Source organism: Lotus japonicus, chromosome 3 (genome assembly GCF_012489685.1).
Source record: "Lotus japonicus ecotype B-129 chromosome 3, LjGifu_v1.2".
NCBI lineage: Eukaryota > Viridiplantae > Streptophyta > Magnoliopsida > Fabales > Fabaceae > Lotus > Lotus japonicus.
Window position 1 is genome coordinate 86,525,350 of NC_080043.1, and position 271,628 is coordinate 86,796,977.

Consider the following 271,628-nt stretch of genomic DNA (forward strand, 5'->3'; position numbering starts at 1 on the left):
TCCAACTTCCCTTTCTCCACTTGTTGTCTATATTCAGCTTGATTGGCTTATTCATCTGAATTCCTAATTCTGTCAGCAAAGATACAATCCAAACCGCTTGGCAAGCAGCAAAGCAACCTGAAATATACTCTGCCTCACAAGAAGAAAGAGCCACAACTGGTTGTTTCTTAGAGGTCCAAGAGATTGAAGCTCCTTGAAACAGGAAAACATACCCAGTGGTACTCCTCCTATCAACCTTGTCTCCACACCAATCAGAGTCTGAAAAACCAACTAGTCCCTCACCATTCTGTTTACCACCACTTGCTGGAAACCTAATACCAAACTTCAATGTGCCTCTAACATATCTCAACACTCTTTTAGCAGCCATGAGGTGAGATTTCTTTGGTGTATTCATAAATCTGCTCAACATTCCCACTGCATAACAAATATCAGGCCTACTGTTGCACAGATATCGCAATGATCCAATCAACTGTTTGTATTCAGTTTCATTTGTGTTCTCTTCATCATTTATACCTTCCAATTTAGTGTTTGTCTCAGCAGGTGTCCTAGCTGGATTGCAGTGAGACATCTTGAACCTACTAAATATTTCCCTTGCATACTTCTCTTGATGCAAAATCAAACCATCTTCCTTGTACAGGAATTCCATTCCCAAGAAATAAGCCACCTTGCCCAAATCAGTCATTTCAAATTCTGATTTGAGAACAGATTTAAATTCCTCAATTTCTTGTCCAGAATTCCCTGTAATCAAGAGGTCATCTACATACAAACACACTATCAATTGGTTTCTCCCCTTCTGACCTCTTATGTACACTCCATGTTCAACTAGACATTTCTTAAAGCCATGCTTGAGGAAAAAAGAGTCAATCTTCTTATTCCAGGCCCTTGGAGCCTGTTTAAGACCATAAAGAGCCTTGCTTAGTCTATACACCATGTCCTCTTTCCCCTTTATTTCAAAGCCAGGAGGTTGTGCCACAAAGACTTCCTCCTCAAGGGGTCCATTGAGGAAGGCTGACTTGACATCAAGATGGAACAAGGACCAGCCTCTCCCACATGCTAGAGCCACCACTAACCTTATAGTCTCAAGTCTAGCAACTGGTGCAAAAACCTCAGCATAGTCAATCCCGGGTTTTTGTAAAAAACCCTTTGCTACTAGTCTAGCTTTATGTTTCACAATTTCACCTTTAGGGCTCAGTTTTACCTTGAAGACCCATTTCACACCAATGGATTTCTTACCACTTGGCAACTTCGTCAGACTCCATGTTTTATTCCTTTCAATGGCTTTCAACTCTTCTATCATAGCATTTTTCCAGACTTGCTCCTTCAATGCATCATGGTAGTGAATTGGTTCTGCATCTGCCAACATGGCAAAGTGAATTAACTCACCATCCTCATTAACGGCATTATCTGGAATCATCTCAAAGTCAGTGAGTCTAGAAGGTAATCCCATATTCCTTTGTGGTCTCATTTGTTCCTGAGTTTGAGATACAATTTCATGATTTCCTCCCGTGTCAATTTCCTCTGGATCACCACTCCCTGTTGTATCTTCATCAAAGGTATGATAATGACGTTGATCAACTCCATTCAGAGTACCATCTGAATTATGATCAAGCAAATTCTGAGCTTGTGCTTCACCAACATTCTGAGCTTGTGCTTCACCAACATTTTGTTCATCTGTATTGCTAACTGGGAAAACTAGACTGTTAGGACTCACTCCTCCTTTTTCCCAGTTCCATTCTTCACCCTCACTCACCACTACATCCCTGCTGATTGAGAGTTTGTTAGTAGAGGGATTGTAGAGCCTATAAGCTTCAGTAGGATGATAGCCAACAAGAATCATCACTTCACTTTTATCATCTAGTTTGCTCCTCCTAGCTGCTGGAATGTGCTTATAGCATAAGGACCCAAACACTCTCAGATGAGCAACACTCGGTTTGGTTCCAGACCAAGCTTCCTCAGGTACCATACCTTGTATCTTCTTTGTTGGACACCGATTCAGAACATATGCAGCAGTTTGCACAGCTTCTCCCCATAGTGTGTGTGGTAAATGCTTGTGCTTTAGCATACTTCTGGCCATTTCAACAATGCTTCTGTTCTTCCTCTCAGCAAGGCCATTATGTTGCGGTGTGTAAGGAGGTGTTACTTCATGGATGATCCCTTGTGCCTCACAGAAATCTTTGAACTCATTGGAGGTGTATTCACCACCACCATCTGTCCTCAGAATTTTCAAGGCTCTACCACTTTGTCTTTCAACTAAAGCTTTAAACCGTTTGAACACAGAAAAGGCTTCACTCTTTAACTGAATCAGAAATAACCACAACTTTCTGCTATACTCATCAATAAAGGTAATGAAATATCGGTTACCCCCAATAGAAGCATGTTCAAAAGGCCCACATATATCAGAGGAAACAACATGCAAGATATGCTTAGCTCTCATAGGAAGGTTTTTCACAAATGGTAGCCTAGTTTGTTTTCCAGCTAGACAAACTATGCAACTTTCAGTAGGTAACATTATCTTAGGTACACCTAGGACCATCTCTTTGGTTCTCAATTCACTCAAGCTCCTAAAGTTGAGATGTCCAAACCTGTGATGCCAGAGCCAAGCTTCATTAGTGGAAGATGTGGTGAGAAGACACGCAGCATTTGCAGTTTTGATGGTGGTTCTGAAAGTTCTATTATTTGACATTGTAGACATAAGAACGAATCTCCCCTTCGGATCAAACAACTTGAGTGTACGTCTCTGAATGTCTACTGAGAAACCCTTTTCAATCAGTTGTCCCACACTTATCAAATTGCATTCCATGCCAGGAACAAATAACACATTCTCTATGAATGCAGGTTTGCCTCCTTCCATTTCGAGTGCTATTTTTCCTACACCCTCAGTCATCATTTTGCTGCTGTCTGCTAACTTAACCATTGTTTTCCTTGTAGCATCAAATTCAGAGAACCATCTTCTGCGCCCAGTCATATGATTGGAGCACCCGGTATCCAAATACCAAACTTCAGAATCCTTACCACTCTCACAGGTTGTAGCCATCAACATGACATGATCTGAGTCTGAGTCATCTTGAACCAAGTTAGCTTCTTCTTCAGCCTTCTTGGGAGTTTTTCCTTTATTGGAACCACCTCTAAATTTCTTGCACTCATAGGCATAATGGCCAAACTTTTCACACCTGAAACACTGAACTTGACTTCTGTCAGTGGTCTTTTTCTTTCCACTAAACTTTCTACTATCACCTCCTCTTGTGGAAGAAGGTTCAGGCCTATCTTCAAGATCAGATTTCTCTTTGCTAGAGAAATTTTCCTTCTGGGACTTGAACTTTCCCTTCTTCCACTTCTTCTTCTTATCATCAAAGGATCCCTTCTTGGATTGGGCCATCAATGCTCGTTCAATCTCAGTTTCTGCTTCTCTATCAGTGACCCGTAATTCACGAGCCTCAAGTGTGCTCTACAGATCTTCCAACTTCAATTGGCTAAGATCCTTTGTCTCTTCAATTGCAACCACAATCATATCAAATTTTGGGGTTAATGTGCGGAGTACCTTCTCAACAATCGATTGCTCAGTCAAATCCTCACCATTACTCTTCATTTGGCTGGTGAGAGATCCCAATCTTGAAAGGTAATCATCAATTGATTCATCAGATTTCATCTGCAGCAGTTCATATTGACGTCGTAAAGACTGGAGTCGCACCTTCTTTACCTTCGAATCACCACCATAATACTTCGTTAGCAAATCCCATGCTTCTTTGGAGGTTTTTGATTCTGAGATTTTGTCAAAGACCTTTGAATTCACGCACTGATGGATGTAGAAGAGAGCCTTTTGATCATTCTTCTTTGCCGCTTTGTGTGCAGTTCGCTGAGCCTCCGTTGGATTCTCCCCTAACTGTGCATAGCCACCATCAACATAATCACCCACTTCCTGGAAGTTGAAGATGACCCGCATCTTGGAACACCATTGATCCCAATTCTTGCCATCAAAGATTGGAAGGTTTGCTGGGATATTTCCATTACTCCCCATCATGAATCAAAGAAACGTGTAGTGAAACAGTAGGAATCACAATTGCCCTGCCGCTGAATCAAGATTGATTGCTCCGTCGCCAAATCGCAGTGTCTCCGTCGCCGAATCCCGGTTGCTCAGTCACAATGCAACCCGTTGCAACTCACCTCACAGAGCCACACAAAGAAGAACAATACCCAGGTCCCCGCCGCAGACTCACGGCTGCACCGTCGCCGAGTCACGGTTGCTACGTTTGCAACCCGCTGGAACTCTCTCACAGAGCCACTACGACAACGAACAATGCCAAGAACGCTTCTTTTTTTTTTTTTTTTTACGGTTTACCCACTGGACCGTTGAGAGCTCTGATACCAATCTGTTAGAGCAAAACGAAAAGTGTGGAATTGTGGAATAATATTTTCTATTATCACTAACTCTGAATATAGGTACAGGGTCTAGTATTTATAGTGCTACTAGACAATTACACTATTTTACATATCAGTCCTCAATAGACTACATGCTTTTAACTATCAGATATATCACCTACACAAGCCTATTTAGAATTCAACATAACAAATTGATCAACACAATTATAAGAAGAAATTAATTAAAGAACGACACTCCACACAAACAAAGATAGGTTAGAATGATCACGTCTCGTTCTCTTTCACATCTAAAACAATTGAAGATATCAATCTCAAAATACACCGAATGAAAGTCAAGATTAAGAGCTAAAAACATAGCCAATATATACATGGAGGCTAAGAGCTTCCCCAATATGTCTAATCATTTTAAATATATGTAAATTTGTATTCATTATATTTTATCAAGGAATGTTTTGAGTTGATGTAACAAAATTGTTTCGGGATGGTTCTGATCGTCTCAGGCCAATCACACCCATCTCCGATCATGGCCATCACCGTCTCGTTCAGTCGATGATGTCCTTGTCGTTGCCCACAACTGATCGTCAAACCGAGAGCGTTTATGACCTGGTCACTACACCACGTCACGTACATGCCTATGGTATAACAATGGAGATGAGGAGATGAGGGCGTGAAGCTCAAGAGCGTATCCGACACTCATACTCATGACAATCTCAAATTCCACAAATCCTCTATAAAAGGTAAGGTATGTAACACAAGCTAGGTACGCTTGGTCTACCCATCTTCTTCTTACTTAACTCACTTAACCTCGACCACGTACTTTGGCATCAGTGTGTTTTCACAAGCTCGATCTGCGGAAGATGACAGAGCATTGTGGAAGTCATCTTCACACTGTCATTTCTCACCAGAGTTTCACAGATCTTCTTCAATCAACGCTATTATAGTGGTTTGACTAGATTCGTCACATCAAAACCCATGGCAGTATTCGTTCCCCCGGCATGGATAGACACACAACTTGCCACATTGTTCCAAAGTGCTTATATTCCAGAATTAGAGACAAAATACTATCACATAGTTCAAACAGTTCTTGTTAAATCAGTAAATTAAAGAAGCATAATTATAGACATAAAACTTTACCCAAATGGTTTAAGACCACCAAGATGGGTCTCTCTAATTTCCTATTGTGAATGTACAAGTGCAATTAGTTATTCTATAAGACTGTGATATAATATTCCAATAAAAGTATTCTTCTATTTGTAGATATAAGTTCTCAAAGCATATATAATATGTTGAGAGCACAAATTCTGACTCTAACTCAGAAGTCAGAACATATTCTCTGGCAAGAATATTGCTTCTAATTACATTTGAATACATGATGTGAAAACGATCGAGACTCATGCATATGGCTTTTCAGAAGGTCGAAGTGTGGTGGATGAACACAAATTAGTCAACATTATGGAATAAATGGACCATTTATTCCATCACATGTCCAAACTAAAGCTTTTGTCACATGCTGCCCGCATACAGATTCCAGTCTAGGAGACAATGGGCTCAGATAAATATTAACTATATAACAGAATCAGAAAAGCATGCTATTGAATTAACACGTACTCTGAAATAAAAAATCATCATCCCTCTCTCTCATGTGGATACTTCAAATGAGAATACAGATATGGATTACATTCGTCACCAAGTATTGCTCAAGTTGTAAGAGTTAGGGGACATAAGAGTTTAGTATGATGAAAGCTGGAAGTCTAGAATTCCAATCCCGATGAAAGACTAATTCACTTACATTACTAACAACTAACATTTGCCTATAAAAAAATGTCATTCACTTCTCCCACAATCCCAACAATTAGTCAAACTTTTCATTTGAATAATATTAAACTAGAAAACATATATATATATCTAAGCATTTATTTTTCTTGGTCAAAATATCCTTAATCCAACTAAATTATATCATAGATAATAATGGGCCAAGCCCAGGACATACAACCAGAAACAGTCCAAATCTAATTGCATCTTTGACAAGAAAAAAACTTAAATTGCATCATCGTTGCCGAAACCAAAACCCAATGAAACTCCTCCGTGTTTCATTCACCGCCACCGTCAAAACATTTCGCGCCACCTTCCGAAACGGCGTGTCTCCGCCGAACGTTAACACTTACAGCGTCATGATCCTCCGTGGCTTATGGTGAAAGGTAAAATGAGATGAAATGGGTAATTCAAAGCACATTGAGGAGCTGTAATCTCTATGATTCTATAGTACTTGATGAAATTGATCTTATTGAATGTGAACTTGATGCTCTTTTGGTTTTGCTAGCTGAAATAGCTATTGATGGTCTGTTACTTGATGGTGGAATGTGGTCATATGCTTCAGCAAGTACCAAATATCTTTGGTTTTGCTTGTTGAACTCTGTTATCACTTATCATAAACCTTTTACCTGGAACTCTACAGATTTCAAAGACCTCCTTCTATACCAGGTTATTTAAATAAATAAAACCCTCTGAACACAAGTTGCCTGAGTTTGTAATTTGATGTTGTTTTTAGCTAGTCTTCATCCTCAAGCTGATTGTGTTATTGCATACAACTCCTAGCTTGCAGGGGGTGTTAATTAGGTTATTAGTTCTCTATTATATTTTCTGTTATTCATCAGTTTCTAGTTTCCTATAGTTAGTTAAAGCCTCTCTTAGAAGCATACTTTAATTCTCTCTGCTATATAAGAGGATTTATCTGTAAACTCAATGTTAATCTGAAATATACAGATTCACTTCACATTTGTTTCTCTTTGGAGGCATTTCTGTTACCCTGATTTTCCTGATATTCAGGTTTCTGATAACCTGAATGTATTCTGAAGTTCAGAGCTACTCACCCAGAATTGATTGTGACTACAAAATCAATTATAGAAGAGTTTCCAAACATGTACTAAGCACATAATCTGCTCATGTTTCTGCGGTTTATGAATGTTGGTAATAGTATACCTGTTGAGTGAGCGAGCTTGATCTATTGCTCCTCAATTTTGGGATTGTTGCATTACTTCCTTTCCTATTCCTTCTCCATCACTTTTAATTCAGCATGTTATTGGGAACTTGCTTGTTTCTTTTGGCCTCGGACATCATCAGGATGATGTGTGATCTGTTGAAATGAGAAGGTGGACACTGCGGTCACTGCCCCATGGTTGTTAATTCATTAAAAGTGAGAAGCCTTATATTGTGTTTGGATTAATCACACACATGCAGTGGCATAGAACGTACTTTTCTGAGCCTTGCAAGTTGCAATAGACAACATAACTGTGTGTGCATTGGGCTCAATGGGCTCTCCATCACATTCTTTCTCCAGAATCACCATCACTACCGTTGAGTCCCTTATTTCAGGATTCCATACAATTTATATGATTGCATTTCCAGTTTTTCATTCATTTCAGGATTCTCTGGAACCAGCCTCTTCAATTCTCTTATAGTGAGTGTGCTTGACAATGATCTTTGTGAAGAAACCATGTTGCAGTATCCACAAATTTTATTACCAAGCTGGGAGGTTTGTTATTATGTTGCAACTTGAGTTGCTGTTTTAAATGCTACAGTTTGTCCTCATTTTTGGGTAATTCTTAGTTCAGTACTGCAAGTGAGCAAAATTACCCATTTTTCATGACAGAACAATCAAATTTATAATCAGTGAACCTTTTCAACTAACTAACTAAAGTGGAAAATATTTGTTTAACTTGAACATTGTAACAACACTGGTAATCATAAAATTGACTCTGAATATTGGAACAGGCTTCTAATTCCTAGTATATTTGCTGGATGGTTTGCACGATTTGATTTCTCTGGTACCATGTCAAATAACCAATTATCCCAAAACCTGAAACTGTTAGATAAGGGTCACATGAATGATTTTAATTTATATTTTAAGAATAGTTAAAGTTAAAGAGGTGATGAGTTCATTAGAAGCTTTAGAGTTTATTTGAATTCCATTTTCAATTTTGATTCACCTTACAGGCGCATGCACTACTTACTAATTATTTTTTTCTTGCAAGTACGGAAGTACCTATGCTATGCATGCACATGTTTTTGCTCTCAGACGGAAAGTTCCTTATTCCTTTCACCCCCTACAAGATGAATAGCTCCTCTTAATGAGGGTGGTCCCAAGCTAGCTCAACGGTAAGGTAGCCTTGTGACCTGATCAGGGTTTCCTAGTTACTGAAACAACCTTTCTGCTTCTTTTGTTTTGGTTGGGGGGTTACATGCATCTGCATCATGCACCTTCCGCATTCTACTGAAATCTTGTCCCATAATTTTCTACTTTTTTTCCTAGCCAAGAAATCATCAGAGGCAATAGCTTTGAGATTAATCTCTCGCCCCGCAATCAACACACTAAGCAGTAGGGGTTATCAAGAGGTTTCTTCCATTCATAAGAGCTGGTAATCTGATAGACATTGATTTCTTTTTTCTTTTCTGATAGTAGCATTCAATTTCTGTTTCTTTAACTAATATATATTGTATACACTAAGATTGATCAGTGGATTTGCTCTTAATATTTTTACACATTGCATTGGCTATGTACTGTAATTCCGTGCTGACAGTTTTGAACTTGGAAATTCATATATAACTGAGCTTTTAAAAAAATACACAATCAAATGGGACCACGCCTATGTACTCGTGTGTACTTAAAATCAAAAAGTGGGGCTAATGCTTGTTCTTAGCAAGAGTACAGCTTGTGGTCCTTGAAGATCAAGTAATGGCAACGTAATTAAATGAAGGATAATTAATATTGAATAATGACCCGAAAATTCATGTAGCAGTTTTATTCTCTGAAACATGGCAATTCATGCCTGGGATATGATCATACGAATCTGCAGATGTACAGAAATATAGGGTTTGTCACTTTGTTGGATGATTATTCATCATATTCTGTTTTAATCTATTGTTTGTTGGTCCAATAAGATATGATAGTTTATATTTTTGGTCTTATCCTATGGCACTTATTCAGTTTTTTTTGTTGTTTTAATCTTAGGGAGACTTGGGATAGAAAACATGATAGGATAAGAAATCATTTTACGTTCACACCCTGCCCTAGCTCTCCTCTCTCTTCTGCGAGAGCCTTCCCTACTAGAGCAGCTCCGTCAGCCGCCATGCTCCTAGCCGTAGATGTCACGCTGCTGGTCGCAGCATTCGCCGTGCAGGTATGTGCTAGTGGCCATTTGAATGCTGGGAGGAGACAACTTATTAATCAGTAAGATAACACATGCTGGTACAGCAACTCAACTTCAAATTGAAAACAAACACTAGCAATATTGATTGAAATATATCAAAGTGCTATAGAGTATTGAGAATCTACGAATAGCATTTTGCATCCCGAAATCTATGTGCATCAATTGGCCTATATCTAATATTGGTAATTCATCAAGTTAATTAGAGATATAATTAAATAAGTCTTTCAAAATGGTAGAATAACTTTCACCTCTAAATTAACCTTTTGAATACAGTTAAGTATAATCTAAAATTCTAATACGATATCAAAATATTTCTTAGGTCTGTTTATTTGGTTACTCGCAAATATCTAGTACTTCAAACTTCACACTCTTAATTTCCAATAAAGTGTGTTAAAATCTCACATTAATTTGAAATATAACCAAATAATTTCTTATAAAAGGATGAACAATCATAACGTTGGTATGTATATATTTGGATATAGGGTTTGGACTGGGCGGGACATAAAGGATACTTATGCCCGCCCGAATCAAGCGATCAGACGAACGAAATCAGCCTTGGCGGGATTCATGGAACAACATTGGATCCCGCCCTTCCCTTTAGCCAGGCCCACACGCCAGCTGGAGTTGACAAGGCGCCACGTTCAGAAAGGAAAGAACGTGACATATAAAGGGCGAGAAGGGAAGTTTGATATTCAGATCCAAGAAAAAGTAACCATAAACAAAAAAGAAGTCGGGCGATTCCTCAGAAGATTCCTTGCGTAAAAGAACGAAATCATCCTCGCCGCATGGAAGAACATTCAACAGGTGATCTACATTATTAGAGGTGGCGGGATTTATCTTTGTAAACCCTTGGGAAGATATTCGAAGCGAGTTAATACTCCCAATACTGCCCCATATGGAACGCAATAGACATTTATCCTCAACCAAATGTGCGTTTGAACGTCATTCGGGTGAAGACAAATCTCCATTAGAGGAGAGAATAGAATCAACGGAGCCGGCGGGACCGGAATCCTCGTGAGTGGAAGGCGAGGAATAAATTTCGATAACAGTAGGGGCAGAAACTTCCCCCTCCGTTGAAGGTGAGGAGAGCTCTAAGGAAGAAATGCTAAAATTTTGCATCGACATACTGGGTAATTTCATAAAAAATAAAAAGAAGATGAACAGGTCCAAAAAGAAAAAAGAAGAAGACGAACAGTGTCAAGAAAAGAGAAAGAGAACGGACTCACCGGAGGAAGAAGTGGAGGATTGAGTAAAGAGGATGTCGGCTATGGGAGAGCACCGCGCAATGACGACGGCCGGGGTGACGGAGATTCGCCGGAGTTCAAAGAGGAGAAAGTGAGAAATTGCAGAGAAGGATTGAGGGAAAAAGGTTTTCAGAAAAGTGAAAAGTGAAAAGTAAAAAGGGTATTTATAGAGGAAAAAGGAAGAGAGAGAACGAGTGGGAAAGATCGTGAAGGGTCGTGGGATTTGAAATTTGAAAAGGTATGAAACGAAAAGACATAACTCCTCGAGACGCACAACTGCATTCATGGCAAATGATGACGAAATCCCGGAAAAGAAGGATACGTGCGTCAGTTGAAAAGACGTGATTGACGGTTATGATGACGGCGATGTATCAACGAAAATAAAAATGGCGATATAGTGAGGAATAAAAATGGCGATATAAAAATGGCCTTATTGACAAAACAACGGAATGGCGAGAAAAGCATAAGCAAGAATGTGACAACAGGCGTACAACCGCAAAGAACAGCGGTATGCACATCAAAGGGCGACCAATCAAGGTGGACTATAAAGCAGCACATTAAGACATTTCGACTCAAGGAACCTGAGCCTCATGTCTTGGGGGCATGTGGACTGGGCGGGACATAAAGGATACTTATGCCCGCCCGAATCAAGCGATCAGACGAACGAAATCAGCCTTGGCAGGATTCATGGAACAACATTGGATCCCGCCCTTCCCTTTAGCCAGGCCCACACGCCAGCTGGAAGATTCCTTTAGATTTGTCTTATATGTATAGAGACTTGGGCCCCGGTTGTCAGGCCCATGTACAGTGAAAGTCCACATCAATGATCACTCCCTCTATAAAAGGAGAGGTCAACACCTTGTAAAAAGGACCTTTTGAACATTTAATGAGAATATTCCTTTTATGATATTTTTAGTACTCTGCTAGGGTTTACTTTCTGTCAGTCTCTTACGTCAGATCTCCCTAGTACAGAACAGGGTTGAAAACCACAGTTGAATTCACGTTAGATAGAAACAATATAATTTTCATTAACTTTTGCGTTTGCTCACCGTGATTTGAATATCTTATAATTTTTCACCATGTATCAAAACATATGCACAGAATACTGCTAGTACTAACGGGAATTGTAAGGAATGTATCCCTTCATAGGTGTCGGTTGTCATCATCTTCTTCTCCCCCATTCATTAGTGAAGAAAGTAACTATCATGCATAGGAGTATGGGCTTGCTTCTCCAGTTGTCCCCCACAAAAGTTCCTGTTGAATTTCTTCTCCTAGTGAATATGAAATTGTGACACAACGCAAAGAGGTAAGGCCAAAGAGGGGACCTCAAGGCCCAAAAATGGGTGATTTTAGCATGGGTTATGCTCCCCCATTCCCACACCATTAGGTGTGAGTTTATGGCAATCACTCACCAAACCAAGTACCTCACCCTACCAGCAAACCCCACCAAATGACTTATTCCATACACATAGCTCATGGGTCATTCCTTCACTGCCTTAGCTGTCTTTCAGATAAGTTTGCTTCCTAGGAAACAAATGTCACACTATAACCCAATGCCCACTTTGCTCTCTCATTTATTGTCTTTCTTTAAGGAGTAAGAAGGATAGCAACACCCTTCTGTTCCCATTTTGGATCTAAATTCAACTCAAGTACTTTTAGACGTTGAATTCACATAATACCCACTTAAGATATCCTCCATATCTATAGATATTTGCTTTACATTTTACATGTAAAAATTAAAATACATCATACCCATCTTCACATAATACCCACTTAAGATATCCTCCATATCTATAGATATTTGCTTTACATTTTACATGTAAAAATTAAAATACATCATACCCATCTGACTGCCTAGTATCCACCACCTGGGCGGGTGATGGATGTAAACACCGCTATCAAATTGCTACAAATTAGTTATGGGAATAATAAATTCACATATCGTTAATAACTAATTTTTTAGTAGCTATTTTACTTATGAGTTTAATTTTGATGCACCGACGGTGTAAAGTTTTTTTACACCGTCAACCAATCAGATTTCAAGGATGTGACATGTTAATTAAAGAAATTAAATGAAAAGAGAGATTTTCTCACATCCTTGAAATCTGATTGGTTGACGGTGTAAAAAAACTTTACACCGTCGGTGCATCAAACTTTTTCTCTTTACTTATTATTGTTTTTTAAATCACAAACCTTATTTGACATGATTGTAATTTTTTTATTTACAAGTTATAAACAGTACGTGTACGAACAAGTTGGGCGCTATACACGGATCCCCCTAATATGCACAAGTTTTTTCCTTGTGTAACTTTACACAAGGCCGGTTCAACCGGATTAGTTTTTTTAAATAATATTTTAATTAAAAAATATGATTTATTATCTTAACCTCAAATTATTAGCCCCAATTATCAGCCCTAAATTATCATCTTCGTTATTCATCTCACTGTAACCAAAAAAAGCTTTGTTTTTCATCTGCATAAAGATTCCAGATCTGCCGCCGTCCCGCCTCCGTCCCAAGCCGTCCTGCTGTCGTCTTTCATCAAGGGAGAGTGAACCATCAAGATCCACCTTCTCCTCCTTCACCCCAAATTTCTCCCTTCATTTCACGTTCACATAGAAAAAAGAAAAAATGAACCACCTTTTCTTTTGATTCACCTCTCGGAACGGAACACAGTGTCATGTTCCGCGCGAGCAACAACCCGTGAACGAGTACCGGTCGCTGTCCACGCTGTTCCCCTTTTTATGGGCCGCCGGAGACGTCGTCGGGCCGTCATGGGCCTCTCCTTCGCCGTCGAAGAGAGTGAATCAGATGGGGACGCTCTAACGGTGTTGATGCCCAGATCTAGAAGAAAGCTTCAATCCCAACCACCACTTCTTGTTACTGTATTCGGGCAAGATCTGGGTTTCCCCCTTTTTGAATCTGGGTTGTTCTTCATCCACCCACCTACAGAAAGATCAGAGGAGAGTGAATAACATATTCCAGATCTATTTTGTTAGTGATGGTAACAGATTTGGTGATGTTATGTTCCAGATCTGATGGAGGTTGTGTTTATCAGATCTTTTATGTTGGTGGTGGTGACAGATTTGGTGATGGAAGCCATGTCCATCCACGTTAATTTTTAAAAATCTGAACATGATTATAAATTTGACGAATCTTTTTGGTGATTTATGAGTTTAGGTTTGAAGGCTAGATTGAGTTTTTTTTTTCCAGAAGCTGATGTTCTTCCATGTGGTCATTTCCACAGCACATGTTTACTTGCAGAGCTCATTGATCCTCCTTGTCCTCTATGCCTTAGCCATTAGTAGGGATATTCATCCTCCTCATTTTCAAACACTCATCAAATTTGATTATTAATCATGTGAACAAAAGAAAAATTAACACAAGCGCTGAGGCATTTTCTGGGTTCCCGTATAAATTGGTGATGAGTTTGGGGTTGGACTATCTAAATTTAATAATCTGGGGTCAAATTAATAAATCACATTTACAATTAATTAAAATAGAGAAAAACCGGTTCACCCATCAAAATGGGTTAAACCGGCCTTGTGTAAAGTTGCACAAGGAAAAAACTTGTGTATATTAGGGGGATCCGCTATACACAGCTTATTCCTACTACTTTCTTGGTTTTATGAAATATGCATTGTTAACAATGAGGACTTTTTATTTTCACACCAGAATGGTTGCCGTGATTTTAAAACATTTTTGAAGATTGAGTAATGATTTACCCAATACAAAAGTTATAAAATAAAACACTGCCTAGATAACCAACCCTCACATCACATCAGTGACTGATCAGTCTGTTGTTATACAACTCCTATAAACAACAAACTGGATTTGATGAATGATTAGAGCTCAATTAGATGATTGAAGCTAAATTTGAACAAGTAGCTAGATTTAATCAATGATTAGAAAGTGAACTTAGATTATTGAAGCTAAAAGAGAACTAGTACAACCATCTTAGGAAGCTAATTAATTATGTTTCGTATGCAAGGTGACCCCTCCCCATGTGGCCGAGTCATGTGAAATAATGCCTAAGTACATATCCATTTAGCATATCATAGCATTGGAGAACTCCAACTCAGAACACAAAACCTTGAAAGAAAACTAAAGGGAACAGTTTTGCAATACCATCAAAGTTTATTGTTTTAATTAGCTTATAGTACTTCGGTACCATGGTCAATTAACTACTACTTAATTTGTTCATCTTTATCTATATATAATGCGTTTTTAATCAGTAATTAACCAGAGGTTTTTTCCCCTTAATTTTTAATCACTTCCCCAATTAATTAATAGGGTAGTTGGGTTCTCAACTCGTGTTCCGCAAACAATTTTTATTTCCAGTGGAAGAAAAAATATATTTTGTTGTATATATTAATAGCATTACGACAATTCTGCATGCTCGCCATGTGTGGTATGTAAGGATGATCCATTAGAGCAACTCCAACCCTTGGTTCCTTATCTGGTTTCTTAACACACTATTCAGCACTATTCTGCACTATTCCTGTGGGCCCGTACTGCCACATCAGACTTAAGAAACTCCTAAGGAACTGAACCAGATTTTGCTCCAACCCATGGTTTCTTAAATTACTATTTGAAGGGTCCCACCCGTGTCCCACCATACAACATAAATTAATAATATTTATTTTCACACAATTTAGATTTAAAATTTAATACTAAATCAATTAAAAAATAATTTAATTAATATTTATACAAATTTAATTTAAATTTACTTAATAAAACCGGTCAAACCGGTAAATTCAAAAAAATTTAAAAAAAAAAGCCCAAACGGGCAGAAAACCGGGTCCAGCCGGTCAAAACCGGTCTGGACCGGTCCCAAACGGTTGGATGACCGGCTAACCCGGTCATCCACTATAAATACTCCCTTATCACTCCCTCCCTCATTAACCCTAGCCGTTTCCCCTTTCTTCTTCCTCTGCTCTTCTTTTCTTCTTCCTCTGCTCTTCCTCTGCTCTTCTTTTCTTCTTCCTCTTCTCTTCTTCCTCACAGCCAACTCCTCACCTCCTTCGACCCGCCACCTCACCGCCTCCTCACCGCCACCAAACACCCACAACCTCAAACAAAACCCACCTCTCCGCCACCAAACACCCACAACCACAACCAAAACCACCTCACCGCCACTCACCCGCCACCAAACAACCTTCACCGCCACCAAACCCGCCTCACCGTCTCCTCATCGCCACCAAACACCCACCACCGCAACCAAAACTTACCCCAGCCGCCATCAAAGCTTCAATCCGGACCCAAATCGCCCCTCAAGCACTGGATCGGAGACATGCAGGCCTTCCACCCTCCGCCACCGCCACCAGATCGGAGAAAAACAACCGGATCAAGCTTTCCTTTACACCCTTCAGCTTCTGTAATTTTTTTTTTTCATTTTTCTTTGTAAAAATTTAATCTTCTGAAGCTTTGTAATTATTTTCTATTTTTATTGTTTGAATAAAATTGTAGGTAGTTCATGCAATCTGTTTCTACTATTTCTTCCCTCTGAAATCTGTTGGAAGTGAATGTGAGAGAAAGTATGTTATTTTAATTAAGAAACTGATAAAGCAGAGTTGCTTGCAGAAGCAACTCTGCCCACTTTTCCTTAGCTAAGGAACCTTAAGGAACCCTGCTCCAATGGGTAAGAAACTGGCCCTTGGTTTCTTAGCAACTCCAACCTGGTTAAGAAACCAGCGTTGGAGTTGCTCTTACTACCAAAGAATCATTTTTTTATAGTGCAAGCAGAATCATTAAATATATAAATCAAGATTATTTCACAATTAACACGTAATCATAACATGACTAAGTAGATAAAGCTAATGAACCCCACCTGATTTAGGGATAGCACCCATGCGGTGCAGGCCGGCCCCCACAGCGAGATAATTTTTTACATCATCCTCATTCTCCTTTCCCCACAGATCCTCACATGACTGCAAACGTAGCATTAAAAAGTTTATAAATTAAATATATAAAACAATATCAAATTCAATACAATATAAAATTGTGAATAATTTGATGAATAATATATTAGAAGCTTAAACTATTAAATATAAAGATCACATGAATAACTTTATATTATTTTCTTAAATGTGTTCTTACACAAAAAGAGTCTTAAAGAGTAGAAAATACACATACTCACATTCCATATGTATCCATAGTAGTGTTATGCTTATAAAAAAAAAAAAAACTATAGTAGTGTTATAACGGTAAATAGTGGTTTATAATGGAGTAGCGGTGAAACTCATGACGATATCTTATAACATCATTGCGCCGCTATGACCCACTATTAACAAGTCTGGTTAAGACTAAAAAATGCCACAGACTAAAAAAATGACAAATAAATAGGAATAAAAACACTTTCATATTTTTTTTATAAAAAAAAACACTTTTAAGATAATGAAAGAAACTGAGGAAGTATATCATAACAATCCCTACTCATGAGTTCCTCTCTTATACATTAATCCAAAAATACAAGATCAATTCTAATTAATTATGGGCAGATATATAAATTACAGAATTGAAGACAGACTTGCAAATTCAGAAAACAATGAACTTAAAACAATAGAAATTAAGCAAAAGGACATATTTGCCTTTGCTCACACTGTATTTACACTTATTCAATTATCATCATCAATTCTTCATCATCATCATAATCTTCACCGCCACCATTATCGTCATTGTCGAGAGAAACAGAGCACCATTTACATCAGCAAGTCATTCACCCACCCAAAATCAGGGGCTGATGTGACCTCATCACAATTAACACCACCACCACCACCACCAACCTTGTTCTCTTCCCCCATTGAATACTTCTTCCCACTGGAAAACCTTCCAGAACTATTGCCTGGTGAAACATCTAGCCAATTCAGCTTAGAAGCAGAAACAGGGGAAGAAGAAACAGAGTCCCCAAAATTCAGACCCTCCAAGGAGCACAGTAGCTCCTTGCAGCTCATTTGATGGTTGAAATCCACAAACCTTGAGAGGGAACGTGAAGGTGAAGGAGAAGGAGAAGAAGAGGGTGACATTGGTGGAGAAGAAGAAAAATGGGACACACCAAACAGAGTTGAAGTTGGTGAACAAGAAACAGAGGAGCAATGGCAAAAGGAACAACACTTGTTCAACAACTTGGTACTAGATTTTTGGTGAAAACCCATGTCGTTGTTGTTGAGATCAGAGGGAAGAACCCTGAGTTGGCGAGGTGAATGTGCAAAGAAGCAAACCTTCCGCTTGCAGTTCCTGCCATCTTTGCAAGCCTCTGTTCTGTACCTCGCCGGGTGCAGCCAGCACTCAAAAACGCCGTGGGAGAATTCGCAGGCGTCGCCGCGGCTGCATGCACCGGCGCGGCGGTACTCGGGGCAGACAGCACCGGAGTAGTGGAACCGGCGGGGGTCACGGCGGCGGGCCTTTTCACCAGGGTGGGCAAACGGGCACTCCGTCCAGTCGTGGCTGCGGCTGCGGGTGCACCGCCGGACCTTGAACTCGAACATGCGGAAGTGGTCGGAGGAGTACGGGTCGTCGTCGTCGGAGTCCGGCGGACCGTTGTGGGGGAGGTACTTCTGAAGGAGGGTCTCATCGGAAAACATGTCTCCGGCGGGTGAAAAATCTCCGGTACGGCGTGGGAGGAGCTTCCTCGGAGGGATGTCAATATCTCTCAGAGATTTCTTGAGAGAGAGGAGCTGCTCTGAGCAAACACCACTGCTCATTTTGGATTTTATAGTGAAAGATTCAGTGGAGAGTGATGAAAGATAGAGAGAAATTAAGGGGGTGAATGAGAGTTATATAGGGTGGTTCATGTTCTTGAGGAGAGAGAGAGTGAATGAAAGTTTAAGAGAGAGAGTGGCGTGGCTGCATAGCATTTGATATGAACATGCAAGAGAGGGTATGTGGCAGTTTGACAATTCGTTGCAGTCATCAGATTTGCCTATGTGTAACTGTGTGCTGCAAAGTTGTGTTTGTTCAAGTATATATGCTGTGCCAGGTTTTGGATCTTGCTTTTGGTTTGGGTTATGTTGTCATCACCATGCATGATGATAATTCTAGATGGGAAAAATGTTTGATAGACACCCGGCCGCCCGGCCAGGCCAGCCGAACATACAACTTGGCTCAACGTTTTTTTTATAGACAAATGTTAGTTGTTATGTCAGTAATTTAGTCATTTTCAAAGTTTAAACGCTGGACCCTCATCTCACACAATTCTTATATTTCTATAGCTCTTACCACTTAGTTCGATCACATGTAAATTATGTTAAAGAGTCATAAATACAATACCTGTGATATTGTTTATAACATGAGAGGATCTTAATCCTATCCTATATGTGTACTACTGAAAACCTTTGCTCATAATGTGATAGGTTAAGTAAGGAGAGAAAAGCAGAAATCAAATGTATATGACGTGTTTAGAAATTATAATTCTTATAGATCACATCACTTGGTGCGCATAGGGCTGGGCCTTCATGTAGGGGAGGTTCCTTAATTTTGCATAAAATTCCAAAAGTTAGTTTCATTGCTTATACTTTACTTTATCCTATTTCCTGTATATTCCTCGACTCTCAATATGTGTTTTTTGGGAAAAATCTTTAGTGGTCAAATCTTTGACTAATTGTTCGAAGTTAAAATCTTTTAATGATATTATTCTTAGGGGACTGTTTTCCTCTCTAGTTGAGTCTGAAAACATGACAACAAAGGATTAAGAAAAATTACACTCTCCTTTATAAAATAATCATGATTGTTTAACTTTAATCGCAGTAATATTTAAAGATTAAGTTCATCACATTTTCTTTACACAAAATGTGATAAAATGTGGTTTTCCATTACATGCATTGAAAGTAAATCATGGTTATCGTTTCTTTCATGACAACATTAGACTATTATGTCAGCAAAATGAAGTATTAGAGCAAGAATTTTTTTTAGTGAAATCTTATACTTTTCAACAGAAGAGATTTATTTTCAGAGTCAACTAAAAATTGGAGATACAGGGCTTACCATTTCATACTGCTGACCAAATATTAGCAGTTGTGGTAAATGGATTGTAATCAGTATGTTATATGACATAAGAGAAAATGAATTGTAAAATTTATAAACTAGTTACTTTCCTGAAAATGAAATGGAGAATATAAGAAAAGAGGGTCTGTTGAACTTGTTTCCTAAATAAAAAAAGACAGTATGTATATATGCACGTTTGAAAATACGGCGAAAAACTACAAAAAAAACAAAAATATTTTCTTTTGGCATTTGTAATTGTTCACCATAATTTTAGTCTCATTATAGTTTCTTCACGATGTATCCACCTTGAACTGTCAACCATGGTTCACCATCTAAGATAAAGCACTTGTAGTATTAATCAATTGAAGCTTATCTTAAAATAAGTCCTAGCCCATTGATTTCATTTAAGAAAAATAGAATAAGGCCCATTAAAGGAAAATAATCCTTAGGTTTGGACCAACTTTTTAGGACCATTACTTAGTGCTATAATAAAGGCTTTTCACTGTAGTTTCTTTCCCTATAAAGAATGTTTCAATCAAATTAATGGATAAGAGCAACCATGACACTTGTGCAATAGCTGCTGGGACTGGCAGCTGAATTCCATGTGAAAGGTGAAGAAGGTTAGGTTAGATAATTGCATTGCATGCAAATAGAGGGTGAGAAAGTCACAAGTTACTGTCTTTTTTAATTCTCCAATCCCAATGACGAAACAGACACACACGAACATTAGATTCTCTGTGCCAATGTAAAGGTTAGTAAATGAATTAATGTCGCTCCATTTTGGAGGGATCATGGCTTTAATGCATTTGATGCATCTATAAACCAATGCTGGTTTTGGGAGAAACTGGTGAGAAAGAAAGTGATGGGAAAGAAAAATGTAAAAAAAATTAATAGATTTGAAGCTTCTTGTGATGTTTTATGTATTGAAGGGTATTGAAAAGAAAGAAATATTTACTTTTTGGTTTTTAGTTTAATCCACATGTATTCTCTATTAAAGTACTTCCTCCGTTCCAGAAAGTTTGTTGTTTTGCACCATTTTTCAATATCCCAAAATGCTTGTTGTTTTAGAAAATCAATGCATTTTTTGCTAATATTTTCCACCTATACCCTCATTTAATACATTTTTTCTCACTTATCACCTTTCATATTAACCAACCACAACTCTTCTCTATTAATTACATTCTTCTCTATCTAAGTATAATTTAAGAGTTGCACATCATACTAGTAAAATTAAATAAGGGCAATCTTGTCAAATTATACTATCAATAATTGTTTTCTTACTCTTTATGCCACAACCTTAAACTACAAACTTTCTGGAACGGAGGGAGTAATTTTATTCGAATCAAGTAGAGTTACTATAGACAACAATCTTTTTGTTGTACTTTTTCTCCTGCGGCTAGAATTCAACAAAATATGTTTAATGAGTATATCTAGCATTTATATATAACTGGTAATTCATCAAATAAATGTAGAAATTGTGTTTCTAAATTGTGACTTAGAAGAAGAAATTTATGTCTCGATTACCTTAAGGTTGGTGCAAATTTCTCTAATTCTTATTGTTGTGATATGAAGTGTGCCAACACTTAAATGGTTTAAAGCAAGCCCCAAACCAATGACATGAGAAATTTGATTCAATTTGGACTAGTGAGGAGACTTTCATGGTGAAGTAGAGAAATGTGTTTATTAAGAGTCATTAAATCGTAAAAGTGTTATTATATCTATGTATTGAGATGATAGGTTTATTTGTTGTTTTTGTGATCAAACTTAGGAGAATATTCCTTCTACAACCATTTTTTTAACTTTTGAAATATATGGGATCATTGTATAGTATTTCAAAAGTTCATACAAAATTACTTGTCTTAAACATTCTAAGTTTTTATATACTAAACTTTACAATGGAGATGGTAATGAAGCTAGTGAATGGCCAAGCGTGCATGAGATTGGTTCTCAATTGGCATAATCCAGTGACCAGTGCAAAGCTTCATATCTAAATATTTTGTTATGAGCCTATACGAATAAACACATTTTTCACATGTGCACCGTCATCCTTTTGACTTTTTATTTTCGTAATCCATGAACTTTAACAATTTGTCCATCCAGATTCTCATAAAGCAGAATATAAGACCTGATATGAGACACTTCAACTTATGATCTTTTAGTATATCTCCTTTGATTTGGTGGCTTGTTTGTTGTTATTATGAAATTAGATAGACTCTGTAGCTATAAAAGATTAGAGTTTTATCCCTTCCTAATGTATTAAGTACAGTAAACAATGAATTTTACATATGATGTGGGTGTTTTCATATTTAATAAATATTTTTCATCATTTGGCTTGTCAGCTTAGGAGTATTAATTTGTTTGCAAGGCAGTCACAATTTTTTTTCTTCTCTTGTAATTCATGTATACAAGTTAAAACTCAATATCTAAAGTAGCCTTCATTAATATTTATTATCCAATACAGATGGCTAAAAAATTCCACACAGATTCAGCAGAACCTGCGACTAGTTATAAGGCTAATAAGTCCTTATACAAGATAGAGCAATACTCACATATAAATTAGTTTTTAAGATAGATCAGAGCTCGTCGTAACTCATATTTTAAGAGTGGCGGCAATAACTATTCATTTAGACACACGCGCTTAATAGAATTTCATAAAAAAAAGTAAATGTTTGATTGGATCATCTATACATGTGATCAATTCTGATGAACTTGTGAAAGCATTCAGCTTAGAAAAGAACAAGATGTTCATCTGAGATACACACATTGTACAATGTCATTGGAACTTCACAACTATGCAGGATATGTCATCCTTACTCTTCTTGGAAACAGCCTCTTCAATCAAGCGTTCAGCTGCAGCCTGAGCATCCTTTATTTGTCTAATAGAATCCACTGCTTCTTGGTTTGACATAACCTGCAAACATAAATGGGGAAGAAAGTGATCAGTTAAGGGAACTGCTGAACTATGTAAGAAAATTAAGTGAGCGTATGTTTGGAAATTCGTCTAGAAGTGATTCTGAAGCTAAAAGCAATTCAGGGAAGAAACTACGTTGACTATTTTTCTGTGTCATAATTGATTTTGAGGAAAGAGAAGTTGGTCTAAGCATATTGTAAGTGTGCATGTTTGGAAACACTTTTACAATTGATATTGAAGCAATGATCAATTCTAGAGATAAGCTTGTGTGCGTAGTTTCTAGGATTTAGAGTTAATTCTAATGAAAGAGAAGCTAATCCAAACCTGCTATAAGTTTTTTGGTCTCTTAGATTTGAAAGAGCTTATTTGAACTTTACAACTTTTATGCAAGTGTTTGATGGAACTTATATAAAGTGCTTAAGGCATACGTATTTGAGCTTGTTTTCAAAAGTTGTTCAAATTCGCTTATGAATAAGAACTTATACCTATTTATAACTATTTCGAGCTTACTTCAATAAGCTTCTCACTATAACCAATATGCATCAGTGCTTATGTGATAAGTGCTTAATTAAGTTGTTTATCCAAATACAGCCGTGATTAATTGTTACTTCCCCAAATCCCCTCCCCTCCCTACCACATTTTCATTGATTGGTGCCTCAGAAGTCTACTAAAATTCATGTACTGAACTGAAAGAGAAGGAAAGTCTTTAAAAAGCTAACCTTCCATATTCCATCACTAGCCAGAATGAGAAACTCTATATGCTGATCTACATCCTGTACAACCACATCAGGTTCTGAACTAAGATGCATCTTCAAGCTCTTGTCACCAAAAGCCCTTGCTACTGCCAGCTGTCCATCTACACGAGGCACATCTCCTGCAAGAAGCAGAAATTCAGAACTACTCATAAGTTCTATATTACCAAGTTTTGTTTATAATTTGTCATAAACCAGAGTTTGAACTATTGAAAGAAGACAAGTGAATGGTTTTATTATATTTCTAGTACCATGCAAGAGTCCATAAGATTTGGAGCCTAGACAATGCAATATGCTTAGGTTCTAAAATTGAGTTATTCTATTATACTCCCTCCGTCCCTAATTATAAGCTAACATTGAGACTTTTTTTGTGTCACTAAATATAAGCTAACCTTGCAAAAGTTAATATTTCTTTCCATATTCACCCTTGCATTTATTGGTAGTGGAGCACCACCATTAGTAGTACAATGATGAAAAAGTGTTATCATAAATAGGGGTAAACATAGAAAGTTGTACATTTTTTTTGAAAACCAATGCATCAATTAAGGCTTTCTTAATAAGTGTGATTTTTACAACTTTAGCTTATAATTAGGGACGGAGGGAGTAATATTGAGGCAACAAGAATCGAACTCAAGAAAAATTGATTATAAAGGCTCTGAACAATTATCACAAGAGGTTAAACATTTGAAATACACATGAATGATTGTATCATATATTTCTAACATAATTACCAATGGAAATCTATCTGAAAAGTGAACCAAAATGAATGCAAAGATTATAATACATCTCTCCTATGCAATTTTAAGTCCATATGGACAGAAAATTTCAATCATATATTTGCTCAAAATATCATCTTATAAAAGTTAGTCCAAGTTTGGAAACTCATTTGAAAATCACAGTGAAACTAAAATTATGGTGGACTGAAGCAAAAACTAAGAAAAGTTGTTTCTGTTCACTATAATTTTGGCTTCATCATAGTTTTCAGACGGGTTTCCAAACATGCACTTAATGTTGAACATTCTGCAATTAACAAAACTCAATTTTACTGAAGTCTGAAAAAACCTGGGAGATTTGAGACAAAACCACCACGTCTTTCAATATATTTTTTCTCCTTGCTTGGCTCATGATCAATAGATAGTTGCCTTGCCTTTCCATTCTCACAAACAACAGCTCGAGAGTCACCAACATTTGCTATTACAAGCTTCTGGCCATCAATCAGTATTGCAGTTACTGCTGTTGATCCTCCTCTTCCCAAGACAAGTGATTGTTCTAGTATTTTCTCATCTGTTTCAAGATAAGCTCTCTTCACTGCGATTTCTGTTTCAGTCCAGAAGTCATTCTGCTTGCACCAAACAGAAATGTATGTTATAGAATAATACAAGAACCACTTTAAGTTGGTTTAGTGCATTTTTGGATCAAGCATATCGTAATTGATTATGGTAAAGCGAGTAAAAGTGAATTGAAAGTGAAATGATTTATGTTTAGAAATAATTATCGGAAAAGTGATTTCTATAGGGTAATGTTGGAAAATCCAGTTATGACTCACACAGTTGATTATGTTCACAGCAGCTACTTTGTCCGTGTTTGGATCAACGTTGTCAAAGTTGATTTTAGTTGAATTTAATTTTCATAAGATTGATTACGGTAAAAGAGAGTTGAAGTTAGTTGAAACTTGAAAGTGTCAATGATTTATGTTTCTATACATTTGTAAAAAAGGTGATTTTTGCAGGTAATGTCGGGAAATTCAGCTATAAAAACTCAGTTGATTATTATCAACGTAGAAGCTTCTCTCCCTAGCTTATGACAGAATTTATTTTGGGATTACAATCAATTCTATAAGATGACTGATGATTCTCAAACATCTTCACTGTCATCTAGAAGTGATTTCAAGAGTAAGAACTGATTCTGAGGTCATACACTCTCTCTAGCTTCTCCACATAATTGATTTTGGAACTGAAATAAATATCTATATAACTATGATCATGAAAGTGTAGCCAAGCTGAAGTGATATGAAAGTTACCTGTTTCAAGATGTTTTGGAAAAGGTGGTTCTGCAAATAGCTTGCAACATCATGGCCTAAGTGGCCATCAAATATAGCAAACAAACCCAATTCTTTGTCCTTGTCTTTTTTAAATTCTGAAACTAAATAATCTTCCATAGGATGGGCTGATTTTCCTTTCATCAAGTGAAAGCCATGTGTAATATGTTTTGATGTTTTGCCTTTTCCTTTCCCTGTTTCTGGTACTGATGTTCCAAGCCCAACTTTCACCTAGACACATGATTAAAGTAAATCTCAGTCTCATTTGGAAGCTTGGCCCTTAAAATAAAAAATATGTATAGAGTTCTAATTTTAGTTAAAATGTAAAAAACAAAACAATTGAACTGCCATGTTGTATGTTTATGGTAAGTTTCCCAATTAGATGGTCAACTTTTGGTTCAGTATTTTATATTTTTGGAAAAATATTCTTTTTTCATAAAATATCTCTTGGAAGAAGAAAAAACAGGGTTATCTGAAATAAATTAATCCAAACAAGCATCCAAAGAAAGGACTATGAGCACATTGACCACTAATTCTGCAATAAGCAGTTTTAGATGCTATTAGCACATTCCTAATGAATCTTCATATATCCTGCACTAAGTCAATACTATTCGAGTCGAGTCGGGTAAGACCCCTATCATATGCGTAGTAACGTTTTCCTTCCCTACCAAGTATTTAACGCAATGCACTGAAAACTTTCTGATTTATCGTAAACTCTTCTTAAGTATACTTTCTAAGCAAACAGAGAAATGGAAAAGACAATAACATTTTTGTCTATTCAGTACAAATCCATGCCTAAACAAAGAAAGCTTAAACCCCAAAACATCAATTACAGTTCAGAAAACTAGCTAAAAAAACAAACAAGTTGCATTACTTACTTGCAAACAATACCATAACCTCAAGAGAACTCCAGAATATTATAGATAAGAAGTTGCATTTGCAACATACATCCATAAACAAGTAACACATATTAATGAATATATATATATATATATATATATATATGGCATGTTATTATTTGCATAAGAGCATATATTTTTCTCTACGTACCTTCATCTTTTGGAGGATTTCTTTGCCAGTCATGATTGCTATAGTGCTAGAAGAAGTTGATTCAGATTTCAAGAGTTTACAGAAGAAGAAAGAGAAGGCAGGGTGTATAAATATGTAAAAGTTTGACTTCTGAGCACGTGACCAGCTGCATTATTTTATAGACCACATTCTTTGACAAAAACGCGTTCTTGCCGACGAGCTTTCTTTAATTTGGCCCTCTTTCTGTCTAATCTTCCTCTTGCATATCATTTATTATTTTCTGTTCCTATAGCAACTTGCTATTTTCCCACTTGTTAATTCATTGTTCCCATTTGCATGACCAAGTTGAAATGGATTCCATCACAAGGAAGAAAAATCGGTGTCGTTTGTTTTACCAAGTCATGGAGTAATACAAATGAGCTTAAAGCATATTATAATCGGTTTCTCTTTTCCTCAAAATCGATTCTGAAAGTTGAAAGCTATTAAGTGCGTGTTTGCATTAGTCTTAACTTAATTGATTCTTGACAAAATTGACTATAGTAAAATTGTGTTTAGTGAACGTGAGTTGTTAAATTAATGTGATTTATATTTAAATACATTTATTAAAAAATGATTTTTGTAGATAACTTTTTAAAGTTCTGTTGTAAAATTTTAAAATTGATTATATTTAACGGAAAAAAAAACTCTCTCTAGTTTTTAGCAGAATTCCTTTTAAAACTAAAATCAATTTTCTGAAATGACTATCAAACATTTGCATATATTGTTATCAAAATTGATTTTACTCCATCATAAGTGATTCTAAAGTTCTCCAAAATGTAGAATCAAACACACTTTAAAAAGCTTCCCCTCAAAATGGATTATAACTTCTAAAGTAATTGTAGAAAGAATTTCAAAACATGCACTAATGTCTTTAGTTCTGCCAAGAACCCCAAAATCACTTTCTGAATAGAGAGTTGCCATGCTTTAAGCAGTGTGACATCAACCCTCGAAATTAATTGAGATCACATATGCATTGTGATGAATCTGAACAGATAAGGAAGTGTTTGGTAGGTACGGAAGAATTTTATATTGAATTAAAGGTGGTTGTGACTTGCATAATGTTCATGCATGATTTGATATAAATGCAACTGGGTCTGTCAAAATCAGCCACCTGGTTTGGAATTGTTCAAAAGGGTGTCTTTAATAAATTAAGAAAAAGAAATATCACTGCTTTCTAATTATTGATGTGCCTGAATACAGTGGATTTAGTAGCTTAAAACTAAAAAACATGCATTCATATATAGTATATATACTGCATATTCTATTTTATAAGATTGTTTAATTTGTTGGTATATTGACTATTGAGTGATGTTTAGCAATTAACAGCTCAGTTTGCAACGTAAATTGAGTGTATGGGAAGAGTTATTGAGTTCGATTCTTACACAATATACTTTAGGAAGGGATGAAGAGTATTAACTGTGATTAAATGCTGAATCTAACGGCATCCAAATGATGACCGGTACCAAATATTTATGAAGAACAAAAAAGTTTAGCAATTATACACGTTCGCACATTCTAGTAAATTAAGTAATGTCAAAGTTCATCATAAAAAGTAATGTCAAAGTTATTTTTTTCCCAAGACATATAGCAAAAGTCGTAAAACTAGTTCCTTAAAGTTAGAAGATCATATTGAGCGAGTATTTGTTCATACGCATTATCCTAAACTAGATATTTTTGTGCTTAACTTCATTCATACTAAGGATGTGCTACACCTTGGTATAATGTCAGACTTACAATTGAAAAGGTCCATTAAACTCAATTTTATCATGACCTATATCTATATTTAAAGGTAAAATAGCAATAATGTTTAGTACACAAATCAATTTCACCTCCACCTGATGAGATAGAGTATAAATGAGAGAGAAATGAGTGATATGATTGGGATGTGACAGAAAATATAGAGTGTGTGGAAATGAGGTGGAAGAGAAAGTGAAGTGTGTATATATAGTGTCAGGGTAATTGAATTATAATTTCTGAATTTTTTATAGAAGGAGATAAAAAAGTCCACTAAACTCAATTTTGTGCGTGAACTAAGCCACACAAAGAAAATCCTCTTTGTATTGTCCTTGGGATAGGTGCAACACTATGGTCCTTTTCTTGGACCAGCCACTAGAGACCCAGATTTGTTAACAAGGATATAAGAGGGCTATAAATGAGATGAAGCCGCACCCAATGAGATGATGTTATATGACATGATTCCATGTAATAAGATTATTCGTTAGATGAAGATATCTCTTTGGTAATATGACACCTAAGAAAAGAGCGCTACTTGCAAGATGCGGATGCCCCCAGTGAAATAATGAGATAATGTGATATGAAATGATTCTGGGTGGAAATGACTATCTTAGATGAAGTCATCCTTTTAGATAAAATGACCTTAGGAGGAGAGGGTTATCATGGAGATGTAAATTGTCCGATGACATGACATGATGTGGGAGAGAAATTAGCTATATGTTAGATAGAGTTGGCCCAAGAAAGAGATCACCTCATAAAAATATGGCTATCAGCGAGATGGAGACACCTCATAATTTTGACTGCTCTCATGTGTGATCCTTATCGTATTCTATTTTTGGATTCTTTTATCAATTGGAATGATATAATTATATTCTTACATCCTTTAAACTTGCATTATGTGAAGATTATATTTCTTTGAGTCGAGGAATCATGAAATTTATATTGTAACATATAAATTTGTGTGTTTGTGTGTGTTTCGTTAAATGATTTCGATAATTTTAATTGGTATTATGTCACACTTACACTAAGTTTAAAAGAGAAATTAATTCGTGCTTATGATGTTACTCCTTCTAGTTCACAGTGGGTTTTAAGTCCTCATTAGTGCTATGTTTGGTTGGGGAAGGGAAAGGGAAAGGAAAGAAAATACGCCTCGATTTTCGTGTTTTTTTTCCTTTCTCTTTCCCTTCTTCCAACCAAGCAATGCCTATATTTATGACTTACCTCTATCCTTTATTTCTATTACGGATTTTCAGGTAGCTGGCTATAAGGTTGTTTCAAATATAGATCGTTTAATTGATTCTTTTTGGTACACCTCTTTTGGTTTGGTGGCCATTTTAATGTCATTTCCTGGTCATTTTGGTAACTCACATAGGTATAAGGTATATAGAATAGTTTTATTTTGTAAAATATAAAACAAAGAAAACTTATATATGGGTATTGGATCACGTTGCTACTTGGATATTAAATACTAGTACTTTTGACCCGTGCAATGCACGGGGTATTTATTTTTGTTTATGGTGTGATTTTTTTTAAAATGGGTGTTATTTTTGTTATATTTATCAAAAGATTATTGATGAAATAAAAGAGAAAAAATAATTTCAGATATAAGAAAACCTAAATCTATAAGTTTTTTTTGTGTCATGAATGTATTTGATTTATTTTTTAGAAGTGAAATTATTTTATTTATTTGTGGTTTTTTCCTTATTTATCCAAATGCTACATTATTTAATTTTGCTTTTAATAGCAATTTAATATATATTTTATGTAGAGGGTTGTATTTACATATATGAGCTAATTTTAGACACTAAGGAAATTGTCATATATTTTTTTATAATTTGAATAATTAGAATGAGAATAAAACTGAGAATAGTGATTTTCCTTATAAATTTCCTGAAATTAAAAAAAATAAACAGAAATATAGTATGTCAGTTTAAAATTGTAAAAAATTATAGAGGATGAAACTTACAATTGCTGTTGCGATTCCACATTTCCTGAAAAGAAAAAACATGAGTATAATTTGATTAAATGGATTCAAGTATTGTTTATTTTTGTATATAAATATGTAAAGAATTTAGGTATATGACATTGCGAAGAACTTATTTGTAACTACATTTGAAGTAGTATGAGAGTTGTTGTCATCGTTGTCGCAAATGAGTATTATTAGTCATGCACGATTTGTAACTATAGAGAATGGTATATATAGTTGGCTATGTGAAAATACCAGTTTTGGAAAATATAAACAAACATATTTCAATGATTATCCTTGGCATGTTTTTATTGTCATGGCAAAAGAAAGTGTAATGGAAAACTATCTCCTTTGAAAATTTAAAGGGATTCTCCTATTTGACGGAATTAATGTTAATTTTGTAATGAACACTGTGTCCAACATTTGATCCAGATATCACCTTGCTTCCGACAAATATGTTCCTATTCAAATAACTCTCAGATGCGTACCATTACAAATTCTAGGTTATTGATCAATGTTTCTTAGAATCTTTACCGCAATGTTTTGTTTCAAAGCTTAAAAAACACATCGTACTGGAAGCCAAAGATGAGTTTCACCAGGGCCCCACGGTGAGCGTCAATGTTCACGTAATGAAAATGATGTAGGTATCAAGTCTGGATCTAGTGTGATCCGCATTGAACGTGGATATTCATGTTTATTTATATTGTGCACTTTTCCAAAATCAATGTTATTTTTATCACCTTTATTAAAAGAAAGTTTATGAATTAATAGAATGAAATTAATTTTAGATAAAAGAAAATATAAATTTGAATATTTTTTAAAATAATTTAACCACATGTAAAATTTTAGTACCTTATCATTTTTACCAAATCGAAAGATGGGAGACTATTCATCCATGCATAATTTTTTACCCGATATATTTTTTTTTTGTGATTACAACAGGTATCAAGGACAACTTTCTCGCACCTCGACTAATCCTACACACGGTGCGTGACTGGTAAGGCTAAATATTAATATTTTTTAATTCTTGTTTGGCATATCTTTGCTAACACATTATCATACTCATATTTATATTGTGTTGTAGCTACATTCGTAAGGGAGGTCTTACTGCCTTGAACTTTAGTCCCAAGCGAGCTTCTAGCCATGTTGAATGGGTCTGGCTGTTGTCATGGCGAAAGATTAGAAGAGAGGGGGTGATGACAACCTTAGGAAGACATAAAAGAGGAAGGGATGTAATAGAAATATGAGAAAGGGGTGTCATAGTAACTTTATAAAGTTATTAACAACCACTCATTTTTTTATTTTTTTCAAGTTCTTTTCATAATTTCTCATATTTTTTATGGGATCCAAATTGCTTCTTAGAAATTCTACACCTTGTTCCATATGAGTTGTTGACTCACCTTAGCCTTTACCAATCCGATATGACATTTGGATGTCAACTTAGAAAAAACTAATTTCAAAGTTGATCATACATTGTCAGCATGTAGCAGACTAAATGGAACATAAATATGAAGAAAAAAAAACATAACTAAATAAAGGATTAATCATTCTCTTTTCAAAAGTTTGATAAGTTCAGCATTAGAGCTTCCATAACCATCTCCAATCAAGTAGCTTCCAAACCACTCTACAACTATCATCAAAAGCAAGATCATCACTTTCTTTTTCAAACCTTGCCACTAAAGAACCCTCTATGAAATATGTTGCATCAAGGGGTGGACATTGACTATGATATCTGGTTTGTAGTCCATCAGCCCTGCCACCTCCTCTATGAAAAATGAGCTAGTGCAATGCCAATTTGAAAACACACCTTAATTTCATATTTTCATAAACATTGAATATGTGATTTAGAAATTCTTAACTCACATATTATACCGCTAAAGAAACTATTGCAATTTTTCAGAGTAAAAGGGAAGGATTGTCATTGCAATTCTCAATAAATGAATAATGATACAAAAAAGGCTATCTCAAAAGTCAAAGTTTATCAGGTAAAATTTTCATATTAGATTATGATCTACAAATCAAGGTTAATTATAAAGTGGAAAAGCATTAGAAGAGGAACATACCATTGGCTCGTTATTTAGTAGGCAATAATCGCAGCTAAATAAGTGAATCATCTAGGAGAACTTGTATCAAAAATGGAATCAACTCATTGACGTGTCAACCTAAGAACGAAATGTGGCTACGGAAGGTGCTATATTATAGAGCTGAAATGCACCTCTTGGAAACCCAAAAGCTTACTCAGTGACTCCTAATAAAATGCAATAACATTAGACTTTGTAACTGACTCTTAAAGACACTTTAACCAAGATTAAAAGCACGAAATAAAACTGACAATAATGAATTATTTTTAACAGGTATTGGAAACCCAAAAGCTTACTCAATGACTCCTAATAAATTGCAATAACATTAGACTTTGTAACTAACTCTTAAAGACACTTTGACCAAAATTAAAAGCAGGAAACAAAACTGATAATAAGCAATTATTTTTAACCGTTATTGGCAAATATCAAAATAAGTTATATTATTAATCATAACCTATCAACTAATCAAATGAGGAAAACATAAAAAAAAAACACACTAATGGGAGAGTATAGGCCAAGATGACATAGCTGGCATAAAACTCACCCAAAAGACTTGGGAAAGCAAACAAACCAAAAAATCTCTTCACTACAACCCAAGAGCGGAAAAGATAAACACAATATAAAGCTGAAATGTAACTCATGGAAAAACTCAAAAGCTTACTCAATAACTCTTAATAAGGATCACTACCAACAAACTTTATAGCTGGCTCTTAAAGACACTTTAAGCAAAATTTAAAGTCGGTTGTTGAGTTCTCAACAAAAGACACCTTATACATTAACCATTTTAAAATCTTGGACCACTTATCACTTTTCTTAAAAAAAAAAAACACCAGAGGCAGGATCACTTGAAGGAAAACTTCAAGTTTGATATGAACCAAAATGTGTCCAGGTTAGTTAACATTGAATACGAATAGAATAACACATGAATAAGATAAACATGTTCTAATATAAGCACAACGTTGGGGTTGGTTTATTTTTAAGTGAGATTGAATCTAGAGATTTGAAATTCGTTCAGACTATATGCTAAAAAAGTATGTATTTCAACAAATAATAGGGAAATTGCAGAATGCATATATAGGGGGAGCTCAAAAGAATTGGAATAACCAAAAAAGAAGGGGAAAATTAGTAAAGAAAGCTTGAATCACTTTCAGACCGCCATTGTCTTCATATACTTAATTGAGAGCTTCAAAAAATTAGAAAAATAAAAAAAAGGTAATCGACATAACCTATAATATATTCACTTGAACACGTTGACGAACATCATTTTAGAAGTGTAGTCCCTGCAAAATAGAATAAAAAATGAAAGGTGTTACTTTTTAGCAGATAATGAATTAAGGATTATTTACGAAGACCTCAGTAAAGATCCAGATTTTAGTTAAAAAAAAGCTCTAAAGTCTGAAGGCATTCCCATGATTCACAAAAGAAATCAACAGTTTCAATCAATTTAATCCAAATAAAGGTGACTACATGAACATGAACTTGACCAAACTGAAATGCAAGAAATTTATCATTTAATTCACCAACAAAAAATTTATAAGAGACCAAAGAGTCTCCAGGAATGCCCTTGTTTTCCTAGAGACCAAAGCTTCCAGCAAAGTTATCACATATAAAGTGGCAACAATTCCATAAGGGATAGAAAAAGTTAAACTTTGAGTCAAAATTTGACCAATAAAAAAAACATTTAGATATATATCAGGATAAAATAAATAGACCAAAGCAATGATATTACTTCTTTATCAAAATCCTAAGCGCCAAGTATGTTTTTCTTTCACTTTTGTGAACTATAATCAGTGTATCACCAATCCAAAAAATAGAACCAAAAGATCTTTCTAAAAATTTCAGAGTGACACCAACCTCAAAATCTGAAGAAAGCCCATGCACCATACTCCAACAACTCTTAAAATAAATGATGAACTTTTTTATTTCAAGAAAAGTGAGAAAGGGGAGAATAGAAATCTCCCAAATAGAAGACAGAAGGCACAAAATCATACTATACATATAGGAATATCATATCCTTCTTTGTTTTGTAAGGTAGATCATGCGTGAACTGCATTTTTAATAGTAAATTGGTTATTAATGAATCTTTACCTCACTGGAAATGGGTCATTGCAGATCAACTGGGAGCTGAATCAAATTCATCATATTTACTTCCTATCGGAATCGCCCAGTACAAAAATTAAGCACATTGCAAACATCACTCTCAACTTACACCTCTGCATCCATATGAAATTAAGAGAAATTTGCCTTACCAATTTTTAAGACACCAACGGATGTGCGGAGATGATTCACTAAACAAAATTCAATGAACATAAATTGAAAGAACTAATCAACGAATCGAGCCCAAAATTGAAACTAATTGTACCTAATCTCATGCGACTGAAAACCTTGCAAAACAGTGAACACAACATCATATTGAATAAGAACAGTGATGTGAAAAATAAAAGAAATCAAAGAAGGAAAGAGGAGTCTTTGGGCTCACTGAAACAGGGTAGCAGAGATCAAGCGTCTGAAACCCCAGCGAACATACAACACCTAAACGGTGAAGAAGAAAACTTACAATGACCGAACCTCAGCAGATCGCAAACGATATCAAGGATGATTTTGAACCTTAGCAGATCACAAACGAAATCAATTAACACCGTGATGAACCCATCCGAGGCGCACAGCAGCGAAGGAGCAAGAAATCCAAGGCGGAAGAGCGGTGCTGAGATGAATCCAGTAAACAGCAGCGGCAGAGTAAGACATTGAGGGCAGGGGAAGCGACGAAGAAGTCGAAGGCGCAGAGAAAGATACCCATTAAACAAAACACTTGGAAGATTATTGTGCTGGGTTGGGAGAGAGATCAAAGTTGTGGTGAAGAAGAAACATGTGATAAAAGGAATGTAAGAAGAAAGTTAAAAAGGTGAAAACAATTTCGTTCGTTTCAGATGAATGGAAGAGTGAAAGTCTGATGCAATTGGAAACCCAAAATTCTTGTCAATCAACGGCTGAGATCTAATCTAAGTGAAATAAAATGTTTTTTTACTAAAATATCCATGCCCAACTTTCATAGTTTTTGGAATAAATTGTTGAATGACTTATTTACCCTTGATGCTGCATAAACTCTGCTTTTATATATAGTATAGATAGATAGATAGATGTGTATCATTAGATTTCTGACTAGGTTTGAATTTTATTGGCATGTCTTATTATTTTGGAAATGTTGAAAAACTAAAGAAAACTTTGTCGAATTTTTATTCTAACGTTTTTTTAGGGCCAATACGTCATATATTAATTAAGAAGCAAAAACTGAGTCTATACGAAGAGCATGGTCAACAGCTAGGGAAAAACCATCCCACCAAATCCTCGAGGGACTAGTAAAGCTAAGGTGTGAGCCATATTATCGCATTGCGTTTAGCATGCACAACATCTATAGCTTGGAAAGAAGCTGCTAGGAGCTTACAATCATGAATTATATTTGCTATCTGAGGTGGGCACATATCAGACTTCATAGCTCATATGACATTCATTGAATCTCCTTCAAAAATCACATGCTCCATATTCAGGTCTCGAGCCATACTAGACTAGTAATCTTAGTAAAGTAATCTTAGTTGCGTGAAAATAGACTTGATATACTAGACTAGTTTGTGTGTCGGTCGCGTCTTAGATTTTGGGTCGTGACACTTAAAAATATAGTTAAAAGAAATATTTCACTACTTTATAACGTTTTTTTATGAGAAAAGTTAAAATTATAATGTATAGAAAATTCTCTTATAATTAAATTTAAAATTAGAATCAATTTTAGAATATGCTTTTGTAACAAACTTTTGAATTTATGAATTGAATATAAGAAAATCAAATTTAATTTAAACATTAATGTCAAGAATTAACCCATGAGAGAGACTCATAGTAATAAGAAAAAATTAGAGGAAAAAAATAAAAAATGAAAATATAAGTATTTAGATAAAGCGGTGAACAATTTTTACCATTTAAGAATGTTTAATATGTGTGTGAACTCAAAATATCAATATGGGAAATTATAAAAAAAAATTAAGGAGTATTGATTTTTCTTCTTCATTGGAAATTGTATAAAGAGAACAAAAGCTAAACAACAACTAGACAATCTAAGCTATATAGCAAAATTAAGGAGCGCAAACTCAAATGAGTCAATCAATCCACCAAATTGCAATGACTCTTCATACTCAATCTTCAATCTATTTATAACAACAATCTGATGTCCTTCAAGACGAGGAAGAACCTATCACCAGCATCATCATCCATGACAACCCACAACTCTTCACAATCAACCTTCCAAACAAGTTTTCGGTACCCATCGTTTACATTATAGAAAAAATTTAAAAGTAATTAAAAAAATTTCATAGAAAATGAAATTATTGAATTCCCACTGAGAAGAATAATAAATCATTGCCAAATAAATAGCATCGATTCATAGAATGAGAAAAAACTAGCCGTTGGGATGATACGCAGTCGTTTCGTTTCACAAACACACTGTTCAAAAGTTTTCGGACCGTTAAAGAACTGACCGTTACACATCGCAAAACAATACACACTCCCTCCCTCGTCTCTTCACTTCACTTCACTGCGCTCTCTTCTTCCTCTCTTATTAATTATTCATTCATTATTCATTATTCATATCAAAATTGAATTCATTCATAGTTTGCAATTTGCAACAACAAAACCCTAATCGGAAACCCGAAATGGCGGTGGCGGAGGTAACCGGCGGCGGCGGCGGAATGATGATCGATGAGGCGTACGAGTTTTCAGCGCCGCGCTTCTTCGATTTCATGAAAGAGGAGTCCGCTGAGGACGCTCGTAGGGCTGAGCTCTGGTTTGACTCCGCTCTCACCTACGCTCCTTCCCGTAAGAAACCCTCTTGCTTTTTGCTTCTTCGTTACGATTGAATTGAATCGTTTACTTTTCATTGTGATTTGTTAATGTTAGAGTAAGGTTAGATTAGGGCAATTCGGTTAGTAATTAGAAGAATTGAAGGAGGAAGGAGATAGGGATTTGGATTCGTATGTGAAGTTTGTGGGGGAAGATTGAATGATTGATTGCTTTTTGTTCTGGAGATAATTAGGGTTGGCATGATCAATTTTCACTATGAAATTTTGGCAGAAATGAAGATTTTGAAATTGAGTGAGGAATTTGGGTTTCTTCTTGATCGATGTGAAAGGGCATTTGTTGATACAGTGACGCAATTGATGCAGTTGTCGTGTAAATTCTATCTCTTGTTCACTATTTCAGTTTATCAGACTGCAATATTGAACAAGTGTGGCTTTGTTTTCAATAGGCTTTTAGTTGCTTATATGGTTCTGTGATTTTCTTGCTCTAGTTGAAGTTAAATTTTCGGATAGTGCTAGGGCTTCCAATTATAATTCACTTTATGGGAAATTGGAGTTCAATTCTGTTAGGCTAACACAGTTTAATTAGGACTTAGAGTCACGCTTGGCGAAGTGTTAGACCTTTCTCCAGATAGGTGAATCACAGATTGTTTGCCTCTTGTATGGATTACTTGATTGATCTTTATTGGGTTTTCGAATTGTTGCAGCATTCATGCCTAAGATCAAGGTTGCTAGATTTAATGTGCATTTCCTGTGTGATTTCAGTGAAGCTAATAAAATGTTGTGTTAGGAAAAATTATTTATGATCAGAGGCTTACGTTAGCTTGAAACACAAGTTTTTATTGTTTGTTGTATGAAAGAATTACTTGGTTGATCTTTTTTTGTATTGTCAAATTTTTGCAGCATTCATGCCTAAGATCAAGGTTGCTAGATCGATTAATGTGCTAAGCCTGTGTGATTTCAGTGAAGCTGATAAAATGCAGAAGGTACTGTTACTTCAATATGGTGATCTATGTATCTGTGTGTGTGAATACACTCTTTTAGATTTTACTTCTTTATCTGATTATCCATTGCTTTATTAGACATCAGGAAATGTCGATGATAATGGTCTGGAAACCAATGCACAAACACAGAGCATGACTACCAAAAGAAAGGAAGATGATGAACCTTGCACTGAGGCCAAGGAGGAAAATACTACAACTGATCAAGGAAGAAACGAGAATGGTAATAAGGGGGATAGCGGAAGGGTTTCATCAACCTTAGGAGGATCTGTTGAAGTAGGAAAAGATGTGTGCACGCCAAAACCAGCATTGCAGAAAAAAATTACCGCCACATCCACGAATTGCAAGAAGCAACAGAATTCTAAGAAGGCACCCGTAAAGAGTACTATGAAGAGCTCTGTGAAGAGCGCTGTGAAGAGCACTGTGAAGAGCATTGCTGGGACTCCTAACTTGACCCAGGAGAATCAAGCTATTAAGAGGCAAAAACTGGAAGGAGGAAAAACTAGACAGGTAACTAGTGATAGTTCATTTTTTTTTCCAATTAATCGAAATAGATTCTTATACTTGTTTTACTTTCCAGATTCTGAATGTCAAACCTCAAACTTTGCTTCATAATAAGTCAAGACTTGGTTTATCCACTAGCAATGGCAACATCCCTTCCAGTACTAGTAAAACTCTCAAAGAGGACAGAAAGGTTTGTTGCCCCATTAATATTTCATATATCCAATCAAATCCCGCTTGTTTCAAATTTTAGCTGACTATTATTTAATTTATTGAACTTTGTACATAAAGGTTTATGTCCGTGAAACACCAAAAAAACCAGCAGCACCATTTGTATCAATGGCTGAAATGATGAAGAGATTCCAGTCTAGTACCAGAGACCTGTCATTGCATAGCACTCTTTCCCATGTAAAACCAAAACTCACATTGACCAGGCCAAAGGAGCCTGAATTTGAGACGAATCAGCGGGCTCGCCCAACTACGGTGAAGAGTAGTGCTGAGCTTGAGGAAGAAATGATGGCTAAAATGCCAAAGTTCAAGGCACGACCATTGAATAAGAAGGTACTATTTCATTCTTTCTCCTACCCGATTGTTATTCTTTTATTAGTGCTTAAGTTTATATTTCTTTTTTTATTTTTCATTGTAGATTTTGCAAACTCCAACTTTGCCTCCCATGCCAAGAAGTACACCACATCCACCAGAATTTAAGGTAAACTGCAAACTAAAGAAGATTGTTATTAGAAAATACCAGTGGAAAATGTAATGTAATGAATTAACATTTTTCATTCTCTTCAGGAATTTCATCTGGAAACCTTGGCTAGGGCTCATCAGAGTGCAGATTCAGCTTCAATAGCTTCAACTGAGGTGTCTCACAAGGTATTATACAGGCGAATCATTAGTCTTTTTATTTTCACTTTATCCATAATACATTAGTCACTTTTTTTCTTGAAACAGGAGAATTCATGGAAGCCTCATCTTACTGAACCTAAAACACCAGTACTGCAAACCTCACTAAGGGCCCGCCCACCAAAGATCAAAAGCTCATTCGAATTAGAGCAAGAGGAGCTTGAAAAGATCCCTAAATTCAAGGCAAGACCTCTAAATAAGAAGGTAACAACACCTACCGAGATGTGTTTACCTCCCCTAAAAATTTCCTTCAAACATTTAGCTAACCGGATAGTATGCTCCCTTTCAGATCTTTGAAAGTAAAGGGGATATTGGAATATTCTGCCACACAAAGAAACATGTTACAGAACCTCAAGAGTTTCACTTTGCAACAAATGAGAGGATTCCGCCGCCTGCTGCCATAGCCGATTTATTTGACAAGGTAGTCTAGATTTATGAGACAATCTGCTCCCAAAGATTTAAATTTTTTTCTGAACTACACGATCTAGGGTGATTTTTCTGCTTCCAAATCATTTAGTTTTTTTCTTCCGGTTTTGCAGCTTTGTTTGAAGTCTGAAGGTGCACATAACCACAACCCAATTCCAAGAAAAACAACTCCAAATCCATTTCACCTCCACACCGAGGTTTGTTAATTTCACTTTGTTGTGCATGAAAGGGTTAACGCAAATTGGTAGCGTTCTGCTAATTCCAAATTCTTAAAATCATCATATGACAGGAAAGAGGCGCTGAGAAAGAGAAGAAACTGTTCATGGAACTTCTGCAGAAACAGTTGGAAGAGGAAGCCGCAAGGGTTCCCAAGGCTAATCCATACCCCTATACCACCGACTTCCCTGTGGTACAGAAGTTTGTCAACTTTGATTGGTTTTAGCTATCTCTATTTTCTAATTTTGACAATATTATAATTTAAAATATATCAAATGCAGATCCCACCAAAACCAGAACCCAAGCATTGCACAAAACCTGAGCCATTCCAATTGGAGAGCCTAGTGAGACATGAGGAAGAAATGCAAAGGGAACTTGAAGAAAGACTTAGAATGGAAAGAGAAGAGGCCCAGTTGAGAGAGTTTAAGGCACAGCCAGTCTTAAAAGAGTGAGCAACAACAATCAAGACTTTTCTTTTTATATCTTTGATGGATAACAAGTGAACCATATTTATTTTTCTTGGCTGCTGGATGCAGGGATCCAATCCCAGTTCCGGAGAAGGTCCGCAAACCCCTTACACAAGTTCAAGAGTTTAGTTTACGTTTGACTAATCGGGCTGTGGATAGAGCACAATTTGATGAGAAGGTAATGAAACAATTTCTAACTTACTTTTTTATGAGAAGGTAATGAAAAAATTTGATGAGAAGGAAAGAATCAGGATACAGATTAGTTATATATGGTTTACTCAAATAACTTACTTTTTTACAGATTAAGGAGAAAGAAACTATGTACAAACGATACAGAGAGGAGAGTGAAGCAGAAAGAATGGTATGAACATCCTTTGTTATTGTTATCTTCAGAGTATAAAGTTGCATGATTGATAAGTGATATATTAACATTTACTTACATGCAGATAGAAGAAGAGAAGGCACTGAAACAGTTGAGAAGAACGATGGTTCCTCATGCTAGACCAGTTCCAAAATTTGATCATCCGTTTTGTCCTCAGAAGTATGCGTCTAAACCTCCCCTGAACTTAATTTTCGTCTTAAATTTTAATATTCCAATCACTTATGAAGCTGTATACCATGTTGCATTAGGGCTGCTAAGGAAGCAACGAAACCCAAGTCACCAAATTTGCGTGTACTCAAAAGGAGGGAGAGACGGAAGGTATTCAATGGAACTGTAGTCTCGAGTCCTGCATCTAACATGAGATGACTGAAGTATCCCAACTTGTGATTAGTGTGTTCAAGAACTCTTGAATCCTTGATGTAATAACTCACTGTAATGTCTCAAAATTAGATATCAATTCTTTGATGTAAATTTTTCTATAGCTGAAGTTAATGGCATCGTCCTTACTTTTAAGTCATGCCAATTTGTGATGGGAGCCGCACATAATAATGCTAATTTAACTTGCTTTGTTACTTTTTAGTGTTTACTCATACATGCACATATTTTGTTTGGTTGACTTTTTATGTCTTGAACATTAGGATCGGTGGTAAAATTGGTTTATCGAAATTGTTTGTGTCTTAGGTTTGAAATAATAGTTCGATAAATTCACTATGACAAATAATTTTTAAGAAGATTTTAGCTTGCAATTAGTCATACCTTAAGTTGATATTCGTAACAAATGTGATTTTATAAAAATGATGACTCCAATTTATCATAAATAAATTGCAGGGACCCTAAATTGCACTATGATTTGATCCCCCTTTTAGTTATTCATTGGTGTTGCCAATATGAGGTTATATTGCTAACTTAGTGTGTACTTTCAAGCCCTACATTAGCACACATTCCAATGCAAACACACTTTTTCAAAGGAACAAAGGATTGATGTTGTGGCTAATCATATTTATGTATGTCAGGATGACACTTGTACGAAATCGAAATTGTTTTTGTTACTTAAATCCCCCTTGTGTACAACAATCATGATCCCACCATTGATTTGATAATGGAAATAATCATCACAAGTAAACAGCTATTATCGTCCAATAAAATAGGAACTACAAAATACTGTAGGGGCTATACCCCAAATTCCTTGAAACAAATTTCTAAATTGAAACAAATATTGTAGGGGCTACACCCCAAACTCCTTGAAACAAATAATGTAGTGTGTGTTTGGATTTCAGTTTGCGAAACAGAGTTTGAGTGAATGTGGGTTTGGAAAACAGAGTTTGAGTCAAAGTAGGTTAGTTGTAATGTGATTTATGTTTGGATACTTTTATTTCAAAACAGAGTTTGATATCATGAATCATGTTTGGATAATACTAATGGAAAGCACTTTTAGGTTGTACAATTACTAAAAAGGGTATGATTTTTATAATAAAATTAATATGAAAAAAAAATCATTCATTATCATTTAACTACTCTTGTACTGTACGTAGTTAATATAAAATTTTAAAGAAAATAAAAAATATAAATAGTAAAAATCTATAAACTTAAGAATAATAAAAAATTACGTTCAGTTTAAAAAAAAAGAGTAATAAAAAATTAAATAAACTGAAGATTAAATAAAGGTTTTGTTACGTAGGGTCAATTATGACCTATGAAGATTAATTATCCTCAACTGCTCAAAGCTAAAGTAAAAGTGATGATTTTGTTAAGTTGGGTGAAAGTGGGTTTTGGACCAAAACTGGGTTAAGATGAAAGTTGGTTCAAACTACCCAAACATAGTGGCACAGTGTTCAGTGCAGTTCAAAAGCACATTCAGGGGTGCAAACAGAAAAACAAACATACCCGTAGTGAGTGATAGTCTGCCTTAGGAGTGCAGATAGAGCAGTGTAGCAAGGCCCATATTAAAGAGATGCGCCTTGCGCTTGATATGTTAATTTGCCTTGAGGGTTGTCACTAATTTCTTTTATCATCCTGGCGCCGAGCTATTTTTCTGCAGGACCTCCATATCCTTTCAGGCTGTTCATGCTATTTAACTATTGAAGTTGTTTGTTTACACACCAAAAAAACTAGTGTTTAGCTGAAAACGCCCTATATACATACACAAAAAGTCCTGGCATTGATAAATATCAAAACTGTCTAAAATGCTCACTCCTTCCGCCTATATGCCAGCATCTGAAGCAGCAGAAGAAGGAAAAAAATTAGCCATCATGAGAACTACCAATAATAATGGGAAAAGACAGCTTCATGCTTACCAAATGCCCCCTTTGAGATATGCAATTGGATTTAATCCCTGTCAAAGGTTCATGCCCTTGCAAAGTTTCCAGTTCATCTTTGCTAGGATCAATAACCAGTGGTGTAAGCTCATCAAAGGACGAAGCCTCATCAACTGACTTATCACAAAATGTACTGCAGCATCTCTTAACTGCCAAAATCTCAACTTCTTCAACTGGCAAAGGTGTCTGACAAGCAACATACTACACAGAAAAGGGATGCATAAACATATTAGAAAAATCGTCATAAGACTTGAAATCGCCACAAGAGAACACTACGCAATCATTTTCATCAATTATATAAAGCATTAGGAAAGTAAAATAATTGACTTGTTTAGGCATCCTTTTATTGCCTAAATATCAAAAACTTTAGCTAGCAAAGGTGAACTAACAAAGTCAGATACTTAGGGTGCGTTTAGGTAAACTGTTTAATTGAGTGTTTATGGCAGTAAGCGCTTATGCTTAAGTATAAGCTCCTACTCATAAGCTAATTTGAACAACTTATGAAAATCAGCTCAAAACAACTTAAAGGTAGCCCGTAAGCTATTTACATAGTCTAAATCAACTTGCTTATACTTGACCACAACCAGAATCAAGTGATCAAAGAGAATCTCACTTCACAAAGGTGCCTCACGGACAATGTTGGCCGACAGACAAGGTGTGGCTGCTGCAAACTTGGTGTACTTTGTCTGTCCAAAGGAAAAAGCATGAGATGAATATCGAACTGCAAAGAAGAATTTAACATCTATTAATAGGATTGAACTGAAACAAGAATATATTCATTGTCAAAGTAGCATTCAGTAGTAATCAATACCTCATCAGTGTTTTCATCTAAGTTACAGAGATAATCAACCAATTTGGCCAAGCGGCCACGGCGGGAACTTTTGCTATTGCTACCATTGCCATTGCCATGTCGTGTGTTACTCCTGAAACCACCCCTTCCCCAAGTCAGCTTTTGAGGTTTTGACGCCTGCCTTGAAGAAACTCCTTGATTTTCTCTACTTATACCGATTTCACTTTCTATGCACCCACCATCAGGACTTGCTGTCGATGATGAGGGTTGAGAAGGCCGACCTCTGGACCGCCTCTTCTTCCTCCTCTGTCTGGGTTCCGTACATCGCTCATCTGCAGATGAGTCCTTTTCATTATTGCCATTTTCCTCCTCATTATCTTCAGATCCTTGAGTATCCACCTCTGGGTTCTGTCTCCTGGAAATAACATTCCGTTGATTGCGCTGTGATCTTGTCATAAATGCACCAGGTGTATCTCTACGTCTCTTAACCAGTGCTTCAGACTGCCGCTGAACAACTTTTGCAATGGAAGCTTGAATCTGTCAGAAAAGCTATTAAATGATAACCCAGGAACAGAAGTACTCTTGAGTATGTTAAGAATTGATAATTTGCAAAACGTTGAAGACTAATAACTCAAGTCTATTTCCATCTACCTATAAATGCTGAGACTCGAATAATAACATTAACACCTCACATCCAATCATCTTAACTCTTGAGTCTTGCCACCTCAACAATTTGTCATATCTTTCATATTTTAGTTGAATCCCACACTCTCTCTAGCACACTAGCTTCGCATTCACTATGATAGTCTATCATTATCAGTGTTGTCAAATAGAGGTTATCGCGGATCTATAGCGTAGCGCTCTAAGGGCTCATCGCTATTTTCAGCTCTGAGGGCTTGACATAGAGGATTATTGGCATTCCACTATTTTCCGCGATCCGCGATTAACAACACTGATCTTTATTATGGAAAGTTGTCCATTCTTTTCCTTATGTATTCCTTTTGGTGGTCATCGCCCAATTAAGTATTCTTTAGCGGTTGTTTATTCCTCTTAAATTTAACACATTGACCTTTAAATGCCTCTTGCAAGTTGCCGCTACCTACCATTTAATAGTGATCTCAATCTCGGTTGTCAATCCCAGCAAGATCTCGCGCGGGATCCCAGTGTCCCACCCCATCTTGGCCAAGTACTGGGACGACCACCACCATCCCATCCCAGTTCTCCATCCTGGCTGGGATCCCAGCCCATTTCCCAGCATTTCGAGCGCGATCACGACGTGACAAGGGTCCAACATTTTAAAAAATGTCCTCCAATTTTAAATGTTGGGGGTGTTTATTAGGGGACTTTCCGGGTTTTTGGCGACGAAAAATACCTAGATGGGAGGAAGAGTTTGACCCTCTCCTCACTTCCCTTGCTCTCTCAAGACCTATGACTTATATTTACTCGTTTGCAATGAAAGTATGAATATGTTATGAATTTCAAGTAATTCTTATCATTGATTTAGTATATATATGGTATTAATATGGTATTAATTATACAAAAATATACACAAAAGTCACTATCCCTGCCATCCCGCTATCTGCTATCCCATTTTTGGGGCAGGTCGCTACTCGCTATGCGCCAAGATCTGGGATTGAGACCTAAGGTCTCAATTTTCCCAATGGTTTTGAGAGACAGATGACTCTCGTGAAGACTAGATTGTAAGTTTGGTTCAACTAAAAATATTTAACGCGTTAACGCAACACGTGGGTCTTTGCCTAGATAATAAGAATAAGCCTGAGCAGAAAATATACATTTTTATAGGATAGGTATTTAGGAGCTGGCTTGTCATGCAGATGGTCAACAAATCAACTTAAAAAATAGATATACCAATCGCTGTTTTATGAACCTCCACCACAAAATGATTCATGATCAAAGTCTTCAGAACCAAGAAGTGATATTGTCAGATACACATTGCTGATAAAGTTTTCTTTACTAGTGCAGCTATTGCACACTATACTACACATTTGAAAGCTGAAAGCATACTTAAAAATGTTAACTCAAGATATATTCACCAGTTTATTGCGGTTCTTATCCTCTTCCCCGAATTCAAGCTCCTGCAGTGAAACAGTATGATGTATAACTGGTTAAATTTTGTGAAAATTCTTGTAAACCCAGCTGAATAGTAAGTACAGAATAAGTCAATTTTTACCTCTTCCTCGTACTTCTTAATATCTGGATATAAAGCTGCAATTAGGGCATCAAAGTTTGGATCATCTCTCAAAGAGCGGCGACTGGCACAGTGTGTTCGACAAGCAGGGCATTCATTGTTCCTGAAATTATACATTAGTGATGAATCTGGCAACGTATTTAAATTACGACTTTTATTTTTCTGATAAACACAAAGAAAGGCAAGATGAGCCTAGTTTAAAATCATCAGTGGCATATTAATTAAATAATACAGAAAGCCAGTCATAGCTTCATGTAACCTACCCTAGTCTCATCGACTTGTCAATGCATTCCCTGCAAAACCGGTGCATGCATTCCATAACAGTTCTTGTTTTCTTAATAATACCTGTATGAGCATCAGAAATACTTGGTTATTACTTCACTGCAGGAGAATGTTTGTAAAAACTCAAGCATAATATGGGTGCAGACTTGAAAATTTCCTTCATGATAAATCCAGCTCTACCTGGTAAAAACCAGATTGTCCGAACCAAAAGCAATGGGATCACATTGTGGTAGACATTCAAACACCACACATAGACAGATCAAAAGATATGAAATTTTCTATGTCAAACAAACAAGTATGCTCTGTTTATAGAAATGAATTTCCAGAATTGTTATCACCGTTGCAGTCTCTAACTGCCTATCCAACTTCACACCACCATATTCTGTTGTAACAGAATTACAGCATGTTTCTGACACGTCAGCATATACAAAGTGAATAATCTGAGCTACCATTATATCCTCTAACAGTGGGGAATCTACAAATCTCTTGGTTCTGTGTGTGATGTTCCTAGGTGCTGCTTAAATCACAGCAGAGACATTTGCATCTTGAAAAGGGAGAATTGGAAAACACAGGAACTGTAGCACGCTAGCAATAGTAAGCAATTCCAGATTATTCCATGTGCAACTTATCTGTTAGGGGATGAAAGAAGCCCGAGGCTACTAGTACTAAGCAACCTATAAATAAGACAATTAGGTTTGTTTGCCAATCTCCTGGCTTTCAATGTGAAGCTCTACCACGTATTAAGACTAACAACCTCTAAGGTTTAAACATCATCAGAATTCAGAACTCGACAATAAAATAGTTTTAATACAACAAATCATCAGTTCAGTGCTTCATTTTTTAATTTTTTATCTTGGATTGATCGTGTTTATGCAAATACCCTTTACTTTTTCAAGGGTAACCTATTGTTGCATTCCAAGATGCAGATTAAATAGCATAAGATGTTAGGTGGAAATATGAAGGGAAAAAAAAAATATATATATATATATATATATATTTCATGCAGATTTAGCTAAACTGTATAAATTTTTTTAAATGGAATAGGATATGTCTAACCCGTGTTTGGAAAATCAGATCACTTAACCCCATACTGAGAAGTTGCAAACCAGATGACATGAATACCAGACAGCCAATTGCAGGTACCAGAGTTTATTAAAAGACATAGACCATAAGTTATTGTAACAGTCTGGACTATAGTCCTTTTTGAAGTCATACACGACCCACTTGTTGTGTTCTATTTTTAATTTATATTAAAAAAGATGTATATTTTCTATTGAAAAAAGGGAGAAATTTTGGATCAATTTTTCCAAACAAAAAAGGAAATTCAAGTGCTTCTCCCATAAGCTAGAGATGACTAGCTTATTAAAATAATACTCTTAAAAAAGCAATAATATCATAAAAGATTTTCCTTCAAAACTTATCCATAAACACCAATAAAGGGATATCCATTTCTGCAATACGCACATCCACACCCCAGCCCCTCTCCTCCAAATTACACATAAAAGCGGTATTAGCAAATAACACAATGTTGTTGAAACAACAAATGCTAGAGAAATTGCCACATGCCATGCTAGTCTTTTGTTTATACTATAAAGCAAGGGTCAACTTAGCCCTTATCATTTTAACTTATTTTTTGATGTGCTTGATAAGCATATCCAAGAGCCAATGCCACAACACATACTTAGTGCAGATGATATAGTCCTGGTGGGAGAGACCGGAGAGGTAATATAAGGGTCAATTAGTTGTGGAGAAAAGTTTTGGAAACATGGGATTTCCAATTGAGTAGAAATAAAATGAAATATATGGAATCTAAGTTAAACTAGACATACTAACACTAGCAAAAAACAAGTTACATATAATTAAATAGTGCAATTATTCCATGAGCCATCCAACAAAGTAAAACAAACACACACCAAGGCAAATTGGACATTGAACATCTTTACGAATTTCCTGAAGTCGTACCAACAGATATCTGCAAATGAAACAAGAGCATAAGGTTATGTTTATATATACTTGATAGGAAAAAACTGAATTAATGTCCCAAATCTAAAATAATGCAGATTAACCCTAGTTAATTAGTGTTGGTTTCTAAAGGATAGTGGGATTTATAACTTGTAACTAGCAGTCACAAAATCTCAACTCACTTGATAGCTAAAAGTAACATAATAAATTCAGCAGCATTTTAATGGTTTAATACATAGCTAATACCAGACAACGGCCACTCCAACTACCTGCCTTGGCCATCTAAACTCTCATTGTTCACTTACAGTAGCCACTCAAAAAGCCAGACGGCAGAAATAAAGTTTTCAAACTTAAGTTTCAGTCTTGCAGATACCCATCGGTGCCACTGTCAACCATTCATATTAAAAAATTGATTTACTTCCTATTATTGTAAATTAACAATCCTTCAAAAGACAATGATATGATCCTTAGAATAATGTTAAGATTGAATCAAGAATTCCAGATATTGAAAACACTTTTACAGTAAGTAGTTAATGGCCACAAAATTTAAATTCATGTGAACATATATAGGACTCCAACCCCCAAAAAAATAATGATAATACCAAATCACCAATGTTATTTGAATACATCTGTGTTCACATGAATTTATCCTTTGATTCGTTTCATTCTTCACCCAATTAAAAGGGGGAGGGTAAGAACCATTATTCATTTGTTTGTTGTAAAAACCATATGATCAAGATGGATGTGACCTAATTAAACAACTCCCATAATGGTCTATAAGTATAAGCAGTGAAAGGACTAAGTAACAAATAACCCCTTTCCCCCACATAGGTATAACCACTAATTATCAAGTGAAAATGCTCAATTTAGCTGTGAAAGGGTGTACTTCAGTTCAGAATTTTGACAAATTCACAATCTGTTACATGGGCATGTATCTTATCACAACACTAACCATTGATTTGTTAGTCAAAAGTAATCCTTGAACTAACATGAACCCTCCTCTCATTTTCAACCTTCATGCAAACTACCTAATGAGTAATGATCATCCTATGATTCTGCACACCATGAATGACTCAAGCTCCAGCTTTCATGCTTAGAACCCAATAACAAAAAAACGCTACGCCGAACAGAAACAAATCAACATTCTAGTGAACAATCAACCGCGTGACAATTCAAATGCCCGGAAATTGAAGCATGCAAACGACGACCCACTACGAATCAGATCGGGAAAATTCAGAAAAAGCACATGCATCGAACGACGCAAGCTGCTAGCATCGCGTATCAGAAATTAATAAGCATTTTGCACAGCATCCAATATAGAGGGAGTAAGGAAGAGAAGAGAAGAGTACTCGGATTTTTCTTCTGGAGATGGGGCATGGTCAGAACCTGAGAACACAAAAGAAGGAGCATGAGAAATTGAGAAGATGAAGATGAATCGAGAAGGAATGAAAGGGTAAAGAAGAAAACGAACCATCTGATTTGTCATAATCATCTTCTTCATGTTCGTGGTTGGATTGGTTGGCATGGCGATGGTGATCGTGATCGTGAGGAGAGTCAGGGAAGGAACGCTTCTGAGCAGGCATTGATGGTGGTGGTGGTGGTGGTGGTGGTGGTGGTGGTGGTGGTGGTGAGAGCAGCGAGAGAACAACAAGAATCCTAAGCATAAAGCATAACAAGTATAGTCAGTCAATTACGAAGGATGAGATTGGAGATTTTGGTTTGGGAATGCTAGTAATAATGCAAGTAATTTCTAGAAACCCCATTATTTTTTATCATTTCCCCTCTAAATTATGCTTTTTTTTAGACTTTCTCATTCAACTTACATGTTTTTTTAGCTCTTACCACTAGTGAGTTATCGTTCGAGACAAGAGAAATATTTTTTATATTTTATATTTGATTTTTTTTCTTGACTACATGTTCGGGATACAGTGACAATTTCTATAAGCAAATAACTTTTTTGGAATTCAATCTTGTGATATCATTTTTATGGGATCTAATTTATCTACCACTAGATCAACAAGATTATCTCTCATACTACCCAATAATGACATAGTGGGATACAAGTACTATAACACTGTAGGGTTATCTTAAATAAGGGTAAATGTGAAAGATTGTTAATTAAAAAAATACATTAATTAATAACATTACATGTTTTTTTAATAAACATAATTACTTGAAGATGACTTTATAATTAAGACCAGAGAAAGTATTGAGTATTAACTCATGGGTGATGGCTAAGGTGCATCACTAAAAGTTGACAAGTTTGCCCATACTTTTGAATTTACAACCTATGTCATTCTTCCTCTCTCCCCTCTTCATTATGGTTATCCTTCTTTCTCCCCTCCCACTGCTACGCCTCCTTCTTCCCTTTTCACGTCGTTCAACATTTCTACCACATGAAATGGTTGTCTCGCCCGAGCATCCCACAACATCATCAGAACACCACTACACTCATATCTCCCCTTAACTCCTTTATGAGTTTATCTGTAGGGCTTCTGCGACTCCTGCAATGACAGTGTTGTTCAAGCCACCAAGTGAATTCATAGTGACGGTTGCTGATCAAACATATAATGGGATTTATTCTTATATCTCTACATATCTCGGGGAAACCTTCATCTTCATTTTCATTCACCCCCAAATTTTTATTACCCATTATCTCTCCCTTGTATTGTTGAGGTCAGCGATAGCAAACCTCCCCATGTCCCAATTTTAATGACGTGCATGGCACCTCTTGACCTTCACCTTCAACATCAACACTTTTTTTGTACATTGGAAAGATAAATTACATCTGTCAGGAATCGAACCCTGAACCTCCCCCTACCCAACTAATATAAATCCACTCCTACTTCTCGAGGTTCAAACAAGACGTGTCAATCGTGTTGGGTGTTCCAACTCTCATGTGTTTCTCTCACATTTATTCTCCTCATATACATCAACTGCCACAGTTGCAACAATAAAAGGTGGGAACACCACCATCAACATCTCACCTTCCTCACATATGGTCTCTTCACTTAGCAAAAGGAATTTTTTTGGCACCTGTTGATGTGAACATAAGGGGGCTCTTAAACATTGAAAGACAATGACCAAAAAAAGGATAAAGAAATATGAAAGACGATAAAGAAGATCAATTTGCATGATCAAGAAGCCACTATGAACAATACTGGTTCTTAGAAATTTTGCACGAAGCTCTTCCTCACAATAAGGTAAAATGAGATTTTTAATTTCTCACCTCAAACACTCAAAATTTTCGTGAATGATTTTCCACAAATCAAAATTTCAAACCACCGTTGATGTCTCAAAAGATAGCTCAAGTGGTAAGAGTTGGAGAGACATATGAGTTGAGGAAAGGAAGGTCGAAATATCATTTCATTTTTTTGTCGATCCAAAGATCATTTCCTGATGAGTGTAATTTATTTTTGCGATGTAAAAAAAAACCACCGTTCATGGCCCAGCCCAATGAATTTTTTTTTCTAAAATAAAAAAAACCGGTAGATTCAAAATCTCGAATTTCCGCGCCTCACTCACAAATTCACACCTCTCTCTCTCTCTCTCAATGGCGAGGCTCCCCTACTCTCATCGTTCCAGAACCGCCATGGACGCTCATCACGATCCTCTCTTATCTTCCCTCTGGTTCTTCTCTTCTCTTCTCTTTTCCTCTCTCACTCACACTCACACACCTGCACAGTTTTTCATTTCCCTAACTCACTTTTTTTTTTCTCTCGCAATTCCAGGGCCATTCGGAAAGCCCTAGAAGCTTCCAACAATTCATGCCCGAATCTCAGTAACTTACTCCGAGACTGCATCAGAAACTTCAAGAACACTGACCGGTACCGAAACGATGTCAGATTTCTCAAGATCTGGCTCCTCTACGTAATTATCCAACTAACCCTCCCTCTTACTGAAAATTCGATTTCGTTGGTGTTCAATCAGCATGTAAATGATATGTATCTATCTGGATCGAAGATTAACACGCTAACATCACATGTAACGATAACCGTTTCGGCTAATTTAATTAGTAATTACAGATGCTAATTGCAACTACTGTATGATGATTTAGTTTCTTAATATGCCATTTAACATGTTATATGTTATTATCAGAATACAATTTTCTCTTTTACTAATTAGTAAAAATAGAGGAATAATTGATCAAATACTAGTTAATGTTATTTTGGATTTTCAAGATGATAGCTAAATAGGAATAGGAAATTTCTTCTAAAATCACCTAAAGCTAAGGAAAATTTACATTCCAGAATCATTTTCCCACAATCAAATGAAGGAATAGATGAAAAAGATTAAGTGAGTTTGAGATTTCTTTTTTTGGTCTTTGACGGATGTCACTACTCGATCAGGAAACAATTGCATGTCCCTCCCAACAAATGTCTTTTCCGGGATTCGAACTTGTGCTATCATCCTTCCCGGATATAGCTTGCTTACCAATAGACAAATTTTAGATTTCTAAAACAATAGAAGTGCTGAAACTAAAGGAAAAATATAAAATAACATAAGGTATGGAATGTAGGTAGTAGAGGAGGGAGTGATATAACAGTTAGGTGTTGGATGCATGTGTGTTAATAACATAAACCGTTTTGCTGCTGGATGGTACATGGTCTATGACTATGATGTGATGAGGAATGTTGTTGCTTTGAGGCAATCTGGATTAGGCTTAGCTTGTTTCTGTTGGTTTTTTTATGCAGATGGGAGTCAGTTCTGATTTTGATAGTGTATTTAAGGAAATGCTGGATAGCAATGTGTGTGTCAACAATGCTTCACTTTATGTGTGGTCTGCGTGTTTTTTTGAATTCAAGGGAAGATTGCGCGATGCCCTCACGATTTATCAGCTTGGTGTTTTCAGGTCAGTGTTGGTGGGTAAGCTTTTGTGACCTGCTTCTTTTGATACCGCAAGTCGTAGAATAAGGGTCGTAATTTCAAATTTTATGTTGGGTCGATGTTTGATAGGAATGCAGAGCCAACTGATTGGTTAAAGAAGGCGCATAAATTATTTCTCAACCGGATTTCTGAAATTCGGAATGCTGCTTCAAGCCAGAAGGTATGCATATCAGAACAGTCCCTTGCAGTTAAAAGTTGAGCCATGTTTAATGTACTACTCATCTTTATGATCTCTTTCACTTATTTCCTCAACATTATGCCAGTTCAATTTGAGATTTCTTAACACTAACCTAATAGCATGTTTGGAAAACAATTAAGTTTTCAAGTTTAACTACTATTGTTTTAAAATGAGAAGCTAGTCTCCTTAGTACCTATCAAGATGAATTTATTCTGAATTATATATTGCAGATCCTAAGAAATCTCATTTGATTTATGATTTCAGGTTGAGTCTAAAGAATCTGCGAAATTGGAAAACAGTGGCATTGATCCATGGGATACCTCCACCATGGACAGTCTGTTGAAGAAGATAAATCCTTTAATTAAGAAATTTGACGTGAGATATTTTGATCCTTTGTTATCTACATGCTTTGGTTTAATATAATTGTCAACCGTTATGTTCCCTTATGTTTCTTTAAATACATTTCAGGGATATCATTCTAGCACTAAATCTTACCTCGGAAAAGTTGCCTTGTCTGCTTTGAAGAATACCTCAAGGAATAAAGTTATAGAAATAGGTTATACTCTTTAGTCTCAATCATATTTATCTTCTGCATATTGTCTTACTGCTTTCCCGCTCTCTGTATATGAACGACCAACTTGAAGAGTCCAATTTCATCTGAATCCGCCTGTTTTATATTTTCTGCATTATGCTAGTACTTATGAAACCACAAATTTGTTTGGAGACCAGTTCTTCTTCCAAACAGAAAAAAGTTTTTTGATGTAGAAAAATGTGTCCATAGTCATTTTTTGCATGTAAAGGTCTTATTAGAATGCAAAACAATATGTATAGGACTCTGATCATACCCCTAATACTTTAGCCTGCAATGATGAAGTTGTATATTAGATCATAAATATGTTCAGGAGTACGTTTAAGTGAGCTTATGGTAAAATTTCATAGGCAGAATAACTTGCTTTCTATTCATTAATCATCACCTTAATATTTTATAATCTCTGTGTTACGAGTCTATAGTTGTCAGCTCATGTAACCGCTGGTTCTCTAGTTGTTTGAAGTATGAAATGTTAAAAAATTAACCTCACTATGAAATGTGCAATCTATGATGAATTTGAATTTGTTACATCTCCCGTTTTTTTTTAGCTTGTCTTCTAAAGATAAATCATGTTTCAGGTCAGTTTCTATAAGAATAAGGTATATTTAATTATTTCTCTATAAGCTGTTTCCTCAACCGGAAGCTTCATTCAGTTACTAACAACATTATTGCTTTTTTTGCTCTTATGCTGGCCTCCAAAGGTGGAAAGAAGTACCATATCAAGGGCTGTGCTGGACAGGGTGGTTTTGCTCAAGTATACAAGGCATATGTCAACACTGATCCCGATGTCCTTGTTGCACTAAAGGTGATGAAGGCCTTTCAAATCATTTTTCTCACTGACGTAGACCATTGTCTCATCGGGTTGTATTTTGAACGTCAAATGCCAGATACAAAGGCCAGCTTTCTCCTGGGAATTTTACATGTACCGGCAGCTTGATCAGCGCATCTCAGGCGGACAAGTATGCCAATATCAATTATATCATCAACCTGCCTTTTCTATGAACATCCTATTCTGAGTTCTCTGACATCTTACTATATCAGAGGTCAAGCTATGGATTCGCCCAGAGAGTTCATCTTTATTCTGACTTTAGCATACTCGTCTGTGACTATCTACCTCATGGGACTCTACAGGTCAGCTATCTCTTTGGATTCCCTTTTTTTACCTTTTTCAAAAATTCGAGGTGTTAACTTTCAGCTGAAATTTTATGCAGGATGTCATAAACTCATATGTGGTCATGCGAAAATCCATGGAAGAAGTGTTATGCATTTATTACACAATAGAAATGTTACACATGGTTGAAACTTTGCATGATGTTGGCTTGATTCATGGTGATTTCAAGCCTGATAATCTGCTTATTCGCTATGCTAGGTAAATGTTGTAGTCATACTTGAGGCACTATTTTTTAACATACCTCATGCTTGTACAAGCAGAATTCTAATATTTCAATTCCTCCCTATCTTTTCCGGTGATAGTTCGTCCCTTTCCTTGTTTGTTTGTATCTTGTAATACTGCAATTTCGAAGCTTTTTCCCTTAATTTATGAGGATGTGACTTTGTATCTAAAGTATGTGTCCAATTGATATTATATGCTTATCTAAGGATATGGAGTTTACAAAGGCCCACACATCTAGCCAAGCATCATCTACAGGAGTGAAAACCAAAGGCATTATTGATGTAGTTGCATAAACATGTCTTGCGATATATACTGACAGAAAGATATACATGGCAGTTTTTTGAAGACCTTTGATTGAGTTATAACCTACTTGCAAATGCTTCAAAGTTTGTATGATAATGCATGTTCTGATCATCACACATCAGATCTAAGTTGTTTATAATTTATATGATTTGCATTTGTGGACGGTGCACATTACATTTCTTGCTGTGTTGCAGGGGTGACCTTACAGAAGATGGGTTCTTGGACCGCAGTGGTTCTTGGCTAGATCAGGTCAGTTTTTCTCCCAAAGTTATAGTCAAATTTTATTGTTGTTAATGTTATTAAACCGTACATATTGTTTTATTTTGCAGGGCCTTTGCCTCGTTGACTGGGGAAGAGGGATTGATCTGCATCTCTTTCCAGATCACACGGTATTTATGGGAGATTGCAAAACTTCTGGTTTTCGCTGCATTGAGATGCAAGAGAATAAGCCATGGAAATTTCAGGCAAGTCACTTCATAAATCACACTACAAATGCAATGAAGCTTATTATTGACTGTCCCTAAAGTTTCCTTTCTCATTCACTTGCCAACAACAGGTAGATGCATATGGTCTTTGTGCTGTTGTCCATGTGATGTTGCATAATTCCTATATGGAAATCGTCAAAAAAGAGTCATCCGATGGGAGCTACGAGTATCATCCCAAACTACCCTTTAAACGGTATATCCCTCATTTTATAGCTGTATGCAATTGTTACTTCTGGTTAGGCCTGTGATCTGTAGCAAAAGTTGTGTCACAATTTGGATATTTTCCAGTTTCTGTGTTGCTATTTGCTAAAGTCAATTTGGAAACTTTAATGCCATAATGGAAGCGCTTCTCACCCCTTTGTTTCCAACTTCTTTTTAACCCTGAAATTTTGCTTGTTGAATTAAATAGTTACTGGAACGTTGAGCTGTGGAAGACTTTCTTCACTAAGATGCTAAATAAATACCCCGGCGATGATGATAGAAGGTTGCTGCAAGATTTGAAAAAGTCCTTCCAGGATTATATGGGCTCCAACCCCCAGCTTATAAAGAAATTAAAGGAGTTACTCGCGAAGCAAAGAGCTTCATTGTGTTCTGCATAGTGTTTGAAGGTCATTACACACCCACTTGTGTTTAAACTTCAAACGGTCTTGCAACTGAAGAGTCATAACATGTATGAAAATTGAAAAATACACAATACAAGCAATCAAAGACAGACCTAGAAGGCTAGAAGGTTATCTTCCAACACATATCTTTGATTATGAGCAAGATTCTTTTTCATCTATATATACTTTAGAAAAAGGCTCATTTTAGAAGTTATTTTCTCTTAGTTGCCCTGCGTTAGCCTCTATACTGCTAACTCTTCAGTTTCTTGTCTTCTGTAATTAGAGTAATGGTCTAGAATTTAACTTTCCAAAGGTGTACATGTGTAAATGCAGAGTATCGTAAGCAGGTATGACTGTTGTGTTTGTATATATCTTTTTTACTGCGAAGGGCTTTTCATGGACGAATTCAACATAACGTTGCTCAGGACGGATTCTTGCAAAATTCTAATAGATGCAGTCAAGTATACCAAAAACAAGCGCTTTGTCAATAAATTGTTGCACATAAGTTAAATCTATAAGGATTTTATGTGGGCATTTTCAGTGTAAAATTTCTATACACATCTCATTTATGATTGTCGCCACATCTGAAAATATTTTTGTTTACCGTTAAAATATAGACTTTAACTAAACTAAACCAAAGGAATGTGTTTTCCTCTTGTAACAAAAAAAAAAAAAAACAAGGAATGCACATCACACTAAGAAGGGACAAAAAAAGTCTTGGGAAAATTTTTATTTTTTATTTTTTTTGAAACTTGGGAAAATTTCCAATCCAACTTTTAGTCTTTTTGTACTGGTCAATGCTCAACATTGAAAAAGATACCATAAAACTGAGTGGAAAAATGCCTTTTAAGAATAAAAATTATTAATATTCATATAAAATTTGATAAATTCAAAATTTATGTATTAAAAATAAAAACGGGAACAAACGTTAAGAAACATATAATATGAATAGCATGTCATGGTCTATCTCGTTCCATCTTATCTATCAAACACTACCTTAGTACGCTTACCATTGAACAATTATTGATCGTAGTGATACATTGGTTAAAACAAAAAATACCATATGACCTATCATAAATAAAATTTGGATTTGTTTATTCTTTTTTGGTGGATGTTAACACTCGATCGAGAAATAGTTGCATATTTCTCCCCTCCCAGTAAATACTTTTTTTTATTCGAACTTTCTCATTCTAACATTCTTACAAAGATCTAACTTATCTATCATTATACCAACACATTGTCACTGGATTTGTTTATTCTAAATGTAAGCTATTTAAGTAGAATTCATTTATTATTGGAGTTTCAATCAAATGTAGTACATGATAATAGTAATAGATTATGGTTGTTATCTTTAGCTTTTAATTTCATATATTTCTCTTTGTTTGTTGGAGAGATAATTGTATTGTTGTTTTGGACAAGGAATGTCGCCTCACCTATCTTGATTCAGTTTGAGTGGAGGAAATTCCGCTAGAGTTCAGTTTTTTGGTAAACGTTGATATAATGACTTGTATACCTTCCTTTTTTTGATGTATTTTTGTTCCTATATTAGAAAAATAAAAATAATGGTAATACTCAACATTTTAATACTTTCTTTTACCGAATTTTCCTCTTATAATAAAAAAAAAATTACTGAAAAACTTAAACTTGTGACTTGTGAGGCAATTGTTATGGATTTTTCAGAATGATGTTGTTGTACGGAGACACCCACCTTGTATATTTTTTATTTTTCAGTGACAAAATTTAAAAAGGAGAAGGGGTAGATTCGTCATTTAATCTAAAACCCTAGTTCCCTCGTTCTGTGCTCACTCACTCACTCAGTCGAACTGAACTTGTGCGCTTCCCTTCCCTCCCCTCGCGATCTCAACGGAGACCTCTCTTCAGGTATCTCCTTCTTCTCCTTCTCCTTTATCCGTCAATGGCTTCTCCTTTTTCTTCATTCGTTTCTTTTCATGTCCATTTTTTCTTGTGTATCAAGTTCGTGTCTCGTTTCTACTGTTATTCAATTTTCCTCAACGATCATCACTTTTTTTTTTTATGGTCAACTAGTAATTCTACAATTTTTCAATTAGATAGTTGCTTCATGCTTAGACAGATACTCACTCGCATTCTCGATTACGGTTAACGGTTAAGCTTAGGTCCATTTTTATAAACTCCCTGTGTTGGCTAGGTCAAGTGTATGAAGAGTACTGCAGTATAGAAGAAAATGTATTTGCAATACCTGTTTCTTCTTTGATATTGGACCATTTTGTCCACTTGATGTTCAAGACTGTAATGAACAAAAAAGGGGTGGTGGTGAATTTCATTTTTCTGTATTTTATTGTTTCTAACTACAGATATTTATTTCAATTTAGTAAGAGTTTTTAGGAATTATGAATGTATTTGGCTTTCTTTCAAAGTGGGGTAGAATCAAACTTTAACCTTGTTACTTGTAATGGAATCCATGTCCATGGCTTATTGTTATATGGTTAAATGTGTACAGGTCACCGTCTAGGTTGCAAATATGGCGGATGGACAGCAGCATCCATCGGTTGTTCAGAAGCTAGCTGGACGGTCTTATCTCGCGTCCAGGCTTAGCCCCAACGTCCACTCGAGGAATTGTTCTGCTTTGTCTGGTAGTTACTTCAATGGAGGAGCGCACACTTCTGGTTTGGCGATGGTGTCCCCCGTGCCTGCTATTACTGTGCCCGCACCATCGGAGAAGGGGGCAGCTGGATTTTTGGCGGATTTTCTGATGGGAGGAGTGTCTGCTGCTGTCTCCAAGACAGCTGCTGCTCCAATTGAACGTGTGAAATTGCTTATCCAAAATCAGGATGAGATGATCAAAAGTGGTCGGCTATCGGAGCCTTATAAGGGAATCTCGGATTGTTTTGGTCGTACCATGAAGGATGAGGGAGTCATTGCTCTGTGGAGAGGCAATACTGCTAATGTTATCAGATACTTTCCTACACAGGTGATTATTTGGTCTTTTCTTGTGTAATGATTTTAAATAGTTTTACATATGGCTCCCTCTGTTCTACTCTTTGCCTATTGAAGTTCTGCATGTGGCAATATGTTTTTTTTTTACAGTTATATGTGGTAATAATTGTTCTTCAAAAGTAGAGACATTGAAAGCATAAAATTCAGGCTCACCAAACACGTAAATCTGATTTTATTGTTTAACAGACATTTTTTTGTTCCAAAGCAGGACTGCTCCATTTCTGTGGATCACACATGTAAAAAATTAGTCTTACTCCTACTCCTGCATCATGAGATTTTCTTTTAGATCTGTGCATTGTGCGAGTGTCACATCATCACTTTTTGACAACAATCAATGCGCAATATGGCTCTGCATGTTTGTTTTAGTTGACATTCATGCCGTCCTATTCTATATTCATGTTGGCTTTTACTTTGGAAGGGCAAGGATTCTGGATAATATTTAGTCATATTTTTCTTTCTATTTACATCCCTGGGCAAAAGAAGCATATTTATCTCCTCTATTTGATTGTGATCCGATGTGTTTCTGGTGTTTTGCTGTTTGGTTCTGGAGTTCCTCTGATATTTCTGCCATTTCTAAATCTAATTTCTACTTTTTCCTGCCAGGCTCTGAACTTTGCTTTTAAGGATTACTTCAAAAGGCTTTTCAACTTTAAAAAGGATAAAGATGGCTACTGGAAATGGTTTGCTGGGAATTTGGCTTCTGGTGGGGCTGCTGGGGCTTCCTCCCTATTATTTGTTTATTCCTTGGATTATGCCCGTACTCGTTTGGCAAATGACGCAAAGGCTGCCAAGAAAGGTGGTGAGAGGCAGTTTAATGGTTTGATTGATGTCTACAAGAAAACCATTAAGTCTGATGGCATTGCTGGCCTTTATCGTGGATTCAATATCTCATGTGTTGGAATCATAGTGTATCGTGGTCTTTACTTTGGAATGTATGATTCTCTGAAACCAGTTGTTTTGGTTGGTACAATGCAGGTATGGACAAACTTCGAATCTGGAATATGTTCTTTTTTAATTTGTACTGCATTAACACTACTCATCTTCACCATATAGGCTCATTTCACTTTGAATTTGTTTTACATGCATTATTTTGTTGAAGATAAATATTAGTTTGTAATGTTGGCCATATGAATGTTTGTGATTGCGTTTGGGTTTAACAGCTCAAAAGTCGATACTTGTGATTAGTATTGATTTATTATCTTATTTCGCATGTTTTAACATATTAGCATTTAGTAAACTTTTTTTAGTCTACATACAATTTCTCTTGAATATCCTTTATATTTCTATAGATACTATCCATCATGACTAACAAACTTAAACTTTGTAATGTTGGCCATATGAATGTTTGTGATTGCGTTTGGGTTTAACAGCTCAAAAGTCGATACTTGTGATTAGTATTGATTTATTATCTTATTTCGCATGTTTTAACATATTAGCATTTAGTAAACTTTTTTTAGTCTACATACAATTTCTCTTGAATATCCTTTATATTTCTATAGATACTATCCATCATGACTACCAAACTTAAACTTTGGAATTTGTTCAATTCTGACTCTATCTTTTAATCCCATTATTGTGATTTGTTTTAATCTTTTCTTACCTATGGTCTTCTTGTTAACAGGAAAGTTTCTTTGCTAGTTTCCTTTTGGGATGGGGAATCACTATTGGTGCTGGTTTGGCTTCTTATCCCATTGACACTGTCCGTAGAAGGATGATGATGACTTCTGGAGAAGCTGTGAAGTACAAGAGCTCTTTGCATGCATTCCAAACAATAGTTGCAAAGGAGGGTACTAAGTCACTCTTCAAAGGTGCTGGTGCAAACATATTACGTGCTGTTGCTGGTGCTGGTGTGCTTGCCGGGTATGACAAGCTGCAGCTCATCATGTTTGGAAAGAAGTACGGTTCTGGCGGCGGCTAAACGATGACGACAACTTTATCTGGGATAATTGTGCTTGTGATTAGATTATTAGAGTAATTTTGGATCAAAAGGCTATTTGTTGATGTTTTCCGGAATTTAGGGCCTTGATATTTAGAAATCATAATTTTGCGAACATGAATTTTAGTTGTGATGAGCTTATAACGGTGCAGTATGAGACCACCGTTTGGTTAGAGAAATGATTTAGACCATTGTTTGATTGCTCATGTTTGGTTGAAATGCGATTTTTCTCCCTTCAAGCTTGGATATTATAATTTTTATCATGGGAATGTAAATGATTGAATTGGTTAGCTAAGCTAGGGTCAGGGTGTTTCGGTATTAAAACCTTGATAATTTGCTAATAGCAATCCTGTGGTGAGGGTTCTTAGCTGTTTGAAACCTTGATATATTGTTTAGAGTGTAAATAAGTGAATATATCAACTAGCTATGTTCAAATCTGAGGTCAGGATCCTTTGGTGGTTATTACCGTTAAATTTACTATGTTAAATACTAAAATCGGGGTCTTCATCTCCAGCTTGTTAACATGCCAATCCATCATAAAAGGTGAATGGCCTCCTTATGGTTTCACCCTAAAAATCTAGTACTCCAACAAAGCACAAGAGATTATGTGAACTTACTCACTTCCTGTCAGATATAACACATTGCAAAAACAAGACACATGATACAACACCAAACACACACACACACACACACATGGATTAGCACACAACTTTGAAAACAAGGTATATACAAGGTGATTCGCTAACTCAAATTTTGGACTTTATTTTGCCTATTTATATCAACACATTATGCTTGATCAAGGGTAGCTTGGTGCAAGAACAGGTGCAGAAACAGGCATTGCAGCTGGAACTGCAGCAGGTGGAATAGCCACTGAACCAGCAGTGACATTGTTCCCAGAACCCCCAACAGGACAACAAAGCTCAAAGCAATCAACTGGGTGTTCAAGTTGGGCACTGCATTCCTTTTCGCTCCTCTGTAGAGGCTTCTCTGGCAAACAGTTCCGGCGATCATCAAACACTATCCGTTTTGATGTCAAATTCTGACAAATACCCTCTTCCTCACAGAAGAAGTTATAAGAAAAGGTGAAGTTAGCCAAGTCTGGCAAGTCACAAACTCCCATAGGGACTATGCCACTCATCATGTTGTGGCCCAAATTTAGCTGTTCCAAATGAGATAACCCTGCAAGGCTGTAAGGTATGGGGCCAACAATGTTGTTGAAACTCACATCAAACACTCTCAGTTTGTAGAGAAATCCAACTTGCTGTGGTAGACAACCTGATATGCTGGTATTGATGAGGACAAGTTCCTCCAAAGTATCAGCGAAGTTTACTATGCTCTCTGGCAGGCAGCCTCCAAATTTGTTGTTAGCAAAGACCAAAACAGAAGCTTTGCTTTGGCCTAAATTTCGCGGAATAGAACTGGTGAAGCGGTTGTTATTAACAAAGACAGCATCAAAAGATTTGTTGAAAAGCTGAGGAGGCAATGGCCCTTCAAATTCATTGTAGCGGATGTCAAGAAATTTTAGGGAAGGAAGGCGAAGCACAACTGAAGGAAAGGGTCCAACAAATCTGTTGTTGCTAAGATCAAGCTCATAGAGTAGAGTAAGGTTGCTCAAGGTCTCTGGAACAATGCCGCAGAAGCGATTGCTATTGAGGTGAAGGAGTGCAAGGTCAGAGAGCAGGCCTATTTCATAAGGTAGGAACCCTGCAATCACAGACGGAATCAGAAGAAAGTTAGTGGGCAAAAATTTAAAACATTAAGCAAAGTTAACATATAGTTCTTTTAGAGAGGCAAATACAACATTTAATGTTATTCTTTTAAGGAAGTTTTTTTCTCTTGGAGGCGATTGAACCATTTTCCTACATATAGTTCCGTCCCTACCTGCAATGTCTCCAAAGTTAAGGTCAATGCCAGCCACAACTGTTACTTTAGGGTCATCAACAGATGGAGCACAGTAGATACCAGTGTAGTTGCAAACTGAAGGACCTACCCAATTAGCAGTGTGGTTCTTTGGGTCTGAGTAGATCACATGCTTCCATGCTTGGAGGGCAAGAAAAGCACGGTAGAGCCTCGGGTTTAATGGAGGGTTATGGGTGTGCTTGGGCCTGATCTGGTGCTTATGCAGGTGCTGGTGCTTTGCACTAAGGTTGTTCATGAAACAAGACATAAGAAGAACAAAGAGGAATAGCACACAAGTGGTGAAGGAATAAGAAGATGAAGCTGATGACATTGCTTTGTGAGAGGTTATGGCAAATTGGTAATGACCAATGAGTGAATGAAGTTGAACCAATCTATATAATGCAAAAGAATAAAGAGCTCTTTCACTTTCAAGCTATAAGGAATGTTCTTTTGTTTAATCATGTTGTCTTGTTCATTGTTTCAGATTAGTACAATCATGAATGGTTTGAAAATGACAGCATCCTATGACTTACAAATATCATCACAACTACCCTGTTGAAATGATGGTTAACAGATACACAAACCTACGAACCAATACTGGGGTTATAGCTATATGTTGTTTCTTCTTAAGAACCAATGAGGTTTGTACTAATATACAAAGTCAACAATGCTCTTGATTTGTGTTTGCACTTGACCAAGAAACTTGAAGAGGATCACCATGCGCATTACAAGGACGTATCTCCTTCCATGTAGTTTTCATGGTGGTTTGAGTGGAGTTAGAGAAGGACAGGGAAAGAAAATCCCTGAGAAAATGAGAAATCGGTTACTTAAAACCAAAGGGATAACGAGAAATTTTGTCAGATATGAAGGGAAGAACTTCACTAATTAACTAGCTTTGAATTTTCAAAGTCCTATGTGGTGACTACCCCTGCTTGAAGATTGTCTATTACTGGCTCATGAACTCTTGGACAAAGAAATTGACTAATGAAATACAATAACAATGCACATAGATATTCGCATAGTATAAAAATCCAACAGATATCCAGAGTGAGAAAATAAGAGAAGAGAGAACTAATATATATTATTTATGATGAATGTGATAAAAAAAAGTGTCTTTTAGATGTTTGCACTTTTTGAAATATCATTACTGATTAACGAATGTAATTAGTTTTTTATAGTTCTTTTTCAATGGCTAATATGAAGCTCGAAAATGTTTTACACACACCTAATTTGTCCACGACCAACTAAAATTAAAGGGAAAGAAAGAGAAGAGTGAGAAGTGATTGATGATTTTTAATGTCATTCACATGATAAAATGTGCTTGTGGGATTGAGCGAATAAGAACGAATGTGCTTTCACATATAAATCCAAATAGAACGTGTATTATAATGACAAATGTTTAACATTCTCACCTCAACAAATGACTTTTGCATACTAAACTCAACATTTTATAACCACAAACAATCACGTCTTTCATACTAATCATGATCAATTAGAGGTAGTTTGAGATATGATTTTTGAAGAAAACGACTTGTTTATTATTTTCAAATAAATAGCATCTAAATTTATAACTTTTGAAAACAAAATTTATGAAATGATAATTTAAAATAAATATAATACACCATAATTTATCATTAATATTATATGTTTCTCTTAATTCAAAAGTAAAAAAAAATCCTCAGATTCTCTTCCCTCCAAAAAAACCATCTCACAAACTAACCACTTAGAAGCTTCCCCATGTTAATTATATCAGTATTTTTTTTTAAATGACTTATGTTAGTAAAATGTATTTACATTCATTCATTCCCACCAATTTTCCAAACACGCACAAATCAACTTGAACTAGATGATATTGCTCATGTCATACATAGGCTCTAGTGCTAAAATATGGCTTACATGTTTTTGCTTCCTAAAAATAAATAATCTTCGGTTTTGGTCCTTCAATTTGAAAACATTTAGTTTTGATCACTTTATATCTAAAATAACATGATTTTGGTCCATGAGGTTAACACCATTGAGGGGAATGCTAATGTGGTTAATAGAAGTCCAAGTTAGCATTACCACATGTATGATGTATCTATGACCTGGCATGGAATTTTGTTTATATCAATAGTTTCCACTATATATTGACTTTCAATAGTCACATTTAAATAAAATAATTTCATACTAAATTTTTGACAAAAATATGTGCATTCCCATGGGTCATTAGGGGGAGGTTAAGTAACCCTCAAGAGGAGAGGCCAAGACTAGTAAAGAGAGTTATGTGAAAATAAAGAGATTAGAGTACTCCATACTTACATTTCTCTGTCTTTTATGTGTATAGATACAACGCGGAGGAGGAGGAGGAGGACCTACTAAGTAATTTACCCTAAAAATTGATATTGATATTATAGCATATAGAAAATAAAGAGAAGCACTAAACCAAGGATGGAATTCAAAACATTATCTTAAAGATTTTCTAATGTACAGCATTGATGATTATTGATACATAACCAGTGAAAAAAAGAACTAATAATCAGCTACAAACAAATGCTTCATGATACAATTATGAGAAGTGTCGTACTTCAGCCTCTTACTGAAGGTGCAACAATATCCAATGTAGATTCTGTCCCAACCTGCAAAACGTAAGAAAAAACTTTAGTAAAATATGCAGACTAAACACTTGAAGTTGAAATCATGTTACTGAATACTGATTACTATTGGACTTAAGATGAGGCCAAAAGTAGAACTAAGAAATAACTTATAAATTCAATTCTGGATGAATCACAAGAGGCAGAAGTAAAAATATATTTCATATTTAATAGGAAAAAGACAGTTATGCTGATTGCCTTTCGAGTTATGTATAGGAGCCGTAATACTCTTATAGCATGTTTGCATCAGCCTTTCAGAATCAATTAAAAGACCAGAAGCTACTCACATTAGTCTTTTTCTCGGGATTGCTTCTGGCTTTAGAATCAATTGTAAAAAGATTTCCAAACATGCACTTAGCGTATGGAATCAAGAGCAAAAATCAAATTACAAAATTTGCTGAAAAGGTTGAAACAGCAAAACCCATTTCGTGCGACTCTTGAATCAGAAAAGACCGGAAGTAAATTAACAACAATAATAAACTTTTCCTACTAAGTAGACGGTTGGATATCTTGGATGCCACTAAACATATTACCAAAATTGTCAGTTGATCCTAATGATATAAACACAGGAAATCTCTTCATGCTGGTGGAAGCGCGCGCCGGCAAGTTGGGCATTCCATCTTTATATCCATCCATCTTTGTAAACAGCCAGAGTGGAAAAAGTGATCACAAGGTGTTACCTGTATAACAGTTGGCGTATTAGCCTTAATCAAGATTGTTAAGATTAATTTGATAAGACAAAGGTTATATTCACATACCATGCAATCATTTGACCGCGGCGTAACATCAATGGCTGTCATGCAAATAACACAGTCTGTGGCATGGCTTGTATCTGGAGCAAACCTCCTATAATAGCTGTATTTCTCAGGTAGGATCTGCAACTCATGAAGATAAAATTAGACTCACTGAGAAGCAATCTAAAGAGTGAATGAAAACAACTCAGTATAAGTGGTTATTAAGTGTAGAGAGAAAGACAATGTTGGGCCCAACCTGATGAGGAATGAACCAACGGGACCCGAGATAGTGCTGAAGAAGGAGAATTATAGCTTGAAGTCCAACAAATACAGACAAACTAGCACACCAGCTCTGATCCGGTTCTATGCGCAAGAAGTTGTTAGGACAACCAAAAATATATAATGGGATCGCGAGGCGAGTAACAGTTATGCCTAAGATATAATGAGGATGCAATGGTTTGCGGGAGTCACGAACAACATTGGTGATTATTTGAGGTATCCAGAAGGAGTACACGAGAAGAAGAACAGGTCTCATGTAATTATGAAATTCATACATTAGCAGAATGCCTCCCAACAAGATCCCATCTGCAAGAGAAGTTTATCAGCTTGGTTAGATCTGAGCCACACTTCTTCATACAAGGAAATCTTTGCACCCGTTGAAGCAACAAAAAACATAAAACTAAGTTATCTGCCATACTGGACCACAAGAATGGAATAGAAAATATTTGGATATGATCATTACAAGAATCTAAGGTATAAAGGTGGATTAGCCCAAATTCTTTTGGTGTGATTTATCCTCCATGGGAGACAATCATGTTTGAGCAGGGACATCCTAGTGAGGCTAGCTCTCCCCGCAGGGGCTTTCCCATACACAAGACTCGAACCCGACCTTACTTATAGGGAATCAAACATGCACCACTTGAACCAACCACCAGTTGGTTAAAAGCTGGATTACCCCAAATTGAAGTAGATAATTTTTATACTATATTTGTCATTCTATCACGTGTGCTTGAAGCTCACATGTTCATGTTGGCCTAAAAGCAAAATACAATCAACAATATGTGAAATTCATAGATAGACCATTAGGGCCAGCATTTAACTTTACTTACCCCCAAAATATTTTGAAAAAAGCAACATAGTTAAAGAAAGTATAAGTTGGCAGGCTCATGAGAAGTAGACTGCCTATTAAAGTTCAACAGTTAAAGAAATAACATGAAGTGAACATGCATCCTATGGGACCAAAAACTCCATGGTAAATTCACAGTGACAAGATCACAATTAACAAAATCAGTTGCAGCAACTTCCATTCTAAATGAGCACTTACAGAAACGGCTGTACAAAACTGAAAGCTCACGCCTCATTGTCTCCCAACCTTCACCATTAGTCATAGGCCTATTTGCCTTCCAGATGGCAAGGAGATATCTCATCTCAAATATTGAGAAAACCACAAACTTGAAAAATGCAGCAGTTGCAAAAGCATTAAACAAGGATTCTGCATGGCAGGAAGTAGCAAAAATTACTCATCTGACAATCTTAAAAAGAGGATAATCAACCACTGAAGTCACATATACTGAACAAGGATAACAATATACGACAATTGATTTATAATTTTCTCTTTTGGTTAAAATGAGGGCAGGAAGTTTGAACCTATAACCTACTGCAAAATAATTTATAATGTTGCACTATTATGAGACAAATAAAAATAATTGCTCTTAACATGGCACATATTTAAAGAATTTGTAGTCCTGTACGGTATAGAATCCCGGTGTGCTCTAGAATTAGCATAAGAGGAAGTTTGATTTTAGGGATTGAACTACTGGTGAAACATTAGATTACCCTAAACCCGAGCATCCAAGTATGAAGATTGCTATCTCCTTTGTATGGGAAATGCATCTATGTTTGAGTGCATGCGGGTATGTTTACAACAACGCGTATTTATATGGCTTAGATAAACTACTGTTATAGCCTGCTGGGCACAAAAAACAAAATTAAGGGCACTGAAAAATATTCCTCGACCAGTTAATGAAGAATCCATTGATTTTATCTCACTCTGAAACTAGTATCTCAGTCTACAAGGTTTCTAGAGATTATTTGGACAATAAAGAAAGAATTTTTATAGAGATATCTCAAGTGATTATACAAAAATTCCAGGAGCTTATTTGGACTTTTGAGAACTTTACCAACTAGTATTCCTGCTGTAAGATGTATAAGGCAAAGATAAGCATCCACTATAGCTTGCTGACCAATCATTATTATTGAAACCTTGGCAGCCCCCTGTAAAGGTATATATGGAACATATTCATTCTCTATATTCATATATTTATGAACTACTATGAAGTACGAAATGAATATTGTCGAGCATATTCATCCAAATATAGAATCATTTATATTATTTCAATTGATTATATCCTATAACATGTGAAATTTCAAATATATTCTGAAGCGATTTCTTACAGATTGGGTATTGCTATGCTCCATTTGCCGAATCAACAGAAGAACTTGCAAGAACGAGACCTGGTAAGTATGTTAAGGAGCTCATACAGTAATGGACAATAATAGTCTTAAAATTGAAAGAATACTGATGACTGAAGGATACAAAAGTAACCATCAAGGTATAGTTCACTGCTTTACTATAGTAGACTTCAATGTTAATCGATGTTGCATTTAACTGTAAAGGTGAGAAGCAATCTACATCATCATCCACAGAAGGACTTTCCATTAACCCTTCAAGCTGAAAAGAATCATGCTCCCCTTCTATAAGAAAGTATATAACAACTTGGTAAATCATAGGATATAAATATTGTTAGAAATATAATATAAAACTATTCATTGATCCTTTATTTTGGGAAAGTTGGTTCATAGCATTGTATCGGAGCCTCTCTGACCAAGTGGTCTAGATTTCGATCCTTGTTGCCCCAACTATTCTAATAAAAAAGTTGAAATTCTCCACACTTCAAGCCCAACGGGCTCTTGCATGTTAGGGATATAATATAAAACTATTCATGTGCCAATACGTGTAGATAGATACATGGATCAAATGACACCATAAATTATTTATATTTAAATCCTTCTTAAAAGTTTAGCCTATAGTTTTCCCTCCACCTCTACCTATTAAATTACCCCCCTAACAGAGACTAAATTTCCATTGTTTTCTTTTCAGCCTACACCTCTTTGTTAGATAGAAATTGATTCATATCATTCCCTTTTTAATAAATATTGTAAATTCAAGGATTCGTAGCCATAATGTGAAAAATATCCATTTTCCAACTCATAAGGAAATTGCAATCGGAACCAAATTTCGCTAACAGGTTGTGGACAAAGGCCTAGTTGTACACCTGCCAATTGAAGCTCTGTGAATTAGTCATTTGTACGTTATAGCATGTATCAGGGTTGTTAATGGCGGATAGCGTAGTGTAGCGGCAAGCCCAAAAAATGCTATTTCAAGCGCTATAGCGGAAAATAGTGCAAATAGCGGTGAATAGTGGAGTAGCGGTGAACCCCCCAGGCCGCTACGTTATAGGCTATTGTGCCGCTATAGCGCGCTATTAACAAGCCTGGCATGTATATAAAAACAAGTGCAACATCCTTAAGACTTGTTATATAAATGAAAAGAATGCTTCAGGAACACCTTGAGAATCATCAGTATTTCTTTGGCTGTTAGGAGAATCAGAGGACCACGTAGAAATTATTGGAATTAAAGCCTTGGATTTGAGTTTTGGGTTGGCAAAATCACTAGATTCATTATAAATTAATAACTAAATTTACTAATATATGAATGAAAGTTGGAAGAAAAAACGTGTGACATAATGTTCAACAGAAAGTATTCATATGGTAAGAGAACTCATGTACCATGTCTTGAAGATGACAAGCGTGAAACCCGTGCAGCAATTTCTACATTACAGTGTTTGTCCATGCCATGAAATGGAGCTGCAGCAAGGGGAAAAGGGGAAGGGAAAAAAGAAGTTAGTAGTATTACAGTACTAACCAACTAAAAGAAAAGGAATAAAACTCTTTAAAGTATGCTAGTAAGAGAGATAAATTACAATGCTTTCTTCTCCACATCTTATGTCGAGAAGATTCTTGGAATACTTGGGATGAGAAAACACCAAGCTGCATACAGAAAGGCACATACATAGCCATTTAGCACTTTGAATGCTCATTGTACTCCCAAAAATAACATAGACCATACCACTATATCATTAATAATCACATATCCATAATGATTAACCCTCCAGTTATTTGTCTCATATGGTTTTGTTCAGATAATGGAAAGTCCTCTAACTCGTGTCCACACCCCATTGTTTAGAGCCAAGAGGAGGTACGAAAGGAATCTTAGCATTTGGAAATTTCTAAAATAGTGAGATTTAATTTTTAACTTTAAAGCAGCATAAATATACATCATAAAATGAAACCTTAGATTTCCAAAATAAAGTGAAACCTTATTAGAGAGCATCCCACATGCCATGGTAGAAGTGTATTATAGCAGATAGTGACTCACAGATTCAGTAACTAAACAGAAAGTATGATTAAGCCATCAAAGCAAAGACTAACATTAATAGGTATTAATTATGTAAAGAAGAGCCCATAATTTAGGAAGAAATTAGTCAGCTGTTAATATTCACTTGGCTGATTTACTTTTTATTCCTCATATGGACTCATCTAGGATTGTAATTCTGATAAACATCAGAAGTTCCTTTCTTCACAACAAACAAGCTTACAACAAAAAATGAAATCGAGCCCATGTAAAGGATAGCAGCATCCTTATTGAAATTCAAGAACTCCATAAAATTTCAATCATACAGAATAATTTGAACATTTTTTATTGATCACTAAAATAAGATATGTTGCTTTTTAGATTATTGTAGGCTATATAATCTGTAAAAAAAGGTGTACAATCAATGAGACCTAAGAAATATGCAATACCAGATGATACGGATTGGATAATATATAATCTCCATCCTGATTCAACCCTCCCTCTTTTCCGCTGCAATAGGAGAAAACCAAAGGAAATTCTTCAGCACATGAAATATTGCTTACCATTACTACTTCAATTGGAAATAGATTATGTTTATTCTCATGAAGCAACTATCTCTAAAGCTCAAGTTTTTCATGTGAAAGCGTGTGAGTGGTTTTATATTTGACATGCCCCATCATACAAGAACTGGCTTGAGCTTGGACAATGCCAAGCCGCTAACCTTGTGTTGATATTCAACTTCTTATTAGAATAGGGGCGATAAGGATATGACTCTAGATCACTTGGTGCTCAAATACCATGTTGAGACTTGAGAGGTAAGAGAAATGAAAGGCATGTGACAACTGTGTATATTACACAGTGGAGCTCTATGTTATACTATACTTACATTATACTGTACAGCTATAACTACCCTATATAATTTTTTTTTCTAACAGCCACATATATATGGGCTAATCAGTATATCCATTCCATTCTTAAACTCCAAGCCCCACAAGCTAATAAACAGTATAGCATTAGAAAGAAAAGAAACGTATTATTTACCATATATCAACCTGCAGAATGTAATGTTTGAAAGGATAAGTCCAGGAAAAAAGCCATTATCATAGTCTCAGTGCATTAGGGTATCTAAATGCAGTAAGGAATCGTAAAAACTTGTGCTGCACACTAAATTGGTGTTCACCTGTTCGCTACCATTCGAAGTTGTCTAAATGGCCATATATATACACCTTCTACTCTGATTTGAGAACCACCAACATTGTATTCATTGTCAAACACATCATGGAATATAATTACTCCCTAAGAAAAAGCATGAAAAAAAATTACGTAAGTACTTGAGTGAAAATGTGCATTGATTTGACATCATAGTTCAGTGTGACAAACAGTAATGTATTTGGTTCTATGATCTAAAAAAGGCCCTAAATTATAGTTTGACAAATGCATACACATACGCTACAACAAAAATAAAAAATAACAACCAAGCCTTTTCCGGGTTAGAGTAAATAATGTATTGTATCCTCCCCTTGAGATAGTTAGTTTGCTTAGCTTTCATTATCTGTTAGAAGTTGTTAAGATACATGTGCTGCTAGTAATGGAATTGTTGAGTCAGTTGCTAGTTCAATGATAGTCAGTTAATCATTCTCTCATAATCAGAGATTCAGATAACATTCTGATTAGATATATTGAAAATGCCTTCTTACATAGAGACTTAGAGGAGGAGATCGATATGAAGCAACCCTAGGATTTTTTGTCATAGGGGTTGGGAAGAGGGTCGAGTCTGATTATGTAAATTGCGTAAATCTTCGCGTGGCCAAAAACAATCACCTCAACCTTGGTTTGGTCAGCTTAGCAAAGTTTTCCAGTATTTTGGGATGATAAGTTGTGAGCTAGACTGTTCTGTTTTCCTTAGATGCTCATCGTCAAATAAATATATTTATTTTGTGGTTTATATGGATGACATTTTGTGATTACAAGTGATGATCAATAGTTCATCAAGGCTCTAAAACATAATTTATTTCAGCACTTTCAGACTAAAGACTTGGGTCGTCTGCATTAATTTCTTGGCATCGAGGGGGCTCAATCAAAGTCAGGCGTTGTATATCGAGATTGCAAGTTTCAATGTAACTTCACTAAATCAAAAGAACTACTGAATTCAGCTATATTTCCAATAAATATTCAGGATGTCAATATAAATATATAAAAATAAACCACTCTATTGAGCTAAAACCTTGGAGCATCAGAAGCTAAGGTAATTTTAATAGAACAAATAAGAAACTGCATCATATATGAAAACTGACTTCCTTCTAAAACTAGCTATACAGTTAAATATTTCTCACCTGCACATAATGTACACCAGTTATCTTTGTGGGCGTACTGACTAATTCAATTACAGAATTTCCATTTATTTTTCTGATTTCTGAAAATCTGGAAGAGCCGTTTGTGGTATCTAAAAACTTCCAAGTCCCTGCACTCAAGGAGAGCAACATACATCATCAAACTCTGTCGAACTTACAAAGTCGATCAACAATAAATTAGTGGACAAAGTTCATTAGAAGATAAGACTTGCTCATTTACAAATGAAGCATGTTTTGATAATTGCACAGAATTTCTCTTAACATTACATTATTAGTATTTAGACCAAATGCCATAAGTTCATAGTTAATTCATGGGAGCAAATAGCCCTAATCTACCACCCGGATGATGCTCCCTTGCCATTATATTCTCTTCCAGTGGTAATCATTTAAGAATGCTCAATAACTTAAGCAAAGGTAAGAAGCATAGCAACATATTTTATCCTCAAGACATTTTGATTGATGAAAAGCATTAATCATTCAAAAATTCAAGTAGCCATAGAAAAAATAATTCTCAATTGATAATATTATATAGCAGTAACTTTGTGATCATTCACATTAAATTTATTACCCTATCATACAATCACTCGTTCAGAAATTCATCAAACCATACATGAAACAGATGCTCAGCAATAAAAAAATACACCCAACTATGCAACCAGTTGCATTGAACATTTGCATAACATACCAAACCATATGTCGAAGTCGTCAACATAAATTTACACTTCTGTAATTAAACAATACCAACCTCTATAAGTTCCGGTTATGTTCCATTGTGAAAATGGACCTACGTCACTTTCATCTTTTCCTGCAAAAATCCACTGAAAAAAAAATGCCAAAATGAGTAAATGAATGTATGTTGCCACCAACATTGAAATGTAAGTTTAGCGATGTCACAATGTTTAGGCAAGTCAAATGACAGAAAATGGTCAAATGAAATCGTTGGAGGAATGTGAAAGGTCTTGCAACTAAATCACATAACAAAATAAAATGGCCCTAAAACAATAACTTCATTTGAGGATTCAATATGTTTGAGCAATTTCAGCAAACAAGTTTTGCAAATACGGCTAGGCTAGGGATGCTCATAGGAAGGGTTATGTTTGTCCCTCATCCAGCCCTAAAGTTTGATTGCTCAATTCTTTAAACCCAAACCTGAACTAAGGAACCCAATGATCTAAGGTCTAATTAAGATTGAGCCTAAGTAAGATGGAACCGAGTTCACTAGAGGTATAAGCTAAAGGAAATTGAATCGTCAAACAAAATAAACAATATATAGTTATATACAGAATACAGGTCAAACTTAAAACAACAAATGGAGGGGTGTTGAACTTAAAACTCTAACTAAAAGGATAAAATTGGGTTAGATTAGTCAGGGCCCATCCCTGACCAATATTGCTTATAAAATGAGACATTGCATTAATCCTTTTTTTGGTAGAACAGGAACAAATCCGACCCACAATTAGTTTGGACCAAGTTGGGTCAAACAGTTAGGGCCAAGGTGGGTCAAATACTTCACCCTAGTGTGCAACTTACAAAATTGGAAGAAAAAATCATTAATTGTCTGAAATTCCAAGCACTTTCAGAATCATACATGAAAGATAACATATAAGCATGTTAAGATAGTGATAATTGGTCAATCGTCATGCGGGCTTGTGGAAATTCTCAACCCTCAAGCACTTTCCGAGTTAAACATGAAACATAAATTCAAATGTATAATAGCTCTTGGTTAAGATGGGAATAAGAAACCTCTCTAAATATAACTAAGTGCACTTTGACATGCAATTCTACTACGAATATACTACTACTAATTTCTTAATCCACTAGCCTCATCAAGGAAATTAAGGGTTGACTTGAATTGGTACCTCTTCTAGACATTCTAAGCAAACTAACTTAACATCCATCTCTCCTCAACCTATGTGCAAACGCCTTTACCCCTTTATGCAAACCACATTGTTCTGTCTATTCCAAAAAATTTCATTTTACACCTTTACCCCTTTATGCAAACACCTTTACCCCTTTAAGCAACTCCTCACAGCTTATTTAATAAAAAAATCAAACAGGGGGCATGAAACCATCAATACTAAGGTCAAAACATTACAAAGATTAAGATAATCATGTTCAAATTTACAACCTTCATCCACAATCAAGAAAATGCAATAAAACAAAGCAGCAGACACAACAAATTAAACAGTAAGAACTGAAATTAACTACAAGTCCATGAACAAACCTCATCACCCCACGAGTTAGTTCTGTCCCTCAATGGTCTCAGACCCACCACAGGACTAACAAACAACAGAAACACCCACCACACGAACCCAACCTTCAACAAAATCCTCAATTCCCACCTCTTAACCAGCAAAAGCTCCAACCTCTGAGCCTCAACCTCAACCATATCAAACCCCAAACACACCATGCCTCAAAAGAATTTCAAGAACCCAGTTTCCAGTTCCAGCAGCTGATCACAGTGAATCCAACAGAAGAATCCAAGACCCATCACCAGAAATAGCAAAAGGGTTGCTTCAGAATGAGTCAAACAAGCGAATCGCTGAGTCACAATAACGATTCACAGAGTTTCATCAGATAGTGAAAGCACAACGACTTGAAGACAAAATTGGCTTCAACCGCACGGTTTTTTCCACCAAATGATTCTGATTACAGATAATAATTATGAAAACTGAAAAAGATTGTATTTTTATAATCGCAGGGAAAGATTATTTCGGGGTTTTTCAGGGTGAAGAGCGGTGGTTGACGAAGGTGGGCTGTAACTGTGGTGTGGAAGAGTCATGCTTATGCTGTCTGGCTCTGGTCTTCTTCTACAGCAGGGATGTGTTATCATGTACGCGCTCTATGGGATGTGTCTACACGCGCCATCAAAACTAAATGCCCAAATAATTCATACACACTTTTATAACATCACCTATCATGTGCGCTCTATGCAGGTTCTTGCGGTATATGGCTTCCCTGATGATCGGAATAAACACCGTACTTGGGGATTGATCAGACGTTTTCGGCCAGGAGATGACATCCCTTGGTTGTGTATTGGCGACTTTAATGATATTTTGTCCCCAGCTGATAAGCTTGGTGGTGATTTGCCCGATATGGGCCGTATGCAGGTGGCAACACGTGCATGCAGTGACTGTGCTTTACATGTTGTTGATTTTACAGGTAGAAGATTTACATGGACTAATAATCGACCAAAGCCTGGTACTGTACAGGAACGGTTGGATTATGCATTAGTTAATGATGCGTGGGAATCGCTTTGGCCTTCTAATAAGTTGTGTCATGTCCATAGACATTGCTCCGATCATAGCCCGATCCTTCTTATGTGCGCTGATCGCAGAAAGAGGAAACAATCTAAGAGGGAGTATATGTTCAGGTTTGAAGAATTATGGCTCCAGAAAAATGAAGAGTGCAAAGAGGTGATTGCAGAAACTTGGGGTCGATCTCTCACAGAAGTTCCTGACAGGTTATCTTATGTGAGTGGCTTGCTGGGGAGATGGGGGAAGGAACAATTTGGTGACCTACCCAGGAAAATTTCAGATGGCCAAGCTCTCTTACAAGAATTGCAACGGAAAGATCAAACCAAGGAGGTGCTTATTGCGATTAATGTGGCGGAAAGAGATCTAGATTCCTTGTTGGAACAAGAGGAGGTATGGTGGAAGCAGCGGTCCAGAGCCTCTTGGCTAAAACATGGTGACAGAAACACTAGGTTTTTCCACCAGAAGGCGAATCAGAGGAGGAAACGGAATCTCATTGAGGTTCTAAAGGATGATAATGGGAGGGAGGTGGAGGATGATGCAGATATTGCTCGGGTTCTTGGTGATTATTTTGGAGGTTTGTTCACATCATCAAATCCTGAGGGGATTGAGGAGACAACAAATCTGGTGGCTGGAAGAGTTTCAGAAACCCATTTGACAGTGTTGGGGGAGTTGTTTACTAGGGAGGAGGTGGAAGAGGCTCTCTTCCAGATGCATCCTACTAAGGCTCCGGGTTTGGATGGTTTTTCGGCTTTGTTTTATCAGAAATATTGGGATGTCATAGGTGATGATGTTTCAGCTTTCTGCCTTCAGGTGCTCCAGGGAGTAATCCCGCCAGGTATGATTAATCAAACTTTACTTGTTTTAATTCCTAAGATTAAGAAGCCTGAGCATGCACCCAGTTTCGCCCAATTAGTCTTTGTAATGTGCTTTTCAAGATTATTACTAAAACAATTGCAAATAGATTGAAAATTATTCTGCCTGATATTATATGTCAAACTCAAAGTGCTTTTGTGCCAGGTAGATTAATTACTGATAATGCGTTGGTCGCTTATGAGTGTTTCCATTTTATGAAAAAGAGAATTTCTGGCCGTAATGGCATGATGGCTCTGAAACTTGATATGTCCAAAGCATACGACAGAGTCGAATGGTCTTTCTTGCAGGGTGTTCTTCAGAAGATGGGGTTTCCCCCCTCATGGGGTTCATTGATTATGAGTTGTGTCACCTCTGTTAGGTTTTCCATTATGCTTAACGGAAATCCCCAGCCGAGCTTTGCTCCTTTTAGGGGCCTACGTCAGGGGGATCCTCTTTCGCCTTATCTTTTTATCCTATGTGGAGAGGTGTTCTCAGCTCTTATTGAGAAGCGTGTGGCTTCTAAAATGTTGCATGGCATTAAAGTGGCTAACAGAGCACCTGTGATTTCTCACCTTCTTTTTGCAGATGATAGTATCATTTTTGCACGAGCCAATACTCAGGAGGCGGAGTGTGTTCTTAACATTCTGTCCACCTATGAGCGGGCTTCTGGTCAGGTCATTAACCTGGATAAGTCTCAGCTCTCTGTGAGCCGCAATGTACCTCAGAATGGTTTTAATGAGCTAAAGCAGCTTTTGAATGTGAAGGCAGTTGAGAGTTTTGACAAGTATCTTGGTTTACCCACCATGATTGGTAAGTCTAAGACTAGAATTTTTAACTTTGTTAAAGATCGTGTCTGGAAGAAGCTCAAAGGGTGGAAGGAGTCCACCCTTTCCAGGGCAGGTAGAGAGGTTTTGATTAAGTCTGTGGTGCAAGTGATACCTTCTTATGTTATGTCATGTTTTATTTTACCTGACTCTCTTAGTGCAGATATTGAAGGGATGGTGTCTAGATTTTACTGGGGTGGTGATGTCGATAAGAGGGGCCTCCAATGGGCTAGCTGGAAAAAGTTAACTCGTTCAAAATTTGATGGTGGTCTTGGCTTTCGTGACTTTAAGTCTTTTAATATTGCCCTTGTGGCTAAGAACTGGTGGAGAATTTATACCCAACCTGAAACTTTGCTTGCTCAAGTTTTCAAGGGGGTGTACTTTGCGCAAGGTGATCTATTGGGGGCCAAACGTGGCTATCGTCCAAGCTATGCTTGGTCTAGTATCTTGCAGTCCAGCTAGATTTTTCAGGAGGGTGGTCGGTGGAAAATTGGTGATGGTAGTCAGGTTGATATTCTTCATGATCAGTGGCTACCTCAGGGGGTACCTGTTATAGGTAGTCAAGATTTAATGGCTGAATTTGGAGTGACCAAGGTCTCTCATTTAATTGATCATGCAGCCAAATCTTGGAAATCTGCTTTGGTGGATTTTATTTTCCACCCAACCACTGTATCTCATATTTTAAAAATTCCTTTGCCTTTGAATGGTATTGTTGATACTCTCATGTGGCCAGACATTGTTGATGGCAATTATTGTTCCAAATCTGGTTATATTTTTGTTCGCAGGAAGCTCCTTGGCGCTTGTTCGTCAACCTCTTCCCAGCCATCGCTTCCAGCTCCTTTGTGGAAGAAGTTTTGGCGTACCAGTGCCCAGCCCCGTTGCAAGGAGGTGGTGTGGCGTGTGGTTTCATCTTTACTGCCAGTCCGTGCAGCGCTTCGTCGGAGAGGCATGGATGTTGACCCTTTGTGCCCGGTGTGTGCTAATGAGGAGGAGACCGTGTTTCACTTGTTCGTGTCTTGTCCTGTGGCCCAGAATTTTTGGTTTGGTTCTCCCCTTTCCCTTCGTGTGCACGGATTTAGCTCCATGGAGGACTTCTTGGCGGACTTTTTCCGAGCAGCTGATGATGATGCACTCGCACTATGGCAGGCTGGAGTGTGCGCTCTTTGGGAGATGCGCAACCGTGTGGTTTTCCGAGATGGTGAGATTCCTGTGCCCGTCGCAGCCGTGATCCAGCGATGTTCCATGCTAGCTGCTGCGCCAGTGTCAGAGGTGACGGTGGTGCCTAGACCAGCCCCGTTGTTGCAGGCAACTTGGGCCCGACCACCTTATGGTATCTACAAGCTAAATTTTGATGCAGCTGTGGCTACCACGGGAGAGGTGGGTTTTGGTTTGATTGTGAGGAATATGTTGGGTGAGGTCCTTGCTTCTGCAGCACAATATCTTCTCCATGCAGCTTCAGCGATTCTTGGGGAGGCTTTAGCCTTTCGCTGGTCTATGCAGCTTGCCATTCAGGTGGGGTTTCGTCGGATTCTTTTTGAGACAGATTGTTTGCAGCTGTTCCAGCTTTGGAAGAAACCTCCAGATGGTCGATCGTATTTATCTAGTATTGTTGGTAGGACTGTTCATGGTTTTCTAAGAACCGAAGCTAACCAAGAACCGAACCGAAAACCGAATCGTTCAAGAACCGAACCTTTAAGAACCGAACCGAACTCGAACCTAAATTGAAAAACCGGTTCGGTATCCGAACCAAAATATCAACTACCAATTCAGGTTCGGTTCGGTTCGAACCATAGTATATCGGTTCAGTTCGGTTCGAACCATCTATAAATATGCATATTTTACCGAACTGGTTAACCAAAATTTGAAACCGGTTCGGTTCGGTTCGAACCATACTATATCGGTTCGGTTCGGTTCTCTCGAACCAAAATTTTGGTTCAGGTTCGGTTCGGTTCAAGCAAAGAACCGAACCATGAACAGTCCTAATTGTTGGTGATTGCTTTATGTTATCTCGTTTTTTTGATTATGTTGACTTGTCTTTTGTTCGCCGTGGGGGCAATTCTGTTGCTGATTTCTTAGCTGGTACCGCTTCCAAGTATACTGATATGGTTTGGTTGGAAGAGGTACCTAAGGAGGTCATAACTTTGGTTCATAAGGATGTAATGGCTTCTATGCCTGCTTTTGATTAATGAATTTCCAGTTTCCTTTCAAAAAAAAAAAAAAAACATCACCTATCATCCTTTAACGATATCGTCCTTGAACGATAGTTCAAGTAATAAGAGTTGGATGACATATGAGTTTGAGGGGGGAAGTTACATGGATCAATCTCTAGCGGTTGCAATTTAACTTTCTAATGTAACAAAAAATATAATAACATCACCTAGTAAAAGATATAGAAATATGTGATATGACAAATAATGTAATGAAAAAAAATGGTGAAAAATGAAGAGAGAGCAAGTAGTAATGAGATGGAAGAGAATGAGAGTTACTGTGAGACCTCATGGCTTAAACAAGCTTTTGGTCCCTCATTTTATAATGAAAATTTATTTTAGCCTTTTTTTATGCTTCTAATCCTTTCTTTTGTTTATAATGTGGATTTTAACCAACAATCTTAATATATTATTATTCATTACTGATGTGTCCAATAAATTAATAAGTCACAATTTCCACGTGTAATTTCTCATACGTGGCAAATTAATAACGTAGGAGAAAGTAAATTTTCACTCGGCATTCTTCTCATGATAAAAATTGAGATTTTTCACTTCGTCTTCCTTCTTCCCACTCGATAAAAATCTTCTTTATATTCAACCTTCTTTTGCCTTTGAATTTTAGGACTTGCACTATGTTGGAGTTCAGTTGAAGAGGAAGAGGACACTCCAAGGATGGTTTCAAACTTCTCCTCTCTCTTCTTTAGGCTCTACGACGAGAAGTTTCATTCAAGAGGAAGAGGGTTTCATAGGTTTCGTTTGCACGACCATGACAAGAAGCAAGGCATTTTTCAGCTCAAACTTAATGTAAGCCTCACAAAGGGGAAAGGAAAAAATATGATGTTGGTGTGAGTCTCGACGCACTACAAGAAAACACGTAATTACTAAAAAATTACTAACGGCCTGAAAACCATCGCAAAATCTAGTTGTTACCCACAACAACATATTTCCTAAAAAAAATGTTAGTGGCGACAAATAATTTTATGGCGGGATTAGTTATTGTCAATTACCGACTACTTTAGTGAAATTTCCACCCGTCGTAAACTCGACAAGTTTGACATTAGTTACCGACAATGTTGACATTTGTAATTCAAAAGCTTAAAATTTATTCCGACAAATAACTTGGCATTGAAATTGTCGTTGGTCGTTCACTTTGAGGTCTTTCGAAAAATATTACCTTAGACACTGTAACAATCATGGCAAAAGGTGTCGATAAGTTACCAATGGGTAAAACGCCAGAAAACCTATACATAAATATTTGGGGAACCTCTTACTCACACTTTCATCTTCTTTTAAATAGTGCCCGTTTTATATCCAGTAAAATACTTCTTTGTTGGAGATAAAGTTGTTACCTTTACGGATGAAACTTTTGTGAAGGTGAATAATCTACAACTATTTTTTTTTTCCGCAGACTAAATCAGTACTACGGCTGAGAGGTCGCAAAGAAAACTTGTGGATACAAAACTTAATCATATTGAAGAAATCTATAACATGTGAAGAAATCAACGATGGAAATGGGAAGGGAACTGAATCACATCGTAATCTTCTTGATTGCATCAAATAAAAGGTGTTCTTAAGTGTTTTTTGTTACAATTAAGGTGTCTACATATCATTCTTGTTTCTAAAACTCAAAAGTGCAAGCTAATATAAAAGAATCTTTTTTGGTTACAATATAAAAGAATCTTAAAAAAAAATATAGAAAAAGTGTATTTAAGCCACAAAAAATCTAGTTGGAAGAGAGTGGGACCGAAAGAGAAAATTGAGTGAGAGGAAGAGACTGGGACCGACCTGAGAGAAAGGAGACAGCGGCGGCGACAGCTAGGGCTTTCACGGCGGCGACACTGGCCGCGTGCGGTGGTTACCGCGAAGTACGAGCTGCCGGAGTTCACGAAGGTTGCGGAAAATGAAAGAGCGGAAGTTGAAGGGGAAAGGGACTGTGACGCCACTGGCTTCTGTGTTCCCGCCGGAGGAAGCACAGAAGGCGGCGAACCGCATTCATGACGCCATTGGCGAGAAGAAGACCGAGCTGAATAGCTTACTAGGTTTTGTCAACGACAACGACAACCTCGTCAACCTCGTCCAGAAGCTCCCTGAGAAACTCTCTCATGACATCATGGTACCGTTTGGGAAAGCAGCGTTCTTCCCGGGTCGTTTGATTCATACCAACGAGTTTCTGGTACGTGTTTTCATGTCTTCATTTGTTGAATTGAATGTGCTTTTGTGCGTGAGTGTGTGTTTTCTCTCCTTCTTAGTTGGTTTGGTTTTTGCTGGTTAGGTTCTTTTGGGAGAAGGCTATTATGCAGACAGAACTTCCAAACAAACTGTGGAGATTTTGCAACGAAGAGGGAAGGCGTTGGATTCTCAGGCTGATTCTCTCCAGGCTAATATCAAGGACCTTGAAGCAGAGGCTTTGTTTTTCAGTGCCACGGCTTCTGAAGTAGCGGTTTGTCTCACAACTTTCCTGATAGTTTCAATAAAATTTTAAAAGTTGAGTTAGATTTCTGTTGAAAAAAGTTTGACATACATACCTTGTTCTTTTAGTTTAATTGGTTTTATTTATGGTTGAAGTGGTTATTAGGACAGAATAGGGACAGTAGGTAGTCCATTAGTTAGTTAATTAGATTAGTTTGAAGGAACTAATTAGGTAAATAGGAGAGAATTGAGTTATAAGTATTCATTCCGAGAATTTGATAGCTAGCAAGGAATTACTTTGGTAGAGGAGAATGGAGGTGACCATCCTTTCAGGTGAAGAGACAACCTGACACAAATATTGATGACTTGCCAAAGAATGTTGGCAGTAGCAGCCCTTCCTGGGCAAAGGTGGATCATGGAGGCAGTGGTGATCCCTTCTGGCAAAGAAGTTAAGCTAATCAATTTCAAGGGATACAGTCTTCCTGGCTGATGGATGGAGAAACAAGGTATTGTACTACATGACGAGGGTACCCACAACATTCTGTTTAGGAGGAGACTCAGCCCAATAGAAATGTTTTAGGAGGTTTTGCTTTGGATTTAATGACTATTGGACTTGCGTAGTTGTGCACCATGCTTGCTGCTAAGCTGCCTTGTTGCTATGGTTATTGGGAAGGACTGGGCGTCATTGTCAATGCCTGTGGTTCTGTAGGTGCTGCAAGAAAGAGTGGGTAATGTGACCCTGGAGGACATTCTCACCCCTCACCCACATCATTCTCCCCAACAGTGGAATCCTGGGGAGAGGACATATTTTTTAAATACTATGGAGCAATGGGAGTTTTGTGATTGTAACCTTGGGGACAGGTTTGAATTTCCAGGGCAGTGGTCTAGTTAGGACAGGTGAGAAGGAAAAATTAGATAGGGCCAGTTAGAGCAGTTAGTTAGTTTGCGAGATGGGATAAGTTAGATGAACAACTCGGGGATGTAAGATTTGGGGGAGCTTTTAGATTTGTAAATTTTGAGTAAATAGAGCACCAGTGACTCTGTTGGATAAGGGGAAACCCTTGGAGGGAAGATTTCTCTCCTTTTCTGTTCAAATTTTCAGTAATAGTAGTTTCTTTCTTGTTCGTTCTATTTTCCATGTAATCTTCAGTTCTAGTTTGTGGGTTCATATCAGTTTGCAGTGGAAACATAGCCAATTCACTCTCTGGCCAATTCAATTGACCAGACTGGTCCAATTTTAGAAACATTATTTATTGTTTTCTTCCGTCTTTGTAAGGGTTATTGGCCATACATGGTTATTTGTACAATAAGACGTATTGCCTTGTAGTTTTTTACTGTGTTTGCAGAACTAACCTTAGCTTCTTGTTCAAGATTTTTGGATGATTTGACTCTCTTTTTTGTCTTTGTATGCTTTTGTTGGCACTCTGTATTAATATTTTGAAGTTTGTATAAATTATATAATGCTGTGGTTGTTTGATTTGACATAGGAGGGTCTTGTGGAAATAAGGGAAGAGGAGGAAGATTCTGATGAAGGGGAATCTAAATCAGGCATGTTCTTTCCTTCTAATGATAGTTTATGTTCATTATAAATGGAAGCTGGCAGAAAGAATAATTGACAGTCTGAATTAGTTCAAGTGCTTTCTCTGAAAATTTTGGATTTAAGATGTTCCAAATAGCAGTGATTGTCATACTCTGTCAAATCAAGTCTTAAGTCTGCTTTGATATTTTACGATCTACAATGATTTGCTGTCATTAGCATTTATAATTAATTATTTTGTTGTCTTGTTGCATTAGGAGGTGTAGGAGTAGGGGATAGAAGGTGTAATAGGAGAGGAAGTGGGAAAGGCAGAAGAGCCGAAGGATTCGAATAGAAAGCAAAGAAGTTTTTGGGAAAAAGAGGGCAAAAAAACTTGAATAGCATAGTAGGTTTTGAATCCTGAATTATATTCAGGGTATCTGGAGTTATTCCCAAGAAAGTGAACTTAGGAATATATCACTCCCATGGTTGGGAGAAGTTTTCAAAATACATCTTTGGGTATTATTGATTCCGAGGTAAAGCTAAACACCCATATTTCTCTTTTCATCTATTTCCACGATGAGAGTTTAGTATTTTACTTTCCCATGGGAATGAAAGTTACTTTCCCATAACTTCTCAGTTCTCACCCTCACTTCATCATACCACATTATTTCTTCTATTTCTGTTTATGAACGATAAATCTAAAAAAATATTTTTTAGACGTCCCCACCAAATAATTTGTGATGGACATCATTGCCATCAAAGCCATGGACCGTTCATGCACAGTGAAATGTGGAAATTCCCAATTGTATTGATGCTGGTGTAGAACAATATACCAACCAATGATCATATTTCTAATTTAGCCAGAACCAGAAATGTTGAAGTTACGATTGGATGAGATGCTAATATCCTTTTTCAGGTCCACTAAAGCAAGACGCTCCTAATTTGGGGTATTCTACAACTGATGATGAGGAATATGCTCGAATGATGGCTATAATGGATGAACTTGAAAAAGAAGAGCTTGCTGCAGAAAGTGCCAATCAGGGTGATCTAAATGTGAAAACTACTCCTAATTTGGGGTATGCTACAACTGATGATGTGGAATATGCTCGAATGATGTCCAGCATGGATGAACTTGAAAAGGAAGAGCTTGCTGCAGAAAGCGCCAATCAGAGTGATCTAAATGTGGAAACTACTTCTGGTTTTGATAATATTTTATATCAGAGACCTATGAATAACAATCTCCAAAGTTCAGAAGTAATGCCTTAATTATTTTATTGAATTATGATTTCAAAATCTTGTTTAGAGGCTACAAGCACAATGGTCCCTGATATCTTAAATTTTTTTCTGTGACTGCTCAAGTAGGATATTCATCAAGGTGTACAGCTGGACCAGACTAACAATAAAGTTATTGCAGCTGAATTTCCGAAAAAGCATAATCATCAAAAAGATATAGCTGATCAGTTAAATGTAAGATTCTATCTTCCTGTTATCTTAGTTCACCTTTTTGTTTGTTATATAACTGTTCAGCTGAACTGTATACTTTTCATTGCAATTTTCAAAATGCAGTTTGCAAGCCTGACTGTACAATCAAAGGGCAGAGGTTTGTCTTCAATAAGTTCTTCAGTCTCTCACTTTCTTTTGTGTATGCTTGTTTTGTGATTCTGTGTGGCTATCTGTGCTGTTTGCATCTTTCTGATATAAATTTTTTCTGTTATGTCTGAACTATCAGAGGGCAAATTTTTTGCTCAAAATGTGGAATCCAGTGATCCTAATGAGGAGCTTCCCATAATTCCTAAAGAGAAGATAGCTCAAGCAGCTACTGCATCGAAAATGGAGGTATGTATATCTTGTGATGTAATCTCCATCCTTTTTGCTTGTCGTATTGTGGTTATACTAGGGAGAGTCCAGATCTCTCAAGTACTTTGGAGGATAGAGTGATCTTAACAATAGCATCCTGCTGGGTCTCTGTTTAGTATCTCATAGATGTTGTATCAGAGGCAGTTTCTGCAATAATGGTGCCCCCATTAGTCATGAATTTATCTAAAAGCTTAAGCTGTTGAATGAAGGCACATGAATGGTTTCATATGACACGTCTAACACCATTGTTTGATTCCGGGATACTAAGGTATCAAATAGTGAGATTAAAATGTGAGAGCTAGAGTTAGGAAACATTTTGAAAGTTAGCAAAAGTATGTTATAATGAGTTGACTGGAAACCAAAAGTAGAATAATTAGTGCTTTGATTATAACTCTTTGAACAGTGACTTAAAATGTTTCAAAGAGCTTGATGGGAAACCATTTAAGTGCTTCATTTCAGGAGAGTTGATCCTGATGTGTACAATTATTTCCTTTGCAGGTTCAAAACCAAACTTCACAACCATCATTTGATAGTAGCAAGGTGTGTTAACACTTTAGTCTTTTCTTTCACTAGTCACATTATGCCCCTGCAGAATGTTGTGCTGCAGCCTATAATTCCTTCAAATATTTTCTGCAGGCTTTTACAGGCTCCATCGTAGAGCACGCTGAGAATTTACGAACATCTTCAAAAGAAAAAAATCCGACTTCATCACAGGTAGATTTACTGCTGTATATATTGTATTGTCAATAAATAAAAAGATTTACTTATAGCCGTGGTTTTTATGGCATGATGCTTTGCAGTTTCATTACTGACTTAAATCTATGATGAGTTTGATCTTTACAGATTTCTGGTTCTCAACCTTCAAAACCAGTCTCCAGATTCAAAATGCAGAGAAAATAGCTACAATGATAGCAAAAGGTTGTTCAAAACTTTCTGTAGTTGGCAATCTAATACTGGCGGCATCCATGATTGTTCTAAGATGTGCTTAGAATCAAAGTAGAGAAGTGAAAGTGGAATGGTGAAAATTTAATACCCTTTCTATATTTAAGGTGAAAAGGGAAAGAAATGTAGACTGAATTTCTACCATTTTTGGACAAAGTCTGATTAAACAGATTTAGCTGTTTTTATATATAATTGTGATTTAGATAATGATAGTTAGATTTGACTCGTAACAAGCCTCAGTTGTAAGTGTGAATGGCAAATGTTGTTGGCGGTGCAAATGGTCCCGAAATGATTCTTATGCAACTGTAGTGGTTGTTGTGGTTTAATATTTCTTTTGGCATAATATTACAAGTTTGCGCGGCATCTTTTGCACGTGCAGCTAAAAATCTCGCGGCTGCTTAGTCTGTATTTGAAACACGATGGAGAAGTACTCATCGGAGATCATTCCAATAACATCATCTGGGTATCTTTATTTAGATCTCCAATAACATCATCTGGGTATCTTTATTTTTACAATGTAAACGCATACAAATGAAAAAAATTAAATGATAGGCCTATTCAATCAAATAAATTTCTGTCAAGCACTATAATACCTATGCCCCCCCCCCCCCCCCCAAAGTGTAAAAAAAAAACCAATGTCTGTCTATGGGTGAAAAATTGTCTTCCAAAACCCAACTTAGATTTCATTTGCAGGTAACCACGGCTATGAAACTTTTTTCGATATACAATGTGATTTCATGTGAATATATTGATGTTTCGACCCAAAAAAAAGTGAACAAATATTCAAGCCGTATATACAGCTGTAAGCAGCATCAAGATTTGTCAAATATGAAGTTACAATGTTTGAAACACAAGCTATAAATTAAAGGCTTAATTGCACTTTTGCTCCCTGATCTTTCATCTTTGTGCGATTTACCTCCCTCATCTTTAAAATGAGCGAATTCCCTCCCTCTTCTATTAATATGTGTGATTTAGGCCCTTCCGTTAGTTAGCCGTCCAATTGCTAACGGTGGTTGCTATTTTCACCCCCCTTTTACTAACCACACCCCCTTATCAGAAATAAAAATAAAAATAAAAAAATAAAAAATAAAAAAAATTATAAATTAAAAAAAACTGAAAAAATATTTTTATAAAAATCAAAGAAAAATAATAAAATAAATGAAATAAGTTAAATACAATTAATAGAAAATGAAAAAATATTTTTATAAAATCAAAGAAAAAACTGAATTTTTTTTTATAAAAATCAAAGAAAAAAATGTTTTTATAAAATCAAAGAAAATAACATATTTTTTTTAATTGAAGATAGAAATTTAAAAATAAAATAAAAGAAGAATTTGTTTCTATTTGCACCACCTACACTAAATTAAAAATAATTATTCTTTTATTTTATTTTTAAATTTCTATCTTCAATTAAAAAAAATATTTTATTTTCTTTGATTTTATAAAAACATTTTTTTCTTTGATTTTTATAAAAATATTTTTTTCAGTTTTTTTTTTGATTTTATAAAAATGTTTTTTCATTTTCTATTATTTGTATTTAACTTATTTCATTTATTTTATTATTTTTTCTTTGATTTTTATAAAAATATTTTTTTCAGTTTTTTTTATTTTCTATTAATTGTATTTAATTTATTTCATTTATTTTTTTATTTTTTTGCTTAATTGCACTTTTGCCCCCTGATCTTTCACCTTTGTGCGATTTACCTCCATTTTATTATTATTTTTTTTATTTTTATTTCTGATATGGGGGTGTGGTTAGTAAAAGGGAGGGTGAAAATAGCAACCGCCGTTAGTAATTGGACGGCTAACTAACGGAAGGGCCTAAATCGCACATATTAATAGAAGAGGGAGGGAATTCGCTCATTTTAAAGATGAGGGAGGTAAATCGCACAAAGGTGAAAGATCAGGGAGCAAAAGTGCAATTAAGCCTAAATTAAAACATTCAAGTTGTAAAAGGAAAATTGACTATACATCCATATGTACAAATGTTACCCTAATTTACAAGTTTTGGGATTGTAAATAGCTATACATGGAAGGTCAGCATTTGTTTTGTGACCCACAAGAACTACTTTTCAACCATGAGGTATTTTCTTTTTCTTCTTGTAGTCTACAAGCACTTTTTCCCTCTCCAGTGGAGAGGCTGATAGTAACCATTTGCTAAATGCAAGCTCTCCCATGCCCATAAACTGGGCAAGGAGGCTATATTGGGTTCTCTTCCTTTCATCAATCAAAGGAAGTTTCTGTTTTTTAGTTACACAGTCTGGTTTCTTTCTTCTGTGGGCTGAAGAGATGCTTGGCTCGCTTAGGCCATCATTTGAACGGGTGGTGGTATGTTTTTTCTCTTGAATCCCTGGTCTTGAGTTGACAACGTCTTCATTGCGATGAGCATAGACAATGCCTACATATACACAACATCAGTTGACTAAAAGTACCCAGAAGTTGTCACAGAAACTTATTCTCATAATTGATTTTGATTTCAGAATTAACTATAGAAGAATTTCCAAACATGCTATAAACAGAAAGTCCACTTTGCCAGTTCCCAAATTAAAAACAACAGATAAATGTCAGAAGCTTTACTCCCTCAATTCAAGTGCAATAAAGCATGGACTCAATGGGCTGAGGCTGATGAAGAATCCAAGTTCTACTTTTTTTTGTCATGAAATAGTGAATGGAAATATAAACTTACAAAATGCCAAGAAAAACATTTTGTTTTACATTGGTTTTTACGTATATTTAGTGTGAATGAATACCAGTTGAGTGCAACAGACTTCATCACAATCTAGAAGAATAGTACTTATCACTTTTTGTATCAAAATGAGTGCTAACGTCAGCTATATCTTAGAAGGTCATAATGTTAGTGTTTCACCAGCTTCCTAATTTTTTTCTAGAGATACATGATAAAAGAAAACAAGGGATTTCGTAGTGGATGAGATTTAGGATAGATGATATGAAACATACCAAGGTCTTCAAATGCAAGATCTGGTTTACTTGTTGCAGCCGTTCCAGATTCAGTACATAACTTGGTTTCAGACTCTGATGCTAATGAACCCGTTTCTTCTGAATGATTTATTTTTTCTTCTTGTTCTGGTTTATGCCCATGTTCTTTACTTGCCCCATGTAATTCAATGATCTCACTGGTGAATAGCTTATCAGATAAATCTCGAAATAAATTGCATATTCCAAAAAGCTCCCCTTGGAATTCCTTGCAGTCCTGTAAGGAAAGTAATTATTTTCTAGAATTATTTAATATAAATATCGAGACAAACTAAAAGAAATGCAAAACTAAAATACATAGATTTTGGTACCTGAACACCTTCAAAATATCGTTTTTCCATCTTTCCAGAGACAGCAATGTTTGAGAGCTGCTGCTTGTACACCTGCCGAGTATAAACTAGTTCTTCAAGTGAACCAGCTGAGAGAAGACGGAACACCATAACCTGCCGCTTCTGCCCATAGCGAAAGGATCTGTCCTGAGCTTGTAAATCGTGTGCAGGATTCCAGTTGGGATCAAATAATACAACACGGTTTGCACTGACAAGGTTCAATCCAAGCCCACCAGCACGAGTTGATATCAGGAATACCTAAAATAATAAATAAGAGCTCAGTAGCAAATTGAATTGCATTTATTCTTATTCAACTAGCAAATTTGAGATCTACTTGTTTGCTCGGACTTGAGTTGAAATCGTCAACTATAGACTGACGTAAACTAGTTGGAGTGGACCCATCAAGTCTTGAGAAGCAGTAGCCTTTTCGTATGAGAAATTTTTCCAATATGTCCAGCATCCTGAAGAGAGTAGCTCACGTTAAACAGCAGAAAAATAAGGCATGTGCAGATAGTAGTTTACTAACGCCAATGATGTTCACATGTTCAATCATCCAATACAGAATAAGACGAAGCTCTGTCATGGATAAACTATCCAAAAAACTTAAGCAACTAGATGAAGATACAATAATGATTTTATATTATACATCCCCCATGTAAGAGACCTTTAGGTTCAAAGCATGGACATATGACAATGCAAAAATCCATCAGTCTTATGTTGAAATTCAACTTCTTAGTTCTTATTAGAAAAATAAGGGCATCAAGGATCAAAACTAAACTCTAGAGTGCACTTGGTTATAGAGACTCTAGTACGATGTCATAAACAAACTACCCAAAAGCTTAAGGTGTTAAGTGAAGACAAATGAATGGTTTTATATTATATTTCTAACACTCTTCAACCTATACTCATGCATTTATGTCTCAAAACAGGAATCTGGAAAGGGGAATATTAGAGTAAAATAACTATAATTCCAGTCACTTTCGTGCGGAATCCATCCTAACTTAAAAGGTTACTCAGAAAAAGTATCAAACGTAATCTGAAGGTAGACTACATATTTACCTTACAGAATAGCTAAACAAAAGAACTTTGTCACCATGTGAAATCCATGAGAACAATAGTTTTTCAAGTGCTCGCATTTTGCCACAATCTTTCACATCACTTAGACCCATGAAACTCTCATTCTGCATGTTCCCACCCACTAAATCAATATCAGGGCCAAAGACAGCAGCAGCAAACTCAGCATCTTTAATTTGTTTGTCAGGATCATCTTTGGGGTTTGGCTTAATCAGCTCAAGGTGATTGCTTATCTAGCATAAAGAAACAGCAATATTAAAAATAATGCAAAAGAGCATCATGAACATGATCTTAAACAAGCTTGTTCATGGAAGCAGGACATAAACATGGTGTAAACTGAAAGGCAACAGTGCTTAACACTTTTTAACCAAAGGTTAAGGCTGGATTTTAATTGCCGAGAGACTAACTGTGCCTTGTACAACATTATCTTAAAAGACAAAAAAAACATCAATGAAATTTGCAATTCAATCAAATCACAGATCCTTGGTTCACTTAGAAGTTATTTTTCCTAGAAATTATGATACTATTACTTGGCACTGGTTTCGAAAACTTCTTTTATATCAAATCCTAAGACTCATCTAAGCATTTATTTCTCCACAGAGCAAGTAGATCTCATTCAAGTACATAATTTAATGTGAAAATAGAGAATTTTGTACATAAACGAGATCTAGAAAAGTCATTAGTTAATCATTTAACTTTTAGCAAAATATATCTTCTCGAGTTCAGCCATTGCCTTTCTTTCTTTTCCGGTTTTCCCTCTTAAAATTATTGATTGCTCTTAAGGATATTTTGCAATGAAAATGTAATAAAAATAGAGGTAAAAAATTTCAAAGGTCTCACTTTACCTGTTGAAGCTTGAGGAGGCATGGAAGGACAATGCAAAAGGGGCATGAATCACAACCATTTTCCTTATCTCTATGATAGTAAGGCCAAATAGCTCCATCGTGTATCAGCCTTTTACAACATTCAACTTGAGTAAGAGGGCTACCACAACTACAAGGCAGGTCTTTATTTATAAGGCACTGAATATCGGGAAGCTGTAACATTCTTCTGTAAACACGTTTTTGCAAATCACTCATTGCACAGAATACAATGTTATCTTCCTTCCCCATCATAAGATGCCCAATGGTCTCCTCCTTTGTCCTTCTCAACATATATTTACGAAGAACTGTCACAAGGTGTTGCTTTCTCTTATTAGCAATTTGGACAAACCTATCAGGAGCAGTTGACCTCTGGCCCAGCTTAAGGGGTTCATCGTAGAAATCATGAAAGTGTTCCCTTGTTCCAAGGGATCCAGGTGCAACCCAGTCAAAGAGATTGAACAATTCCATAATCTTATTTTGCATTACGGTCCCAGTAAGACCATAGCGTCTCAGGGTTTTGATTTCTAAACATGCTTTATAGAGTTTTGATCTATCATTCTTAAGTCGATGAGCCTCATCAATAATCACGACGTTCCAGTTGATATCTAAAAAGGATCTGCCATGAATTCTGTAACTGTCAAAACTGGTAATAAGTATCTCCACTCCATTTGCTTGCAATTTATCATATACCAGATCCCGGTTTGCACCATGATAAATGGAAACACTGAAGTTAGACCACTTAGAGAATTCGTCCTCCCAGTTGTGAATAACAGAACTTGGGCAAATTATTAATACCGGGTCTCTTTTCTTTACCCAGTTTTCACTTAGAACAGACTCTCCTTCTTTACCAAAGATGGCAGCAAGAAATGCTATAGCTTGAATGGTCTTTCCAAGACCCCTGTTTCAAATTTCAACATCCCAAAATGAACTTCCACTTGGTAATTGAAGTCAGAATTGTGATAAAAAGAACCAAATTTCACAAGAACAGAAGAAAAGTATAAAAAGTAAAAGTATACCAACAAATAAAAGACACAAAACAGAATATAAAGTCCACAAAAAAGGAATTCGTAGGGCTTGAATATGATCAGCAGATGTGATGTAACCATAGTTTTACAATGTTCAAGAAGAAAACTCAGAGAAGATGAAAAGTGGAGAAAGACATTTGCTAATTAAGTGAAAAGGCCTGGGATACAGAATAGAAAATTACTCAGTACCCAAATGTCTTTAAATTCTAAAACAAGAAACAATTGATTAAGAAAATGAATAATAAGGGCATTCCAGTGCATGAAAGCCCCTGCTATGTGCGGGATCAGGGGAAGGGCCCGACGACTACTTGGTCTATTGTATGCAGAAACTTCTCTTCCTTTTTGGGTAAGTTGAAACATAAAATCTTTATATCTTGGAGGATATAACATTATTGGTATGTATTTTGTGAGGTGAGAAATGAATATATATAATATATATATATATATATATATATATATAATATAAATATATATACACATAGGCTCTTAATACAAAGTTTGAATGAATATTTTTTTGGATAATAGTGGAAGGTATTATGAACATTACATGACTCATAATGGGTAAAATTCATCTTAGCCCCATAAAATGCATCACCTTTTTCAGACCTTGTTCCTCTGAATTTTTCTTTCCATCACTTAAATCCTCATGGTGTCTGGTTTAAACCTTGAATTCCAAACATTACATTTTCAATTAAACCAAATCGAAGTTAACCTCCAAACGGTAAGAACCAAACTTCATTGGGATTATGTGATAAGTAAAAAAATTAAGAGGGCTTCGGTAGCAACGTGGTTATACCAGTTCTGTTGTACCAAAAACGGAAGGTTCACTTAAAAGGAATCATGAACGGGGTTTAGAGATAAAAATAAAAGTTTAGGGGATTAGGCTGAGAAAGTTCTATATTTCAGTGAGGTGAAATGCATTTTTACTAACAGCACGAACCATGGTTTGCACGACTGGGTTCTCAAGAGACCTGATAGTATATCATCCATAAGCATGTGGTTGAAAACTTGAAAAAAGAAGAAAACCAAAAAATGCCCATCATGATTATGTTCTATAAGATAGGTATCAACCCATTAAAACTTTCAAAATAAGACAAATTCCACATTATGTTTGCGATCGAGGATAACATAACAGAATTGATTTGTCACCTACACACACATCAATGTATCTATATAATATGCATAATGCAGTGCTAAATTATCTGCATGATACATTAAATAAAACAAAAGAATAGAAATCCATGACGATAAGAACACGCCTGAACCCAAAAGGGAAACAGATAGAAAGTAAGGATATAACATGTAACTCACATGTCATCTCCAAGGATGCCTCCATGATTGTTCTTGTACAAACCATACAAGAACTTCACTCCCTCTCTTTGATACTCAAGCAGTCTACAATTTATAGACGCAGGGACCTGAAACAGTAAACAACTAAAGTTCTAAACGTGTGCTGATAGTGCATAGTACTCATGATCATCTACAGCGGCGGATCTTCATTATGACAGTTATTTATATATATTTACATAATTATTAAAAATCAACTACATTTCCATAATATCCTCTCAAGTCTCAAGCATTACTTAAAATGATCTATAAACTTAAATTTTAGATATATAATAATTTATGCATCAAATACTTTTTGGCTCCTGCAAGCTTTTTGTTCAAGCTCTACCTCTAATAATCTATATAAAAACTACAACATCTAATAAATTCATAAACATGAAATTGTAAACAACCAATAATCAGAAAGAAATACAAAACCAACCAAAATGAGATGACCCAGTTGAACCTACTATTGGGAAATTTATTCAGTGCCATAACTAACCAATTGAGTTAAGCACAATGAAGTCTGCTAAAGCCTAAAGGCTCAATTGCATAAATAGATGCCAAAAAAAATTCTTTTTTTAAGTGGGATTCAATCATCCTGTGCATAAATGCAATCATTGTGATGACTATAAATACAGAGGAGAAAGTAGCAGTAGTGACCTGAACAACAGGAGCTTCTCCTTGTGAAGACAACACTAAAGACTCAAAGGGTCCAGTGTGATCAAATTGAAACTGGGATGTTTTGGCTGTGCAGAATTTCGCCCTGTTTAACTCTGGCTCTTCTTCTTCTTGTTCTTCTTGTTCTTGTTCTGGTTCTTGTTTTGGTTGTTGTTGATGGGTTTGGGTTTGGGAGTGAAGGGGAATGTGGGGTTGAAGAGTTGGCTCTTGAAGTCGGAGAAGCTGGAGGGAGAGAGAGGATTTAGGGGGTATTCGATGGATTGGGAATTGGGAATCAGAAGAGTGGAGAATCGAATTGCGGTGTGTTTGGGTAAGGGATGAAGAAGAAGAAGGTGGTTGTGATTGTGATTGTGATTGCTGGGTTGTGCAATGTCTCAGAGTTTCCTTCAGAGCCTGCAGCGACATGGCACGAAGAGAGAGAGAGAGAGAGAGAGAGAGAACGTTTAGATTTTGTTCAAACTTTGATGCTTCTATTTTCTTAACCGACACAGTACAAGGTGTCTACATAACCCTTGACAAAGTTTAAGGTAGAATACCTAATCCTAGGTTGACGATTCTAGAATCTAGACTCAATTCCATTTGCATAATTGTTATCTAATGAGATGTATGAATATTTCATATCAACATTTCATACTCAAAATAATTATTTTTATCTTTCAATAATTTTTACACTTTATTCAATTTATAGTACAAAGTGCTTGATGAACACAAAAGAAAAAAAAATAGAAGTGTCATTCTTAAATATCTTGCATGTCGGCACAGGAAATTGTAACACTACTTGAAATAATGAAAATATCTCTTTGAGAAACACCCACATTTTCTGACACTACTTTGCGTATAATGTCACTGTCATTAAATATTACAGTCATCTACATCACTTTCCACGTTGTACTCATGAGTGACTCAATCCCCAACTCCTCAATGTATATTGTTATGCCATCCTTATATGACTTCGTCTCTCTAAATATATTAATTTAGCTAGCAAGTACAACTTGATTACATTTACGTCGGTAAAAAATATAATTTTATGCTATTGATATATTTTAATTTATACTAAATTTAATATATTTCATGTTCAACAAGTGACCCATTAATTTAGTGTATACTGTATTGATTAAGTCGATGATCAATATGAATCCCAAAAGAGATTGGTAATCTACGCTACAGTTAAAACACCCTTGGACACCGACATTTGTGGCGATTTAAACCGCCTCAAAATTGTGAAATTACCAACAAATGCATATTTTTCAAGGTTACAACTTTGTGGTGGTCCTAAACCGCCACAAAAATGGATGTCTGGACACCTTTTGGTACGAATCACCCCTGTATGAATCCGATTATATACTAGAAGGAATATTTTTTACTTGCATATATTTGTAAGTCAATATGGACTTTTTTTTTAATCCAATCAATGTGGACCTTTATACTAATTTACTTGTCTAAGAAAATGTGTTGAGACATATATTGAGTTATGGACTTAAAAATTGGCTTAGACTTAGTTCCATTTCCTTTGGGCCAAGCATCCATTGGGTCATGTGAAGCATAATAAGCACCCGTAATTCAAAGCATGCATCAGACAAAAAAAAGGCCCAAGCATAATGTCTTGCTTGAAAATAAAGCCTGAAAATAACAATTAGCCTTCGAACGAAAAAAAAGTTAGGCCATTACTTGACAAAAAAAATTATACCATTATAGTAAAAATAAATAATGTTTATCGAATGAAATATATAAAAAATTTATATGAATATTTCATAATAAAAATAACTATTTTTATCTTTCCATAATTTTTTTTCCTTTTATGCACTTTATTTAATTTATAGTATGAAGTGCAAAGAAATAATTTTTTTTTGTTAGAAAGCAGCGAAAAAAAAAATAGAAGTCTCACTCTTGAGTGCCTTGCATGTTGCCACGTAAAATTGTAACACTATTCAAAATCATGCAATTGACTCTTTGAAACACTCACGTTTTTTAACATGCTTTACACATAATGTCACTGCCAGCAAATATTACAGTCATCTATGTCACTTTCCATGTTCTCCTCAACGGCTCAATCCTCACGTTTTTTAACACCGCTTTACACATAATGTCACTGCCAGCAAATATTACAGTCATCCATGTCATTTTCCAGATTATTCTCCTCAACGGCTCAATCCCCACTCCCCACTATAAATTGCTATGCCTCAAATTAACACTCACACACATACTTCACCACCTTCTCTAACTTTGTCTCTCTCTCTCTCTTAATATCAATTTAGCTAGCAAGCACAACTTTTCTTAGTGTGCAAATGGCAGGCCGATTTCTAAGCATTTTTCTTTTGATGATACATATGTTGCTTCTTAGCTCATCTCAAGCAGCAGCAAAGGAATTTCATGTTGGTGGCAACGATGGATGGGTGCTGAAACCTTCTGAAGATTACAAACATTGGGCTCAGAGAAACAGATTTCAAGTGAATGATACTCTATGTAAGTCCAATATTCCCAATTGATTATTTTCTTTTTTGTTTACATTTTATACATACTATTTGTAAGTGTTGAATCTTTTTATGGGATTTTGTTGATTAAGAGTTCACATAAATTTCTATATTTACAAATGAATACAAAATTTATGAATAATTATTGAGAAAAGGTAAATATAAAATTTTGTTGTGTGAAAATTAATGTGAGTTTTTTATGTGAATGCTACTCCTAAAATTGAACATAAATCTAAAATTTTATCACGTGGAATTTCCATATGAGAATATCATTTTAAATTGATACAAACTTTGAGATATACAAGACCCGTCAATATTTTATTTATAAATGTGTAACAAATTAATTCTTATTTTAAATTGGGTGGTGTTACATGCAGATTTCAAGTACAAGAAAGGGATTGATTGGGTTCTTGTTGTGAACAAGGAGGACTATGATTTGTGCAACACAAGCAACCCCATAAAAAAGATGGACGGTGGGAATTCATTTTTTAACCTCGAGAAATCAGGTCTTTATTTCTTCATCAGTGGAAACATTGACCACTGCAAAAATGGTCAAAAACTCGTAGTCCTAGTTATGGCCATGAAGCACACTGCTCATGCACCACCATCTGAGGCACCAGAAATTCAATATGTTGGTTTCACTGGTCCGACACCATCACCGTTCGAGGCTTCAGGCTCCGTGAAGTTTGGTGGTTCAGTGGGTGTGGGTTTGGGTGTGTGGATTGGAGTTGTTATGAGTGTCATCAACTTTATATGAGTTATTATGCTTTAATTTAATGTGGTATTATCAACCTTGTCATTCAGTGTATTGAAAATTAATGATTGTAACATTCTTATTAAGGGATTTATATATTATATGAGTGTTTAAACTTTGGTCATAGTTGTTGTTTTTCTTTAATTATTTATGAACCGAACTTTAGTTTTTTTTTTTTTTTTTTGTATTAGGGTGTAATGATTTACAAAACATAGCTGATGTGTATTAGCATTTTATATGCGTGTGAATGCACCCCAAACTTAGCTAAATGACAAAATAGTTGTAGTATCAGACATGTGGCTGGAATGATAAATACCTTCTATCTTTTTTTTTTGACATAGCTAAGGACCTTCTATCAAAATGAGAAATTCTGAGATTTTTCATGTTAAACTCTAAACTCCTAACGCGTTGTGACAACCTAAGTTTGTATTACCAATAGATGATGGTTGAGTAGAAGGGACTCAAATTCCTAAAACATGTAATTTTTGGTTGGATTCAATTCTTTGATTCATACATAATTTATTGATACATAAAAAAGGGTACAAATAGTTGCACCCCATTAGCTTTTTTTTTTGTCATCATAAGTCACAACCATTTGGTGTTGATAAACTGGGCTTTAAGCCCAAGAAGCAGAGAAAATAGCCCAAAGAAAACTAAACGCGAAGCCCATAGTCTTTTATGAGAGAGAGTAGCTAGGGTTTGAGTTCATGTCTCATCAAGAAGCTTTAAAAGCCGCCAATGTACCATTCAGATGAATAGCTCTGTTATCTCGCCTCACATCTCTGAAATGTTATTCTGATTAAATCCTCTTTTCTCTTATCCTTCTTCTTCACTATGGTTGTAAGTGCTTATAATTTTCAGTTAATTTTCACAGATACTGGAAGACGAAAATGATGAAAAAATAAGACAAAACTGTGTGATCATCAAACCCTATGTGTTTGATATGATCAAACACCTTATCGCTACGTTCTTTCTGATTCGTCTATTTCCAGATTTATTTTTTAAACAATTTTAATTCTTTTATTTTTTGCTGAGAATGGATATGAGTTTGATTTGGTGAATGGTACAGAGGATTTATATATAGCAGCAGGGTACAGTAGTGAAAACCTATCAGCTTAAGAAAATTTATATGAAACAAACATGCTTCAATTTCACATCACAAAGTGCTTGGTGTTATATGAATTTTCAACTTGGTTAAAATCAATCAATTTGTTAGAGCCATTGACAAAAATCTAAAATGAGTGGTATATAATTGTTATAGGGATAAGCTTGTTGTCTAATTGATAACATTGAATTTCCTCTATGGCCATGATTAAGGGCACTTTACTTGAGTCCTTTTCCCACCTTAGAGAAATAAATGTTTTGAAATCTTCCTAGTTCCAGACGTTTCTATAATAAAAGATTTCACCTGCTTAAACCTGCCATTTCATTGCTACTCACATCTAACCTGGACAAGGATAATTGACACACAACCACTGATGAACCAGAAGACATATTTTTCATATGCTTAATTAAATTGTTAGTAGTGATCGCTTTCAAGTCGAAGAAGCTCTGCCCCTTGCTCCTTAAGCATTTTTTGGTTGAAGATTTAATTCCTGAGCAGTGTGTATATAGAATAATTAGTTGGGAGAAGTTTGTCCACTTAATGTCATCTCCGTATTGTCTTTGGAGGATTAACTTCATGGTTGCCGTTTGCGAAACTATCTGTGTTATACATAAAGTTGAAGACACCTTGATTTGTGAACTGGACAAAAACAGGGTTGAGTACATGACAACATTACATGTGAGGGCTACATGTTGATGGATATGCATGAAGCATATACTATAGTTTGCACACTTTATAATATGTAATTGAAGATGTTAACAAACATCAATCATCATCATGAAGTTATTAGGCTAACATTTGTTGGTTGTTGAACTTAAATGTTGTGTTCACCATCAACAAAATTTGTGATTTTTATTTTTTATTTTTATTTTTATCAAACCCGGTTATCAATGAAACTAGAATAGAAGAATATGAAATTAGAATTTAGAAAAAATACTATAGAAAAGGAAGATGAGTTGCGTCAACAACAGTTTTTTGAAACGTGTCCTTAGTTTCTTCTTATGATCAAAATGCCCCACACTCTTTTTTAAGGCAAGAATTTCGCAACAAATTGCAACCATATCATTAATTCATAAACAAGACATTATATCTACTAGCTAATTTGCTATAAAGTGCCAGAGAGGCAGAGACAAATGGTGATCAATCTCCAAAGTACTCAGTCCTTAGCTAATTATTTCTAGTAGTACACAATGGACAACTTTGAACATGTCACAGAGCCTGTAAGTCCTACTGGTCGATATTTCAACACCCCATTGATATGTGGGAATTGGGTTTAACACCCCAGCCCTTAGGCTTCCCGCCCCACTTAAAGTGGGGAAATTACCGGAAACCCTCAGGATTAATATCGGTAAATGATTTTCCGATACGTATCGGTTTATCATTTACCGATTCGTATTGATATAACAGCATCAGATAGGTTTTGAAACATAATTTTCAAAACCCATTTCCCTCCCCAAATCACTCCCTCTTCAAATCTCTCCCAAACTTGCGTTCGGTCCCATCATCATCAAAGCTTCCTCAAAGCTCCGGAACTCCCATTCCATTACATTCAAAAGGTAAGTTCCATTTTTATTGATTCTCTCACATTGATTGATGATTAGAGGTAGTTGATGGATTATTAGGTGAATGTTGAACACTAGGGTAGTTGATTATTGATTAGAGGTAGGTTTTATTGACTGAAATGGCATGAAACGGTCATAGGCACGAGTGGGTCGTTTCCAGTTCTGGTTTCTGGGTTACTGTAAAATCGGAAAAACATTTTCCGATTCTGTAATGGAAAATGTTTTTCCGATTCTGTAATGGGAAAACATTTCCCGATTCTAAACCAGTTTAAGGCAGTTTAAGGCAGTTTTTTTAAGCCAGTTTTTTTTAGTTTTCCTCCATCTATTGGGCTGAATATTTTGTACAAATTTTCAAATATTTTAGTGTCATGACACTGGGAAAGGGTGTTGATGGTATCGGCTTATTAGAACTAGGGAACTTCCTTAATGTTGCATTTTAGTTATCTAGATTGACAAATTAGAAAGGGTGTTGATGCTATATGAGAGATGTTTGTTTCTATATGAGAGATGTTTGTTGCTATATGAGAGATGTTTGTACAAGTTGTAACTGTTAAAGTTGTTCAAGTTGTAATTTGATGTTAAATTTGTTTGCTTTTCATAGGAGAATGAAGGGCGGGAGGAAGAGGTCTCGATCTTCTACAGTCGATGATGCAGAGGATCGCCACGAGCGCTTGCATGCTTCTACGCGGCGCGGCGACCATCGAGCAGCTAGTCAGGCGGTTGAGGCTTCGGCCCCGTCTCCGTCTCCGTCTGCTACTCCGGCCGGGGCTCCGTCTCCGTGTCCGTCTGCTACACCTCCGTCAGGTGGTCCATCTACTACAGCTCCGTCAGGTACTCCGGCTGAGCCTCAGCCTCATCCTACTCCGGTCTCTCCGATGGTTGAGTTACCTCTTGAGGAGACATCTGGCGAGCAGTCTTCTTCGGAGCCCAATGGCGAGGAGTCTGCTTCTGAGACTGCTTCTGAGACTGCTTCTGAGGCCAGTGGTGAGGAGGAGGAGCCTCTTATTCTCCAGGAGGAGATTGATGCTGCTGATGTTGTGCCAGATGTGGTGGCAGAGGGCGGCGCGGATGACGACCTCATCCAGAGGGTGGCACCGTTTCCCGGGGGGCCTGAGGATCTGTCGCTTCTTGCGCATTATCCTGACCACAAGGCTCCTTGGACGTGGCAGGCACTTCTTCGCACAGACCCGCGGTACGTGGACCGTCGGACATTGAGGGTGGCCACTGTTGGGGGGAAGGTATGGAACCTCCCCTGTGATGGCGATTCAGAGGCCCACACAGCTGTGCGACAGCTGCTGCAGCAGACGGGTTTGTATCACCTGCCTTGGTGCGGGTTACCGGAGACAGACCCAGCTGTCGTACTGGCCCTTGTTGAGAGATGGCATGAGGAGACGAGTAGCTTCCACATGCCGTTCGGGGAGATGACTATCACCCTGGACGATGTGTCAGCTATTCTCCATCTTCCCACAGGGTCGAGGTTCTACACTCCGGGCAGAGGGGAGCGAGACGAGGTTGCAGCGCTCTGCGCCCAGCTCCTGGGAGGATCTGTTGCTGCTTATCTGGCTGAGTTTGAGGCGGCGGGTGGCCAGAACATTCGGTTCATTACTTTGAAGACCATGTACACGTCTGCTATGGATGGTATGTCTTAATAATTACTTTATTAAGTTGTATTTATTTTTAGAGTATTATTAATAACTGTTAACTTAATTCATTTCATTGTAGGGGGACGCTATGAGGATGCTGCTAGGATCTGGCTGGTGAACCAGCTTGGTGCCACCCTCTTTGCCAGCAAGAGTGGTGGTTACCACACTACTATCTACTGGATCGGGATGCTTGAGGACCTCGGTCGCGTGTCGGAGTACGCGTGGGGTGCGATTGCGCTGGCTTCGTTGTACGAACAGCTGAGTATGATACAAAAATTTGTGCAATGAGTACCTGATCAGTATGATACAAATGAGAGACATCTATAGATATAATCGGAGGTTCAGCTAGTGATGGTTGCTCCTCTGGATTATCATTTTCCAATCCAGCAGCATGTATCAATTGTGATTCACCAAAGAAAAATGACTCTGTCATCCCTGGAACAAAAACGGTAAATCAATAACCGACCATATAACGGTAAATCAAATTCCGACCCCATAACGGTAAATCAAATTCCGGTACTATAACGGTAAATCATTTACCGATTCAGTTCACGATTCAGCAGCCTAAATTACCAACTTAACTAACTAAACTAACTACTTAAACTAACAACTAACTACTTAAACTAACTATAAATAAAGTACCAAAGCTAACAACACTTACCAGAAGTTAAAAGCTTTCCCTTGGTGGTGGTGGTGTTGGTGGTGGTGGTGGTGGAAATGTGGAGATGGTGGTGGTGGTGGGAAGGTGAAATGTGAGGGAGGAGTGGAGTAATGGAGAATAAGGTAGTTTGGGCGAGTTATGGGGGGCTGGTGGGGGGTTGTTGGAGGGAGGAGTAATGGTGGAGGGGTTGGTGGAGGGAGGAGTAATGGTGAAAAGGTGATCAAACTTACAGATTACAAATCGGTAAATGATATACCGATACAATATTAGAATCGGTTAATTATTAACCGATATTGTTCTTCGTGTTCTGGGTAATGGGATGAAGGTGTTCATACTGAGGAACAATAACGGTAAATCATTTACCGATTGGTATTTTGACATCGGCAAATCATTTACCGATGGGTAGTTTTGGAATAAAAAAAAAATGCTGGGGCGCGTAGCCTAAAGGGTGGGGTGCCAAACCCAAATCCGTTGATATGTTCTTATGTTTTTGGGTTTTTAGAAGCAGAAATCCCAATTGATGACTCTCAAGATTTGTGTTTGTTCAAAGATGTTTTTCTACCTATCAATCCTCGCTTCTCCTCCATCATGGTTAATTCTCTCTCTTATCTTTTATTTATTTATTTCCTTGCAATTTTTTCACAATATTTAGTAGTTGGCGTGATTGCAATTTTGAGAACTATATGTGTGATTTAGGTTCCTCTAGTTTTTTCTTAACTAATCAAGTCCATCTAATTAAACGAATTTCACCACTCTCTTAATTTTCATATGTACGTAATCATTAAACTTTCATTTTCTTTTTAAACACTTTAGGATTTTATGGATTTTAAATATGATACGATTTTAAATTATCAAGTAAAATTAGTAGTTTAATGATTTTGTAGGATATGTGATATAGAGTTGGAAAATTGAAATTTTGTTAATTGTTTTTTTTTTTTGAAAGAGAATTTTGTTAATTGTTATTATTGAAATTTGATAATTTTACTAGTGGATTTTAATGAGAATAACGCAACTAATGATTAAATTGATTCAATGTGAAGATTTTTCTTAGACAATGAGAATTGATAGTTTTAAGTAGAATAATAATGACCGAGGACTTAATTTGCAACAATTAAAAAGTCGAGGAACTAAATTTGCTCAAAAAATAATTAGGGGATTATAAAATAACTTATACACTGAATTAGGGGAGAAAAAATACAATTAAGCCTTTGTAGTTTTACTTCTACATCACATGTGTGCTACATGTCATGAACCAATTATTTAACTCAAGGATCAAATTCCAAACCACTTAATCAAAGATGTTCTAATACCATGTTAAAAACCAATTATATTAAAAGTTTAAACTCTTAAGAAAAAGAGACATAATTATATTTCTAACAGACTAACACTATAATATTCATGTAGGAGAGAGACAAAGATGGCACAATGAAATGGAGAAAAGTAGAGGTGAGAGCTGAAGACCATATGAAGTTCCCCATATTTCCAGAAAGTGAGTCATTGGAAGTGTATGACAAGTATTTTGATGAGTATGTGTCAAAGATACTAATGGAAAGGACCCCTCAAGATAAGTCACTTTGGGAAATTCATGTGATCAAATATCCAACAAGCAATGCTGCTGGGACCTTAATATTCAAACTTCACCATGCACTTGGAGATGGTTACTCTCTTGTTGGTGCTCTTCTTTCTTGTCTTCAGAGAGCTGATGATCCTTCTCTGCCTCTGTCTTTCCCTTCTCGCAAACCATCACAATCACTTGCTCCGAAGAAAGGCTCCTTCAAGTGGTTCCCTTCAACCATACTCTCCGTTTTCAACTCCTTCTCGGATTTTGGATGGAGCATAGTTAAAAGTTCAGTGATAGAAGATGACAAAACACCCATAAGGAGTGGTGATGAAGGTCTTGAGTTTCAGCCATGTGTCCTGTCAAACATATCTTTCTCCCTGGATGAAATAAAAATGATCAAGTCCAAGCTTGGAGTGGTAAGATTACAAAAAATATGTAGGGGTTAATAGTGAAAACAAAAATAACTAGTGGACAACCACGCAGTGCCGATATCCGTTAGACATCTAAAAAAATTACATTTCAAAAATTAATTTTCAGAATGTAATTTTTAAATCATATTCAAAATTTTATATGTACATTCCACTAGGTACTCGAAACTAATTCCGACATGTAATTTAAAAATACATTTCAAAAATACGTTTTTAAAATGTAAGTTTTTAAACGTTTGCTGAGAGTCTGCACCGTACCGTCTGTACGAATGCTCACATTAATTATAGTAGTAAAAACCTTGAAAATTATTCAGATTAAGTCATCGACTTTTTTGTTCATTGGATATATATTTCTTTTTTGTTCATTGGATATATATTTCATCAAATTATGCCAAATTAGTACTTTTCTCTTTGTGTAACTGCAGACAATAAACGATGTGATCACTGGGGTAATTTTCTATGGGATTCGTCTATACATGCAAGAGATTGACAATAAGGCAAGAACAGCAAATTCCACAGGATTGGTGCTGCTTAATACTAGGAACATTGGAAGTTATCAATCAGTCCAAGATATGATGAAGCCTGATTCCAAATCACCTTGGGGGAATCATATTTCTTTCTTACATGTCCCAATACCCAAGTTAAGCCAAGCCAGCTCATCCAACCCCCTTGAATTTGTTTGGAAAGCACAAAAGTTTATCAAGAGGAAGAGAAATTCTTTCACAGTTTTTCTTATTGAGTGGGTGTTGGACATGGAGCTGAAATTAAGAGGACATGAGGTGGGTCTATACACTATACTATGAGTAATTAACGACACTAGACAATTAGCAGAATCTCATTTTAATTTATTCACTTTTTGTGTCTGCACTACCTGAATGTCTAAGAATGAATCATTTGTGTGATCTTGCACAGCCGCACAGCTTCACTTGGTCATTCTGGCATTTTGTCATAACAAGTAACCCAGCCTATTCCATTATGTGTTGTGTTCTTTGTTACAGGCAGTTGCTAAACACATTTATGGTACAATACGAAACTCAAGTGTTGTAATATCCAACTTGATTGGGCCAGTGGAACCTATGGCTTTGGCAAATCAGCCTGTGAAGGGCTTGTACTTCACAATGACGGGTGGACCTGAGGTAACCATCACATTAATTCACTCGTCAATTAAATACTTATGGTGGACCATTGGTGTCTATTAGAGCATTTCCAATGCTAATTCTTACTCTCTCTGTTCCTTTTTAAGTGTCATTTAAGAAGAAATTTGTTGTTCCTATTTAACTGTCGTTTTGATGTTTTTTGGTCAATTTTGTCAATTATACCCTTACTTAGAGCTGGGTAAGCGAGTCGCAGTCCGCGGGCTGGCCCGCGAGACCGCGGACTAGTACGGGCTATAGCCCGGAAAATAGAGAACCGCTAAAATGCGGGCCTACGCGGAGCGAGCCAGAGCGGGGCGGATCAATGCGGGGCGGGCCTATGAGGGCAAAAAAAAAAGTAAGAGAGGCCAAAGTTTGCGAGCTAGCCCGCGGACTAGTGCGGGCTATAGCCCGGTAAATAGATGATCGCTAAAATGCGGGCCTACGCGGGGCGAGTTAGCGCGGGGCGGGCCTACACTGGGCGGATCAACCCGCGTACCCAGCTCTACCCTTACTAGTAAGTGGAAATTAAATTCTCATTACATCAATTCAAAGTCTTGTCTAGTAAGTGGAAATTAAAAGAGCTTTCAAAGTTAGATATAAAAAGGTGTTAACATTAAAAGTTGGAGGGATGTTATAAGTTTTTATTGCTACTAGGGAAAGAAGAATGATAAATAGTTTAATGATATGAGAGAGTGGAACAAAAAATTAACTATCCACTATTTTAGTTGGAAAACTTTATAACTTCAGGATTAGGATGTGAGAGGGTAGAATGGGAAAAAAACTCCAATAACCCACTATCTTGGTTGGATAGCTTTTTGTTAGAATGACACTTAAAAAGGAATGGATGGAGTAATTCTTAGTTCACTATTCATGTGGGCCCGTATTGTCATATGTGCTTAAGCAATTCTCAAACAATTTTGCTCAAACCATGAGTTTTTAGTTCTTAGTTCTTAGTTCTTACCATTATTCATTTGGTTCCACCAACCACATTATTTATACTTTTTATTTTCATAAATTAATAAAACAAAACTCATAAAGTAATAAAGTAATTTGGATGAGAGAAAAAATAATTTTTTATGTTAAGAACTCAAAAAGTAACTCCATGTCAGCACCTCCAATGGTTAAGAACTCAGTTCTTAGTTCTTAACTCAAAAATAAGAACTAAGAACCTTCCTTGCATTGGAGATGCTCTTATTGAATGCTAAACACCCTCACATATTAGTCACTTATTGAGAGTTGATAGAGTATTTTTCCTTTAGTTTCCTAAAAAATAATGTCACTCTACTTATCTGCCTGTAATTAGCATGTTTTATCAATTCGATTCCTGGCGGGTACAATTTATATTTTCAATGTAGAAAAAAGAGCATGTTTTATCAAGAGAATAAATACCATTATATCATCAATGTTACTAAACATTGGTTGCAAAAAAAAAAAATCAATGTTACTATAACATACATGCCATCCCTTTTGTGGTTGCAGAGTATAAATATTGCAGTTATGAGCTATAAAAGAACATTAAGACTTACCCTGAAAACTCATAAAGGGTTTATTGACGAGAAGAAGTTCAAATCTTCCATAGTAAAAGCATTTGAAGTCATATCCAAAGCCGCAATGGATATGGATATACCAAACAAGAGCAAAGGTTAATCTATTACCTACAGAGAGGCAAAAAGGGAGGCTTCGTGTCGGAGTTTGAAGAGAAGTTTATTTACTTTTCCTTTATATAATTTAATCCAACAAATGAATAGAGATCCTAAATTCAAACATTATTGTATAATTGTATTATATTTGTAATCGTAAATATATACCTATAGTTCGTCACTTGCTGTTATAAATCTTAGTTTTTCAGATTGTGTCAAGCAAGACAAATGGGGAATGAAATAAGGGGAGGTTAAATTGTTAAAAGAAAAATTAAAATTAAAAGTACTTCCATGTAAATTAATTTTAGTAAATAAGGGGTAAGCTTAAAAAATTCATACACACGGTTACAGTGGCGGAGCCAGAACTTTTGTAGAGACTGGGCAAGGTTAAGCCTAAGTCCAACTGCCACACGTGACATCTGACTCGGCCTAAATTGCGGTTGTAGTGTTCCGGTTGCGAGTATTGCAGTGTTGCGTCGTGAATATAACATATTGCAATGACAAATATGTCTTGTTCTCAATTGATCACTGTGAAGGGCTTGTACTTCACAATGACGGGTGGACCTGAGGTAACCATCACATTAATTCACTCGTCAACTAAATACTTATGGTAGACAATTGGTGCCTATTAGAGCATCTCCAATGCTAATTCTTACTCCCTCTGTTCATTTTTAAGTGTCATTTAAGAAGAAATTTGTTGTTCCTATTTAACTGTCGTTTTGATGTTTTTTGGTCCATTTTGTCAATTATACCCTTACTTAGAGCTGGGTAAGTGGGTCGCAGTCCGCGGGATGGCCCGCGAGACCGCGGACTAGTACAGACTATAGCCCTGAAAATAAAGAACCGCTAAAATGCGGCCTACGCGGAGAGGGCCAGAGCGGGGCGGATCAATGTGGGGCGGGCCTATGAGGGCAAAAAAAAAAGGGTAAGAGAGGCCAACTGCGAACCCGCAGACTAGTGCGGGCTATAGCCCGGTAAATAGATGATCGCTAAAATGCGGGCCTACGCGGGGAGGATCAACCCGCGTACCCAGCTCTACCCTTACTAGTAAGTGGAAATTAAATTCTCATTACATCAATTCAAAGTCTTGTCTAGTAAGTGGAAATTAAAAGAGCTTTCAAAGTTACATAGAAAAAGGTGTTAACATTAAAAGTTGGAGGGATGTTATAAGTTTTTATTGCTACTAGGGAGAGAAGAATGATAAATAGTTTAATGATATGAGAGAGTGGAACAAAAAATTAATTATCCACTATTTTAGTTGGAAAACTTTATAACTTCATGATTAGGATGTGAGAGGGTAGAATGGGAAAAAAAAAAACTCCAATAACCCACTATCTTGGTTGGATAGCTTTTTGTTAGAATGACACTTAAAAAGGACCGGATGGAGTAATTCTTAGTTCACTATTCATGTGGGCCCGTATTGCCATATGTGCTTAAGCAACTCTCAAAGAATTTTGCTCAAACCATGAGTTTTTAGTTCTTAGTTCTTACCATTATTCATTTGGTTCCACCAACCACATTATTTATACTTTTTATTTTCATATATTAATAAAACAAAACTAATAAAGTAATAAAGTAATTTGAATGAGAGAAAAAAAAATAATTTTTTATGCTAAGAACTCAAAAAGTAACTCTATGTCAGCACCTCCAATGGTTAAGAACTCAGTTCTTAGTTCTTAACTAAAAAATAAGAACTAAGAACCTTCCTTGCATTGGAGATGCTCTTATTGAATGCTAAACACCCTCACATATTAGTCATTTATTGAGAGTTGATAGAGTATTTTTCCTTTAGTTTACTAAAAAATAATGTCACTCTACTTATCTGCCTGTAATTAACATGTTTTATCAATTCGATTCCTGGCGGGTACAATTTATATTTTCAATGTAAAAAAAATAGCATGTTTTATCAAGAGAATAAATATCATTATATCAATGTTACTAAACATTGGTTGCAAAAAAAAAAAAAATCAATGTTACTATAACATACATGCCATCCCTTTTGTTAGGGATGAAAAGCTATAGAAAATCTTACAATAACAATTTTAGATTAAGGTGTATTTTTTTGTTCAACAATGATATATACACACCTCATTTTTTAAACACTTCATTTCTACCTATTTTTGTTTCTACCTCTCTCCTCTTATCATCTATCACATCTCATACTTTCTCTCTCTTACTTTTTCTTTTCTTCCTATCTCTCACCTCATTCCACCTCTTCCACCTTTTTTTGAGGTGTGTAAGTAACATTTTCCTTTTTTGTTTGTCAAAGATTAGGGTGCGTATGAATAATTATTTGTTCACACCTCAAAATGAGGTGAAAAGAAGTGGAGGAGAAGAGAGATAGGAAGAAAAGAAAAAGTAAGAGATATAAAGTATAAGATGTGATAGATGATAAAATGAGAGAGATAGAAATAAAAATAGGTGGAAATAAAGTGTATAAAAAAGGAGGTGTGTGCGTGTGTGTATATCATTGTTGGGTGTGTACATGTCAAGGACTACAACCATTTCAACCCTATCTATAATTAAGGGTACACATTGTGGCTCCAATGAGATTTTTGGTTTTTGGTCAATGCTGAATGCTCCCATTAGATAATAACCAAGTGGCGTTAATTAAACTGGGCTTGAAGCCTAATAGATAAGGAAAAGACCCCAAAGAATAAACAAAATGTGAAGCACAAAACCTTTTATCAGACATTGCCAGGGTTTTGGGTTCATGACCCGTCGAGGAGCTTTAAAGGCCGCCAATGTTCCATTCTGATGAAAGACTAACGGTGCATGTTATCAGGAAAAAAATCTATTTTTTTTTTGAAATTAAAAAATAATCTAAAAGGAGTGATAGATAGTTTTAATAGAGAAGTTTGTGGTTTAATTGATAATATTGAATTTTCTGTATGTCGGCCATGATTAAGGGCACTTACTATCAATCTTTTAAGTTGATCACTTGATATGTGTCCTGACTTTTCAGTCATTTTCCCTCCTAAGAGAAATGAATGTTTTGAAATCTTCCTAGTTCCTAACTATTCTAAAATAAAAGATTTCACCTGCTTCAACTTGCCATTAATTTATTGCTAGTTGTTACTCACATCTAACCTGGACAAGGATAATTAACACACTAGACAAGTAAATAAATGAGGTCCTTACTTCTTAAGCATATCCTTAATTAAGTACACAATAGACAAGTAAATAAATGAGGTCCTTACTTTCTTAAGCATATCCTTAATTAAGCACACGTTGTGTATGAAAACTGATTTATATGGAAAACTCTACCCACTTAATGTAATCTTTGAAGCTCGAGAGAATTGGATTAGTTTCATAGTTGCATTTGTGGGAAACAAATAATTGGTGAGGGCTGCATGATGATATGCATGGCCTATATATAGTTTCCACACTAATAGGTCTAATACATATAAAATATTGTTTTATTCACACATTTAAATCCATCTCCACTAGGGATGACAATTTCCATCTGAAGATGGGATCCATGTGGGGACTGCCCCGTTTGGAGCCCGAACTTGGGGAAATTTTCCCCATGGGGACGGGGATGAGAACAAAAATCCCCCTGTTAAGAATTTGGAGACGGGGATGGGGATCACTCTTCCTGCCATGCGGAGTCCTCGTCCCGTATGTATAAGTTAAAATATAATAACACACTTACAAATATTCAATTACTTACGATATAAACTTCACTTTTTAAATGAGTTAAATGCTCGAGATAATATTTTAGGTGTTGGAGTTCATATATTTTTATGAGTTGAATGTTATACTTAACGTTTCAAATTGTTTATTTTGTAGACTTCACACATTGTGTGATGAATTTTATTTAAATTTTATCATATATTTATATTGAATTTGACGTAGTTGCATTGTCACTTGTGGCGTTTAAATTTATTGCATGCACAAACTTGTGTATTTTATATGATTTAAATTTTTAATGACATGTTAGGGATCCCCGTGGGGACGCATGGGGAGATGGGGAACGGGGATGTGGTGAAAATGTCCCCGGCTGCGGGGAATGGGGATGGGGGTGGGGACAAAAAGGAGATGTGGGGACGGGGAGCGGGAAGACACTCCCCGCACCCGGCCCGCGCGGGTGCCATTCCTAATCTCCACCGAATAAAGAAGAAATGCGAGAGAAATTAAAGATATGATAAATGATGTGATAGAAATATAAGAGAAAAAGATAAAAAAAGAAGTATGTGAAAATGTGATGGAAAAAAAATAAGAGTGTCAACAAATCAATAATATACATATAATTGAAATGTTAACAAACATCCCATTGAAGTTTGAATAGTTTCTTTTTTGTTGATGGAAAATCTCACTTTCACATATTAATTGTGTGTGAAATTTATTATGAAATAAGAAAAAGAAAAAAACGTGAATTACTTGAGAGAGTAGAAATGATAACCTTCCTCTTCAAAATTAAAACTTAAAATTTTGTATATAATAAATGCCCAAGCATTTATAATTTAATAAATGCTTGGGCAGTTGGCTTGAAAAAAAGTCTTTTGTTTGCGTCTGTGATCTTCAGGTTTGGTCTGGGTGCTACCACAGGTACCATCGCGAGCAAATAGTGTCTTCCATTAATTCTCCATTTTATATTATTTGGTGATATGGGTATTCTCATTCAGAAGCAATCTTGTTTGAGTCATAAACATTCACATCATATACTACCATGAAATTCTAATGTTTATTATATATAATTTGTGATAAGTGAAAACTTAAAAGTTTTTTTTTTTGAAAAATAATCTTCTTGAAACATGCTCAATCCGAGAAGATATTTTGTTACCAAGCTATTCAGCTTGTTGACTTCAAACACGATTCAACATGAACCAATTAAAGAAATTTCGAGCCCTTTCCCACTAGTTAATTCTGAGCTTCAAATCCCAAATGTGAAATTAAGAAAATATACAAAGTACAAGCATCAATATCATTGATGTATAGGTTTCAAATATAAAAGCAAAAAGGCTTCATTTATGTATCAAGCGAAGGTAGTTTTAACTTTAATGCTCTGTTTGTTTCTAGGGAAAGGGAAGTTAGTGGGAAGGAAGTTGGTAGGAAGAAATTAAAGTGTAGTGGAAAACACTGTTTCCGATCTGTTTGGAACACCATGGAAAATAGATGGGAGGGTGAATAGTACCTGTGGGGGCCACATATTAGTTTTCCTCGCGAGTAATGATTCATAGACATTGATACAGTAAAAACACCTTCAAACACCCATTTTTCCTACGGATTTGACCAAATAATACACTGAACTAACCACCTAAATACATATGACTAACCATAAAACACAGAACCGTGTAAAGTTGAAATTCCTAAATTAGGGATTTGACCAAATAATACACTGAACTAACCACCTAAATACACATAACTAACCATAAATCACAGAATCGTGTAAAGTTGAAATTCCTAAATTAAGGATTTGGCCAAATAATACACTGAACTAACCACCTAAATACACATGACTAACCATAAAGCACAGAACGTTCTGTGCTTTATGGTTAGTCATGTGTATTTAGGTGGTTAGTTCAGTGTATTATTTGGCCAAATCCGCAGGAAAAATGGGTGTTTAAGGGTGTTTTACTGTGTAGTGGTTCATGAATCATTTTTGTTTCCTCGCACATGAGGCGAGAAAATTGACACACGAAGGAAAAGGGGAGCCATTTACCACTTGCCCAAGTTCAATTGTGTAATATAAGTTTTATATTACAATTAGTTTTTTTAAATAAAAGAAAAAAGTTAGTTTCTGTAATTTAATAATAGCATTCATTATCAATTATAAACATATTGTAGTCTTTGACTTTGTGTTCACGTGAGTTTACTACTAAATTGAATTTCTTTTCGTAACATACTCAATTAAATTTACTAATTGATATATAATTAATTAGTTAAATTTATTGAAAATAAAATAAAATAGAAAATATATTACCATGATAATTTGATAATTTGGCAGATACATTAAAAATAATGTTATTAAGTTTTAACTTCATTTATAAAATATTTAAAAATTATAACTATGGTATAATAATAATAAGATATGAACTATTTAGATTATTTATATATGAAGGATAGATTAGTAATTATCTATTACAATCATTTTTAATATTCTCACTTTTCCTTTCATTCTTCATTCTTTTTCCTTCTATCCAAACAACTTCAAAATCACCTCATTTTCCTTTTATATTCTTTTCTCTTACCCTCTTTCCTCTTATATTCATTTCTCTCATTTTCACCCCTCAATCCAAACAGAGCAGAGTGTAAGTCTTATCTATGCAATGCCAATAATGCAATCACTTGCTATATATTAGTTAGGTATGGATCAAGCTAAGGTAGTGCCATGAATCCCATCTAGGCTTTTGTAGCCAATTATTGAAGACTTGAAGTCCCACATTAAATCATTCTTACAAAACTAGCACAATGGAAAATTTCCATGAAGAGGTTCAAGCGCCAGTGAGTCCTCATGGGCAATATTTCAATAGCTCTGTGATATGTTCATATGTTTTTGACTTTCTTGAATTTGCAGTTCCAATTGATTATGACTCACAAGCTATAACTTTGATTAGAGATATCTTCCTCCCCATCAATCCACGCTTCTCCTCTATTAGGGTACTTCTCTCTCTTTTCCATGCTTTATTATATAGCTTTTGCATTTTTTCCAAGTCTAGCTACTAGGGGTGAACATAGGCAGGGTAAATCCAATAAACCCGTCCAACCCAATCCGATCAAATAGAAAAAGTGTGGGTTGGATCGGGTAAACGGGTTAATCGGATGGATTTGACTACAACCCAACCAAGTTCGGATCGAATTTCGGATTCAGTTCAAATCCATCCAACCCAACCCAGAATCCATACATATAATAATAATTTTTTTTATAATTTTACTCATACTTGGAGTGCTAGTGTCGGAGTGATGACTTTTTGAAACTTTGAGACTTAAGTATTTGTAGTTATTTGTCATATTTGAACTTAGAGTATTTGTTCGTAGTTATTTGTTACATGTCTATATATATTATTTGGCATGTTGGAGACATCTAAGTTCTAGGTGTCATGGCATGACATTTAGTGTTGCTTTTCACTTTTTAGGTATTATTTATGTTAGATTGTTTCATGTCATTTGGTAATGAAGTTTTATGTTTTCATGATATTTGGCTACATGTCATTTATGTGGTATTATTTCATGCTATTTGGTATAACTTTTTGTGTCATTTTCATGCTATTTAGTATTATAACATATTTAGTATTTTTTAAAACTTTTTCTGAATTTATAATAATATTTGCAAGATTTTTTAATATTTCAGATATATTATTATTTTAATATAGTGACCCAATCAATCCATTTAACCCAATTCGAACTTCGTCGGGTTGGTTCGGATCGGGTCCGAAGAAGAAATTCGTGAAATCCAACCCAACCCAACCCAGACAATTTTGATCGGTTCGGATTTTATTTTAACCAAAATCCATCAAATTCAACCCATGGGCACCCCTACTAGCTACCTACTTTTCAATTTGTTACTTTTTATTAAGTTTTCGAATAGCTTATGAGCTAGGTGTTGCTAAACAAACTTATAGTATTGCATGTAATCTGACCTTTTCTTTTCTATTAATTGACACTAGGTAAGAGACAAATATGGTAAGATGAGATGGCAAAAGGTTGAAGTGAAGCCTGAAGAGCATATAAAGATTCCCATTTTTCCTGACACCACTTCATCTGAATTATATGATCAGGATCTTGATGACTATGTGTCAAGGATTCTAACTGAAAGAACACCTCAAAACAAACCACTTTGGGAAATTCACATTATCAAGTACCCAACAAAAAATGCTGCTGGAACCTTAATTTTCAAACTCCATCATGCACTTGGAGATGGTTACTCTCTCATGAGTGCTCTTCTTTCTTGTCTTCAAAGAGCTGATGACCCTTCTCTTCCACTATCTTTTCCTTCAAGGACACCACAACATGCAAAGGAAAGCTTGTTTAAGAAGTTGCCTTCAGATATCTCCTCTTTCTTTAGCTCCATATCAGATTTTGGATCAAGCTTGATTAAGACAAAAATTATTGAAGATGACATAACACCCATAAGGTCTGGGTATGAAGGAACAGAGTCTCAGCCTTCTAACTTGTCAAGCATAACATTATCTCTTGATACCATCAAAGACATTAAGTCAAAGCTTGGAGTGGTAAGATTTGCTATATCAAGCTCAGATTAAAGTTACATTTGTAACAACTTATTTTAGTTAATTATCTTATAGCATAAACACTTGGTTTAAAAAATAGCTTATCTTTAAGCATAAACAAAACCGTTATACACTATAACTGTGTCATCAGATTTATTAAGCTAGGCTGATTTTTGTTTGTTTGGCATAAATACAGACTATAAATGATGTGGTTTGTGGGGTGATCTTCTATGGGATTAGGCTTTACATGCAAGAGATTGACAACAAGGCAAAAACTGCAAATTCCACAGCTGTGGTCATGCTCAACACAAGAAATCTTGCAGGTTACCAATCACTCGAGGAAATGCAAAAGCCTGAGGCTAAAGGTCTTTGGGGGAATCAAATTTCTTTCTTACATATAGCAATACCTAAGCTTTACCAATCCACAATCTCCAACCCTCTTGACTTTGTTTGGCACTCCAGTAAACTAATCAAGAGAAAGAGACGTTCTTTCAGTGTTTATCTCATGGGTATGCTCTTGGATTTGGAGATGAAATTAAGAGGGCCAGAGGTACGTGTACATAATTTAATGGGAATGGACCCCCTGTCACCCTCAAATTTCTACCATGAAAGAAGTTTGTGTAAATATTTCTTCATAAATTAATAACAAAATATGATAAGACCCTACAAATTTTATTAATATCTATAAAGGTTATTAATTGTTCTGTTTGGTTGGACAGACTTGTCTCCATATGATAATCACCTTGGTGAATTGGTCTCCAACCTCACCTCAGGTGGATAAAACAGATGGTATTATTACCTTCAAAAGAAACTGTGAAGCTCAAATCATCACTTAGAAACCAAATAGAGTGAAAGTAGGATAATAAAGTGCCTAATTAGTACAGAGAATCATTGTTTTTGTGTGGATCTTACCTGATTAGTGTATTCTGTTGAACTTCCCTAATTTATAGAGTTGGTGTTTCAGATTGCAGCAAAAACCATCTACAACACTATTGGGAACGCTAGTATACTTGTCTCCAACATAGTTGGGCCAATGGAGGAGTTGGCTTTGGCCAATTATCCTATAAGTGGTTTGTATTTCGCAGTGACAGGTGGACCTGAGGTACCTTAATCTTTTGTAAAACTTTCATTATCTTCTTGTTTGTTCTGATTTGACCTTAACATTTTCTTGGCAACTCTTCTTGAATGAGCAATTAAATTTGGGTAACACATCGCACATATAGTGGTTGTGATTAAAAAAAATATTGCAAGCACTTCTATATATGTTAGGATTATTCAAGCTCTAATATCCATCCTTACCTGTGTGTGGTTGCAGAATGTAAGCATTACAGTTATGAGCTATGTGAAAATGTTGACAATCACCATGAGAACACTTAAGGGATTCATAGATGAACAGAAATTGAAGTACTGCATGGAGAAAGCCATTGAAGTCATATTCAAAGAAGCTATGGAGATCTCCGAGAGAACCAGCCAAAATTAATTAGGACATATAAGTCAACATAAAAAGGGTGTAACAGTGGACCGATCAGTATCTACTATTTGATCTAATAGTATAAGAAATTAAAGGATGAGAAGAATACTACAACTAGTGAGTTGCTCCACAAATAAGGTTCTGTGTGTAACATTTATGCATCTTTTTCAATAATGAATAATTCTTGGTATCAATATTCTTATTATTCTTTTCCTCTTGTTTGGGTATAGTATGTCGCTGATTTTTCTTACAAAGAATGAATTGCTACATGTTTAAACGTGTGTGTTTTTTAACATAGCTAACTCGGTTTGATCGAAAATATGTGCCTTTTTTTATTGACATGTCATCTGAGGTCCGTGTCATATCACAGAATAGCTGTTTGACAAAGTGTTTATTGCGCGTATTCTTCTCACTAGTGAGACTTAAAACAATATGATTACCGGACGGTTTTGTAATGATAAAACGTAGTGTGTGAAAGATCAAATATGCCCTCATTTATAGAGTCAAATGTCATTTTTCCCTTGTTTGGAAGACATTAAACTTACATTGGTTGGTGTTGACGAAGGACAATATCAAGGATATCGAGTTTATGACCTTTGATCTGACTTAAGTCACTTTAATCTCAGAGTTTTTGGCCATCCATAAATTGTGCTTTCACAGCTTCATATGAAGTATTAGGCGTTCATTCAAACTTTTAAGATTTTGAGTTGAGCTCTAGGTTTAAAGCCCTCTCATCAGTTGTTTCTCTACCTCTTAGGCGTGTATTGCCCCAGATCCATCTTGTGGTCCAGAAAATTCCAGTCTTAAAATTATAATAATTATATACTGCCAAGTCAATCTCAACCGTGAGATTAATCTAATGGTTGGAATTAAAGAAGGTTTTTCCAAACAGAAACTCAATAAACCTCTCCTCCTCTCGCCGCACTTGGTCTGGTCCGCATTGTTCCGCCGCGCACAGTAGCGTTAAGCCACCGCTCCGGCCACCTGTCACCGCCGTGATTCCTATCGTTTGCAGAGCATCCTCGCCGGAGGCTGTGTTCTCTTACTGTAAGTTGCAAATCCTTTTTCAAATTCTCTTCGTTGTTAACCCTTCAACGTGTCTGATTGATTTCAATGTCGTAGCATGTGTTAATTAAGCTAAAGTTAGATTCTTTTTTCCTCTTCCTTTGATTTGGAACTGGTGGGCATCTTGAATTATAATCATAATTCATAGCTAGAGTGTACTAGGAGACCCCAATTTGGTTCATTTCATTTCTCTGTCTATTTTCTGTGTTCATTTTGTGTTCTCTTTTACAAAGATTTGTCCAAGTTGAAGGCTTAGGATGAGTGGTTGTCCTTGTAGCCATCTCTTGGATGAGTTGTTGTTGTTGTAGTAGTAAGTGGTTGTTGAGTTGCTGGCTTGGTTCTCCAGCACCAATTTGAAAACAATAGACCAATTTATTTTCATTTTATAAGTGCATTGCAGATACTATGAGGCCTCCTTTTACCTTTCTCTTTTTATTGGAACGGCTGATTACGCTCTTTGATTACAATTTTATTTGACTAACTCATCATGGTGTGAATTGCATCACTTGGCCAACTTTCTTAGGAGTTTTGCACTAGGCAAGCTTTAGGAAGAAGGACAACCGTTTTTTCAGTCTGCACTTATAAAAATAAGTTGAAATGTAACACATTTTCAAATTTCATCAGGAAAAAAAAGGAATAGCCTTTCCCCACAAGTAGGGGATGTACATGTGCATATGATATTGGTTAAACTTTAGAGGATATATTGACTTTATTCCCATTGATTACTGTAATAGTTGATGTTTTTGAATAAGTTGGGTGAGATGTATCAGGGACTTAGTTTAACATCGATGCTTCATAATATATGCTTTCTCTCCTAATCCTTTTCACTTTTGTTTTCCATTTTTCTTTTGTTTTAAATTTCCTTATGTTTCTCCTATCCTCCTTTTTGAAGTACAGAGAAACCTTGTTATCTTAGTTTAAATTGAAGAAACAAAATTCTTAAACAAGTTAATTCTTTATTAAATTCTGAATTAATTATTTAAACAAAACCTTATAAATGAAGGGACTTAAATTTTTCAAATACATAATCCAAACACAGGATAAAGGTTTTCCCTCGCAGAGTTAGTTTCCAATTCTTCATTTCAGTTCATTTTCCTTTATTGCGCCTTACATTTTGTTCTTCTTTAAATCTTAGTTGTCCTACCAAGTACCAACTATATCTACTTTAGTTCTTCTAATCAAGTTTTCCTCAATCAAAATGACTACCCCCTCACTGTTCTTGCCTTTCACCAAGTTTGACATTTTCTTCATCCTTTGTTTTAAGAAAAAGATATTATCAGTAATTTTTTGCTATTGTATTTTATTTGACAATAGCTGTAGATAAGGAAAGACATTGATTTGAAAGGAGTTAATCAGACTGGAGAAAGGTTGGATAGAATAGGCACAACACTTTCCTCACCTGATAATTCTGCTAGGGCTTATTTGGTTGTTACCCTTCTGTTATAGGTATTAAGGCTCTAATATAGAAGATTGATAAGGACAACGATGGAGCTCACTATTGTTCAACCTGATGATTGGCATCTTCACCTCCGTGATAGGGCCCTCCTTGAAGCTGTCATCCCTCACAGGTCATTTCGCTTGTTATAGGAAAAACACTCCATGATATTCTGTTATTTCCTAATTTTTTGTGGGGTCAATGTAAGGAATACTTGCACACATCACATTTTTATAGTTTGGTGTTCATTTTTTTACTGCATTCTCAATGATATTTACAAGTATTCTGATTCATAACTATCACTCCCACAGTGCAAAGCATTTTGGAAGGGCTATAGTAATGCCGAATTTGAAACCACCCATCACCACCACAGCTGCTGCTATTGCTTATCGAGAGTCCATTTTGAAAGCAATACCTAAAAATAGCAACTTCACTCCTCTGATGACACTTTACCTAACAGATATGACAACTCCTGATGAGATTAAACTTGCAAGTGAGTCTAATAAGTGGGTTAGGCAAATTTAAGAAATATTACCAATGAAATATGAAAAGGAGAAAACTTTAGCTGTGTCAGTAAATTTAATTTGTCTAATATACTTTTATATTTGTAAGTTTTGCTCTGAATCCAGTTAAATGAAAATTCTGTTATCTTCTTTTACCTTGTAGGCTGTAGCTTTTACTTCTTTTTGACCAGTCTGTATTTATTGTGTATGATGATGTCCGTTCAATCCACTTACAAATTTCTTTCCTGTTGGCAATGACAATCAATAATCATTTATCATTTTATTAGATCACACTCTCTTTGTCAATCCACCTTTGACCATTTTTATTGCGTAGTAATATAGTGCACTACTTAACGATGGTGCTTGCATTTACAGAAAAAAGTGGAGTTGTTTATGGTGTGAAGTTGTATCCTGCTGGTGCAACAACAAACTCCCAAGATGGTGTTACAGATATTTTTGGAAAATGTTACTCTGTTCTTCATGAAATGGTTGAGCAAGATTTGCCATTATTGGTAATTTATTTATTTTTAATTGTAGCTCTGTTATGTTTCTTTCTTTATATTGTCTCTCCTTTCCCCAATTTTTCATTTGTTAGTGTGTGTGAGAGATTATATTTAATGTTCCTGACTAATGTATGAAAATCTATTTCATGCTTTATGTCGCCATGCTTGTCGTGATTAAAGATTCTTGATTCGGAATCATTTATGACGAGTTAAATTGTTCATGAATCAATCGTTACACCTTTGTAGTAGAACGTATTATTTTGGACACAGATTTCAGAGCTGGTCCAAATGAAAATATATACAACTCTTCAATTCTTAACTATGAGCTGGGCGGTGCTCATGGCAAGCCAACCATGGCCCACTGACATGTTTCCTTCTTTATGTATGTTCTTATTTATATATATCTACTCAAAACTTGTATTGTGCATTTTTTATTTTTTATATGTGAATCAATATCCGTGACAGGTTCATGGAGAGGTTACAAATCCAGAAGTTGATGTTTTTGACCGGGAAAAGGTCTTCATTGAAACTATCTTAGAGCCTTTAGTTCAAAGGCTTCCACGGCTGAAGGTTGTGATGGAGCATATTACCACCATGGATGCTGTTAAATTTGTAGAATCTTGCAAAGAAGGTATTGTAATAAAATACATGTGAGAGCCTGTGTCATAGTATTCTACTGGCCAGATGTAAAATCCTCATGATTTGCTATTTTTTTAGGTTATGTTGCAGCAACTGTGACACCACAGCATCTTTTTCTCAATCGTAATGCTTTGTTCCAAGGTGGCTTACAACCTCACAATTACTGTCTTCCAGTGCTCAAAAGAGAGATCCACAGTATGTAATTTTGATTTCTTTCCCATACTGCCTAGAAAGTTTCAAGTTTCAACATATTGTAGGTTTTCTATTGAACTTTTTGGTTGAGATTTTGAAATAATGATTCAGTGACAAATTTTAAAAACTTGAAGTAATGATTTAAAAGTTATGAATTAGATTTCTCTTCTGGTGTTACGTTGTCTTAAGTAAATTAATCAGATCCCTGATTTATCTGACTTGTATGGGAAAAGAGAAATATGTTTTTAGCACATTGAATGGTCTTTGAAGTTTGAGCATCATTATTCTTCTGTAAATTTTAACTTGGCTGCAGAGAATACACAATCTGATTGAATAGTTTTAGACTTGATTGACTAATTCTAAGTTAGTTTAAATAAATGTCACTGAGGAATGAGGACAAGGATCATCTTTTAGACAAGTCTGTTACCGAACTGTACATGTCTTGTCATCTTATCTTGAAGCTTACTTTCTTTAGTTCTTTTTTAGGACAGGCCATTGTTTCAGCTGTCACTGGTGGAAGTACACGGTTTTTCCTCGGAACTGATAGTGCTCCACATGATAGGCGTAACAAGGAATGTTCGTGTGGATGTGCTGGCATATACAACTCCCTGGTTGCTCTATCCATATATGCGAAGGTTTTTGAAGAGGTAACACTTATTGTAATGCTTGTAATATAATATGCCAAAGTTGGTATTAGTGTATTCTTTTCACAAGAGCGCATTTGGGTGGTTGAACTGGGATATATGCTTGAGTTTTCGAGATTAATCAGCATTTAGAATCTTATTTTGGATGTTTCCTTCTGAAAGTGTGAGGAGTTTAATCTGTATGTCTTATGAAATTGTTGTTTTATAGGCTGGTGCACTTGATAAGCTGGAGGCTTTTACAAGTTTTAATGGACCTGACTTCTACGGCCTCCCCAGAAACAAGCTAAAGATTAAACTGAGGAAAGCTCCTTGGAGAGTACCTGAGTATTTGTCATTTCCATTCGGAGATATTGTTCCCATGTGTGCTGGTCAAACACTTGAATGGGAGGCGTTGCTTAATTAAGTGGTGTGTCTATTTGAAAGTTTGGTATCTTCAGGCTTAAATTAGTGGTTGTTGAGATGAGAATTTATGTAGAGTTCTGAACTGTGATCAGTTGATTCTGTTTTGAATTCTACAGATTTCTTGCAAAGAAATGTTGTTTGTAGACTTATATTTATCTGCTTTCTGTTCAACTTTTACATGGAAATTATTGATGCTATCCAGACATGTAATTTGAAATTCCAGGTCCATTGTTGTTGACATAATGCTAGCTAACAGGGAATATGTGAGGAATAAGTGGAAAAGAGAATGCTACTTGGATCCCTATAGTTGCATAACGCAATTTCTCCTGTTTCTTGGCATTACTGTTTTGCTGAAAATTACAAGGAGGAAAGATTCTGGCAGTCCTTTCATTTGGCATCGAAGTCGTACCATCACTATTTTAAAAGGCCATGGCCAGAACTTTTGAACTCATACCTCACAGTGCTTTAGTATTAGTATATATTGAGAATGTTCTTTTGTTCTCTGAAGCAAGTTGATTATGTTACTGTTGTAATTATTCATCGCCCATATTTCCAACAGGTGTCCACTAGGGTGGACCATTTATATTTTGGTCCACCCATGCACTATCCTTAAACACCATTGGATTAGCAAATCTTAGAATATTCTTTAGATTAACGGTTAGGATTCACTGAAGACTAAAAGGGTAAAAATGTAAAGTGTTATATCATTATCTCCCTTCCTCTCTCCCTTCCCGGTGAAACAACCTCCATAGCCGATCCAAACCATGCCTTCTTCAATCTCTTCATCATCATTCTCATAATTTCAGATCCATCATTCATGCAATTTAAATTACTGATTCCAGAAATCAATTCTAGAAACAAATGAAGCAATCCCAAAATAAATTCCAGAAATTAAAATAACCAGATCTGAAATAATTCCACAATATATACCAGAAATCAATTCCAAAAATCAATTCATACAAAAAACTGAAAATAACCCAAAAAATACATGGCTAAATCTGGAGATGAACAACTCAAAATCATCCCCCTGAATTGAAAACGTGGTAGCAGCAGTGGAGCTTTTCCATTGTGTCAAGATGAAGCATTTGCTGGATATATGTTTCCTCATGTTTTCCACAAATGGTTTTTGACCACAGACATGGTAGTTTCATGAGAACTAGGTCCACATCACATCTCAATACGTAATCTCTCAATTGCCCAAACTCCTAAATAAAGACTAAACATCTCTTTCTTCTCCTTTCTCTGAAATCAGCTTCTATTGATCTCGCTTTCTCATACCACGCCACTCTCACTCTCTGATAATTCCCGACTCGCGTGGGTTCCAAAATCCACGCTCAAAATTCTACCAGTGGTGATTGTGTTCATGTTGATTTCAGTTGTAATTGGAGAAATCCAAGCTTGTTTTCTTTCAGATTAACCCAGGTGGGAAAAGGTAAAGGGAGGAGGGAGAGGAAAAAGGTAAAGGAAAGGAGGAAAGACAAAATTACCCTCTGATCCACCGATCGACCAGAAAATAACTAGTGCACTCTAGTGGGCACCTTTTCAACATTCCACAACAAAATTTCTTTAGACTCATAATAAAGTGAGAGTTTAGTCAACATTTCCAAATATCAAGGTCTTCACAAAGAAAGATGAGCCAAAGAACATGAACGTCCTTATCATTAAGCCAAACTGATAATTCAACTTCATGAATTAAATGGAACTTTTGGGGAAATTGTTAATGTTAATTCCAAATGTCCTCATCTAATTAAACTCATTGTATATCATATGTATACCACTTGTCTCAAGTGTTACAGATAACACTTTCAGTACAACCAACATTTTAATTAATTAAGAAAACAAACGTCTCAAATTCTAAATATATATCGCGTTTATTTTTCTTTTTTCTCCAAATATAATGTTATTATAAAGAAGTACTTTTTTTATCTGAAAAATAAAAGTCTAAAGAAGCCATGCCTAATTTAATATTATTTATCTTTGTAACTCAGGGTTAAGATACCTCATGTATTTTATTTAATATCAGTCTTTGTTGCTTTTTAGTTTCAATTTTATGTATTTTTCATTGAGATAATTAAATTCAAGTCGCATTGGACAATTAATTATAGCTGTGAAGTTCTCATTAGTTCCTGAATTTTTTTTATAATTTCCCAGTATATATAAATAATTTTTTTTCCGAAAGCAAAATATATATTGATGAGGAAAATGTGAAGAATATACAGTTCACCTCAAAAGGGCTCAAAAATCAGTAAAGCTGGAGACAACCCAACCAAAAAGAGCATCAACTCACCCTACAAGGCACCAACGAAGAAACAAAAGTCCCTAAAGCCGAGAGACAAAACCCAAAGCACCAAGAAAATAAAACAAAAGCCCTCTAAGACCCCTAAAACCAAACACCACCCAAAAGTTAACTAAAAGGAAAATGTAACTAGAAATATCAGCTCCTTATTTTATCAATAACCTTTCAAAATTTCCACTGACCATTATATGATATGAACTTTCCAAGAATCTCATAGAAAAGCATTAACGAAAATTCAGTTTTTGCTCACAAAAACACAAGATTTAAACTAGCTAACATTACCTTAAACCATTGTACGTGAAAACAAGACATCTTGAATTGATGCAATTTTTCTGAGTGTGTCTCTTAATTAAAAAGAATCCCTCGCAGATACATGAAGAGAAGCAGCAGTTTTGTGAAGCTAATTTGATTGCCTATAAACCTGGCTATATGATACTACTTGATAATGTTTGTTTATAAGTTTTAATTTTTAACAAAGGCCAAAAAGCAGTGATGCATGCAAGATATATGTTTAGACCTTTGAATCTCGCATTGAAAACGGAAAACCAATAAATTAAAGAGAAGCACAGAAGGACGAAGCAAGATGCAATAAAGAAATAGAACTTAAAAGCTTCTTCTGTACTGCCTAGCCATACTCCTTAATTTAATTAGTTCACAGCCTTTATCCAACACCTTGTTAATTTTCTTATTGACATCAAATAATTAAAACCTCATATTGAGATAGCTTTTTAGAAGAAGCTGATGAAATTTAAACATAGAATTTGCTTGCTTATGGTTTGAAAGTGTTAGAAGTCCCACATTGGCTAGAGATAAGGCCAATCAAGTGTTTATAAGGGTTGTGCAAACCTCAACTCTTGAGCTAGCTTTTGTGGTTGAGTATAGGCCTCCCAATTTCTAATATGGTATCAGAGCCTATCCTAGATCCATTTGTTGTGTGGAGACCTCCCATATTTGGGCCACCCGTTGTTGTTCCCACGTTCCAGTCTGTTCAAATCCTGGACGTGAGGGGGTGTGTTAGAAGTCCCACATTGGCTAGAGATAAGGCCAATCAAGTGTTTATAAGGGTTGTGCAAACCTCAACTCTTGAGCTAGCTTTTGTGGTTGAGTATAGGCCTCCCAATTTCTAATAGAAAGCATAGCATCTAATGTGAAGACAGCCAATTGAATCTGATCAACCTCCTGATCATATTAGCTCTCAATAGTCATGATTAAAAGTTTTCTGAATTATATTGTGAAGAAAGTCATAAATCATAGCAAAAATAAGATAAACTATTAACTATCTCAATAGAGTAGTAGTTTCTTTTTCTTATATATAAGATACACAATCTTCTTAGTTAATTTCTAGCTAGGTCAAAATACTTCCAAAATCTACTGGAAGACTACAGAAAAATTATCTGTGTCCATGCCATTCTGTGTTAAGGAAATCAGAGACCACCAATTGCTCTTAAAATTTGTTATATATATAATATATAAGATGAAGTTCTTTTCGATCTGCTTCTTTTACAAAACTTTTGGCAAACCCTAAAGGGTAAGATACTAAGATCTAGCTAGAAACCCCACATATCAGTACCAATTTCAAAATCCCACAGCTCAGGGTGTATTTCCATATCACTTGAGGATCCATTCACAAACCTTTTCAATCTCTCACTAACTTTGGTTGCTCCGAAATGAAGATAAGACTGCGGAATCTGCATGTAAAGCCATAAGAAAAATAAAGAGAATATCAAAGACCTAATTTACTCACCAAACGTATACATTAAGAAGAATGTACACATGATGAAGATGTAAGGTGAGATCAATGATTCTCTGATGCCTATTAATGAAAGTTTAACCTTACTTCAAAACAAAAGGTGAGATCAATGATGTTATATATGAAAACTGATTCTCTCTTTTTGATGTATGATGGTTTTCAATTACAGTCCACAACCAAAATTATAGTTGCAATGACCATGATCATAGCTGCATATTAGCAGCTGCATGTATCCACAATTTTCCGTGATATTGAATTCCCATAATTTAGACTTTGATTGAAAACCTTTCATCAAGTTAAACTTTGTATTTATCTCCTTCTTGGTACATGTTTAGTAATTGTTTGAAAACTCTTATACAATTGATTATGAAGACAACATCAATTATAAGAAGCTAATTAGCTTGAGTTTTAGAATTGATTCGGAGAAAAAAGAAGCTGATCCAAACATGTTAAAACTTATGAAGTTAAATTTCAATTTTCATTCTTTTTGTCATATGTATATATACCTCAGCATGCACCACATGAAGCATTGAATCTCCAGCCATTGAGGAATTGGCACTCCTGATATCAATGTTCTCTTCTTGCAGTATTCGGATGATTTCATAAAAAATGAACTGGTTGTCCAACCCACATGTAAGAACAACTTCTAAAGATGAACCTGTTTCGTGAACCTCAAGTTGTGGCGATTTTGAAACCACCGTTGCAGCAATAGAACTAGAACAGCTACCACGGGATCTCTTATTCCTTCCACCTAAGCTTTCTTTCTTCTCCTGAGCCATCTTCATCTTTTCCTCAAGGCTCTTGATGTAGTTGATGGCCTCATCTACTTGGTCAGGCAATGGCACCGCTTCCTATATCCACATCAAATCATCATAGCAAATAGTTAAATTAGTACCTAGAAATAATCAAATATACACATGCCTTTGAACAATACACTAATTTAAACATAAATTTGAGGGACAAAATACAAACTTTGGATGTAATTTCAGTGTGTTTGTTTCTCTGTTTGCACCAAAGTAAAACCTAATTAATTTCATATACCTCAACACATAAATTAAGAAGCAAGATTTTGGAGTGTTGACCTCAACGTAAATCAGCCTTAAATTTAACAAAAATCTAAAAACACACTTCATATCGCTGGAAAAAAAACTTAGGATGTCATTGTTAATTTGTTATTATATCTTTTAGAGATTAATTTCACTATTAATTCTAAATCAAGATGTTTTCAAAGTTTGAAAAACTTATGATTTGAGTTCATGCATGAATGAATAACAATGAGGGAGAAAATAAAGGAGGGGGGGGGGGATTATACCTTAGGGTTATAGTTAGGGAGAAGAGAGTTGAGTTTGGAATAAAGGATCTTCATCTGGTTTCTTCTGTTTTTTTCTACGACCCTTCTTTCAACCTTAGTCGTTGAAGATGGTTGATTAGTTCCCAGAAGGTGAGGGTGCTTTTTGTTTTCCATTTCTAAGAGATGTGTGCATGTGTTTGTTGCTGAATTGTGTGCATGTATGTGCATATATATATATATATATACATGTGTGTGTGGGTGTTGGGGGGAGTAAAGTTAATTTAATATTGCAGAACAGAAAATCAAATGAGAAAAAGGAAACGTCACCATTGGAGACGTACGTCACGTTTTTAAATTTGTATTTATTGGAGCTCATGTGCTAGCTGTCGAAGAAGAAGAAACTTTATTCAATTAATTAACCACGTGGCTTTAAACACTTTCCCATCCGTGTTCTGTTTCGTTTCCTATGTCCTTCCTGAATCAAACATAATTTAGGTTCAATTTTTTTTTAAATAGAAAAGATAAATCGTACTCGTCAAGAATCGATTCTTGGACCTCCTCTACCCAACTCATATATCCTCCAACTCCCACCACTTGAGATATATTTTTTTTCAGATAATAAAAAAATTAGATTAAATTAAGTTTACTATAATTGAGTTTGATTAAATTAGATTTCAGATAATAACTTTTGAATTTGGAAATAAATTAAAAGTATCGTTCAGGACGGCCCAAAAGGCCTAAGCCCAAAGACTTGCGACTAAGTAAGAAACATAAAAATAGGCTGAATAACTTAGTAAAGGAGTAGCTCATCCTAGCTACAGGTCGAGCGGTAGCACGGCGGACAAGAACATATATAACAAGCATGAAAGGTAACTTGGAGCCAACGCGCTTAGAAGACCATTCATAAAGGCTTCGCCACGAATCTGCCGAGGTAGCGACGACAGATTCTGAGTCTATAAATACAAGTGTATTCGTTCATTTATATATTATTCTTATAATTTTTTATTTCTTATTAGACTCTAAGATTTACCCCGACGTGGTCAAGATGCTCCACCGTGCTCACACTGCTATTCAATTATTTTTGCAGAAATTTTGTAGACCGAGTAAGGGAAAATGACTTAAACAAGAACGCTTGTCCTGAAATTGATGTATTGATGAAAGTATAAGGTAAAGGAGAGACGAGCAGTTGCATGAGCGATTTTTTGCCACATTTCCATGGGGGAAGTCGTGGTGTATTAGGTTTAGGGTCGAAGGAAATCCTCGAAATGGTTATTAATCTTGCATGGGACTTCATTTCATGCGTCTTTAATTAGAACTCCACCGGTCAATTTGATTGAATTATGAGCTCGAGCAATAGAGTACGAAAAATGAAATTTTTATGCATCGACAGCGAAAGCGGCTCTTCGGGAATTTCCCAATCAAATGGAAGTGAAGAGGGTTCATTTCAAGCCAGTGGAAAACTTGGTAAGTATCTAGTTAATTCCCATGATACCTTTGAAGAAGAAGGAGGTATTAGCCCGAGAAAAATTATGACTTTCCATTGATAATCCCAGCCATGATTGCTGGAAGATAATTTGAGGAAGTCCTGGTTGACCTAAGGAGCTCTACGGATTTGATATCTTATATACATCTTATCATATTGGGCTACAAACTGGAAGATTTAATGATGAACATGAGCTAGTGAGAACGTGGTCCCAATGGGTTGCTAAGATTAAGGGTGACTTTGAAAGTTGTAAAGGAAAGAAAAGAGAGATTTGATGTTACGTTACAGAAAATGTAGAGAGAAATTTTTTTTTTAGTGAAAATGAGATAAAAGAGAAAATGAAGTGTGAATAAAATTATTATTCCCATTTTAATTCGGATGTATAAATCAAGGGCAAAAACATACTTAACCCTAAATTAATAAATTAGAAGGTTAGTAATGGAAATTAAACTTCTGTCTCTAAATTTTCTATCTAATTGGTAAATATTTCACAGTTGATTTTAAATTTTTAATGTTTGATCACACCGCATATTTACTTGGGGTACGCTAGAATATCTGAGAGGGTCTATTCCAAGTAGCATCCTCACAGGAAAAAAGAACCTACAATGTTTTTGTAGCTTTCATCACTTTTGACCATCATTTCTGTGTAATGCATGTCATCACCAAATTAAATGATAGTGATGTCTTAGGGATATAACATTCTGGTTTCCCTAGGGAAATTTCCAGGAGATACAGCATGGTGTTTCGAGGGGGCTTAGGCTCGCCGCTTTTTAGGTCAACTCTCACTGGTCGTTTGATTTTCAAGATTCAAGTTGAATATTCGTGAGAACAAGAACAAGATATATCATGCACATCATTCACTGTTCGAATTGCGGTGCCTATTCATGTAAACATTCACATTCTCGTGTACCACTTTGACCCACAAACAAAACATAATAATGCTACAATTTAACTTTGCTTAGGACATGACACAGATAGACCGGACCAACATCTATTTATTATAAAGGGTACTTCAACCTAATAATACAGTATATTATTATATAGTTTTATTTATCACGCCGTAAGAAAAATATAATTCATAAATTTAAAGAGTTTATCTGTAAATTAATTTTAGTAGAAGGAGTTGTTGAACGTTAACTGGGAAAACATTATTTATATGACAGAATTTTGGGAAAAATTTATTATGGTCATGTAAAAAGTTGTGTAGAGTTACACATTTGGCTTTTGACCTAGTACATCAGGTTTTTTGTATTTTTTAGTATTTTTGAAAAATAAAAAATAAAAACTGAAAAAATATCATAATCATAAAATTAATCCTTAATCTTTTCATCTTCCACTATTTTTTTCTTAAAAAAAATTCTGAAATTTTGACTCAGCCACTCTCTGAAACCTCCATGACCACCCAGCCATCATCTCTCTGAAACTCCATGACCCCACGGCAACCACCGCCCCCTCCTTCCTCCACCTCCAACCACTAATCTCTTTCCTCTCTTCTTCATCTACTGCAGACATAAAAAATTTGGATCTTTTGTTTCAGGGGTTGAGAAAAGCTTGGATCTTTCTTCTGGGTTTGGAAAAAACTCCACCATCTCCAAAATGTTCTTAACCTTTGCAACTCTCTGCAAACCTCCTGCCAGCATCAATCCAACCCAGAAGAAAGAAGAAAAAGGAAACCCTAATTTATGTAAAGAGAAGAACCGCACCAAGGCTACCAAATAGTTGATTCCACAAAATTTCTCAAAAAAATTAATTTTCCAACAGTAGTGAGCATACCCACGAGCCCAACATTTCCTCCTCGGATCCCTCCGGCAACGCACCATCGCCGCCGTTTCTGACACTGGCGTCGTCGAAACCATCACCGACCCCTCCTCCCTGACGGCGCCTCCACCCTCGGCCTCGTCGTCGATCCACTCCGCGACCGCCTCCTTGCTGTCGTCCACTCCCACCCTCCCCTCCCTCCGTTCAACGCCCTCGCCGCCTACGACCTCCGCTCCCGCGACCGCCTCTTCCTCATCCCACTCCCTCCGCCGCCAACGATGTCGCCGTCAATCATCACGATGTCGCCGTTGATCACCACGACAACGCATTCGTCACCAACTCCGTCGGGAACTTCATCTGGAAGGTCACCCCCGACGGACAAGCCTCGATCTTTCTAGATCCCCGATGTTCTCGCCGGCAAACATACCTACCGGCAACAGCGACGATAACAACCTCCTAGGTCTCAGCGGGATGACCGCGTGCGGAGGTGGGGCGGCGGTTTCGCTGTGGTCGCCGCGCCTCCATCTTCTTTCTTCTGCTGGATCTAGAACACATGCATACTGGTGATGGTGATGGACGGTGGCTGGGTGGGAGGGGTGGAGAAGAGGAACAGAGGAATTTGGTTGAAGATGATGATGAACATTAACTATATATTATCATTTAATAACTATTTCCCTAATTATATCATAATATATTAAATATTTTTATTTTTAAAAAATACAAATTACCTGCTAAACTTCCTATTGCAGGTCAAAAAGCAGATGTGCAACCATGCACAAGTTTTTAGAGGTGTATAATAAATTCCTCTATAACTTTGCTCATTATATCGCTGTTTCTTCCTTCCTTCGTTTTTTCCAATCTTTCTAACAGGTCAATTTCAAGTGATCTAGTGTGTCATCATCCACTGTCCACCCTAGCTATATAATATACAACGTTTGTACGGATCAGAAAAGCAATTTTCCAAGTCTTGATCTATAGCCAAAATCCCAAAACTAGGGATTAAAAACTAAGAATTTTTTAGGATTAAATCCAACATTTGCTATATTTTCAGGGACCAAAAACATACTTAATCCAATTATTTTATTTTTTAAGGTTAAGGCTTCTATTGTTTTTGCGATTCCTCCTCTTTTCCTCGATCGGAATTGTATCGTTTCCTTTTAGTTGGGTTTGGTTAGTTTACAAACGCGAACTTAGAAGAAGAAAAAATAGTTGGAAAGGAGTGATGATATATACACACCTCACTTTCTCTTCCATCTCATTTCCATCTATTTTTCTTCCTATCTCTCTCTGCATTTCCTGTCACATCACATATCATATCACTAATTTCTCTCTCATTCCTTCACTACCTCCCAAGGTGGAGGTGAAAATGATTGGTGAATAAAACATTATTGGTTGGGGAGTTGCAACTTTACTTTGTAACCAATAACTGTCAATGATAACCCCCTAAACCGTATACATTTTAATTTTAAGTAAGTAAGAGAAAATTATGTTATATTTACTATTAATAAACCAATATTTGTCATCGAATTATAGTTTAAGTAGTAAGAGTATGAGACATATGAGTTGAGTGATGAAGGTCTAGAGATCAATTTCTAAAGGTGAAATTTATCTTTCTGATGTGTCAAAAAAATAAACCAATATTTATAAGTGAATCTATTTTACTTTTAATGGAGAAGCAGTTTATTCTTTTATTCGGTTTTAAGTGTTGTTTTTTTGGTTCTTGCTCATTCGATCAGAGTTTGTTTTTCCTCGGAGGAGGTTTTGTAAGCTATTTTCCTTTGGAGAGTTGGGGTTTTTGATTATTTATTTTACCCTTGGTTGGCATGTTTTTTTCTAGGTAATTGTAATCCTTTTCTGGTTTTGGGCTAAGTCCCTCTCACTCCGATCTATGTATTTGGATTTCTAAAGAAAAAAAATAAGTAATGAAATAATGTGCTTATCAAAAAAAAAGTAATGAAATAATGTTAATTGAGTAGTAACAAGTGGTAAAGAAAAGTTTATCTATTTTTATGAGTGAAAACAATATTTTCACATTTATGTATTGGTGCATTTTTTAATTGAATTTGTACGAGTAACTAAATAATTTTACTTAGCAGAAGCAATTAGCAATCAATAAATATTAAAACTAAAATATTATTACAATTAAAATTTTCATATATAAATTAATATATTATAAATTATAAAATTATAAAAATTGAAATAATTTTAATTGGGTGATGGTGAAAAATGGAATTAAAAATTCTTATACTATAATGAAGGGTTCTAACCCAACTCTCACTCAATATGACTTTTACAGAAGAGAGAGATATGATATGATAAGATACAATATTGCATTATCCTACGTGTTGACACATTAAACAACAAACTACAACACGATATGATTATGTTATCTCTTTCTTATCTAGCCTACCAAATTGGCCCTTCATCAAAATTGGTGCAACAAATCTATTACTTCAGAAGAAAAAAAATTAGGAAAATCTTTTCAATATATATGTACTATGTTTTGAGTGGACAATGAACGTACAATATAGTGGCGGTTTTTAATTAACCACCTCAAACATTTAAGGAAGTTAAAACTATCGCTAAGCTGTATATCTCTTGAATGTCGCTCAAATTCATATATACAGCAACATTTTCAAAAAAAAATTACTTCAGAAAGTTTGATTGATCTGGTAAAGGGAAGAAGCATCGACGATTTTTCGCAAAATTCAGGACCATGCAAGGGGTTGTGGATTAGCTGGTAAAGGAAGGTTTAATCCTGTGTTAACTACCTATTCCAATGTAACTACCTATTCCTTAAAGTCAAAGAAAAATAAAAAAATGACTATTCCTCATCGATTTCATGATGACAGTTGTGGAAATTTCTAATGGAGTATTAAGTTTAAATATTTACTTTGATTACAAATTCGTGGAAGATTATGACCAATATGGTAAGTATTTTCCTAGAAAGGAAGGCACGCATGCCTTTATTATATAATAAAATCTTAAATCTACAATGAGGGTGGCGGCAGCTTCCACTAAAATTCATCGTGCGGAGACCCAGGGCTTCTTTTAATAGAAAGTGGAAGTTTACAACTTTCTCCTCATGAGTAGATAGATGTTGTGAATCTTATACTAGTGTAGTTTAATTAGGAAAGAAAAAGCGTTGGTTAAGATAGCATTTTATATAAGTATTTTATAAAATTTATTTATATTGTCAACTTGGGTCGGCATAATTGGTCACAAGTTTTAAGTTTAACTCTCGCATCTCTATAGGTCGAGGGTCTGAATCTCACTCTTAGAAGTGAGTCTCTGTCGGCCTCCCCAGAATGCCACTGACACCCTGCCGAGTAGTCTGGAGGTGCTTACTCTCAGTTCTACGATTTTTTGCATTAAGAAAACTTATTTATATTCTTGAGAGTGAGGTGTCTCATCGGCATAGTTATGCTTCGCTTGTTTGGGATATCAAGGATTTGTTTGCATCATTCGTGGCTTGTGGAGGTGAAGCATACCTTCCACTCGGAGGAGAATGTGTGTGTTGATTTTCTTGCCAAGTTTGGAGCACGCCAAGAAGATCTGTTTGTTGTCATGTCCTCTCCGCTTGAGGGGATGGTTGCTCTCATGTTTGCAGATGTGATGGGTGTCTCGTTTGTGAGGACTTAGTTCGGGGCTGATCTCGTTTCTTTCCTTTTGTCCTTTCCTGCTTTATTTCGTGTACCAAAAAAAAATGATTGAGAGGGTCAATTCAGAGCGATAACCTAATGAGTTTTCTAGTTTCATGTGTTAGACCCCTTCGACTGCAGATGCGGTCAAATTGAATATTGATTGGAGCTTCATAGAAGAGTGTGATTGTATGAGCTTTGGTTGCTTACTCTGTGATGCCTTTGGTGGTTGGCTCTTCAGTATTGAGGGCTTGGAGCTTGGTGGTAATCCCTTTTTTGATGAGGCTCTAGCTCTTTGCCAGGGTCTTTCTCACGCTTGGGGCCGAGACTTTAGACTAATGAAGTGTGAGACAGAGTTTGCGGAGCTCGCACCTACGATTGATAAAGCGAACTCCGACTGTTTTGAAGCAAATCTGTAAGAGATAAAGGTCATGCTGCGGCGTGATTGGGAGGTCTTCATCAATTGGATCCTTAGAGAGTGTAATACAGTTGTTGATTGGCTTGCTAAAGCAGGGACTAGATACTTATACCTGTGCGTTAAAGTTTTAGAGGTTCCCCATATTAAGCTGAGAACTCTCTTGTTGAGAGATTTTTTTCTTGTTCCTTAGTGCTTTCGTTTCTTATCTTGTTTTCAATGTACCAAAGAAAAGTCAATTGAACCACAATTTTTGATTAAAATAATTATTTTAATTTATCATTATATTAAAGTAAAAATTACATGAAATCAGTTTTTGGGAGAACTTTGGGCCTTCAATTTGTTTTTTTGGGTCAAAAGCTTTTGTTGGGGAGAGTTACGGTGAGGACCTCAAGGCTAAGGGGAGATACCAAGAAGATCTTGGACACCAACAACCTTCAAGTCTTAAATTACCTTACTATGATTTACCATGCAGTTCAACAAACTACAAAGTGTTGCTAATCCACCATTTATATTTTAATTTTGATTTCTTAATCTCGAATCACAAGAAACAATACTATCTTCTTTTTTCTCATGAAGCATGTGTAGTATGGATTTCTATGTTTTTTTTTATTTATAAACATCCGGTACTCGGTCACCCTTTGAATGAATGACGCCAGATTTGAGATTTAGTCACAGTTAAGGCTCTTCATTCCTTCCCCAGATGTATTGTGTGGGGATCGAACTCGTGAGCTCTTCCCACACACTCAGCATGTGTTGTCAACTGAGTTACCCCTCTTGGGTATGGATTTCTATGTTTAACTATGAATTAAGTTGTTAGCAAAAAAAACTATGAATTAAATTAGTTACTTTTCCAAATAGAATTTCAACCAAAATATCTAATTTTTTATTTTAATCAATTAAGTTTGTTAGATCAACCAACATTATTCATGGTTTCAAAAAAATCAACATTATTCATATATATTATTTTAAAAAATGTTTATTCAATCAATTAATACTACATATTTTTTAATAATCAATATTAAATAAATTAATATATTTATAAATGATCATTAAAATAATTTTCTATCAATAAATAATTTAACATGACATGAGTTAACTTGGATTTTCATCAAACTTAATTTCTCATAGGTTGTTTTGTTTGGTAAAAAAAATAGTTATTAAGTTTTGGTTTGAATAATTGTGAGCTAGTGGCAATGCATTCTACCTACTTCTTAGTTTAATATTTTCACCTTCCAGATGTCGTACTATAGACTAAGGTCCTGTTTGGAAGAGCTTATTTGAGCTTATCTGATAGCATAAGTTCTTATGTTAGTGTTTGGGAGAGCTTATGCAAACAACATATGGCCTACCATAAGTTGTTTTCAGCTTATTTTCATAAGCTATTCAGGATAGCTTATCACTACAAAAAAAACGTTATTTAGTGGGGGTTTTGTTTGCATTTAGTGGGGGTTTTCAACCCCCGCGAGTTACTTAGCGGGGGTTTTGAAAAATCCCGAAGTTACACTCCCCACAAATCATTAGCGGCGTTTTTCAGCAAACCCTGGTACCTACATATGGATTTAGCGGGGGTTTTAAACCTCCCTTATCCGCAAGCTTTTTCTAACGGGAGTTTTCAACCTCCCTTAAATGCAAGAGATTATTTACACTATTTCTATGTCATTAGGGACCTCTAGCATCTCTAGATAATTGATCATCCCTCATGAGAATTGAAACATAAAGTGGTCTAGAAGTCTACTTACTTACTTCTAGGAAAAGCCCGCAAGCTTCATGATAGACAACCAACTTAACTAACAAATATAAGGTAAGATTTTATAACAGTAAAAGCTACTATAAAGCATAGGCATGTAATGGATTCTTCACAAAAATATGTGCTGATTTGTTTGTCATTGTTTAGGCAAGTATGAGGATAAAGTTAAATTTGCCCCACTAAGTTCAAAGGTAACCTAGACTACTGCATTGCAAGAAAAAGGACAAGTATGAAAATCCAGACAAAAGGATATTAAGAGAACTTAGGATTTTTATAACCAAACATAAATTTATCTCAAACTCTCTTCTATGGAACAAGCATGACTCCTAAAAAAAAGGTTTACACTTTCTTCTCACGAAAGAATTCAGCCATCAAGGTTTGACAACAAGGTTATGGAATTACAAAATGTGCACCAAGTTATCAATCCAGAAAGTCTACAGCCAAACACAAATGAAGAGATATGTAGTGTATGAGTACACAACATGAGAGGAGAGAGTAAGAGAGAGATACCGTGATGCCGAATGTCCACAAAGTCAGATTGTCTCAGAGAAGCTGCGTGATCAATGTACTGACCTTGTATGACTCTTCACCCAATGTGTCAAGCTCAGAAATCACCTCATCAAATGCCTGCCATAGTTGAACATTTATCATAAATCACTAAAGGGAACAAAGAGGAGAAATGAAATAAATTTATAAAACATCATAGAGCTTTTAGATCCATCGTAACAATAAATGCCAAATGCTAAGTAAACTTCAAAATATATCAGTCTGTTCAATAAAAGAGTAAAATGATTAAGGAATGATCGGTTTAAAATCAGTTTCACTGTAATAAGGTCAACTGCAAACTGCAAATTCTGTTCAAAAGCCAACTTTTTGATGCAAGTGATGGACACAACAGATTCCCACTAAGGTCTACAGTCCATACTCAGCCGCACATAAAGATAATTTCTTCATCGATGATCAATTAAGATACAGCAGCCAGGAATTAAAAAAAAAAAAACCTTCATATCAGATAACAAGTAAAGATACCTGCTTTGGAAGATTACAAGCATGATCTCGTGAGTTAAGGATTTCATAATAGAACACAGAAAAGTTGAGCGCAAGACCGAGCCTAATCGGGTGGGTGGGAGCAAGTTCAGCAAGAACAATATCCTGGATCAATTAACCACAAATTGAGTTTAGCATGTGAGTAGCGAAAGTAGCCACTACTACTTTATACAAGCATTTAAATAAAATGCTATAAATATCATCATCTATGGACTCAAGAAGGTTCGAAATGCCATCACAGATCTTGTTGAACTCAGCCTCAATCTTTCCCCTGTACTCCTTGATAACAGAGACATGGTCCTCATTTTTATTTAGTAGATAATACAAAACCTATAAACATAAAAGCATATAAAAAATTATAATTCGTGGTCATGCTTAAATATGCATGTCAGAAGGGAATGATGCTATAAAAGTTCACTTTAACGACATACTTTGCACATTTCATTATCATCTTATCACTTTCTTTGGGACTTCAATTAGAGTTCATCCAAAATTGATTACTTGTTTTCATTCATTTTCCCATTGATTAAGACCAATTTTATAAACATCTTAACCTAAACTCAATCATCATCAGTATGGTATTTTAAACTTCCATTCCAAACAATTTAATAAGTCCTCCAGAATTCCAAATTTCAATTAAGGCCATTCTATCCTTCAATAAATACCAATCAGATTGAGATGGTTTGGCACATAAGTCAGTGAAGTATCAAGGTTCTCAAAATCACAGATAGAGAAGAAGATCAGCATTCAACATCACAGAAGAGCAAAGAGAGCTTAATAGAAGAGCAGAAAGCAAAAACAAATAAAAAAAAAATGAAAAAAAAAAATCAGGGTTCAGAAGTGATGAATGACAATTATGTTCAGGCATATCAGAAATAGAACACATTGAAATTATGTTCAGGCAAATAAACATAAACATAGACTGATTCTTTCTGGACAAACTTAATATTGGAATTGAGAGTTCTTGAAGCTGACAAAGTTCCAAATTATGCAATTAGCCCTCAAAAGTAAAAATAAGACAACAAACAGATTCGCAAACAGAAAATGAGAAAAATTAACAGTATAAAAACCTAGGATTGTTTATCTTAGATGATGAGGTTTTTAGCTAAATGAAGTACTCATCTATAGAGAGCATAATTTATGCAGTAAAATTACATGTTTTGTGAAAAGAAGGCTACCATTTCCTACTACATTTTTTGGAGCATAATATCACTAATTTGAACAGAAAAATGAGTGATGAAGCAAAATGAGCAGCTAAAATAATCAAGTCAAATATGCTAAATCAAGCATTCAATCAACACCTACTACTCAATCCTTCAGCTTTCAATATCTTCCTAGTTCCTACACTACTTCCAGAACTAAAATTCTAAAACCAAAAGAAACAACGCAAAACTTCAAATTCCCAATTCAAGTAAACAAAATGAAGGGAGAAGAGAAACAAACCGGATGAGACGATTTTGAACTGTGAGGGCAGAGAAATGGACCTGAGATGTAAAATAGAGTTTTGTGAGTTCTTACTAGAAGCAAAATTGAAACTCAGATCGAAGTGGAGTGGAGTTCTTACCAGTAAAATGCAAATGAAGCTGAGATTGAGCGTTTTCTTGTGAAACACTGGAGATTGAGGAATCAGGAAGAGGATTGAGAGAAGATTTTAGGGTTTAATCGAGAGTGGAATCAGGAGAGTGAAATTGAGAGTCGAATCAGAAGAGATCAGTGGAGGTTGAAATCGGTGGAAATCAGGTTGCAATCGGTGGAAATCGGTGGAAATCAGGATCAAATCGGTGGAAATCGAGATCAAATCTGGTTGCAATCGTGAGCTTCCATGGTAAAGGAGAGAACGAGAACGAGTTCAGAGTGAGAGTGAGGGGTCGCGAGAGTGAGAGTGAGATGAGAGGTAATTAACGAAATATTTTGCGGGGGTTATTAAAACCCCTGTTAACTATTAAAAATTAACGACAATTGCGGGGTTATCAAAACCCCCGCTAAAAAGCCCCCACTAAATAACGTTTTTTTTATAGTGTATGAAAAAGAGCTTATGCTTATATATAACTTATTTTCAATTTATTTCAATAAATTTTTTAAAATAGCTTATGAATAAGCGCTTATGACCATAAACGCTTAATTAAGCTGTGTTTCCAAACAGGACCTAAGTACGTAACATAATTCTATTAAAATAACATAATTACTCGTATTATGTCCATTGTAATAATTCTATTATTATAAGTGATTTTATATTATTATCTTATTCAAACGATATATATTTTTTGTAACTAGATGTATACTATGTACCTAAAAGATAACAAACTTAACATTAAATTTTAACAAACTTACTTTAAAAAAAAATTAACAAACTCAAATTTTCAAACTTAATTTTATCTGACCCAGTTTTATCAAACTTTAAATCCCCCTAGAGGAGAGAGGCAGAAAACAAGAATGGCCTAAAAGAAGAAGGAAAAGAAAATAGAAGTAGGAAAGCCCATAAAGAAGAAAGGAATTCCTGTGGGAGGATTTGACTCCGCTAAAATGAGAGTCAATGATAAAGTAAATCATCATATTCGTTAAAATTAATTATTTACTTTAAAAAGTCAATAAAACAACTTAAACAATTGTAAGAATGTCTTGCCATACCCTTTAAAGTGAGTCTCTCACTTTACAACTTAGAAGAACCGGACAGGGATGGAAAAATGGTGCGTTTTTGGAGTTCATGTTTATTGCAGAACTATCAATTGTCAATAGCCCGGATTTTTGAAGCTAAACGTCTTTCATAAAGTAAATTTGATATTGTTGGCCAAGAATAAAAGTAAATTTGACATTTACCTTGAATTAAATTTCTCGCATGGATAAAATATACAAAAATAAAAATATTTAAATATTTAAATTTCATGTTAAAACAATTGAACTAATATTTTTCCTATTTATAAAGGTGCTTCCAAATCCGAAAACAAATTCTTCAGTTCTACTATTTCATCATTTCTCCAATCGTCTTTCCAAGCTTGATCTTCAGAGGGTGGGTGTTGTAGGGTCTGTCCATCTGGGAGCTCAAAGGACGCATTACAACAAAGCTTTAGAGCAGGATTATTTTTTAATAGATAATGTATGCATTTTGATGCTGTTTCTTGTACATGTGAAGCTACTTCTCGCTTGACAAATGATAGTAGAAAGTCCACCTGAATCCAAAATCCAAATGATACAAAAAAAAAAAATTGAGAAAGCATTCAAATAAATATTAGGCTTAAATGCACTTTTAGTTCTGGTTGAATGAGCAATTCTAGTCTCCCTTGATTTTTGTTTGAATGGAGTTCCCCCATTTTATTCATTCAACAATATGATTTTACCATTAACTTGTCAGCCAATTAAATTAATAATGTTAGTGAGAAACAAGATCTTCCAGTTGAAGGAAACATAGACACCTTGGGCAAATGTTCACACAATCTTTCAAATAGGAGAATAAAAATGGCTCGTACCTCATTGGAGGCTAGAACTGTAGAAACAGAAGCCAGTTTTGAAAGTGAGAATAGCATAGCTACCAAAAGATCTTCATTTGAAGAATTTAATATCAACTGTAGACCTATCTGCATCCAATCAATGATCACATAAGATAAGATTATACAGATGATTTCAAGAAAGAAACAGACACCAACGACAGTTAAAAGTTTACATAAGTTGAACACTATAACAATCGTTATGCTATTTTACACCAATGTTAAATTTGAAAACTAGTCGTAAGAACACATGTTGAAGAGTAGGGAACTAGCTAATGGGATGGAAAAGGTATACACTAAAAGAAACAAAAAAGACAGTGGGTAGTTAGGAGGGAAGACACTCAACTAGGGGAATTGAGCATTCAGGTAGCATAATTCTTTATACCTTAGCATGCTTTGGTGTGAAAGGGGTGACCCTTTGAAGGAGTTACACTCCTTGATTCATAATCAGTCATAACAGCAGCCACTCTTTCTTTGTCTCTTTCTCTCAAAACTTACTTTTCTTCTGAGGTCTATCAATTTGGTCTGACCTGCTAGATTCTAAAGAGGGAGCAATGGAATCTCGCATGGAAGCATTGGAGGAAGTGGTGGAGATGTTGAAGAAAGTAACTTGGGATCAAGGTTCCCAATTGGCTAAGATAAAGACATGGCAAGAGGAGCTTGATGAAACAAAAACATCGAGATCCTCCTGGGAAAGCAGGCACAGAAACAAGGGCCATATGAGGAGGAAGGAACCAGCAAACAGCCAAATTTTGAAGGATCGAAGATAAGTGAAGAACGTGTGGAACAGCCAAATCCTGAAGGTAAACATTTGACGTGAAGGATGACGAAATCCATTCATGGAGAAAGAAGCTGGAGTCCCAAGGGAGATATAACTTGCTTTTATCAGCATGGACAGGGTGGCTTTGCATTAGTTTCGTTTCCTAAGGTAGATGAGTCCAGAACTATCGTGGGAGGACTTCACAGCAGCAATAACTCAGATTTGGGGGAAGAAGCATGGGAAATTTACATGAGCATGCCTCTACCTTATGACAAGGAGGCTCCATTGAAGATTATATGCAAGAGTTCAAAGTCTTGGCTAAAGCAATTGCACTCCCAGATAACCAGTTACTTGATTTTTCCTTGGGTGGGTTAAAACCAGAAATAAGATTACCAGCTTCTTTCTAAATGGTCACACAAAATGCTCCAAAACAAGAACAGCCAGAAAGTCACGAAACGAAGTGCATAATAATATATATCAATAGAAAATTTATGTCAAAGAAAAATAAGTGTAGTAATCTCACAGACTAAAATATGGTAAAAAAACCTTGTATGCTTTACTCGCAACTGAATATGAGCACTTAAATTTTGCAAAAACTCGTACGGCAGCCAACTTTATAGGCCAAGATACTGCAGGTGTATTCACCATGTTAAACAGCATCTCCAATGTAATACATGCAAAATCATCTGATATCTCACAGAAGCATCCAGCAGCAAATAATGATGCTATTACCTGTAAAAAAGTATATACAAGGAAGTTTGACTAAAATAATAAGAGCTCAAAAGAAAAGACAACTAGGGGAATGCCACAATGTAATCAAACTACATTATAATGTGAAAAAAGCAATACATTGTCCAATAATTGTCAATTCACCCAAGTATAATCTCACACATAATGATGTGTTTGGGTAAATAGCTTAGTTAAGTGTTTAAGGTAAGCTATATTCATAAGTTTACCAAACACGTGCATAAGTGCTTATGCTACGAGATAACCTCAAATAAGCTCTTTCAAATGCAGCCTAAATTTAGTATGCAGTTTTCGGTTGCCATACAATTGCAGAATTTACACAAGGAAAAAATGACTAGGTGCTAAAGTATCAGAATGATATATTCACATATAATACTCCATAAATGACAGATGTTATTTATGAAATTAGAATTGGACCACCAGAACCACAGCAACAGTAAATTACACTTATGTTACCTCACAATCATGAGTTGAAACGAGGCTGGAAAGTATCAAGTATCGTATTTGAGCATTGTCATTGGCAAAATCAGCCCAGCAACCAAACAGAACCAAAGCCAGTGCCTTGGACTCTGAATCTCCATTTTGGAAGACAGATTTCACTCTCTTCAACATCTCCAAGTGGTTAGCTACTCTGGCCTTTGATAGCAAGCCCTTACACTGCTTGTGTTTCCCATTATCACGGTGCTTTCGTTCAAACAAGAAAACCCTGACAATAGAAAGCCTGATTTCTTTGTCACCTCCTCTAAAGGCATCAGCAAGGTGTAAGAGGATGGCATTGGCAAACAGCCTATCTTCTCCTGGAACAAGGCCAAATATGGCATTGGAATCAATACCAGACTCGAACTCTCTACTCCATAGCTGAAGGTGGGGCCCCAATTTCAATATGGTTTTGACAGGTACACCTGATGAAAGATGAGACTCAGTGAAAACACAAACATAAAAAAAAACATAAGAAATGAATAAGAAATAAGAAAGAAATGGCTATGTGACCTGGTTTACTAGAACGGAGGCCCTTCTCAAGTTGGATGCTCCATTCCATGGCACAAGCAGCACAAGTTGGTTCCATGGTAGATTCCCTTATGCCTAGAACTGCTGGCAAGAGATAATTGAGCTCAATGATTTAAGCAGACCCAACTTTACAATTAATTTTTAAAAGCGCTCCACAAGCTCCCTAACAGATTCATTGCTCCGTCTCAATACATAGAAAACTGAATATGTAGCATACCACCCAAGGTTGACAGAATCACGATGTACAACGGAGACAGGGTGCATAATCATAAAAATCGTGTAAACGTAACGTAACACGGATGCTACGACTCTACGAATATATATTAATTCTTATATATGCATACAAAATACCATAACATAAATAAGAAAGAAAAACTTTAAATAATAACAAGCACCTTAATAGACTTGCATAATCCATAATATTGTTATTATCATATATAAAGTACTCAAAAACCAAAATAAAGTTTTACATCCCAATGTACCCAATGAAAGATTTACATCCCCAATGTACCAAAAGAAAGCTTTACATCCAAAGTACCAAAGTAAAGCTTTACATAATAATTACGCAGACATGGTTGGTAACCTAAATCTGATGCCAATTAGGCATATGATGGACATTAATCTCTTTGAAATGTTTTTTTTTGCAAGAAAAACTTGAAGTTCATTTCATACTCCGCAATAGAACTTCAAAATTACAAGATACTGCTAAAATGGTTGAACCTTCTGAACGGCTCTAATAGAATGGGAAAACCCGAAAGATTCTCTCGTACATCGCACTGATATAACATTAACAACTCTCAACAAAAGCAAAATAAATATAAACTCGCCACTACTCACTCAGGAACTGGTTTTGCAGTTCCTGAAATCTCACAAAACTAGTACAATAGAAGCAACATAACTTAAACTTATAATTACAATGTATTACTCTTGATCTTTATTCCTATGTAATAGCTGCAAAACTTTAGGTGCAGGGTATATGGAGGGGTTCCTCAATCAACCAGCAAACCCATCAGAATCAAAATCACCAAAATTGAAATCAGGAAGCTGACTAGGCTCGTTGTTATCAACCCCAAAAATTGGGATATCCTCCAGGCAACCACCAAGGTTGGTATCATCATCAAAGCCCTGTCCTGCATAATCAGCTAAGAAATCAATATCAAGCACAGGGTTTGGCTTAGAGCCAGTTGGAACAACAGCAGCAGCAGGTGGTGTTGGAGGCAAGTTCAGAAGACTCAAGTCTGGTATTTCTAGACCAGCCAATTCAGCAACCATATCATTGGCCTCAGCAGAAGGTTTCTCTGATGCAGAACCTTCAGCAACTTCAGCATCAGCAGAGGAAGAGTTTGAAGCAGGACCCTTATCAGAGGATCCATTGTTGGGAACCCGAGCCTTTGTCATGGCTTCAATTTCGAGCCTCATGGACTCATAGGCTTGGGAAGCCTCTTCAGCAGTGTTGTAAGTGCCTGACCCCCATTTCCCTGACTTCCTAAGTCGAACACCTCTGAGTTTGCAATAGGGTTGCCAACTTGTTGAAGGGTTCTGGGTTGAAACCCTCTTCTTGTTGTGAACCTCAACATTTTTACTGCTCATGTTGATTCTCTTCTCAGCAAAGGAGCTAGTTCCAGCAGAGCCAGAGATGACAGGAACAAGAGGAGGAAGCGGAATCTCAGTGATGCATCTTTTGATTTTCCCCAGCTTCTTCTCAGTTGGCACTGACTGAGACTCATCATCAGATGATTCAGTTGCATGAGGGTCGTCGTAAATCACCAGCAATTTTCTCCCCATCTTGAACTCAGGCAAGGGCTGAGGCCTTAGCCTTCTACTTGCAGGTTGTTTTTGAAACTTGGACATGGTGAATAAAAAATTGGGGAAAAACCCTCCCAAAACCCCCTCAAAATTTCCAGAGAAATCAATCGAAGCGACACCAACAAAATTAAAAAGGTAAGAAAATCTCTTAAGATTTCAGGTGAGATCCCCTCTTAAGAATAAGAAAAGATGAGAAAATCTTTGTATGTGAAAGCCTCACAAACACTCGACTCCAGAACAAGTCCTCTTAGGCCTCAAACGCATTGAAACAGCTGGGTTAACGAGTTTTTGCCTGAGAATGCAGAGTAGCATACAGGAAAATAGAGTCTGGAAGAATGAAACTGAAGCCCCAAGAGTAAACATAGACGACATAAATCAAACACCGCGTGTGCGTTTTGAAGGCAATTCCTCCAGGAAACACAAATCAAGCTTCCGCTAAAGCTCTTCTTCAAGAAAGAGTATCAAATGGTGAAAGTCACTGATTATATAGAAAGTGTAGAAGATGATAAAGAGAAAAATGGATTGATCTCTTTGAAATGTTCTTTAGGATAACAATTAAATATTAAGGTGGCAAATAATAAAAGAAGGTTATAAATATCTCCAGATAATATCAAGAAAATTGGCTAGTTAGAAAACTTCATGGTAAAAAGGAAAAAGACAAACACAGGGTACAACTGTATACGGTTAAAAGTAGATAAACTCAATTGGTTAAAAGCAAGAGAAAAGAGGGAGCATACACGAAGGAGGGAAGGGAACACCGCGAAGGAGAGGAAGAGTGCGCATGGAGGAGCATGGTGATGGCGCACGAGAGTGACGAAGAAGGAGAGGAAGAGTGCGTAGGGTCTCAGACTCAGTCGTCGAAGAGCAGCGGCGAATAGAACTGAAGGCGCGAAATTTTAAGTTTTAATTTCTAGGGTTTTCACTCTAAAAAAACCGAGTCTAAACCAGCAGCAAACAGAATCAGCAACGCGACGCCAATTCCACGGTTCTTCGCGCTTTGACGGCGATGCCACCAAGCTGCAATTCTGCTTCCGATTCGACACGGGGAGGCCTTGTGGGATCATAGAATCGTGCGATTCTACGTGGTGAATCGCGATTCTGTTAACAATGATACTACTTCTAACACAAGAAACTTAAAATTAGAATTACATTGCTCCATATCATAGAATAGTGTAAAGAACGAGGTGAATCGCGATTCTGTCAACAATGATACTACCTCTAACACAAGAAACTCAATTTTGATCCCCAAATCCCTATCATTGCAACAACAAAAACCTAGGTCTCAGTAAAGAGAACTAACCTCGAGATGCAAAACAAAAACTAGCTTGTGCAATCCAAACACCACTGCAAACACTGCAATATAAAAACAAGAAAAGAAAATGAATGCCGAAACAAGCACGATGGAGCTAACCCCGCAAAGGGAGATGGCGGAAGCAAAACTGGATGCGGTGGAGGAGGAAATGAAGAGAACGAAGTACAAGAGCACTCACCTTGAATGGAAGCCCAGGGCGGCGGAGCATGGTGCGGGTAGGTTTCTTGCAAGGGACGACGGAGGGCGGTGCGGCTAGGGCTCTTGGAAGGAACGAGCGTGCGAATACAAAAGAGAGGGAAAAATGAGGGTAAAGGATTTGAGGTGAGGGTTTTGTGAATAGGAAAGTAAACTCCTACTCTGTCGTTGGGAGAACCTCCAACCACCGCGTTCTCCACCTCTCAGTTCAGATCTGACCCACTCGCGCTGCTGTAACCTCCGCCGTGGTCAGCCACTGTACTACCGTAATACACAACCAGAAGTCAGCAGACAGCCACCGTCGATCCCATAACGTCGTCGTTGAACCCTTCTCCTTCATGACCGAAAACCCCAGCTCCGCATCATACCCTTCTGTGCGCTCGAACCACTCGCTCCCTCCGTGGTCTCTCTCCCTTTCTCTGCAATTAGGACAAAAGTCTGCAATTTGAAGCTCTATTCATTTAAATTTGGTTCTTTATTTTGATCAGAGGAGACAGTGTCGCAGTTCAGATTTGTGTGATGTTGTGAACGGAGGGATGATGCAACATCAAGATTGCCCCTATTTTATTTTTTTAAGAAAAAAAAAATGGTCTCGTGCGTAGAAGGCTCGTGCCTTTTAGCATTTTTCATAATTAAATTGAGTGACATGAAAATCTTTAAAATTTTAAACCTAATACAATGATAGAGGTGTGCTAACATGATAAGAAATTTCTATCAATTGACTTAACTGCATATTACCTACCATCTAGATCCAGTTGTCCTCTAAAAGTATTATTGGCGACCCAAAACATTGAATGAAAATGAAATAGAAACAAAGGTATCATACAACAATCAAAAGAAACCCATGAAGGAAACCCTATTCTAAATTGGGAGGAGTGTCCTTACTCTCCTGGAATGCTCATTAAGAATTGGTATGCAGTGAAGAAGTCGCATTTGCAAAAACAACTTCGTCTTGGTAGATAGGCTCCTCTGAATTAGGGGATTTTAAAATTCAATATGGACGGCACATCAAAAGGAAATTCAAGCCCTAGTGGATTTGGAGGAGTCGTTAGGAACAGTGAAGGGGTAGTGATTGGTTGTTTCTCTAAACCAATAAGCAACGATTGGGCGTACGTGGCGGAGATGAAGGCGGACCTCAATGCTTTATTGTTTTGCAAAGAGTTTCATCTATCGTCAGTGGTAATTGAAAATGATTGATCTACTTTTTTTTAGAGGCAAATGTTAGTTGTTAGAAATGTTAGTAAATTAATCTCTTCTCCGGTTTCGAACCCCGAGACTCTTCACCCTTATCCCATCCAACTTATGTCCCTAGCTCTTACCACTTGAACTATCCTTCGAGGACAAAAAAATGATTCTACTTTAGTTGTAGGTTGGGGTAATCAAAGATTACATAAGCCGTGAAAATTGATAAACATCCTAAACATAATTGATGCTCATCGTGTATAAGTTAATTGTACATGGGCAAATCATATATACAGAGAAATTAAATGAATTGTTTTTTTATAGGCAAATGTTAGTGGTTAGTTGTTAGTAAGTTAAAAAATCCCTTCAAATTTTCCTTCCAGGATTCGAACCATTGACCTTCCTCTCTCCAAACCTTGTGTCCCCTAGCTCTTACCACTTAAGCTAACCCTCGGGGACAAATGAATTGTTTGTAGATAGCATGGCTAAACACGGTTGTGGTAGGAGGAACCAGTTATGGGCTTGTATTTTTTTAGTTAATTTGCGAGTTGCTTTCCTAGATGAGAGGGTTGTTTTGATCCCTTCCTTTTTTTAATCAATGAATTTTCTTTTATTGTTTCAAAAAAAAACTCTCACTATAGAAGAGTCGGACACATTATTTTCAAGCTTTTTAGAGTGTCATTTAACTTGCTCAAATGGTAAAAAATAAATAAATAGATCCGGTTGCTTAGTGATAAAAAAACTCATAAGTTACTAGAGTTAAAGATGCTCTAATTACAATCGATCATACCTATGATTTATACTTTCACTTTAATTAGCATTAATTTTGAAGCTAAATTAAATTATGAAAGAAAACATTAATTTATAAACGCTCAAAATTGATTTTAACAGCAGAGAATCGATCCTAATGTTTACAAGCGGACATCTAAACACCCTTAACTCAAAATTTTACAATCATTAATTCAACATAACACCGTTAATCATATATAGCATATAAAACCTAAACAAAATCCTTGATCATCATCTAATTCAAACAACCTCCACTGCATTCCTACAGTGCAATCCAGAAATGTTGTCTAATAAATCACAAGTGAGCATTGAAGCCTTAGGTCTAGCTCCTCTAGTTGTGTCCACCATAGGCAACGGTTCCACTATGGACCTATCTAAGCATGTTCCAAGCCACTTTGCTTGCATGTACTTTTGCTTCCTCCATGGTGCTAAGTGCATTTTCTTCTCCTTCATGCATTTTTTAGCAGCTGAGCACATGATCTTAACCACTGCTCTTAGCCTCTCTGATTTGCCAACAAATACTTCAGGCAATTTCGTAGCTAATTGGAAGTACTCTTCGTTGGCACGCGCCATCTCGAATTCGGCTCGGAAGTTCAGTTCAATTACCACTTTTACTACCCCTCTTTTGGCGTTTGATGAATTTTCTGTCACTTCCAAGTAAGTGTGCTCCCCTGGAATAGTTGAAGAGATGAAAAATTAATTTAAGTACCACTTGATCATTTTATAATGAGTATGTAAATATGTGATGAGGAAGTTAAAGTAGCAGGTCACGTTCTGCCAATTATGTGAAGAACTTTTCGTATAAATTAACCTACTGTGTAAGTGGTTGTGGATTCTTACAGCTAGGACAAGTAAAATATTTTATTACGTACTTTTCATAGCAATTTCTTTAGCACCATTTAAAAATATAGGAGTTTCATACTCACTTGTCTTAATTTGTCATATTTTCTTTTGTAATTGGCTTTTATAATTTGCAATTTAGCCATTTCCTTTAATTCCGTATGGACGCCGACCCTTAATTAATTTATGTACCACTTTATAACATAAGTTTAATGAATTGATTTATTTTGCTTTCTATAATAAGTTGGAAACCATGTAAGTTGTTGATTGATTTCTTTATCGTTAATCTACCTGATGGGATTTCCGATGAACTCCTCCATTTAGATTTGCAAATGACACAATTGTAGCCAAGGTTCAATAATCGATCACACATCTCCCTCCGCAAACAATCCCGGCAGCTCCTAGTCGCCACCGGTCTCCGGCAAAAGCAGAGCAACTCCGACATGTTCAATTCCCCTAAAGCCTCCTTCACAGCTTGCCGGATTTTCATCTCACGCGAGCTAGTCCTACACAAAGTTGCCTATATATGAAAATGGAAACAAGAAAAAGTCAGTGAATTTGCCATCAATTTTGAGACAGAATTTAAAGCATGTCTAAACATGATATATGATGTACCTTAAGAAGTTGTTCTTGTTCTTCCCAGAAAGCTTTATTCTTTTCCAGGTTGCAAAAACTTCCATCTTCTTCCTCATCATTGTAATCTAATTCATCGTTGCTGGAATCTGATGAATTTCCCGGTGGGACAAGGACATGAGCATCCTCCCAAAACCCAAAAACCGTGTCGGCAAAACTGACTTCGTCGGAGCTCCAGCCAGTGGCCGCCGGAATAGTGGAGATGAATTCTTGATACATGTCTATGTATGTGTGTATGAATTAATTACTGAATGCAAAGTGCACCTCCCTTGCTCTTTATTTATATGTTAGTTGTGACTTGTGAGTGTGTGTGATGTGAGCACTTTCAAGTTTCAAGTAGTATTTAATTTAATTGTTTATTTTGACACTGGATTCATTATAAATGTGATTTCATGTATCGAAGATAGATAAGTTAGAATTAACCACACATTAAGTCTAATATAGATTAAAATAAAATTGTATTCTAACATATTAATTTCAACACAAATTCATGTTAAGTTCAATAGAAATCCAACCACATACCGAAAATAATGTGTCAACAAATTTTATTTGTCACATGGTCTTATCCGTGACATTGGTTGGATATGCCAAAATGGGATCCACTGTATTATGCTGGAAACCGGTTTCAGTAATCCGCATATTCCATCCTTTATGCAACATGGGAATTATTAACTTTACACTTGAACATGGAACATTCGAAATCAAGTGCGAATTTTCTCTCTTTCTTTATTTTTTTCAGCTAAACAATGATCATGTATTCCAATTTGCCTTATCATTGATTTTTTGGTGGAGACAAGGGTATCTTCATAGGAAGGGCGAAGGGGATACGGTGCTGCCATATGCAAAAACTTTGATAGAAAAGGTCGACACGGGTGTATATTAACAACCGTTTGATATATTAATTTTTTAAAAATGAATGGTTCAGATCATTTGAAGGTGATCGACTGATCAGTTAAACTACAGTCCTCTAAAGTTGATCCTTTGACCTCTAATCTTTAGGGTAAATGATTAAAATTTGCAAACTAGTCATTAAGCGATTCAAGCTCAAGTTGTTTGTTCTAATTAAACAGAGTTAAGGGGATGATAGCTTCCCTCCGCTAGGGCTCTTATGTTTTCTTCGATAGCATGGTTTCCATTAATTTGCATTGCATCTTTGACGTGGTCAATGAATGCAATTTGTAGATTAGTGCAACGAAGAACAATCATGTGAAGAACATCAATTTCATTTCTTTGAGATAATGGCTTTTTTAGTTTGTGCAAATGAGCATTTGTTCCACTGAGTTTTTCCTATGTGATAACATCTGACACTTACGCCCTAACATTAATAACTACATAAAAACCAATTTGTAACACAACTAAGCAACTTTTCAAAGTACGGTTCCTCAAGAATTTTCACATAGAGAATCTCTTTTATTCAAGGGACAATGGACTTGAGAGTTGAGATCCCTTCTCTTTACCTTTGAGCATATTCCCTACATGATCAACCAATAAAACCAAGTAATTTTGAAAATGATTTTCTTTCCTTGTTGGAAAAAAAAAACAAGGCCATTCATTACAACTTAAACCATTTGAGATGAAATTTAGAAATAACAACCATAATTCATCCAAATAAGGCTATAAAACTCATTTGCAATTCATGCCTTTTTTTTCAAGACCTAGGAAAAAAAAGTTGTAAAACACTTGAGCTTATTATAGAATGGAAGATGGTGTTTGTGGGTTTTGGGTTTATGGTTGAAGTTTTGGATAAATTTATGGGTTAGAAGATAATAATCAGGATTTTTTTATCCATGATGCTAAGAGAGAAAGAAGAAAGGGAAAGATATTAGAACTCGAGTGGAATATGCACAAAAATCCACCTCATTAAAATTGTCTACATGGGTGAGTGAGTGTGCATATACACATCATCACTTAATTAGTGTGACTGTGAGAGATCTAAACATATGCATTTCATAATTTGAAAATGTCTTTAAAAAAACTTTATAAAAAATCAGAATTATTAATTCACTATTTTTTAATGACCTGAAACTTAATTAACCCTAAAAACTATTAGAAACGAGCTCATATCATAATTTGACATATACTTAACCCTAGTAAGATTTTAATAAGACTCGTCTCAAGATCGGTATTTTGGCCATTGCGGATCTTGAGTATGTTTTGGATTTTGGTTTGAGGCTTTGTTCTCCTTTGGAAGCACAGTTTCAGTTTAAAAAAAACATCTCAAATAACTTTTCAATTGTTGCCAAGTCTGTTTAAAAAAAAATTTATTGCCAAGTCGAAGACTGTTGATGTTGAAATTATGGTGCTTATCCATAAAGTAAAAAGTGGAGAAAAACAATGATATTTGCTAGAACAAAGTCATTGGCATTAGGATAAAAGGTAATTTTGTAATCAATTTATCCACTAAATTAATGTCACTAGTTTTTATATATAATAAAGTACCAATGTAGGGACTCATCAACAATGTCATTGCATATAACTATAGCTGCCATTAATTGAAGGTTGGCGTGTGATGTTTACTTATTCAGTAAAATATCAGTAAATAACACTTTATATCCTTTTCTGTTTTTTTAATTTTTTTTAATGGTGACTAGGAAAGATTTGTAAGTAGGACTTGCCTTTGTATTTTTATTTTCATTTTCATTTCCTATCACGGGTAACCTTATTAAACAGACAATCATGCTTGCTGAATAAAATGGAAAATAATTTATTCACATCCAAATTTCACTCTTTGAAAGAGATAAAAATAGAAGATAAATAATGATATATAGATATCAAAATGTGCATAATGTAATAAAAAAAAATAGAGTAAAGTACACTCACCCCTCTCAAGGTTTGTTAAAATTACACTCCACCCCATTCTTGTCTAAAATCTACACCCCACCCCATTTTATATAGATGCAAATTTAGTGACGAAAAATATTCTTCATTAATAATTAGTTATTATTTAAATTGTTAATCAATAATTTCAAAAAATATTTTCAATATAATCCAATAAATTTAAAAATGAAAATATCACTGTCCTCCTCATTCTCTCAATCGCTGTCTTCCTCCGTAAATTCACAATGCGAATTCTGCAATAGCACACCCGACCGGTTTACAAACCATATCTCGAATATAGGGAAACATGCTTGTGTTTTCATATTTGGTAATAATTCAATTTTAATCAAAATAATCTCTTTATACCTCAAATTTTGAAAATTGGATTGTAGACCCAAAAAGCAAGATAAATGGGTGAAGAAAATAGAGAAACAAAATTAAGAAATATGAAGTGGATCGGAGGTTATTAGAACCCAACGATGCGGTGGAGCACCGTTTTTAACAAAATCCAACGACATCTTAGACCAATAGAGCGTTCGCTCGCAACTTAAAGGGGGTGAAGTTCACAAGAAGTAGTTGAACAGGTAGCTTTGGGAATGTGCGATTCACGTTCTGTGGTTCAGGTCGCAACAAAACTTTGATGCATGGTGGTGCCATGGGGTTTCACATTCTGGGACAGTGGCCGTCGTGTTAAAGGGAGCAAAGGCTTGGTGGTGACCGTTTGTGGTCAGAAATATGATTTGGAGACAGATGGTGGTGACCGTTTGTGGTTAGAAATATGTTTTTTTAAATTTAATTCAGTAAAATTATTTTCATAAATTAATGTATGATAGTGTATATGCATTAAACTTATTTAAATTTTAACTAATTAGTAATTATTTTTTATTAGTGACGAATTTGTTTTCGTCACTAAATTTTGCCTTTATAAAAAATGGGGTGGAGTGTAGATTTAAAAAAAGAATGGGGTGGAGTGTCATTCTTGCAAATCTTGAGGGGGGTGAGTGTATTTTACTCTTTTCTTTTCCTCCTCCACCTCCTTCCACCTCAAAATGAGTTGTGAAGAAAACATTTTTCTATTTTAATCGTGCTACTTTGTGCGCTTTTTCAACCACTTTATTGCACTTTACATTAATTAAATTTCGCTTTCCCTGTGTCTCGATATAACGTGTCACTGTAATTATACCATATACTTGTAGTAAAAATCACAATATATATTTGGTGTGACATCTATTAACTCCATATATAGATTAATCTTTTCCACTCGATCGCTTTATTATCCATAGGGATGAACAATGTGGAATCTTTTATTTTTAAACATTGCTTTGCCTTTATGAGTGATATTATGCAAGGAAATTAAAATTGAGAGCCTGAATAAGGGGTGAGGTTGATGAAGCTTAATTGAATATTATGGTTGAGTCCTTGATCAGCTTTGTTGAATTAAATAGAGAATTTTGTCACTCATAGTGACTTTTTTCCAACTATTATATATATTTACACTAAATATATATATATATATATTTTTTTTTTCACTCACTTTCTCTTGTAGCTTTACTTATTTTTTTGAGTAAAATACACTCACCCCCCTCAAGATTTGCAAGAATGACACTCCACCCCATTCTTTTTAAAAATCTACACTCCACCCCATTTTTTATAAAGGCAAAATTTAGTGACGAAAACAAATTCGTCACTACTAAAAACTAATTACTAATTAGTAAAAATTTAAATAAATTTAATGCATATACACTACCATACATTAATTTATGAAAATAATTTTACTGAATTAAATTAAAAAAAAAACATTCACTCTGTCTGTTAAGTCCACGTCTCATCTATCTTTAAATCATATTTCTCACCACAAACGGTCACCACCAAGCCTTTACTCTCTTTAACACGGCTCCACTGTCCCACAATGTGAAACCCCATGGCACCACCATGCCTCAAAATTTTGTTGCGACCTGAACCCCAGAACGTGAATCGCACATTCCTAAAGCCACTTGTTCAACTACTTCTTGTGAATTTCACCTATTTAAGTTGTGAGCGAACGCTCTGTTGGTCTAAGATATTGTTGAATTTTGTTAAAAACGATGCTCCACCGCCTCGTTGGGCTCTAATAACCTCAGATCCAGTTCATATTTTCATAATTTTGTTTCTCTATTTTCTTCACCCATTTGTGTTGTTTTTTTGGCCTACAACCCAATTTTGAAAATTGGAGGTATAAAGAGATTATTTTGATTAAAATTGAATTATTACCAAATATGAAAACACAAGCATGTTTCACTATGTTCGAGATATGGTTTGTAAATCGGGCAGGTGTGCTATTGCATAATATGCATTGTGAATTTACGGAGGAAAAACGCGATTGAGAGAATGAGGAGGATTGTGATGTTTTCATTTTTGAATTTATTGGATTATATTGATTTTTTTTTTGAAATTATTGATTAACAATTTAAATAATAACTAATTATTAATGAAGAATATTTTTCGTCACTAAATTTTCCTCTATATTAAATGGGGTGGGATGTAGATTTTAAATAAGAATGGGGTGGAGTGTAATTCTAACAAACCTTAAGGGGAGTGAGTGTACTTTACTCTTACAAAAAAGAAAACCTCGGACTCTTGAACCTTCTCAAGGGGCATTCATTCAACTTGCTATTTAAAAAGGTAAATTTTTGAATCAACACAAAAATGGTGTGGAAATTGCTACAAGAACTAGGAACTTAGGATGACATACGACAAGTGAGCTTTGAATAGTTTTTTGTTGTTGTCGTTGTTGTTGAATGAGCTTTGAATAGTTTAATAATGTCCTGAATGATATTGGTTGATGGCATTAATACTTTTAATTTTTAAACTTCAACTGAGTGATCATCAAACCACTGAAAACAATTAAAACCAAATCGAACAAAATTAATAAATAAATACGACATACACTTTTATTAAATTTTATTTAGTTCAAAGGGCTAGGCTCTTAAGATTTGATAAGACTATCAAGATAGTGATCAATATCAATCAATCAATATCAATATATATTATAAAAGAAGAATTTCTATCATACTGATTTAGTGACGTGACAGCACCAGGTTAATTCTTATAAAAAAAATTTCACGTGTCATTCTCATAAAAAAAATTCACGTGACATTCCATTAGATAACTTCCCCAGGCCCAACAGTCTGGGCCGACACCGGCCAAACTGGTCAACAAGGGCCTCACTCTAACCTAAATCATTTCATTCATCTTCTTCAAAACAATTGAAAGCCTGGAACCCTAATGCTCTCTCTCTCTCTCTCTCTCTCTCTCTCTCTCTCTCTCTCTCTCTCTCTCCTTTGCAGCGTTGGCACCGACCTTTCTCTTTCAACCCTAACACCGTCACGCTTTTTGGTCCTTCTCTACTCATCAGGCCCCAAATCTCCTCTCCATGGCCCTATATCTCCTCTCCTTTCATGGCTCTCTATTCTCTTTCTCAATCAACTACATATTGGAGGTGGTGATTTTCGAAAAGCACCGATCCATATCGCTCCTCCACCGCTTTCCTCTACCGCAGTTGTGGCTAGTTTGCATGTGGCATATCCGAATTTCTTGGGTTTGATGTAGGATTTTTGAGTTTTTTTTTTTTTTTTCATTGATGTATAATTTTTTAGTAACTTTTTTAGATCCTCTCTTGAAACTAATCTATAATAAAAAAAATTAGTTAATGAAAATGATGTTTCTTCACATTCAGCTTCTTTCCCTCCCCATTTTTACTTAAATTCTAGTATTGAATGAAAGATAAATAATGATTATTTTATTTAAGATCTCACTTTATGCAGCTGAAGAATTGGACGAGCGGGACTACGAGAGCAGAAGATGCGGCTGAAGCTGCGGAACCGATAGGGAAGGAGCTTATGGTGTTGTCGGCGGAGCTGTCAGAGCCTTGCAACATCTTGACTAGGGCGCGGAGTGCAATCTTTATGGGTAACCGCCTAGGCATGACGTTCGATTGGACTGATGGTGTTGCTGAATACCATATTGCAGCTCGGATCCGTGCGCGCGCGCTAGCCTTCTTAGGTTTGTACAGGGAGAGCTTTAGGTGGTTGGTTTTGGACTTTTGGGGGTCTTGAGGGCTTTTTGGTTGTCCCTGGCTTTTTAGGCTTTTGGTTGTTCTTGGTTGGTGCTTTGGGCAAGTGGGGTTGTTGCTGGCTTGACTATTTTTTGATCCCTTTTGAGGAGGGTTGTAAACCCTTGACATTTCCTCATCAATCAATTTATATTTTACTTTTTTGAAAAAAAAAATTGTTGAGCAAATGAGCTGTTAAGATCTTATGTCATGTACTCATGTCAACCAACTCTAATAGGGGATCTTATTAGGTCCAAATCTTAATTATTTTAAGATCTTAGATTTCGATCCTCATTGGAGAATGGAGATGCTTTAAAAAGTGGAGATAACCGGAGGGAAGATATCCCATTAGACAAAAATAACCTTCCTCATTTTTTAAACTCACTAAAATACCATTCCTCACTAAAATAAAATCTTTAAAACCCCACTCCTCCCCTCATGAACCGAACAAGATATTTTTCCTCCCCTTCCCTCCATTCCCGGTAACCAAAGTTGAGGAAGAGCAACTCTCAAGTAGGAAAGGTAGAACTTAGGAGTACCTTTTTTATTTAGAATCTAACCACCAATATTGAAAACGGCAAGTTGGGTCAATTGATGTCCATCCTAATAAGCACAGCATAATGTTACTTTCCAGCCATCGACCGCAGCTTGTATGTTGCAAGTCACAATCAACAAGGTTCCTTGTAAGGTGAAAAGTCTTGCGGAAAATAAAGATATAGAGCATATTTATTTTAGCATATAGGTAGAAATCAAAAGATGTAAAAGTGCATATGTAGGCTCTAATAAACTAGTTTATGATAGCAAAAGTTTATGATATTCTTTTAATAATTAACATAAGACAAGAACAAAATGACAGACTTAGCAAGTTGGCTAATCGTCAAGTACACTTAGCTTCACCCCAATTAAGTAGAAAGTAGATAAGGAAGAAAGAAACTTATACTTTATAAACAAACAATACATAACAAATCTTCTCTCTTTTCATTTTGTTTATTCCCTTCAGTTATTGATGGCATGAAGAAGGATTTTATTGATAAAAATAACAAAAACTACAATCCTTTTTATTTCTACGGTTCTACTACAGAGTACAGACTAAAACAACAAGTCAATGAAGGTTCATGCATGCACATACCAGTTTATAACATGGTTCACCATAATTTTTTTTGTATATTGAATTAAACAAATGTCTATATTCAGATATATATGAAACTAGTTTGGTTGATAAACTCATGGATATTATAGTTAATTAACTTGTGCCAAAGGAAAGTGACAATTCCCCTCTTTCCAAAGACTACCTACCATGTATGCTTGAGTGAGAAATGAAGAGGAGAATAAAAAATAGTGATATATGATAAATGTGATAAGGAGAGAGAGAAAAATAAAGTGTGTTGAGTATCTCTAAGTATGATTATTGAAGTAATTGGTTGGCTGTTTCCCATTCAATATTAGACATGATCATAAAAGATAAAACACTAGAAAATGCTAAAATTGCCCACTTTTCTATTGATTAGTTAGGCGGGCTCCTCACACGCTTTTGAGGGTGAGCCCTTTGAAGAAAGCATGAAAATTCAGGCACATGTCTTGTGGACTAGCGGACCCCTTAAGTAATAGGGTCTTGTCCAACACACGCTTGTGAGGGGCAAGAGGGGCGGCCTCGTGACTTGATTCAAGGAGAAGCGAGTTTTTTTTTTTTTGGTTAAAAGGGAGAAGCGAGTTCGATCTAGGTTTTAGCTTGTAAGGATTTGTGGGCCGAATCTATAAGGCCCAAGAATCCGCATAGGTTTATGACTTAGAGTTTGGGCACTTCCACCATAAAAGGGGAGGTGTTTGCCTTGTAAAGGGGCTTAATTTTATACATCAAGGCGGCTAAGTTCTTAGGGACCTTAACATTACTTATGAACTAAATATACAAAATCCTTATCCATCATATAAACTGCATAAAGGACAATTCCATGACAAACGTAAACTAATTAGAAAGTTAATGCTGATTAAGGATGCATCATCAACAAACTAAAACAACATGCAACTTGCTGCAGCAGCAGCACCATCCTCGTTTACGTCATAAGTTCCAGTTACGGACATTGCTTATAATAATAAAGACAATTAAGGCCAGGACCCCAAATTGTCATGACAGAATCAATATATGATCATATGTTACCTATTCATAATCTAATCTGGTATCAGTTCCAGCTTTACCAAGTCACACACACACCAATAACATATCCTTAAAATTAATTATACCTTTCTTGTTACATACATATTATTTGATTATTACTTCTTTCCTTTTGCATCTTAATTTTATTGCATGTACCTTTCAAAAAAAATTATTTAAATCATGTGAGTACTTATATTTTAAGTTTGCCAGATCAACACCCATCAGCATTTATTTGACATTGATGTGAATGGCTAATTTGAAGGCTGAAGCTGAACTACATAAATATGAAAAAAGTAATGCACCGGCCGGGAATCGAACCCGGGTCTGTACCGTGGCAGGGTACTATTCTACCACTAGACCACTGGTGCTACCTGATGAAAACATTACCAAGTATCAAATTTAACCCTAATATAGAGAGATGAAATCTTCAAAAAACATACAATGAAGATTGAAACTCAGTTATTTTTCATTCGATTTTTTTTTGTAATTACGCTTAATTGATGGTTTTAACAATTTAATTTCACTTTTTATCCAATTCTCAACTCAATTCAATAGCTTAGATATAAATTTGAGTTATGAGGGTTTAGCTTCAGACACCACTACGGGTCAGAGCATGCCTCCAGGACCATAGATCGTTTATAGAGAAAAAATGGTTGTATAGAGCTTTATTTCAAGGTTCTATACAATATGCATTGCTCTTTATATGTTAAATCTAATTTTGCGGAAAAGAACTTGTGATCCATGCTTTTTTTAGTGCACAGTTGAAAAAGCCTTAAAATTAATTATAACCATATTTCTAAATTACATGTATGGTATTAAATTATTCTCATTCCCTAATAATAATGTTGGTCCAGTGGTAAATAAGTTAGACCCTTATAAGAATGTGAGCACAAATTTGATTTGCAGGAAAAACATTTGATAGAAAAAACTTACAATTATTACTTAAACGAACAAATGACAAGAAGGAAAAAACTATTCTCATTTTCTCTTCAAGATAAGGCTAAATAATGTTTGCTTATTGCTCAACCTTAAGAAAGCTTTATGGATTAAATATTCATCATATTTTAACCACGAACAACAAAGTTATGATCAAAACATGGAGATAAATTAAATTCGAATTACTTAGAATTAATAATGCTTATAAAAAAAACTTAGAATTAATAATGCTGACTAAGCAAGCATCAACAAACGCAAACATGATGTAACTTGGTTTCCCACCATCCACAGCATGTCTGGCCACTTTTAATGATTTGATCATGCTTCATCAAATCACATAAAGTTCCAGCACTCAAAACTTGTTTACTTACGTCATAACTTCTATTGAGCCAATAACAAAGTAAAGATCAGGTTGTTGAGATAAAATCAATACTTAGATTTGCTAATTGCTACTACCATTACCTTAAAATCAATTCCAACTTAGCTCATGCTGACACCAATACCACTTCCTCAGTATCGCTTAACAAAAAAAAAAACCACTTCCTCATATCTCCAATTTCAGATTTAAGCTTAGTTTGGAAGAATATTTTTGACTTAGCTCATGCTGACACCAATACCACTTCCTCAGTATCGCTTAACAAAAAAAAAACCACTTCCTCAGTATCTCCAATTTCAGATTTAAGCTTAGTTTGGAAGAATATTTTTTACTTTATCTATGAAAGAGTTTATATAAATAGATTATGATCCACCTATAAACTGTTTTAGCTGATGAATAAGAATAACTATTTATATAACATAGTTTTGAGTTTATTTTAATGAACTTATCAAACTAGCTTGTGAATTATCGTTTATGCGACAAGCGCTTATGATTAGTTAAATTGTTTATCCACACAAATTCATAAAATATAATGGCGTTACATGGAATATTCTTTTATTTCAAATGCCTATACCTAATCATTTATCAGAGGAAAAGAAAAATTGTCTTCCCCCTACAATCATGTCACCAAAATTTACATTTTTCCCCAAAATCAATGTCAAAATGTCACAAAAAGCATCATTAATTAGTCCTATTTAAGAGAAATTTTGGCCCTGCTCAACTGTCAACAAGTTACTGTCTAATATTAACTGTAACATTTTCATCTCCTGTTCCTATCACTCAAAAAAGCATACCTAGAGACAATTTTTTCAACATAAAGTCCCCCCCACCATTATCAAGTGGATCATGTAGATCTCCACTAATAACCTACAACAATTACTTTACAATTTTCCATCACTATATCCTTTTAACTATTTTCCATCACTACATCCTTTTAACTTTTCCAGAGGGGTTGGGAATGCAAATAAGCCAAATCCTCTACCTTTTCTGTATCCATTTATTTTCTCTCCAAATAATATGATAAAAAGAGTATGAACGAAGTTCAAGCCTAGGCAGAATGCAAAAGGAACTTAGTGCGTTTTCAGAGGATCGGTGTGAAGAAAAAGAGGATATATATTATTTCCACAAATTCTGCAAATGGAAGTCATCTCACGTCTCTAAGCCGCCTTTATCGCGTAACATAGTCAGTCAAGACATCCTAAATTCTTCGGTTGTGAAAGAAAAATGAGATAATTATTTAAATTGTTTGATATGAGAGAATATGGAAGAAAAGGGACAAAAAAGGAAAATGTATTTTTGCTAAATCATAGGTAAGAGATTATTATAGATAACGTATTTTGACAAAATATATGTTTTTGCATTCTTGAGCACAAGGAGCAGGGTTCGGTTTCATATTCATGCGCTGGTGCTGTTAGATATCACCCATCTTCTCTCTCTCGACCATGGAAGGTGCTTTTATCTTGGACTCATAGAGACAGTAATGCAGTGGCAGATTGGCTTGCAAAGAAGGGGGCGACCCTTGTTCTGAGCTTGAGACTCTCCTGTTGAGAGATTCTCAAGTGATTCCTTAGTTTCTTGTTGTTTGTTAGTTTTCCGATGCAAAAAAAAATGTTTTTAAGAATATAGTTAAGAAATTATTATCAATAATATATTTATTAGATGTGAAATAAAGTGCATTTTGGCCAAATCAACACTTACACCTCTTCATCTTTAGAAGGAAAGGAAAGTACATTAGGGTTCGTGCAACTTTTCCATCCTTCCTCATTTCCTCTCCAACTCTAACCAAACAGAGAAAATGCATTTCCATAATCGTGTTTTTCTTCCTTCCCTTTTTTGTTAACCAAACTGAGAAGGAAGGTAGGAACTGTTTTATACTTTCAATATCGGTACTATTCTTCGTTTCTGTGCCATAAAACTTGCATACTTTCTTTCTTCTTTGCTGATGCTTGTGTTCTGATTTCTCTTTCTTGGGGGAAAATCTTAATGACACTATTACAGCCAACACAAAAACTATTTTCATAATAATACATCCATCTTTTTTTTCTTCTGCTTTTTCTCCTTGTATAACACCAAAGAACATAAACTACCATGCTTATATAAATCTAAAGGTGAAACATGAGTGAAGAAACATGATAAATTAAATTGCTTATATTTTTTATATATATAAGGGTAAAAAGGAGCAGAAGCAACATAAAATTCTTCTTCTAGAGCCTGCAATTTACATGACATATACTACAGTAAGAGTAAATGCACTCTTCTTCCTCTCCCCACTTGTTTTGAGAGATAAATAAATACTGTTCATAAAAATATGTAAGCAGATATGCTTAAAGTAGCTTGACTACTTTCTCTGTGCACGAACTTTCTCACCTTTTGTTCTTGATTTGTCGATTCTGGCTCGTCTCGAAAACTCCTGAATCTTTCTATCATGCTCTTTGAGCATCTGATCCATATTGTTCGACGAAACGAGTAACGGACCTGACATGTATATCTTGTTTCCTCCAGACGCACTGGATCCACGCCCATCCTGAAATAGAGCCCCATATCAAGACTCAAGCAAAGTATAAACCACGTTTGGGTTTCGGAGTCAATTAATGTATAATCAGCAACCTCTAAATGTTTCACAAGTAATGGGGTTGAGTAATTCTATTATAAAGACCACAAATTTTTAGAAAAGTGTAACAAATCGAGGAAAGAAGAATCATCATTTAACAACATTAGCGGGATTCGAACAATGTACTCTTGTTCCTATATAAGAGTGTCCTATTAGAAAAACAAAGATGCACATAGTTTTGAATATAACTTGTTGACTTGGCAACCCATCAGAGTTGATCGGATTAAGATTTCCTCATGTCACATGACAGTGTCACGTGAAACTTTGTGTCTATATCTCTCTTCATAATATTCAGAGGGTCATGTTTGTGCTTATTTCTCTCAAACATGATGGTCATGTGATAGGAGAGGATCCAAATCCTTATTGATACCAAGGGAAGGCTTTTACTACCAAATATTGAGAATCAAGTAAATAAAAAAAAAACAAGAAATTTATAACAATAATAATAGTAATAACTAACCGGAGTTGATTTTTCAGCGGGGACCCTCCGATTGTCAATTTGACTTTGATCAACAATCCGTTTTTTATCGTGCCTTCTTCGTGACTCTGATCCACTAGTTGCCTCCACGGATTTTCTTACTTCAACTGGTTTTCTGTGGTGCAAGTGAGCTGGTTTTTCCCCCTGATCTTCAGGCAATGAAGTCCTAGATGCCACAAGCCCAGATAGTTTCGATAGGTTCACTCTGTTCGAAACTGGAGGTCCATCATCAACTTCCTTCGCACCCTTTGCCCAGCCATAACCAGGAACCAAAGGACCTGAATGTGAAGGCCTCTTGAAAAGATGCCCAGATGAATTATTTCCCATTTCTTTAACATCTTCTGACTGTTTGTGTGCGACACCCAGAAACCCAGACACAGGTTCTCTATGAGGGTAGGACAATTCACTCCGGTGATTTGAGCTGGAATGACGTTGCGCTTGCTGCAACATACAACAATAAGATTAGCTGACAAGTAGGAGTAGAAAGACCACCACTAGAATAGTTAAGAATTTAATATATGAGGATTCATTCATGTAAAGCATGCCAGAAGATTAAGAAAAAGTAGTGTATAAATGACCAACAATACAGACTGCAAATTCTATCTTGTTTAGGACTAACAGGTATTTTTTCTTTATTTGTCTACGATGAGTGCTAGCAACACTCACTTTTCAACACTCACTCATTGATTGGTTGAAATTTATGCATGCCCAACTAAATTTGATGTGGAGCCCATATTTTTAGTGGACCCAACATAAATTTCAACCAATCAATGAGAGTGTTGGGAAGAGTTTTAAAATAAGTATTGCTATCATTTTTCATTTGTCTAATAAAGGAGGTATCCTCCACAGGAAGCAATCTTGTTTTAACTTTCAAGTCCGTTGATTCTCTTTTTCCTCGTGACTAAAAAAGAGGGGAGGTTCCATTAGACTCAGATTATTTGCAAGTTGTAACCTACAACTCTAACAGGTTAAGGAGTTCTAACACAATCACATAATAATTAGCATGGGCTAAGTCTTACCCCAAAGAACTGATAAGCAATGGCATAAGAACTGGTGATTATCAAATAGATAAGTTTCTTACATTTCACAAAAATCCAAACTCCACCCAAAAATGCTGAACAATTTACTAGCCGATTCAAAACACAGCGAAGTATAAACACTTCCTTCTATTTTCCACCAATTTCAGGGTCACTGCACTAAATGGTAATATGGTATCTAGACAACATCAAATAGAAGCAGGCCTGCAATAAACCTTGTTGAATTACCTGTATTGATGCGCCTATGTCAACATTGCCTTTTGTTGTGACATGGGCCCTAGGTCCTTTTTCTTGTCTAACCCCTGAGCCAACCTTTTGCTCCCTTTCACCAACAGCTCCTTGCCTGAGACGATAAAAAAGGAATGAATAAATATTATTATCTTATAAAAATAGGCTTATACAAAAAGGCACCCTTTTGCCACAAATGGATGAATCAAGTGGCACAGACAGCATAGCCAACAGTCCTGATGAAACAAATAAAAGCATATAGCTGTGGTTGCATTGCAATATGTTTTAGAAGGCTCAATATAGCTGTGTCTTTGAGGCTGTGCAACCCTTCAACCACCAATGGTATACTATTTCTCATACTATATATAAGTATATAGGAGTTCCAATGAGTTATGCTTTCTTCATGGCAGAGATGTCAACATTCAAAATTCAAATTTTATTACAGTTTGATTTCATTCTAAATATTGAAGCCACATAATCAATTTGAGTACACAAATTGTTTAGATTAAGCCATGTAATTTGCATTACTAATTACATATTTCATTCTAAATATTGAAGCCACTATCATAATACTAATTAGTTAAAATATAATTTTTTTTTTCCACAACTCAAAAAGAATCAACCTAAACAAGGTACCTTCTGGTTGATTCATCCCGCAATTTAGAGTCAATCTCCTTGCTGGGAGGATATTTTGGTAAACTTGATGGATCACAAGGGAGAGGCTCTGATGTAAAGAACTGCCAATACATGAGGAAAATTTCAAAATGGAGATTAGCAAGGAAAAAGGTTCCTAAATAATCACGTATGAAGATTTTGTTAGAAATTCAATTATTATTTCATACTTCATTATGTAGCAGTACAGTGACAAATATATCTATTTTTTTTCTTTTATTCGCAAGTTACAAATAAAGCTCTGGTAAGTTCTGAATTCATGATTTCATAACCACCTTGTAATGAAAGGTAAGAAGGTGCTAAGCATAGAAGGAAAAAGAAAAATAACAATATGGCTTTTGAAGAGCACAAATATATATATATATATATATATATATATATCTGCAGTGACACGTAAATAAAGAAAAACTATCATTTTCCAAAAAACAGTGCAGTAGGATAGATACATCAATCAATGCCATAGGGCTCTATGAAAAGCATGTAAAGAAAGAATAACAACCAAAGTTTTCCTACTAGGTGAAGTCGGCTGGCTATATGAATCAAACAACACCATAATGTCTACTCTTATCATGAATCATGTCTAATGATAGACCATTATATGTTGTCTAATGTAACCATTTAAATAAAGAACATTAAATGCCTGCGATTTGGCTATTTCCAGTGTAAGGAAATCCTTATTTGTCTAATCACAAATTGAGGATTTATGTGACTAGAGTATAATCATTTATTCAATGTCAAAGAAACATTAGCCACAGCTTTCTATGCATCTATGCATCCCTTGACCTGCCGACTATAGTACAACGATATAATGGAATGAACAATATGGAGAGCTTCACTGCGCAGGTATGGACAACTAAGAGATGAGAAAATGATCCTTCCAATACATTAGATTACATAAGAGAAGAATGTAGCTCAATCTCAGTCAGATTATATAATTATATTCTGGAGCCATAAACGCTGTACCTCGCTTTTCAGAGCAGCAGCTGCTGTTCCTCTTTGTGCTGGATCTACAGAAAGTAGGGTCTCTATAAGCTTAACAGCAGTAGATGGGTATTCCTTAAATGTCTCAGTAATACATCGCCTATAATGGTGTGGAGGCTTGAATACAGTTGAATGTGGCAACCGCGATTTAAGCCAATAGTCGTCAGATGGTGAGCCACAGAGTTTAAAAATCCGATGCAACTGCTCAACCTACAAGGAGCTAATATTAATCTTCAGGTGTACACCTCTTGTAAAAGAAGCAGACAAATTGGACTCACCCAGCAAAAGGTATAGTTATAACTAATATCAAGAAATAATGTGCATGTTTGGATACACGGTAGAAAAATACGGTGAAGACAAAATCATGGTGGACAGAAGCAAAAGCTAAGAGAAGTTGCTTTTATCCACCATATTTTGGCTTATTGTGATTTTCTATTGTGTATCCAAACATGCACAATATCATTTTCATCGTGTGATTGCAGTACAAAAATAATCCTTCCTTTATTATTCTTGAAATAAGCAATTTCTGAATTTCTGTAGACCTAAATTATTGAAATTAATGGGTATATCCCATAAAATATGAAGATATCATATCATCAAATTCAAATACTAGTCAAGTAGTGAAGTATTTATGGTCATACCTCTGTTTTGCCCGGCAAAATGGGTCTGCCAGTATATAGTTCCCCCAGTATGCAACCAGTGCTCCATAAATCTACTGCAACCCCATAACGATTAGCTCCGAGTAGAAGTTCAGGTGGTCTATACCACAGAGTTACTACACGGCTTGTCAACGGAATACTCTGACGAGGGTCAAAAGAACTTGCCAAACCAAAATCAGCAATCTTTAAGACGCCATTATTGTCGATGAGGAGATTTGAGCCCTTTATGTCGCGGTGGAGGATACCATGACTATGACAATGATCCAATCCACTAAGAAGTTGCCGCATGTAGCATTTCAGCTGACATACAAACAATATTGTTTTATGAGTTTTTTTATCAAAGTTACTTAGAAAATTTCAAAAATAGGACAAAGTTTCCTATAGTTATACTTGATAGGCATATGCACAAGAATTCCAACTACACTTAAAACAAAAGACCAATTGAAAAGAGTCATTCCTACCTGGGGTTCAGAGAACTTGATCTCAGGATTTGATGCAAGTCCTGTTAGATCGTGCTCCATATACTCAAAAACAAGGTACAAGCTACGAGATGTCTGTGAAGTTATCAAACCCTCCAACTTTATTATATTTGGATGGTCAAGCCTACGCAGAACATGGATTTCCCTCGCCATAAACTTGACACTCTCAGGATCAAGATTGTCAAAGCGGACCCTCTTCAATGCAACGATCTTTTGGTTAGTCACGTCGCGTGCCTTATAAACAGTACTATAAGTTCCTTGCCCAATCTGCAATAATAGAATTCACCAAATTATTCACAGATCATTAGAAAATATAGCATCTTTCCTTCACCAATACAAAAACTCACAAAAACAAGACAAAACTGAGCAAGCATATATAACTGGCACTCTCGTTTTTACAACAGAGAGTTTCATGGTTTACCATACCATTAGCTCTACAGGAAAAAAAATGCAAAAATGGATTGTACATGAAATAATGTCAAAAAATCAAACTTCACTGAACCCTTTCTTTTCTTTCTTGGGAAATTCAGTGCCAGCCAACACTAAGACTTGTTTATACTCCATTTGTAAAACAGTAACGTGATTCCTACTGGAAACATTTTCATGTAATGATAGCTGATTATCTTCTGAAATGGAAATGTTAGGGTACCGATGTTTTCCACTTCCCTCCCATCCACTCTACAATTTGCTTCATAAACTTTAAACTTTAAATTACACAATGAGCAGAAATCACAATTAAAAATTTTATGGTTTAATTTTTTTTCCATCAATACTTTTACCATACCAGTATTAAAAGTGATCTTTGGAATGGTAGAGTCCAAAGAATTTTGGCAAGTGCACTCAGAAGACAGTAGTAAGAATTATATAACTGTAAACACTAGAAGCATAAAGATTAGTAGCATGTCTGGATCAACTTCTCTTTTACCAGAAAAGAACTCGGAAGCTACCCACATAAGCTTCTCCCCAAAATTGATTATGGCTTTAGAATCAATTGCATAAGTATTTCCAAACATACACTAATTATATTACAAACACAAAGAGAGCAGACAAGGCAGCTACTTACTTTATGTAACCTCTCAAAAGAATTGGCGCTTCGCGGTAACCATCCCTTGATAGCATCACCGGCAACGGAAGAAAGCCAAGCCGGCCATCCTGCCGCAACTTGCTCTCCTTCTACAGCCTTCGGAACCCTTCCAATTCCAGGATGATCAATAACAGCAATTTCAGGCTTCACTACCATCTTCCTCCCACTTTGATCATCATACAATTTCACTGATCCATTGATTTTCTTGTCAACCAAAGAAACCTTCACATCACCTCCATCTAATACCACATCTTTCACCCTACCCCCTTCAACCCTCTTGCTTGAATTCAACCGCAAAACATTCAACTCCGAAGGCCTTGTGCTACTTGATTGATATTGAAGTTTCTTAGGGACACCTTCATTGCTGTCTTCCACAGCTGAACTCTTGGAACATAGACAACCCATGTTGCAAAACCAGCAAGATAACAATACTATTCCACTTCAAGAACTAGGATCACACTATTCACAAGCAACAACACATCATTCTTCAACACAACAACTTCACCAAAACTCAACAACAGTACCTACTATACCACCTGCTTTTCTTTTATACAAAAAAAAGTAAAGATGAGATCTTTCTATTCATAAGCACATACCCAATTCCATGTTCTTAACCTGGAGCAAAAGCAGAAACCAAGAATCAAGAATTTGAAGATTCCCACTTGACCAAATCATAAAGAAGTAAACTTGAACCAACCACACAATTCAGATCCCACCAATCCAAACACCACGCCAATGATCTTTGAAATTCAGAAAGGAAGCATCTTTTTGAGAATAAAGGAAGGAAATTGAACCAAGTCTAGGATTGATATGATAATACTCAAAGGGTATATTGAAGAATGAAAAAAAATCAATTTTTTTTTGGTGGGGTGGACCTTTGAATTGGAATTAAGGGTAAAGATGAATGAAGAATCAGAAGAGAGAGAAAGTTGAATTCAACGCGTATTCAGACATTAAAAAGAACATTATCATCATCAACCAGACAACAACCTTAGACGGCTTTTGCCGGCTATTAGGGTCAGTCAAAAGCCACTACTACTACACAATCTTCCCCACCACCACGTTGCTTGCTTCTGTCAAAGAACGATTGGTGTTTGGTTCTGTGTTCAAACCTTCAAAGCTGGTCGTTGGTGTTTGTTTGGAAAACAAATACTCACTATTAAACGCGTTTTTTATTTGGTATATGCTACTACTTTTTTTCTTCTTTTTCGTCTGTGAAATTGATTATTCTTTTTTAAAATATTTTTTGAATGAAGGTAATTAAGTCTTTCTTTTTTAGGGAAACAAAGGATTCCAAGTCCACAAAACTCAATTTGGTATTCGGTCCTCACCTTTTCAAGTAATTCAGATGGATTCAAATCATTAGTCAATGGTCTTAAGTCTTAACTCTTAAATATGAGTTTAATTAGTGTAATAACTTTTTTCATAGTAATTACTACTAATTACACTCTTTCTAAAATAACTTGTACTCCTTGAAGGAATAAGAAAAGGTTGTACAATAAGTATGATTTATAAATATGACCAGAAGATTATGATCTACCATAAAATAAAATCAATTTTTTTATTTTTTTATAAAATCTTTAAGAAGAAATGAAAATCTAATTTATCTAATTTAATATTTTTAGTTACTTAAAAAGTAGGTATAGATATTTTTATTTTAAAATAATAAATTATTATTTTATTATTCTTATTAGTGTTTTGAAGACACTCGTTAATGTTGACCTATATTTGAAATAAGAAAATATTTTGTGAGCTACTTTCTTAATTACATTAATTAATAGCATTTATTTTATAACAAATGCTTTTATTTGCTGGTAAAAATTGTTGAATGTTTTTAATTTTAGTTGACAAAATTTAATTTTCAATTTAATATATATATGTTTACTCCACATGATTAATTTTTCATAATTCTTTCAATTTTCAAATTTTGTTCTCAAGGAACCCATTCATTTTTTTAAAAAAAAACTCATTAATAATTCTAGCATGAGTAGATTTTTCATTTTTTGTTGCATAACATGATTAGATCAACTTAGGTAAAGTTTGTTAAAGGAATATTTATAAAAATAAGAAGTAAGTGACTCATAGGTTAAAAAATTATAACAAACCAAAGATAAAAACCCTCACATGGAGTTAATCTAGTTTTTTTATAAGCAATAAGAATAATATTGAAATGAAGTATAAGGGGTACTGGAGTTAATCTAGTTGATTGCCTTAGAATATACATGTGATTTAAATCAAAAGTGTAAAAGATTTTTACCTATAGTGAGAGAATTAGATTTTAAATATAATTTGTTGATTATGTAGGTGCATATAGAAATTAATCTCTAGTAAAAAATAATTCACATCAATTAAAAAGAGATTTTTTTTTGTCAAATAAGAGAAGATAGATAATTTTGAGGGGTTGTTTCGGGCCAACCTTTTAGCTGGGCCAAATTGGCTGAGATTCATCATGGACTGGGCTAAGACAAGCGCCCACCCAACCCAACATTTGATTTCCACTTTGATGCATTGGTAGTTCTAGAATATGTAATACCCATAGTTCAAATCATCTTAAAAAGACACTCTCTGCTAGGGCACGCCGCCAGGGTACAAGTTTCACCCCCTTTGGGGGTTCCTCTCCTCTAGTGAGGTCCTTCTCTACACTAGGTAGATATATTCTCCCACATTAGGTGGATTTCTACCCAAATAAGTGAGTTTTATGCTTTGTCTTTTCTTTTGGCCACCACCACATTCCATCCACCGTTTGGCCTCCGCCGACCTCCTCCCACCACCGATCTGTAACAACCAGTCATGCTGCCAACCAAGGTTTTAAATATCGGACCGATATGTGAAAATCGGCCGCAACAGCCACCGCTTAACGGCGCAATAGCCGCAACAAGGTTCTTCGACCTTATCCATGGCGTCTCCGTCAAGGTTAAACCTTGATCAACCTCCTCGCCGGCGACCTCTCTGTTCTGCCACCAGCAAAGGAGCGATTTGTACGTATACTCGCCGGAGATCCGTTGACCCTTCTGATCAGTTCTTCACTTCTTCTTCCTCTTCTCTCTTATATGTCACAGTGGTCGTGGACACGCTCTCGCTCAAGTTGGAAACTTCAGAGATCTCTTCGGCTTTGTGAAATGGCTTCTCAACCTTGCTCTGTTCTTCAAACACTGGCTTCTCTGGTTCGAATTTGACCAAGCTTGGCTTCCATTTTGGCGTTTTCAGATAGCACTTCCTTTTGTCGTGAGTGAAATGAGTGAGAGAGAGAGGGGAAAGTTGTGTGAGATGGGGTAATTGATCTTGACCATTGAATTTGTGTTAGTGAGATGTTAATGTGACCCTTGGATGGTGATCCTTGTGGGTGATAAAGGTTTCTTTTGTTCCAATGGGTGATATGGGTTTATTCATAGTAGTATTTACCATTTTCTATTTTCTCTACTTTGTTTTTTTATTATAACTAAAAAATATTTACTATGATAAATTATAAATTCAATTTTGATAATATTAACATAATTTGTGAACCATTCACACCATAACAAACGCAACACGGATCGCATCAACTGTAATATCCGTTATCGCGAAATCCGCAACGCGACCGCAACCGCGACTGATATTTAGAACCTTGCTGCCAACAACCAGGCTCCGATCCGTGACCTCGACCTCCGATCCACAATTTCGGCCTCTTCACCAACTCCCACTACCATCCACCACCACCGGAATCACCATGCGGTCGTGACCCACTGCCTCCCTCCCTTGGCCCTGTTTTGCTATGCTCTCCTTCTCACTTCCAGTGGCTTGTCTTTGCTCTCTCCTCAGTTCTGTTCTTGGTGTGGTGACTCTTCAAGAGTACTAAGACTTTTTTTTTAACAGCCTTGAATGCAGGTGCAGTTCCGGCAGAGTCGGCTTGGCTTGGATATTAGAAAAGCGACACAACAATCAGAAGATTAAATTTTCGCTTGGAGATTAGTAGATCAAGACCTGGTTAGAGATTAGGAGTTTGTTGGTTGTGTTTTAACTTTTAGTTCTGTTCATGTTTGATATGTTGTTAGTCTCAGTTAGGAAAAGCTGAGTTTTCTCGGTGAGGTTAGCTCCCGTCTCTTTAATGCTACCCTGATTATCTTGTAAGTGTAAATCGGGAAGTGTAGTCTAACCTGTGTATCTGGGCCTTGGGCCTCTCTTTGGGTTTTACCCTACTATTGAATGACATTTGATCTGTTGACCAAAAAAAAAATCATCTTAAATTTCTATTTGAAAGTTTAATTTTAATTTACTCATTAGTAAAGTTAATATAAAAGGAAAACTACAAAATAAAATATAGATAACTTAATGGATGTCAGTTGCAGTGGTAAAAAGTGGTTGTTTGAACCTTTAGGCCGAGAGATCGATTCCTAAGAACCGGATTCCTAAGGAGACATTTGACATTCACCACACTCGACTTAAAATTGCGAGAGAAATATATATATACCAAAAAATCCATTAATAAAGAACATTATACTATTCACACACACAAAAAAAAACTGTACAAAGTTTATGATGTATTTAATATTATTATTTTTTTGAAATGATATTTAATATTTAAACTAATAATTATGCCCGGACGGGTCGCATGAGTTGTGCAGTTGTGATTAGAGAACACACTGGTCGTTGGTTAACGACGATTTCACGGAGTTTTGACATAGTAGCGCTTTCTTGGCTAAGCTCTTAGCGATGGAACTTGCCATTCTGCACGCAATGGATAATGGATACAGGTCATTCGAATGTTTGACAAATTGTGCTCAAGTTGTGGCTACCTTACAATCAGGAAGGGATGTTGCAAATTTCTGGGATTGGGAAGCTATTAAGCGTGTGCGTGAGCTAATGACTAAGTTTCAAGATGCCCAACTGGTTCAGATTGATAGAACTAGGAACAACACGACAGATTGTCTTGCAAGGGAGGCCTGCAGGAATGGATCGCCAGTTCAAGTGTGGGGGAACCCGCCCTCGTTTGTTTATGCATCACTATTCTTAGATTCTATTAGTTAGTTTTTCTTTGTCGTTAATTTTCCTCCCGTAACAAAAAAAAAAACTAATAATTATGCAATCAAAATCAATTAAGTGGCATATATGCTGCTTTTATTTAATTATAAAACGGGTGTAAAAGCCCAAAAACAACATATAGGCTAGCTAATGTGGCTCATGGGTTACCTTTGGGCTTTGGTACTCTTTGGGGCTTTTACACGTGTGTATTTTGAGTTATTTAGTTTTTTTCAAGTTATCCTCTCCTATTTTTTATTTTTATTTTTTTGTTTTTAGGATGCTCGTCATTCATTTAGAAAATAGTTGCATATTCTTCTCAATAATCTATATATATATATGAAAATAATGTTTCCTTCTAGAAGCCTATGCCACATGGCACCCCCAAATTCTTCCAATTTCCCTCCAAGAAAAAAAAATCCTTCCTTTTTTTTCCAACATAAAACCACATGACTCACATAATTATTGTTATCTAATTTAATTTTCAGTTTTCTTTGATAAGCATAAAATAGAAACAATTACAAAACACATGCCTAACATTCAAAAAATTAAACAATACAGATTCAAAAAAAAATTTTAGGAATGAAACACATGCCTAACATACAAAACCCAGATTCTTTTTTATTAATTTTTTTTTCATCAAATCTATATATATTAACCCAGCTTTTTTTTTTATACAAAATAACTACAACACAGCTGTTAAAATAAAAATCTCATGATGTTTTAACAGTATAAATAAATAGTGCAAAATTATAAGTTCATCCCCATGTTTAACACTATTTATTTGCAAAAAAATAGAACACAAATTTTAAAATAATACCAAAGAAAAGATGATTTGCAATACAAGTATATTAAAAAAATTCATTCAAATAATTTAAAAAAAAATTCTATTTAAAAAAAACTATTGTTTTTTTTTTAACTTTTTTGGTTACAAGAGGAAGATATTTTTTTTTAAATTTAAACAGCCATTGTTAATTCGGTCAAAATCATAAAGTTTGTACATAAATTATAAATGTTTTCCTATCTTTCTATATATTTCTATATATATATATATATATATATATATATGAAAAGAAGGTTTTCTTCTAGAAAACCTATGACACATGTCACCCTCAAATTCATTCATTTTCCCTAAAAGAAAAAAAAGACATCCCACTTTTTTTGTTACAACATATTTCATCTCTCACCCTATTTAATTTCATTTATTATCAATAATTCCTGATTTGATATGATACACTTGAATGTATATTTTAAAATATTATATTTATGAAAGTTTGTAATAATTCAAGTATTATTACGAAATATTTTTCTCACTTTTAAAATTTTAAATGTATAAATTACTTCAAATTATTTTAAAAATAAATCTAACATTAATTTTTTTATTACATATTCAAAAATATGATACACTACGTAAATTGGAATCCTTTGTCTGTGTGACTCCAACAGTAGTGTTGATAATAAATATTGAAACTTTTAAACATTTCAAATATCATTATTTTCTAACCTATAATTTATGTCTTTAACATGTTTTTAAAAAAATATATTTGACTTTTTGAAAAAATATATTGGAAGGAAATATCATATTAATTTAACATTTGAAATTTATACTTTCTTCATTATAATAATTTTTGAAAATCTAATTAATATTATTGGTTGTAGAATGAGTAAGACGAGAAAATGAATGTTTTCAAATCAAATAAATATTTTTTTTCCAGCATCATGATTTATTTGGTAAATCGGAAAATAAACATCATGTTTTTATTAAGTTTGATTAATTTTTCTGAAATTTTAATCTATATTATTTTATCCCTTATAATTGTTATTAATGACTCTAATTAATTCTAAAGTTAATGGATATAATTAATTACCTTTTCCAGATTCAAAATTCCAATTCAAAAATGAAAAAAAAATCATTTCTTTGCTAAAATTTCAACAAATCAAACAAATAATTTATATTTTAGACACACATCATTACTAAACAAATTCCCAAGGTTTTTTTCCATAAGCCAACCTTATTATTCTATTTCCCTCCAAAAAGCTAGAGCATATTCTGGAAATTTTTCGTCCAGAAATGGAATATTCGACAAATTTATTCTATATATATTTTGTTCGCAATCAATTAGGATTATTCTCATGTGATTATTTTGTCAGTTTTCTCTTTTTTTATGTTTTGCAATATATTCATTTTCTCCTATTCACGTTTTCAACATTCCTTTTTATCATAATATGAAGAAAAAAATTCTCTTCCTCACTCATTTTTGCCTCATCAACATCCAATGATCAAATGTTTGTTCTTTCTATTCCTACATCTTGACAATTAAGATTTTAATTTCTTTTTTATTTCTACTGCGCAGTTCTGTATCATATTTTGTTTCATCAATCTTCTTCAAAAATATCTTTAGTTCAAATGTTTTGTTATTTCTAATCATATACCACATGCAATCAACCTCTTCCCATTCATGATAGAACTTAGATATTCGCCTCCTCTTTCCAGAATCATCTCCTTCCTTCTACAAATTGGGATTTGGATATAGACGCATTATGTTACTCCTCCATAATCTATTCTCTAATTGATTTGAAAAGCACTTCCTCAAATTGGTATTGGGCTATGGGCGCAATTGTTACATCATCCATAATCTCTTCCCTATAATTTTAATCTTTTTAAAAGATCACTATTTTAAAAAAATGGAAATAGATTATTTAGAAAAACTACTTTAGAGTGTGTTTGTTTCAGCTTATTTTTTAAAAAATCACTATTTAAAAATGTTAAGATGTTTGTTTCAGCTTTTTGAAATTTTAATTTTTTGAAAAATACTCAAAACTAATTATTTGGAAAAGATAATTTAATTAGTTTATCATGAAAATCTATTTTGATAGATAAGAGAGAAGATAAGAAAAATAAATTTTACTTGATATAGGCAAACAAAAATCAGATTACACAAAAACAGCCAATAAGTAAGTCACCCAAAAGGTTTTTTTTTTTTTTTTTTTTATAAGCAAGTCACCCAAAAGGTGTAAAATCTTTTATTTGGCTGGCATCTCAAGTTAGTGGCCTAATGTAGTTTTGACAAACTACTATGATTCAAATTATACTAATTTATTTCTTAATAATTAGCAATCAATCAAAGTGATTTCTAACTTTTCTAAGGTTTTAACATAATGAATCATATTGGTTGGCTCTCAAATTGGGGGAGAGATTCTCAAATTTAAATTCCAATGCAAAACATATAATTTGGAACTAGAGAAATCTCAACAATCATGAATCTTCAATTTTATATGCGTTTTGAAATACAAATTCATTCCTTTTCAACACTGACTCATTATATAGATAAAGACTTTCACGTCCTTTTCTACTACACACACTTTTTTCTCCTCATCTTCTCATTTTCTATGGAAAAATAACACTCAATCCTTATCATTTTTTTTTTTCAATTTCACTAGGTGCATTGTACACTTCTTTTAATCTCTTTACCCATGAGATAATGTATTCTATCATCTAAAGTTATTTTTTTCCCCATGTCTTCTACTTCCCCAAAGAAAGCAAACATTTGTACAACTGCTTTGTGTTATTCTTCTCTTCTCTTTTCCCTACTATAATTAATTGTGCTATCTTTGTCCCCGTATGATAGCTCAAGTCGTAGGAGCTGATGGACATATGGGTTGGGTAGGGAGAGGTCAAGGGATCGATTCCTTGCGGGTGCAATTTATCTTTCCAATGTACCAAAAAAAATTGTGCTATCTTTTTTCCTTGATTTCATCTAATCTTCCCCTGATTTTTTTCCTCCAAGGATTCTACTTCTCCAGAGAAATTCATCATTTGCACAGGCATGTATGCACTTCTTCTCTTCACTTTTCCATGATATACCGTGTGCTATCTTTTTCTTCATGATTTCTTTTTCCCATCTTTCTTATATTTTTAACCAGCCATGCATGATTTTGTCAACGATAATTTCCATAAAATTGTGCATGATTTGCTAATTCTCTTCTACTTTATGTGGAGTTCTTTTCTTCTATCTTCTCTAATTTCACTTTGCTTTGGTATTTTCATCAGTCATTTGGGAGGCAAGGGAATGAGTATACGGGACACTACTCAGTCAAATGTTGCCAGATTTTGAGGACGGGCAGGTAGTGAGGCCAGTTCAAGGGAAGACATAAGGATATCTTATTTCAATAAAGGAGCGATGAGTTAGGCCAATTGCAAACATATGAAGAAAAAATATGCTTGAGAGTTCTAGAATAGAAAGACACATGCAAGATGAATATGAAACGTGATCAAAATTTGTGTGAATTAAAATAAATTTTGATTTTTTATTTTTCACATAAAGGTTTTGTTTTAAACCATAATTTTACATGCTTGAAAATCCTTTGAAAAATTTAATCATTTTCTTTTTACGAGAAAGAAGATGAAATAAGTCAGATGGTCATCTTCTTTGTTTGCTCAAAGTATTAACCTAGAGTTTTTTTTAAGTAAAATAGAATATATATATATATATATAGAGAGAGAGAGAGAAATGATTTTTTAAATTAAAAGTTGGAAACGAAATTACATAAGTACCCTTCAATGAAAGTTGACTTTAATAAGAGAGTGTTAGGTTTTTTGTCCAACTAAAAAGGTGTTGGGTGCTAACTTACTCCTTCAGAAAATCAAGTAGGAGTACGTTAGCATTCTCTATATATACATATATAAAGTTGAGAAACAACCTCTCTCAACAAGGACACTGTAACTGACTTTGTCAACATAAAGCTGACAAAAACCAACAACTACAACAAAAACCTCCAAAAATCGAGCAGCAAAACCCCAAATGTGAAAAATGTCTTCTAAGTTTTATTTATGTTGTTTAATGTTTACTCTTTTAAATCACGAAATCTGCTTTAATGCACAATTTTGATTCTTCTCTTTTGTATGCGGAATGTGTGAGATAATAACTTAATAAAAGTAAAATATGTAGCGGCGTTGCATTTAGAAGAAAAAATATTTTTAGATTATTCTTACATAATTTAATATCATTATTTCAATAATTTTATGGGTAAAAATCTTAACGTGATACAATCATCTACTTAAATGAAATTTGAAGTTTTAAACATACTAATGATCTTAATATAAATATTAAATAAATTTTGTATAATTTGTTTGCCTCATTATATAAGAGTACTTCAAAACCATTGATGTCACATTTTTTTATTACGATTTTATATTGAAAAATCTTATGTTCAGTTATCATCCAAAAGATTTTTCTCAATTGACATTAACATTTCTTAATGGTTTAGAAAACATTAATATATAAAATTTATTCAATAATCAAATATATATATATATATATATATTATAACAAGCACTTATATATTTATGAAATACAAAATTATACAAAATTGCATAAATATAATATTATACAAATTTTAGATATTACTATATAGTAAAGTTACCCGTGCATTGCACGGGTAATTCCGCTAGTTTTTTTTACAATTTGAACATATGCTCTCGTCTTAAAAGTTTTTGGTAAAAAATAAAAAAAGTATCTCATATTTGTTTTTTAAAAAGTATTGATCCTATAAAAAGCATTATTATTCTATGAAGCCACATCCTTTCCTTTTTAATTAAATCAGTATCTAATTAATATTGATGATATCTTTAAATCAATACTCAAATTTTCTTGTAAATCAAATATCAAGTCAAATAAAATAATTATAAATCATCATTAAATTACATCTCTATAAATTAGAGAAATTTAGTTTTAATTTAAGTTTTTGATTTCACAAAACCACTAGGAAATAGTACTTACTAGTTTTATGTAATTTAGGCTTCATAGCTCTTACTTTTTTTGCATGTGAAGTTGCGTGTACCCTTTCTGTGCATCTACCTTCTCTTCATTTATGGACCTGACCAGTGACACATAGTTTTAATTTTCCTTCTTGAAGTGTTCCTGAATTATGGTTACAGTTCCATAAATTCACCTTTTTTGTTGAATCTTAAATATATACCTTTAGGATATGGTCCCGAATACTAGTACCCAACAATGGTATTAACAGTAGTTTCTTGCATTTCCAGTGCCTGACCATGACTTCACTCAAATTAAAAGTATATATATTTAAGATTCTACAAATCTCTAAAGAATGTCCAAGGATGATAGTTAAAATGGTAAAAACTAGGAGACATATAACTTAGGTGAAGAGGTTCAGCGATCAATCCCAAAAAATACAATTTATTTTTCTAATATACAATAAAAAAAGATTCAACAAATCTTCTAGTCGTTGCAATGCGCGTGTCACACAAATTCCAATACCCTATCCTCACGTGCCTCAACCTAGTGAGAAGTAAACACCACGCGCTAAGAATAACATGATTTATTTTTCTACAAATTCTAATCTAAAGTGAGTGGATTCATTTTAGAGAATAAAGTAAGCATCAAAGTAGGTAATTTATATTAATAGTTATGATGCTTACTTTATTTTCCACTCATTTTAAATGAAAGATTCATACCATTTAACATTAGATATGTGAATTTTTTAATAAAATTTTATAATCAGGGTTTACTAAATCACTCAAGTTAAAATATGATATAAAATCATCATTATCTTAGATAATTCAATAATATTTTACTATGTGTCATAAACCGGATTTTTTCTAATTATCATGCTTTTACCTTAATTTGTTTATGCAACTTATTTATAATATTTTAAGTAATAAACTAAAAGTTTCTTAAACTCTTAAAAAAATACCTACACAATATGTTATTCGAATGTGTAAGAAAGTATCTCACAAAGCAATCATATTTGAGCTGGAAATATCATTATAGTAAAGCTAGATTTTTTAGAGATTTAACTAGAATATATAAAGTTATAAACAAACATGTACAACTTAATTCAATCAAATCTATCATTGTTAAATACCAAATAAATCTTGCTTTATTACATTTTCTTTTTCCTTGAATTTTCTCAGTGAAACATGGGCTGCGACCAGATTGCTACATAGGGAAAGTGAAAGCAGAGTCAGACAAAGTGTTCTGTTTTCCTTGTGCGAGCTTGTCTGAGATTTGAGCTCATCATAACTCATCAATGGCAAAATTCGAAGAACAACACACTTCATCGATGCAACCACCATCTTCTTACACCTTCCTGCTCAACATCATGAGCAAAAGGAGAACATGGGTATGTCTTTTTCTGCTTGTTTACGGCACCCTCTTGGCTTCTTCATGGAACTTCCTCAAATCCACGCTTTCTTGGTACAATTTACAAGCTCAGTCATCATCATCATCGAACTCTGGTTGGCCTGCAATCTATGCTTCTGTGGTTCTCGGCACCGTCTTTGGGCTTCTTTCCATGGTTGCAGCACTGGTGGTGATGATTCCGGCGGTTCTGGTGACGTGGATCACTGTTGTGGTGTTGCTGGCGTTCTTTGGGAAGCCTAGGAGGACTTTGGTGGTGGAGGGTAGGAAGATTACAGGGGAAATTTTCAGCTTTGTGGTGAAGATTTTGTTAAAGGAAGGGAATGTTGTGGCTGCTGTTTGTGCTGTTTTGGGGTATTTTGTTCTGCTCAGAAGGAACGGTCAAGATCTTGCTGATTGATTTTGGAAGATTTGTTAGATGGGGTTTGCAAATCATGCTTGGTTGGTGTGATTTGGTAAAGTGTCTTGATCTCTTTTTTGTGGGATAATAGAGTAGGAGCTAGATTACATAGTTGAAACTTGAAAATGTTAATTACTGAGTTGTTTAGATGCTAAACTGCTTAATGATATCAGTGTAAATTCAAGTGTATGCTTCTGCTGATTCTTTAATTTTACAACTTACAAGCTCATTTGTTGTTTTTGATTCAGGATTAAACTATGTTTCTGTATATATATGTACACCAGAAGTTCTTCATAGATTTCCTTATTGATGATTGAAATTTTGATAAGGTTATACTATTTTTCTTTTGTAAATTTTAAGTTAATTCTGGTTTAGATTGTGATTGAAAGTTTCTAAATTTGAAACTTAGAACTGAAACAAGGGGGTATAAAGGGTTTACTTGCTGAGGTGTGCGGAATCTTTGATGTGAGAAATCAAGTCAAATTAGGCAGCTGAGTGAAGAAGATTAGAACATTTTGGGACTGTTTATTAGAGTCTTTTACCTTTCAAACAAGTTGTTTAGAGTCTTAGACCTTTCAAATTAGCTAAACCATATTGTGAAGACTAGGATTGGTTCCTTATGTTGAGTGCCTAGCTAACAAAGACATCATATGGTCTCTGGTTAAGTTTTAAGTTTTCTGATATAACTCCTATTGCAAGTCAAGTTATGGTTGAAACATCCTTAGAAAAAACAAGCCAATCATTGAAGTGCTGCCATACTGGTTAATGGTATCAAACAACAACCTGTCCAACTACTCATGGTTATGATTTCATTTATGGTATTTCCAAAAAAAGTGGGAGAGAAAGTAGTGGTTGGTTCATTGATGTAGAGTGTGTTCGCAATTCTTTCACATTCCAACGCAGTTTAAATGTGCCCTTAGCCAATCCGTATTATTTTGTGAGTGAATGTGCTTTTAACCAACTTAAACCGGAACTTTCATTCCAATTCATAGGAAGAGTATCCGTTCAACTTTTGTCTTAAGTGCGTGCTACGTCCATTTGTATTGGGGCTAACATATACTCAAATATAGCTGTAAACTTGTGATGATGTCTGTGTAAATAACATATTTGGTATCTGAACACTTCATGTTCTAAGTTTCTGGCTGGGGTCATCTAACTGGGTACTAGGGTCAATGAAGTTGTTTTGAATGATATATTGCACCAATTCTTTTCTCCTAATAGTGGCAAACATTATGGAGGAAGATCTCCCATCTCATCAATTGAACTTCTCTCATTTTCTTCCTTTCTTTGTTGGCTCAAATACTATGTGGGAAAAACTAATCACTTGGAAAATGGAAACAAATCTTATTTGGGAAAAAGGGTGAACTTGATTACTTTTGGTACTCAACTTGAGTAAGGAATATATGAGGATTCTTGAATAAAATGGGAATGTTGGAGTATTGATGTGAAAGTAAAATAAAAAAAATGCATAATAGTATCTGAATTTTGAATTTGGTGTCTTCTTTCACATGCTCAACTCAACTGACCAAACTTTATTGGAGACAGTTTTTCTTGAGCCTTAGTCTGCAAGCAAGAAAGAAAGCCCAGCAAAGATCCCTTTGCTCGGATTGAATTCCATTATTCACCTCTTTTTTCTGTTTTTTTTTAATTGTTAATCTTATCAAAGATTGTACAAGAGTTTTTGTATTTAAAATAAAATAGTTGACAACTAAACATATTTTATAGATACAGAAGTAATAATGTAAAATGAGATACAAATCATTGAAGCAAATAAATGTTTGGGTTTTAATTAAGAGGGGAACGACTCAAACAACCAAATGCCAAGTGTGTCTACTGAGGTAACACTCAGGGTAGTCCTACCTAAGATAACAAAGATTAAGGCATTTTCACTCTAATGCTAATTTTGAGGGTTAGGCTGTGTGCTGATCTCTGAGTTTAACCCCCGAAGTTTGGTGAGAACGCCAAGCAAATGGATATACTTAGCTTTGCAGAATAAATCATGTACAAATAAGTACATATAATTGTATTCTTTTCTTGAACACTTTGATTTGGAGGAAATTTTTACTGGTCTTTATTTCTTGCTTCATTTTAGAGGGTAGAGGCATGGTGCTGGTGCATGTGGCCATTGCAATAGTGGAGCAGGTAGAATTAACATGTATTGCAGCTTTACCGACACTCCCTTAATTCTCTTTGAAGTTTTCTTTGCAGGGTCCATTGATAATAAACTAATAAACAAGCCTGATGGAAACATAGAAAATGAAGGGACACTAATAAACAACACAATTGGTCATTTTGCTCCATTTAATAAAGTTTGGACTTTTGGTTTTTGTCTGTTTGGGTCCTTAATTAGATCTGCTATAGTGATTTCTTCAGTTAATGAATTTTCTATGGTACTACAACTAGGAGTTTCTTTGAAGTTGTTTAGAGTTTAGACTTTATACATTGCCCTAAAGACCCGCAAATCTTTGGTCAAAAGTGACCACTCAGACCAAATCAAACCAAGATGTTGAACAAGCTAAATGTATAATTGATAGTTACCAATGGCTGCACTGTTATTATCATGCGGTGTGAGTTCATGGCATTTCAATTACAGAACAAGTGAAAGAGAAGGCCATCAAGTGCTGCACCCTTTGACTGAAATGGAATTGCACGCTTTGGTCAAGACATGTCATATACCGTGAAGATGACTGATGAGCTTTTTATTTTAACCAAATGACGAATGAAGAAAAACACAAGAAAAAGTTGTAACAACAACAAAGACTAATGAGCCATTTAAAAAATAGAAAATTTCATATTTGAAAGGGAAATGCCAAACGGCCCAAAAGATGAATAATAATCTATTTACATCTTTACACTTTTACACATTAGCCGGCCAAAGGGTAAAGCCACCTAAACAAGTGTTTTAGGCTTAACAAAAAATTACCAAGTAAAAAAGACCTCAATTTTTTTTGTTTTACTAAGTCAAAAAGACTCCAAAAATCAAACATTAATACTAAGTAAAAAAGGCTCCAAAAAAAGACATCACCTTAAAGTTTGCTTCATTGCTTCATGTCTCATTTAATGTTGGATAAGCTCTAGTACATGAGATGCTGAAATAGATGAAAGAAAAGTCATGAATACAACAAATAATGTGGGAAAAAAATGTCAGAAAGAAGAAAAAAAAGTAAAATTGAGATGGAAGAGAAGTGAAGTGTGAATGAATCACAACTCTAGAAAGATAGGTCCCCGAAGGTTAGCTCAAGTGGTAAGAGCTAGGAGATATAAAAGTTGGGTGGGATGAATGATGAAAGATCCAGGGTTTGAACTCTGATGAGAGACTAATTTACTAACATTATTAATTTTCAAAAATAAACATTTCTAACAATTAACATTTACCTATAAAAAAACTCCAAAAAGATAAACACATGAATCAAGATAAAAGACTTTCAAGGATATTTATCAAGGGTTGCGTCAGCTAAATTCCAAATACCCAATCGATACATGCAAATAATGACGGTGGTTTTTGAAGGCCACAATAAAGTTTAAAAACTGTAATTATAGCGGTTTCAAACTACTACAAATTGCGAATATGTTTTTCATGCACACAATTTTTAGGGGTTTCAAACTCTCACAATCACGTTTTTATTAACTTTACATATTGTAGTGGTTAATAAATCCCCCAATTTACATGTGTCAATTTAGTGTCCAAGATTGCATATGTTTAGTGATCATTTACCATTTATCAATCCAATTGCTTAATAGTTGAAAAATGCTATCAACACCTTTGTAGTCAATTCTATTCATGGTTAAATCATGATCGTTAAAACTACCTACGTTGTTTCTAACGAATGCTCTACTAGGGAGTTAAGGAAGCCCAAAACACCAATGAGCAAACACGGATGACTACCGAGAGATTTGAACATCACATCTTTGAAATTATATTCACCTCACTTATTTATTCTTAACTAATGTAAGACTTCAACTTGTTAAAACTAATTAGATTATTGTTAGGAATAATTATTTTTTCTTATTTAATAATTATTCCTAATAATAATTCAAGTACTTCTAAGTTCTAACACAACTCAAACCTAAATTATCAAATCCCTACGTTAAGTGTGAGTCGCCATCACATTACCATGTTTTTCTTACCGGAAGTTATTTTTACTTGTATCACCGTACCTACCGTGTCATCAAGACATATAGTCCGGCCACCCTATTGCCGTGAAGGCAATACAAGGAATTATCACATGGCCAAACGTCCAAACCAACTATCGCCTTTCAATTTTCCACTAGCCAATTACTTCTTAGTTTTCTGTCAATTGCTTATTGTGAGTTTGGTCAAAACAACCCATGAGCGTCAAGAACGTCCTAGCAATCTCTGCCATCCCCCAAGCCATTGATTGAGTCTATTATCTTCTATAATCCGGACATGCATGGACCACAGCCAAGGAATTAAAAAGTCAAAATTAACTTTTTTTAAGCATAAAGTCAAAATTAACTTGCCCTCAAACAAAATAATAAGCAAAACATTGATTAATTGCATTGATTATATATCAATGCTGAAAGCGAATCATCATTTAAACCTTTAATTTGCACAAGGGGTAAGTGCAAATAAAATAGTTGCATATCGATATCATTGTGAAGGTTGATCCTATAAGGTACATGATTAACTTTCTAGCTTAAACATATCTATCTATCTATTATAAGTGTAATAAGGATAGCTTAGGATATGAAATATCGCCAGCTGTTAATACAGCTGTATCCAGCTGTATTGACAGCTGTATAGTTAGTAGTTAGAATTCTGTTAGGATTCTATTAGTGTGGTTAGCTTTCTGTTACAGCTTACCAACTCTCTATATAAGAGAATCTCACTCTATTGTAAAGGTTAGCAAATCATAATAGAAAATTCAGTTTACGATTCTATGTCTATTTCTCTCTTTTTCCCTCTTTCTGTTTCTGTTATCATGGTATTCAGAGCTTAGGTTCAAGATCCATGGCGGAATCTTCATCTTCTTCCTCGCTATCTTCTTCGTCTTCACTTCTCTCTTCTTCTTCGCATGAGAAGGCTTTGACTCATGCTGTCATCAAGCTTGATGACACAAATTTCTACTCCTGGAAACAATTGGTTGAAGGAGTAATTAGGGCACACAAATTGCAGAAGTTCATCCAAGATCCAGTTCAGATTCCAGATCGTTTTCTTTCTGAAGAAGATCATGTAGCTGAATCAGAAAATCCTGCATACACTGAGTGGGAGCAACAAGATTCCACGCTCTTCACGTGGTTACTCTCAACGTTGTCTGCATCTCTTCTTCCTACTGTGGTGCAGTGTCGCCATTCTTGGCAAATCTGGGAGGAAATTCATACTTTCTTCAATGCGCATTCAAAAGCTCAATCCACGCAATTGCGCTCAGAGTTGAAGAACATCTCCAAAGGATCGAAGACTGCTTCAGAGTACCTCAAACGAATCAAGACCATTGTTAACACTCTGACATCGATTGGAGAACCAGTTCAGTTTCGCGATCATCTTGAAGCCATCTTTGATGGCCTTCCTGAGGAGTTCAGTGCGTTGATGACTGTGATCTACAGTCGTGACACATTCTTCACTATTTCCGAAGTCGAAGCAATGGTGATTGCTCATGAGGCTCGATTAGAACGCATCAAGAAGAAAAATCACACAGATTCTGCAGCCTCGGTGTTTCTTGCACAGGCTTCGCCTCAGGCCCCTTCGATTCCCGCTCCAGCACCCCCACCGGTGTCGCAACCACCGCCACAGCCTAGTCCACCGTCGTCGGTGCCATGGCAGCCACCGTCGGAGTCGCCATCAGCGATACACAGTACTGATCAAGATCGCGACTCAGGGACTCAGGGGAACAACAACTATGGGGGAAGCTCTGGTCGTGGCCGTGGCCGCGGGAGAGGTCGTAGCAACCTTCAGTGCTCATACTGCAACAAATATGGCCATGATCTTGCTTCGTGTTGGTCGAAGCCCAATTCTACTTTCAATGGAGCAATTGGCCAATCCAATAATGGTAATTCTTCTTCAGGTACAAATTTGGGATTTTCTAGAGCTCAATTTGGGAATTTAGGGTTTCCAAATACTCAATTTGGGGGTTTTGGTCCCTATACGAATTTAGGGTTTCCTGGTGCAAATTTGGGATTTTCTGGAGCTCAGATTGGGGGTTTTGGTCCCTATACTAGTTTTGGGCCTGGGATGTCAGGTTCTCTTCTTCCTTGGTGTGTTCCTTCCCCACCTTTGCATGGTGCATGGGGTTCTCAGTTCTCTGCTAGACCTCAGCAGGTTGCACCACAAGGTTTCAGAACCAATTTTCCTCCAATCTATCCTCAGGCAGCACAAGCTTCTAATCAAGCACATCCTCAGGCTATGCTTGCAACTGTTCCACCTCAGTTTGCACCTACTGCTGCAAGTCCTTCAGTGCAGTGGTTCCCAGATTCTGGGGCCACTCATCATGTCACCAACAATTCAGCTGTAATGGTGGACAACACACCAGTGAGTTCTTCAGATCAGCTTTACATGGGTAATGGACAGGGCTTGCCAATTCAATCTATAGGTTCAGCTACTATTCCCTCTACTTTTAATCCTAAAGCAGTTCTTCTTCTCAATAAGCTTCTTTTAGTTCCTTCAATTACTAAGAATTTAGTATCTGTTAGTAGGTTTGCTAGGGATAACAATGTCTATTTTTCTTTTCATGCTACTTACTGTTGTGTTCGAAACCAGGACACCTCTGAACTTCTACTCAAAGGGAGTGTGGGTGAAGATGGCCTCTACTCTTTTGATGGACCACTCACTCAAGCTTCCTTGTCTCAGTCTCAGTCCACTTCAGTTCCTTCCTTTCAGAGTCATCAGGCTGCCATTGTTTCTCAGCCTCAATCAAATAAAGCAATTTATACTACTAGCACTGTTCTTCCTTGTAATAGTTTACCTACTGTTTCTTCTAATGTTCAGTCTCACTCTCTGAGTAGACCTACTTGTACTAGTCCTATTAGTAATCATGTTTCTGTATATGATTTGTGGCATTATAGGTTGGGTCATCCCCACCATGATGTTCTCAAACAAGCTTTAAATCTGTGTAATATTTCTGTTCCAAGTAATAAAAGCATCTTTTCTTTTTGTAAAGCTTGTTGTCTTGGCAAATCTCATAGATTGCCTTCTACACTTTCCTCTACCATTTACTCTAAACCTTTTGAGTTAGTGTTTGCTGATCTATGGGGTCCTTCTTCCATAGAATCTACATGTGGGTTTTCATATTTTTTAACCTGTGTTGATGCTTACACTCGTTTTACTTGGATTTTCCCTTTAAAAAGAAAGTCAGATACATGTGCCACTTTTATCAATTTTCAGTCCATGATTGAACTTCAGTTTGGTCACAAACTGAAGAGTGTGCAAACTGATGGAGGGGGCGAATTTAAACCTTTACTTTCACATTTTCAGTCTTTGGGAATAGTACATAGATTGACTTGTCCTCATACACACCATCAAAATGGTAGTGTAGAGAGGAAGCATAGACACATTGTAGAAACTGGACTAACCCTATTGTCTCATGCTAAAATTCCTCTTGAGTTTTGGGACCATGCCTTCTTGGCTGCAACCTATTTGATCAACAGAATGCCCACTGTAGCTCTTCAAGGCCAGAGTCCTTTCCTCAAATTATATGGCACTGTTCCAGATTACAAGAGTCTCAAGATTTTTGGCTCAGCATGTTTTCCCTATCTAAGGCCCTACAACTCCCACAAGCTGTCTCTACACTCAAGGGAATGTGTTTTCATTGGTTATTCCTCCAGCCACAAGGGTTACAAGTGTTTGGACTCCACAGGCAGAATTTATGTTTCAAGAGATGTGCTCTTTCATGAACATAGGTTCCCTTATGAGGAGATTTTTAAATCCTCAAGTGCTCCCTCAGATTCTACTGATATGAGCAGTCCTATCTCTCTAATTCCTCTGGTTTCTACATCATCCCCTATGGAGCAGCAACCAGTGGTTCAACAACAAGCACAGCCTCAGGCTTCTTCAGCAGCAGGATCACAGCATTCTGCTCCTTCTCCTTTGCCAGTGAGTCCTGACCAACCAGTTCCTTCCCAGCAGCTGGTTTCTCCTGCTCTTTCTGACTCAGGTCCTGCCTCAGAGGATGTTCTGGATCATGTTCCAGCTGCACCAGTCAATACTCATGCCATGCAGACTAGAGCTAAGTCTGGCATTGTGAAGCCTAGACTACAGCCAACTCTCCTGCTTACTCAAGTAGAACCTACAACAGTGAAGCAAGCTCTAAAGGATGAGAAATGGTTTCAGGCCATGAAAGAAGAATATGATGCTCTCATAAGGAATGAGACATGGTCTCTAGTCCCTCTTCCTTCTCATAGGACTGCTGTTGGATGTAAATGGATATTTAGGATCAAGGAAAATCAGGATGGCACCATTAATAAGTACAAAGCAAGGCTTGTAGCCAAGGGTTATAGCCAGGTTCAAGGTTTTGACTATTCAGAAACCTTCTCACCAGTGGTTAAACCTATTACCATTAGGCTAATTCTCTCTTTAGCTATTTCTCATGGCTGGTCTATCCAACAGCTGGATGTGAACAATGCTTTCTTAAATGGAGTTCTAGAAGAGGAAGTTTATATGTCACAACCACCAGGGTTTGAGCACAGCAACAAGGCTTTGGTGTGTAAGCTTCATAAGGCTCTTTATGGCCTCAAGCAAGCTCCAAGAGCTTGGTTTCAAAGACTCAAAGAGGCTCTTCTACTATTTGGATTTGTTGCTAGTAAATGTGATCCATCATTGTTCACCTACACCACTCCTCAGGGCTGTATCTATATGCTTGTTTATGTGGATGATATTATCATCACAGGAGCATCTCTGGTCCATGTTCAGGCTTTGATTGACAAGCTTCATTCCACTTTTGCTCTTAAACAACTAGGGAAACTAGACTATTTTCTTGGGGTTCAAGTTTCTCATCTCTCAAGTGGAAGTCTCCTGCTCAATCAATCCAAGTATATCTCTGATTTACTGGTTAAGGCAGGAATGGTTGATGCAGTAGGAATTTCTACTCCAATGCAGCATGGAGTAAAACTCTCTAAGCATGGGGGTATAACTATGAATGATCCTACCTTGTACAGAAGTGTTGTAGGAGCACTTCAGTATGCTACAATTACTAGACCAGAGATTGCTTTTGCTGTTAACAAGGTTTGCCAGTTTCTGGCTCAACCTCAAGAGGAGCACTGGAAGGCAGTGAAAAGGATACTAAGATATCTCAAAGGGACTCTTTCTTATGGTGTGCAGCTTCAGCCTTGCCCTCTTTCTAAACCTCTTCCCCTCTTGGCCTTCTGTGATGCAGATTGGGGAGCAGATCCAGATGATAGGAGGTCTACATCTGGATCTTGTGTTTTTCTTGGACCTAATCTCATCTCATGGACAGCCAAGAAACAGACTCTAGTAGCCAGATCGAGCACTGAAGCTGAATACCGCAGCCTAGCTAATACAACAACAGAACTTCTTTGGGTTCAATCCTTACTTACTGAGTTGCAGATCCCTTTTCAAACACCTCTGGTTTTGTGTGATAATATGAGTACTGTGTTGCTTACTCATAATCCCATTCTCCACACTCGAACTAAACATATGGAACTGGATATATTTTTTGTTCGAGAAAAGGTTCAGGCCAAGCAGCTTGCAGTTCAACATATTTCTTCAAAGCACCAAAGGGCTGACATCTTCACCAAAGCTTTGTCTCCTACTAGGTTTCAGTTTCTAAGAGACAAACTGAGTGTGTTTGACAAACACAAGTTTGTCCAACCCCCTCCAGTTTGCGGGGGTGTATAAGTGTAATAAGGATAGCTTAGGATATGAAATATCGCCAGCTGTATTAACAGCTGTATCCAGCTGTATTGACAGCTGTATAGTTAGTAGTTAGAATTCTGTTTGGATTCTGTTAGTGTGGTTAGCTTTCTGTTACAGCTTACCAACTCTCTATATAAGAGAATCTCACTCTATTGTAAAGGTTAGCAAATCATAATAGAAAATTCAGTTTACGATTCTATGTCTATTTCTCTCTTTTTCCCTCTTTCTGTTTCTGTTATCATCTATATCTATATATATATGTAAAGCACACTTGAGTTTTGCATTAAATACATAAGCAAAACACAAGTGTTGCATTATATTAAAAGCATAGTATTAAATAATAAAATTTTCTTTATAATAAATATATTAAAAAATAAAATAAAAAACTGAAAAAATCATATTATCAAAAACTATTCAACTACTTACATTAAATAATAACATTCAAAAACTTCAAATTTACTTGAGTTTTACATTTCTTAAATATTAAAAACTAAATTATAATATAAAATACTTTCAACAAAAAAGTTAATAATAAAATAATATTTATTAAAAAATAATTTAGGTAAAATAGTTTTAAAATTAAAATATTTCTATTTATATGTAAATGAGTATTCAATATACATTAAATCCATGAGACCATAAAACTCTCATACATTTGTATTAAAATACATTAAGAATCTAATAATTTTTCTTTGTAAAATATATATTAAAAATTGAAGAAAAAAATTTATTGTCAAAAACTATTCAACTTCTTACATTAATAACAACATTCATCAACTTAAAATTGACTTTAAAAAAACTGAAATTGTCTTAAGTTTTTCATTTGAGAAATATTAAAAGTTAAAATGACTTAATAATAAAATAATATTTTTAAATAAATAATTTTAGATAAAGTTTTACAAAATTAAAAAATGCCACTAACAGCTATTTAATATTGAATATAACATATATGTGAATTATCGAAAAAAATATTATAAATTAACACTTCGACAAAAAAAACCTATTTATAAAAAAAATTTATTTTTTCACCTTTTCATACAAATAAATAATGTTAAAAAAACCATAAAAAAACACAATACAAAATAAAATAGAAGGCCCCGTGCAACGCACGGGTAAAAAATACTAGTATACATGTATTTGAGAAAGGAAAAAAAAATCATTCATTTCCTTCTTTCGGGTGCATTATGAGAAAAGATGAGTCATTCTCCTTTTTGTCAATGCAAAATGATTACTTCTTCTCATTGCCTTATTGCGAGAAGATTTTAACAAAATGTATATCCAGCAAAATACTAATACATTTTTGTGATACGAAGGGATGCATTTTGCTCTTACACTCATATATATGGTTTTTCCAATGTATCTCAACCTCAAATTCATCCCACAGATAATAAAATATGCACCTAAATAAATGGCAGATAGAGTGATCCATCATCCATGTGACGGGATTAACTTTTTTTTTTCTTGGTTTGGAACTTTGGATGGACCATGAAATCTACACATTAATGCTACGAGAATGAGCAAACCATTAGATCAGGAGCGAGAGTACTTCCTTCTTTTCTTTTTCTCCAACATGAAAAGGTTAAGAGCTTATGTTGTGCTTTTTCATTACATTATAATTAATCATAATTGTTGAAGCATTAAAATGATCATTGAACGGAAAAATATATAGTATTCAAAACACGGAGCATGAAAGGAGCAAAACATGGAGAACCTAATAAGAGCATCTCTATCCATGGTTATTTAATCTGAGTTGCTTGACACTATTTTTGTGGTCCTAAAATAGTAAAATGTTACATAGGATAACTTATAAACAATTAATGTAGACTTCAGTCAAATTATGGTTTTTTATTTTACTTTTAGTTATATTTGTATTTTTTTATTTCCACTTAGTTTACATTTAAAAATTAGTTCAATATAAAATAATTAATATTTATAACAATATAATATAATTAAAATTTTAGACATGATAATTAAATTCAAAAAGGAATACATTACGTTATGTTTTTATCAATTGTATCTCAAAAATCAATGTTTTTTTATAAAGGAACGCTTCTATTAAATGCACCATTGTCAAAGAACATAACCTTTAAAATTGGGTTGCATATTGTTGCACACAAATATCTTATTGCTGCTACCAATGATGAAAATTGGTCATGGCATCGTAGGTTGTTGGGCATCTAAATTTATGAATCTGAGTTCTTTGAAAAATGAAAAGTGAAAGTATGATGAATTTAACCCACTAAAGCAATTATGTGAGCGATGCTACATCAAATGTCAACCAGGAACTCATTCAAGTATGAAATTCCAACCAGGACAAGAGGACTGTTAGAATTAGTATACTCGGATATATGTGAAAGATAACTTCACTCGTAGATAATTAATAGTGGCTTAACAATTCCATCTTTGATGAATCTCGGTGGTTTATTGAGTTTGTTTCATTGCAAACTTCTTCTTCTCATAATTTCATGGGCATTTGTAGTAGGGGTGAGCATCGGGCCCATTTCGACCCGGACCGAAAAAAACCGAGCCCAAAAAAATGAATTCGTGCAGACCGGTTCGGATGGCCAGACCCGCGGGTGGGAAAAGAAGGGTCCACACGGGTATATACGGTCGGGCCCGGGTGGAAAAATAAAATCCCTCGGAACCCGGCCCAACCCGAAGTGTTTTTTTTTTTGTTTTTTTTATTTAGTCAGAACCTGAAGTAAGGCCCAATATTTGCTTCTTTTTGTTTTATTAAGGCCTAATATTAACAACCCAAGCAATAACAGATGACCCAATAAAAAAAATCTGATCTCAACTAGTATAAAGCCTTATTATTAACCCTAATTCTAAAAACCCTAGCTTTCACCTTCTTCCTCACCAGGTGCACGGCCGCCGCCGCCACCACTAAAACCTACTCTCATCAGGCCACCTCCGCCACACCACGCCGTCGCCGTCCATGCCTGTTCATCTTTATCATCAATCGTCCCTTGTCGTTCCAGATTCGAGGCCAACTTCGTCGATCCCGCGCTGTTCCATGCCAACAGGCCACCTCCGCACCACCACGCCACCGCCGTTCCATGGCTGTTCATCTTTATCATCAGTCATCCTTCGTCGTTCCATATTCGAGGCCAGCTTCGTCGATCTCGTGCCGCCACCGCGCCGTTCCATGCCAGCATGTCTGTTCATCTTTGATTTTCTCTTTCTGGTTAACCACCCGCTCCAACCCACCCGAACCGCCCTTTTACCCGCGCCACCCGAACCCGCGCCACCCGATCATGACCACGGTCGGAATCGGTTCAGGAAAATGGTCTTTTAAACCCGAGCAAACCCGGTACTGTTCACCCGAACCCGATCCGACCCACCCGATGCTCACCCCTAATTTGTAGTATGGTGGGTTTATACAAAACTTAAACATGCATTTCAATGGACTTTCCCGATTACTTCTTGTTAAGCTTAAAACTTATGGGTGTTTTCACTTAAGTGTAATTCTTGCCAGTGTTGATGGCATCATCTGCAATGTGTTTGCCAGCTAAGTGGCAGGGTTCGATCAGGTTCATTTTTTTTGGTTCAAGTGCCTTTCTAGTTGAGCGCTTGACTATTAAGCATGGTGTTTTTCTAGTATTATATAGATCAAGGTTATTGTAGAGTGATATACGAGAGCGCTCTTTTGAATGCAATCAGATTGTTGGAGGCGCTTGTCGGTTCCTCACTTTGATCAGTTTGTTGAAAGCAATAATTTACAACTCTACTCATTTCTGGAATGTTTCACACAAGAACGTTCGAGGGAGGCAAACCTTATTGCTTGTAAATTTAGGCATGTGAAGATCGTTTGCTCTCCTCTCCTATATTGGTGTATTTCTTCGGAAGGAAGTCAAATAGGTTAGGCACTTTACTTAAATAGGCTTGTATTTAAAAAATTCAAGGCCTAAGCCTGACCGCCTGACCTGTTATCTGCCATAGGCTTTTTTCTGACCTAAGCCTTGTTCTGCTGAAGGTCTAACATAACTTGGTATCTTATTTAAAGGTCTGTTTTATCATATAACTTTCAAGTATACGAACAAATATATTTATACACATGTCAACAAATTTATAGGTAAAGAGAAAAATATAACAATATCATTATATCGTCCAAGTCAAAGTAAATAAGGGCTTGTTTAATTGCAGCATTAGTTTTAAGTTTTTAAAACAATTTTCAGAAACGATTTTAAAAAACTGTTTTCAGAATAAGAAAACAGCTTGAATGACATGTTTTCCAACATTTAGAAAACTGATATCTGAAAACTAAACACAAAAACTAAAAATAACTTTTAGTTGTTTTGGTTTTTTAATATTAAAAACTGAAAATGAAAACTGCTTTAAAAAACTGTTTTTGAAAACAGGTCGTGTCAAACATGTGTTCAGTTTTTAAAAACTGAAAACAAACAGACCCTAAGTCACCAATCTCTATATATAGAGATTTATATGATTAAATAATTATATAGTCTAGCATGCTTAAACATATAAGTAAGTCAAATAAGTATATAATTTTTAGATATTATAATAGAAATTAAATGTGAAAAAAATAAAATAATTTTATATTTATTTAAATTAGTCGGCTTGATAGACTTGCAAGACTTTCTGAGTTGCTTAGACTTGCAAGACTTATATATTTATTAATTTGACTTGGTCTGGTCTAGACCTGGTGTAGATTAGGCCATAAGCCACTGTCAACAGCCTGGTCTACTTTCATTCCTACAAGAAGAAAAATTGGTTTGACGGTTAGCTATAAACATTGTTGTTTTACTTCTTTTTGGATATTGTTTTGTTTCATTTTTACACCATTTTTTCATTAGATCAATGTTCATACTTATTATTATTATTGAAATAATTTCTTAAATTACTTTTAAAATATCTTTCATTTATCTTTTTTATATTTTTATGAAAGTACCCTTGAGTCATTGACTCTTCACGCGCATGGGATCCAAAATCCCCTCACAAGGCATATATTAACTTTTTTGGAAATTATAATTTATGTGGTCAAAATCAAAGTGCACCCTACTTATGGTATTTTAATATTAAGTAAGATAGCAAAGTAAAATAAACAAAACAAAAGAGTGATGGCTGGACATTTTGTCTTAGCATGAATACCTTCCATGTGGAAGATGCCAACATCTGCAAATAAGCAACCATGGTCTCTAAATATCAGAATATTTATCTTTAACCAGATTCTGGATGGCTTATACTATACACCTAATTAACAACACTGAGGTGGGTCTCTCACTCTCTCTCCAATTTGATGAACATGGTAGGTAACCAAAGTCTAATGCACAACAAGGTGGCCCCACAGTCCTTGGAATTTTAAGGCACCTTTCATTTTAAGACATGTATCATCATTCAGAGACAATTTTGTTCGAGTCGGAAATATTTAAATTATGGTGCGGTTAACTCTTTCGGCGGAGATATTTCCCATCAACAACAAGACTCAAACCTAAGACGAAAGTTAAACATGCACCACTTGAACCGACCACCCAATTTTAATTTTAATTTTAAGACACCTTCCTTATAATAGTAGACCTCAAGGGGCATGTTACACTTCCCAGATCTAAATCCAATCAGCATGATATTCTGATACTAACATTTCACCTCACACTCACCATCTTCTTACCCATCTTCTTCACCATTTTCCCCTTCAACCTAATCACACCCCCTTCTCCTATTTTCACTGTCCTGAAGAAGCAAAGGCTATTTCAATTTACTTCCTTCAATGGGGTGTGAATAGGTACCCCTACCCTTCATCATCATATAAATCCCCTAGTTACAGCAACCTTCAACACTGTCAAAGTTGCAGTCTTTAAGCACTTAGCTTCTCAAAGTTAACACCTTTCAGGTCAATTCACAATCATCTCAAAAAGAAAAAGGAGATCTATACATTCTAACCATTTGGGGTGTCGGTTACTATCACATTTACATCTGAGCCTTCAAGGTGTAGGTTCAACAATCTTCATCTGGTGCCACTAACAGTGACCCTTTGAGTATAGAGGTAAAAGGGTATCTGGGGATCTCACAGTTTTTGTTGGATTTCTCTGGTTTATGTTACAAAGTGTGTACAGGAGGATATTCAGAAGCATGGTGGCTGGGAATGGTTTGTTTTATCCCATTCTTGGTTTTGCTTCCCTTGTGGTTTTCATCTACATGTCTTTTGGAGATGTGAGGTTTGGTTTTGAGGAAGGACCTGATTTGAGTTTTGTGGAGAGAAATGGGACTCAGTTTGTGGTGGATGGGAAACCGTTCTACATTAATGGCTGGAACTCTTACTGGTTTATGGTCCAATCTGTGGATGATTATACAAAGCCAAGGGTCCGTGAAATGCTGAAAGCTGGAGCTAAGATTGGTCTCACTGTTTGTAGAACGTGGGCGTTCAATGATGGTGACTACAATGCCCTTCAAACTTCCCCTGGCGTGTTTGATGAACAAACTTTCAAGGTATTGGAGCTTGTTGTTTTCCTGCTTTTGTTTTGATGTTGTTCTTCCTAGAATTTCTTTTTTTGTTTTGTCATTTGTTTATGTGTTTTTGTTGTTCTATGCTTGATTCTGGCTACCAACATAGCTAGATTTTGATGAGTGTCTAGTAGTGGGATGTTGGCTGTTTTGGTTTTTTTCTTTGATTTTCCTAGTGTCTTCTCACTCAAGTTTTGTTCTTGTAACTAGATTTTGTAATTTTGTATCGAACATTGGTAATCAGGCTACGTGTAATTGCTGAGATTGATTGGGGGCAGGGACTTAACTTTACCAAATTTGTGGAAAGAACTTCTAGCGTGGCGATTGTCATCAAATCTGACATGAACCATGACATATGACATGCTTGAGTGTGATGCTCCAGCCTATGTTTCATATGTCTCGCTGCTGAGCCTGAATCTTAGGCAATGTTTACCATTATTCTTTGTGTGATGTTAATCTTGGTTGTATAAAGTTAAAGGTCATGTTTCTGCTGTTCCTTTGTTTGCCTCAACAATCGTGCCCATGTTTCAATGTGAAGTATGCTACTAGACTTGTTATTTCCCTTCTCCCTAATTTCATTCTTAATCAATCGACACATTTGAAAATCTTCCGAAAATGGTGTTTGTAGTTTTCTGATTGAAATCAGTTTATGATTCACATGCCAAAATGGGAAGGTTTATGTCTTCTAACTATTTGAAAATTTCAATACATGCTTTCTAATGTAGTCATTTTAGAAGGCATGATGATTGCCTTGGAGTTTTGTCTTTCTGTATGTGCCCTGTAAGTCATGCTTGATAGAACTGAAAAGTGCCTTACGTTGCATACTTGCATTACTGGTGATCCTTTTGGTCCATGGAGTAAGTTCTTCCCTGATTACCATTATTATATGATGAATGAAAATCATGTTGAGATTTGGTTGTGTGACAGGCCTTGGACTACGTTATAGCCGAAGCAAGGCAGCATGGAATTAGGTTGCTCCTTAGCTTAGTAAATAACTTGCATGCATATGGTGGAAAGACTCAGTATGTGAAATGGGCATGGCAAGAAGGGGTAGGATTATCCTCATCCAATGATTCTTTCTTCTATGATCCATCAATCCGTAGTTATTTCAAAAATTATGTCAAGGTATGTTGTATTTATCCTTCTACTGTTCTCTCCCTTTATATTTCCTTTCTTTCTCGTGGGTTATGTTGACACAACGCTAGTGATAATACTTTGTACTGATGTCTCTTACAGTGCCTAAACGTAGTAGCCAAAACATTGGATGATCTGTTTTAAAGAATTGTACAGAAGCTTGAGATATAGGTGGCATTTTAGTCTTTTCTGATTCAGAGTTCAGACCTGTTTGGCATTTGAGTGTGATGCTCCAGCCTATGTTTCATTCTCAAAATTAAATCATGCCAGCATGCACTTTGAAAATTGAGCCTGCCGATGGCATATTGACAGAAGAAAATGTTTCTATCATTGCATTAAATCTTTTAATGTTTAGCCTGGCTGAATCCTAATTGCATGCATGCTTTGTTTGGAACTGAAGAATAAGATAATCCAATGCAAATAAGATAATCCAATGCACACTCTTCTTTCACTTTTATTGATTACAAACCTTATTTTGAAGCTTCATTGAGCATCTTTCTGTTTCCTTTCGTATACTAAATTCAAAACATGGTATTGTTTGCACTTATCTTGAGTCTATACCATGACCCGATTCAAATAAAGCCATTAGGCTCTATAAAAAGTTTTCAATTAATCCATTTAGAGTAAGGTCTTTTTAAGTCATTTAAAATCAGATTTTTAATTATTTTTAAATAAGAATTAATCATGACATTATGACATTTCTGTATTACATTATTGCTTGTTTCCTGTTCATAACAAACATGATTGCTGTTCCTGTTGTTTCAAACTTGACGACCATGTTTAAGCAATGATTACTCACAGTCCTATTGCTTTGCATGCCTATCCTGTTTGCCTTTTGTTTTGCTGGCAGTTTTGATTTTAGCTGCATGTTTGCAGCCTCTGAGACTTGTCTTAGATAAATTAATAGTTTCCTCTCAAATTCTCTACAGACTATTTTGACAAGGAAAAATACCATCACTGGAATTGAATATAGACATGATCCTGCCATATTTGGTTGGGAGTTGATTAATGAACCTCGATGCAGTACTGATCCTTCTGGTGACACTCTACAAGTAAGTATTGTGCCTGTACTTAATCAAATATCACTTTTCTTGCCTCATTTTCTTTGATCAATAAGTTATTATGATCTATGTGCTTTCTAGCTATTTGCTCCCTACTGCAGAAGCTTGCCAATTGGTGCAATTGCTTGTCTGAATTTGATACTAAGCCTCTCCAATTTTTAATCACTATTCTGATACTGTAATTTTTTCAATCCTTGTTGGTAAATAACTAAATATATGTAAAAAGGGTATTTGCTTGAATTTTGAGACCTTCCATCTAAATTCATTGAAAAACAAAGAGGGAGAGGTAAAGGATATAGTTGTATCTTTGTCTTTGCTGTGATTAGAAGGGAAAGAAAACGTCAGTAGTCTTACTACTTGTCTAGGTAGATATCTGAGTGTGCAGTTTACTTATTTGGCATAGAACTGCAGGATTGGCTAGAGGAAATGTCGAGTTTTGTCAAATCAATCGACAAGAAGCATCTGGTGACTATTGGGCTTGAAGGTTTTTATGGTCCTAATGACCCAAAAAGGTTGACTGTCAACCCACCAGAGGAATGGGCATCCAGACTTGGATCTGATTTTATCAGAAACTCCCAAATCTCAGATATTGACTTTACCTCTGTCCATATCTATCCTGATCACTGGTAAGCATTGCCTGACTTCTCTGTATTTGTTGTTTTTTTAATCTCTTAGACTCTTAAGAAACCACCAAACGCGTAGATCAACTGGCAGAGTTATTCTAGCTTAAGCAGAGGTCTTGGGTTCGAGTCACTATGAGCATGTGCGTTAAATACTTGGTAGGAAGAACTTTCTCGCCCATAGTGGTCATACCCGGCTCGAACACTCGATCATGATTGCCTCTGTGGAGGATACCTATGGTTCAAACAAAATAAAAAATCTCTTAAGAAAAAGAACAAAACTTTATAAGTTTCAGAGAACCCACCTGCTGAATGAAAGGTTTTTTGCTTCAATTCTCTCTGATTTTTGTCTTGAGCTAATTAACTATCTCAGCAATAATTTTGTTTCAAATATGTACCTCTATCTCTTGATGTTTCTTCTGATTTGTGTTAATCTATGTACACATTTCCAACTATTCTTATCATAATTTCAGATACCTTTTTGTTATTTAATTTGCCCCTTATTTAATTTCTTTGATTTAAACTTCTGCACAGGTTCAAAAAACAAGTATTTGAAGACTATATGAAGTTTCTCTCTAAGTGGATGCTTTCTCACATTGAAGACGGTGACACGGTGTTGAAGAAGCCAGTCTTGTTCTCTGAATATGGATTATCAGACTCAATCAAGAACTTTTCAATGGCTCACAGAGAAACGATGTATAGAACAATTTTAGACATAAGCTACAAATCTGCTAAGAAAAACAGGTCTGGAGCCGGTGCTTTGGTTTGGCAATTCTTAGTTGGAGGAATGGATGAGTTTATTGATGATTTTGGGATGGTCCCATGGGAAAAGCCATCAATATACTCACTATTTATTCAACAATCATGCAAATTAGCCAAGGTCAAGGGTTGGATTCAACATGACTTGAGTTTCAAAAAGTTTTGTTAGCAAAATTGTGGAAATCAAACTCTAGATGAAATGGGAAGAAATTTGGGTTCTTTTGTTTTGTTATTTAAGAGTGAAAATGGGTGCAAGTGCATAGCTGGTTTTGTAAAATATCCTGTTTTCATCACCAATGCTACTGTTGGGTGCTTTGTGGGGTATATAGTAAGTATCATGGCATAGATTAGATATTCTGTTTTAAAGTTGTAATCCACATAAACAAATCTGCAAGACTCTTTTTAGATGAGAAGGAAAAGTTTTTGAAAGTTATACAAGTAACATCCTTAATCCAATTTTAATGATATCATATCATCAATCATTATTTTCTGCTTTTAAAATCTCAGAGTTCTTTATTGTAAAGTGTCACTGGGATTTGATTTCTTGTATGATTGGATCAGTTTCTTTTTGTCATAATTAATTTCCAGGGGTAAAAGCTACTCATGATGTAGGCTTCTCTCGCAATTACTTTGGCTTTAAACATGATTACATATATTCCTCAACATGCTATTTATATGTGAATATGTGATAATGTCCTGAGTTCACACTGTCATTTGGTTTCACTATACACTATCATTTATAACCTTAAATAATTTTAACATTTTAAAAATATCTTCACATTTAACATTTTTTTTAACAATCTCACTTTTAAGTTTTAATATATATCTTTAAAAGTATGCATGAGATATTTACCAAGTGTGATACCATTGATTTAGGATGTTCCTTGCTTTGATAAATTTTCATACATTTTAATGCACAACAATGATTTACCGCAACAGATGAATTTTTTTCACATATATATTCAAGTATCGAATTCTTGTCAATATATTGAAAAAAACAAGGTATTTACCTGAACCATCCATAGTTAAGTGGACTCCTTATTAACCGGCCAAGACGGACGAAAGCAAATTCATCTCATCCATCAAGAGCTAAGTGAATTTAAAATGACACATTTATAAAACAATTGCAAAGTTGCCTACAAGCAATCATCGTCTCAGAAGTTATACACTCACCATGTCTATAAATGCAGATTTGAACATTCATTCCTATAAGCATAACTCATTGTTTATCTCATTGTCCTTCTATGACTGAGTTTCTCTCTTCATGCTCTCGTAGACGAGTAATGATATATACATACCTCATTTTTTAAACACTCAATTTCCACCTCTTTTTATTTCTATCTCTCTCATCTTATCATTTATCACATCTCATATTTTCTCTCTCTTACTTTTTCTTTTCTTTCTATCTCTTTCATCATTCCACCTCTCCACCTCAAAAGAGAGGTGTGGATGAAACATTACCCCTCGGTAGACTCATACTAACCCGAGGGTCAGAATACCTTTACAAAAATGAATTCACTGTATGAGTCAACAAAACCATGCCAAAGCATAGTCACTTCAGGGACATCATATGACAAAATGAGCATGAAACATAAATAGTTATGGCATGGTTTTTATTCATAGGACATGCCTGATGCCAGGAGCTCAACAAAAAGCACTCCAAGTCTCCAACTATCAACTTACATGAGCAGTGCTCTTTGACTGAATTAGCTATGGCTAGGTTTAGTTAGAAGACGATTCAGTTAATTGAATCTGTTATAACAGTATTGAGTTAAATGTTCAAACCTGGCTCTATAAATGTACGTGTTCACGTCACAAATCAATAACATACAATATTCAGATTCACTCTTAGCTCAGTTTCTCTCTGACACTGTTTTGTATCAGAGCTTTAAGCTCTAGTGTGGCCTATCCAAATCCTTTGCAAGCACGGAGCAAGGTGGAACAACTACCACCTCCTCCTGCACATGGAATCCACAATTCCAGAAAATGCAGTGATCAAAGGACACTACGTCCATATATTCATTGTAAATCCAGATATACCTATCAGGTTCCTCAGTAAAGAAGCTCAATATGCTAGAAATTTATATGGTGTATATTTGGAGTTGGGATGAGAAACAGGACCACCAGCTCCTCTTCTCATGTCTGGGGCCGTCTTTTTCAGAGATTGCATGCCAGGCAAAGGGTAAAAAGCAGGTTGTTGAGTGGCTTGAGTCACATAAGGTGTCGGAGCTTGGGGCGGGGCTGTTGTAGGCTGAGGCTGAGGGGCAATTTGATGGGGCGGGGTAAAAGATATCCACCTGTTGGGAGCATCAGATGCATTATCAGTTTTCTTAGCATATTTGGTAGAAGGAGATCTGTCCTCATTGGACAGTGAATGTCTCAAGGAAGATGATTCTTTCTGAGCAAGTTGAGGCTTGACTCTTAAAACTTGTTCAGAGCTGTGAATCTACATGACCAAGTAAGCATCATGTCAATGATAAGGTTGGAAAGATATCAAGGAGAAACATATTAATATAGAAATAAAAGATTCCTATTTCAGCAACCTTGCATAAAAGGCAGGTTGGCAATTGACAACCTTTATGTACAAAGCATATTGAAAATTTGCATATCAAGATAAGAGCATGGTTGGGTTTGCAGATTCAGAAAGAATGTTTTCTAATTGATTAGTAAAAAAAAAAAGACTTCTATTTAAAAAAAAAATCCCAGCATGCACAGGTATAATTTATTTTTATGGCTTGGACTTGTGAGAAGAACAATAGAAGTATGAGTTAGACGAAACCAGGATAAGTCAAAATTGGGCATCCGCTTCCCATAAGAGAAATTTTTTCCTCAATAGACTAATATTCAAATGTTATATTAGCCCGAGTTAGATGGATGAAACCATGTTAAGTCAAAATTGGGCATCCGCTCCCAAATAAGAGAAAAAAAATTCAAATGTTATATCCCACACCCACCCACATTAACACACAGATGTGGCTCATTTGTTTTTTTCTTACCCCCCTTGAAACACAGCTTTTGCTGTAAAAACCACCTGACACAAAAAGGTGGAGAATCCTTAACTATGTTTGACTTCATGCTTTTCAGTCAGCACTCAGCAGTTAGTCAATTTACTGATCCTGATCCTTGTCAGCATGGCAGACATGAGCTAGTGACTTATCCTCACTATTCGTTGTGAGTACAATTATGAGAATCTAAGGAACACTTCTAAGTTCTAACAAGCACAAAAGAAAAACTAACGGATTGGGATTCTCTCCCTGCAATCTGCATCTTTGTTGCCATTTGCTCTATACTGTTGTACAGTGCAAGTGCAGAGGATAAGCATATTAACTTCATAATTTATATTTATGATAAAATAGGGATTTTACCTTATCTTGAGACAATCTATTTTGTTTTATCTTTGGTATTTGATTATTTGACCCCAGGTCAACTAAGACTTAAGAATACCACTTCAGGAGTTTCATGCTAGTATCACTCTTTTACAAATAACCAGCAAAGATTATTATGAATTTCTTGTGAGTTTTAGGTGCACTGGTTACATCAATGCTGTCTCTTAGAGTAAGAGAGGATGAGAGTGAAGGTAGGAAAGATGAAAACACTCTATGGTGTTTAACATCTTGATGGAAGTGATCATATTGCAAGAGCTGAAGCCAGAAAAATTTATTTGGGGGTTAAGTTTGCACAATATCGGTTTATATAATAACAGAAAAAAGGCAATAAGCCATGTAATAACAATAAGACTAAACTAGCATTTTTCCTTTCTAAAGACACTTGAAATCAATCTGATCCTCCAAAAACTAAAGCGACGTCAAAATAGCCCTTCCTTCAAGCTCGGTGTCACACACATCAATATGGATTATTTTGATGTCATTTTAAATCTCTGAAGGATTGATTTGTTGACATAAATCAATGGACAATGGAGGGTGAAATTGATATCAAGTGGATTGTTCATGGACCAAAATGGTAGTTTAATCTAAACAATAATCTCTATAGTATAACACCCCCAGACCCTGAATTTTAGAAAATTTACTGTATTCAATATCCCTACTTATGCTAATATCAGTCCACATGTACTTACCTGTATTTATGCAGCCAAGAACTACAACAATTTATCAAGAACGTCAAAATAAATGAAAGAATGGAGTACTTTAACTTGAATGCTAACACACTATTACTGATATTATCAATTAAAGTTGGGACTTACTTCTTGAAGGTGCTTTTCTAGAGATTTGAGCTTTGAATATTGCTCCCCAAGGTTAAAATTTAATTCAGATTTCATTTCTCCAATAGATTGGTCAAGATTGTAGTAATGTAACTCCAACTGTGATAGCTTAGAACTAATTCCCTCCAGAAACCGCATGAGGTTGTCCACATACTTTTTCATATTCTTCTCCACAGTTGCAATCGCATCTTGGCTCGAAGAATCTTCAGGTGGATTATAGGAAGTATCAGGGAAAATCAATGTCCTTTCCGCCCTTGATTGGTCAAAATCCTGCCAAAATGTTTGTGGAGTTGAGGTTCAAAAACTTACTAGAAAGGTATGGAATTACTCTCAAGGACATTGGCTCATAATCATGACAAGTATATACATGGATGAATGATGATGCATATAAGAAACAAAAAGCTTGAGCAATGTTATTAAAAAGTAAAAACTCAGAATAAAGCAAGCATGACAATTATATGTAAATAGCAAACCAATTTGGTTACAATAACCATTATAACTCAATGGATAAATGTCAGTTTATGGCTTTTCTCAAGGAAAACAAGTAATAACTGTCAATGACTAGAGCAGCAAACCTTGCTTTAAACACCAAAGATAATTATGTTTTCATCAGTCTCCTTCCTCCTAAATTTCAATGGATTTACCTTTTAATGTTTACCAGTACTTTGCTTGACAGGATGAAGTTTTGCAGGGTTTTTCTTTTAATCACACTCATTCTCAGGCATCCAATCCAAGCCAAAGTAGGTCAATAAAAGATTCCATTTTCTAGTTTTGCACTAGATCATTGAGCAATCATGTACCATACAGCATATATTAATCAACAGTCAAGGTACCTGTCTAGTCAAATTAAACGTAACATACTATCTGATTCTTCAAAACATTTATACATGGCACTTGACATGTTTTGATTAGCTAATTGTGGAGAAATAATTGCTTTTTCCATACTTCAAAACTTCCCGAGAGCTTTTTATGGCCCAAAAGTATTGGAGCAAATAAGATGGACCTTCTGATGTTATGGCAGATGCAAAGAGGACTAAGGGGCTGAGGATGTATGAGAGGATGAAGAAAACGGATGTTTTGTATTTGGGGAGAAGTTAGTTATTGTTTGTCAAATTTAATAAACAAATTAATATTATCATTTATCACTGCTACATTAGATTTTTATTATAATATCTTGAAATAATATACTCATTGATTTATCTATAAATGTAAACATGATGGTCTATATAATGATTTGGCCATGTTTGGAAGAGCTTGTTTGATAGCTCAAGTGTTTGCAAGTGGGTATATATATATACCTGAGTTGAATTGGGCGTGATGACCAGATCGGCTTGATTGTCAATGGACGATTCAGAAGCCATGGGTGGAGCTTGAAGATAGACAGAGAGAGAGAGAGAGAGAGAGAGAGAGAGAGAGAGAGAGAGAATGGAGAGAGGGTAGGGAACAGAAGAAATTTATTTGGAATCTGATCCTCTCCTGCAGCTGCAGCAAGCATTTCCCTCCGACTGTTGGATTTACAAAAAGATACTTGCCTCTTTTCCTCACCCCTCTCCCTCTCACAGGGGAGTTGAGTTTGACACCCACCTATGGGGCTTGGCACCCCACTTTATCAAATACGGAATTTAAAATTCCGTATTCTCCCTATTGAATACGGAACTTAAAATTCCGTACTGTATTTAAGCATGCGTGTCACATTTTCAACCACTCATTATATACTAAAACAGATACGGAATTTTATTTTCCGTATTGATACGGAACTTTAAATTCCGTATTTAATAAAGTGGGGTGCAAAGCCTAAGGGGTGGGGCACCAAACTCAATTCCCCTCTCACAGGGTGTATTCCTGAAGCTGCACTTGGTTCTCTTCAGTTAGTTGTAGGCACAGTGTGATTAAAAGCTGGCATCATTAGCAACAGTTTCACTAACTGGTGTTATACTTATAACTAACTCAGCTGTATATAAAACCTTCTTGTATACAAAATTCAATCAATGAATCAATTACATTTTCAGAGAAATTTTATTTGCTTTCTTTTCTAAGAATTTCTTCATGGTATCAAGAGCTATAATCAATTCTTAGTTATGTGACTGCAGTGAATCCTTTCGCTTCTTACGCAGCGCCTCTGGCGTTTTCTCACTCCATCAGCATCAAGCTTGATGAGACAAACTTCTTCTCATGGAGACAACAGATTGGAGGAGTGATTCTCATGGACAAGTTGCATCGGTTGATTGTTAATCCAATCATTCCTCTCAAGTATCTCACCGAGGAAGATCAAGATCTTGATGAGGTGAATCCTGCATATGAAGTCTAGGAACAACGTGATTCTGGATTGTTAACTTGGCTTCTTTCATTCCTGTCTGATTCATTTCTTCCTACAGTGATTCATTGTGTTCATTCGTGGCTGTCTGGGAAGAAATTCACAATTTCTTCTATAATAGTTCTTTGGGTTCCAAGGAGGTCATCCAACCTATATTTGGGGCCACTAACCATTTTAGCATGAAATAGCAGAGTTGCATCCTTGGCTATTTTAATCGAGGCCAAAGTTCTCTTTGTTGGTTGTCAAATTGCCAGCTAAGTGGGATAGCTTTCATGGTTCAACTGATGTTAGAGGACATAACAATTCCCTATTCATTTCCTTGTTCCTTTGATCTGATGCAAGATTAAACTGATTTGAATACGTGTTGGTGGTTGATATGTAAGCAATAAGCTTCCTTAAATTCGTCTCATTCTCAAATATCAAATTCATCTCATTGTATACTGCCCTGACTGATCCTAATGCTAAATAAACTGACCCATAAGAAACATCAGGGACAATGAGACGATCTTAATCTTATCGAGGTGAAAAATATTCTAAAATGTTTGAGCAGATCCCTTCTACTCAATAAATACATCCCAGGTGTGTGTGTGTGTGATGTGTTTTAAATTATATGGGTATTACAGGAAGAAAGAATTATATGGCGTGTAAATAATAATTGTTAGGTGTGTAAAAACTAAAAAGTATCTCCCATAAAAGAACCATATCGCATTCCTTTAAAACTGATCTAATTATAAAAATTATATTCACCTTTCATGTTCCAACCTCTAATTTGATTACCTGAATTCCTCCTGAGTTCTGAATCGTTCTACTATTGCCTATCATTTAAAACTGATCTTCTGATAAAAGAATTTGCCGTTTTCTGCCAGAGATGACCATACACAAAATCAGAAGATCATGATCAAAACTAATTTTAAACATGAAAATTGGCTAATTACAATGACCATCAAAGGAAAGCAAAAAATAATGTTCTCCCCATGCCAACGAATAAAAACAAAATATAGTCACAACCATCAACTCTAACAACAGCCCTCACATGCCCAGAGGAAAATCGGGAGAACAAAGCAAGTTTGAGCCTCTCAACTTCCATAGCCCCTCTATATATCCTGCAAACATAATACAAGCCTATTAGCTTAAAAGATAAACACACCAAGATGGGTTGCTGATAAAAGGTACAGATAATGCCAGTGCTGTCACAGATTCACATACAGATACATGAAAGGCACCAGGAGAAAACATGAACCAGATAAAAAGAACAGATAGACAAGTTAACATACTCAAATATAGGTATGTATATATTATCAAGAAAGATCACACACAAACAAATATCTCAAGTCAAGCTCCACAAACTGCATAATGTAAAAGGACTCCAACTATCAACTTATATGAGCAGTGCCATCAGAATTAGCTATGGTTAGGTTTAGGTAGTAGTTAATGACAGCCCAGCTTGTCAGTTACTGATGGCTCAGCAAGTTAGAAGATGAATAAAATAATTGAATGTGTTAGATGCATGTTTACATCACCGATCAATAACACAATATTCAGGTTCACCCTCTTAGCTCTTTGGCTACTTACTCTCATTTTCTCTCTGATCCTATTATTGTATCACAGCTTTAAGCTCTAGTATGACCTCTACAAATCCTATGTAAGCACCACGCAAGGTGGAACACCTCCTGCTACCATGGAATCCCCAATTCCAGAGAATGCTTTGGTGACTTTTTCCTATTCAGTTTCAATCATTCAATAAGTTAGATGAGAACATTTTCTCTGGTGGAAACAGTTATCAAATTTTCTCTCCAATATGCTCCCATTACTTGCAATTAGTTTTAGTCATCAAAGTAGGTTAATTAAGGTCCAAACTTTGCTCTCTCATTGTAAAGTTTAACACATTCTCCAATATCTTAGAGGCACTGTCACTCTGGTCTCTGTGGCAACCTGCATCTCCGCTTCATCCTCTTTCTCTTCAAGCTTTCAGTGATGCTAACCTGGCCTCTAACACAAATTATCATAGATCAACATCTTGCTTGTGCATCTTTTAGGGACCGAACCTTGTCTCCTAGTGGTCCACAAAGCAAACTTAAATTGCCTGCTGAAGCACAGAAGTAGAGTACGATAGCTTGGCTAATACTGCCTAAAGTCCTCTGTATTCACACTCTACGAACATTAATTAAGGTTTGTCTCACAACTCCTATCATCTATTGCAACAATTTGAGCACTGTCTCCTTATCCCACAACCCCATGCTGCACTCTTGCATGAAGTACCCAACACTAATTATCTTCTATGTTAATGATAAAGTGCCTTTTGCATTAAAATTGAGAAAACGTAAATGAACTTTTCTATAATGGAGCTCAGTATTTCCTTTGACGTTTTGTTCTCGAAGATGATGTTTTCCCATTTAGAACTCTTAAAACTGATGAAAATGGTAGAATAGGGTTAAAACAAACATAGCTAAAGTACTTGCGAAAAGCCTTAACTTATATCCCTGCTTATGCTCACTTTGCTGATGTTCTAGAAAGGACCTATCCAAGAAGTGTTTTCTTTCTCCTTGGGAGAAACACTGGGGACTTTGAACAGTTTCTATTTCTGAAACCCCCCTAACTTTTCTTTTTCTTTTTCTTTTGGGGGGCAGGAGCCTATCAAAGCATTTGAGTAGTGCTCTCTGATTTAGCTTTAGCTGCTAGCTTCAGATAATAGTTAATGAAATATCAGATGCCAGTTACTGACAGCTAAGCAAGTTACATGGGAAACAAATACGATAACTGACTTCGTTACAATAGAATTAGTTAACTGTTAAAACCTGAGTCTTTAAATGTATATGTTCACATCACAAATCAATGACACACAAAATATACACATTTACTCTCTCTTAGCTGACTCACTCAGTACTTTCTTTCATTTCCTATCTGATTCTGTTACTAGCCCTACTGCAAGAGAGACAACAAAATGAGCTTTGTTGGAAGAGAACACAGCTGATGCAAAAATTACTTGCCACAAACATATGGTGAGAGAATTCATTGCCTTCTTGATCATATATGTGTGTTTTTACGTGAATAGAACATTTCCTTAATTACAAGACAGAATCAAGGAGATAAGTCACTAGGGAGGAAAGCATAAACAAAAAGAATGTGATTCCATTAGCTCAACGGCAGCATTGTCTCATTATGATTAAGTCATTGACATACAAGAACAATTATGCCACAAAACTAATTTAAATACAAAAATTCACTGAAAATGAATAGAAATTACCTGGAGTCACAGTCAAACTTTGGATTTTTTCCCTGTAATAATCTGGGATATCCGGAGGCCCCTGCTAAATGCTTCATTGAAAAGAATTTTGGTTTGCATATTCTGAAATCCAGGTAACCACGATAGTAATGCCACAGGTGCCATAACAATGACTCCAAACAATATATCATATAGACGAGCTGCTGAAACAACACCATCCCAAATGATTGTGGACTGCAAAAATGGTCGAAATACTTGGGCAATCAATATCAGGCCCCACCCTGTGGGAAGGAATGCCAACAGGCTAGTAAAGACATCCACGAATTTGAATTGAGTAAACTCCAGCAAAGCAACTATCAAGAGAATTGCAAGAATTATGACAAGAAACTGGACCAGCCGATAATATATATGCTCCTTTGCTGCATATTTGTTCCGGGCATACACTATCACCGCATAGATCACAGATACAACAATCACATAAATCCAAGATAGTAAGTAAACACCAATACTGGTACTTCCAGCAGAAATGCCTAGCTGGTAGACAATTCCATACTGGAAAAAGAAGAACCTAAGGTCTAGGATTATCTCCAAAAGCTTTCCCCAAAGGCCAGTTACCTTTAGGTGATCCTGCTCTTCATTCCACCATCTTTCCCAGCTCTGTTCAGCTTTAGCAAACACACTTCCACGGTACCAAATCCAGTTCATAAAGTCATCAAAATCATAAACAGTTTTCAACCAATCAAAGCCAGAAGGATTGAACACAAATGGTGTCATCAACCATGATGCAACTAAGAACCAACTAGTTATGGTCAGGGCTATATAAACAAATGAGTCAGTTGCTACAGGGCTGTGTGATGCATAAATTACAAGTATTAGCCCCAATTCAATTGCTTTTACAAAATGACTACGGGCAAAGAGTCTATAGTTTTCAGCAAAACTCTTATGCTCTACAACAAAACCACGGCCAGTAGCTCGATATTTTGCCCCTCCATGCAGAACGGTCCGGCCAAAATAATGACTACGAGTGCCCATGGAGAATGTATAGAAAACTGAAGAAAGCTGGAGCTGCATTGTCAAGAAATCCCAGATTGCTTGAAGGAACCCATGCTCAATGGAATTCTCAACAATCATTGGAAGAGCAGTGAAAAGTCCAAGCTGGATGATGAACTGCTGATTCAAGATGGTACCAAGTGCTTTATTGTCACTACTGTTATCTTCCATTGCACTCTCAACGCCACTAAGGGCAAGATATAGTCGACCCCATAAAAATCCATATACTGTCAGAACCACCATCATTGTGTTGAAGAAGAACCCCACTGTAGTGTAGAAGAATGACAGCATCCGGAAAAAATCCAGCCTATGACCCAACCTGTACACATCTCTGCTTAGGATTTGCTCGCCATTTCCACTTGCAACCTTTGCTTCAAACATTGATACTTGATTCAATCCAACATCCCTTCCTTTTCCAACCTGGACATATTCATGGTGAGTGACATTACCTCCACGAAGAGTACAGTTGAAACCAGCAAAAATGTCCTCACTTATGTTGATCACTCTGGAAGCCTTACTGATACCACCTCGAGTTAAAAACCAAAACCTGTCAAACACATCTGGATGTCCATAATGCATTCTAACTTTCAGAGGATTTGCCAAAACTCTCTGACCTAAGGTGACAAAACTCGTTTCTTGAGCAGACATAAACCAAGCAAGAGAGGAAACAGAACCAGTAAAAATGTGTTCCCTAACTCCTAAAATAGTGGGTTTCCTGTTGCCATAGTACAGCCTATATTCTTCCAGCAGATTTCGCATTTTAAGTGCCTCCTCAAAGTAGTTATCTTGATTCATATCAATAGTCTGAACTGCATCTCCACGGGTGAAGATAATAGCATGATTTTGGTTTTCTGGCTTTCCTTCGCCTAGCTTCAAAGGACCTGGCAACTTTACTCGGTAAATTTCCACCTCCTTCTGCAACTGTTTGTCAAACTTAACAAGAACAGAGTAATACTCCTTCTCATCCCTTCCGGAAGTTTTCTCATCAACATAGGCAACTCGAAGGGCCTCATTGTCTCTCATTAGAGACAAAATTTCATCAGCATGAGGATCTTTTTTTGCTTTCTGAGTTCCATAAATCTGGCAAGCAACTACATATGTGAATTTCATTAAAGCAGTACCATACTCATGGCCTTTGAATAACAAACTCACTGAACTGCTTGCTCTACTTAGGCTGCTCTTAGAAGAAGGTGACTGTTCAGAGTTAAGACTGCCCATTGGAACAAGTTCACGTGTGCCTTCACGAATGTCCATTTCTGATGCAGAATCTAGAAAAGCCAACATCTTGAGGGCCCGATAGTAGTACATCATACCTCTAACTGTCCGTGATAATGTCTGACCTCTGTACGAAGCCCAGAGCCTCAAATCTCTAATCTTATCAGTCCAAATATCACTGTCTTTCACCATCCCCTCCCGACGCATCCTCTCCACAAAATTCTTCCAGTCATCATCATATATAGTCTGCAAATAGTACAGGATAGAAACCCCATCTTCATTTTCAGTTCTGAGCTGTTCCTTGCTGAATAAAACTTCCTCACTATAGTAAGGTGTTAGAACACTGAAAGCCATCATTTTCTCTACTTGGGGAGCATGAGGCATATTCATAAAAAGTGAGTTGCTGAAGAAAGCAATCCTCCGTCTAGCTTCTAGATTTATTGGGATGTTTTGCATTGAATCCCTTGAGGTAAGAATTGTGTGCAAGCGCCGAACCTGCCGATAGAAGTTCTCATTGGTGGTATCAGGCAACTGAACAGCGTTCTCAAAAAGCAGTCCTGAAGCAGGATTATGTTGAGCCAGACCATCCTCCTTTAGCTGATTAGGATTTCTTTTTTCCTTGAAAAAGTCTCTGATAGAAATCTCATAAAGGGCCTGAAGGGTATTCACCACTTGGTTAAGATCCTTGATAGGCTTGTTCAATAACTCGGTAAGTTTGATCAACTTGCTGTGGAGCTGAGGCAGCGCAGTTGTTTTAAATGTCTTAGTGAATTTCTCAATCTCGAGAGAGTGATCAATTTCCTGAAACAGAACAGTCATGATAGAATGCTCTTCACTATTGGGTTTGATAATCTGAAGAAGCAAGTGCTTGACACTATCATATGCTTCTATGACAGCACAGCGTCTGTACTCATTCTTGCATATCTTATTATAAAGCCTCTTATCAGAATCATTAACTAGCTCCTTTGCCTGACTGAGTGCCAGCAGTAACTCGTTGCAGAGAAGAAAGCATGGCCAGCGAATAACCCTGACATTCCAAGAGTTCTGTGGCAGCTCCAGCAGCTCAAGTTCTCTGTCAGAGATAATATCCTCCTCCCTAAAGCATAAAATTATCTCGTTCCATATCAAAGCAAACTTGTTGGCCTCAACCTGGTTAGACTCAAGCTTCCTATAAGGCTGACCGAGCCCATACCTGAGCTTCAACCTGTGGATGGCATCCTTAAACTTGCTCTTCAGCGTTCCTCTCGCATTCAATAACTGCTCCTCTGGCATGAGATTAAACTGAATTGCAGAGGCGAAAAACTGGAACCTCAATTTCAGCTGTTGCATATTACGAATCTCACCCAAGTGTGCCAATAACCCAACAGCCGCCCCAGCAAAAGATGAATATATGGAATACCAAATTTGTAAATCCATTAGATAAATCAAAACAACTGGCAGCCACAGTAACCCAACAGCAAACCTGTTGCTGTGATGAAAAAACTCATGCCATTCATAATGAACATTCTTGATGTCCAACACTGCCTTTGTTGGAGCAATCATGGGTTTGATCTGTAAAAAGTAGCTGAAACAAAATTTAGTGGCAAGCACGAAAACCCAGAACAGTGAATACTTGATGTTGTCTACAAGCCCTTCTCTCAAACCACGGCCAACAAAGCTTCTGCTCTGAAACCACCACGACAACATGTAAAAGATCCTCCAATTTGTATTCTCAAGAAAATTTCTAATCCAAGGAATTATAAAAAGTGCCAAAGCTAGAAGCTCTGGAATGAGGAAGACAAACACAACTTCCAGAAAGTTCACCACCCGCGTATTCGCCGCCGGCGACCACCGTCTATCATGGTTCTTCTGCTCCCAAATCCTCCCATAAAACACACCAAACACTACAATCCACCCAGCAGAAACCGCACATTTCATCGCCATCCGCACTCCATGCCCCATTGTCTCCCTTGACACCAACTTGTACTGCATCCCCACATCAAGCAAAGACTGCACAAACCTCATCCCACTCCACGTGAAGAAAATGGTCAAAGCCCTGACCTGCACATCGCGATCCTCCAATGCTTGCCAAGGATAAGTCCTCTCCTCCCAAGCAACAATAATAGCAGCCTGAAGAAACAACACCAGCATCACCCAAAGCCTATCAAAACTCCTCAACAGGTTCCAAAACGACCTCTGCTCCACAAAACCAGTCTTACCCACATGCTTCCCTGTCCCCGGCGTCACGAAAAAGTTGCTCCCAACATCAGGAGGCCATTTGAGCTTCTCAAAACACCTCTTACTCCAAAAATACTCATTGATATCATCATAGTTCCTCCAAGCACTATGAGGAGCAGTTCCATTTCTACTACTATCAACCTCACGCCTAATCGTTTCATAAATAGGCTTCACCACATGATTCAAGAAAGCATTCTCACCGGAAATCGAAGGCATCACAGGCTGCCCCGTGTTATCATCGATGTAATCCTCCAATATCCTGTTGAGCTCGTTAGCCATGTTGTGGAAGATGTAGCAGATGCATTCAGGGGCGAACCGGAGGTTCGCCGCCTCTCCCCAGATGAGGAGGTAAAGCGAGACGTACAGAAGCTCCCGCCGGAGGTCAGACTCCCCGCCGGCACGGCGGTTGTCAGAGATCCAGATGTTTGACTTCTTACCAAGATAAGAGCACCAGGAGGTGTAATTCTTCAGAAGCTTCCTCCGGAAGCGGCGGAGGACGGTGGCATCGAGTGTATCGATGTTGTCCGGCGGCGGAGTGAGGCGCATCTGGGCGTTAGCAAGATGAAGCACAAGATGCTCGCGCTGGTTGCGGACGTTGTCCCGTTGAAACCCGAAGAAGAGCGAGAGCCAGTCAAGGAGGTCCATGTGAGGACGCCATTGCGCGAATGGAGGTCGCCGTAAGTCTCCGACGGCGCGGAGTGCGGCGGCGGCGGCGCGGACTTCAGGAAAACGCAGGGAAGGGTGGTCGGCGAGGAGGTTGTGGACGGGGATGATGTTGTAGGGCTCATCCTCACGGGGAGGAGTGGCGGATGCCGGTGGTGGTTGGTGACGTGGACGGCGACTCATAGCATCGGAATCGGAACCCTAGTAGTGAGAGTAGTGGTAGTTACAGAGAGAGAAAGAAGAGAGAGAGAGAGAGAGAGAGAGAGGGTGTTGTGATGGTGGCTAACGTGCGCACTGCACTGGAGAGAAGAAGAAAAGGGCAAAATTCGCGCGTTTGAGTTTATTTTATTTTATTTTGGTTAATTAATTAATTAAATTGATAAAAAATAGAAATATTTTTGACCTCATCGTGTTTCTTGTTCTGTATCCCACTTTCCTAGGCTTGTCTGATTTTTTCATTACGTTTTCAAATGTCGTAGTCCAATTCGTAGATCGCGAGGTTCAATTTGTTTTTTATCTATTTATTTAATCTACTAACTTAAGTTTCAAAATCCCATTGCACTGTTCATGGCCATCTTTTTTTTTTTTTTGTTCCTGTTTCTGTTGAATTGGGCCTAGGTCATTGTTAGGCCTTATTTAATAATCTCCTAGCCTATAATTGAAAGTCCTCATCTGCTCTTCTCCTACTGATCTAAAAATTGTCCTTTCTTACCTATTGCACGCCTCTCATCTGAGAGTTGGGTTTGGGGCCCCCCCTATGGGGCTCCGCGCCCCACCTCTTTTTTTTTAACCCATAAATGCCCTACGGAACTTAAACTTCCGTATTCTATAAAATAGAATACGGAAGTTAAAATTCCGTATTATAACTCTGACAGTCATCACCTTTTCCACCATTACTCCTCCCTCCACCAACCCCTCCACCATTACTCCTCCGTCACCAACCCCTCACCAGCCCCCTTAACCCCCTCAATGCCTCCAGACCACCCTCTCTCTCACCCTCTCCTACCTCACTTTCATCCTCACTTCCATTCTTCCTACCACCACCACCAACTCCTTCATTGGCAAGCTCTCCACCATTGGATGCAAAAAGATAGCATTTGAGGTAAGTGTTGTTAGTTGTTTGTTGTATGTTGTTAGTTTAAGTAGTTGAAGTTGTTAGATTAAGTAGTTAGATTAAGTAGATTAAGTAGTTAGAATGATGATTTTCTGAATTCTGAGATGTGTTAAAATACGGAATATAAAGTTTCGGAGTCTATACGAAAATTAATATACCGTATTCAATACGAATTATAAATTTCCGTATTAAATACGAATTATAAAGTTCCGTATGCAATATGGATAATAAAGTTCCGTATTCTCTTCCAGGGATGACAGAATCATTTTTATTTCATGAATCTCAATTGATTGAAGTTGGATTGAACAATGCTCAACCTGAAGAGGTGCCACCACCAGCATTTGTACCCCCGTGTATAAGTATAGATGTCTCGCATTTATTTACAACTGATCAGGTATTCTTTGAACAGATTTTTGCATTGTTTTGAAAGTGTAATATATCAATTCTTATTATGTCTTGATCACCCTTGTTTATGCCTTGTTTGTGTGTTGGGTATGCATCATTGAACAGATTTTCCCTACCCGTGATGATCTTATCAATTGGGTTCATGGAATTGCGATTGAAAATGGATATGTTGTGTTGATCACAAAGTCAGATAGCGGTGGGAATGGAAGCAGAAAAGCTTATGTCATGTTGGGGTGCGAGAAGCATGGTAAGTATGTTCCCTACAGAGACCCTGACCTTGTTGAACGGTATGTTGATCCTATATCAGTAAGCTGGTGCGTCCCATATGTTACACGTTTACACAGGTTCACATCAGAATTAGAAGCTTGGTTTGTTACTTTTGGTGTTCCTCTTAGTCACCAAAGCTATGTAGACATCACCACAGACTGACACCACACTTTGTGTAATATTCATTTGTAAACGCTCTGTAATATTAATCTGATGGGCCTTGCCCTTATGTTGTTCATTGCTGCTTTTAATAATAGTAATTTGATGGTCATTGGTATATTGATGGGCCTTATGTTACTTATCTTGCCTTTCATTATTCACGGTGTAGTTATACAGGTTATTTTTCATTATAAGAGTCTAAACATAATAGGTGGAAATAGAAAGCGTGGTTAATATAAAAAGAGTCCATACAATGTCGTCACATGTCATAATATAAAAGTACACAAAAAAATATATACAAATATACAGTCACTCGCCCCGACGCCTACCGCCACCCCTACCGCCACCCCTCCGACCTCTAGGTCCACGAGCTCTGCCTCCACGAGCGCCCTCTGCAGGTGCACCCTCTCCACGGGCTCTGCCTCCACGGGCTCTGCCTCCACGCGCTCTACCTCCACGACCTCTGCCTCCTGCAGCTCCAGCTCCTCGGACAGCAGCAAAGGCTACTCCCTGGGTACCGATGAATGCGCTGGATCTAATAAGATCCAGCGCCCTCTCAGTGAGGGATCGGGCATGCGTGCCAACTGCAAGAGCATCTGGCACCTCCAGTGACTCCTCCCATCAACTCAGCACATAGCGCTGCACACTCGTCCCTCTCCCCCCTCCCAGGCGTATAGAACCTCGACCCCATTGGGAGATGGAGAAGAGCCGACACGTCGTCCAGGGTGATGGTCATCTCCCCAAACGGCATGTGGAAGCTACTAGTCTCCTCATGCCATCGCTCCACAAGGGCCAAAATGAGGCCTGCATCTGTCTCCGAGTAGCTGCACCAGGGTAGCTGATGAAGACCCGTCTGCTCAATCAACTCTCGAACCCTCCTGTGACTGTCTGAATCACCATCACAAGCAAGGTTCCAAACCTTCCCCCCAGCTGTGGCCACCCTCAAGTGTCGACGGTCCACATACCGCTCGTCTGTGCGTAGGAGTGCATGCCACGTCCAGGGAGCCTTGTGATCAGCATAATGCGTGAGAAGCGACAGATCAACAGGCCCCCCCGGAAACGGCGGCAACCTCTGGATCAGGTCCTCCTCGCCACCCTGTGCCTCTGGCACGACATCAGCATCAACATCAGGAGGAGGAATACTATCCTCGTCATATGACCCCTCCTCGCCGGATGACTCCTCGTCGGATGACTCATCGCCGGATGACTCATCGCCGGATGACGACTCGCCTGATGACTCCTCGCCTGGTGACTCAGGGCGAGGTACCTCAACCATGGGAGACGGCGGAGTAGGAACTCGATCAGTAGGCTCAACTGGAGCTGGAGCTGAAGCCTCTACCATGGGCGACTGCATAGAATCAACTGGAGCTGGAGCTGAAGCCTCAACAGCGTGAGAGGTCGCAGCATGATCGCCGCGCCGGCTAGAAGCATGTAATCGCCCGTGTCTATCCTCTGTAGGCCCCGCATCCTCACTAGCTCGAGACCTCTTTCTGTTCTTCATTCTCACTATATATTCAGAGCAAACATTTTCTAAATAAATTCACTGAATAAATTATACTCGCTCAATTACTAAATTTCTCAATTAAATCTCTAAATAAAATCACTAAATAATTCACGATGTTTATAACTAAATTAAAAACATTTTATAAATTAACTAAGCTAATTAGATTAGGTTTTATAAATAAACTAAGCTAATTATATTAAGTTTTATAAAAACATTTTATAAATTAAGTTTATAACTCTAAACAGACACCAAATACGGAACATTAAGTTTCATATCCAATACGGAACATTAAGTTTCATATCCAATACGGAACATTAAGTTTCATATTGAATACGGAATATTATGTTCCGTATCGAACCAGAACTCCATTAACGACATTGCATGATTGGAACTCGCCCCAAAGACCAATTTATACAATTTCAGCCAACCTAACATCTACTTAAGCATAAATCGACTATCCTAGGGTTGAAAGATTCCATAATTTCAAGTTAAATGGTGATTTCAAGTTGAAATCCAAACTTACTTACCTCTAGGTTCAATGCAATGAATGGGGAGAATGGGGTTGATGATGGAGACGATGGTACCCTGTCCAGATGATGATTGAAGCAAGGAGAGCGTCGGTCTCGAAGATTGCAGAGCAAGGGTTGGGAATGGTTTGGAGCGCTGAAATGGGTTTTGAAAAAACCCCTGTCGATTACATAGTAATATAATACGGAACTTTATATTCCGTATTGAATACGAAATTTAATATTCCGTATTCTTGTAAAGGGGGTTTTTCCGTAATTTCTCCACTTTAAGTGGGGCGCGGAGCCCCATAGGGGGGGCCCCAAACCCAACTCCCCTCTCATCTGCTCTACTCCTATCATCTGAATCGTCCTTGCTGTTTCTCCTTGGGCTGGATTTTCGCTGGATGCTAGCCCTAGACTAGATAGTTCCTCAACCACTTGTCCTTCTCTAGCTATTTTCCTTGATTTTCGGCTTAAAGTTGCACGGTTCACTTCCGAGTAACATGAAGCTTTCACAACCAGCTGTTGTTTCTGCTTTCCAGGTTGTCTAGCCTATATCCTAGATATTCTTTACAGCCTGACTGATTTGATACACCTCCAATATTTCTTCTTTACAGTTTGTCCATATAAATTGAACCATTGGTTGTGAGGATGTTCATCGGTAGATTGTTCATCCAGTTCCCTCTATTTCTATTCTTTGTTCAGTCAACCCTACCAGTGAAGAGTTTGTGTTGTGTTCTGGAAAAGACATCTGGAGAATCAGGATTAAGGTAATTCGGATCTGGAAAATTTCCTAATTTGATTTGATGATATCTATATGTTTAGTATGTTTGGATTTACTTATTTGTTTCAAAGTAGCTTATAATCAAAATCATATTGAGAAAGTTTTTGTCAAAAATAAGTGTTTGCTATAATTATGTTGTTTACATTCTAAAGAAATAATCACAAAATAAACTTGATTTTCTATTAGATAGATAACATTAACAATTTAGAGACTAACACCGTGAAAGCTGGCAGCATTTTCCCGTGTTCGAGAATTTCCAGCCTAATCGATGGAACCACCAGCTATTTGTTCCATCGTTATAGATAGCTCCAGTACTCCCTCACTTGAATTTGGCCAGCTGTGTTGTGGTTGTTCATTGATGCCTGAACCCTAGAAGGGGAAGCTATGATCTATGGCTGTGAAGTGTTGTCCGGGATAGGATATATTTCCTTCCATTATCCACCTCTGCCAACAGGTGTGTACCAGTCTTTACATTTTGTGTACCTATTACCTATTCTGTCATCTAATTGAAGCTTGCTCATTTACAGCTGGTATGATTAGTTGGTTGATTTGACTTCCCAGCATTGCCAAACCTCCATTCGTTAGTATAAATGCAGCTAACAGGTAACATGATGTTCATATACTCCTGCTACCAAGTCGTGGTCTGTTTACATTGCTGAGTGGTAAATATACACTGCTGCTACCCTTTACAGTTTTTCTGATTTAATTCTTGCGAAATTTTGTTGTTATAAATTGAACTTATGGGTGCCTTGATGTTCATCTGTTGTTGTCCATTTAGTTCCTTCATATTCTGTTGCTTTGATCAGTTAATCTTCGTAATCTGAATGAGAGATATGAGTGGGAATGTGTATTGCATAAGGATTCTGTGACCTGGGAAAAATGCTTGTATAATCAATGCTTGAGGAGGTAAAAAAAAATGCATAGTCCGTTGTTTATTTGTAATTTCTTTCCTCTGAATTCTGCTATCACATTCAATTTATCTTTTACTACCTATTTTTTACATTTTCTGTCATCATCCGTTACTATATTAGTATTAAGTATTAACACAAGTGAATTTATCCTATTATTCAGTTGAGTATTGAAACTAACTCTTCTCTTTGTGGCTTCCATTTCTTCAGGGACTGTCTTAACTTGATACCTCACAAAAATTCTCATTCGCTAAGATGTGGCTTCTAGCAGCCCAATTTGAAATACGTCAACTGAATCTCAAGGATGCTCGTGTAATATTAGGAAATGATATTGGAAAGGCTCCTAAAGATAAGGTAATAACTTGAAGAAGCTACCATGATTCCGTTGAATGTATTTTCTTTCAAGAATTCAGCTGAGATTTTGGCTACTTGTGGTGAATACCACTATCTAACTAGTATTGTGATTAAACCAATAATCTGTTTCTTGAGTTGTCATACTGATTTATTGTGTAATGTTTACACAACTATTTCTCATTATATGTTTATGTTGAACATGTTTCAGTTAGTTCTCATCGGCAAACACTTATTAATGCTTCTCAATTGAGCATCAAAAACTACTGACATTGTGCTATTGTTATACTAAACATGTTGGTTTCGATTTAAAATGGAGGTTTTTGATGGGCAAGATAGTGTTGTCTTCTTGCTATTTGATCTTGAGGCATAGACCTCTTCTTGCTATTTGATCTTGAGGCATGTGAAGAGCTTCTGAACACTATTGAAGTAAGCTGACACACATATAGACCTCTAAGGACTGATATTATTTTGTTAGGATATTTGATATGAGTTAAGCCAATACATATGTTACGGTTCATTACTAACTATGGCCTCCTTATTTAATAGATTGAGAAGAAAGTCATTCCTAATGGTGATTACCCAGATGACATTGAAGAATGCCTAGCTGGCAAAGAAATGCTATTCAAAGTGTGCAACAATTCTGGAGTTAAGCATGATCGAGATGATTGCTTCCAAATTCTAAGGATATGTACTGACCTTGGTATCATTGCAATGTTCCATGAACATGATGTCTTAGTTACTCCCAAACAGGTTTTTATTTTTTCATTTCCCATTGTTCATCTAATCCAATTTATTATTCTATAATTTTACATGATATAGCTAGGATTTATTTCATTTTAGATGATTATAGAGGTTTCAATTTTATTCATTGAATATGAAAACTTTTACATTCATTTAACTACACTGATATATATTTCCACTTCAACTTCAGGCAAAGTTCTCTCCCCCCTTTAGTGAGCTGGACATAACTGAAGAGGATGGTGAGATTAGCCTTAATCTGACTGGTGATAAAAGTGCTTTAGCTGGTAGCAATGCAAAGGACAAAGGACCTCACCATTTGCGCATGAAATTGCTGATAGACTTTGAATCAGATGAAGAAGATGATGCTGGATTTGCTGGTAGGGATGATGGTACTTTTGCAAAGATCAGTCCTCTCTCTGATATGGCCTGTGATGCTAATGGGGAGGGTAATATGCCAGATGCCATTCAGTCTCAAACCGATGCTAGAGGCACTGTGAATTCTGCAGTAGAGACTGACATAACTTTCTGGTGTGGTTCATGAACCTAAACCACCTATGTTTGGAGTTGAATTGACTACCAAGAACAACAAAGGTCTGTTTGTAGTTAAGATTGAGGCAACTGCTGATGCTGGTGCAGTCGCTCATGAGGGAGCTAATTGCAACTCTGGTCTGAAATTTCTGTCATTGTTTGGAGAAGAAAGCATGGAGGCCCCCTTGACTAAGAATTCTACTAAGAAGAATCTGAAGATTGAAGTTTCCCGCGTTGAAGTTGAAGAAGTTCTGAACAAGATGGTTGATGATCCTCACATAATTGTCATATCAGATGATGAGGATGATGTTGGTGCTTGATGCATCTCTTAGCTTATTATCTACATGGAAGATGCTGGACGTTAGTTGTCCTCTCTTGCTATAAAAGATGAAGATTGTCTTCTAAGACAACTGCCACCAAGGGCTTTCTATTTTGCTACTATTATCATCTACTACTATTAGGTCTTTTTGATGGGTGAATTGGAACTTGTACACACTCCAATTTGATGTTGTGTACTTAGGAATATGTAGTTTGCATTGGATGTATCCTGAAAAATGTTGTTATGCAACCATATATATTAATTAAATAACTTCCATGTTTAGAAGTTTCTGTTCAGCTTCCAGTTTAAATCATCAGTCTCTCTACCTTTTATAAGTTATGCCATTGATTAAGCTATTGTTTATTCATGCTCATTTATAATAGTAATGAGTAATGACCATAGTAAATGCAAATTACTGTTCAAACCATTTATGCCATTCTTATATTATTATATTCTTATAATATATGTACATTACTTGCTACCAGTGTTCACCCACTGTAATCACACTATCTGTTGTCATCATATTTTGTTGTCCAAACCAGAAAAGGCTTCAATAGACATAAGTTAACCAAGAAGCACAATTCATGCACCATTCTCCATTTTACTATCAAAGGCTATATATTAGCCTTAGGCTATGTTTAGACATGATGAACAAAATGTTTATATGTATGGTAAGGATTTAAAATTGAGGTACCAATTCTGTATTCCTAACTTAATTGAATTGCAAAGTTCTTGATGTAGCTATTTGACCTTTGCATAGACAGACCCTTTCCCTGCAATAAGTACAGATCCATGTGTACTCGAAGAGAAAGGTGACAATTGTCTAAATTGGCTTAGTGTCTACATAGGGGTTCACTGTCATGTAGCTCGTGTTCAGCCATGACTCCACCTAAAGGGGTTCAAAAATCCGTAATTAGCTACATAGGTACAGTACCAACAATAGGTAAACTGTAATTGAGTCAAGTACAAATATATATAGATATTGCCTCCACATGTACTTGATCCACGAAACCTGCTGTTCAATTTCTGCATTTATTTATAGCATAACATTGTGCTATCTATTCATAATGACACCTATAACTCAATTGTACAATTATGTAATTCATTTCCAGCTCATTCCTACAATACCAAAAAAAACCTACATAATTTTATATCCCTACCTATCTATTAGCCCACATTGTGCTATTTCTTAAGGCCTAACAACTGATTTGTATATAAGTGTTGTGATGCCAACCATTTTTTTCCATTAACTCCCCACATAAAATCTGATCTGAATCCACTTCTCTTCACCATTCGTGGGTACCCTTTCTGAGATGTCTTCAAAATTGAGAGGTTTTTTTTTTTATTTCTTTTTCTTCCTTTGTGACTTCTCATAAAGTGCAGTGCCTTATTTAATTTGTTGAAGACAAGTAGAATATCTTTCATCTAGCACTTCAAGTTTCAAATTAAACTTGAGTATAAATCAATGTATATGTATGTGTCTAATAGATTTGTTGTTTCTTCTTATTTATACAGAGGTTACCAATCAACTAGACTGTTTATACGACCAGTTAGCCAACAAAAATCAGGTTACCTCCTATAGATTTAGATTTATCATTCAAGTTTTAATTTATAGCTATAATGACATAAATAAAATTTATAGGTTAATTTTTAAATTGTTTACTACATTTCAATGCCAGGAAAAACCACAAAGAGAGTTAGAAATAGAGGTTCATCGACAAATTCAAATGCACCACGGTCCCGCAGGAAAGTTGGTTACTACATTTCAATGCCAGGAAAGACACAAAGAGAGTTAGAACCAGAGGTTCATCAACAAATTCAAATGCACCACGGTCCCGCAGGAGAGTTGATTAGTGTAAGTATAATAATTATAGTTATAGACTTATAGTAATCACACCTATTTGCTGATTGAAATTATAAGCACCCAATTTTCTTCTGTAAAACCATGAGAGTTACCAGCTGAAATAGGATGAATTTGGTAAAAATATTTGATGGTTAAGGACTGAATTGCTAATTCGCCCAATATTAATTATGTTTGTTAAGGAATTACGTTTGTTAAGGAAATCATGATCAATATCTTTTTTTGAACTCAAATCATGATCATTATATTAAATCTTTGTAAATATGCAAAAAATGAGAATTGTTGCAATAAATAAGGACTATTAGATTTAATAGTTATGATATATACACACCTTTTCACTCTTTTTTCACCTTCATTTTTATCTATTTCTCTTTTCTCTATCAATCAAATCATCTATCACATCTTCACTTTCTCTCTCCTTTCTTCTTATCTCTCTCTTCCTCCACCTCTCCACACCTAAAAAATGAGGTGTTTTAAGATATAATTATTCTAGATTTAGATTTAATTATGAATAGTCATAATTTTTTTTTGAAAGATTAAATCATAGGACTTTTTTAAAAATTCACATGATATTTTAAAAGTGTCATGTTACTATTATATAATTTGATCATAATCATTCAGTATTAAATTTAATGAGCATGATTTATTACTGTTAAGAACATTTTTCTCCCCCCATATGCCACTTATATATATATATATAGGGAGCGTATCAAGTGAGAGGAGTGGTTTAATGTGAGAGATGAGAGTAAACAATAAGAACCGTTGGATTATAACTGATGGTTAAGATTTAATTCAATTTTCAATACTCCACTTATTCTAATTTCCTAACCCACGCGCATCTTCTTTTTCTCCCGTTCCCTTTCTTTTCTCGCCGCAGCTTCGCCATTGATGAATCATGAATCCATTCACCCACTAATCTTTCTCCATGTAACCATGTTCTTCCTCTTTTGCATCATCATTCTGGTTAAGGTTGTGAAAGTCATACCCCCAAATCCCCAATCTGTACCGTTTCAATTTCCATCCAGTCTCAAATTAACATAGAATCTTCCTTGATTTCTATGTATGTGCCATGTGAAATTGTGGATTACAGTGAAGAAAATTAGAATTGCAAAGAAATTAAAGTATGCTATATGAAGGCGGTGACAGTGAATACAACTCCTCCTTAAAATAAAATTAAAAAACCCAAATACGAACTGTGCGAGAGAGAGATACGCAGACAAACGAGGAAGATAAAAGAGTAAAGACGCGTGCGCGTGGGTATGTGGAAAGAGAGACATTTGAAGATTTTTGAACAGTGTAATCTGAACCGTTAATAATGATCCAACGGTTCTTATTGATGGCTCTCATCTCTCACATTAAACTGTTCCTCTCACTTGATATGCCCCCTATATATATATATATATATATATATATATATATATATATATATATATTTATACAACAATGATATATACACACCCTACCCAACTCATATGTCCCCCAACTCCTACCACTTGAGCCCCCTACCCAACTCATATGTCCCCAGCTCCTACCACTTGAGCTATCATATAAGGATATATATATATATATATATATATATATATATATATTAAGATGATTATCCACATTGATTTAGTGATAAAGAGAGCAATTAAAAAGTGTGCGATATCGAAAAATTAATTTAATGTTAAATAGTAGTATCAATCTGTAGATTGATAAATTTATTTTAACAAATTGTAAAATTATCCGTGTATCGCATGTCCGTGCATCGCACGGGAACAATCCTAGTTAAATGAGTATTGAATCTAAATATGTCATGTAAAAATTCTGTTATACCTTATTAGGGTCATGAAATATGTGTTATGTGAATGGAGTGTCCCATAGGACTCTAAGGAGACGTTTGTTTCAAGATTTGGAAAGAGATTCCCGGGAATATGAAGGTTGGGAATAAACATTTATGTGTTTGTTACAAGATCGAAAACTATGATTCATGGGTATCAATCATTCCCGGGAATAAAATAACTTCTACAATTCTCATGATTTCTTTCATATTGATTCCCATGAAAAATGTTGGGAATCTTACATTCTCATGGGAAAGATGAATGTAATTTCCCACTTCTCTCACAATTTATCATTATTACCTCTATTTTTAAGTTTTTTTTTTATTTTTAAATTAAGAAAATTTTAAAATGTTCTCAGAAATACAAAATACTTACCAAACACATTTATAAAGTTTACCCAGGAATAACATACCCGGTAATCATATTCCTGGGAATAACATTCCAGGGAATGTGATCTCAAACCTTGAAACAAACGCCCCCTAATGTTTTTCAGCATGTATTCATTAATTTATAATTGATTGACATTACTCATGAATCATGATTTTCTTTTTTGGTATAAACATATGGTACTGGTCACCTTTTAGATGCCCATCCAGATTCGGGATTGAATCATGATTTTGAATACTGAATTATTTTTCTTTTTTTTTTTTTTTTTTGTTGTGATTTTACTGGGTATGGAGATGGATGAAAAAGGTTAGATTCTCAATCACAATATATATTGAAAGTTTGTTTACTTTCCCTGATTTCAAGGATTTCCAACTTGAATTGCACTTTAGGCTCTTTTTCCTTTATTCTTTATTTTTTTAAGCTATTAATAAAGTGATGAAAGGAACATAGAAATTATTTTCCAATGTATAAAAAAAGGAAGATGGAAGACATTGCTCTTTTTCCTTTATGCTACTTATTACTTAATTTTGAGGCCAGGATTGTATCCTTTACAATATTAAATTTACCTTTTTACTTTTAGTGTACCAATGGCGATCAATTAATTTAATTTTTTTTATAAATCAATCAATTAAAATACTAATTGCAGTACTGAACGGGGATCGAACGGAATGGCAAATACGGCAAATTGCCAAATTCAAAGAATTTTCATCTGACTGACGGCAACAAAGAAAAAGGAAGAGAAGCGTAACGTGCAATGTTGGTAGGATGGAAAAAAAAAACAGACGCAAAAGAAGAGAAGCGTAACGCGCTTCGTTTGTTTGAATTTTGGAATTTGGAGCACAAAGTACAAACGACGTCGTTTTCTAGTTAATCATGGATTTTGTAGTTGCCTACTTGTCCTACGCTGAGGTGAGGCCCACTGGATGGGATCATACCATACCACTATACCAGAGCCGCGGAGGCTATCTACCATGATACCATCCTTGACTTTATTGGAATATACCCAGTCTTCTTCTAGTCTTAATGGTTAAGAATAGTAAATGGTATGGATATTCATTTTGTTTACTAATTTAGCAAGATATATTTCTTTGACCAAAAAAAAAAAAAGCAAGATATATTTCTAGCAATTGAAAAAAATTGTAGCTTACATCTTTTACCAAATCAAAACAAAATTTTATGTCATACGGCTGCTGATCTTTCATAAAAAATACACCAAAAATCCAAAGTAGACCTTTGATTATGAGATTCATGAATCATGATGTACATTTGACTTGATGTCAATTTTGCTTTTTGAGATGAATGTGTTGAAATCTTATTTTTTCAATTCATTTTAATAATAATAACAACAATAACCATAATAGGTTATGCGCTTTAGTTCATCTTTTATTTTTGCATATACAAACGTAATTTTATATTGTGATTACCACCGGGCACCGGCCATTCACGATCCAAATGGCACTAGGTAGTGGCTTTGCATATTCTCTTGGCACTACACATGCAACAATTTTTGCAGTATGCAGTATGCCTAGTACGTTAGGTTGAGATTTTAATTAGAAAGTATCAACCAAGTGGTGGAAATTAAGGGAGATTCAAGCTTCTAGTAAAACTAGGGGTTTAGTTTAATTTATGACCAGGCTTGGGTAGATGCTTTTAAAATTGGTTTGCTAGTAGACCATGATCAAATTTTTATTGGATCTTTGAAATCTAAAAATATTATATATATAAATGGTTAGGATTAATATAGTAAATAAAGGGAAAAAAATGTAAAACCACCGTAACCATTTTTCCCCAATAAACCCATAACCACACTGGTGTGGTTTTGACCCACGAAGGCAATAAAAAGCACAGAACTTGCCTCACGAATTGGGCCACGCTCCAACATCCTCCTCTATAGTTGCAAATACAATTATTGCTATCATCACTGTCGCATCTCAAAACGATTTAAATCCCACCAACAATAAAGACGGTGATGACAAACCTTTCTTTGACATAGCATTCAAGAAAGAAGAGGGAGAAAATTCTAAAGAAGCTCCTGAGAATCAGTGGCGGACCTACCACAGGGCTTGGTAGGTCCAATGTCCTGGCTCAAAGTAAAAAAAATGCAAATTTCTTTGGACTAGGTAGGTTTTTTGGCCCAAAAAAAATAGAAAAAAGGCAAATTTATAAGGAAATGCAAAGTTTAGAGACTTAATCATAAAATTTGCCTAGGCTTCCTAAAATTTCTAGTTCCGCCACTGCTGAGAATCCCAACGGAGATGGAGATGATTACCATGACGAAGTGGTGCAACTCCCAATCCTAGTAACGCACATCGTTAGTGTCCTGTTATGTCAAAAGATGGTAAAGAGTGGTAGGCGCATGCGTCGGAGGACCGACGCGTGAAGGAGGAGACAAAAAGGCTAAGCTTACTACGTGAAGCTATTGTTGTCGCAGGAGGTGGAACTCGAATGTTCTGTTACATATGAAAGTGTTCTTGAATTCATTGGTTTTCTCCACTGAAATTCCCACAGGCTTCAATGGCTGGAGGGTGAAGAGGTTTCTTTCCGAGGGATACAATCAAGATATCCATACTTGATGAGTGGTGACCTTTCGTGAATTAAGGGGAGGTTGGGCATTGCAATTGGTTTGGTTTATCTAAGAAAATATGGAGTCTAAAAAAACGAACTCTGACAGATGATTCGAGAGTCTAGTTAATGGAAAAAATAATTTTAATGGAGACAACGTGGGTAAGAGTTTTATTTTATTTTTAATTACTAAATGACATAGATTATTAATCCACATGTTCTCCTATGATTGGCTAACACCTAAGGTAGTCCAAATAAAAAATAGAAAAAAGAGCAAGTGATGGATATTCTGTAAAAATACTAGAGAATCCTCACATCCCAGACATTTACATACGATGATGATAAACCGAAAGTTACATAAAACCTTTATTCCATGCATCATAAAACACGCAATGATTTCAAGCAGGTTTTGAATAAAGCATATAAGTTTGTAGTTTAAACAGGACATTCCAGACATGTCCTTCTTCACCCAGACCATCCTCTCTGAGGACCCACAGAGCCATGCACATTTAACCTGTCAAGAACAGAGTTGAAATCTATAGGCTGTCCACTCTCCTCCATCCTCTGGATCACGCTTACCACATGTTCACCCCTGAATCCCATGCTCACCAACTTCTCAATCAAGTCACTGTAAGGATGGTTGCGAACAAATTGTGTCGGGTTAGGATTTCGAACCATGATATTATGACCTGCAGGGTTCTGAAGAGAAGCACTTGTTGGTGGATATCCAGATTGGGCAAAATGAGGAGGTTGGGATGGGTGATGTGCTCTTCCTCCCTCACCATCATACATCATGTATGCATTGCCAGGAGGAGAGAGTGAAGGGTGGTTCCCACTATTTCCATACATGTCACCTGGTTGTGCAGGGAAAGAACTCTTGATTTGCTGTGGTGGAGGTTGCTGTGGAACTGGTCTACCACCTCCTCCATATCCATATGGCGCAGAATCAGCGCGGCTGGACCCTGGTGGTGGAACCCCTGAATATGGCATCTGCATCGGCATGCTGTTTGGCATTGTTTCTGGGTTTGATGGATTTGTTGCTTGACTTGGCTGGTAAGGAGGATACACAGGTGACGAGGGGGGTCTTATTTGAGGTGATTGCATTGAGGGTGGTTGTGTAGGCTGCACCTGCTGAGGTAACTGCTGGGGCCATTGTTGTTGTTGTTGCTGCTGCTGCTGCTGTTGCTGTGGTTGCTGATACTGAGGATATTGCTGCACAGGTGGAGGCGGGCTTACCTGAGATGGTGCAGGTTGTGGAGCCACCCGGGACATATCTTGCATTTGGGGTGTTCGATATTGTTGATCAGGAGGTAAATACTGATTCTGGGGAAGCTGGGCCACGGTTTGAGTATTGCCAGGCAAAGGGGTGGATGGTATGTAATAGGCAGGTTGTTGAGGGGCCTGAGTCACATTTGGAGCAGGAGCTTGGGGCTGGGCTGCTGCAGGCTGAGGCTGAGGGGCAATTTGATTGGGCAGGGCAAGAGCTAACTGCTGGTTGGATGCATCAGATGCATTATCAGCTTTTTTAGAATCTGTAGTAGAAGGAGATTTGTCCTCATTGGACTGCGAATGGCTCGATGAAGATGATTCTTTCTGAGCGAGTTGAAGCTTGGCTAATTCTTTCTGAGTCTCAGCTAGCTCTTGCTTGTCTCTTAAAATTTGTACAGACCTGTGAACCTACATGAACAACACACCGAAAGATAAGGTTGGAAAGAATCAAGGAGAAACATCTTAATCTAGCAATAAAATATTATTATTTCAACAATCCTGCACAAAACCAGGTTTGCAATTGACAACCTTGATGAACAAATCATATTTAAAATTTGCCAATCACAATAAGATAAGAGCATTGTTGGGCTTGTATCAGAAAGACTGTTTTCTAATTGAGTAGGATCAGAAAAAAATTGTATTACATTAAGAGCCCATTTGGATACCCATTAGAACGTATGAAAACTAAAAATTACACATCCCAAGGCACTTTTTGTTGTTCATACTTTCTAACGGGTACCCTAACAAGCTCTAGCATTCTTCCCACATGAACAGGTAATTAAATTTTTTGAATGGCTTGGACATAAGAGAAGATGAACAATAGAAGCCCCAGTTGGAAGGAGTTGATTGATCCAATAAAAAAACTAGTGAAATCACTAAAATAAATTTGATCTACATACCCTCTCTGAAAAAATGGGTTTGACAAGTGAAAACACGAAGGCATCATTTGGTTTAGATAGCATACTCGGGTAAGGGTTTGATTGTTGCATGCACAGACATTTTCTGTAGGATTACATTTCACCATACATAATAAGAACAAGATACCCTATGATTCATCCGCCAAAGATAATTTTGTAAACAAAGCTAGGACTTAGGAGGCACAGGCATCACTTCGGCGATATTTCTGCATTCCAAGTATATCTTCAATACAGGTATTCATACGGTGCATATGTTCATGGGTTAGTACACACTATGTGGCTTCACGGTGTTTGAATTCATACTTCAATTACTGATCCTGATCCGCAGAGCAGACATGAGCTAGTTGTTTATCCTCACTGTTTGTTATGTGTACAGTTATGAGTGGGTCTAACTAATGAATACTTTGATCAAGGACAAGAGAAAAAAATTCTACAATCTTGTTACCATGTGCTCTATATTGTTGTACAGTGCATGATGAGAGGATGAATTCATTTATGATAAAATACGGATTTCACCTTACCTTGAGACAATATATTTTATTTTATCTTTTTTAGGGTTAAATGGAGGGGCTAAGCCCTGAAAAACAAAAGCTAAGCATGAGCTAAAATAGAGGAAGAGGACACAGCCTCGAAACTACCCTCGTGAAGCAACCTATGACACTCTCCTAAAGGGGAGGTAAGTACATGACCAAAAGGAAAACCATGCCCAACCTGGGCTAAATACCATGACTTTAGTATTTGATTATGAGATTCAATGTCAACTAATAATTATGAATATCACTTTGAGGGTTTCATGTTAGTATCTCTTTTTTGCCAATAATCAGTAAAGATTATTATTACTTTCTTGTGAGTTTTAGGTGCATTGGAGAGTAAGAGAAGATAAACATGGAGGAAGGCGAGAAGAAACTTCTAATAATAACAGCAAAAGACAACAGGCCTTGTGACAAATATCGTCCCCCAATCAAGAAGGTTTATGAAAGGAGGAACAAGAAGGCTGTTATGTGAACCTTTCTTCTGTTATGTCAGTTGGGAAATAAGTGACTAGTGGAGTTAGTTAGAATTCACCTTGTTGAGTTAGTTAGAACTCACATATAAATAAAGGGGAAAGGGTTGTTAGGAAGTTAGGATATCAGTTAATTAGTTGGAGAGGACTGGACTCTCAAAATCCAGAGGGGGTGTTAGGGTTTCTCTCTTCCACCATTGTTGTACCTTGAAGCTCTGGTTCTCAGTTCTGAGAATCCAGACTCTGTTACTGAATAAAACTACTTTCTCTGTTTCTGGTTCCATCACCTTGTCATAATAAGACTAAACTAGTTTTTTGGTTCTATAAAGAGACACTTGAAATCAATTGGTTCGCCAAAAATTCAAGTGACATTAAAATAGTCCTCTTTCCATGTTGTGTGACATCAATATTGGATTAATTTGATGTTAATCTTTGAAGGGCTAATTTGATGTCATGTCACAAATCAATGGAGGGCCAAATTGGCATCAAGTGTATTTGTTAACAAGCCAAAATGGTAGTGTAGTCTAAAAACAGCCATCTCTATAATACACCCTCCATTCTCACGTTTTTAGAAAACTTATGCTATTCCGCTTCCATGCCTATACTTGTATGAGGACACACCTACTGTATTTGTGCAACCTACAACTATAGCAATTTATCAAAAACATTAAAATGAATGAAACAAGATAGTACTATAACTTGAATGCTAGCATACTATAACAGATATTATCAATTAAAGTTGCAACTTACTTCTTGAAGGTGCTTTTCAAGAGATTTCAGCTTTGAATCTTGCTCCCCGTGGTCACGATTCAATTCAGATTTCATTTCTCCAATAGATTTGTCAAGATTGTAGCAATATAATTCCAACTGTGAAAGCCTCGAACTAATCCCCTCCAGAAACCGCATGAGGTTGTCCGTATATTTTTTCATACTCTTCTCTACAGTTGCAATCACATCTTGGCTTAAAGAATCTTCAGGTGGATTATAGGAAGTAGCAGGAAACACAGATGTCCTAGACAACCTTGATTTGTGAAAATCCTGCCAAAATGTTTGTGGAGTTGAGATTCAAAAATTTACTAGCAAGGTGAAGAAGTACATGTGGCTCACAATCATTACAAGTATAAACATGCACATACGACGAAACAATAAGTTTGATAAATGATTATTAAAATTAAGAATAAATCAAGCATAACGATTCTATGCAAAAAGAAAACCTAATTAGCCACAATAAACATTATAACTCAATGGACTAATGTCGGCTATTGCCTTTTTTCTCAAGAAAAACAAGAAATGACCGTTAATCCTCACTAAAGCAGCAAACCTGCTTTAAACAGCAAGGATAATTATGTTATCACCAGTCTCCTTCCTCCTAAGCTCTAATGGGCATACTCTAATTTTCACCAGTACCTTGCTTGATAGGATAGAATTTTGAGGAGTTAAATTTTTACTTGCATGCATCCTCATGCATCCAAATTCCAAGTAAAAGTACAATAGTAAATGATTAAATTTTCTAGATATGCATTAGATCATTGAATAATCATGTACCAAACATACAATCCCCCATAATCATCAATTACCCATCAAGGACTCAAGGTACATCAGTAGTCAAATTAAACATAACATAGTATCTGATACCTCAACATTTATACGTGGTACATGCTTTAACTAGCATACTGTGGAGAAATAACTGCATTTGTCACACTTCACAACTTCCAGATAGAGCTTTTGTTAGCCCAAAAGTATTAGAGCGAACAAGATGGGCCTTCTGATGCAGTGGCAGGTCGAAAGATGAGTAAGGGTTGACGGTGTAGGAGAGGAGGAAGAAAAAGGGAGTTCCATATTTGGGGGGAATTTAGTTGTTTGCCATGTGATAAGTTTTGGTAAATGGGTGTTTTTAGGAATGTGGAACATAGGTGTAGCAGAGGGAGCTGTTATTTTTTCATGTTTTGAGAATAGGAACTGAGAAGACACTATTTGTGAGGTCCTGGGTACTTCACTATCCTGGCAGAGGTGTTTTGTTGATTATCAATACTAGAGGCTTGTTTTTCTTTTCTCCTCTTATTCTCTGTTTTAGTTTCTGACACAACAGCTTTTGAAAATGAAAAAGGTTAATTTCTTCACACTAAGCTGTAACCAGTAACCACACATACACGAGTCACGACAAATTTCCTAATTAACTCAGTTGTTGACTTTGAACCAGGTTGACTTCATTCATATTGCATATAAGCGCTTTCAAATTGAGGGGAAAAAACTCAAGCAGACTATAAATATAGAAAATCCAACATTTCCATACTCAGGATAGAGATGCATAATATAATAGCACGTTTATTTGTTTTTCCTATTGATAACAGCTCATGGATTCAAGCATGACACAGCAGAATCCAAATCTCCCAAAGCAATTCCAAAAGAATAAGACCTTGGCCATCATTCCATCAACATACGACAAATAAGGTAGGCCACTGATCAGAAAGACCACCAATTCTAAAACCCCATGCTTTGACCACCAATTCTAAAACCCCATGCGAAAACATCTTTATACTCATCCCCCCAAAACGTTTATTAGATTTAGATAGTAAACAATGAGTAAACTCCCAAGATCATCTCTAACAAATTTACCAGCGTGACAGATTAGACTCTGAGAATACAAAATCTCCCACTCTAGTCCTTAAAATTCTCAAACAGCAATATTAGTTCCTAAACATCAGATAAATTAGTATTCGAGACTCTTAAGGACTAGAGTGGGATTTTGCATTCTGATTTACAAATATATCTGTCTTCGAAAATTTTAAGTGTTATATTATTTATACAACAAAACACTTTCTACAATAGACCTTTTTATCCTAACCATTCTTGATCAATCAATCATCTTATCTTATCACACACCTGTATTTACTCTTCTTATCTATCTCTCTTTGTTGCAGACGCAATTGTACAAATACAGTTTTTCATCCAAAGTCCCCCCCCCCCCAAACTTCTACTTCAACAAGTCCCAACAACATAATCAGCAACCCAAACAAACAGCACATTGAAACAGCATGATAATCAAAAGGAGCTTACACAAACCAAAACTTGATGAATTACAAACAAAACGACGATCGGCGACAAAGGGGATTACAAGAAACACCAAAAACAACACATATACCCTTCATCGTCAATATTAAAAAAAGTAAATTTTCTAAACCCTAACCACTTCTCCTTCCATTGAAAGAGACCCAAGTTACGAAATCGCACTCGAAGGCTAAAAAACCTAGAGTCAACGGCGAAAACGACGAAGAGATCAAATGGGTATATATACCTTAGTTGAATTGGCGGGATCGGCGTGATTGCCATTGGAATTGGAATCCCTGTTGGGGAAGTCATCGTAGGAGCAAAGAATATCATCGGAAGCGAAATCGAAGCCTTTGGAGGCTGAGTTACCGCGACCAGAGGATCCAGACGCCATGGGTGGAGCTTGACTGGAAGGTATGACGATGAGGGTTTGAAGAGAGAGAAAATGTGTGTGTAGAGAGAGAGAGTGTGAGAGAGAGAGAGGTATGAATGATTATTGATTAAGTAACTTGGCTTTTCTGCAAAACTAAGTTTCGTATTTAACAAACTACAAATAATAGTACAATATTTTTATTTATTATGTAATTGTTTATATTATTATATCCTTAATGGGAAACGTTTTAAAAAATTGAGGAGTTTGTTGGGTCCGGTGATGAGGATAAGGATGACCATGCCTTATTTTTATTTTTTTGTTTACACTACTTGTAATGCACCTAGAATGATAGTGGAAGTGATGGTCTTGAGCTCTACTTGTGGGTTGTGCAAGCTTAATACTGACGAAGCCTATAGCCTTTTGCTTCAGAGGATGGGTATGGGAGGTCTGGTCCGCGGAGCTACTGGAGATTGGATTTCGGGTTTTATGGCCGGTAGTGATGGCAAGGATTCCCTCGAGGCAAAATTCTTGGCTCTATAAAGTGGGTTCTATTTTATGTGGGAGGTAAGTATTAGGGATGTCATTTGTGAGTTGGGCTGCTTAGATATTGTGGGATGTGTTAAGGGATGATGGATTTCAATTTCATGAGCTTGCTCACGATTTCTGGGAGGTTCGACAGCTATTGCGACATGATTGGCGAGTTCAACTACTGCATGTTCCTAGGAGTGCAAATGATGCAGCAAACTGTCTTATCGGTTTGAGAGCAGATGATCAGTGTCTTCTTATGCGCTTGGAATCACTTTACAATATTAATGAAATATTTAAATTTAAAGAAAAAAAACCACCCTCGTGTATGTAATATGAGAGGGCTAATGGGATTTTGAAGTATTAACTTAATGAGAGACATTCATAAAGATAAAAGTAGGTGGACTTACAACCTTAAGATAAAAGTCACTAATTCGAATGTTTGATTCAATATATATTAAAAAACTAATAAAAAATCCAATTGCACTGTAAAATTAAGGTTTTATCATCAAATAACATCATGGTCTAGTCTACACGTTTCCGTTTAAAAAAAATGAAAGGCACATCTTAACCAGACTGTTGTCAACAGAATTTTAAAAAAGAAACAAAGAAAGGCCCATATTAACCAAAAACGGTTGTCAACAGATTTTTTTTAAAAAAAGAAAGGCCCAAGCTGTATTAAATAATAATTACCCAGCTCTAGTCTAATTGGGCCACACATGCATGACCTACAAACAACAGAATTAAAAAAGTAATTAAAAAATGAAATGGGTGACTCGTCGTCCAACAAAAAACTAACCGAGTCATTGAGTCAACCATAAAACCGGTCGAGTCAAACCGATTTCCACTGAGCTGCTTGCATATTGATATGTTCAAAGGCTCAGACCGGTCAGGTGACCGAGTCTCAGTCGGATCGGGCTGTCCAAGCTGTATTTTAAAACTATTGATCTAGCCTGTCCTAGAAGCAAATTAAGCTCCTCGTGTAGAGCTGAGATGAACGATCCTATGCCCAAACGGTTGGACGGATAAGAGGTCACCTCAAAATGGACCATCTCAATAGATAAGTGAACATAGCGTATGTTTATAGAAAGTGTAAGTATTGTATATGCGCAAAGTTAGCATTTATTTATAATCACTAGTTAGTGATATCTAGAGATTGTTATATAGAAATGAATTTATATAAGCTATAATAATTTGATTTTGAGAATATGTGGTATTATAGTTAAAAGATATTTATATTTATATATATTCTTGCAAATTATAATTGTATCGCTCCTTTAATTTGCTGCACATGGCATATTATATAACATTACATATTACATATACCAAGGGGAACGCATGAAGAGCCATTGGAGCTTTTCCATTCTGAAAATACGCTTCATTTCCCCCACAATTCCTGCGATGCCAACCTCTTCCCTCTCTCTCCTTCATCTCTCCAAAACTATAAATAAAAAAAAAGAAGCTCCCCTGAAACCAGAAAGAAATTTTGAAAACAAAGAAAAAGGGGTGAGAGTGAAAGAGAAAATGGGTTCAAATGCATTCTTCTCTTTCATTCTTTCTGTTTTCCTCCTAGCCACATTGGCCTCTGCTTCCACCTTCATTTCAAGTACATGTTTTTCATTCGAGTTTCACCAATTTTTCAATCATGAAACGTGTCACGATTAATGATGTGTAGATATTCATATTTATTGAAATTGATTTATAGCATCTTTGAGAATCAACTTTGACATGGAGAAGCTAATTACAAAAGTTTCTCCCATAATTTATTTTGGTTTTAGAACCAGTTAGTTGTTGAAGAATTTTTAAACATGCACTTAAATAATATGGTTGAATTTGTTTTGGCACAGATGACATATTTCAGTCTGAGACATCCAGGGGACGTACCCTCCTACAAGCTGATCAGAAACGTACGTAATATTTTGTTCTTCCTTCCTCTCTTTTATTTAACTTTGTAGTTTATACAGTTAACCTAAAATTAGTGGTGTTTCTATATCTTAATTTTGTACTAATGACAACCAAACCATTCCTCTTTTTGTCATTCTTTTTTCCATTTCAAAAAACCTTTTATTTATTATTTTTGTGCTTCTTGTACATTTTTATATGTATGGGTGAATAGTGGTGTCCAATTAGAAGGATTGACTATGTAACAAGTACTTGTGAAATTTTTTTAAATTAAATCTTGTCCTGGGCACGCAAGCTAGATTTTCTAAGAGTGAAAATAAAAATTCAATCATCTGGAAAGTCAATTGCTAGAAAGGATATTCGCAAATTTTTGAACAATTTTCTGAACAGCTAGTAAGACACTTGTTAAAGACCAAAAAATGCTAGAAAAAGCTTTATTAACTACACTCTTGTTTGAGTTGTTTCAAATGATTGAGCTAATCAGAAAAATCTTGTGTTCCCCAAATTGTGCAGCCTGTTCAGTTATGTTTGAGTACGAGAACTACTCAGTCCTAACAAGCCAATGCAAGGGACCAAATTACCCAGCTAGAGTATGCTGTGAGGCATTCAAGCAATTTGCTTGCCCCTATACAGAAGTGATCAATGATCTAAGCACTGATTGTGCTGCATCTATGTTTGATTGGATATATATCTATGGCAAATACCCCGCTGGCTTGTTTTATAAGAACTGCAAAGAAGGGAAGGAAGGTCTTGATTGCAGAAGTGTACAACCACACCACGGTCATCATCGCCTAGGCGGTCATCATCGTCGCGGAGGTCATCATGGCTAAGATCCAAATTTAACAATAAAGAGCTTTAAGTGTACGAGGATCTCTTATACTGCGAATGATTGGTTTTAGGCCGCTAGCTCTTTTTTCTTTGTTTTAAACTTGTGTGTTTTTGGAATGACTACAAGTCTTGTCACTCTTTGAGTGTTAGACTTGATTTTGATCTAAAACTATATGTAAACTCATGCTATGCATGTGCAAAAAATGTGTTATGAGGATGCAAGTTCCAGACAAGTCCCATATACAATATTTAAGCAAGTTCATTGAGGTTTCTTGCAATTTTTTGAACGGGTTAAAAATCTTATTCTTTTAACAAAGGCATTCTCCTAGTTAGACAAGAGATTTGTTTTAGATACTAATATTTGGCCATTAATTCAATAACAATTTTCATCATGCACATAGATTTGATGATCAAATACGATATCTCAAGCTTAACGAACTAGAGCCACTTTTATAGCAGCGGATCTTGAAGAAAATGTTTGAAGGAGCCAAAAAGAGTCTAAGGCTTAAATATGATTTAGATCTATAATATAGAAAATATATAAATGATTTTATCCCTATATTTTTTTGTTTGGTTTTGTTCCTGAAATTATAAAAAAAAAACCATAATTTAATGCTTTTGGTTTTGGTGGAAAGGATCTAAACTAAACAACAAGAAAAAATAGGCACTAAGTTATATATGATGATTTCAAAAAAAATTAAGAAATAAATTATAGTGATTTCTAAAAATTAGGGATCCAAACAAAAAAAAAGTAATATATAGGGACCAAAACAAAATATTTTCTATATCATAGGTACCCAAAAAATTAAGTCAAAATTTAATTACTATGGTTTGTCTCAATATTTTAATGAAAATTAGAAGTTAAAAGGTTCAATGGGCATTTTAAATTTCAATTCATACATTTTTTTGTAATATTTATCATTTTCATAGTCAAGTTAAAAAAAAATATCATTTTTATAGTCTTAATATATAGATGTAAGAAACTAAAACTATCAAGAAAAATTCAAACTAATAAATATAATTTTAAGTCTTTTTTTCTAAACCAATTATAAATCATTGATCAATAGCCAATATACAGTCTCATTAATAAATAAACAGTTTTTTAAATGAACAGGGATAATTACCGACTATTTGTCCCACCTCTAACTTACTGACGATTTTTTCTGTTATTCTATGTTTGTTAGGATAATGTTTCATCCACACCTCTCTTTTGAGGTAGAGAGGTGGAATAATGTTAGAGATAGGAAGAAAAGAAAAAGTAAGAGAGAGAAAATATGAGATGTGATAGATGATAAGATGAGAGAGATAGAAATAAAAAGAGGTGGAAATGAAATGTTTAAAAAATTAGGTGGTTATATATCATTACTCATGTTTGTTATGGAAGAGATAGTGAAGAGAGAAAGACGGAAGAGAGACTTAGGAAGGAGATAGGAAATCTACCTTTGTTTGGAAGGGAGAGAGATGGAGAAGAGAGATTGATTTTGGTGGGTCCCATCACCTTTTCATGGTCTCTCCAAATAGCGAAGAAGTTGGTCTCTCTCCCTATTTTTTCTCATTGTCCCTATTTTATCCTCCATCCCTCCCTCTGTACAATTTATTTTCTCCCTCTACGTTAGTACGTTATACATCCGTGAATTGTTTCTTTTTTTTTTTTAACTGGTAAATTGTTAATATTATATTATAAGGTAAGTATTAAACTGAATATATATAATTTAAAACTGAATAATATCAAAAATTTATAAATTTTAAATATTAAATAAATGGTCATATATTTAGAATATTTATTCTAATGAGTGGTGGGTATAAATGTCAATTTACCCTAAAAATAACTTTCCACCTCATTCTTTTTCATCTCTCTTCTTTATCTCTACCATACCAAACAACCTATAAATCTACTATATTTCTCACATATTTCTCTCTACTCAACTTCTCTCTTCTCTACTCTCTCTTTTTTCTCTACCAAACGGACACTTAGTCTGCACAAAAATAACTCCTTTTTTTTCGAATGAAAATGTTGAGGTGACATTTTAATCGATAAAAAAGAAGCATTTTACAGTTTTTAAATTACCATTGTTTAAAATTTAGAGGAAGAAATGTCTTCCTCATCTATTTAATCTGGTTTGTGAAAGGGTTAGTTCTAATGTTTTTGACTCCTGCAAATGATGATATTTAAAATTCGCTAATATTAGCGAGACCAAAATCTCAGTTTACCCTTTATACGAATTAGTTTCCCAACCCGACTCTCATGGTTCAAATAATAATTTTTTTTGATGAACTCAGTATCTACTGCGGACAACAATAATTATTTCTTTCGTTGTAAGTGCTCGCATTAAGCGGTAAACATTTAGCCACAATATACGTTCAATTCTCATTTGTGAGAATCATCCGACCTTATAGTTAAGGGACGAAGTGAGCCCACTACACCACACCTTGTGGTCATTCAAATGATAATAATAATAAGTTAAAAACCCTCAATTGATATAATAAATGTACAAAATAACTAAGCTGCACTTGGCAGTTGGCATATTTATATAACATAACATTTTTTTTCCTAAGCTTGGGTAACAACATATTACATAACTGCCAATAACTACCAATGCCAAAGGGAACGCACGGAGAGCCATTGGAGCTTTGCCAGCCATACAACACGGTTCATTTCCCCCACAATTCCTGTGATGCCACCCTCTTTCCTCTCTCTCTTTCATCTCTCCAAAACCAGAAAACAAAAAAAAGAAGCACCCCCATCAAACCATAAATAAATTTTGAAAACAAAAAAAAGGGTGAGAGTGAAAGAGAAAATGGGTTCAAATGCCTTCTTCTCTTCCATTCTCTGTGTTTTCCTCCTAGCCACATTGGCCTCCGCTTCCCCTTTTCTTTCTAGTATGTTATTTTCTTTCAAGTTGCATCAATTTTCCAATCATGGAATGTGTCACATTCAATTCAATGATGTGTAAATGGATATTCATATCTTTTTTTTTTAGATTGGCTTATAACATGTTTCTAACAACTATGTTTTTCTCAGAATCAATTCTGAAACATAGAAGCTACTCACATGAGCTTCTCGGCATAATTGATTTCGATTTTAGAGTCAATTTGTAGAAGAATTTCCAAAACATGCACATAATGTGTTTGATTTTTTGTTGCACAGATGACATATTTGAGTCTGGGGCATCCACGGGCCGTGCCCTCCTACAGGCTAAGAAAGGTACCATTTTGTTCTGTCTGCCTCTCTTTTGTTTTAACTTTCAAGTTTTGGTCTGTGTAGGTAACCTGAACATATTGTGTTTTTACATGTTCAAGGGGTTTCTTTTTCAATTCTAATGTGGAAATTATAATGGAACAACGGCTTGGAATAGGAAGCTGCATGCTTTTATATTAATTTTGTACTAGTCCCAGCCAAAACATTCCTCTTTTTATCTTTTTTTTCCCTTTCAAAAGCATTTTATTTATTAGTTTTGTACTTATTGAGTTATTGTACATTCAGTCAATTTGGATGTGGATCAAAGAACACTTATTAAAACTTATTCAGGATTTTTTTTCTAATAAATAAGCTTCAATGAGTGATCTTTGATGATCCATATCCAAACATGGTGAATTTCTATATGTATGGTGAATGGTGATATTCAACTAGAAGTAATGACTGCATAACTATTTAGGAAGAAGCTATGTAAGCTTCAAAATATTAGAAAAAAGGATATCCAATTGCTGTAAGGCTCCAACTATCATGGATTTAGGAAAGGGTCAGACTCATTACAAAGTCTGAAAATGATATTTGGAAAAGATAATCTCCCATGTTATTTCTAATCCTTTTAATATAATTTTGTTCATAAAAAAGTATATAACCGTTGGCCCACAAAATGGCCCCTTTGCTAGAAGACAATGGAGAACTGGGAATGCACAGATTGATGAACTGTCATGTGAAAAATTTCTCATGTTTTTTTATGTTAAATTTGTGTGTCTATCTACTCTTTTCATATGTATTAAATATGTGAGGCTCCTTAAATAATTATAAGAATAGGGATAGACACAATGTTTCACTTAAAATTGTCATGTCACATAAGAGAATTCAAATCCAAGATTGATGGTAATGTACAAGAAAAACAAGGAGATTAAGTTCTTAGCAGACTTAGCCCTTTGAATTCTTTATTCTTGATTCTCAGCTCTTTTGCATCATCAGGTTTTTTAACTTTAACATGGTCCTCTTCCTATCCCCATTTTCTCTACAGTCCTCCTCAAGCACTTGTTATAAATTGAAGTAAGTAATCATTTACCCCAAAATGGATATACAGAATTTAAACCATGTGTTGGATTAGAAGGTGATAGTTGCTCACATCGTCTCTTAATTATGAGGTTAGAGGTTTGATTCTCACTCATGGGAATTGAGTATATCTCGTTAGTAGTATATCAATTAGTAAAAGCACTGCGACAAGAGATTAGTCACTGCTGTCGATAGTAGTGAATATCCGGGAACTAGAAAAAAAATTATTAACTACATACTGGTTTTAAATGATTGAGCTAATCAGAGAAAACTTTTCTTTCCCAAATTGTGCAGCTTGTACAGTTGACTTTGAGCACCAGAACTACACAATCCTCACAAGCCAATGCAAGGGACCCCAATACCCACCGAAACTTTGCTGTGAGGCATTCAAGCAATTTGCATGCCCCTTTTCAGAGGATATCAATGACTTGACAACTGATTGTTCTGCAGTCATGTTCAGTTATATAAACATCTATGGCAAATATCCACCTGGCTTGTTTGCTAATGAGTGCAAAGAAGGGAAGGATGGTCTTAATTGCAGTACAGTAAAACCAGTCAATAGCACTGAATCTTCCAACAGTGTTCATGTGGCTGCTCCTTACTCTGTGTTGCTAGTTTCCACAGTCCTGGGATTATTTTTCCATTTGTTCTGAAGGCTCAAATTGTGAAAGAAAAAACTCTTGTATTATTGATTGAATCAATGTTCTAGAACAGTGTTGCCAAGCATTTTGAGTTAGGATATCATGATACCTTTCATGTGATGCTGGAGTTTTTTATTGTCTGATTGATATTGCCCTGAAAAGTATATATTATTACTGTTTGATATTTTGGTTTTCCCTTTTCTTGATGAATGGCTGCAAAGTGCAAGCTCTGGAATTCTTCCTTGGCCTCTGGCTGGCTTGCATGGCAACCTCTGTAGCATCCATGAAACCTTTCTTTTACATGTAAACAAGGAAATTTGTTCTTGAAATTGTTTTTTAAGTCATAAGTTGTTACCTGAATTTATTTATGTTTACAAGTCAGTTCTTGAATCTATAAATATGGTACTAATATCTTAGTTAACTCATATACAAATAATTTGGGACTGTGTTACCTATTTACTTATTGGTAATATTTGAGAGTACATTTTTCCCCTTTTGGTGCAAAAAGATCAATAATCAATTCTTTCCAATTCTTGTACTGCTAAGTGTTTTACTACTTACAAAAGATCAGTTCTAACTTCTAACATATTGAACCAATGAATCTAACTATTGATTGGCTTTTGATAGAATAAAGACACCTTTTATAAGGTGAAAATGATATTTAAGGAGGGGTTAAGATAGATATGCCAATTGCTGATGCATCAAATAGAAAGAAGGCTGGGGTTGCCACTCGGAAAAGTAGTGGTCTGAAATATTTACCTCATCACACTCATGTTTATCGTCTGATTTAACTAAAACATCATATTAAATTATGGCTTAATTACAACTTTGGTCCCCGACGTTTATCAATGTCACGATTTTGGTCCCCCACCTAATTTAATTACATGGATGGTCCCCGAAGTTGTAGGTCGTGTGCAACGTTAGTCCTACCGTTTATTTCTTAATGGATGAGGCTTACGTGGACGTCTAGTTGGAGAGAAAAATGAGATCTGAGGAGAGAGGGAAACACGTGAGTATCACGTGAACTCATTTGAACCTTATATGAACTCATTATACCCAAATCTGAAACCCTAGGGATCTAAATCGCGTTACCTTCTTCGTTCCAGGGAGGTTAGGGGTTTGAGTATAATGAGTTTAGATAAGGGTCACGTGATACTCACGTGCTTCCCTCTCTCCTCATACCTCCTTTCTCTCTCCAACTGGACGTCCACGTAAACCTCCTCCATTAAGAAATAAACGGTAGGACTAACGTTGCACACGACCTACAACGTCGGGGACTATCCATGTAATTAAATTAGGTGGGGGACCAAAATTGTGGCATTGATAAACGTCGGGGACCAAAGTTGCAATTAAGCCTTAAATTATTGTCTAAAAACGGCAGGGATTAGCAAAGAAAATTAAGATTCTATTCGCTGACGGCTATAGCTCAGCAAAAGAAATTAACAACCAAGCCAAAACTGAATAATAAAAAAACAAAAAAAAAAACAAAACAAGAAGAAGAAGAAGAAACAAATTGTTCACTGCGGGGTTCCTGGTGAGTGGTGAATCATAATAATGACAAAGGACGTGGATTAGAATTAATTTAAGATGTAACATGAGGATATAATACAGTTTTGTTCATTTTTTACTATATAAACAACTAGGTTATAAATTTTAAAAAGTTTATTGTGGAAAAAACATGATAAATTCACTTTTAGAGGGTACTAAAAAAATTGTTAACATATATATTTAAACTTAATTCATTGTATACTTTTATTGGATTTACTTTTTTTTATTTATATAATTTATTATTATTATTATTTATACTTATTTTTATTATTAAGATTTTTAGTTATTTTATTAAATTTATTTACAAAGGACATTATGGTCAATGTAAAAAAAGTTGACGCATCCTCTCCCAGGCTCGCGGCGGTAGCGGACATGGAGAAGGAGGCGGCGACAGTTGTCGTGAAGGTGGATATGGCGGTGGTGGTGGATATGGGTGAGGCGGTTATGGTGGTCGTCATGAAGGTGGATATGGAGGTGAAGGTGGTGGACTGGTGGTTCCCGCTATGGCAACGGTGGTGGAGGCAACGGTGGAAACTGGAGGAGCTAGACTGCTTGCTTACCCTAGGGTTTATGAATTATAATTATGTCAGTTCATTAGTTTAAAATTGAGTATCGTTTATGGTTTCTTGTGGTTCTCGTTCCGAATGTGGTTGTTTATAAACCATATATTGAAAGGATAATCACATCTTAGTTTTGTCAAAAAAAAAAAAGTAAAATAAATGGCCATCTAAACAAAAATAAAATTAGGGTAATAAAGTCAATTTATTCAAATAGCAACACCACTTTCTTCTCATCTTCTACACAACCAAACAAGGGAGAGAGAAGTCAAGTCATTTTTTCTCTTTTTTTTTTCTTTCTATTATAATAAACAACCTTCAAAATCTACTTTATTTTTCACTTCTTTCTCTCAACTCATCTTCTCTTTTCTCTATATCTCTTCTAAACCAAACATACCCTTAAGGATGCTCCTAAGTGGCCTAAATTCATAATGAGATAATAGCCCACTATCACATGTTTTAATTTCATTCAATAGTTTCGAAAGATGTCATGTAAGTTTTTTTTTTTCTAAAAAGTTGCATTGCGTGACGTGCCGACAGACTTACTGCTTTTCTTTTGGCCAAGCTAGCGACCCATCGTTAAAGTGCCGTGTCAGAAATAGACACTGACGTAGCACATCAAAAAGTTTCGCAAACATGAGATAATGCACCGCATAAGTTGTCTTCTCTAAAAAAAGCCGCAAATTCTTCTAACTAGATATAAAACCCGTGTGTTGCACGGGTGTTTTTACAATTTTATCAACATAATATAAAATTTATTATAGTTTAAAAAAATAAACATTTTTTACATATAAATTATAATAAAATAAAAATAATTGTGTTAAAACATTTCATTATGAGTATTAGAGTTTTCTTTAAATAATTAATACTATTCAAATTTAATAGTTAGCTAATAATTTTAAAAATTTAAAAATGAATTTATTAAAACATACAATAAATTATAAAGTGCATTTCAAATATTTTAAATCAATTAATAAGTTTTAATATCACCAGTAAAATTATATCAACGTTTTCTTATACTTTTTATCAACAATTAATTAACTTTAACTTTTATAATTACAATAAATTATAATTTTAATATTCTAAAATATTATTTAGTAAAATAATTAATTTTTAATTTTAGCCTTAATTATTTTTCTCTGTTATACTTCTTTAAGTTTTTTTTTTTGAAAACTGAATAACATATTATTAAAAAGCCTCCAAAAACAGGTCAGCAACGAATCACATGTCCGTGTCGCATACAAAACCCCCACCCAATGACCACATAATGACTTTGAGGGAGGGTCTCATTAAAACCTTAGTAGGAAAAAACTCATTGGGAAAAAATCCTAATAAGGAAAAAGAGTACCCAAATCTCAAAGGAGTCAAAACATCATAGTACATGGCCAAAAAACCCCATACAAACACCCAAAAGCAAATGAAAATTACACCCTCTGTATAACCAATGCATTATCCAACTATCTAATAACCTGCACCTCCAAACAAATAAAAGAAAAAAAAATAGATAAAATTTATAATTGAATAAATTTCTGAAAAAAATACACACACGTCATACTTTTTTGACATCCACGTCATACTTAATAATATTAATTTTAAAAATATTTTTATAAATTATTGCGGCATTTTTTAATTTTAAAACTATTTGCTAATTTTTTATTAGTAAAATTAATTAATTTTAATTATAAATAATGTTTCCATATAAAAATATTATTTAATAAAATTTTATTCTAAATATCATCTTGTGTATACTCTATACACTTTTTAATGTATATAAAAAGATATTCTAAAAGACTTAAATAATTATAATATATTAATTTTTTATGTATGTAAAATTATTTTATAAAATAACACAAAACAACATTATAACAATCTATATTAAACAACACATGTAACTATTAAAAAAATTATAAGTATATCTTTACGAAGAGTATTCAATCATTGACTATTTCTGATATTTCATATATTTATTTTATATAAATTTAATTTTTTTCTCAAGTTGAGGTCAATAATTAATATTTTATCTACATATGTTTAAATTTTTTATCACATTATATTTAGCTTTTACTTAAATGTATAGGAAATTTTGTAATTAATATATAATATATAAATAATTATAAAAATGAAGATAAATAAATTTATAAATATATTATTTAATGTTGGTAGTTGAATAGTTTTTGACATTACAATTTATTCAGTTTTAATTTTATTATTTAACATATTTATTGCAAATGAAATTCTTTATTTTTAGTGCATTTTAATGTAGAGGTAGGAATTACTTGATGTATTTAATGTAAAAAACTCAAGTCTCCTTTATATATATATAGATAGAATATTTTGAATTTTAAAATTATTTTATGTAAATTATTTGCTAATAAATATTATTTTCTTATTTAATTTAATTTTTAATATTTGTGAAATACAAAACTCAAGGAAATTTTAAGTTTATGAATGTTTTTATTTAATGGTAGTAGTTGAATAGTTTTTTACAATATATATTTTTTTAATTTTAGTTTTATTATTGTTTAATATATTTATTACAAAGTTTTTTATTTTTTTGGTTGCTTTTAATACACACTTGAGTTTTGCTTATGTATTTAATGCAAAAACTCAAGTGTGCTTTACATATATATATAGATGTGCCGACACACTTAATGCTTTCCATCTAACAAAGGTGACGATTCTGAGCATTTAGTAAAGTTAAAGATTCCCGAAAAAGTGAATCAAGATGCACTAAAAGGATTAACGTGTTGTGTTAAAGATACTATGATCAGAGCTCAACACCTTCCTTTCACGTTTGCTACACAAATAATGTGTTTAAATGGTGAAAACTTAATCGAAACGGAAAAGCAAACACAGCCTACATGGTAGTAAAAAAAAAATGCCATCTGTTCTCCTTGCTTTTATTTTTCTCTTTCTTTATTACGATTACCTGCGTTTAACAATCCTCTAAATTCATGCAATCAATGAACTTTAACTGTTCGAATGACTTAAATTGTAAGATATTTCTCCTCCTTAAATTGTAAGATAAATTGTAAGATATTTCTCCTCCTTAAATTGTAGGATATCTCGGGAGTCGTCTGATTTTAGTAAAACATTCAAAGACCGATCTTGATTCTACTATTCCAAATCCTACTTTTTTACCCTTCACAAATTATCTCTCCATGAATAGGATTATACAACCGTGGCTTGTGTTGAGCCTCATATACCCAAAACCTCTATCAAGATCTAATTAAAAAGAGCAACATAGACATATGTGGACACAAACAACACTTCAACATTCCTCAACCTGCCCTCATCAGTCCTACACACTTTTCCCCAAATCAAAGGAGAACCACAGCCACAACCACAACCAAACACAAAAATAGCAACTCCATAAATTAATATAAAAAAATCCCAACACATTCATTCACAGCCAAGAAAACCAAATCAAATTAATATAAAAAAACACAATTCTTTATATAGAACAAAAAAATTACAAAGAAAGAAAAAAAAAACTTGAAATCTTTAATAATTTCTTCAAACTTCTAGATACAAGATCAATATAATGAATTGAAAAGGTTTCATCTGTGAGCAGTGACCAGCGTTTCAATGAACCGCAACCCATCGTATCTCGGCTTGAACTTCTCCTTCATAGCCGCGCGCTCCGCCGGCGAAGGGCCACTGTGGCCCCGTCTTTGCAAAACCAGAGCGCGCTTGACGATTTCACGGAGCGGCGTTATACGGGTCTCAGATCCCGATGGTTTGAGACGGAATCTCAATGAGAATGGGGTGGAGTTTCCGGCGAGGTTGGGAATGGAGCCTTGTACCTGAAGAGGAGGCTGTGAGGAAGATGAAGTTGAGATGGCGGCGGCGGCGACGGCGATGGAGGCTGCGAGGAGGGTGGATTTCTTCATGTTAGCGTGTTTGGCTGGCAAGAAAATCTAGATGGATTTTCCCGGAAAATCAAGAGAGAGAGAAAATTGAGGACTGAGTTGCTGAAGCGAGCTTGATGGGTATTTATAGTGATGGATGAAGAATTGAGATTTTTTTTATTGAGAATATATTTTTGGCCTTTGGAAATAATAATTGAATAATAGATAATATTCCAATTAAATAACCAAAAGAGAAATAATAGATTACGCGGAAACTAAACTTTAATTTTGTCCATTCATAATTTCATATTACCTGTTACCCTTTTCCAATGAATCATCCACCCCATTTTTTTTAATAAAATACATCTAATCAAATCTTAACTAATTTAATCTAATTTTTTTTTTCAAACAACAAATGATTTCATTAAAACAAAAGATGTAACAAAAAAAAACAAGATTTCTTTTCAACTAATCTAATCTATATATCTATCTAATACTCAAATCTAAAAACTTATTAAGAGAAAACTTTATGCACAATGTCAGTGCAACAGACAATATTTGCTTGAATACAACTCATCTCCCTCTGTAATATGATGTCATAATTCACTTTATTTCAAATTTCACATTTTAACTCAATTAAAAAAAAATTGCGATGCACCAAAAAAAAAATTGCAGCTACTAAGTAACACAATCGCAACTAACACGTGAGAAATTGGAGGTTTTTTTTATTAATAAAAGGGGAAAAAACCCAGGGAAACACAAGCTAAGGAACCATTTTGGGCAACCCCTACAATATCATCTCTTAGAATAGGAATAAGAGAGTTGGGAACATTACCATGTCCAAAAAACTCTTCCGAAGAGTTGTGTCCAAGCTTAGCAAGGTGGCCGGCACATCGATTGGCCTCTCAATAGATCCACTTGAAACTCACCTCTCAATTCAGGGAAGCTAGGTACTGAGTGTCCCAAATCAGGTCCGCGCAAGGATGATCAATGGGACATCTAACTGTGATGAGATTATAGGCTGTTTTTTAGTTCAATTCAATCATAATCGTCGCTGGAATGAGGGATGTAACTAGTCTAAGGTCTTTGAGAACTTCCCAAAGTTCAACTCTTACCGCGTTGCACACCCCCAGGAAGAGAAGAAGCCAGCATAAACTTTACCTGAGCTATCTCTGATGATGCCTCCGCAAGCTGCTCTTTTGTCTAGGCTTACCCCAGCCGATTAGTTGTTCAGTACGAGTTTCTTTGATTTGTCTGTCTGGAAAAAGGAGATTGTGCACCATTTGGGAGGTGAAGCTAGTGATCAGGATCATGATTGTATTAGCTACAACATATCTGTTATTAAAGATCAAGTCACATCGGTCTTTCCAGAGGTACCAAATCGTGATACCAAAGAGTAAGGGCCAGCTAAAACCTCTGTTATGGACAAAGTCTTTCTCAAGGTTATAACAGAGCCAATATGAAATTCCATGGCTAAAGAATCTGCTCCAGTTGTGATCTTCAATGAGGCCTTCCCATACTTCCTTAACTGCCTCACAATCTCTTATGGCATGCATAATTGTTTCTTCTGCACTAAGGCATCGAGGGCACAGATTATTGTCAGTCATCTTCCTCTTCATTCTTTTGATGTTTGTAAGAAGTTTGCAGTGGGCTGTTTTCCACAGGAAAAATTGGCCTCGAGGTGGTCCTTTAAACTGCCAAACCACTTGAAATTGGAGGGTTTGGTCTCCTTGAGTTATCTTACAATTATAACGCAGTTAGTAAGAAAAGTTTATCTTTATGTCAATTGTACTCCCAGACGCCGCTCCTCAAAACACCTTGATGGTAAATGCCATTAGGTAACTGACTAGAAGTCTAGAACCAGGGATCCCATGGGAATAAATCCTGATGATACGTAGTTGTAAGTAATCCCCAAAAGCAATTAAGAACATCTCCATCACTTTTAATATGCAATAAAGCACATAATGATAGCAAAACTTCTAACAAATCAAGAGACAATAAAGGGACTTATAAAAGGACACATAGAACCAAGTGAAATACATCTTTACTCTAATGCTAATCCAACACCTGAGTTTAGTGATTTACCCTATGAGCTTAGGACCCTGGAAGTTTAGGGGGAAAAAAGTCTGGATTTGATCGTGGCAAAGCTGAGGACACCTTATTTTGTCTAGGTGTAAGCTCTAATCTAACTAATGACCAACTCACAACTAACTAATCATCTAAGTAATAATTTTTCTTTTGTTTTTTGTTTAATTGACCCTAAAAACTTCTAATATCCCCCGCAGGTTGAAAGTTGTAAGCATTAACACAACTAACGTGAGAGTAGAACCGGTCTAAGTGCTTGAGGAGCTAACTGCATGAACTTCATCTACACACTGAGACCTACCATCCATCTCAACAGATGCATCAATTTCCACACAACAGGATTAACTTTGGTGTCCAGAAGCTCATATAATATGCATCAGTTAATTTTGCCATCCTTTTAAGAGGAGCCTTCTTATTTGGAAAAGACAAAACCAGATTATATGTGTTAAACTAGAGGAATAGGGGCAAATGCACCCAAACTATTGTAACCCAATCAAAGATATGAATTTCCTGCTTCAGCTGCCATGTGAACTGCAAGCAAGAAACTTGCATGGTTAATTCTTCGGGGCAAACACTCAAAAGTGCGAGGAATCAGGGTCACATGCCTATATTCAATAGAATTAACATTGATGGCAAAAAAACTAAGAGCACTTTCAATATCAATTGAGGTATTTGGAAAGAACTGATCTCCATCATCACAACTAGCCTCAAATTAAAACAGGACTTCTTAAATTTGGCTGACAAATTCTAAGAATATCTCCAATGTGCCAAATTAACTAATCAATTGATAGCATGCATATCTTCAATTCCATTAACTCCTGGAATATTATCAGATCTGTCACTAGAAAGAGCTATCTTTAGATCAGTTTTGCGTATCACCTTGTAAGCAGCTCCCAAATCCACTAAAGTCAAACAAAACTATCCAATCATTCAACCAAATGAACGATAGACTCCGTAATCCTAACAAAGACTCAATGAACCTTTGGTTTCCTTTCCTATCAACAAGTTCATGGAAAAATCCAACGACCTTTGAAAGTCCAACAACAAAAGAAATGATTCTAGCAAAAACTTACTTTCAGATTATATTGCCAATCAGAGTTGAAACTCTCATACCATCCAATATGGATGCGTGAGAAATTATCATTGCAATTAAGGAAAAACCAATGGAAGTTGTTCCATCAAGAAAGCTTGCCCTGCACAGAGGGTGCTGCTGCGAGAGATGCAAGGGAAACAAACAAACGAAAGTTACTACCGTAGGAATGAGAAACAAATGTGAACCAGTGGTATGGCTGAGTTGTGGCCAGTCCGAGCCGGATTGGTGAACAGTGAACCCCAAACATCATTCTAAAAAAATCGCAAAAAATACACCAAAAATTCTAAATCAGGCCTTTGATTCTTTATTCAACAACCAATCCCATGTATGTTGGACCCCCAATTTGATTGCAGGGCTAAATTGAAATCATTTTAATCAAGTAAAGCCTTATCCATCACCTACAACAAACTACTTGAATGGTTTCATGGCCGATTTTTCAAAGTTTTTACAAATTTTCCCAAATTACAACGGTTGACCAAAAGAAGTGCCCATTATCATGTATTCATTTATACATGACAAAAGAGCACGATCCTAGAAAATGATGTGAGGAGTTAGGTGCTTGTAAACAAGACAAAAGATAAGCTTAAGAGAAACTGCCTTGTTGCAGATTAGCTAAGCCATACTCAACGGGAAAACTTTGGTTGTTTAGAATACAAATACACTAACACAATAATTTCCTAGGGCTCCTTGTCAAAGATAAATGCCATTGAAATTTATCAGAGTGGTTGGCCTGGAGCAGAGATTAAAAGAAGAAAATAAACGAGAAAGATACTTCTCGCTCGCAAGTCACAACCCCTCAGAACAAGCATGATCTAAACCAAGTTCAGGAGAAGGGTTCAAATTAAAGAACAAAGTGCAATCTCTTCATCGCACAGTATGTTTATCATCCAACACTGAGGTTTCTTCTAGCAGTTTCATAATATAAAAATAATGGAGCTGAAATGACAGTCACATACACATTTTCAATGATCTTCAACAGATCAAGTATTATTATCTTTCAGTCTCACTGAGATTTCACCAGCAGCATTGTAGAGCAGTACAAGGCCTGCAGAGTTCGACAATTTTAGGATTAAGGTACAATATTCACAATCAAATATCAATGCAAGCTGTTATTGCTTGCTGTTGCTGAGATGATCCTCCAATTAAAGTTGTCAATAGCTATTGTAACTTGTAAATCACACAACATATGTTCAATCTTTGGCAGTCAAACTTGTCAGATTAAAACCACCATGCTCATTCCTGGATCATTTATCCTATAGAAAGTGGATATCCTAATTCAGGAAAAATAACTAATCTGTCTGGGAGTTATTCTAAAGTGAAAAAACATTGACATTTCCACTAATCGATAACTTGTTATGTCTAACGCTAACACTTCCAGTTTCAACAACATCTACAACATGAAGTTTTCTACAATGAAAATGATCAAGACTTGTCTTCACAACAAAACAAAAAGTAACTTTTACAATAAGAGGAAAAATTGCTAAAAAAAAAATTCTGCCTTTAACAAGATAAATCTATTAATATGAAAGAAAAAAGTTCTGTTCAAATATTTTAGTTGTTTATAACTGTATCTAATACTTATGAATTACAAATTTGTTAGAGTATAAGGATTTACATGATGAGTAAAATGAAAACAAGGTAATCTGGCACAAAGAACAATAGTGAACATTAGATGTGTTGTTACCTCAGAGAGCATCAAGAATTTGTATTTGCAATGGACTGAACAAAACCACTACTGAGAAGCCTCTCCACATACTTTCCAAGGATATCCACCTCAAGATTCACCTTCCGCCCAACCTTCTTCAAAGGAATGACCACCTTCTGCTGAGTATAAGCCACCAACATGAAATTGAAGCACCCTTCATCATCAAACACATCAACCACAGTCAAACTAGTCCCATCCACAGCAATAAACCCTTTTGGCACAATATACTTGAGCACCTCCTTCTCAGCCTTCACCTTCACCCACAAAGAATCCCCTTCAGCATCCATGGACACAATCACCCCCGTGCCATCCACGTGACCCTGCACAAAATGCCCACCCATCCGGGTCGTGGGCAACAAAGCCCGCTCCAGATTCACCACCGACCCAGGTTCCAATTCCTCAAGAGAAGTCTTCCTCAGCGTCTCCGGCGACAACCCAACCGTAAAGTTCGAACCCTCCAGGTCAAACTCCGTCACCGTGAGGCAAGTACCATTGACAGCAATACTGTCGCCGAGGATGACACCCTCCAGGACAGTCTTGGCCTCAACGTTCAAGTCAAAGCCGCCGTGAGAGGCCATGCCCAGCTGCTTGACGGTGCCCAATTCTTCAACTAGGCCGGTGAACATGTTTGTGACGACGGCGCTGCGGCGGCGGTGGTGGTGCGGGTTTTGAGGAGTTAGGGGAAGGAAGAAGCGTAGAGGGGAAGGTTTGGCTATGGGGTTGAATCGGAGATTGGTGAATGTGGAATGGTGGCGATTTGCAGCGATGTTTGGGGTTGTGGTGAGTGTGAAGGTGAGAAGAGAGGAAGTTGAAGCTGTCATTTGGTTGGTGGAGTCTGCAGATTGCTGCTACTCTGTGTCAGGTGGTCCGGAACAGTGGGTTGAAGCTTTTGGAGAGGTTAATGTTTTGGTCAACCCATGTGTTTTATACTTTTATTTACCAAAAAAAAAATGATATAGATAGAAAGAACATAGTGATAAATGTGAGATACACCATTATGTGTGATTTGGTAGAGATGAATTTGAGATACTATGTGTGATATGGTACAAGAAGTTTACTCACACATTTTTTTTTTATAATAGAAGATTTATTTTGAAAGTGATAATAAAAGTTTAATCACACATTTGTCAAGTTACATGTAATTTCACAATACTTTATGAGTTTAATTGGCATACACCGTCATCAGTAAAAGTAAAGGCTTAATTGCAGTTTTAGTCCCTCATCTAACACGATTGTGCAAAAGTGGTCCCAAATGTTTAAGACGAGCGATCAATGTCCCTAATGTTTGTGCCGTGAGCGATTTAAGTCCTTCCGTCCACTTCTGTTAGTTGACTAACGGAATTGATGACATGTACTTCATTAATTGAAGTGGCATGTTGTGTCACACAGCCACATAGATAAATAATTATTAAAATATTTTTTTCCCAAATTATAAACCTCATCTTCAACCTTCATCTTCCATCTTCTTTAATCAGAAAATCATCTTCAACCTTCATTTTTCACCTTAAACCAAAGGCACAAAACAAAACTTAATTTAAAATCAAAACCAAACCACTCTTGCACCTTTGAAAAAATTGTTATATTCTCCTCCTCAGATCTGGAATTAGACCCCCCACCCCAACACCACCACCCCCAAACCCCAACACCGCGCTACCACCACTTAACCGAACACACCACCTCTGTCCCTTGTCTCACCAATCCCTCTAATAAAACCATTTTGGGTGAGGGGGAAGAACCCAACCCCAATAACGGTAGCAACATCAACAGCAAGAACAGATAGAGTGATGGAGTCACAGATCCATGGGCTGGAGTGGAAGAACTCGTCCTTGGACGAGAGGACAACGTCTTCATGAAGTCGACGGTGGAGAATAATGGAGTCCCAGATCCGTTCAGGTGGGTATGAGAGGAGGAAGACGACGGCTATGGCGAGTATGTGAAGGATCGTTGGGTACAATTAATTTTATGGGTTTGCGTTTGATTTCTGGAAGGAGAGGGGGTTGGGTGAAGGGTTTTGTGGGTCTCAATCTGGTTTTGTGGGTTTCTTTCTCCCTTCTTTAGAGATTTAGAGATTTGGGATTTCCTCAGCTTCACTCGCATCTGCTTCCCGCATCTATTGATTTCGATTTCTGGAAATACAATTTTTTTGAATGTGTGATGCTTGGATGTTGGTAATGATTTACTTTGCTGTTCTGATTCTGAACGATGAACAAACAGGTTTATGGGTCTAAACGAACAAGTTTCTGGGATCTGAGTTGGTCTTTGGCGGTTTGGAGCGATGGGGTTCTGCAGGAAACAAGGATTCTGCATTCTGGTATTGTCTGGGTCTATATGGATTTCTGGGATGGGAAAGAAGTTAAAAAAAATTAATTTTAAATTTTTTTAAATAATTATTTATCTACGTGGCAGAATGATACAACATGCCATGACAGCAATTCTGTTAGTAAACTAACAGAAGTGGACGGAAGGACTTAATTCGCTCATAGCACAAACATTGGGGACATTGACCACACGTTTTAAACATCTGGGACCACTTTTGCACAATCGTGTTAGATGAGGGACTAAAACTGCAATTAAGCCAAAAGTAAAACAGTTTTACACTGACAATTAATTACAACACGTCACATAAATGGAAATGATAACTTTTACCTTAAATTTTAATTAAAACAAGTTTATATTTAGGCTATGTTTGGCACGTTTAGCTGAAAAGCTAGCTGAAAGCTGAAAAGCTAGCTGATAGCTTAAAGTTGATAAGCTAGCTGAAAGCTGAAAAGCTACGTAATTGTATCAAAAGTGTTTGGTAAAATTAGCTGTTGAACAAGCTGAAATTGTAAAATGACATAAAAGGACATACTTGTATAATTATTTTTATATTTAACATTACTTTATTTTCACATTAATACCTATGGGATATTAATATTAAAATTATTATACCTTTAAATATTTTAATTTGACTCAATTTATTTATCATCTTAAAAATAGGTTTTCCGAAGGAACAAAAAAATCATCTTAAAAATATAATATTAATTTTTACTTATTTTATTTTAACATTAATACTTATATGGTGGAATTTTAATAAAATAATAAGGATAAAAATGACAATAAATTCAATAAGCTATAAGCTTTAAGCTATAAGCTACCTCAGATAGCTTATAGCTTAAAGCTTTAAGCTACTGAAATAAGCTCATTCACCAAACACTTTTATAGAGCTTTTAAGCTAGTCAAATAAGCTTTAAGCTAGTCAAATAAGCTTTAAGCTAGTCAAATAAGTTATAAACTAGCTGAAATGACATGTCAAACATAGCCTTACTGATGTTGGAATTCAATTGGGTGATTGTATATACAAAGTATAAACAAAGTTTACACTAACGATGCATACACATTAAATTCATATTTTATTTCAATATTTTTTCAAGTTTAATAATACATTCTTTGTCATAGTTTCAAACAAAAAAATTATTTGTTATATGAATTTAGAATAGCTATTGTATTTGTGGTTTGTATGTATTTAAATTCATTAAAATTAAAATATATTTATATTATTTTAGATACCAAAACTGATTACTAATTATTTTTTAAAATTGGTTTTTAAGTTATTTCCTTTTTGAGAAGATTGGTTAATAATTATTATATTAAATGTATTTAAAAATTATTGTATGGTGAAAATATTTCTTTTTTAATAACTAAATAATTGATTACTAATTATTATAATAATTATATTTTCATTTAGGGGAAACTGCAACGACCTCCGCTGAGATTTATCATTGTTGCACTAACATCTCCTCTATTATTTAATAAGGCATTAACTACCCTTACTTTATTGAGAACATTGCACTAACCTTCATTGAGATTTATTACTATTGCATCGATTTCCCCTAAGATTTATCATTATAACACTCGACACTCATATGTCTTTCTAGATAATATTTGAAAGATGGGAGGTCCGTGCATTTTATAAATTAGAGGGGAGATTAGTGCAATAATGATAAACCCCGAGGGAGGTGATTACCTTTCATGTATCAAAAGTGATTTTTATTATATAATATCAGTTTAAAAAAAAAACTGATGAAATGTTGTAGTGAATCAATTAATCATATTTTTTACATTGAAAAGATAAATTACACCATTCAAAAATTGATTCATGGATCTTCCTCTCTCAATCAATTAATTATAATATGAATTAATTATAACAATACTACAATAGTAGAAGTTTAAAGATTACTTAGGACAAAATGAAAATTCATGGCACCCAATGGCAATAGATATAAAGTTTAATCACACATTTTTCAAGTTTTGTATATCATGGAGCAATAAAAATATGACTCAAGTTAAAATGGTTTCTTTACAAAATAATTTTAATACATTGTGAATAACAAATGTCAAATACTAAATACTAAATGTTAGCCGTAAAAAATAAGTCAAGAATGGGCCATTTTCAAACAGGGTACATCATTGAGATGTCATTTTTTCCCATAATAAACTAGCATGTAGATGAAAATAAAGTAACCTGTCTTTAGCTTGGAAAATTTGAGCTCAACTTTTTCCTATGATCTTACTGATGTTTCTAGTTTCTACCATGAAGTAAATGAAGCTGAAAAGGACATGAAACTAATCTAACTATTCTATATAAACATGAGGCCATATTACAAAAGATAAAATTGAAATTGCTTACATACACTCCACAGAACAATGGGACACAGCAGCAAAACTTGAAAACACTTTACAGGACGGTGTCACAGACAGATGAGAATTTCACCTAACAGAACATAAAACAACACAAATTTCATGTGCACTTTCCATTATTTTCCTTCCTAACACACTAACCATGGCCCCAACACACTCCTACCCTACCTCAGCATCCTGGAAAAGTGAAAATCCCCATACTTCATCTATTATATCAATGTAACCTTCCATTGAAACTAGGATTCATTGTGCACTATTTTTGGTTTCTCTTTGCTAAATCAATGGCCAAGACCAGGTGGATCTGCCATCTTTTGGTGAGGTTCTTGGCCTTTGCAGCCACACTTTCAGCAGTGATTGTCATGGCTACTAGCCATGAGAGAGCTGGCTTCTTGGCTATATCCTTCGAAGCAAAATACACTAACACCCCTGCATTCAAGTAAGTGTTTTCAAGTGTTTATATTATTTAATCTTTTTTTTCAGCAAAATTGCTTCCTTATTCATCGGAAAACTGATTACCAATTAACAACTCTTACTAGGTACTTTGTGATTGCAAACTCTGTTGTTACCGTCTATGGATTTCTTGTCTTCTTTCTTCCTGCAGAAAGCTTGCTCTGGCGACTAGTGGTCGCCATGGATTTGGTAACTTTGCTAAAACCTCTTTGTATTGTGTTTTCTCTATGTGCCTCTACATCACAAAATGCAGTTGTTCTTAACCTTAAACAATATATAGAAGCTCATAAGTCATAACCATATTGCATTGTACACAAAAATCAAATTTATGATTTTCTATGAAGTCCTTTGAATTTAATCTATTTAAGAAAATTTCCATATTTCAATGAAAACCACCTCAAAATGACACATCGCGGCGGTCTCAGTAGAAGCCCCGCAGATTGTCCTCCACAAAATACTATTTTTCTTGTAGTGCAAGATAACATATAAACAAAACAAATCTTGAATTGTGTTACATATTAAATGCCCCATCTCTTTAATTTGACATTAAGAGAAGGAAAGAAACTTTTTCAAGTCTTGTTCTCTGTGGGCACTTTCGTATAGAATTTCAATGACTAGCAATGTTGCACTTTGAACTGACATTTTCTTTGATACTCTATAAAATTGAGTTAGACTTTTTTAAGGAGGTACATATTACATTAGTGGGTTAATTTTGTTCTTTTGTGAGCAGGTGTTCACCATGTTACTCATCTCAAGCATATCTGCAGCATTGACTATAGCTGAAGTGGGAAAGAAAGGGAACAGTTATGCAGCTTGGCTTCCAATATGCGATTCAGTGCCCAAATTTTGTGATCAAGTGACAGGAGCTTTAATAGCTGGTTTCATTGCCGTCATTGTCTACATGATTCTTCTGTTGCATTCCATTCATAGTGTCCTAGACCCTCTACTATTGAGAAAAACTTGAGCTGTTTTTCAGGGCCAGCTAGCATCTTATCTTTATCAAAGTATAGGGTAGTAGAAAATTATCCCATCATTATACTAAAATTATAACATGTGGCACAAGAAGTGTGTTGAATTTTGTCTTACACAGAGATGGCAAAAACCAAGATTTCGTATATCCGACAAAGGAAGTTATGTTTGGACTTTGGGCTCTGGCCTTTATTTTCTTGCCTGCAGTGTTGCTATCCGCGTGTAACCTGGTTTTGGGGCTTTTGTAGCTTCAGCATGTAAGACTTGTCTGTATAAAGTTTCAATGGGCCTTTGGCCTTTTTAATGAAGTTCTTCATTAATTGATAAAATAAAAACTTGATCTTGGGCCCTTACCACTGAAATGAAAACCATTCATTTTTGTCCCAAAAAAATATGAAGGATCCTTTTATGTAATCTTTGTCCCAAAAAAATATGAAGGACCCTTTTATGTAATTTTTCAATATGCGCATTTGTGAAAATTTCAATAGTATCTTGTGGTCAGTTTTTTTTTTTTTTTTTTTACATGGAGGGGCTAAGTTGAGAAGAAACTAGGCAACAGAGCCAAGAGGGGAGACTCTTCCTGACATTTATCCTAAGAAAGTTATGACAACCACCAAAAAGAGAAGAGAAAACATAGGTTCCAAAAGGAAAGGGCGGCAGAAGCAAGCCAATATGCCACTAAATTACAACAACAAATGAAAACTTAATATGACCATGGAAAGCCACTCTCTAGCCAATTCGGTCAAGCTCAGCTGCATAGGGATGATCTAAATCATCAGGTGAAGACACCAAACGAATAACAACCAAGGAATCACTTATCTTGTGGCCAATATTTGGGGCTGTGGAAAATTTTCATACTCGTAATGCCAGTAATGGTAATTTATATGCATTGATTTATAATTAGAGTCTATTTTGAACAAACATTAATTTCTTTATAATCGAGCTTTGGAGGAGATGACGTTTCCCTACTCCAACAGTCTCGTCAAAGCCCAACAACGACATCAAGAACTAAATCGGTGAAGGATTTTGAATAAGGTGAAGATCGGATAATGAATTTTCCTCCATTTTTTGGATGTTGGTGGTTCATATGGTGGCTCGAGAGTAGTGATCAATGATGGATGGTTGAAACACAAACGAGTGGACTATGGTTTCTCGGGTACTGACAAAACATACTCTATTGTCGTCGTGATTTTATTTCATACCTGCTTGGAGTGATACTTTAAATGATAGTGTAATGATTTATTCACACATCACTCTCTCTTCCATCCCATTTTCATATATTTTTTTCTTCTTATATCTCTATGTATTTCATGTCACATTATGTATCATATAACTTATTTTTCTAATATATGTTCCTATTTATCCAATGTAGAAGTAGATATGGGTTTTTTTTTCTGAATGGCGTGAAAGAAAATATTAATTGGAGAAAGGGGGTGAAAAAAAACAAATTTAGCTGTCTGGGGTAGTTTCTGACATTTACTTTATAACATTCGAGAGATTCCCTGCGAAAGGTAATAAGACAAAGAACTTTTCAAGAACTGAATGACATGATCAGACATGAACAGTAGCCATTCGCAAGCATCCTTGCGAATGGTAATAAGACAAAATACCTTTTCAGTACTGAATGACACATTTGCCAGCATGAACAGTAGCCATTCACAAGCATCCTTGCGAATGCTAATAAGACAAGGGACGTGCATGTGAAATCTGCAAAAAAAAGACAAGGGGTTCGCATGCTTTAGTTCGAATGGCTGACAATGAGTGACATGCATGCAGAATACAGCCAATGACAGGCATTCGCGAGGCAGGAAACGAATGCAGTGTCGGTCAAAGACAAGCATTCGAATGCTTTATTGCGAATGCATTAAAAATATAATTTTTTTCCGGATCCTCCTTATAAAACCAAGCTCTCTGAATCAGATTTCTTCCCAGCACCATTTGCAAATTTTCTCCAAAACTTCCTACGTTTTAATAGCTCAAAAATCACCAAAGATGGATAAGGTCATTGCTCTTGTGTATTCTAGAGGTAGAGTTTTCAATGGCAATCAAGGTGTCATATTTGAAGGTCAAGCAAGGTCCATGCATCTCAAATGCAACATCACATTCGACCGCTTGAAGAGTAAAATCCATGAGAGGTTGAAGCTCCAAAGAAACCAAATAATTTCTAGAGTCATTTGCAGATTTATGACTAACTCAAATCCGATCCTTTTTTCACCTCTTGAGCTAGTTGATAATCAAGACGTGAGTGTCATGATGGATGGATTTCGTCAACAGTCTTCCATGACAACGCTAGAGTTATACGTTGATATTGCTGAAGCTGAAAGTTCATCAATACCGGCCTCAACCAATCCGATAAGTCCGCAGCAGGCATTCGCTCATGAAGCCGGTGGTAGCCGTGGTGTTGAGGAGGTTGTTCATTTGGGTGATGACACAATGAATTTGGATGATGATTATGACTACCATGACACTGATAATGTGGATGGTGAGGAGATTTTATCTTCAGATGATCATGATGAAGATGAAAGATTGGGTGATAGAGGTGACTTGTCCGACTCGGACGAGGGTGGCTCCGGCAATCCCGGACCTCCTATTGGATTACCGACGCCGGTGAATGTTTCTTCTGAAACGCATGGTATGTATAGTCACTTTAACTCTTTAGGTGTTGTATTTATCCATATATCGCGTCTTGTATAAATCTTCTTTGCTACAGGCGTCTCAACCCTATTTTGGAATGAGTCTCCACACTATTCATATATTAACTGGGAACACCCCGATGAAGAGACAGATTTCTATACTGGAGGGGATGATCAGACATCGTGGCAGCTAGGTGATGAATTATATCTAAACCAGTGTTTTGAGACCAAGAAAGATGTCCAGATGGCCCTCAAGCATTATTGTTTTAAGTTAAATATAACTTATATTGTGGCTGAATCCAAACCCACATACTTTGTGGCGAGATGTCCGAATGGGTGCTCTTGGAAGTTGAGGGCCATGTGTTCTAAAAAAACTGGAATGTGGACGGTAACTAGGTGGGGCGGTCTGCATACATGCATCAATACGATAGAGTCGCAGGACCATAAGAAGTTGACATCCGACTTTATATGTTCATTCATTCTTGGTACAACTTTTTCTCAGTATTATTATTTTGTTACCCTTAAAAATACTTAGTAATTTATGATTTTGTTCTAATGCTGCAGATATGGTACGTACCCATCCTACTGTACCTGTTTCTCTTATTCAAGAGAGGATCACGGGTGTGCTCAGGTATAAAGTATCATACTTTAAAGCCTGGAAAGCAAAGCAGAGAGCGGTTGCACAGATCTTTGGTAACTGGGAAGAGTCATATGACTTGCTCCCTAGATGGCTGAATTATATGCTTCGGTTTTCCCCTGGGTCCTATTACGCAATATCCACAAGTGACATTATCGACTGTAATGGTAATGTCGTTGTCGGTTCAAAGACATTTAAACGTGTATTTTGGACCTTCAAACAATGTTGTGATGCTTTCGAGTACTGCAAGCCTGTGATACAGATTGATGGGACATGGCTCTACGGCAAGTATAGTGGAACTTTACTCATCGCAACAACACAGGACGGGAACAGCAATGTTTTGCCAATTGCATTTGCAATTGTCGAGGGGGAAAATCTGAGCTCCTGGTCATGGTTTCTACGTTTGATACGTATGAAGGTCACCCAAAAACAGGGTATATGTTTGATATCTGACAGACACGCTGGCATCAAGGCAGCAGTACGCAATCCCGCTAACGGGTGGCAACCACCAAACGCTTATCATGTTTACTGCATCCGCCACATTGCCAGCAATTTTAATCGTACGTTCAAGAATCAGAAGCACAAGCTTGACCTGATCAATATGGGTAAGCCACATGCATATCTTCATTTATTCAAACTTGAATTGGTTAACTGTCAAGTTGAATGTATTTGTGTTAAAATGTGCAGGTTACGAGCCTTGTCCATATCTTTTTCAGAGACAACTCCGCCGGTTTCGAGGAATAAGTCCAGCTATCAGAGATTGGATTGACCGCATCGAAAATCAGACATGGAGTCGAGCATGCGATGAGGGTGGGCGTCGATATGGCCATATGACAACAAACTTATCTGAGGCCGTTAACAAAGTGTTGAAGGGTGCAAGAAACATGCCTATAACTGCATTGGTGAAATGCACGTACGGGAGGATGGTGGATTACTTTGTTCAGAAAGGTCAGGCAGCAGCTCGTGAAAAGGCCGCTGGCCACATATTCTGTAAAAAGGTTAGGGTAGCCATAGAAAAGAATGTTCTACTCGCAGGTGCTCATATCGTGCGCACGTACAGCATCGATAGGACAAGGTTTGAGGTGGAGGAAGGTTTTAACCAGCGAAGGCATCGCAATGGGTATGTATGGTCTCTGCGGTTGGACAATAGAACGTGCGAATGTGAGCGCTTTCAAACATTCAAGTATCCATGTGACCACGCAATCGCTGCCTATATGCATCAAAGTTTAGACTATTGGAGTTTAGTGGACCCTGTTTATACGCTTCAGAGCATATTGGATGCGTATCAAGAACAGTGGTATCCCATTGGCAATGATCTGAACATGCCACCAAGGGAAGGGGATCGAATTGTTCCAGATCCGTCCACGGCTAGGGCGAAGGGTCGTCCTAGGTCAACTCGAATAAGAAATGAGATGGACTTGACGGAGCCTCAATCGAGTCGAAGATCTGTTTCGCTACAGAGATAGATGTTGTTCTTGTGTGTGAGGGTTGTTCTTCTGTCTAAGGGTTGTTTTTATATTTGGGTTGCTTGTGTTTGCTGTGTGTTTGTTTATTTTGTGTTTGCCTCAATGATGTGGTGGAAGTACACAACTGTTATGAGGTTTTATTAATTATGATGATCAAGATGAGAAATGAGTTTATGATTAAACTAATGTTTTTCCCTTCCATTCATTAATTAACAAAAACAATACAATAGATCAATGATGAGTTCGGTGGGATCCCGTTCCGCAATCAGGCCAAGGTGTGTCTCTCGCTACTCGATATGGCCTACCCTCCTGTTCTGCTGGGTTCTCATGTTGGCTACCTTGGCCATAAGAAAGTCCATGTATGTTAGACTCATTGTCTCCTACTCCAGATGCTTGGTTCAAGTCAAACACAAAGCTAGCCTGTGCATGACTGATAGCATCTGGGTCTGCAACATTCCAGAATGATGGTCGGGGATTCAACACGTCAGAAGCTCGGGGGATATCCAACACTTCACTTACACCACCGCCTCCCCATCCAGGTACAGGGCTCCATCCTTGGGGATTAATGTGCTGCATTTCCGGTGTCCTGAACTGGTCATAAATCGAATGATGCTCTTGTTGAAAATATTGTTGTGACTGTGATTCACCAAAATGCATGTCTGGAATGTATGGCTGTGAGCCAGAATATGGTTGTGACTCCGGCATCTGCATCTGTGGCTCTTGGTAGTGTTGGGAACTACCAGATGACCCTGACTCATTTGCAGGCTGTCTCGACCCACCCCCAAAGTGGTACTGCCGGTATGAATCACCATGATATAGAGGATACAACGAGTACTCACCTTCTCGGGGTGGCAGAGTACCTCCATGTATAGTCACATCCTGAGCATGCACCTCTTTCCAATACTTGCCCAAACCCTGTGCTTCTGCTCTTCCAACAAGTGGTACATCTTCATGTGTGGGACGTGGTAAGTCCGTAGGCATGAGTTGAACTGACGCGGCAGGAACAGTAATCCTGTCCAGCTGGTGGCATAATGTAAGGCAACGCGCGGCTTGGCTTTGCATTTCCTCAGGTGTATACGTACCGCGACCAACGTCAGAAAGTCCATACCACACATGTTGAATGTGTTCACCCTACATTAGTTAATAAATAAAAAGTTAGTATTTCAAAATTTACAAACGTAGGAACAAAGAGAAGCAAAGGTTATATAACATTACAATTTGCCCTGTTGTCGAACTCTGACGCGTCAGCCAACGAATGGAATGTTGGGCGTACCGCTTCATGTAATGGTCGTTAGGGCTAGCAAACGTATTAACCACGGGTTGTTGTACCGTCCTTTGGTGTCTTTGCCCCCACATCTGTATAAAGGGCATCATGGCTGTAACCCAATCTTCCTCTTCCTTCCCTGACAAAGTTATGTCATGCAGTTTATCAATTTGATATGGTGGGTCAGGTACCCCCTGAAACATGCCAAACTGTTGCAAGGCTCTATCCGGTTGGTGCCACTCAACAAAGGCGTAGCATATCATTGGCACAACTGATCTCCACAAGTGCATGCTTTGCCGACACCGTTCCGGTAGCGAATTTATAACATGATCCAGGTATGGCCTCCAAACAAACTACACATCCAAATTAGACGAAAAAAATTGAGAACATAAACATAAAATGATTGAGACAAGATATCAAAATAATATAATATAAGCATAACTAACTTACGTCTTCAGCTCGCAGTTCGTCGAGCTTGATCCGCCACAAATCAATTTGATTCGTTTGACGACCAACGTCAACACGATTTGGGTTTCTTCCCCACCTGAAATAAAATTTAGGGAGTATTTATTAACGGCTTATTTTGTCGCATTTATGTGCACAAATAAATATAACTACTTGTAAATGACGTGCATACCTTCCTGCGAGGGGGCAGCCGAGTGGCAATATCGGTATGGTTTCAGGGGCAGTCATTGGAATCCTTTCCCAAGCCCAGATTTGGAGCAAATAAGTACAACCGCTGATTTCTTGTCGTTCATAACCGGTTGCATGACATAACTTATGATAGAGAGTTGCAAGCACAGCCGAACCCCAACTGTACGTGGAGGCCATAGCTAAATTCTCTATGAGTAGTAGATATCTTAGAGGCACATGTGATCCCGAGTGGTCGGGTAATAAGAAAGTGCCAATCAAGCGCAAAATGAATGCTCTTGCAGCAAATTCAGCTTCTGCCGGCTCAAGTGCACCTAGGTTTTCAAAATCAAAACACTGGTTTAACCATCTCAAGTTTAAACAACTTCCTCTAATAGCACGTCGCGGTGGAGTGAATCCTAGCGCACGAGTAACAAGATCAGACCAGTCACACCATGTCACCCCGGTAACAGGTTGTCCATCAACATTTAGTCCCAGCTGAACGGCAACATCTTGAAGAGTGATGGTGCACTCTCCAAACGGCATATGAAAGGTGTGCGTCTCGGGCCGCCAACGCTCCACCAGTGCTGATATCAACACTTTGTCTTGTTTGAGAGAACCACATAGAGCGGCCTCGTAAAATCCAGCCAATCGAACATATTGTTCGATTTGTGGAGGGACACCATTCAAAGGAATATGGGGTAATCTCAGCTTCAAAACTTTCTTACTTGTTTGG

At 36.0% G+C, this 271,628-nt stretch overlaps 34 protein-coding genes, 1 long non-coding RNA gene and 3 other non-coding genes across 52 annotated transcripts; 20 read left to right on the forward strand and 18 right to left on the reverse strand.

Moving 5' to 3' along the window:
• The first annotated feature begins 6,412 nt into the window (after window positions 1-6,412).
• Window positions 6,413-11,801, forward strand: LOC130746874 (uncharacterized). 4 transcript variants are annotated; one of them, XR_009022241.1, is made up of 4 exons: window positions 6,413-6,575; window positions 7,800-8,532; window positions 8,687-8,792; window positions 9,386-9,706. It is a non-coding gene; the product is annotated as an uncharacterized LOC130746874 (long non-coding RNA). The 4 variants fall into 4 exon arrangements; XR_009022243.1 differs by adding an exon at window positions 10,067-11,801 and having other exon boundaries at window positions 6,422-8,532; window positions 9,386-9,554; XR_009022242.1 differs by having other exon boundaries at window positions 6,422-7,909; window positions 8,409-8,532.
• Window positions 11,802-17,295: 5,494 nt separating this feature from the next.
• Window positions 17,296-19,029, reverse strand: LOC130746876 (zinc finger CCCH domain-containing protein 2-like). Its single transcript, XM_057599650.1, has one exon. The coding sequence runs from the start codon at window positions 18,527-18,529 to the stop codon at window positions 17,528-17,530; it is 1,002 nt and encodes a 333-aa protein (XP_057455633.1). The 5' UTR covers window positions 18,530-19,029; the 3' UTR covers window positions 17,296-17,527.
• Window positions 19,030-22,412: 3,383 nt separating this feature from the next.
• LOC130746878 (probable protein phosphatase 2C 58) lies at window positions 22,413-26,716 on the reverse strand. Its single transcript, XM_057599654.1, has 5 exons — window positions 26,560-26,716; window positions 25,492-25,740; window positions 24,534-24,810; window positions 23,439-23,593; window positions 22,413-22,719 (listed from the first exon to the last, which is right to left on the reverse strand). The coding sequence occupies exons 1-5, from the start codon at window positions 26,590-26,592 to the stop codon at window positions 22,582-22,584; spliced, it is 852 nt and encodes a 283-aa protein (XP_057455637.1). The 5' UTR covers window positions 26,593-26,716; the 3' UTR covers window positions 22,413-22,581.
• Window positions 26,717-36,904: 10,188 nt separating this feature from the next.
• On the forward strand, window positions 36,905-41,844 carry LOC130746879 (protein TPX2). Its single transcript, XM_057599655.1, has 16 exons — window positions 36,905-37,218; window positions 38,103-38,185; window positions 38,282-38,710; window positions 38,781-38,894; window positions 38,993-39,262; window positions 39,348-39,410; window positions 39,497-39,577; window positions 39,656-39,811; window positions 39,897-40,028; window positions 40,147-40,230; window positions 40,323-40,442; window positions 40,531-40,697; window positions 40,786-40,894; window positions 41,018-41,077; window positions 41,163-41,257; window positions 41,347-41,844. Exons 1-16 carry the CDS (start codon window positions 37,056-37,058, stop codon window positions 41,462-41,464), a joined length of 2,244 nt encoding a protein of 747 aa, XP_057455638.1. The 5' UTR covers window positions 36,905-37,055; the 3' UTR covers window positions 41,465-41,844.
• A 1,021-nt stretch (window positions 41,845-42,865) lies between these two features.
• Window positions 42,866-50,345, reverse strand: LOC130746880 (putative E3 ubiquitin-protein ligase RING1a). The gene is made up of 10 exons (XM_057599656.1): window positions 50,128-50,345; window positions 50,006-50,042; window positions 48,608-48,666; window positions 46,676-46,757; window positions 46,395-46,515; window positions 46,258-46,299; window positions 44,225-44,740; window positions 44,027-44,134; window positions 43,393-43,614; window positions 42,866-43,312 (listed from the first exon to the last, which is right to left on the reverse strand). Exons 1-10 carry the CDS (start codon window positions 50,318-50,320, stop codon window positions 43,286-43,288), a joined length of 1,407 nt encoding a protein of 468 aa, XP_057455639.1. The 5' UTR covers window positions 50,321-50,345; the 3' UTR covers window positions 42,866-43,285.
• Window positions 50,346-52,177: 1,832 nt separating this feature from the next.
• On the forward strand, window positions 52,178-57,517 carry LOC130746881 (mitotic checkpoint serine/threonine-protein kinase BUB1). The gene is made up of 14 exons (XM_057599657.1): window positions 52,178-52,286; window positions 52,388-52,526; window positions 53,351-53,508; window positions 53,613-53,703; window positions 53,986-54,096; window positions 54,190-54,277; window positions 55,012-55,115; window positions 55,198-55,269; window positions 55,352-55,441; window positions 55,522-55,679; window positions 56,201-56,255; window positions 56,336-56,474; window positions 56,567-56,684; window positions 56,901-57,517. The coding sequence occupies exons 1-14, from the start codon at window positions 52,210-52,212 to the stop codon at window positions 57,088-57,090; spliced, it is 1,590 nt and encodes a 529-aa protein (XP_057455640.1). The 5' UTR covers window positions 52,178-52,209; the 3' UTR covers window positions 57,091-57,517.
• Window positions 57,518-58,824: 1,307 nt separating this feature from the next.
• On the forward strand, window positions 58,825-62,244 carry LOC130746883 (ADP,ATP carrier protein 1, mitochondrial-like). The gene is made up of 4 exons (XM_057599659.1): window positions 58,825-58,974; window positions 59,573-60,043; window positions 60,673-61,044; window positions 61,691-62,244. The coding sequence occupies exons 2-4, from the start codon at window positions 59,594-59,596 to the stop codon at window positions 61,985-61,987; spliced, it is 1,119 nt and encodes a 372-aa protein (XP_057455642.1). The 5' UTR covers window positions 58,825-58,974; window positions 59,573-59,593; the 3' UTR covers window positions 61,988-62,244.
• A 243-nt stretch (window positions 62,245-62,487) lies between these two features.
• On the reverse strand, window positions 62,488-64,288 carry LOC130746882 (leucine-rich repeat extensin-like protein 4). The gene is made up of 2 exons (XM_057599658.1): window positions 63,887-64,288; window positions 62,488-63,709 (listed from the first exon to the last, which is right to left on the reverse strand). Exons 1-2 carry the CDS (start codon window positions 64,233-64,235, stop codon window positions 62,802-62,804), a joined length of 1,257 nt encoding a protein of 418 aa, XP_057455641.1. The 5' UTR covers window positions 64,236-64,288; the 3' UTR covers window positions 62,488-62,801.
• A 2,044-nt stretch (window positions 64,289-66,332) lies between these two features.
• On the reverse strand, window positions 66,333-76,887 carry LOC130746884 (transmembrane E3 ubiquitin-protein ligase FLY2). Its single transcript, XM_057599660.1, has 15 exons — window positions 76,318-76,887; window positions 74,839-74,911; window positions 74,076-74,203; window positions 72,923-73,038; window positions 72,192-72,252; window positions 71,312-71,378; window positions 71,118-71,195; window positions 69,865-70,022; window positions 69,723-69,782; window positions 69,449-69,542; window positions 68,593-68,760; window positions 67,525-67,853; window positions 67,293-67,409; window positions 67,068-67,214; window positions 66,333-66,519 (listed from the first exon to the last, which is right to left on the reverse strand). Exons 1-14 carry the CDS (start codon window positions 76,501-76,503, stop codon window positions 67,113-67,115), a joined length of 1,737 nt encoding a protein of 578 aa, XP_057455643.1. The 5' UTR covers window positions 76,504-76,887; the 3' UTR covers window positions 66,333-66,519; window positions 67,068-67,112.
• A 2,709-nt stretch (window positions 76,888-79,596) lies between these two features.
• LOC130744912 (uncharacterized) lies at window positions 79,597-80,751 on the forward strand. The gene has a single exon (XM_057597073.1). The coding sequence runs from the start codon at window positions 79,597-79,599 to the stop codon at window positions 80,749-80,751; it is 1,155 nt and encodes a 384-aa protein (XP_057453056.1).
• Window positions 80,752-82,944: 2,193 nt separating this feature from the next.
• On the forward strand, window positions 82,945-88,286 carry LOC130746886 (uncharacterized). The gene is made up of 10 exons (XM_057599661.1): window positions 82,945-83,406; window positions 83,506-83,673; window positions 85,130-85,190; window positions 86,078-86,415; window positions 86,524-86,628; window positions 86,728-86,761; window positions 86,891-86,997; window positions 87,517-87,558; window positions 87,655-87,732; window positions 87,862-88,286. Exons 1-10 carry the CDS (start codon window positions 83,134-83,136, stop codon window positions 87,916-87,918), a joined length of 1,263 nt encoding a protein of 420 aa, XP_057455644.1. The 5' UTR covers window positions 82,945-83,133; the 3' UTR covers window positions 87,919-88,286.
• Window positions 88,287-89,907: 1,621 nt separating this feature from the next.
• Window positions 89,908-96,746, reverse strand: LOC130746887 (switch 2). The gene is made up of 8 exons (XM_057599662.1): window positions 96,235-96,746; window positions 95,557-95,663; window positions 93,203-94,118; window positions 92,343-92,590; window positions 91,618-91,744; window positions 91,266-91,541; window positions 90,919-91,171; window positions 89,908-90,358 (listed from the first exon to the last, which is right to left on the reverse strand). Exons 1-8 carry the CDS (start codon window positions 96,655-96,657, stop codon window positions 90,033-90,035), a joined length of 2,676 nt encoding a protein of 891 aa, XP_057455645.1. The 5' UTR covers window positions 96,658-96,746; the 3' UTR covers window positions 89,908-90,032.
• A 1,700-nt stretch (window positions 96,747-98,446) lies between these two features.
• LOC130742916 (early nodulin-like protein 3) lies at window positions 98,447-99,601 on the forward strand. Its single transcript, XM_057595019.1, has 2 exons — window positions 98,447-98,715; window positions 99,101-99,601. The coding sequence occupies exons 1-2, from the start codon at window positions 98,538-98,540 to the stop codon at window positions 99,478-99,480; spliced, it is 558 nt and encodes a 185-aa protein (XP_057451002.1). The 5' UTR covers window positions 98,447-98,537; the 3' UTR covers window positions 99,481-99,601.
• Window positions 99,602-100,226: 625 nt separating this feature from the next.
• On the forward strand, window positions 100,227-109,408 carry LOC130746888 (wax ester synthase/diacylglycerol acyltransferase 4-like). Its single transcript, XM_057599663.1, has 6 exons — window positions 100,227-101,835; window positions 104,920-105,039; window positions 105,853-106,425; window positions 106,863-107,216; window positions 107,436-107,573; window positions 109,053-109,408. Exons 1-6 carry the CDS (start codon window positions 101,773-101,775, stop codon window positions 109,218-109,220), a joined length of 1,416 nt encoding a protein of 471 aa, XP_057455646.1. The 5' UTR covers window positions 100,227-101,772; the 3' UTR covers window positions 109,221-109,408.
• On the forward strand, window positions 100,360-100,461 carry LOC130709674 (small nucleolar RNA R32/R81/Z41). The gene has a single exon (XR_009010151.1). It is a non-coding gene; the product is annotated as a small nucleolar RNA R32/R81/Z41 (small nucleolar RNA).
• LOC130746889 (serine/threonine-protein phosphatase 7 long form homolog) lies at window positions 101,853-104,090 on the forward strand. Of its 2 annotated transcripts, XM_057599666.1 has the most exons (3): window positions 101,853-102,138; window positions 102,746-103,782; window positions 103,867-104,090. In XM_057599666.1, exons 2-3 carry the CDS (start codon window positions 102,750-102,752, stop codon window positions 104,073-104,075), a joined length of 1,242 nt encoding a protein of 413 aa, XP_057455649.1. In that variant the 5' UTR covers window positions 101,853-102,138; window positions 102,746-102,749; the 3' UTR covers window positions 104,076-104,090. The 2 variants fall into 2 exon arrangements, with proteins under 2 accessions (XP_057455649.1, XP_057455648.1); XM_057599665.1 differs by lacking the exon at window positions 101,853-102,138 and having other exon boundaries at window positions 102,705-103,782.
• A 6,143-nt stretch (window positions 109,409-115,551) lies between the features above and the next one.
• LOC130742917 (wax ester synthase/diacylglycerol acyltransferase 4-like) lies at window positions 115,552-119,036 on the forward strand. Its single transcript, XM_057595020.1, has 5 exons — window positions 115,552-115,816; window positions 116,824-117,387; window positions 117,581-117,934; window positions 118,349-118,486; window positions 118,700-119,036. Exons 1-5 carry the CDS (start codon window positions 115,628-115,630, stop codon window positions 118,862-118,864), a joined length of 1,410 nt encoding a protein of 469 aa, XP_057451003.1. The 5' UTR covers window positions 115,552-115,627; the 3' UTR covers window positions 118,865-119,036.
• A 608-nt stretch (window positions 119,037-119,644) lies between these two features.
• Window positions 119,645-124,739, forward strand: LOC130746890 (dihydroorotase, mitochondrial-like). 2 transcript variants are annotated; one of them, XM_057599667.1, is made up of 9 exons: window positions 119,712-119,902; window positions 121,367-121,488; window positions 121,667-121,848; window positions 122,234-122,370; window positions 122,827-122,992; window positions 123,079-123,195; window positions 123,679-123,839; window positions 124,045-124,242; window positions 124,462-124,739. In XM_057599667.1, exons 2-8 carry the CDS (start codon window positions 121,406-121,408, stop codon window positions 124,237-124,239), a joined length of 1,041 nt encoding a protein of 346 aa, XP_057455650.1. In that variant the 5' UTR covers window positions 119,712-119,902; window positions 121,367-121,405; the 3' UTR covers window positions 124,240-124,242; window positions 124,462-124,739. The 2 variants fall into 2 exon arrangements, with proteins under 2 accessions (XP_057455651.1, XP_057455650.1); XM_057599668.1 differs by lacking the exons at window positions 121,667-121,848; window positions 124,462-124,739 and having other exon boundaries at window positions 119,645-119,902; window positions 124,045-124,455.
• A 3,100-nt stretch (window positions 124,740-127,839) lies between these two features.
• Window positions 127,840-141,618, reverse strand: LOC130746891 (transcription factor bHLH162-like). 3 transcript variants are annotated; one of them, XR_009022244.1, is made up of 5 exons: window positions 141,234-141,580; window positions 141,113-141,153; window positions 139,652-139,774; window positions 139,133-139,249; window positions 128,997-129,135 (listed from the first exon to the last, which is right to left on the reverse strand). XR_009022244.1 is itself a non-coding variant. In XM_057599669.1 (3 exons), exons 1-3 carry the CDS (start codon window positions 129,747-129,749, stop codon window positions 128,082-128,084), a joined length of 639 nt encoding a protein of 212 aa, XP_057455652.1. In that variant the 5' UTR covers window positions 129,750-129,790; the 3' UTR covers window positions 127,840-128,081. The 3 variants fall into 3 exon arrangements, 1 of the variants encoding a protein (XP_057455652.1); XR_009022245.1 differs by lacking the exon at window positions 128,997-129,135 and adding an exon at window positions 139,909-139,999 and having other exon boundaries at window positions 138,470-139,249; window positions 141,234-141,618; XM_057599669.1 differs by lacking the exons at window positions 139,133-139,249; window positions 139,652-139,774; window positions 141,113-141,153; window positions 141,234-141,580 and adding exons at window positions 127,840-128,222; window positions 129,597-129,790 and having other exon boundaries at window positions 128,791-129,135.
• An 881-nt stretch (window positions 141,619-142,499) lies between these two features.
• LOC130742918 (uncharacterized) lies at window positions 142,500-145,773 on the reverse strand. 2 transcript variants are annotated; one of them, XM_057595022.1, is made up of 5 exons: window positions 145,649-145,773; window positions 145,115-145,560; window positions 144,557-144,643; window positions 143,134-143,241; window positions 142,500-142,836 (listed from the first exon to the last, which is right to left on the reverse strand). In XM_057595022.1, exons 1-5 carry the CDS (start codon window positions 145,722-145,724, stop codon window positions 142,585-142,587), a joined length of 969 nt encoding a protein of 322 aa, XP_057451005.1. In that variant the 5' UTR covers window positions 145,725-145,773; the 3' UTR covers window positions 142,500-142,584. The 2 variants fall into 2 exon arrangements, with proteins under 2 accessions (XP_057451005.1, XP_057451004.1); XM_057595021.1 differs by having other exon boundaries at window positions 144,458-144,643.
• Window positions 145,774-146,659: 886 nt separating this feature from the next.
• On the reverse strand, window positions 146,660-147,517 carry LOC130744913 (ethylene-responsive transcription factor ERF119-like). Its single transcript, XM_057597074.1, has one exon. The coding sequence runs from the start codon at window positions 147,515-147,517 to the stop codon at window positions 146,660-146,662; it is 858 nt and encodes a 285-aa protein (XP_057453057.1).
• A 3,486-nt stretch (window positions 147,518-151,003) lies between these two features.
• LOC130746892 (uncharacterized) lies at window positions 151,004-152,696 on the reverse strand. The gene is made up of 3 exons (XM_057599670.1): window positions 152,406-152,696; window positions 152,082-152,310; window positions 151,004-151,621 (listed from the first exon to the last, which is right to left on the reverse strand). The coding sequence occupies exons 1-3, from the start codon at window positions 152,640-152,642 to the stop codon at window positions 151,191-151,193; spliced, it is 897 nt and encodes a 298-aa protein (XP_057455653.1). The 5' UTR covers window positions 152,643-152,696; the 3' UTR covers window positions 151,004-151,190.
• Window positions 152,697-161,779: 9,083 nt separating this feature from the next.
• On the reverse strand, window positions 161,780-161,850 carry TRNAG-GCC (transfer RNA glycine (anticodon GCC)). Its single transcript has one exon. It is a non-coding gene; the product is annotated as a tRNA-Gly (tRNA).
• Window positions 161,851-164,914: 3,064 nt separating this feature from the next.
• LOC130746893 (probable serine/threonine-protein kinase At1g54610) lies at window positions 164,915-172,163 on the reverse strand. Its single transcript, XM_057599671.1, has 8 exons — window positions 171,003-172,163; window positions 169,922-170,206; window positions 169,443-169,760; window positions 168,784-169,011; window positions 167,785-167,885; window positions 167,149-167,263; window positions 165,866-166,324; window positions 164,915-165,318 (listed from the first exon to the last, which is right to left on the reverse strand). Exons 1-8 carry the CDS (start codon window positions 171,426-171,428, stop codon window positions 165,133-165,135), a joined length of 2,118 nt encoding a protein of 705 aa, XP_057455654.1. The 5' UTR covers window positions 171,429-172,163; the 3' UTR covers window positions 164,915-165,132.
• Window positions 172,164-182,909: 10,746 nt separating this feature from the next.
• LOC130746895 (uncharacterized) lies at window positions 182,910-183,810 on the forward strand. Its single transcript, XM_057599672.1, has one exon. It carries the CDS (start codon window positions 183,072-183,074, stop codon window positions 183,579-183,581), a length of 510 nt encoding a protein of 169 aa, XP_057455655.1. The 5' UTR covers window positions 182,910-183,071; the 3' UTR covers window positions 183,582-183,810.
• A 15,142-nt stretch (window positions 183,811-198,952) lies between these two features.
• On the forward strand, window positions 198,953-203,896 carry LOC130746896 (mannan endo-1,4-beta-mannosidase 2). The gene is made up of 5 exons (XM_057599673.1): window positions 198,953-199,851; window positions 200,794-200,991; window positions 201,930-202,052; window positions 202,473-202,687; window positions 203,216-203,896. The coding sequence occupies exons 1-5, from the start codon at window positions 199,459-199,461 to the stop codon at window positions 203,607-203,609; spliced, it is 1,323 nt and encodes a 440-aa protein (XP_057455656.1). The 5' UTR covers window positions 198,953-199,458; the 3' UTR covers window positions 203,610-203,896.
• Window positions 203,897-204,999: 1,103 nt separating this feature from the next.
• Window positions 205,000-210,889, reverse strand: LOC130746898 (transcription factor CAULIFLOWER-like). 2 transcript variants are annotated; one of them, XM_057599676.1, is made up of 3 exons: window positions 208,958-210,728; window positions 207,642-207,929; window positions 205,000-205,886 (listed from the first exon to the last, which is right to left on the reverse strand). In XM_057599676.1, the coding sequence occupies exons 1-3, from the start codon at window positions 209,018-209,020 to the stop codon at window positions 205,506-205,508; spliced, it is 732 nt and encodes a 243-aa protein (XP_057455659.1). In that variant the 5' UTR covers window positions 209,021-210,728; the 3' UTR covers window positions 205,000-205,505. The 2 variants fall into 2 exon arrangements, with proteins under 2 accessions (XP_057455659.1, XP_057455660.1); XM_057599677.1 differs by lacking the exon at window positions 208,958-210,728 and adding an exon at window positions 210,751-210,889 and having other exon boundaries at window positions 205,001-205,886.
• On the reverse strand, window positions 210,869-218,642 carry LOC130746897 (callose synthase 12-like). Its single transcript, XM_057599674.1, has 2 exons — window positions 213,218-218,642; window positions 210,869-211,076 (listed from the first exon to the last, which is right to left on the reverse strand). Exon 1 carries the CDS (start codon window positions 218,522-218,524, stop codon window positions 213,230-213,232), a length of 5,295 nt encoding a protein of 1,764 aa, XP_057455657.1. The 5' UTR covers window positions 218,525-218,642; the 3' UTR covers window positions 210,869-211,076; window positions 213,218-213,229.
• LOC130709663 (small nucleolar RNA J33) lies at window positions 215,488-215,568 on the reverse strand. The gene has a single exon (XR_009010140.1). It is a non-coding gene; the product is annotated as a small nucleolar RNA J33 (small nucleolar RNA).
• A 441-nt stretch (window positions 218,643-219,083) lies between the features above and the next one.
• Window positions 219,084-220,615, forward strand: LOC130746900 (uncharacterized). Its single transcript, XM_057599683.1, has 3 exons — window positions 219,084-219,443; window positions 219,707-219,849; window positions 219,966-220,615. Exons 2-3 carry the CDS (start codon window positions 219,709-219,711, stop codon window positions 220,287-220,289), a joined length of 465 nt encoding a protein of 154 aa, XP_057455666.1. The 5' UTR covers window positions 219,084-219,443; window positions 219,707-219,708; the 3' UTR covers window positions 220,290-220,615.
• A 2,059-nt stretch (window positions 220,616-222,674) lies between these two features.
• On the forward strand, window positions 222,675-226,226 carry LOC130746899 (uncharacterized). 6 transcript variants are annotated; one of them, XM_057599680.1, is made up of 7 exons: window positions 222,699-223,066; window positions 223,314-223,534; window positions 223,608-223,742; window positions 223,859-223,986; window positions 224,199-224,342; window positions 224,889-225,092; window positions 225,274-226,226. In XM_057599680.1, exons 5-7 carry the CDS (start codon window positions 224,244-224,246, stop codon window positions 225,622-225,624), a joined length of 654 nt encoding a protein of 217 aa, XP_057455663.1. In that variant the 5' UTR covers window positions 222,699-223,066; window positions 223,314-223,534; window positions 223,608-223,742; window positions 223,859-223,986; window positions 224,199-224,243; the 3' UTR covers window positions 225,625-226,226. The 6 variants fall into 6 exon arrangements, 5 of the variants coding, with proteins under 5 accessions (XP_057455663.1, XP_057455661.1, XP_057455664.1 ...); XM_057599678.1 differs by having other exon boundaries at window positions 223,887-223,986; XM_057599681.1 differs by having other exon boundaries at window positions 223,608-223,683.
• Window positions 225,638-226,226, forward strand: LOC130746901 (uncharacterized). Its single transcript, XM_057599684.1, has one exon. The coding sequence runs from the start codon at window positions 225,638-225,640 to the stop codon at window positions 225,929-225,931; it is 294 nt and encodes a 97-aa protein (XP_057455667.1). The 3' UTR covers window positions 225,932-226,226.
• Window positions 226,227-232,822: 6,596 nt separating this feature from the next.
• Window positions 232,823-239,309, reverse strand: LOC130746902 (uncharacterized). Its single transcript, XM_057599685.1, has 3 exons — window positions 239,045-239,309; window positions 236,500-236,787; window positions 232,823-234,237 (listed from the first exon to the last, which is right to left on the reverse strand). Exons 1-3 carry the CDS (start codon window positions 239,189-239,191, stop codon window positions 233,026-233,028), a joined length of 1,647 nt encoding a protein of 548 aa, XP_057455668.1. The 5' UTR covers window positions 239,192-239,309; the 3' UTR covers window positions 232,823-233,025.
• Window positions 239,310-241,142: 1,833 nt separating this feature from the next.
• On the forward strand, window positions 241,143-242,691 carry LOC130742919 (GPI-anchored protein LLG3-like). The gene is made up of 3 exons (XM_057595023.1): window positions 241,143-241,301; window positions 241,543-241,602; window positions 242,111-242,691. The coding sequence occupies exons 1-3, from the start codon at window positions 241,220-241,222 to the stop codon at window positions 242,425-242,427; spliced, it is 459 nt and encodes a 152-aa protein (XP_057451006.1). The 5' UTR covers window positions 241,143-241,219; the 3' UTR covers window positions 242,428-242,691.
• Window positions 242,692-245,122: 2,431 nt separating this feature from the next.
• Window positions 245,123-247,508, forward strand: LOC130742920 (GPI-anchored protein LLG3-like). Its single transcript, XM_057595024.1, has 3 exons — window positions 245,123-245,305; window positions 245,574-245,630; window positions 246,978-247,508. Exons 1-3 carry the CDS (start codon window positions 245,224-245,226, stop codon window positions 247,334-247,336), a joined length of 498 nt encoding a protein of 165 aa, XP_057451007.1. The 5' UTR covers window positions 245,123-245,223; the 3' UTR covers window positions 247,337-247,508.
• Window positions 247,509-252,834: 5,326 nt separating this feature from the next.
• On the reverse strand, window positions 252,835-253,426 carry LOC130742921 (uncharacterized). The gene has a single exon (XM_057595025.1). The coding sequence runs from the start codon at window positions 253,320-253,322 to the stop codon at window positions 252,990-252,992; it is 333 nt and encodes a 110-aa protein (XP_057451008.1). The 5' UTR covers window positions 253,323-253,426; the 3' UTR covers window positions 252,835-252,989.
• A 3,845-nt stretch (window positions 253,427-257,271) lies between these two features.
• LOC130746904 (riboflavin synthase) lies at window positions 257,272-259,072 on the reverse strand. The gene is made up of 2 exons (XM_057599687.1): window positions 258,143-259,072; window positions 257,272-257,503 (listed from the first exon to the last, which is right to left on the reverse strand). Exon 1 carries the CDS (start codon window positions 258,982-258,984, stop codon window positions 258,154-258,156), a length of 831 nt encoding a protein of 276 aa, XP_057455670.1. The 5' UTR covers window positions 258,985-259,072; the 3' UTR covers window positions 257,272-257,503; window positions 258,143-258,153.
• Window positions 259,073-262,994: 3,922 nt separating this feature from the next.
• LOC130746905 (CASP-like protein 1C1) lies at window positions 262,995-264,695 on the forward strand. Its single transcript, XM_057599688.1, has 3 exons — window positions 262,995-263,279; window positions 263,380-263,482; window positions 264,024-264,695. Exons 1-3 carry the CDS (start codon window positions 263,125-263,127, stop codon window positions 264,255-264,257), a joined length of 492 nt encoding a protein of 163 aa, XP_057455671.1. The 5' UTR covers window positions 262,995-263,124; the 3' UTR covers window positions 264,258-264,695.
• The last annotated feature ends 6,933 nt before the right edge of the window (window positions 264,696-271,628 follow it).

Excerpts from the sequence above, each read along its gene's own strand:
- LOC130746881 (XM_057599657.1), top strand. The coding sequence starts at position 52,210 with ATGGCGAGGCTCCCCTACTCTCATCGTTCCAGAACCGCCATGGACGCT. Across the intron at positions 53,509-53,612 it reads TATCAGCTTGGTGTTTTCAG|GAATGCAGAGCCAACTGATT; the intron begins GTCAGTGTTGGT and ends GATGTTTGATAG. Across the intron at positions 54,097-54,189 it reads CTTTAATTAAGAAATTTGAC|GGATATCATTCTAGCACTAA; the intron begins GTGAGATATTTT and ends AATACATTTCAG.
- LOC130746888 (XM_057599663.1), top strand. The coding sequence starts at position 101,773 with ATGGACAACTTTGAACATGTCACAGAGCCTGTAAGTCCTACTGGTCGA. Across the intron at positions 101,836-104,919 it reads GTCGATATTTCAACACCCCA|TTGATATGTTCTTATGTTTT; the intron begins TTGATATGTGGG and ends AACCCAAATCCG. Across the intron at positions 107,574-109,052 it reads CAATGACGGGTGGACCTGAG|AGTATAAATATTGCAGTTAT; the intron begins GTAACCATCACA and ends TTGTGGTTGCAG.
- LOC130746878 (XM_057599654.1), bottom strand. The coding sequence starts at position 26,592 with ATGACTGGCAAAGAAATCCTCCAAAAGATGAAG. Across the intron at positions 24,811-25,491 it reads TCCAAAACATCTTGAAACAG|AATGACTTCTGGACTGAAAC; the intron begins GTAACTTTCATA and ends TGGTGCAAGCAG. Across the intron at positions 22,720-23,438 it reads CTAGTGATGGAATATGGAAG|GTTATGTCAAACCAAGAAGC; the intron begins GTTAGCTTTTTA and ends TTATGTTTGCAG.
- LOC130742916 (XM_057595019.1), top strand. The coding sequence starts at position 98,538 with ATGGCAGGCCGATTTCTAAGCATTTTTCTTTTGATGATACATATGTTG. Across the intron at positions 98,716-99,100 it reads TCAAGTGAATGATACTCTAT|ATTTCAAGTACAAGAAAGGG; the intron begins GTAAGTCCAATA and ends TGTTACATGCAG.
- LOC130746883 (XM_057599659.1), top strand. The coding sequence starts at position 59,594 with ATGGCGGATGGACAGCAGCATCCATCGGTTGTTCAGAAGCTAGCTGGA. Across the intron at positions 60,044-60,672 it reads TCAGATACTTTCCTACACAG|GCTCTGAACTTTGCTTTTAA; the intron begins GTGATTATTTGG and ends TTTTCCTGCCAG. Across the intron at positions 61,045-61,690 it reads TTTTGGTTGGTACAATGCAG|GAAAGTTTCTTTGCTAGTTT; the intron begins GTATGGACAAAC and ends TCTTGTTAACAG.
- LOC130746899 (XM_057599680.1), top strand. The coding sequence starts at position 224,244 with ATGTGGCTTCTAGCAGCCCAATTTGAAATACGTCAACTGAATCTCAAG. Across the intron at positions 224,343-224,888 it reads GAAAGGCTCCTAAAGATAAG|ATTGAGAAGAAAGTCATTCC; the intron begins GTAATAACTTGA and ends CTTATTTAATAG. Across the intron at positions 225,093-225,273 it reads TCTTAGTTACTCCCAAACAG|GCAAAGTTCTCTCCCCCCTT; the intron begins GTTTTTATTTTT and ends CTTCAACTTCAG.
- LOC130746889 (XM_057599665.1), top strand. The coding sequence starts at position 102,720 with ATGTTAAATTTGTTTGCTTTTCATAGGAGAATGAAGGGCGGGAGGAAG. Across the intron at positions 103,783-103,866 it reads GTACACGTCTGCTATGGATG|GGGGACGCTATGAGGATGCT; the intron begins GTATGTCTTAAT and ends ATTTCATTGTAG.
- LOC130746902 (XM_057599685.1), bottom strand. The coding sequence starts at position 239,191 with ATGGCGTCTGGATCCTCTGGTCGCGGTAACTCAGCCTCCAAAGGCTTC. Across the intron at positions 236,788-239,044 it reads ATCCCGCCAATTCAACTAAG|GATTTTCACAAATCAAGGTT; the intron begins GTATATATACCC and ends ACATTTTGGCAG. Across the intron at positions 234,238-236,499 it reads TTGAAAAGCACCTTCAAGAA|GTTCACAGGTCTGTACAAAT; the intron begins GTAAGTTGCAAC and ends TTGTTCATGTAG.
- LOC130742920 (XM_057595024.1), top strand. The coding sequence starts at position 245,224 with ATGGGTTCAAATGCCTTCTTCTCTTCCATTCTCTGTGTTTTCCTCCTA. Across the intron at positions 245,306-245,573 it reads CGCTTCCCCTTTTCTTTCTA|ATGACATATTTGAGTCTGGG; the intron begins GTATGTTATTTT and ends TTTGTTGCACAG. Across the intron at positions 245,631-246,977 it reads CCTCCTACAGGCTAAGAAAG|CTTGTACAGTTGACTTTGAG; the intron begins GTACCATTTTGT and ends CAAATTGTGCAG.
- LOC130746893 (XM_057599671.1), bottom strand. The coding sequence starts at position 171,428 with ATGGGTTGTCTATGTTCCAAGAGTTCAGCTGTGGAAGACAGCAATGAA. Across the intron at positions 166,325-167,148 it reads ACATAGGCGCATCAATACAG|CAAGCGCAACGTCATTCCAG; the intron begins GTAATTCAACAA and ends TGTATGTTGCAG. Across the intron at positions 165,319-165,865 it reads CCGCTGAAAAATCAACTCCG|GATGGGCGTGGATCCAGTGC; the intron begins GTTAGTTATTAC and ends GCTCTATTTCAG.
- LOC130746887 (XM_057599662.1), bottom strand. The coding sequence starts at position 96,657 with ATGTCGCTGCAGGCTCTGAAGGAAACTCTGAGACATTGCACAACCCAG. Across the intron at positions 91,745-92,342 it reads TTGTTTAGCTATTCTGTAAG|GATGCTGGACATATTGGAAA; the intron begins GTAAATATGTAG and ends TACTCTCTTCAG. Across the intron at positions 90,359-90,918 it reads TCTTGCATTTGAAGACCTTG|GCATTGTCTATGCTCATCGC; the intron begins GTATGTTTCATA and ends GTGTATATGTAG.
- LOC130746897 (XM_057599674.1), bottom strand. The coding sequence starts at position 218,524 with ATGAGTCGCCGTCCACGTCACCAACCACCACCGGCATCCGCCACTCCT.
- LOC130746876 (XM_057599650.1), bottom strand. The coding sequence starts at position 18,529 with ATGAGCAGTGGTGTTTGCTCAGAGCAGCTCCTCTCTCTCAAGAAATCT.
- LOC130746896 (XM_057599673.1), top strand. The coding sequence starts at position 199,459 with ATGTTACAAAGTGTGTACAGGAGGATATTCAGAAGCATGGTGGCTGGG. Across the intron at positions 199,852-200,793 it reads TTGATGAACAAACTTTCAAG|GCCTTGGACTACGTTATAGC; the intron begins GTATTGGAGCTT and ends GTTGTGTGACAG. Across the intron at positions 202,688-203,215 it reads CATATCTATCCTGATCACTG|GTTCAAAAAACAAGTATTTG; the intron begins GTAAGCATTGCC and ends ACTTCTGCACAG.
- LOC130742919 (XM_057595023.1), top strand. The coding sequence starts at position 241,220 with ATGGGTTCAAATGCATTCTTCTCTTTCATTCTTTCTGTTTTCCTCCTA. Across the intron at positions 241,302-241,542 it reads TGCTTCCACCTTCATTTCAA|ATGACATATTTCAGTCTGAG; the intron begins GTACATGTTTTT and ends GTTTTGGCACAG. Across the intron at positions 241,603-242,110 it reads CCTACAAGCTGATCAGAAAC|CCTGTTCAGTTATGTTTGAG; the intron begins GTACGTAATATT and ends CAAATTGTGCAG.
- LOC130746901 (XM_057599684.1), top strand. The coding sequence starts at position 225,638 with ATGTTTGGAGTTGAATTGACTACCAAGAACAACAAAGGTCTGTTTGTA.
- LOC130746880 (XM_057599656.1), bottom strand. The coding sequence starts at position 50,320 with ATGCTTAGGATTCTTGTTGTTCTCTCGCTGCTCTCACCACCACCACCA. Across the intron at positions 46,758-48,607 it reads TCAATGTCCAATTTGCCTTG|GTATTATTAAGAAAACAAGA; the intron begins GTGTGTGTTTGT and ends ATGCTCATACAG. Across the intron at positions 43,313-43,392 it reads TATCTCAAAGGGGGCATTTG|ATGCTGGCATATAGGCGGAA; the intron begins GTAAGCATGAAG and ends CTGCTGCTTCAG.
- LOC130746886 (XM_057599661.1), top strand. The coding sequence starts at position 83,134 with ATGAAAGAGCGGAAGTTGAAGGGGAAAGGGACTGTGACGCCACTGGCT. Across the intron at positions 83,407-83,505 it reads TTCATACCAACGAGTTTCTG|GTTCTTTTGGGAGAAGGCTA; the intron begins GTACGTGTTTTC and ends TTTGCTGGTTAG. Across the intron at positions 83,674-85,129 it reads CCACGGCTTCTGAAGTAGCG|GAGGGTCTTGTGGAAATAAG; the intron begins GTTTGTCTCACA and ends GATTTGACATAG.
- LOC130746892 (XM_057599670.1), bottom strand. The coding sequence starts at position 152,642 with ATGTATCAAGAATTCATCTCCACTATTCCGGCGGCCACTGGCTGGAGC. Across the intron at positions 152,311-152,405 it reads AACAAGAACAACTTCTTAAG|GCAACTTTGTGTAGGACTAG; the intron begins GTACATCATATA and ends TTTCATATATAG. Across the intron at positions 151,622-152,081 it reads TTCATCGGAAATCCCATCAG|GGGAGCACACTTACTTGGAA; the intron begins GTAGATTAACGA and ends CAACTATTCCAG.
- LOC130746884 (XM_057599660.1), bottom strand. The coding sequence starts at position 76,503 with ATGGTGTGTTTGGGGTTTGATATGGTTGAGGTTGAGGCTCAGAGGTTG. Across the intron at positions 74,204-74,838 it reads CATAACCGGAACTTATAGAG|GGACTTGGAAGTTTTTAGAT; the intron begins GTTGGTATTGTT and ends CCTTGAGTGCAG. Across the intron at positions 69,543-69,722 it reads AGCATAGCAATACCCAATCT|GGGGCTGCCAAGGTTTCAAT; the intron begins GTAAGAAATCGC and ends ATACCTTTACAG.
- LOC130744913 (XM_057597074.1), bottom strand. The coding sequence starts at position 147,517 with ATGTCCAAGTTTCAAAAACAACCTGCAAGTAGAAGGCTAAGGCCTCAG.
- LOC130746879 (XM_057599655.1), top strand. The coding sequence starts at position 37,056 with ATGGCGGTGGCGGAGGTAACCGGCGGCGGCGGCGGAATGATGATCGAT. Across the intron at positions 38,711-38,780 it reads AAGGAGGAAAAACTAGACAG|ATTCTGAATGTCAAACCTCA; the intron begins GTAACTAGTGAT and ends TTTACTTTCCAG. Across the intron at positions 39,411-39,496 it reads CACATCCACCAGAATTTAAG|GAATTTCATCTGGAAACCTT; the intron begins GTAAACTGCAAA and ends CATTCTCTTCAG.
- LOC130742917 (XM_057595020.1), top strand. The coding sequence starts at position 115,628 with ATGGAAAATTTCCATGAAGAGGTTCAAGCGCCAGTGAGTCCTCATGGG. Across the intron at positions 115,817-116,823 it reads CACGCTTCTCCTCTATTAGG|GTAAGAGACAAATATGGTAA; the intron begins GTACTTCTCTCT and ends AATTGACACTAG. Across the intron at positions 118,487-118,699 it reads CAGTGACAGGTGGACCTGAG|AATGTAAGCATTACAGTTAT; the intron begins GTACCTTAATCT and ends GTGTGGTTGCAG.
- LOC130746898 (XM_057599676.1), bottom strand. The coding sequence starts at position 209,020 with ATGGCTTCTGAATCGTCCATTGACAATCAAGCCGATCTGGTCATCACG. Across the intron at positions 207,930-208,957 it reads TCACGCCCAATTCAACTCAG|GATTTTGACCAATCAAGGGC; the intron begins GTATATATATAT and ends ACATTTTGGCAG. Across the intron at positions 205,887-207,641 it reads TAGAAAAGCACCTTCAAGAA|ATTCACAGCTCTGAACAAGT; the intron begins GTAAGTCCCAAC and ends TTGGTCATGTAG.
- LOC130746891 (XM_057599669.1), bottom strand. The coding sequence starts at position 129,749 with ATGGAAAACAAAAAGCACCCTCACCTTCTGGGAACTAATCAACCATCT. Across the intron at positions 129,136-129,596 it reads TCCCTAACTATAACCCTAAG|GAAGCGGTGCCATTGCCTGA; the intron begins GTATAATCCCCC and ends ATGTGGATATAG. Across the intron at positions 128,223-128,790 it reads TTCATGTGGTGCATGCTGAG|ATTCCGCAGTCTTATCTTCA; the intron begins GTATATATACAT and ends CTTTACATGCAG.
- LOC130742918 (XM_057595021.1), bottom strand. The coding sequence starts at position 145,724 with ATGGAACCAACTTGTGCTGCTTGTGCCATGGAATGGAGCATCCAACTT. Across the intron at positions 145,561-145,648 it reads CCTCCGTTCTAGTAAACCAG|GTGTACCTGTCAAAACCATA; the intron begins GTCACATAGCCA and ends ATCTTTCATCAG. Across the intron at positions 144,644-145,114 it reads TTTCAACTCATGATTGTGAG|GTAATAGCATCATTATTTGC; the intron begins GTAACATAAGTG and ends ACTTTTTTACAG.
- LOC130746904 (XM_057599687.1), bottom strand. The coding sequence starts at position 258,984 with ATGACAGCTTCAACTTCCTCTCTTCTCACCTTCACACTCACCACAACC.
- LOC130746882 (XM_057599658.1), bottom strand. The coding sequence starts at position 64,235 with ATGTCATCAGCTTCATCTTCTTATTCCTTCACCACTTGTGTGCTATTC. Across the intron at positions 63,710-63,886 it reads TAACTTTGGAGACATTGCAG|GGTTCCTACCTTATGAAATA; the intron begins GTAGGGACGGAA and ends CTGTGATTGCAG.
- LOC130742921 (XM_057595025.1), bottom strand. The coding sequence starts at position 253,322 with ATGAAGAAATCCACCCTCCTCGCAGCCTCCATCGCCGTCGCCGCCGCC.
- LOC130746890 (XM_057599667.1), top strand. The coding sequence starts at position 121,406 with ATGGAGCTCACTATTGTTCAACCTGATGATTGGCATCTTCACCTCCGT. Across the intron at positions 123,196-123,678 it reads GCTCAAAAGAGAGATCCACA|GACAGGCCATTGTTTCAGCT; the intron begins GTATGTAATTTT and ends GTTCTTTTTTAG. Across the intron at positions 123,840-124,044 it reads ATGCGAAGGTTTTTGAAGAG|GCTGGTGCACTTGATAAGCT; the intron begins GTAACACTTATT and ends GTTGTTTTATAG.
- LOC130746895 (XM_057599672.1), top strand. The coding sequence starts at position 183,072 with ATGGCAAAATTCGAAGAACAACACACTTCATCGATGCAACCACCATCT.
- LOC130746905 (XM_057599688.1), top strand. The coding sequence starts at position 263,125 with ATGGCCAAGACCAGGTGGATCTGCCATCTTTTGGTGAGGTTCTTGGCC. Across the intron at positions 263,280-263,379 it reads ACTAACACCCCTGCATTCAA|GTACTTTGTGATTGCAAACT; the intron begins GTAAGTGTTTTC and ends AACTCTTACTAG. Across the intron at positions 263,483-264,023 it reads TAGTGGTCGCCATGGATTTG|GTGTTCACCATGTTACTCAT; the intron begins GTAACTTTGCTA and ends TTTTGTGAGCAG.
- LOC130746900 (XM_057599683.1), top strand. The coding sequence starts at position 219,709 with ATGACAGAATCATTTTTATTTCATGAATCTCAATTGATTGAAGTTGGA. Across the intron at positions 219,850-219,965 it reads ATTTATTTACAACTGATCAG|ATTTTCCCTACCCGTGATGA; the intron begins GTATTCTTTGAA and ends ATCATTGAACAG.
- LOC130744912 (XM_057597073.1), top strand. The coding sequence starts at position 79,597 with ATGGCTGAATTTGGAGTGACCAAGGTCTCTCATTTAATTGATCATGCA.